The 262,733-nt window shown below is 43.4% G+C and overlaps 2 protein-coding genes and 1 long non-coding RNA gene across 16 annotated transcripts; 2 read left to right on the forward strand and 1 right to left on the reverse strand.

Moving 5' to 3' along the window:
• The first annotated feature begins 454 nt into the window (after positions 1-454).
• SOD3 (superoxide dismutase 3) lies at positions 455-72,611 on the forward strand. Of its 12 annotated transcripts, XM_061419812.1 has the most exons (9): positions 455-719; positions 1,541-1,776; positions 2,380-2,400; positions 2,647-2,784; positions 51,592-51,669; positions 66,625-66,724; positions 69,341-69,474; positions 70,137-70,377; positions 70,930-72,611. In XM_061419812.1, exons 8-9 carry the CDS (start codon positions 70,220-70,222, stop codon positions 71,669-71,671), a joined length of 900 nt encoding a protein of 299 aa, XP_061275796.1. In that variant the 5' UTR covers positions 455-719; positions 1,541-1,776; positions 2,380-2,400; positions 2,647-2,784; positions 51,592-51,669; positions 66,625-66,724; positions 69,341-69,474; positions 70,137-70,219; the 3' UTR covers positions 71,672-72,611. The 12 variants fall into 12 exon arrangements, with proteins under 12 accessions (XP_061275796.1, XP_061275801.1, XP_061275795.1 ...); XM_061419817.1 differs by lacking the exon at positions 2,380-2,400 and having other exon boundaries at positions 66,625-66,755; XM_061419811.1 differs by lacking the exon at positions 2,380-2,400.
• A 7,356-nt stretch (positions 72,612-79,967) lies between these two features.
• On the reverse strand, positions 79,968-199,716 carry CCDC149 (coiled-coil domain containing 149). 3 transcript variants are annotated; one of them, XM_061419808.1, is made up of 13 exons: positions 198,742-199,716; positions 151,704-151,865; positions 149,970-150,008; positions 134,292-134,399; positions 114,105-114,221; positions 113,121-113,293; positions 112,341-112,413; positions 111,062-111,146; positions 108,313-108,457; positions 97,959-98,035; positions 96,571-96,603; positions 90,689-90,805; positions 79,968-82,727 (listed from the first exon to the last, which is right to left on the reverse strand). In XM_061419808.1, exons 1-13 carry the CDS (start codon positions 199,270-199,272, stop codon positions 82,297-82,299), a joined length of 2,091 nt encoding a protein of 696 aa, XP_061275792.1. In that variant the 5' UTR covers positions 199,273-199,716; the 3' UTR covers positions 79,968-82,296. The 3 variants fall into 3 exon arrangements, with proteins under 3 accessions (XP_061275792.1, XP_061275794.1, XP_061275793.1); XM_061419810.1 differs by lacking the exon at positions 198,742-199,716 and adding an exon at positions 198,364-198,508; XM_061419809.1 differs by lacking the exon at positions 96,571-96,603 and having other exon boundaries at positions 198,742-199,713.
• A 22,503-nt stretch (positions 199,717-222,219) lies between these two features.
• On the forward strand, positions 222,220-244,172 carry LOC133250082 (uncharacterized). The gene is made up of 3 exons (XR_009737223.1): positions 222,220-222,551; positions 241,601-241,719; positions 243,473-244,172. It is a non-coding gene; the product is annotated as an uncharacterized LOC133250082 (long non-coding RNA).
• Positions 244,173-262,733: the final 18,561 nt, after the last annotated feature.

Raw genomic sequence — 262,733 nt, forward strand, 5'->3', positions numbered from 1 at the left:
ATTCTCCAGGCAAGAATGCTGGAGTAGGTTGCCATGTCCTCCTCTAGGGAATCTTCCTGACCCAGGGATTGAGCCCATGTCTCTTACGTCTCCTGAATTGGGAGGCACGTTCTTTAGCACTGGTACCACCTGGGAACTTGACCTCTGCCCAAATGCAGTGAAAATTTATTGGGATGGGGGGAAAGATTAGTGTTCAGACAACTCAGTCACTGAATTTGCAGCCAAAAAACCTTTTGAAATTCCAAGACAATGAGAAGATTAATTTTAATTGAAAATATTAATGATATCAGCTAATATTACAGTTAGGTCAAATTTATGATCTAGGAGAGTTGCCTTTTACTTGTTTTGGTACTAATAACTGGACTCCCTCTGTCCAGAGGGACATTACGTTCCTGTGGGATAGATAATGTGTTATGTCTATTAGGACTCTTCATGGTTTACTTACAAAGCCCCTCCCAAGAGTTGCCTCATTTTCCTCTCACAGTTTCCCTGTGCGGGAGGCAGGGCTGATGTGTTTCTTATGAGTTGCAGCTCAGGAAGTTTGGAGACGTCCAGGGAACTGCCTGAGGAGCTGCACACTCATCCAGGGCAGAGAAGGCTGGAACCGGGACACGAGCTCTAAGAGAGGCCAGCTCTGAGCGTGAAGTGTTTTCCATCACACCGGGGGATCTTCCTCCTTCTCGGCTTCTGATAGGTCCTGGGACGAAGGCGCTAAGCAGGTGATGGGTGGTCGCACCTTTTGTGTTGTTGCTGTGCCTTTATAAATGCATGTGTTGCTAATCTACGGTTTATTCCATGCTTGCTGCTTGGTTAGCTATGATGTTCCCTGTAGTGTGTGCTGTGCTTAGTTGCTCAGTTGTGTCCGACTCTTTGTGACCCCATGGACTGCAGCCTGCCAGGCTCCTCTGTCCCTGACTCTAGGCAAAAATACTGGAGTGGGTTGCCATGCCCTTATCAAGGGGATCTTCCCAACCCAGGAATCAAACCCAGGTCTCCCATATTGCAGGCGGATTCTTTACTGACTGAGTCACCAGGAAAGCCCATTCCCTGTAGTAACATACCTGTGATAGAGGTACCATACCTGTGATGGTTGACATGTCAACTTGGCTAAGCTATGGTGCCCAGTTGTTTGGTCAAACACCAGTCTACATGTTGCTGTAAAAATATATTTTTTAAAGATGTGATTAACATTGAAATCAATAGAGTTGAAGTAAAGCAGATTACCCTTTGTAATGGGGGTGGACCTCAGCCAGTTAGTCCAAGCCCTTAAGAAAAAAAGGCTGAGATCTCCGAAGATGAAGGAATTGTGCCTCCTGACTATCTTTGGACTCCAGACTGTAACGTTCACTCCTGCAGGAATTTCCAGCCTGACAGTCAGCCCTGCACATTTTGGACTTGCCAGCCCCCACAACTGCATGAGCCAATTCCTTAAAATTCACTCGCTTCTCTCTTTATTCTGTATACATACATATTTACATCCTGTTGGTTCTGTTTCTCTGAAGAACCCTGACTAACACAATACCTTATGCCTTTCTGGCAGATGATGACAATGAGGAAAGCTCCCACTCCGGACTGCCTCCTCTCTGCCTTTCTTGAGCCATCTCATGTAACCTTCACAACAGCTCAACGTGGGCAGTGTTACTCCCTCATGATACCAATGAAGAAATCAAAGTGAGTCGAAATAACTCACTCAAGGTCAAAAAGCTAGAGAGTGACAGAGAATGAAGCCAGGTTTCCAGTCCCAAGCACTCAAACAAACATCTCTGAATTCATCAGGTAATCCATTTTCTAAGACAGTCAAAGAGTGTATCATGGTAAAAATTAAGCAGCTGATTATATTTTTCAGATGTGATATTTTATTCATTGGGAAATAGCAGCCATTTGTCAAATATTATTTGAGTAGTGTTAATTACTCAGTTGTGTCCAAATCTTTGTGATCCTGTGGACTCTGTCCTGCCAAGCTCCTCTGTCCATAGAATTTTCCAGGCAAGAGTACTGGAGTGGGTTGCCATTCCCTTCTCCAGGGAATCTTGCCGACCCAGGGATTGAACATGGGTCTCCTGCATTGTAGGCAGATTCTTTACTGTCTGAACTACCTGGAAAGCCCATTATTTGAGTAGATGTAGTATAATACCTTGAACTAAAAGAAGGAGGAAACCTTTCTGATGATTTGCTGTGTTCCCAAATTCATTATAGAGAGGATGCAAAAATCTGTCACCTGGCAACCTCAAAAACCGAGTTGCATTTGTGTGACAAAAGACAAAAGCCTATGCCTTTCAGGTTGGTTCTGGGTTTGGAGATGTTTGGGACTCGAGGTGTTACAGGAGGGGAGACCAGTGATAAATGATTCTGAAGTCTGTGCTTTCTCTTTGCATGCAGCACAACTCCCCGGAGCATAAGGTAATGTTCCAGAAAGATAAAAAAAAATGTCTGAGATGGCTGCCACCTGTCCCAGTGCAGTATGTACACCCTCAGTGACATTTATTTTGCCTGTTACATGTGCACAGATATGTAAAACCAGCTCAGGAAAACCAGCTCTTTATCTTTCTCTGGGAAACTCCATGTAAGCTTTGGAAGTTTAAAAAAAAAGGCAGGGAGGGATCCGCTTTCTCATGAGCTTATTTTTAGCTCCTCTCTCCTTTGCAGAATGGCTAACGCCAACTCAAACTATTTCTGAAAAGAGTTGCTGGGGACAAAGTGGAGCCGTGGGTAGGCTTCCTCGAGCTGGGTCTCTGAAGCAGGTGAGATGCAAGATAAAGCAATCGCTTTGCAGCCACCTTTGACGTAAGTGCTGGAGATTTCTTCAATTAGCTTAATCCTTTCCTCCTGACACGCGCTTTATAGAAAAGCAAATGGCATCATTATCCTCCCCCGGCCTCTCTAATCCCTGTCTGCGCGCCGCCGACAGATGCCTTTCTGCCTGCCTGAGCTGCCTGCATCTCAGAGCCCTGTGTCACGATGAGGCGGGCTGTGTGTGACAGATTGCTAAATCTGGCCTCCTCCAGGCAGGGGACTCAGCGCTCAAGTGGCACCGGCTGCTCCAGCCTTCCCTGGGGCTGAGGCAGGCCCAGAAAGTTCTGGAGGGCTACGTTGTGATTTAGGAAATCCCTTGCAGAGAAGGCCAGCTCTCCGCTGCTGGCAGAACCCATCATCCAGAGCTGGTCTTGTTTAGGATTTAAATCTGGGGCCCCGCCCAGGAGAAGCCTAGGGAAGTGTCTTGCTCCAGATGCCATGGCAAGGATCAGCCATCTTTTGATAACCAAGGAGTATGGCCTGGCCCTGTCCTCCTTCTAAACACAACTGGGACCTGTCTGTGTATGCCCATTTGTTCATCTATTTGCCTGTTATTTTCACCCCTCACACATTTCCATTTCTGTTTTTTTTTTTTTTTTTTCCTTCCGAGGCCACTGCTTTGGATGTGAAAACTGCTCTTAGTTAAACTTCAGCCCTGTCTCCAATCACCTGTGTAACTTTTGAGCCTGTTTCTGAGCCTCTGTTTCCTTATCAGTCAATTGGAGTCAATTGCTTTCTTTTTTCCTTTTGAGAGATGTTTAGTGAGGAGTCAGGAAAATAATGAAAGCACTGCACCTCGCGTACAGTGGGTACTAAATAAATGTGATTTATTAATGAAACAATAACACATTTACATTACTGTCACTACTGCTAGTGTATATTTCTCTAGTGATTTAGTTCGTTAAAAAATGTCAAGGGAATTTCATATAACATTGCTTCAACTGCTAGAAAGTAGGTACTATATCCCTCAATTTTTTTTCAGATGACATGTGATATACTCGAGATCACTGAGGACAGAGGTTGGCAAACTATGGCCAGTGGACCAGAGCAGCTCATTGTCTGCTTTTGTAAATAAAGTTTCACTGGGACTTGACCATGTCCTCAGTTATACGTGGTCTGTGGCTGCTTTTCTGTCACAAAGGCAGGGTTGAGAGGTTCAGGCTTACAAAGCCTGAACGATTTCCTCTCTGTCCTTTTACCAAAAAATTTGGCTGCCCTCTGACAGGTTCTAAGTGGTGGAACCAGGACTGAAATGATATACATGTCTACCAAAGCTTAAACCCAGGGCTATCCTGGGAACATATTCTCTAAATGGAAAGAAAAAAGATGGCAGCACGTGGAAAAAAACTGCAGATGTGTTTTGTGTGTGTTTTTAATTAACCTAAACCATTTCTTTGCATTCCTTAGGCAGGTTTCACCGTGTACACAGCAGTGTCCTAGACCGACAGCTTAAGGAAGTTCCGAATTTAGACCCCAGGGCATTCCCTTGAATTAGAGCCTACCCAGCAAGCTCATGGCAGAGACAGCATGGGGTCTGGAGCTTCTGATTCTGGAGGAACTTCTAACAAGGTCTTGTTCTCACTGTTACCTCCGTGTGAACATTTCCTGCTACTTACTATATGCTCTTTAACCCCTAATTTCTCTTTTCCCTATCCCAGCCCCAGCCTGCACTGCGTAGCACTCTCAGAGGCTGGCAGTATAGACAGGGCTGTTGAGGGGTTCTGTGCTCTGATCCCACAGGCAGGAAATCCAGCTCCTCCACCCCTTACTCCCCAGCACATATTTCCCAAGAGCCTGCTCTGTGCTAAGCCCAGTCCTGGGTGCTGGGGAGACACCAGTGCATGGTGAGCCCTGGTGCCAGCCCTCAAGGAGCAGAGCGGAGGAAGGGGATCAGAAAGTGAAGAAACAATGCTAGAATACGGTAAATTATCTGGGGAGGGTAGGTGTTTAGTAGGTCTGGGGGGAAGCCAGGAGAAGCGGCAAGAGATGAAGTGTGGAAAGAAAAGGGCCTCACATCAGACTCTAAGGAGTTTGGATGACTTCCTGGGGGCAGGGAGGAGCCCTTGAGGGTTCAAAGCAAGGGGTGCCCTCAGGCCAGCCCTTCCTACCTGCAGGGCCACCACCTGTGCCCCATTGTTCTCACCCTAGTCTCTGCCCCACTCTGCTCCATCTGCAGATCACTGCCTCAGGCCTGGTGACGTGCCTCTCTGAGGAAGTGAGCTCCAAAGGGTGGCTATGGGTCAGCCAGGAAAAGACGGTGAGGAAGGAGGTGAAGGTGAGAGGAGACGGGCAGGGAACAGCATGCCAAACAGAAGGGCTGCCGGGAGGAAGACACAGCGATGTCTGCCCGTGTTCTCCTGGCAGGAGTGACAGAAGAGGGTGGCAAGTAGCAAAGTGAGGCTGGCACCCCGCTGTATAGGGCATTAGTGTACAACTCTGTGCGTGTATGTGTTATGTGCGTGCACGTGTATGCACACATACATGGGGGGAAGGGCAGATAGGAGATCCCTCTCCAAGTCAAGGGGCTTTCAACCTCCATACTCACCCCCTCTTTCCTGTGTGAGGATGTAAATGTAGAGAAAATAATTCAATCTGGATGAGTTGAAGATAAAAATAATAGTGACACACATGCGTGTGCCCAAAGCAAACCGAGAAAGAACTGCAAACTTCATCCCACAGAGTGAAAATAATTTGGTCTCTGACCCGATGGGGCATCTGAAATGCAGGCAAAAGCAACATAACTTAGATGCCAATCATGCTGTTTTTAATGAGTTCTTCAGACATTTACATTCGAGGCTGAGATAGCCCCAGAGGACTCCTGTGTCAGTTATCTATAGTTGGAACATTGTGGATACTCTCTTTGCACAAAACAGGGCCCACTTCCAAAGAGATATTATGTTTTCCCCATCAATAAAGCCTGATTTTTATGGGCATTTAAAATCACACTAGCAAGACCCGCTGGTAGGTGTTGAACAGGCTCCAGGATGGGAGCCTGCCAGTGTTCATCATCTTCATGAGCTCAAATGCCCTAAAATGTTGCCCTTGAGGATCTTCCCAGAAAGACCAGCCTTGCCAATTCTTCAATACACTTGAAATAAGAAAGATTCTTCTGAAGAGTGCAAAGCATTTTGGAAAGAGTGGTACCCTTCCCTCAGGGTGCTGTCTGAGCCTCCTTCATTTTAGTCTGCTCATTCAATGGCAACTTCTACTTCATCTCCTTGCTGTCAATCCTCTTGATTTCCCTTTTACCATTGGAGAAGGAAATGGCAACCCACTCCAGTATTCTTGCCTGGAGAATCCCACCATTAACACCATTTTTAATATGGGTATGGTGCAAGGCCTAAAATTAAGATTTCATATTATAGGCTGCCTTGGCATTGATAAAATCAGGAGGTCCTCAAATGGCCTAACCCCAAAGTTCTGCAGTCCATGGGGGTGCAAAGAATCGGACATGACTGAACGACTGAACAACAACAGCCAAGGTTCCCACTCTGCTCCTGGAGACCAGGTCTCTTAGCCCTGTTAAACAGCCCAGGTGTAGTTCTTGCTTTTCTCTCAGTTCCTGGCTGGCCCAAAGATTTATTCAAGCAAGCTTACTGTATCCTTCCTCTGGAACCAGGGGCACTTCACCCTTTGATACTACAAAGCCTGCTGCCCACAGCCCCTGGCGGTTCAGTCTGTTCCCTAGCGCAACCCCCTCATGCCCCTGCCTGGTGCAGCTGTTTTTGGTTGGAATTGTTGCACATTCTGAATTACTGGGATGTAACTAGAAAGCTTTTCTTTTCAAATTTAATTAATTTATTTGTCTATGCTGGATCTTTGTTACTATACTCGGGCTTTCTATGGTTGCTGAGAGTGGGATCTACTCTCTACTTGCAGCGGCTTCTCTTGCTGCAGAGCACAGGCTTTAGGCATGCAGGCTTCAGTAGTTGTGGTGCATGGACTTAGTTGCTCCATGATGTGTGGGAACTTCCCAGACCAGGGATTGAACCCATGTCCCCTGCATTGACAGGTAGATTCTTAACCACTGGACTAGGGAAGTCCCTAGAAAACTTTTCTATTGTCCATCTGCTCAGTGCTCCTTGACACTGAGGGGATTCATCTAGATTGTTTTATGGAGATCATCCTTAAAATTCCTTAGAAAATATTTTTATGTAAAAAATAATATAGCTCCACTATTAAAAAATAGAAAATTCATACAAATATTCAGATGAAATTAAAAATTAAAATTCATCCATAACTTTATGCATCTAGAGTGGTCACTAACTCTGTACATTTAATTCTCTGTACATTTAAAAATATAGTTTATATCTTATATATATATGTTATTTTTGTCCTCATTTTAAAGTTAGTATTATATCATAAACATTTACATAGGCAATTAATGATTTCTGTAAACATTTTTAATGGCTGCATAATAATCTGCATATTTTTCCTAATGATTCTCTGAAAACTATTTTGGTTATCTATTATTATATAATTTATCATATAATTATTATAAGTAATACTGGGATAGCAAATGAACACATCTGATGCCCAGCTTCGTAGATCTGGGTCTCTTATAAAAAATAATGTTATCTTTTATCGATATCACTTATATGTGAAATCTAAAAATAAGGTAAAAATGAACTTATTTACAAAACAGAAATACAGTCACAGATGTAGGAAACAAACATAGTTACCATGGGGTCAGAGAGAGAGGGAAAACTGAAAGTTTGGGATTTACGTATACACACTACTATATAAAATAGTTAATAAGGACCTAACATAGAGCACAAGGAACTCTACTCCATACGCTGTAATGGAATATATGGGAAAAGAATCTAAAAAAGAGAGGATGTACGTATGTGTGTAACTGATTCACTTTGCTGTATACCTGAAACTAACACAACATTGCACATCAGCTATGAAAGTCAGAGTGTTAGTCACTCAGCTGTCTCCGACTCTTTGCGACCCTGTGGACTGTAGCCCGCCAGGCTCCTCTGTCCCTGAAATTCTCCAGGCAAGAATACTGGAGAGGGTTGCCATTCCCTTTTGCAGGGGTATAAGCCAATAGAAAATTTTTAAAAAGGAAAAATAAAAAGATAATAGTTTCCTTGGTGAGTTTCACAATGAAAGGTCATGGTTACCTCATGTGGATAAGTAAACTACTACAAGTATTACAGCATAGGGTTTGGTAAGCTGTATCCTCTAGGCCCAGTCCAGCCAGCTTGTTTTTGTAAATAAAGCCTTATTGGTCACAGCCATGCTCTTTGCAACCATTTTGTCTATGGCTGCTTTCATGCCGCAAGGGCAAAGTTGAGTCATTTAGACTTGCAAAACCTAAAATATTTACTACTGACTTTGCATAAAAAGTTGGCTAATTCCTGATACTAGAATATCAGGGACCTCAGGCTTTCTCACTGAAAACCCTACAGCCCTAAACCATGCATTTTAAAATGTCTTCCTTTAAATTGTGATATTGAAAACAAATATAGAGGAAGTTAGCTTATAATAATAAAACAGCCAAAATCCAATAAACCTCCAAATGGAGGCTTCATGGGTGTACCCAATTTCACTCCTTCCATCCGCCTATCTTCTGTTTTAGAATTTTAGCCAGGCCCAGGAAAAGACTGATAGAACAGAAACTCAGACAGAATAAGATAGGAACAGTAACTTTATCATAACAAATATGCCACCAAAAATTAGTGGAGAAGAAAAGTATTGCTCTACACATGGTGTTGGCATATGGTGTGAGGTAGGAATCTGATTCATATTATATACAAAAATGAACTTCAGATTAATACCTAACTGTGAAAGGTTCTGGTGGCTCAGACTGTAAAGAATCTGGCCTACTCTGGTGTACTCTTATGTGAGCATGCATGAGGATCTTGCTCTCAGCCCTGTTAGTGGTAATGGATACCAGAGGCAACTCTTAAATGTGAAAGTGTGTACAAATGATATACTCTATTGTATATATGCAACTGTAAGGTGCAATGTCTGACATTGTTGTTGTTCAGTTGCTAAGTCGTGTACAACTCTTTGCCACCCCATAAACTGCAGCATGCCAGGCTTCCCTGTCCTCATCACATATAGCAATCCAGATACCACCCTTGACTCTTACTATTGAGTGAGTAGATAAGCAAGAAATTTTGACACAATACTCTCTAGTAAGTTCAAAATACAAACACACAGAAAATAGCACTATGTATTTTTAAACTTTTTATTCTGTACTGGAGTATAGCCAATTAACAATGTTTTGATAGTCTCGGGTGAACAGCAGAAGGACTCAGCCATACATAGACATGTTTCCATTCTCCCCCAAACTCCCCTTCCATCCAGGCTGCCACATAACATTGAGGAGACTTCCCTGTGCTATACAGGAGGTCCTTGTTGTCCATCCCAAATTCCCTAACTATCCTTTCCCCCATCCTTCCCCCTGGCAACCATAACTTCATTCTCTTAAGTCTGTGAGTCTGTTTCTGTTTTGTAAGTTAAGTTTGTTTGTATCATGTCTTTTTAGATTCCACACATAAGGGATGTCATAAGATGTTTCTGCTTCTTTGACTTACCTCTGTGTATTTTATAAGGTACCTGCATCTTGAGAATGAACATACAAACAGACAGTGGACAGACCATGTATAAAAATAGAACTGTAACGCACCACCTGCAGCAACCTGTCCAGGAAACCAATAGTTAACTCAATAACTAGCCTAGGAAGCCAGCCTGCTGTAAGTCTTTCTTGTAGGAAGTCAGACTGTTAATCAACTGTTGCTGCTGCTGCTTCACTTCAGTTGTGTCCGACTCTGTGCGACCCCATAGACGTCAGCCCACCAGGCTTCCCGTCCCTGGGATTCTCCAGGCAAGAACACTGGAGTGGGTTGCCATTTCCTTCTCCAATGCATGAAAGTGAAAAGTGAAAGTGAAGTCGCTCAGTCGTGTCCGACTCTGTGCAACCCCATGAACTGCAGCCTACCAGGCTCCTCCGTCCATGGGATTTTCTAGGCAAAAGTACTGGAGTGGGTTGACCCCAAATGGCCAGGACTAGGAGCTTTCCAGGTGGTGCAGTGGTAAAAATCTGCCTGCCAATGAAGTAAGTGCTGGAGATGTGGATTTGATCCCTGGGTTGGGAATATCCTCTGGAGGAGGAAATGGCAACCCGTTTCAGTGTTCTTGCCTGGATAATTCCATGGACAGAGGAGCCTGGCCAGCTACAGTCCATACGGTCGCGAAGAGTCAGACACGACTGAGTGACTGAGCTTGTATGTACAGCCAAGACTTGATTAATAACTCACAGTTTGTCTAATGTTTGCCCCCACTTCCATCTTCGAAAACCAATTAGAGAATGTTAAATAGGAACCACTAACCAATCACATAGGCTATCTCTCTTGTAGTTAGCTAGCCTCCAACTTAACATGTCAACAGCTTCTCCAATCAGGGCATTCTGGAAGCCTTCTCTTTTTTCCTACTATAAAGCTTTCCCACTCCTCTGGCTGCCTCTGAGTCCCTGCCAGGATGCTAGTGACAGTGGATGACTTTGCTATAGCAAACTCAGAGTAAATTGCCTCTGCTTATTCTCATTTAGTTGGTCTTCATTTATTTCCATGATATGCAGGGATCTGCTGGGCACATTTATTTGTGTGGTACCTCTTTGTAGGGTGGGGATGAATTGGAGGGGAAACCAGGGCCTTGCGGCCCATATAGACTCTGTGCCACAAATTGAGGAAGTGATTAACTGAACTATTGGAGGTCCACGAAAAATAATTTAAAAATTTTTTAATTAGTTAATTTTCATTTCTTTCTGCATTGTGCCTTTCTTTTCTGCTTCTGCTCCTTTCCAGATTTCCCTCTGCTTGAGGTTGGGGGCTAATATCTAGATCATTCTTTAACCAAGAGGAGCTGGTTAAAAGGAATAAAAGAAAGCCATTAAAAGAAGCTGCCCTCATCTGCCTTCTGGGGACCAGTGTAGCGGAGGTTCAGATGATCCGTTAAGGTCCCCACCAAATCTGAACTTCTCTAGGAAACTCTCCAGGATGGCACAGACAGAGGGAGTCCTGAATCTAGATTTTCTGCCTACAGCTGGGTTTTATCTCTGTTAGAGCATAGTTTAAAGCTGGTGACCTCCTTCTTATACTCAGTGCTGGAGATGAAAGGAGAAAATAGCCACAATGATTTCATCTCACTCTTTTTCATCGAAAATTACTTTTCAGAACTATTAAATCTTCTGTGAAGGTTATAACAGAGGACTCAGGTTCAGTTTCACCCATTTATTAAGATATAGGCTATCAAGCCCCAGTAGAAAAAATAAACAAACAACTAGCAGTTGACGTGAATTTATGCACAGTTTGTCGAATCAATCAATCTGTAAACATTATGCAAATGTGTGTAAACCCAAACCTAGCCCAGACTTTACGTATGCATTGTTATGTAAACGATCAATCTTGTTAATGCAAATATTAATATAAACCTGACATTAAACACTAGTTTACACAGCCTTGCTAGTTGAAGGCAGCTTAATTTACATTGAAATGTAAATAGCAGTAGTGCTCTGTTTGGGGCTTTGGAAAACAGGCTGACTAAAGCTCATTGGGTGGTGTGTCCCCACCAGAGTCCCCAGATCCACTCCTGGAACCCCTTCATTCACTGTATCTCGTGAGGAATTGGGGGAGGGTTTGGGCAACAGCTCGTCTGTGCCTTCTGGAGTCCTTGTTGTTGACGCCTTGCAGGAAACCACCGTTAGGACCAGAGGGCCGTAGTCTCTGAACCAACAGTTCAGGGAGAGTCATTCACAAAACTTTCCACTCCCACTTTAGTTGAGAGTTTGCAGGTGAGCTGTTATATCAGTAGGACTTGCCATTAGGTGGTTTGTGGGCAGCTTGGTGAGGGCAGCACTCAGTTCACTCTGTCCCACCCTCTCCTTCTTCTTATCCTCCTAATCTGTTTTAAATGTTACCTCTTTGGACAGGCCTTCCTTGCCCATCTATTCTCAGCAGGGGCCCTCCTCCAGCGTGCTCTAGCACAGCACCTGTACCTCACAGTCATAATGCTTTCCTCAATTTGTGAGGATGTGTTTATTTACTTATGTGTTTACTGTTGTGCATCTTCCCCACCTATGAACTTCCTGGGATCAGAGTGACATCTGTTTTGTTCATCCTTTCAAACTCAGTGCCAGGCACATTAGATATGCATAGACAAATTTTGTTAGGGACTTCCCTGGTACTCCAGTGGCTAAGGCTCCACACTCCTAATGCAGGGGGCTCAGGTTTGATCCCTGGTCAGGGAAGTAGATCCCACATACTGCAACTAAGAGTTCACATGCTGCAACTAAGACTCAGTGCAGTCAAGTAAATATTATGATTATTTAAGCTGTGTCGTGTGGTATGCAGGGTCTTAGTTCTCCAACCTGGGATCAAACCTGTGGCCTCTGCATTGGGAGCACGAAGTCTTAACCACTGGACTACCAGGGAAGTCCCTAAATGTTAGAATAAGATAAAATTAACTAAAAACTGATGTTAAAAAAAAAAAAGATTTTGTTGGACGGATGAATGGATGGATGGAAAGGTAGATGAATGGACACATACTTGGGAACCTTGCTGCTTAGCACAAAGTTCTGTCTTTCCATAAGCAGTCTTGAGAAATTGCCCAGTTCTGTCTTTTCTTTCAGAGAAGGCGATGGCACCCCACTCCAGTACTCTTGCCTAGAAAATCCCATGGATGGAGAAGCCTGGTGGGCTGCAGTCCATGGGGTCGCTAAGAGTCGGACACGACTGAGCGACTTCACTTTCAGTTTTCACTTTCATGCATTGGAGAAGGAAATGGCAACCCACTCCAGTGTTCTTGCCTGCAGAATCCCAGGGATGGGGGAGCCTGGTGGGTTGCCGTCTATGGGGTCGCACAGAGTCGGACACGACTGAAGCGACTTAGCAGCAGCAGCAGTCTTTTCTTTAGGACTTGGGTTCTGCTCTGAATATATTGATAATCTTCCAGGTCTCACTTGTCCCAGGCTTTCTGCTAGAATTGAGTTCTATTCTCTGAGCTCTTGCCATAGCATGATAATAATAACAGTAGAAGGAAAAGAAGCTGTCATCCATTCAGCACTTAGTAGGTCCAGTTATTTTACTAGGAGCTTTACATGCACACATCGTCTCACCCAAACTTTGATGTTCAGAAGTTGATTTTCCAGAAGATTCAAGAACTTGATTTTTCAAAAGATCAAGCCTTTAACAAGAAGTCCAGGGTAAAAGGGCTTGGATATGGAGAGAGTGCAATGCACAGTTCAGAGTCCAGATTTGAAGTCAGTGAAATGTGAGTTCTAATCCTGACTATACTGGCTCTGGATCTTAGAAAAGATCTTTACACTGAGCCTCCATTTCCTGAGCAGTAGATCAGGGAAGTACATATTTGTTTTCCAGGATTGTTGTGACAATTTAATGAGATTGAGAGTATAGCATAAGAATTTAGTCAATATTAGTGTTTATTTACAGCTCTTACACAAAAGTTCAGATTTAGAGGCCAGGGGCTGGCTTTATTCTCTTCAATCTTTTTGTCTTCTTTGTCCTCTTTGTCCTCTTCAAATCTGTGACTGCTTTCGGCTCTCTTGGATCACGCTGTGCTCCTTGTAGTAGAGCATTTATATGAGATGAACCTTTAGGTGCATCCACTGAGATCAGCCGCCCCAGGGTGAGACTGATGACCCAGGACGCTGCAGGTGAAAGAAAGAGGCACTACACATGACTAGAACCCTTATGCACACAGATCAGTCCTAACCCCAAGAGCCTCCCAAAAAAGGGAATAGAACTAGACCTCGAAAGTTAGAGCTAGTTGGTCACAGCTTCCAGCTGAAGCACATCTATTACTGGCATATCTATTTATGTCTCACTGCCCTGAAAGGCAGGGCCTGTGTCTTACTCATCTTTGTAATTCAGCAGCCAACACAGTGCTGGAACTTGGTGAGCACCCAATCAGTTTGTTGAATGAATATTCCCTTTCCAACCTCTCCTACCTAGATTTGTTGGAGTTCTATTTGGGGGTGTTTATTGGTAGGGGGTACTTTTAAGTTTTTACTTTGTTCTTTATTTGGGTGGGAATTGAAGTGCATTGGGAAGAAGACCACACAAATATTCTCCTGCACTCTCTAAGTCTCTAGGTGATGGCTGCCTGAGAATCACCTGTTTACATGGAGGCTCAATTTTGACCAAATGAAACTCAACTCCCATGACTCAACTTCCAATTACTAGTAGCAGCTTCATTTGGAGCAGAGAGTGGGTAGCCAGTTCCTTCTTCAGGGGATCTTCCAGACCCAGGGATCCAACCCAGGTGGATTCTTTACTGTTTAAGCTACCAGGGAGACCCAAAATCTTCCAGCAAGAACACAAATACCAGCAGAATGAGACAATTTCTGTTGCTTGAAGCTGAAGCAAGAAAAACTGAAATGGAGTGAAAAGGTGGAGCTGAACTATTATTCTTTTACATTATGAATAATAACACTTTTTATTTGAACAAGGCTTTGAAACTGATCAAATGCCTGGATTATCTCATTCATTGCTCACCACCCTTTGAGGGGTATTATTCATCAATTTGCAGACAATGAAATTGCTCAGAGACAGTCCACAATAGCAACTGGACCCTCCAGTGATCAGCTATCAGAATCCTTTCATGAAAAGTCTTGGTTCCTTGATGTCTCCCTGGGAATACCTCAAAGTTAGTATAGGGCTTCATGGCAGTCAGCTAGATGGCTCTTAGCTGAGCGGTTGTCATTGTTCTGACCATTATAGGCTCACGAACTCTGTTTTGAAGAAAGGAGACATTCACCAAGATGGGATTCTCCCAAAACAGTTCTTTAGAAAGAGTGCTGGAACCTTCGCTTTCCACCTTGACAGTCCCCAGAGACAAACTGAAAGGACCTCGCTTAATGTCTCATCCGAAGGGTATTTGCCGTGCTGGCTTCATCATTCAAAACAGGAAAGGCCTTTGTCATGGTCAAATGCCTTTAATGTGTTTTGAATGCTACATAAATTCAAACTTGATGGCTCATTTATTTGTTGGATTGAAGTTTTATACAATAAACTAAGCCTTGGTATTTACTAATAACTTGTGCACTGCCCTTTGTTTGCTTAGAACAGCCGGAAGGCAAAGAAGTTGACCGAGTCCCTACTGGCCAATATGGTGTTCAGGTCCTGGCATTTCCTGGGAGAGTTTATGGATTGGTGGGAGGGATGATAAAAAGGTTGTTTGCGGAGGCTGGGGAGACAAGAAGGGGGATAGGAGAAGGGGAAAGATGCAGGTGGGTGTTTTATTTCAGACTTTTAAAATTCCTGACAGAGCTCCACCCCAGCCACTTCAAAGCTGAATTCAGTGAGCTGGGAACTGGGAACTTTGAGTGACAGACTAGGGTTGGCTAGCGACTTGTGGCATGACCTTGAGAAATCCGTCGCCCCCTGCTGTGTCTCACCATCTCACTCTGAAAAAAAAGCAAGAAAACTTGTACTAAATTCTATTCATCGTTCAAGGGGAGCTTCCTTAAGGTAAGCTTTCTCCTTTTAGGAGATCTTTGCTCTTAATCTTGACCTTATCCATAAAAGCTCCTCACGTTCTCTAATTCCAACAGGTACTATTGTCCCATGTGTTATGGGCAAGAACACAGGCTTAAATGAGCTGAATGAGAGTACCAAATCCTCTCCTTGTCTAAACCTGAACAAGTCAGGGAATATTTTTGAGCTTCCATTTTCTGTAATGAATGAAAATAACAGTATGTATCCACTATATTGTGAGAACTAAACCATAGGACACATTAAGTCCTCAGCTCAGTGCCCAGCATTTAGGAAATATTCCTTATGTGTATATGTGTGTATGTGTGTGTGTTAGTCACTCAGTCACATCCGACTTTTTGCAACCCCATAGACTGTAGCCTGCCAGGCTCCTCTGTCGATGGGATTCTCCAGGTAAGTACACTGAAGTGGGTTGCCATTCCCTTCTCTAGGGGATCTTCCTGACCCAGGGATCGAACCCAGGTTTCCCACAGGCAGATTCTTTACCATCTGAGCCACCAGGGAAGCCCCATTCCTTATATATACATGAGCAATATTAACTATAGCCTCTTGTTTTGGGGTCTGGAATAGAGCATAAGCTCCCAAAGGGAAGGAAGCAGGTGGGTACCGATCTTTCAGAACATCCAGTGTGTGGAGATGAACTTATTGTCTGTGATAACAGACATTTACAGAGACAGATAATGTGACTGTCTCACAGAGGAGTCGCTGATAACAGAAGCATCTTTGAGTTCATTTGAAGGATAAGAATGAGTGTGGGAATGACATTAGTGGGCAAATTCTAGAAGTCTTGACATTTCCATGGCTGAGGAAATATCTTCCTGTTTACACTGGAAGACAAGATTTGCCTTCAGTAGCTCACATGAAGGATACAAGTTTGAGTAAGCTCCGGGAGTTGGTGATGGACAGGGGAGCCTGGTGTCCATGGGATTGCAAAGAGTCAGACACGACTGAACAACTGAACTGAACTGAACTTCACCCTATTTCCAGACAACTCCATTTTCCCCCAGGCATCACCTGTAGAGTCCAAAGGCTTGTTAGCTGAGGCAGATTCTGACCCCAACAAGGTACACGAGGCAATGCTCTACTGGCCTAGAGCCTCAGCAAGCCTTCATTGGTGTCTCTCTGACTCCTGGATGCTGGCACCTGGCTGCCTGTGTCCTGACCTAAGGCTCTCTTGCCTCCCAACACTTGCTGTCTGCTGTAGCTGACCTGGCAAGCCTTTCCCCTGCTTCTGTGCTGGAGGAGTCTTACTTTTGTTCTAGTTTGTGTTAACAAATAAATTGGGTCCCACTGATCACCACTTACACAATCAATACTCACAAATGTCTGTAGGAAGAAAAGTTGCCTTTAATAAGAATGCTGGCTATCTGGGGAGATGCTGGACTCAGTGTTCCCCAAGAACCACCTCCAAAGATTCTGCTTGGCCAAGAAAGTTTTAAAGGGAAACAAAAAAGGAACCTCAGTTAATCATTGAGATAGGAGGTCAGAGTCGTCACCATCCCCCAATGTGTGCAGGCAGGGGTGTGGGCTTATCAACTTCTCTGATCTTTCTCTGGATGTTATCTTGCTCACATAGTTCAGTCACACACTTTGTTGAGTTTACTTAAGGGGAAGCTGAGGAAGAGCTCTGGTCATCTGTTAGTTATTTATTTTTCATTTCTCTTTCTTTGATCTATGAAAAGAACCAACAAGCCAAGCAACGTACTATGTGATTAAAAGATTTGAAAGGTATGCTTGGGCGGGAGATTAGTAGAGCCTGGGGGTGCTTGATTTAGAAGTGAGTTACAGTAGAGCTTTGCTAAAGTGACAGGAAAGGGGCTTCCTGCTAAGGGCGGTTTCCTGTAAACAGCTGCTTACATTTGCACATCTTCCTGAAGCCATTGAGATGAATTCAGATTGGTCTAAGTGAATCATGGCACTCCCATTCCCTAAATGTGGCTGATGAGAACAGAGCTTCTGAGTAAGGTTTCTTGACTCTAAAAAAAAGACAAAATGGATACCAAGAAGAGCTGGTCCCCTTTATCATTAGGATTCTCCACAGAACCAGATATATATACAGAGAAAAAGCCCTAATACTGGACGAGATTGAAAGCAAAAGGAGAAGAGGGTGGCAGAGGATAAGATGGTTAGATATCATCACCGACTCAATGGACATGAATTTGAGCAAACTCCAGGAGATAGTAGAGGACAGAGGAGCCTGGCATGCTGCAGTCAATGGGGTTGCAAAGCGTCAGACATGACTTAATCACTGAAAAACAACAACAACAAAGAAATGTGTAGAGAGTGAGAGAGAGAGAGAGATTTATCATGAGGACTTGGCTTATGCAATTATGGGGGCTAGTAAGTTCCAAAAGTGACATGGTGAGTCAGTAAGCTGGAGACCTGGGAGAATGTATGGTTTAGTTCTGGTCTGAGTCTGGAGGCTGAGAACCAGAGGCAATGGTGTAGATCTAGTCTGAAAGCCAGTGGCCCAAGATTCCAGAAGAACTCATGTTTCAGTTTGAGTCCAAAGTCAGGAAAAAAGTCAATGTCCCAGTGTGAAGGCAGTCAGGTAGAAGAATTCTCTCTTACCTGGGGAGAAGTTTGCTCCTTCTGTTCTATTCAAGGCTCCAACTAATTGGAGGAGGCTCACCCACATTGGGCTTCCCAGGTGGCGTAGTGGTAATGAACACATTTGCCAATGCAGGAGATGTGGATCTCATCTCTGATCTGGGAAGATCTCCTGGAGGAGGGCGTGGGAACCCACTCCAGTTCTCTAGCCTGGAGAATCCCATGGACAGAGAAGCCTGGTGAGGTCACAAAGGTACCATGCACGCAGGTACCCACATTAGGGAGGCAATCTGCCTTACTCTCATTTAATCTCATCCTAAAACGCCTTCTCAGAAACACCCAGAATGATGCTTGACTGAATATTTAGGCAACAAAAGACCCAATCAAATTAACTATCACCTTCCCTTTCTGCCTAATGTACATTATGGGTTGATCATGTTTCACTAAAAACGTATGTTGAAGTCCTAAACCACAGGTTACTTCAGAAGTTGATCTTGTTTGGGAATGATGTCATTGTAGATGTAAGAGGTTAAGACAAGGTCATATTGGAGTATGGTGGACCCTAATATAGTACAACTGGAGTCCTTATAAAATAAGGCAAATTTGGACATAGATACAGAGAGAGTGCTGAGTGATGATGGAGGCAGAGACTGAAAGTATGCAGCTGAAGCCAAGGAACTCTGGGAATTTTTTTAACACCAGAAACCAAAGGCATGGAATATTCTTCATCAAAACTCTCAGAAAGAACTAACCTAGCTAACACCTTGTTTTCTGATTTCTGGCCTCCAGAACTGTGAGACAATAATTTTCTGATGTCGTAAGCCATTCAGTTTGAGACATTTTGTTTTAACAGCCCTAGGGAACTAATCCAGTGTGTGAAGGTGTGACGCCTGGGGCTGCTGGATCATCTTGCTCACAGAGATGAGTGGGGCTCACAGACACGCTGAGGAGGACAGGGTAGAGTTGGAAAAACCTGGGTCTTTGATAAATTTGTTGAGCTTCTGAAATAACCAGCTCAGAAAGCACCCTTTCTCTACACTTGTAATATGAGATACTACACACCCTTATTGTTTCGACCATTTGGGATTGAGTTTTCCGATATGTGTCGACAAGTGCATCTGACTGATGGATGGATCTCATAGCCTCATAGTTCAGACATATTGTGCCTTCTGTGTTTCTTGTCTTAGTGAAAGGCATTACCATCCATCCAGGTGCCTGAGTTTCCCAAAGGAGAAATTTGGTAGTCATTCTTGATGCCTTCCTTTTTCTCATCCCCCAGCTTAATCATTCATCAGATCCTGACAATATTATCTCTTTGTTGGCTTTCAGTTTGCCAGCCATCACTGCCTTGCTACTGTCCTCCCACAACATCTTAACTGGACTCCATGTGTCAAATCCTGATCAACTTAAACCATGATCCTCACCAGGGCCAGACTGATATTCTGCATATATAACTTTCCCAGTTTCTGCTTGGCAGAAAGTTGTTGGGTGGTGCTTAAAACCTGAAATGGATGGAAACTGACCAGACCACGCCCTCTGCATATGACAGTTGCAGAGTCTCCTGGCAGATTTTAAAAGCAGATCATACCCCTTTGTCCCTCATTTTTTCCCATACCCCAAACCACATCACTTGCTCATTTATATCAGTGTATTTCATAAGTTTCATTCTGTATTACTAACCCTAAATATAAATAGAATTGTTCAAAGGAGACCATTCTGTTCTTAAAGTACTTACTGACATATGTATAAGCTCTGCATGGTGGAACTAAGGACAGGGCCCTTTCTTGCACCTGAACATAAATGTAAAAAGAGGATACATTTTTGAGTGATATGAGACTTCAGCTTATTTGTAATTAACTTTCTTCAAGACAAAGTTCAAGCCCAAACTCCTTAGCATGGTATTCATTGTCATTCATGATCTAGCGTCTGGTAGCTATTTCAGCCTCATCTTTTATCACATGACCTGTGATCAGACTTGAAACCATTGAAGTTATCACTCTCTCTTGCCTCAGGATCTTTGCATATGCAGTCCCCTCAAGGTGAAATGTGTTAACCAAGCATTCCAAGAATGGAGACCTGGAGAAGGAAAAAAATGTTTATTTGGGGTTTGTTAGGATTGCAGCCCAGGAAGTAGAAATTCAAAGAAGTTCACCTTGAATTATGTTTGGCTGGAAGGAAAGTTATGATCAACCTAGATAGCATATTAAACAGCAGAGACATTACTTTGCCAACAAAGATCCGTCTAGTCAAGGCTATGGTTTCTCCAGTGGTCATGTATGGATGTGAGAGTTGGACTGTGAAGAAAGCTGAGCACTGAAGAATTGATGCTTTTGAACTGTGGTGTTAGAGAAGACTCTTGAGAGTCCCTTGGACTGCAAGGAGATCCAACCAGTCCATCCTAAAGGAGATCAGTCCTGAGTGTTCATTGGAAGGACTGATGTTGAAGCTGAAACTCCAATACTTTGGCCAACTCATGCGAAGAGTTGACTCATTGGAAAAGACCCTGATGCTGGGAGGGATTGGGGGCAGGAGGAGAAGGGGATGACAGAGGATGAGATGGCTGGATGGCATCACCGACTCGACGGACATGAGTTTGGGTAAACTCTGGGAGTTGGTGCTGGACAGGGAGGCCCAGCGTGCTGCGATGGGGTCACAAAGAGTCAGACATGACTAAGCGACTGAACTGAACTAGACTACAAAATAGGGGAAACTTATAAAGGTACCCCCCACTCCCTGCCAAGATTGGATAAATTGTTTGTCAAGAATTAGGGTTGGAGCTGGCAAGAAGTAAAGGTGCTTGTTAAGTCAGGAGTGGTTGGTGTTCTAAACTTTGAAACTTTGAAAGATGTTGCAGCTAGCTCCTGCTAGGAGATACTGGTTTTGAAAATGGCTGATGGTGTCCTTGAGTTTGATACAGTTCAGAAAATTCAAGTTCTCAGTGATGTAGGAATGTGTCTGTAACCACATCCACAATGGTCCCTGGGGTTTATTTTCAATGCCTGAACCATAGTTACTCCATTTTGATTTTTGAGAAATCTTAAGTATGTCATCAAATGCTACTCAGCTCTCTTGGCTAATTCATCCTTCAGGCCTGAACTCAGCCACTCCCTCCTTCTCCAGGTGACCTTTTCTGACACCCTGCTATTGTTTGGTTGGGTATTTTCAGATTCTAGAAACAATGCTGGCACTCAGGGAAATGTGGCCTGGAAAGCCCCTCGTTGTTGTGGCAAACCACTGGAGAGAGAGTGAAGAGACCTAAGTTCCTGTCTTGGTGTCTGCCACTGAGGAAGCTGTGGGGCCTCGGGGAAGTACCGTCTCCTCTTGTGGGGGTCAGTTGTTCTGTTTTGAATAAGGAAGTAGGACTATGGTTAGTAGCTTCCAGACTACATCCTTCAGAGCCTAACGACTCTGCAGACACAGCCCAGGTAGGGAGTAAAAGAGGGAGAGACAATCCCTGGATCCTGTCTTCTCATCTCCTCAGGTCTTACTACATCTGCTTCACATACTGTGATTTTATCAGAACTGGGGAGAAAGAGAGGAATTAAGAGCTCACAAATGTTAGAAAACCAGTGATCTTTATAATTAGTTTCATTCAGGGCTTCTCTGGTGGCCCAGTGGTGAAGAATTCACCTGCCAGTGCAGGAGACACAGGCTCGATCCTTGATCCTGGAAGATCCCACGTATCTTGGAACAACTAAGCCCATGCACGACAACTATTGAGTCTGTGCTATAGAGCCTGGGAGCCACAACTGCTGAAGCCTGTGTTCCCTAGAGCCTGTGCTCTTCAACAAGAGAAGCCACTGCAATGAGAAGCCCACACACTGCAACTAGAGTAGCCCCCATTGCTGTAACTAGAGAAAAGCCTGCAAGCAACAACAGAGACGCAGCACAGCCAAAATAAATAAATAAAAAATTTTTATAAAAGTCTCATTCAGTTCGCAGGTTATGTTGTAACACAGGAAGATGAAGAGAGAGAGAGAGTTGAGGAAACAAAGGCGGTGATGCCAATGTCTATGGGAAGAAGTGGGGAGAGCCATGCAACCCAACAGATCTCTTTGCTCCAGCTTGCACAGAAGTGACAGGCTCTGGAATAAGACTGGACATTAGGAGTTTGGAGTCCAAAGCTTGGGTCTATGGGATTTCACACAAGTGGCTCCTACCCTCAAGTAAACAATCTGTTTCCTGTCTCTACATACTGCCCTTTTCTGAACATTTGAAATTATAAAATATATAGTCTATTGTGTCAGGCTTTTTTCACTTCATGTAATGTTTTTGAGGTTCATCCATGTTATAGACTTATAGGCTGTGCAAAGGATTTCCAGTCTGATGAAGGATAAAAATATGACCCAGAGAGGCAGTAACACATGAGGAATTTCATTGCGTGGTGCTTAAGCTTGCATTGGAGAGGAAGCATCTTTCAGGATGAGACCATCCAGAGACTTATGGCTCTGGGGTCATTATCTAGAAGAGGAGGGGATCAGAAAAGAGGCTTGTGTGTTTAGGTAATGTTACTTCACAGTGCCTGGCAATCTCCAGGTCAGACATATGGAGAACAGTAGTATGGGGTCTTGGGGCCCAGGGCACACCTTTTTGATTGCTAGCAGATATGGGGTGAGGTTAAGTGGAGCATACACATCCTCTGGAGAAAAAAATGGCAACTCACTCCAGTATTCTTACCTGGAAAATTCCATGGACACAGGAGCCTGGTGGGCTATAGTCCATGGAGTCAGATACGACTGAGCTGCACACACATTACACATTATACACACATCAGGGAAGTTTAAGTTGCTAAAAATCTGCTTGTTTGGAATATTTTTAGGATAACTGGATCCATAACCATTCGAGTTTCATCAGGACTTTTGGCTAATAGGTTTCAGTCTGAAGAAATAAACACCCTAGGGACCAATACACACTGGCCATATTTGGCTCATTTATACAACAAGCATATGTCAGTATTTCATCTCTTTTCTTTTCTTTTTTTTGTTGAATTGTATTTAATTGTAGATATACCACATTTTGTTTATCCATTCATCAGCTGATGAGTATGTGATTGTCTATTACAAATAATACTGCTATGAGCATTCATGAACATGTCTGTTTGTTGGCATATGTTTTCATTTTGCTTGGGTAGTTTCCTGGGAGTGGTTTAGCTTGGTCAAATGATAACTTTATGTTTATCTTTTAAAGAAACTGTCAAGCTATTTTCAAAGCAGCTAGATACATTTTACATTCCTGCCAGCAATGTATGAGGGGCCTAATTTCCCCACATCCTTGCTAACATTTGTTATTGTCTATCGGTCGGTCAGTCAATTGCTCAGTCATGTCTGACTCTTTGTGACCCTATGAATTGCAGCACGCCAGGCCTCCCTGTCCATCATCAACTCCCAGAGTTTACCCAAACTCATGTCCATCGAGTCGGTGATGCCATCCAGCCATCTCATCCTCTGTCGTCCCCTTCTCCTCCTGCCCCCAATCCCTCCCAGCACCAGGGTCTTTTCCAATGAGTCAACTCTTCGCATGAGGTGGCCAAAGTACTGGAGTTTCAGCTTCAGCATCAATCCTTCCAATGAACACTCAGGACTGATCTCCTTCAGAATGGACTGGTTGGATCTCCTTGCAGTCCAAGGGACTCTCAAGAGTCTTCTCCAACACCACAGTTCAAAAACATCAATTCTTTGGTGCTCAGCTTTCTTCACAGTCCAACTCTCACATCCATACATGACCACTGGAAAAACCATAGCCTTGACTAGATGGACCTTTGTTGACAAAATAATGTCTCTGTTTTCAATATGCTATCTAGGTTGGTCAGACAATAATTGGTGCAAATAGTTGGTGCTAAGTGGTGTCTCACTGTGATTTTAATTTGCCATCCCCTGAAGACTAATGATGTTAAGCATTTAAAAATAAATATATAAACAGAAAATTTGCCATTGTGCCCATTTTAAGTTATAATCCAGTGGCATTAATTACATTCTCACTGTACAACCATCACCATTATCTTTTAAAAAAACATTCACTCATTTGGCTACATTGGGTCTCAGGTGCAGCACACAGACTCTCTAATTGTGGCATATGGGCTTAGTTGCCCCTCGGCATGTGGTATCTTAATTCCCCAACCAGGGATTGAACCCATGTTCCCTCTGTTGCAAAGTAGATTCTTAATTACTGGACCATCAGGGAAGTCCTTCTGTTAAGCATTTGAAAATGGGCTTATTAGTGATTCATTTCTTGGTGATATGTCTATTCAAATCTTGTGTCCATTTAAAATTGATTTGTTGTCTTCCTTATTTATTATGTTATTTATTCTGGATACAAGTCTTTTACCAGATATACAGTGTGTAAACATTTTCTCCCAGCCTACAACTTGCTTCTTCATTTTCTGAATAGTCTCTTTTGAAACACAAAGATGTTTAATTTGATAAAATCAGATTTATCATTTTTTTTCTTTTATGTATTGTACATTTGGTGTTGTATCTAAGAACTCTTGTCTAACCCAAGGACACAAGGATTTACTCCTATTTTTTTCTTTCTTGAAGTTTTATAGTTTTAGCTCTTAGACTAAAGTTTAGTTATAATCCAATTTGAATTAACTTTTATGTATGGTGTGAAATTTGGATATTTTTTTGTCATGTGAATATTCAATTGTCCCAGTGCTATTTGTTGAAAAGACTATTTTTTGTCCATTGAATTGTTTTGGCATCTCTTTTGAAAATCAGTTGACCTAAATATGTCTTTATTTCTAGACTAAATTCTGTTTAATTTAAATCTATCTATCTATCTTCTTATACCAGTGTCACATGTCTTGATTACTATAGCTTTATAGTAAGTTTCGAAGTGAAAATTCTGCCACATTTCTCTTCTTCAAAATTGATTTTGCTATTCTGACTTTTGCCTTTTTATATAAATTTTAGAATCAACTTGTTAATTTCTGGAAAAACAACTCCCAGAATCTTATAGAAATTATGTTGAATCTATAAATTACTATGGGGATAACTGACTTCTGTAACAACTGTCTTCTGATCCATGAACATGGAATATTTCTTCATGTGTTCAATTCTTATTTCTTTCAGTAATGGTTTCTAATTTACAATGCACAAGCCTTACACTTTATTGGTTAGTCTATTATTAAATATTTTACCTCTTTTGAGGCTGTCATGAACTAAATTGGTTTTTTAAAAAATTTTATTGGAGTATAGTTGATTTACAATGTTGTATCAATTTCTGCTGTAATGAAATTGTTTTTGAAATTTCATTTTGTGGATTGTTCATTACTGTTCTACAGAAATACAATTGAGTTTTGTATATTGATCTTATATCCTGGACCTTGGTATACTCATACATCATTTCCAGTAGTTTTAAAAGAAAACTATGGATTCCTTAGAATTTTCCCTATACAGGATTAAGTAATCTTCAAATAGAGACTATTTTACTTCTTCCTTTTAATCCAGATAGTTTTAATTAAAAATTTTTGCATTGATTCACTAGCTAGCTAACATTCCCTAGCTAACAGTGGTGGTGCTATACTCAGTCATGTCAGATTCTTTGCAACCCCATGGACTGTAGCCTCTGTTCAGGGAATTTACCAGGCAAGAATACTGGAGAGGTTGGCCATTTTCTACTCTGGGGAATCTTCCCTACCCAGGGACTGAACCTGCTTCTCTTGTATTGGCAGGCAGATTCTTTACTACTGTGTCACCTAAAACCTCTAACAAAATGGCATTTCAAAGTGATGAGACAGTACATTCTTGCTTTCTTGCTGATCTTGGGGGGAAGGCATTAAGTCTTTCACCATTAAGTATGATATTTAGCTTTAAGGTTTTCATAGATGCCCTTTTTCAGGTTGAAGAACTTCTCTTCCTATTTTGTAGAAAATTTTTACTTGAATGAGTGCTGGATTCAGTTAAATCCTTTTCCTGCATCTATTGAGATAATCGTGTGGCTTTGTTCTCTTAATAGGGTGCTTTACATTAGTTAATGTTCAGATGTTAAACCAATCTTGTATTCCTGAGATAAATCCTACCTGGTCAAGGTGTGTAATTCTTTTTATATGTTTCTAGATTCATTTGGCTAATATTTTGTTGAGGATTTTTGTGTCTGTATTCCTGCCCAGGTTTCACAGTGGTGAAGAATCTGCCTGATAAGGTAGGAGAAATAAGAGATGCGGGCATGATTGCCAGTTGAGGAAGATCCCTGGGAGTAGCAAATGGCAACCTGCTCCAGTATTCTTGCCTGAGAAATCCCATGGACAGAGGAGGCTGCCGGGCTACAGTCCATGGGGTCAAAAAGAGGTGGACACGACTGAGCAACTGAGCATACACACGCATTTCTCAGGATATTAGTCTACAGTTTTATTTTCTTGTGATATCTTTGTCTGATCTTGGCATCTGACCATTACCCGATGTTGGCATCTGAGTAATAGTGGCGTCATAGGATAATTTGGGAAGTTTTTCCCCTCTCTGTATTTTCTGGAAAAGTTTCTGAAGGATTGTTTTATTTATTATATACATACTTAATAGAATTAAAATTCTCCAAGCCAGGCTTTAGCAATACGTGAACCATGAACTTCCAGATGTTCAAGCTGGTTTTAGAAAAGGCAGAGGAACCAGAGATCAAATTGCCAACATCCGTTGAATCATCGAAAAAGCAAGAGAGTTCCAGAAAAACTTATTTCTGCTTTATGGACTACACCAAAGCCTTTGACTGTGTGGATTACAACAAACTGTGGAAAATTCTGAAAGAGATGGGAATACCAGACCACCTGACCTGCCTCTTGAGAAACCTGGATGCAGGTCAGGAAGCAACAGTTAGAACTGGACATGCAACAACAGAATGGTTCCAAATTGGGAAAGGAGTATGTCAAGGCTGTATATTGTCACCTTGCTTATTTAACTTCTATGCAAAGTACATCATGAGAAACGCTGGGCTGGAAGAAGCACAAGCTGGAATCAAGACTGCCGGGAGAAATATCAATAACCTCAGATATGCAGATGACACCACACTTATGGCAGAAAGTGAAGAGGAACTAAAAAAGCCTCTTGAGGAAAGAGGAGAGTGAAAAAGTTGGCTTAAAGCTCAACATTCAGAAAACGAAGATCATGGCATCTGGTCCCATTGCTTCATGGCAAATAGATGGGGAAACAGTGGAAACAGTGGCTGACTTTATTTTTCTGGGCTCCAAAATCACTGCAGATAGTGACTGAAACCATGAAATTAAAAGACACTTACTCTTTGGAAGGAAAGTTGTGACCAACCTAGACAGCATATTAAAAAGAAGAGACATTACTTTGCCGACAAAGGTATGCTAGTCAAGGCTATGGTTTTTCCAGTAGTCATGTATGGATGTGAGAGTTGGACTGTGAAGAAAGCTGAGCACCGAAGAATTGATGCTTTTGAACTGTGGTGTTGGAGAAGATTCTTGAGAGTCCCTTGGACTGCAAGGAGATCCAACCAGTCCATCCTAAAGAAAATCAGTCCTGAATATTCACTGGAAGGAGAAGCTGAAACTCCAATAATTTGGCCACCTCATGCGAAGAGGTGACTCATTTGAAAAGACCCTGATGCTGGGAAAGATTGAGGGCAGGAGGAGAAGGGGACGACAGAGGATGAGATGGTGGGATGGCATCACTGACTCAATGGACATGGGTTTGGGTGGACTCTGGGAGTTGATGGACAGGGAGGCCTGGAATGCTGTGGTTCATGGGGTTGCAAAGAGTTGGACACGACCGAGCGACTGAACTGAACTGAATTGAATAGAATTCACTGAACAAGCCATCTGGGTCTGGAGTTTTTTTGCCTTTGGGAGATGTTTATTTACTAGTTCAAGTTTTGTTGTTGTAGGCATTTATATTTTTAAAATTTCTTCTTGAGTCCATTTTGATGGTGTTCTTCTAGAAATCTGTCAATTTCATTTAAATTGTCTGGTTGTTGCCATAACATTGTGCTGATTCTTTGTACTAATAATTCCTTTGATTTCTATACAGTAGAATCCTCTTTCCTTCTGATTTTTGCTATTTGTGTTTTATCCTTTTTTTCTTGGTCAATCAGGAAAAAGTGTGGTCAATTTTTGGAAGTGTTTCAAAGAAACAGACTTTGGTTCTATTAATTTTTCAGTGTTGTTTTGTTTTCTGTTTTGTCCACTATAATTTTTTATTATTTCCTTTCTCCATTTGCTTTGGGCTTAGTCTGTTCCTTTTTTCTAGTTTCTTAAGGTGGAAACTTAGGTTATTGATTTGAGATTGTTCTTCTTTTATAATATACACACTTAAAACTATATACTTTCTTACTGGCATTGTTTTAGTTGTATCCATACATTTTTGATATGTTGTGTTTTTGTTTTCATCCATTTCAAATATTTTCAAATTTTTTTCCTTTGACTCACCAGTTCTTTTGAAGTGCATTATTTAATTTCCAAATATTTACGGATTTCCTGATTTTATCTCTTTCTTGTTTCTGATAAGGAATCAGCTACTAACTGTATTGTTGTCTCTCTGTATGTGATGAGTCATTTTTCTCTTGTTTCTTTCAAGCTTGTTTTTAGCTTTCAACAGTTTGTATATGATGTGTTTATTTATTTAAAAAATGAACTGCAGTTGATTTACAATATGGTGTTAGTTTCAGGTGCACAGCAAAGTAATTCAGACTGTATATATATATGTGTGTGTGCATGTGTCTGTGTGTGCGTGTATGTATGTATATGTATCTGGAAAAGAATATATATATATATTCTAGATTCTTTTCCATTATAGGTTATTACAAGATATTGAATACGGTTCCCTGTGCTCTACAGTAAATCCTGTAGTTTATCTATTTTATATATAGTGCTGTGTATGTTAATCTCATACTCCTAATTTATTGCTCCCCACTTATACCTTTGGTAATGATAATGTTTTCTATGTTTGTCTGTTTCTGTTTTATATATAAGTTAATTTGCATTGCTTTTTGGACTCCACATATATGTGATATCATGTAATATTTATCTTTCTCTGTCCAACTTACTTCACTTAGTATGATGATCTCCAGGGGCATCAATGTTGCTGCAAATGGTGATATTTTATTCTTTTTTATGGCTGTGTAATATTCCATTGCATATATACACCACTTCTTTACCCATTCATCTGTCAATGGACATTTAAGTTGCTTCCATAGCACGTGCATGCATATGAACACTGGGGTGCGTATATCTTTTCAAGTTAGAATTTTCATCTTTTCTGGATATATGCCCAAGAATGGGACTGCTGGATCATATGGCAACTCTATTTTTAGTTTTTTTAAGGAGCCTCTATACTGTTTTCCATAATAGCTGTATCAACTTACATCACCATTAACAATGTAAGAAGGTTCCCTTTTCTCCATATCCTCTCCAGCATTTATTATTTGTAGACTTTTTATGATGGTCATTTTGGCCAATGTGAGGTGATGTCTCATTGTAGTTTTGATTTGCATTTGTCTAATAATTAGCAATAATGAGAATCTTTTCATGTACCTGTTGACTGTCTGTATGTCTTATTTAGACAAATGTCTATTTAGATCATCTACCCATTTTTTGATTGGATTGTTTGTTTTTTGATATTAAGCTCTATGAGTCATTTGTATATTTTAAAAATTAAGCCATTGTTGGTTGAATCATTAGCAAATATTTTCTCCCAGTCTGTAAATAGTTTTATTTGTGTTGTTTATGATTTCCTTTGCTGTGCAAAAGCTTAATTTGATTAGGTCCCTTCTTTTTTTTTTTTTTTTTTGCTTTTATTTCTTTTGCCCTGGAAGATGGATTTAAGAAAACATTGCCATGATTTATGTCAGAGAATGGTTTGCCTATGTTCCCTTCTAACAGTTAAATGGTGTCATGTGTTATATTAAAGTCTTTAAGCTATTTTGAGTTTATTTTTGTATATGGTATGAGGGAATGTTCTAACTTCATTGATTTATATGCGGCTGTCCAGCTTTCCCAACTCTTGCTGAAGAGACTGTCTTTTCTCCATTGTATATTCTGGTCTCCATTGTTGAAGATTAATTGGCTATAGGTGTATGTATATGAAATAGTTAGATATAGATCTATTTGTATTTAAACTACTTGAACTTCATAAGACTTCTTGAATCTGTAGATTCATGTTTCTTATCAAACTTGGGAATTTTTTGGCCATTATTTCTTCTAGTATTTTTTGCCCTTCCCTCACTTCTCTCCTTCAGATATTACCATTACATATATGTTGGCATGTCCAATGGATTCTTACGACTGTTTGGGGCTCTATGCAATTTTCTTCTTTTTTGTTCTTCAGATTGTATAATTTTTGTTGATTTATATTCAAGCTCACTGATTCTTTATTATACCATCTCAAATATGATGTTGAGCTCCTCTAGTGAAAATTCCATTTCCCTTACTTTACTTTTCAACTGTTAATTTTCCATTTCAGTTCAGTTCAGTTCAGTTCAGTCGCACAGTCATGTCTGACTCTTTGCAACCCTGTGGATTGCAGCATGCCAGGCCTCCCTGTCCATCACCAATTCCCAGAGTTTACTTAAACTCATGTCCACTGAGTCGGTGATGTCATCCAACCATCTCATTCTCTTTCATCCCCTTCTCCTCCTGCCTTCAATCTTTCCCAGCATCAGGGTCTTTTCAAATGAGTCAGTTCTTCACATCAGGTGGCCAAAGAATTGGAGTTTCAGCTTCAGCATCAGTCCTTCCAATGAATATTCAGGACTGATTTCCTTTAGGATGGACTGGTTGGATCTCCTTGCAGTCCAGGGGATTCTCAAGAGTCTTCTCCAATACCACAGTTCAAAAACATCAATCTTTGGTGCTCAGTTTTCTTTATGATCCACCTCTCACATCCGTACATGACTACTGGAAAAACCATAGCTTTGACTAGCGTACCTTTGTTGGCAAATAATGTCTCTTCTTTTTAATATGCTGTCTAGGTTGGTCATAACTTTTCTTCTAAGAAGTGTCTTTTAATTTCATGGTTTCAGTCACCATATGCAGTGATTTTGGAGCCCAGAAAAATAAAGTCTGACACTGTTTCCACTGTTTACCCATCTATTTGCCATAAAGTGATGGGACTGGATGCCATGATCTTAGTTTTCTGAATGTTGAGCTTTAAGCCAACTTTTTCACTCTCCTGTTTCACTTTCATCAAGAGGCTCTTTAGTTCTTCTTCACTTTCTGCCATAAGGGTGGTATCATCTGCATATCTGAGGATATTGATATTTCTCCTGGCAATCTTTATTCCAGCTTGTGCTTCATCCAGCCCAGTGTTTCTCATGATGTACTCTGCATAGAAGTTAAATAAGCAAGGTGACAATATACAGCCTTGACATACTCCTTTCCCAATTTGGAACCAGTCTGTTGTTCCATGTCCAGTTCTACCTGTTGCTTCCTAACCTGCATATAGGTTTCTCAAGAGGCAGGTCAGGTGGTCTGGTATTCCCATCTCTTTCAGAATTTTCCAGAGTTTATTGTGATCCACACAGTCAAAGGCTTTGACATAGTCAATAAAATAGAAATAGATGTTTTTCTGGAACTCTCTTGCTTTTTCGATGATTCAACGGATGTTGGCAATTTGATCTCTGGTTCCTCTGCCTTTTCTAAAACCAGCTTGAACATCTGGAAGTTCATGGTTCACGTATTGCTGAAGCCTGGCTTGGAGAATTTTGAGCATTACTTTACTAGCGTGTGAGATGAGTGCAATTGTGCAGTAGTTTGAGCATTCCTTGGCATTTCTTTCTTTGGAATTGGAATGAAAACTGACCTTTTCCAGTCCTGTGACCACTGGTTTTCAACACATGATTTCTATCTGTTTGTTAATATTCTCTATTTGATGAGTCAGTCACCATACTTTCCCTTAATTTTTAAATGTAATTTCTTTTAATTTTGAACATATTTTTGCTACCTGCTTTAAAGTTTTTTTCTTCTAAGTCCACCATCTTACAGGATCTCTCAGAAACCGCTTCTATTGACTGCTTATTCCCTAAGCATTTCCTACTTTCCTGTTTCTTCAAATGCCTTATAATCTTTTATTAGAAACTATAAATTTTAGATAATATATTGTAGCAACTCTGGATTCTGACTCCCTTTCTGGGAGTTGTTGTTAGCATTGTTTTTTGTTTGTTTATTGACTTGCTTTGACTTATTCTGTAGAGTCTCTCAACTTCAGTCTTGGCATGTCTTTGCTAATTTTCTTTTTTGTTCTAGCTTTTCTTTCTAAGTTTGCCTTCCTACAATTAACCCTTAGTTCAGCATAGCTTACTAATTGGTCAGAGGTTGTATTCAAGCACCTTCAGTCAGTAAAGCTTCTACCCCTGGCTGTTGGAGCACTCTATGGATTTGAAAACACATTTAAATTCAAGCAGGTTATACATCTGCCCTTGCTTATACTTTATGCCTGTTTGTGTCTTCTCTGTTTGTACACAAAATCTCACATTATTCAGGCATATGTACATAGCTAAAATCTTCTCCAGCCTCTCTTGGATATGCACTTAGCCTGGAGCATGGTTACAGCTTTTGAGATCTCTGGGGATAGGCTGAAGCTTATTGAGGCCAACTATGCCTATCCAGTTCCTTTAATATCATTGTCAAATTTCTGGCTATGTTTCTAAGTCTTCTTCTACCAATGTCCCAAACAATATCACAGCCTAAAGACTAGCTGTCACATTAACCTTTCCCATTTGTTTGCTAATACAATCAGTACTGTTAATCATGATGTCTGAAGGCACGGGATTTTTTCCATGCTCCACTCCAAATCATGTCAGCTTTCTCTGAAAAAAAATGTAGTTGGTTTTCAGAGCTTATCCTGCCCTGGTAGACCTATGATATTGATGCAACTGAAGGGATGATGGGAGTATCTGTGAGTTGAAGTATCATAGAGTCCAACTGTCCTTAGCTAAGTTTCAGTAGGCTTACTTGAATAAACACATCTTAGTTTTGTTGCATGTCTTTGGACAGTGTTCAGGGTCTCAAAGTTGTTTTTGACATTTCTATCTGGTTTTACAGTTGTTTGGGACAGAAAGAATTTGTTGAGTTCCTCTCTCTGCCATTCTGGAAACCCCACCTTTTCAATATAACTTTATGTCCTTATGTCTCTATTGTGTGTTGCTTTGCTGAGACTGCTAACCAGAGGCCGCACCCTTTTCTAGCCAGGAGATACACGTAAGACGTAAGTGAGACATCAAACTCTCCGGGCTAAAATTTTATTTATCTATGGTAAAACACCATTTATGTATTCATTTGGCTCTGTTGGGTCTTAGTTGTGGCACGAGGGACCTTCTTTGTGTCATGTGGGATCACTCGTTGCGGTGCACAGACTCTGGTTGCGATGCACTGGCTCAGCAGTTGCAGCATGTGGACTTTGTAGCTCACGGGCATGGGAGATCTTAGTTCTCTGACCAGAGACTGAACTTGTGTCCCCTGCATTGCAAGGTGGATTCTTAACCACTGGACCACCAGGGAAGTCCCTGGACTCAAATTGTAAATCTTGATGGGTGTGATACAAAGTCAGGAAATAAGAAGTTGTAGCTCGTTTATTTTAGCCACACCCTGATAAGACTGTCACTTATCTCTTGCTCCTTACATTTCTCGGACTCCCCTGGTTCTCATTATATACAAAGCCTGGTTGTCTGGCCTTTTATCAATTGTGGAAAGACCCCTCTATGTTCGTTCAAAAAATACCTTTTCTGCTCAAGTTAGCCAGACCTTGTTTCTGTTGCTTGCAAACAAAGAACCTGACTGATACAGCTTTTCAAAGGATGTGCAGAAGGGAATCTTCTAAAGACTCCAGATAAGAGGCCAATTATTCACTTGACAGTTCTCGGGATTGCTACAACACACACGTGCCTGTGGGAAGCTCCTGAGCCGGCGGTGTGCTGTGTGTCTGATGAGATCCCACTGGAGGGGCCAAGTCTGCACCTGTCACCAGCCACAAAGAGGATCCATTTTTTTTTTTTTATCCGTTTCATCTGGAGAACCATCTGGGCTGGGAATAGAAGTAATAATAACAAATCATTGTCACCAGATTTCCTCGTAGATAGCACTTCATTTTTGTGGCTCTTGTTAAAAATCAAGTGTTCAAACCTGCTGGTGAATAAACAGCCAGCAATCATTACAAAGGCTGTCCTGAGCTGTCCTGAGACTGAATTGGGACTGGGCCTAAGAACGTGGCATAGAGAGACGTGGCTGCTGGCTCTCTTTTCTGGAGGGGCAAGAGGCTGGAAAGCCCCAGAAGCTACAGTAAGAGGAAGCCCTACTGAAAGCCATGCAAAGCAACATTGTGTAGCAATGGCCTCCTTACCAATATCATGCATGAGAATCTAGGGTTTTGTTTGATGAGGGCCAGCAGCAGGACGTGGGGGCTTAAGTAAGCAATCTGTGATATTAAGTAACATTAATAGAGGTATATTATCTTAAACAAAGGAGATGATATTTATTTCTTTATTCTTTCTTTATTCCATGCTTCTCTGAGCATTCCAAGTTATGTCTTATTTTGGCATCATCTATTTCGCGTGCTATAGACTAAAAAGAACCTGTTCAGAGGACAACAATCAAGATGGCAAACTGAAACTGCCACATGATAAACAATTGGAGAAACGGAGGGCGTTTTGTTTATGGAGGAGGGATTAAGAGGGTGAAATAGAGGAGGGGAGGTATGATAACTATTTTTAAAATCTCCAGGGCAGACAGGAGGAGGAAGGACAACACTCATTCTCTTTGCTGCCAGTGACAGCTAGGATCAATGGGCAGAAACTACAAGTAGACACATTTTAATTCCATATCCCTTTAAGTGAAATACTTAAATTTCCCCCAGGGTCACTAGGAAATGTGTTTTCATCTTAAAATCTCAGTCAAAGAACGTTTCTTTGTGAAAACCAGAGATGTTAGTTTATAAGTACCGACACTGACTAGTGGCAGGTAGGTGATAGCTATATGACTTACATATATACAGACATATATATTTCCTGTTTTAACTCACTGTACAAACCCTATTTATAAAAAACTAGGTGTACTTTAGGCGTTTATTGGCTGAAAAATGTTTGAGTTTTAAAAGAATTTGAAGAACCATGTATAAGAGCTCAGAGAAATGAAGAAGATACACTAATAAAACCTTAAAGAAGAGATCAAGTAGCTGACAAGTGAGAGACTAACAGTGAACCAGGAGGAAAGAGTGGGAATTAGAAGAAGAGCAAACAGTTCTACAACTGTCAGAAGGAGCAAAGGAGAGTAATCCATCACCTGTAATCAAGGTGGAAGCGCACAGCACAGAAAATGTTAAAGCTGCATGCACTGCATTGATCTTAAGACTGTGGTACCCTACTGTATGGGCTTCCCCGGTGGCTCAGCGGTAAAGAATCTGCCTGCAAAACAGGAGCCACAGGAGACTTCAGTTCGATCCCTGGGTCAGGAAGATCCTCTGGAGGAGGGCATGGCAACCCACTCCAATATTCTTGCTTGGAGAATCCTATGCACAGAGGGACCTGGGCTAGGCTAGGGCCCATAGGGTCACAAAGAGTCCGACACAACTGCAGCGGCTTAGCATGCATGCATCCTACTGTATATTTAAATAATCATCCATGCACCACAGGAGTAAGATTCAGGATCTCTGCTGGCTCATCCAACACTTACAGGTGAATTAGAAAGAGGCCATCTACTGGACACATGCAGCCCTGCAGGTGAATGAATCACTCACAGTGAAATGGCCAGACTTCACCTTTCTCACATCCCTTCTTCTGAGCATCTTTGTACAGGGAATTGCTGTCTTCACAGGCCTGGACAATCTTGACATGATCTGTTCCTGTGTTCTGAAACTCACATTTAGAATTTTATATCTGGACCCTTTAAAGACTGGATCAGAAGAATGAAGTTATTCATTGCGTTTGGAACAGAACAGCAAATGTCAATCTACATAAAACTGGTAAGGAAGAATTTTCAGAGCTATCCAAATCTGAAATACAAAGCTTTAAAAGAAAGTAGGCTTCTCACTTTCAAGTGGTTCAAGTAAATATTTGGTTATAGGAAAAAAGAAAACGGTCGGGTTACTACAGCCAAGATCTAAAGTTTGAGTGAAATTAAGAGCAGAGTGATGAAGCTATGTCAATGGTTCTAAATATTAAAATGTATCTGAACCTCCTGGAGGTTACAAGCGTATATTGCTTCAAAGTTTCCAATTCAGTAGATGTTCTAATAGGCTCTTAGCTGAGGCTGATGATGCTGCTTCAGAGACCACATTCTGAGACTGGCCTAGACAGTCATTAAGACATTTTTACGTGGGTATGAATCACTTGGAGATCTTGTTAAAATGTAGATGCTGATTCATCCAGTTTGGGAAGCGGAGGCTTGGGATTCTGGACAAGCTTCCAGGCACTGGTCCAGGGACAAGACTTTGAGTATCAAGCACCCAGGACTGGTTCCATGGCAGATGCTGAATCTGAAGTCATGTGACAAGTTACCTCAGCTGTAAAGACTTAGAGGACTGTTGGGCAGGAAGCCATGTGGCTCATTCATTCACTTCACAGATATGAGTGCCTACTGAGTCTCAGCTGCTGGTAAAGGGGACATAGCAATGAAGAGGCACAGACCTCGCCTCCATGGAGCTCGCATTCCAGAGAAGCCAAGTCATGTTTACGGCTCACTCTCCAATCTCTCAGTGATCTCGTCCTTTGGCTTCAATATTTCATACCCCAGCTTATCCCAAGGAAGGAGAAGAAATATAAAGGACTGTAAAAAAGCAGAATAACTTAAAATACTTTTTTTCTTCCCACTTTATTTAGGAAGTATAAAATTTTCTGATTCTTGAAAAAAATTTTCAGAAAAGACATTCATATATTGACATAGGCACACTCACTTTTACTTTCTCTCCAATATCTCTAAACAAAATGTACATCAAGATGAACCTTAATGTCATTGTCATGTGTGAAACAGACATGGTTAAAACCTAGATGCTGACTTTTGAATTGGGATGGTTCAAAAATAGGGATCAGGACAGTATTTGGAGGAAGTAGACAATTTTGAAAGGAGCAAATGGATATTTTCCACTGCCTTCTTCCTTCCTTCCAGAAAGTCTGGGTGAGTGGGAAGGAAACAGTCAATAGATTGGCCATGAAAAGTAGTGGCCTAAAGCATGGCTTCAAATTCTGTCTCTATCACTTACAAATTGTGATCCGGACAAGTTACTTAATGACTCTGATTTATAGTCCTTATATGAAAAGGAGGAATAAAGTCTACCTTGCAAGGAAAAGAATGAAATAACAGTTCAACATGCATATGGTTCACAGTAAACTCTCAGTGAATGGTAATGATAGCAAGATCCAGGTAGACCAGAGTGAAACTCACTCAGTCATGTCCGACTCTTTGTGACCTCATGGACTATATATACAGTCCGTGGAATTCTCCAAGCAAGACTACTGGAGTGGGTAGCAGTTCCCTTCTCCAGGGGATCTTCCCAACCCAGGGATTGAACCCAGGTGTCCCTCATTGCAGGTGGATTCTTTACCAGCTAAGCCACCAGAGAAGCCTAGAAAGTCAGTATAATTCAGGGCTATTTTTTAATATTTATTTTTATTTATTTTATTTGGCTGCCCAGGTCTTAGTTGTGGGACATGGGATCTTTAGTTGCAGCCTGCGAACTCTAAGTTGTGGCATATGGGATCTAGTTCCCTGACCAAAGACCAAACCTGGATCTCCTGTGTTAGAAGCATGGAGTCTTAGCCCCCAGACCACCAGGGAAGTCCTAGTTCAGGGCTATTTTTGAGAGGCATGTAAGCAATGCAGAGGGAAAACAGCCCTTCTTCTTGGCCAACCTTCCAGAAAGAGGCTCAAAATACAGTAGAATAATTTTGTTTGGATAAAAAGGAAAATATCAACCAGGTGATAAAGAACTGGGTTAGACTGAGCGGAGGGAGATCTGTGGCTGCAACTAGTATGGATTCTTTTCTAGGATTAGGGTATTGGAATTTTACAATAGATACACAAGAACAGCTTTGGATTTGTGACGCTTTTAAATATACCTAAAATTATGATACCCAAAGCTGGTGAAGTTGCAGTTAAACTGCTATACCCATAAGGTTTTGGTGGAAAATTGGTACTATCTTTTAGGACAGTAATTTGGCACTATGAATTAGATATTATGAAAATGTTCATATGCTTTCACTTGGTTATTTTCCTTTTGGAAATTTATTCTAAGGAAATAATCCAAATGAAGGAAAATGAGGAAGGTGGTTATTTTTATTACCTGTATTTGAGAAAAAGAACCGGGAAGCAGCTGTAGTAATTTTAAACATTTTTTAATTTTTACTGAGATATAATTACATGTAACATTATGTCAGTTTAAAGTATGCAATGTATTGATCTGATATACATATATTGCAATATGATTACCACTGTAGCCTTAACTAACACATCCATCATGTTATATAATTACTGTTTCTTCCTTGTGGTGAGAACATTTAAGATCTAGTCTTTTAGCCACTTTTAATTGTATAATACAGTGTTGTTAACTATATCACACTGCAGTGATTAGATTCCCAGAACCCATCTTCCAACTGCAAGTTTGTACCTTTTGACCAACATCTTCCCAATTTCCCCCACACCACTCTACTCTCTGTTCCTAGGAGTTTGGTTTTCTAGATTCTGCATATAAGTAAGAACATATAATATTTGCATTTATCTGTCTGATTTATTTCAGTGTAATGCTCTCAAGGTCCATCTAGGTTGTTAGAAATAGCAGGATTTCCTTCTTTTTTATGGTTGAATAATATTCCATTGTGTGTATATGTAGACATACACCACTTGATATATCCATGCTTCTTTCATTCATCTCTGGATGAACACTTAGGCTGCTTCCATATCTTGGGTGTTGTGAATAAAATGCTGCGATAAACACAGAAATGCACTTATTTATTTGATATCTTATTTTCAATCCCTTTGGATATATACTCAGAAGTAGAATTGGTGGATTATATGGTAGCTCTATTTTTAAGTTTTTGAGAAACTCTATACTGTTTTCCATAGTGCTGAACCAATTTACATTCCCACCAACAGTGCACAGGGTTCTCCCTTAATTTTTTAGATTGATGTAATCCCACTTGTTGATATTTTAGTTTTGTTGTTTGTGCTTTTTGTGTCATGTCCAAAAAACTATTGTCAAGACTGGTGTCAACGAGCTTTTTCCTCTGTTTTCTTCTAGTTAGCTTTTTTTCCCTAGAAGTTATATGGTTTCAGGTCTTATGTTTAAGTTTTTAATCCATTTTAATTTTGTGTGAGCAGTATAAGTCCAATTTCATTTAGTTCCTGTATGTAGTTATCCAGTTTTTACACCATTACTTATTAAAAAGACTATCCTTTCCTATTGAGTATTGTTGACTTCCAGTCAAGTGTTAGTTGACCATATATGCAAGGAGTTATTTCTGGGCTCTCGATTTTGTTCCGTTGGTCTACGTGTCTACCTTTATGTCAGTATCATACTGTTTTGATTATTATATTTTTTTAGTATAGTTTGAACTCAGGAAGTGTGAGAGTGCCAGCTATTTTTCTTTCTCAGGATTGCTTTGGCTAGTTGGAGTCTTTTGTGATTCCTTACACATTTTCAGATTATTTTTTCTTTTATGTGAAAAATGCCATTGGAATTTTGATATGGATTGCATTGACTCTATAGGTGGCTTTGCGTAGTCCTTCCTTTACTATAATAAACGGTCTATTTGCAGCTGGGTAGCTTTCTCATTCTGCTTTTATCTCACAGAAGGGCTGGAGTTTCAAAGGCCTTTTTTTCCCCCATTTCATGTTGGTGCTGTCTTTTTCAGTTCAAGGTGGTATTGCTTCTGCAAGTAAAATTCTCTTGAAAATTTTGCGGGTCTTCATGAAATATTATTGTTTCCTTCATTAGGTAAAATTCACAAAACGTCTTTGAGGTAGACCCTTCTCTCCCTTCAACTCTCTATAAATCTGCTAATGGCAACATCCTTGAGAGTCTAGAAGTCCTATCATTTAAGAGGTATGGTTTACAAAGAGTGGCCTTAAGGTCCTTAGACAATTTTTCTTATCTGGTTGATGATATTTTTGAGATACCACCTTGCATCTTTCTGAAATCTTTAAAAGAGTGTTTTAAACTCACCCTTTCTGGATTCATTTTTACCCTGTGACTACATTTTCCTGAAAATCTTTTTCCTGGGCTTGTTTTTACTTTCAATCCTCTGCTGGATAAAAATATTCTCTTTTGCCATTTGTATTTCCTCCAAATTCTACTTGAAAACTGTATAGTTGGTTTTTCAGTTCATCTGTTTATATCATTCTACTCTCATTTTATTAAAGGCAGCTCCAAAGAAGCCAGGTGGCATCTTAAACACTCTGCCTGGAAGTTCTCTTACCCGAAGCATAAAGTTCATTGAGTGCATTTTCTACTTTCCACATCACTGCAGGTGATGGTTTTGCTAAACTTTCTACCACTAAATAACAACAGTCTCCTTTCCTTTAGTTCCTTGTAACATTTCCTTGCATTCTTTCAAGCTCTCACTGACATACTTCTCATGGCCCTTCCAGCCCTTATACCTTACCCAGTGTCAATGTCACATGTTTTAGGTTTTTATTATAGCAGCTGCTAATTCCCAGGTACCAAAATTCATTTTTGTTACTAGTGTTGCATGGAAAACTGGCTCAACACTTAGTGGCTTAAACCAACGGTTTTATTTTACTTATGATTCTGTGCATTAGAAATTGAAAAATGCTCTGCTGAGCAGTTCTTGCTTGAGGTTACTCATGCAGTTGCAGTAACATGTCAGCCTGGGCTAGATGTCCAGGATGGCTCACTCATACAGTTAGCAGTTGATGCTGGCTGTCAGCTGCAAGCTCAGCTGGGCTGTCGATCAGAGCGTCTATGTGTGGGATTCCTAGCATGGCAGTCTCAGGATACTTGGCCGTCTTACATGCTGCCAGCTTCCCCTAGAGCTAACATCCCAAAAGAACCAGACAAAAGCTCTGTGGCCTCATCTGACCCAGTTCTGAAAGTTACACAGCATACTTTTGCTGCGTTCTGTTGGCTACAAGGAGATCACTAAGTCATCCCAGCTTAGAGGAGAGGAGAGACAGAAACTACATCTTAAAGACAGGAGTGGCAAATAATTTACAGATACGTTTTAAAATCTCCAGACAATGTATCCAGTTCTACAGAATTGCATGTATACTGTCCATGGAGCAATACACAAGGGGCATATGGAAAACACTGAAAAGAATGAAGAAATTATTAAAACTATTTTGTTATTATGGAATATTTTTCTTCATTTATATTTGGAAGGAAAGATGGAAGGAAGGGAAACTACATACATAGCACAGATCTAAGTGATTCCATGTTTCTGCTTTCTAACCTTTGTTACTTTAGAAACAAAGTAAATTCAGAGAAGTGAATTTACTGACCCAAGTGATGGAGGCATTTGAAGGATACAAGGCAGAAAGACAGCGATGAGGAATCTGATTTGAAAAAATCCAGCAGAAAAACCATACTCATCCCAGTGGAACTTTATCACAGTCAGAAGAAGACTGATACACAAGAGACTGGAGAATGTGGTGGATCAAGGTCTTAAGTTTGACAACCCTGTTTGTGATCATGTCTTTGTTAATCTTAAACAGCTGCATAGAATAATGTGCGAGGGAACATGGCAGCTGAAGAACTCAAGAACACTACTGCTGCGGCTCAAGCTGCCTCTCCTGACACTACTGATATGATGGTCAAGGAATGAACTGGAAAATTTCCAGAGTTCCACTGATGAGGAGGAGGCTCTAAGCTCCCCATTGTTGGTTTCTGTTCCCTATGAAGCCCACCAGAAGCCTTCAAGCTCAACTTCCTTCTTAACTCATGAGCACCATATGCCTTTTGCACATTTGCAACAGGCTGATCACTGAAGATGTTTAACAGCTCTCCAGATCCACATAAGAAAAGGGCTTTGTGTAGTGGTTAAAAGTTCAGGTTTTAGAGTGTTCATTCAGGCACATGGTCTTAGAAGCTTTGCAGGCTGTGTGAGCTTAGCTGAGTTACTAGGCCTTTCCAGGACTCAGTTTCTCTTCAATAAAATGGGGATGACAATATAACAAACATCCTGACTGTAAGTGGGGTCTGTACCTGGTTGCTTCCATCCTTTGCAGGATGGTTGGACCCTTGGTGAGAGAGCTGGTTGAACCCAGTGCCAATTTACCTCAATCAAGCTGTCAGTGTCTTACTGGGGGCCCTAGAGCTAGGTGAGAAACCCCTTTCCTCCCTGTTGTTGAGATACGCCAAGTCACCTGGCCTGAACTCTAAAATGTGGGGACATCTTGGCCTTTCTGATGGCAGGTGGTGGAAGCTCATCCTAGCCCCAGAGTAGTCAGGAGGGTGCATTTCAGGGAAACTGACCTGTTTAGGATGCCAGGATAGGTGAAGGCCCATCAGAACTATGAGCTTTGATCTGTAATTTACTTCCCTGCATGACTCTCATGCCTGTTAAAAAATGACATTCTGGTCTCTGATCCTCTGGGGAACCCCATGGAAGGACCTGCCCACATTTGGGATTCAGTGGACACGAGAAAGGGAGCCCTGACTTCAGACTGGCCATAGTGGTAGAATCACCAACAGAGGGCCAGTGGGGGCAGAGGCACCATACAGAGGCATGATGAAGATGCTGAGTGGCTGAATTCAAGAGTCTGTGTCCCAGAACATGGGAGATGATACCCAGATGACTGAACTAGCAGGGAAATGCTGTGATGAAACAGAGGAGTATTTTCTGCTAAGTAGGCAAGTCTGTGTATACAGTCCTTTGGGTTACCAGCCAAACACTGTCTTCAGGTGGACCACACCTACATCTATACCCAATGTTGATGGTCACTATACTTAACCACTACTGTATTGATTAGGACTAATCCCAAAGGATGTAGTTGGCACTGAAGCTTCCAGTCATTTTTGGAAGAAAGAAAATCTCACAGCTAATGACATGGAAAAATTCTAAAACCTTTTATAAAGAAGAGAAAGGATAATTGGGTTGTCCATGATTTCCCCCCCAAACCATGGATTCCTTCCTGTTGAGACCAAAAGACCCCTCACCACTAATCTGTTTGAGTTTTGGATTTTGATACTGGAGGTTTCGTTTGTTTAAGAGGACAGAGGGAATTCAGTTTTCTGGATGTCCCGCTGCACAAGGAATCGACCCTTTGCTGTGGTTGCTGTTTAGTCACTCAATTATGTCTGATTCTTTGCGACCCCATGGACTGTAGCATAGCAGGCTCCTCTGTCCGTGGGATTTCCCAGGCAAGAATACTGGAGTGGGTTGCTATTTCTTTTATCCAGAGGATCTTCCCAATCCAGGGATCGAATCCAGGTCTCCTGCACGTCCCCTGAATTGCAGGCAAATTCTTTTACTGCTGAGCCACTGGGGAAGTACATCAACCCTTTAGTTACTGGGTACTGGGGCAGTTCATGAAATCCCAGAGGAGGTGCTGGGTAGCTGGTAGCAGTGAGACAAACAGAGGGCAAGGTCAGTATACCTTTACCAAGGAGCATGAAAATATTCCAGTGTTTTAACAACGGGAGTAGCTGAGTACCGATGTACACCTAACTTACACACAGCACAGGTGCTCTTACCGTGATGCCATCTCCTGACTAGGTACAGAGAGAAGACTGAGGCTCTGGGTCCCCCAAGCTTTAGCTGAGAAAAGGATAGGAGGTCAACTCTGCTTCAATTCAGGCCATCTTCCCTGCCAGACAGATAGATCCACATACTTTCCCTATCTACCACTATCCATATAGCATAGTCAGGGAAGCTATGGAGGGAGGTGAGATCTTGGGTTAGTGCTCCTTCCCCTCCATCCCCTACCTCTGTCTCCTGAGTCTCCAGAGCGAGGCAGGTCCACATGATACCCAATTCCCATTTCAGGGTGTGCTCAGCCTTGCCTAAAATGAAAAGGTTGACTTATTTTTAACTTCAGCTCTTCTGCTTCTGGACTGAATGAATGCTGGCTGATTCGTAGCTGGCAAAATGGAACTATTTCCATGACCACAAATCCTCATTCAAGGTCCCCACAAGCTCAGCCCACAGCCTCCTACTCCAAATCAATGAGGCTGACTCAGTTTCCTGGTGACTCACAGCAGTCCCAGCTTTATCAGGCAGCTAGCTCCACAGGTTGAACGTGCCTTGGGGTAGAACCCACGACCTCTGGGAATCAGAGCATCGCATGTGGCCACTGTGAGGCTCAGTGTGGTCCTCAGATCCCCTGCATTTTCCTCATGGCCTGGATCTCCTCACTGCGCTGACTGTCTGATTCTGAAATGGGAGTGTGAACAACAGCGTGAGGTGCAAAGGCAGATGGAAGCACATGGCTAAGATCACTACAGAGCCTTGATTCCTAACCCAATTCAAAGGCTACTTGAAATCAAACACCTTGGGATATTCAGGCATCCTGATGATCAGCTGCTTAGAAAATCTGGATTCTAAACTCCCAATCATCTGGAAGGAAGCAAACTCTATTGTTGGTGACATGGAAAGACTCGGAAGCCCTTTTATCAAGAAGAGAAGGGAAAATTAGATTTTCCCAATAAAACCCATAGTCCTTCCTGCTGAGACCAACAGAACTCTCAACACTAATCTTTTTAATTCTGGGTTTTGCTGCTGGAGTTCTTTCAAGAGAGCAGAAGGAATCAGATTTTCTTAAAGGAATATGTTCCTGACCTAAGATCAACCTTTTTACATTCACTCTAGTAAATCTCTGTGCACAATTTACAATACTCACTCCTGCTGGCAAAAAGTTGATAATCTTTTAATAAAAACATCCAATTCCAAGATGATGGAACAAAATATCTTATCTTCTCCTAATTCTTAATTTTAATAAAATCTGTGGGTTCTGGGAATAGGGCTTACAAGTAACAGGTAAATGGTTCCTCTAGGGATGAAGCTAAGGAATTTAAGAGGGCATCTCTTTGTAATCAAGTCAGGGAAACATACCTTTAAATAACCCTGAATTCCTGTCCCCATACCCTAACGATGAAATTTTTGAATATTTCCAAACAACTGTTAAATTGTGATGGTTAATTTTGTGTAATTAATTGTGATGGCTGGGCCATGGTGCCCAGATATGTGCTCAAACATTCTTCTGAATGATTTTTGGATGAGATTAACATTTAAACCAGTGGACCTTGAACAGAGCAGATAGCACTTTATATTGTGAGTGGGCCTCATCCAATCAGTTGAAGGTATGAATAGAACAGAAGACGCACCTCCCCAAACAAGAGAGAATTCAGCAACAAGTGGCCTCTAGACTTGAACTGAAGCATTCTCTTCTCTGGTCTCCAGCCTGAAGGCCCATTCTGCAGATTTTGGATTTTCTATCTCCATAACCACATGAGCCAATTTCTTAGAATAAATCTCTTTATTTGTACATATATATCCCATTGGCTTTCCCCTAGACTAATACCAATGTGTTTCCCTATTTCTCTAATATGATTCCCTGCTCATATTCTCTTCCCAATCTTGGCTAAACAGTGGACTCACCAAGGGGAGCTTTAAAAAATACGGGTACCTGTGTTTCTAACTGCAGAGTATGATTTAATCCATCCGGGCTGTGGCTTGGACATCAAGATTTTAAAAGCTTCCCAGATGAGGCTGAAGTGCAATGAGATGGCTGAGAAACACTGTCTTCCAGCTCCTTGGTCAAATAATGTAAAGAAGAACTGCATTGAAACTCTACAACTATCCTATTTCTAATCATTTCATTGGATCCCTCTGCTGGGAGTCTCACCCTTATGGATTCCAGAACAGGGCACAATGTCCCAGGAATCGACTTTTTCTCACCCACCTACTTGTGATAGTGCTTGAGGTCACCAAGTGTAAACCATGTCATTTTGTGTTAACACAGATTTTGATCTTTCAGAAGAAAATTATGTTTTTCATTTTAAAGTTTTACGTTAATTCTTTGACACTGGCAAGTGGCTGGTTACTTTGCATCTGTTTTACTCATGAGGAAACTGGGGTAAAACAGACAATTTCTTTGCATAGAATTTTTCCTAAGAGCCAAAACTGTCCAGTGAAGGAATAAATTGTCTTTTGAGAATTTCTTCCCTTAGTGCCTCTTATGAAGTCATGGAACCATGTCCTCTGCTATATTTGCATGTGAGCAAAATGACACGCGCACAAGGTTATCCATTGAAGTCTGGATTGTGGAAGTAAAAGGCCTCAACCTTTTTTGTGGAAGTAAAAGGAAACAACCTGAGTGTCTACCACAAGGGACTGGTTAAAAAATTATAGTACATCCTAAAATGACCTGCTACACCGTCATGAAAGGGAATGAGGCAGCTCTTCATGCTCTGATATGGAAAGATCTAGCTGTGTGATGGAGGTGGCTTGGACCAATTCAGAGCGCAGATAATTAGCTTCTCATCCTAACTCTGTACTCAGTGACCTCACACAGCTTGAAATTGACCATGGTAGCAGTTACACCACGGACATCTGTAAATACTAGCAATCAAGGCACTCCCTATCTCACAAAAGCTGGTCGTTAACTACTTACCAGCATACCACTGAAAAGATCTATAGAGCCCATTGTCAAGTGAGTAAAGCAAAGTGCAACATAATACGTGTAGTATGCAGGCAACTATGTGAAAATAGAGGAAACTGCATGTTTAAAAACTTCCTATTTCTCAATATTTAAATTCTATTCTATTGCTGTATGACCCAGCAATTTTACTCCTAGATATATATGCAAAAGAAATCCATATGGGAACTTGTACACAAAAGACCAAAGCAGCATTATTCATAACAATCAGTAGGTGAAAACAACTCAAATGTCATTCATCAGCAGATAAATGAATAAACAAATTGTGGCATATACATACAACAGAATGTTATTCAGCCATAAAAAGAACGAAGTAGTGATACACTCTACAACTTGGATGAACCCTGAAAACATTATAAGTGAAAGAAGCTAGACAGGAAAGGTCATGTATTGTATGATTCCTCTTATAGGAAGTATCCAGAATAGGCAGATTCATGAAGTTGGAAAGCAGATTAGTGGTTACCAAGGTGGGAGGCTAGTGGGGGAGAAATGGGTAGTGATAACATAACTGCAAGGAGATCCAACCAGACCATCCTAAAGGAGATCAGTCCTGGGTGTTCATTCGAAGGAATGATGCTGAAGCTGAAACTCCAATACTTTGGCCACCTGATGCGAAGAGCTGACTCATTTGAAAAGACCCTGATGCTGGGAAAGATTGAGGGCAGGAGGAGAAGGGGACGACAGAGGATGAGATGGCTGGATGGCATCACTGACTCGATGGACGTGAGTCTGGGTGAACTCCGGGAGTTGGTGATGGACAGGGAGGCCTGGCGTGCTGCGATTCATGGGGTCGCAAAGAGTCGGACATGACTGAGCGACTGAACTGAACTGAACATAACGGTTAATTTTATCTTTTGCTTTTTCTAGGGTGCTAAAAAAGTTTTAGAGACGTGATGACTGCACAACATTGTAAATACACCAAATGCCACTGAATTGTACACTTTAAAATTGCCATATGTGAATTTTACCTCAAGTTAAAAAATGCCTCTGGGATTTTATACATATAAACTGTATTGTATAAACTAGTTGTCTCTGGAAAGGAGAACTGGCTACCTGGGCAACAAAGCATCAGGGTGCCTTTTCGTTGTATGTGCTGGTGGGTTGTTGAGACGCTAAGTCATGTCCAACTCTTTGCGACCCCATGGACTGTAGCCTGCCAAGCCCCTCTGCCCATGGGATTTCCCAGGCAAGAATACTGGAGTGGGTTGCCATTTCCTGCTCCAGGGGATCCTCTTGACCCAGGGATTCCAGCATTGCAGGCAGATTCTTTACCACTGAGCCACCAGGGAGGCCTTTTTTGTTGTATGATTTTTAAAAATAATTTTACTGAACTACAGTTGATTTATTTAATATTATGTTAATTTCTGCTGTATAGCAAAGTAACTCAGTTATACAATTTTTTTTCTATTATGGCTTATTATAGTATAGTGAATATAGTTCCCTGTACTATACATTAGCATGTAGTTGTTTATCCATCCTATATATGATAGTCACATCTGCTAATCCCAAACTCCCAGTCCTTCCCCCCAACTCCCGCCTTCCCCCCGACTCCCACCTTCCCCTTGGCAACCACATGCCTGTTCTCTATGTCTGTGAGTCTGTTTCTATTTTGTAGATATGTTCATTTGTGTCGTGTATACCATTTTTGTACTTTAAAATTTTGAACCATGTGGAAGAAAGGGGATACAAAGATCTAAACAGATGAATGTGTTCCCTCTACAAAGCCCCAGATATGTAGGTAAACAGGTAAACAATGAGTTAGTGGCAGACCACAATTAATTTAGAGTCTACAAACACAGATTCTAGCTCAGTTCTCCAGATGCTAGCTTTCTAGAGGCTTCCATTGGCTGAGCTAAATTCACCATCAGTGGGAACATCTTTCCAGAGGGCAACTCGCATCTGGATTGACTCTGCCCTGTGGACAGAAGACATAGGGGAATGTTTGGGAGCCCTGGTGGTAGAGTGGGTGAGGCAGACTTGGGGAATGGCCATATGTCCTTGGGTTAGGCATGTGACCCCTCTCTACCTGTTGATGTAGCATGAAGACTTGCTCTGCCTTCATTGTTCAATTGTACAACTTGATATTTTACCAATAACTTTCTAAGACCTCCATTTCTTCTGTTTTAACAAATCAAGACTGTATCATTGAAGTGGAGGATGAAGAGCAAAGTAAAGAATCAAACTCCTAAGAGCAACCAGAACTATGATTTACTGAGTGCTTACCTTGGGTCTTGTATTTTAAATGTATTGCTTCTGACTCTTAAAACAGCCTTAGAAGTGATATATTTCAACCCTCATTTTAGACACCACAGAGAATTTGAGTAACTTGCTCATAATAACACAGCCTTAGTAAGAGGGCAGAGGTTGGAATCCAGGAGTGCCTGGCTTTCTACTCTATCATGTTTCATCATGGAACCAAACTTGCAAATTTTCAAAGTCAAAGCTATTTCTCCAGTTGAACAATCATGGAATCTAGATGAAAGTTGGAAGAGACCCCAAAGAGTATCAAGTCTAACCTTTCTCTGACATGGAACCTTAACTTCAACATCCTTGATTTTTTTATGGGGAGCTCACTACCTCATGTGACGGTCCATTCCATTTTTAGACAACTCTAATTTCTAAGAAGACTCATAATGTCCTATTTGCCAGTCAGATTCACCTGCTATTTTCATTACAATTTCATTCATCCTGATGGGGCCATCATTAAGACATTTTCAGCTGAAATCCTGAATCCATTACCTCCTGGACTTGCAATAGATCCCTTCACCATTGCCAAATAAAGTCCCTCTAGAACATCAGTGATGCAGACAAAGTCATGAAAGGGATGCTGATTGCTGCTTCAAATGAGTCTGGGATAGGTGATTATCTCTTCCTGAGAAAACGTTTTTTCTGGATGGGATGTATTGTCACTTGGGACAGAGGTATAGCATATATTGCAAAAGTTTAAAAATAATCAGAGTCGTGTGCATGCAACACAATTCCTCAGTTAATTAAAACACTGCAAAAAGCACTGAGAGCTGATTTTTGTGCTTCTCCTTCTTCCTGGTTTTCAGCTTCTCTGGCAGTTTTCTGTTGAGTTGAAGGACAGTCTGCTCTAAACAGTCAACAATGAGCTAATGTCGCTAGCATTCTGCACCTTGACCTTACTGTAAGATCCAAAATGTGTAAGAATTAAGAAGGGGGTAGCCAAGGTCTTCTGAGTGTGGGAGCCATGCTCATCTGATTCTCCACAGGGAAAACAAAATATGTTTATGTGATTGTGCAAACTGCAGGGAACTAAAAGCTCAGGGTTAGAAGAGCGATGTGGCTCCTCTGGGATTTCAGGTGGCAAATCAGATTGAGAATTGTAACTTTAATGAAGACAACAAAAATCACATAATTAACACACACTGTTAACACCTCATTAGTCTCCTAGGGCTTAAGTTATGCTAAAAATAATCAACACATTTTGCTTAAATAGGGTGCTCTTACAGGTGGTCTTGAAGGCAGCCTTGGCCGTAGCAGAATGAGGCCACTGCTCTGCAGTTTCTTCAGATGTTTTAAAGCAGGACTTATCTTCATCCCGAGGAAAGGATTATTAAAGACATATGGAATCACAGAGTGGAAATGAGTGTATTATTAAGAGCCTCTCTGACTCTGAGCCTGACTCCAAAATCTTACATAACCCTATTTCACAACGCAGGTCCCCTAAGTCAGGATTGTCTCCTAAATGAATCTGCCAGGAGGCATTGGTACTGGCTACAAGTCAAGCTGTAAACTGATCAGTTTTGTTCAGTATGCCTTCTTTTCCTAGTGACAGTCTGAGCATTAAAACTCCTAAACATTAGACATTTACCTCCACCTAACTCCTTGGAAGAAAAGTTATGACCAACCTAGATAGCATATTCAAAAGCAGAGACATTACTTTGCCAACAAAGGTCTGTCTAGTCGAGGCTATGGTTTTTCCAGTGGTCATGTATGTATGTGAGAGTTGGACTGTGAAGAAAGCCGAGCGCTGAAAATTGATGCTTTTGAGCTGTGGTGTTGGAGAAGACTCTTGAGAGTCCCTTGGACTGCAAGGAGATTCAACCAGTCCATTCTAAAGGAGATCAGCCCTGGGTGTTCTTTGGAAGAAATGATGCTAAAGCTGAAACTCCAGTACTTTGGCCACCTCATGCGAAGAGTTGACTCATTGGAAAAGACTCTGATGCTGGGAGGGATTGGGGCAGGCGGAGAAGGGGATGACAGAGGATGAGATGGCTGGATGGCATCACCAACTCGATGGACGTGAGTTTGAGTGAACTCCAAGAGATGGTGATGGACAGGGAGGCCTGGTGTGCTGCGATTCATGGGGTCACAAAGAGTCAGACACAACTGAGCGACTGAACTGAACTGAACTGAACTGAATCTAGTTTGGCCCATAACTGCTTTGACCAATGGAATTTGGAGGAAAGATGTTGCAGGAATCTGAGCCCAGGCATTCAGAAGGCCTGAACCTTTTGCCATGCCCTGAGCTCTCAAGTATAATGTCTGAGTTGTTGTTTAGTCACTAAGTTGTGTCCGACTCTTTGTGACCCCTTGGCCTGCGGCCTGTGAGGCTCCTCTGTCCATGGGATTTTCCAGGCAAGAATACTGGAGGGGGTTGCCATTTCCTTCTCCAGGGAATCTTCCTGACCCAGGGTTCGAACCCGAGTCTCCTGCATTGGCAGGCAGATTTTTTACCACCAAGTCACCTGGGAAGCCTGAGTACCCTTATCATAAAACAAGGCCACATGGACAGGGCTTGGAGGATGAGTCATCACATGAAGGATGATCACACAGAGGAACACCTGAGACTCAGATATCCACCCCAGTGGCAACCCAGTTGCCCACTGACAGAAAGTGCAAGAAAGAACCCAATAGAGACCAGTAAAGGAGCTGCCAGCAGCCAATCCCCAGCTAACCCATTATCTAAACAACCCATGAAACATGAAAAAAAATGGTTGTTGGGGTGCATGCTGTAGGACAGTAAATAACCCAAACACCTCCTCTCTGCCCTCCCCTTTTAAAAAATCTGAAAGTACAGTTATTTTATTTGGTGGGAATGTTAAGGACTCTGAGCCCAGGAGGCAGCATTCCAGTAGCTCTGAGAAAACTGCTCCCTCTACCCCACTTTTTAAGATTCTGTTTTTTTCTTGGGCACTTCCCGTCTTGTAGGATCTTGGCTTCCCGACCAGGGATTGAACCCGAGCCCTTGGCAGTGAAAACATGGAGTCTTAACCACTGGACAACCAGGTAATTCCCACTCTGCCCCTCCTCCCCTGACGATGCCCCTGTTTACCATCTCTCTGGGCATTTCCAAGGCATCTTCTAACATGTTTGGGAAAATCACCTACGTGTATTCACATGTGCTCATGAAAGCAGGTCTCCCTCCATTTCTTGGCAAAATAATATTCACTGTGATTTTTGGAGATGAGACAGCAGATTTCTTTGTCTTACCTAAGAGAGAAATACTAAGTTGTTCCTTAAGTTTTCTTGCTCTTGTTTTCTCTCTGGGTAAAAATAGGAACACCACAACCCCTGTGGGATTAAACAGCAAAACCCTGAGCTTAAGGGGTAATAGTGCTGATTGGGGAGAAGGGTGAGAGTCATTGCTTAATTTTGCTGCCCTGGACATCTCCCTAAGTTTAAGAGTCAGTGATAGGTCTCCAAGGGGATTTTTCAAGTAATTCTCAACTTGAAAAATCGTCTCTTCCTGTCAAAAGTCAGGGCATACAACAAAACTGCTCCTACCCACTAATGAAGATTGGAGCTTGCTCCAGAGACAGGCAGGGAGGCAGCAAGCAGCCATACAGGTCTGATAGCAAAACAAGGAATTTTGTGAGCATATTGAAGGAACATTTACACAGACCTGTGCAGTAGCCTCATCACTAGGAAAGGTAAAGTTTTAGAAGTATTGTTGACAAGACTCTGTACTTTAGAAAGCTTATATTGAATAAGTAAATGGACGGATGATGGAAGGATAGAGAGACAATGGATGGATAGATAGATGGATCATTGGCAGCTCTGCTCAAGGGAAACAAGCATTTAACATTGTGAGACCCAGAGAAGCTCTGTGAATGGTGCAGTACAAGGATGATAAGGAAGATCTGGGTGCAATATTTCTTTTAGCTACATCTGGTTAAGGTTTACATCACTCCCTTTAGATAAGAAATAGACAAGACTTTGTGGTTATTTCTAGCCTGGGTCCTCTTTATTCATGCTTAAGTTAATTGTAAGTAGTTAATGCCACAGGATGAGCTTGGTTCTTCTCATCTAATCTTCTTGCTGTCTTTGTAAAATCTCAAATTAAAGAGCTTCTTTAGTTCCTTAAAGAACTAAAGATAAATATCTGAACTAGTGTTGCAGTCATTGCAAGCCGCCTCCCTAATAAACATTCTCTTCCTTCTTAATAAGGCAAATTTAATTTTGCTAGGGTAGCAGTATTTTAGGCTAAGCACACTTGCTCTGTTAGAGTCCCATGAATCTAGAGATGCCCTGTGACACATTCCTCACCATGAGACATAAATTGAAGGCATCAGGAAGACAAGGAGCTTCCACTGCCCCCTCCTTCTGAATGAGATGGACATCTGGAGGTTTCAAAGCCAACTTGCAGGACGGAGGCAGCAAGCATGAGGTCAGAAGTCTACACACTGCTGATGAGGAAAAGGAAAGATGTGAATTTCCTGAGCCACGAGCCACAGTGAACGTTTTATTCCATGAGACAAACATCCAAGTGTTTAAGTAACCTTCTATCATATTTGTAGCCAAAAGCACCCCTGGCAGTTACTTCTGGGTTCTTTCTATTGAAAACTGCAGCCTAGGTTCTAGTGCCCAGGTAGGTAAGGGGGAAAAGCATTCTTAATTGAGCATTGCCTGAATAAAGGTGAATTCCTTACTGGGGATGGTACATCGTATTAGTATAGGCTACAAATAAAGAAACCCCTGACTCGTACTAACATATATAATAAATCACAGAGTGGGAAGTCCAGAGATAAAAAAGACTCAGGTGCAGAACCGTCGCAGCTCAGGGATCCAAATTATTCCATCCCTTTGCTTGACCGTCCTTGGGGAGCCCCATGTGCTGGCTGAAGTAGATTAATCAGGAAATTTTCTTGGTGATCTGAATCTTCTTGGGTAGAGTTGGATACTTGAACAAAATGTATGCCTATCAGCAAGGAAAAGCAGGGGTTGACAGTCGTATCCGTGACACACAGGCCATAGAAGTTCTCTGTAAAATGTGGAAAGCCCCAAAGGATGAATGACAGCAATTCCAGCAGCCTAGAGCCAGCATTGATCTGAACATGTTCTGCTGCCACTTGAAAAGCAGAGGACTTGTTTTCTTGTCCATTCAGCTAAAATTTATGGCCTCCAACTGAATGGTCTGATTCATTCATCCCATTTGACTGGTCTCATAACAGGAAGTAAAGTATCCCAAGGGACCAAATAGCCCTCTTATAAAATTGGAATATTTGAAAAAATAAACAATTCCTTCCTTCTCTTCCTCCAAACTAAGCTACCTTCACTGGTGGTACCTAATAAATCCAAACTCTGTTTACAGGGAAAGAAGAGATTCCAAAATCTATTTAATAACAGGACAAAGTCACGGATGCTTATTAGAAACAGTCTTTTTTTTTTTTTTTCATCGTGGAGCTAATATTCTTAGGAATTTTAAGAAGTGGCACCTCATTGGGAATAGGTGTGAAAACTGAGTGCAGGGCCCTGTGATGTGCAGACAGCTTCCCAGGAGTTCCTTTCTCCCCAGGACACTAATCTTCTTGTGGGTAATCTACTGCAGTACTCACTGTGGCATCTGTTGTGGAGAACAATTCCTAGGGCCAGGAACCGCTTACGAGATATATACAATTTTGACAGCGAGGCACCCATGTTTTCCTTTGGGGAATTATGTCTTTCTCTCTCTTCCTTTGTGGGTTGGTTGGGCTGACCCTGGCTCCTGGCTATTGATGTGCCTATCACAGTAGTGTATTCATTCTCATCCATGCTGCAGCTGGTTCATATGTGGGACCCAAACAAGCCCCCTAGCCTTAACCTGGAACTCCTGTTGGACTTATTAGGGGTTGCAGGGTTACTGGAATATAAGACACTGGATTGTTCGGTTCTGTGAACCCATAAACTCCTGTTTGCTGAAGTTGGCTTGAAGGAGATGTAGCTAATATAGCAACAGATACCAGTATCTTGACTCCTAAAAAGGAGGATCAGTTACCTATGGTGAGATAAATACATTTATTTTATATTTACACGTCTTCCCATACCCATCCTGACAACTCTGTGCATTCTCTAGCTCAATTTATAAAAATGAGCAATTCTCAAAAAAAAAAAAAAAAAAAAACAACCAACAACTAGAAGTAATAGAATGATAGAGTGTGGTGGTTACTATGTGCCAAGCACTTTGCTGGTTACTTTTATACACATATCTCATTTCATCCTTACACAATTACTGTCCTGTTTTCATTCGTGAGGACCTTGAGCTTGGAGTGGATAAGGTCTGTGAAGTGGTGCCCAGTTCAGCTAACCCAAGCCAGGCGCAGCACTCACCGCTCCTGAGGTCTCCATCAGAGACTTGGCAGAAGGCTTCAGAATTGATTAGCTCCTCAATAAGACAACCATTCAGCAATGGATAGAAACGTCTCCTCTTTCTTATCTAGAATGGTTACTCATTACAGGCTTGATCTCAAACTGTGAGACTGAACTTTAAGGACCAAAAACATAAAATCCAAAATTCCATTTAGATGACTTTGTCTGGAAAGAATTTGAACTTGAGGTTATTTTCACATCAGTGAGGTTCAGCCCAACAGCTGCCAACTTGATTATTCTGCTAATGTTTACACATGTCTTTGCTTTTCAAATTTACTGAAGTACAATTTACAAGCAATAAAATGTATGATCTTTGACAAACCCTCATTTAAGCATCTCATATTCAATATAGAACATCTCCATTACCCCACTTTCATCACTCCAGAAAGATTTCTCATGTCTCTTTGCAGCTAATCCTGATACACATCCATATTCAGCGCCACTTAACCCCCATCGTAGGAAGCCCTTGTTCTAATTCCTATGACAATAAATTAGTGAACCTGTTCTAGAACTTCATTTGAATAGAATCACACAATACGTACTATTTTGTGTCTGGCTTCTTTCACTCAGGGTTACACTGTTGACATCACTCTACGTTGCTGTATGTACTAGCAGTTTATTCCTTCTTATTTCTGAATAGTGTCCAATTATGGAAATATAACACAGATGATCTATTGACCTGCTGATGGACATTTGTAATGTTCCCAGTGGAACACTTATGTATAAAGCTCTTATGCATATTCTTGCATAAGTCTTTGTGTGGATATTCATTCTCATGTGTCTTGAGTAAATATCTAGGAATGAAATGGTTGGATCACATGTTATTTGGTGTTGTTGAGTCGCTAAGTCATTTCCGACTCTGTGACCCCATAGACTGCAGCACGGCAGCCTTCCCTGTCTTTCACCATCTCCTGGAGTTTGCTCAAACTCATGTGCATTGAGTTGCTGATGCCATCTAACCATCTCATCCTCTGCCACCCCATGCTAAGTGTGTGTTTAACCTTGTGAGAAATTTCTGAAAACTTTTCCAAAGTGGTTCACCATTTTATACACTCACCAATAATGTAGGAGTTCTAGCTATTCCACATTCTCACCAACATTTACATCATCTGTGTTTTTCTTTTTAGCAAGCATATTGATGTACAGTGATATTCAATTGTGGTTTTGTTTTGCATTTTCTTGATGATCAATGAAGATGCTTATTGGTCATTTGTACTGAAGCATTGATTAAATTATTTGATCCCATTTTTAAAATTGGGTTATCTTTCTTATTATTTCATTGTAGACATTGTCTATACATTCTGGATACAAGTCCTTTGACAGACAAGTGTATTAGTAATATATCCTGGTCTGTGGTTTCCCTTTTCAGTTTTATAAAAGTGACTTTTGAAGAACAAAAAAATTTTTAATTGAGACGAAACGCAATTTGTCCATTTTATTTTATAATTTATGCTTTTTTTGTTCTACTAAGCAAACTCTACCTACTTGAAGGTCATAAAAATTTATCTCCTACACTTAATTGATAGAGTTTTCTAATGGGTCTTGAAGTCAGGTAGTATCAGTCCTCTAACTTTTTTCCTGAAAAATTATTTTAGCTATTCTAGATCCTTTGCTTTTTTACATACATTATAGAATCATCTCTTCAATTTCTATAAAAGTCTGCTGGGCTTATGACTAGAACTGCATTGAATCTGAGATAACTGACATCTTAACAATACTTATTTTATAATCCATGAATATGAAATAACTATATTTAGATCTACTTTAATATCTCTCAGAAACATTTTGTATTTTTGTACATTTTGTACATTTTAAGGGTTGAAGTATTAAAATCTTTTTCTATATTTATTACTGAATATTGTATTCTCTTTGATGTTCTTATAAATAGTATTTATTTCATTCTCAGTTGTTTTTTGCCAGTATACAAAAATCCAATTGATTTTTATTTACTGGCTTTGTATTATGTGACCTTGCTAAATTCTTTTAATTAATTTTTATTGGAGGATAATTGCTTTCAATGTTGTGTTAGTTTCTGCTGTACAGCAAAGCTAATCAGCTCTACATATATCCCCTCTTTTGTGGATTTCCTTCCCATTTGGGTCACCACAGAGCATTGAATAGAGTTCCCTGTTCCCTGTGTGTTAATACACAGTATTTGTTTTTCTCTTTCTGACTTACTTCACTCTGTATGACAGTCTCTAGGTCCATTCATGCTGGATTTTGTCAAGAGCTTTCATGCATCTATCAAGATAATCATATGGTTTTCATTCTTTAATTATTTGTTAATATTGTGTATCACATTGGTTGATTTGTCTATATTGAACAATCCTTGCATTCCTGGGATAAATCCCACTTGATCATGACATATGGTCCTTTTAACCTTGTTAAATTCTTTTACTATTTATAGTAGTTTTTAAAATAGTCCTTGGCATTTTCTCTGTAGACAACCACAATGTTCGTATCAAGTTTCCTTTCTTCCTCCTCAATATCCATCCTTTTTTTTCTTGTCTTACTGCACTGGCAGGGACTTCCAGTACAGTAGGTAGGAAGAACAGTTCCAATCTTAGGTGGAAAGCAGTCAAAATTTCTCCATCACCCATGCTGTTATCTGTAGGCTTTTCATAGCTGTCTTTGATGAAATCAAGGAGGTTCCCCTCTATTTCCTTCTAATCAAGGAGTCTATCATGAATGGGGATTGGCTTTTGTCAAATACTTTTTCTTCTCTTATTGAGATAATCATGTGATTTTTCTCCTTTATTCTGTTAATGTGGTGAATTGCATAGGCAAATTTTCAAGTGTTAAACCAATCTTGTATTTCTGAGATAAATTCTACTCGGTCATGATATACTTTCCCTATTATATATTTTCTGGATTTGTTTTGCTAATATTTTGTTGAGGAATCTTTTTCTGTGTTAATGAAGGACATTAGTCTGTCGGGATTTTGGTTTCAGGTTTATGCTAGTGTTGTAAAATAAATTGAGAAGAATTTTCTCCTCTATTTTCTGAAAGAGTTTGTGTAAGTGTGATATTACTTCTTTCTTAAATATTTGATAACTGTTTGGTAGAATTCACCGATGAACCCATGTGGGCCTATGCTTTTCTCTGAGGAAAAGATTTTTGAGCTACAAAAAAATATATTTTTAATGTACAGGGCCATTTAAATTATTTTTCTTGTATCAATTTTGGTAAGTTGAATTTTTAAGAATTTTTCCAATTTATCTCAATTATTGAATTTATAAACAAATTTACTCAGAATATTTAATTATCTTTTTGATAGCCATAGGATATGATGTGTTTATGCCCTCTTCTATTTCTTACACTGGTAATTTGGATTACTCTCTCTTTTTAAATTAGTTTTACTAGAACTTTATCAATTTTATTAATCTTTCCAAAGTACCTTCTTTTGGCTTTTTAAACTTTCTCTAAAGTTTATCTGTTCTCAATTTCATTGATTTATGTTTTTTATTATTTCTTTCCTTCTGCTTACATTGTTGTGATTTTCCTAGCTTATTAACACTTAAACCTCCCTATTTTTCTAACACAGGCATTTAAAGTTATATATTTTCCTGTAATAACTGCTTTGGCTACATTCCACAAATTTTGATGTGTTGTTTTCATTATGATTCACTTAGAAATATGTTCTAATTTCCCTTAGGGTTTCTTCTTTGACTCATGGATTATTTAGTGTGCCTTATTTAATTTTCATATATTTGGGAATTTTCTAGATATTTCGTTGTTATTGATATCTATTTTTCTTTCATTGCAATCAGATAACATATTAACATAATCTATAAAGCTTTAACTTTTTTAAATATAATGAAATCAGGATAGACTAGGATATAGTCTACCTTGGTGAATATTTCATGTAAACTTGAAAAGAACATTTATTCTGCAATTGTTGGGAAAATAATTTTAGTCATGTTGGTTGATAAGTGTTGTCCAGATAATCTATATGCCAAGTGTTTTTTGTCTATTTCTTCTATCAACTAAAAAGAGAATATGTTAAAAAATGTCCTGGTGGCTCAAAGGGTAAAGAGCCTGCCTGAAACGCAGGAGATCCAGGTTCGATCCCTGGGTCAGGAAGATCCCCTGGAGGAGGAAATGGCAACTCACTCCAGTACTCTTGCCTGGAAAATCCCATGGACAGAGGAGCCTGGTAGGCTACAGTCCATGGGGTCGCAAACAGTCGGACATGACTGAGCAACTTCATGGGCTTCCCTGGTGGCTCAGACAGTAAAACGTCTGTCTGCAATGCAGGAGACCCGGGTTTGATCCCTGGGTTGGGAAGATCCTCTGGAGAAGGAAATGGCAGCCCACTCCAGTATTCTTGCCTGGAAAATCCCGTGGATGAAGGAGCCTGTTAGGCTACTGTCCATGGGGTCGCAAAGAGACAGACATGACTGAGCGACTTCAATTCACTTCACTTCTATCAACTAAAAAGAGAATGTGTTAAAAAATGTCCAATTATGATTATGCACTTATTTATTTATCTCTTTAGCCAAATTTTTGTCAATGTATTCTAATGGTTTGTTATTGGGTAAACATTTAAGGATTACTGTCTTCCTGATAAATGTGCTTTCATCATCGTGAAATGCCCAATTGCAATGATCTACACCAATCATCTTTATCTCGACATCTACTTTGTCTGATATTAGTATAATCATGCTTGTCTTAGGCTGTTTGCATGGTAAATCTTTTTTCATCCTTTTACTGTCAATTTATCTGTATATTTGATATGTAGCCTTTACAGACAGCAAATAACACTATTGAACCATCATTTGAAAAATGAGAACTATCATGTAGAGATGTCAGTCTCTGGTCTCTCTTGAAAACAGAAGGTATGGCAATAACAGGCAGCATTCCCATTTGGCAACATCTGGTTGTGCAGCTGCTGCCCCATATCTATTCAGAATTTCTCTCCAATCTCCACTCTTCTCTATTGTTTTCCAGGCACTGGGGCTGAGTTGCCATTTTTCAATGGGCTGTTGCTCTTTTTCTCACAGAAAAGAAATTTTTCTTCAGGTAAATACCTCCACTAGAATATGAAGACACAACACATATAGAAAGGCTATGTGTTTAATGACACAAAGGAGACAACACATAGCTGGCCCACTTTCGTCATGATGTGACCTGTCTGGCCCCCATAGGTGTCTGAGTTTTCAGTTCCTATTGTAATAAACACTTGAGTTCTGTTTGAGTTGATACGACTTTGAAAGTTAGAATGCTTCTAACTAAACCATCCTCAAAAGAGAGGATTGTTTCATCCTAGGCATAGGCATTTTCTTTTACAAATGCCTGTTCGCTCCTTGTAATGTATTTTAAAAGCAATTTCAAGTCTATGTTAGTGTGTATGTAATAAATACATGTTCCCAAATGAGAAGATAACTTTATTCTGATCAATAACGCCCAACCGGGAAAATGCTCTGATGATCAAAACACATTTCCATAAGTCAAATAAAGTAGTTGAACCAACAGTTAGATCCCAACTCTTCTGCCTTGGGTTTTAAGGGAAATTAGCCCGGTGGCTCAGTAGCAAAAAATCTAAAGAATCTACCTGCAATGCAGGAGACACAGGAGATGGGGATCGGATCTCTGGGTCAGGAAGATCCCCTGAGAAGGAACTGGCATCCCACTCTAGTATTCTTGCCTGGAGAATCCCATGGACGGGGAGCCTGGTGGCCTACAACTCATAGGGTTGCAAAGAATCAGACATTATTTAGCATGCAGCAGCCAATAAGAGATACCCCCTAGTTTCTGATGTAAAAATTTTGTGGAGAAAGACCATTGTGAAAAGCTTCTTATGCTAAGATGGACAAAAGCTGGAGAAAGTTCCATGTCCTGGTCCCCATCTGGGTCTGCCAATAGCTCCTATTATGTCCCTGCCATAAGGAGGATGTCCCAAGACCTCAAACCTACTTCCATTCTCTCCAGGAAAGGCAAGATGGATCCTGAACAGCTGTGTCTGGGCTCAGAAGAACTGCGAGGAGGTTGCTTGCTTTGTAAAATTGCTCCAAAATTCTGTAAAATGAAATTCAAAATGCACTACTAGGGCCATAATGCAGGACTATCTAATCTTTCAGATACTGCTGCCCTTCTGGATTCACCTCTGGGTGATGTTGGTAGGTGATGGTGGTTTGGAGGCTGTGATGAGAGTCACTACTCACTCCATTTGAGACCATCACTAAAGAAGGGCCAGAACCCTACTGGATTCATTTTCTAAGTGAGACACATGGCTGCTTCTCTATTTTCCTCCCTAGGCTTCAAATCTGAGGCTTTCTGAATTCCGTCAGCATTTAGACTGCCTAAATCCTTTTCTAAAATAGAGGCTGAGTCAGAGGACCTCTTCCGTACAGTTTCTTCCAGCTTTGATTTTCTATAACCCTAGGAGGAGAGAATGTTATGTCACTTCCGTCCCTAGATGCCAATCTCTACATGTTGCAGTGTTTGTACATTTTTCACAAGCTCCCTGGGGGTTTCCTGTCCATCTTTTTCTTGTTGTAGTTCATTTGGTCATTCTGAAGGTGTGGACAAAAGGAATTGGGCCAGGGTGGCCATCTGAATGGGGAGAGGTTTTCTTCTTCCTGGTGAGGTTGCAGGGTGTGTGTGTATTGCAGGGGGTGGTCAGAAGGGGAAAGGGAAAGAGATAGTCTATGAAGCATCAGAACCAGTGAGATAGACAGGCACCAATCTGAAGGCTCAGCGATCTGGGCTCAAGTCCTTCCTCTGCACCTATTAGATGTGACACTGAACAAGGCAATTAACCACTGTGGGTCTCAGTTTTGTTATTTGTAAATTATGAAAATAACACTGGGGAGAATCTGTGGTCCTTCATATATAGGTCTGTTCAAATAGATTATGAGCCGCCTGAACTAAGGTTATGATTCATACATTTTCACAGTCACGATGCCCAGAGCAGAGTCTGGTACGTAATTTTATCAGTCAGGCATGAATTTGGCTGTAAGTATTAATAACAGAAACCCACTGACAGTGGAAAACATGGAGGTAATTTCCTCCTATTATCAGAAAACTACAACTGCGCTAGTGTTAGTTAAGGTGTTCAGTGAGACACTTTTCCCTCTTTAGCTTTTAATTTAATTTAGTTTTTAATGAAGCTTTTGAGGACCTAGGTTCTTTCCATTTTTTTCTCCTTCATCCTGTGCACGTTGGCTTTTGTTCTCATTCTCACCAACTTATAGCCCCAAAGGAGCTGCCACATTACCAGGCATCAAACCCATGTTTAAGACAATAGGAAGGATAAAGAGGCAGCACCAATCATTTCTGTCTTTTTAATAATGAAAGTGAGAACTTTTCCCAAAGCCACATCAGATTATGTCCAATTGGCTATAACTGGGTCTCATGACCACCACCAGCTGCAAGGGATTCTGGGAAAGTAAGTGCCTGGCTTTCCAGCTTCTATAGTGGGAGGCAGCAAGCAGAGGGAGGGGTCAATATGGCCAACGGTTCAACAAATATTTTAAAATAAATACAACTAGAAAATAAGCTGAAAAATACTTCTCTTTTCTCAAGTGGAGTATACTGTGCAATTATTTTGAGGAGATGAATGCTTCATTGGATATGCTTTTAAATATTCATACTGCTATTTTGTTTTTATGTGGCAAAACAGGAATGAGCTAAGTGTTCTCTCACAGGTATGGGCAGGAAGTGGAACTAGAGGCAAGGTCAGACCCCGTGAAGGACTTAGCTTGGAGGGATTTTACTTTGATGTTTTCCTGAGAAAATACTTTGCACATACTCACCTTCTGACCAGAAAGACATTGCTTTTCGTGTGCTACAGTTGGTCTTCTCTTCACATGGCCAGCCAAGTGTAACTTGTTGAGAAGTTCCTGGTTCTGACTGGTTTCCATTCCCTTCTGATTCACGTACATTTCAACGGAAGGGTTACACATTCACAGTGAAAAGGAAATTTCCCAGAACATAGCATGGACACGGGATGCAGTGTCTCTTCACTGAAGAGCAGGGCTATTACAAAGAAAAGATGCATGCGAGTCACTTAACTCGTGCCTGGCAGAGAAGAGGCACGAATACATCTGAGATAGTATTGGTTTATGACTATTAATAAGAGTGATGTTTTTAATCTCCCTGACCACTTTGCCAACAAGCATCTCCTTTTCCCCATATTATCCTGTTGGGTTTGGACAAAATGACAGGAAGCAAGGTTAAACTACACAGGTCCCTGGTTCCACTCTTACTTCCCAGGGGCTTCTGGGAGAACCCAGGTGGGCAAGACACACTTGAAGCAGTCTCAGGTGTATCTGAAGTCCTCTGGTTGGGTAAACTGTTACCACACAGACTCTGGCCTTTTATGGAGGCAATCTGAAATCCTAACTGTTGTATTCAGAAACTTTCTCCTCACAGTAACCACTTTATTTCCTGGTAGAATTTAATTCTATCAGTTTTCTAAACACAACGAGAAGGAAGTTATGTGCAACTGATATTCCTGCATGAAAGAAGTCCGAAGTTCTCTAGCAAAGCTCTCTTCTATTCAGATGGAAGTCCATTGGAATGCATCTCCTAATAATGGCTGATTGACAATGCTTGCTTGATTTTCCATTGTATTATACATTAGCACAAGGAGAAAGGACAGAGGTTGAGGGTTAGGTGTCTTGTTTGCCCGGCACTCATTTACTACAGGGATAACTGGGAGGTACAGAGTCATTTGTTTCGAACTTTTCTTTCATCTCCCCTTCAGACTTTTGGAGGTAATAAAACATAATGATTAAGGGACCAGGATCAGCAATCAGAGACTCTTGGGTTTAAATTTTGCCTTTGCCGTGTTATAACACTGAAACTTTCGGCCTGTTCTTTTCTTTAAAAAAACTGAAGTATAATTGACCTATTATTCAGAAAGAATATTCCTTCTGAATCTCATTTCCTTATCTACAAACTGGGCAAATTAACACCTATCCCACAAAATTAATGCAAGCATTAAATAAAACAGTATGTGAGAAAGTGTTTTGTAAAGTGTTTGGTCTCAAGTACAGAAAATGCAGCCCAAACAACTTGAGCAGAAAGAGAAGGTATTTTGTAATAGACTGGTAAAACATACTAGTCTATTAAAAACAATAAATTATAAATAATTTTTTAATGAAGTAATGCTTTCTCATAAATAATTTTAGGAAAAAAACTCCAAATGGTGATTAGGATGCTTCTTCCTCTCCTTCCTCATTCTCAGTTCTGCACCCCAAAGACAAATGCTGTTAAGAGTTTCTGGTTTTAATACATGTTGTAGGAATAGAAAAATAGAATGTATTGTTTATTAGGCTATGTTTAAATATATGTATTATAAAATGTGTATATTACTAAAAAGGTACAAAAACTACCAATAAATCATTTGTCCATTAAAAAACAAACAAAAAAAAGAATGTATTTGACTCACATAATGAAAACAGTTTCAGGTACAGCTGGATCCAGGGGCTTAAACACTGCAACTGGGTCCAAATATCACTCTACTTTTATTCTACTTTCCTCCACTGGCCCCATCCTCAGATGGGTTTTCCCTGAGTGGAGCAAGGGGGTACAATAACTTTACCCTTTCTCCTCCAGTTTCAAGTCCATTGGGAAAGAGAAGATGCATCCTTCATAACAGTCCCAGCAAAAATGTCACTGCATCTTACTGGCTCTGAATGTATTATTCTGGAACTAATGCAATATTATGACTGGTCAGGAACCCACCTCTGGAGCAAAGCATGAATCAATACTACTTGCATGGACTGAAAATGCAGTGGTTTCCAAGAAGGAAATTGGGGTGCTATTGCCAAAGGAGTGGTGCATGGATGTTCACGAGGTTGGGTAGGAGAAAAAGCAAATTTATCCTAGAATGCCATAAAAAGGAAAGTGAAAATGGATTTTAATACCAATCCTAGAATATCATAGCAGAGGAAATCTTTCTTGGCCCTTAAATAAAACTAACTGCTTAAATAAAAGAAAGTGCTACTTCATACAGTAGTTATGAACTGATACAATTCTTACTTCAATAACAATGAAAATACAGATTTCATTTTTTTTTTTCAGTTGGATGGACAATTCAGAACGGGAAACCAGAATGTTTCAGGGTGAGGTAGAGTGGAGGGCAGCATCTGGAACTCAGAAAAGTCATTAGTCAAAGGCACCTACGCCCATCAACAGAATGCAGAGTGGGAGGGACTGAGCCCATGATGCCCGAGTTCTCAGTGTGCCAGGTGGGCTGATGCCAGGGTAGAGGCTGGAGGCTCTGAGTGCCCAGAAGTCTCCATCTTATCTTGTGCAGTGGCTGCTCCAGGACAAGATCTTTAGTTTGAGTTCTGCCTGCCAAGCAGAGGTTTCCAAACCTGGTTGTACCCCAGAATTCTTGTTGTTTCAGTTGCTACATCATGTCCAACTCTTTTGCAACCCCATGGACTGTAGAGGGCCAGGTTCCTCTGTCCACGGGATTTCCTAGGCAAGAATACTGGAGTGGGCTGCCATTTCCTCCTCCAGGGGATCTTCCTGACCCAGGGATCAAATCTGTGTCTAATGCTTGGCAGGTGAATTCTTTACCACTGAGCCACCTGAGAAGCCCATACTCTAGAATAGCTAGTTTTTAAAAAGATGATTCCAGGAAGCCCTGCTGGCAAAGGATTAACTTAGCCTGGGATGGGGCCCAGAAGTCTAGATTGTGAACAAGCTTTCCTGAGGGCAGGACAAGGGTCTGGGTCTCTAGGGGCCCTGGCTTTGCTTCCCCAGTTGCAGTCCCCACTCTGTACTAGATGGATCTGTTGACACTGTTGTTCCCTCCCTGGAGTATGAACCCCAAAAGGCAGGGACTCACACAGCTTTGGGTACCAGTACACAACAGAGTGAGCACCCACTAAGCATTTATTGAAAGCAGGCTGGAGGGCAGACAGGCAGGCAGGCAAGCTGCCTTTTCCAATGTGGGCTTTTCTGGGGTGGGGAGCAGGGAGCTTCTATTTCTGGAAAGAACTGCTGTGATTGAGGAAAGATCATGGCAAAAGAAGGAGAAAAAGGGCACTGGGGAAGCAAAAGTGGTTCCTCCACACTACTCATTCTTTTAAAGGACTCCTCCATAACTTTAATAAGGAAGCGAGAACAGGATGAGTGGGACTACGGGCAGGGCACTGGGTTAGCCTCACCTCCCCATGTTACAGATGATGAAACGGAGGCACAGGCACATCCTTAGGAAGTGCACGGCTTGGACTCTGCAGCCTGAGTGGGTAACTGCTACCCCGCCTGCGTCTCATCTCTCACAGGTGTGGAAGCACGGTCCTGGAGAAAACATTATGCATTTTTGCAGGATGTCCATTTTCTTCTTAGACATCCAGCAAGAGCTGAGGAAATCAGGGGACAGCAAAGGGCGTCTTAAGAAAGAGACCATTGTACACCTCTCCAAACAAGCTATTTTCTGTCTACTTTTTATTCCCCTGCTGTGCCCTGAAGGTCACTTGCTACGTCTGCACAACTCAGTGAAGTCACGAAAAGGAATACTTGGCCAGGGAATGCGGGGCTGGGGAGGGACTGCGGGGAGGGGACAGAGCTGGGGGAGGTGAGGCAATTTCACAACAAGGACTGCCTGGCCAGCTTCCCTGCCTAAACCAGCCCAATGACCTTCTTTCCTCTCAGTGACCACTCCCCCAGAGGCTGCCCTGCTCAGTCACAAACAGCCCGGGAGTTGCCCGCATTCCTGTGACCAGCTGGTGAGGTGCTGCTCCTCGGGTCCCAGGTGAGATAGCGCTCTTTGAAGAGCTGGAAAGGTGGGTGTGAAGTCGAGGTTCATTTCACTCTTCTCAGAGTATGCTTACTGAGTCTGAAACTGGGGCAGGGCATCCAGCCTCTTCTAGGAAAAGGATTTGAACATTTTCATGGGAGAAAACGCACTTCTTGACAGAGTCCAGCTGCTCTGAAGGGGAGGAGGAGGGCGGTGGTGAGAGGGCTGAGGAAGGCAATGGGCGGAGGCAGGAAGTGACTGTTTGGGGATCTGTTAATGCTCTTCAAGAGGACCTCAGCATCCTCTGGGTTAGAGAAAAGAGAGATGTGGAGTGAGGAAGGTAGATGTTTCTGGATGTTGCCTGGTGTGGGTGGCGAGGAAAAGCCATCTGCTTAGGAGAGGCACAAAGGGAGGACCCCGCAGGCTCAGACTCACAGCCGGGACCCTGTCTCATAGGGCACCCAGGCATTAGAAGACCCTGGAGTCTTTGAGGGGGTGGGGAGTAAACAGTTTTCTCAAACCCAAACCCAGGAAGGAGGCACCAGCTTGGTAGCTTGCTCTGTTCCCTGATAACTTTGTTCTCCCCTCCGGAACAAGCAAGCCCTTCTGAAACCACTTGGTCATCTACAGCTCAAACTGAGAGACTGAGAAGGGTGAGCCTTCTGCGAGCTGAACTGGAGGGCTCGAAGTGAAAAGCTTAAGACCCAAGGAGTTTTACCTGGGGTTTAAGAAGAATTCTCTTTTATTTAAGAGGGCTTCCCTGGTGGCTCAGAAAGTAAAGAATCCACCTGCAATGCAGGAGACTCAGGTTCGATCCCTGGGTAGGGAAGATGCCCTGGAGAAGGGAAAGGCAACCCACTCCAGTATTCTTCCCAGGAGAGTTCCATGGACAGGGGAGCCTGGTGGCCTATAGCCCATGGACTTGCAAAGAGTTGGACACGACTAAGTGACACGCACACACACACACACGCACACACATTCTCTCTCTCTTTTTAAGACAAAAACATCTCCTTCAAGTGTTAATTATGACCCAAGCATTTTTGGAAAAGAAAGCTTTGTGGACATGTCCAAAACAACCTGTTTTTGCTGTATGCTTTCAGTGAAAAACCTTTCAGTTGGCAGAGCCCTCCTGAGGGGTAGGACCAGCTCAAAAAGACAGGGGTGGTCGGTAGTGATGGAGAGCTTGAGGCCAAGATGTGGCCTCAGGGATAGTCCTCTATTCCCACCCCGGATCCCTGGGGCTTTATCATAGTAACCAGGCCATGTCAGAAGTGCTTCCCTTGATGTCACTTTCTGGACCTCTCCTCCTACCTGTCACTCCTTCTTGGAGCCTTTCCTGGCCACCTCCTCCTCCCACAGCTTCAATAGCACCTTTCAGTGGATAGTCCTGAAATCCTTATCAGCAGTTTTTCTCTGATAGCTAAGAGCTGCCACTTACTGGGAATGTTTTATGTACCAGGCTCTGGGTTAATTGCCTCTGATGAGAGCTATACAGTGTGGTGCCTAAACCCTGGGCTTGGGGCAGACCACACCCCTTCACATCCTGCCTCAGCTATTATTGAATGTGTAACTCTGGGAGATAGTGGAGGACCGAGGAGCCTGGTGTGCTACAGTTTATGGGGTCACAAAGAGTTGGACATGACTTAGTTGTCTGTACAACATTCACCTTTTTGTGCCTCAGTTTCTCTGTGCTCTAGAATGGGGGTAACAGTACAACCACCCCAGAGGGTTCTTGGGAGGCTACATGAATTAACATTTGCAAAGTGTTTTTAATAGTGCCTGTATGTGTGTTCAGTAAATGTTAGCGATTCTAATTGTGTCTTTCAAGCATTACAGCAAGTCTCTAAGGTAAGTATGATTATCTCTATTTGCATATAAGAAAACAGAAGGTTCAGAGAGGAGGGTGAGCCCAACTAGACTCTGCAGTCCAGCACTTTCTCTGGTACTCTGTAACAAAAATAACAAGTATGCTAACTCTAAGGGAGTAAGTAAAGTGGCAGTGTCAGGCTTCAGATCCAGGGAGTTCTGGAATCCATGATTTTAATCACCATACTAGATTGTCTTTCTGTAATGATTATGGAAGGAATAAACACTCAATCCCAGATTTTAACTTTAAAATGGCATCTGCTTTGAGGTTGGAGAAGGCCTTTGACAATGCAGTTGACGCTCAAACCAGCTCTTTAGAGGCAGCATTGATCCCTGTGGGCAGGCTTAAAAATGTGAAAATGGCCTGTCATCTCGTATCTCATTTAACCTTCCTAGTGATCCTTGGTGGTCTTACAGCCTTGTCTTATAGCTAAGGCAGAGTCAGAAATTTCCCCCACAATACTGCAGTTAGTATATGTGTCTTGCTTTAAAATTCCTGGTTGGGTACCAGAGCTATAAATAAAATAAAACAAAATTAAACAACTCATGCCCACTGAATCAGACTCTCTTAGGGTGTAGCCTGGGCATCTGAATTTTAAGATTCAGAATCTGATGTGTAGCCAACAAACACCGAGAACCCCTTCCACTGACACTGCCTCTTCCAAGGGCCAGAACTCCCATTTACAGCCATCTGCCCAACATCCCACCTGGGATCTTACCCTTAGCAAGCTTGGGCGAAACTTGCCCTCTCTCCTGTCTTCTCAGGGCCTGGTACACCATCCATCATCCAGTCTCCCCTGCTGGGAACAGTCATCTCCAGCTCCTCTTCTCCACTGCCAGTGGTACCCAAACCGTGAAACCGTTTGAAGCACTCCTGAAACCGTGTTGCCTCCACTTTGGTAATAGCCTTCATCATTTTTGGTTTGGATTGCTGCTGCTGCCCCCTAATTCATCACCCTCTGCCTGTCTCCATTTCTCCCTGAGGTCTTCCCATCCCTTCTCCTCTGTCCTCTCCATTCCCGAAGTCTAGCCCACATCCTTTCTCCTGCCAGACTAAAAACTATCTCAAAACTCACTTTTCTGCTTAAAAACTTCTACCAGCACTAGCCTCCTGGTTAATAACCACGCACTTTAGCAGAGCAAACCCAGCCCCTCCCTCCTTGGCCCAAAGCTCCCTCTTCAGCCTCTACTCCTCCCTGGTGGCACAGGCTGTGTCCCAACCACACTAAATTTCCCCCATGCCCCATACAAACTGTGTCCCTTCACAGTCTGTGAACGCTCATGTTGTGCCTCCTGCCTGAAATGGGCTTCTGACCTGGCTTGGCTGAAAAGCTTCTACTTGTCCTGTGGGACCTTCAGAAGTCACCTCCTCTGGGAAGCCCTCCTGGAGTCCCCCATGGAGACGCACATTGCTTATTCTGGCCTTGCCCTGCACAAAGCTCCATCTTCAATCAGAGGATAGCATTGGAATGATCTGATGACACATCTGTCTCTCAATGAACTCCTCATCCCACATTCACATGGAATGTGAATTCACATATTAAATGTCTCCTACTGCCAGATGCAGGCCCAGATGCTGGGGATACAGATGAATAAGACTGAGTTTCTGGCTTCAAGTCTACAGAACATGGCAGAGAGGAGGGGATGGGCCACTTCAGAGAGCACATAGCAAGTGCAAGAAGCAGCGGCAGCAAGCCTTATGCTGCCAGTCTAAGAGGATGCAGAAAAAGAGTGGCAGGAGATGAGGGGGCAGAGATGCTGAGAAGAAGGAGATCTGGAAGGGCCACAAGAGCCTCCCTCAGGTAGCCTGAGACAACCCCTGTTGTGCTTAGTGGCTCTTTTGTGTCTGACTCTTCATGACCCCATGGACTGTAGCCCACCAGGCTCCTCTGTCCATGGGGTTTCTCCAGGCAAGAGTACTGAGTGGGTTGCCATGCCCTCCTTCAGGGGATCTTCCCAACCCATGGATGGAACCCAAAGGTCTCCCACATTGCAGGCGAATTCTTTACAGTCTGAGCCACCAGGGAAGCCCACCCCTAGGCCAATGTCCCGGACTCACATTGCTATGGAGATGGTAGTTGGGAGGATCACGATAAGACTTGTGGCTCAGAAAGATCCCTGTGAATTTCTTGAGATTATTCCTCATCCATCTTTACAACGGCAGCACCTAGCCCAGTTTCAGGAATACAGCAGGCCCTGGAGAGACAGGGGCCAAAATAACAAAAAAAGCACGCTGGGCAAGAAAGCCCCTCACAGCAGGAAGGGTCTGGAGTCAAGGACCCCGGAGGGTCTGGGATTCCAGGTTTGCAGCGACTAAGCCTCATTCCGCCCCCACCCCCTGGGGGTGCCCGCAGGTGCTCGACTCTGGCCATGCTGGCGCTGCTCTGTGCCTCTGTGGTCCTGGTGGCCTATGCCTCGGCCGACCAGATCCAGCAGCAGATGGGCTCCAACACGGAGGAGCAGATCCGCGACACGCACGCCAAGGTGACGGAGATCTGGCAGGAGATGATGCAGCGGCAGGCGGCGGCCATCGACCCGGACGCGGCGCTCCATGCCGTCTGCCGGGTGCTGCCGTCGGCCACGCTGGAGGCGGAGCAGCCCCGGGTCAGCGGCCTCGTGCTCTTCCGGCAGCTCCGGCCTGGCGCCCTGCTGGAGGCCTTCTTCCACCTTGAGGGCTTCCCGAACGAGCCCAACGGCACAAGCCGTGCCATCCACGTGCACCAGTTTGGGGACCTGAGCCAGGGCTGCGACTCCACCGGGCCGCACTACAACCCGATGTCCGTGCCGCACCCGCAGCACCCGGGCGACTTCGGCAACTTCGCCGTGCGCGATGGCCAGGTCTGGAAGTACCGCTCCGGCCTGGCTGCCTCGCTCACCGGCCCGCATTCGATCGCGGGCCGTGCTGTGGTGGTCCACGCGGGCGAGGACGACATGGGCCGCGGCGGCAATCAGGCCAGTCTGGAGAACGGTAACGCCGGCCGCCGGCTTGCCTGCTGCGTGGTGGGTCTGTGTGGCCCCGGGCCCTGGGCACGCCAAACGCAGGAGCACGCGGAGCGCAAGAAGCGGCGGCGCGAGAGCGAGTGTAAGGCCGTCTGAGCGCTCCACCTAGGTGGCCCTGAGCTCCGACCGCGCGCCGCAGACCCCTTCTATGCGCTCTGGGAGCCTTTCCATGCCCCGACTCCCCTCTAAGTGCCCCTAGACCGCTCCCCGCCCGGACTTCTCTCCAGGCTCCCGAGATCCCCTCTGTGTGCCTCAGCGCCGCACCCCCCCCCCCTCACAACGTACCCCAGTATCCCTGAACGCTGTGACATTTCTCCCAAGGACCCCAGACCTTTCTATACCCTGACATTCCTCCAAGCACCCAAGATGCTCTCTATGTGACCCAGGACCCCTTCTACGCATCCTGGGGAACCCTGGGACCCCTCAACATCCTGACGCCTCTTCAAGGCCCACGATCCCCTCCTTGAGACCCCAAGCCGCCTACCCGCTCACCTTGATTTTTCTCCTTCCCCTCCCGGAGACACTCTGTACTCTGCAGTACCACTTCTGCCATGGCTAGGATCTAACTGAAAATCCCCTTCACTTTGAGGTCCTCAACCGTGTATATTGAGACACCCCCCTTTCATCCTGAGGGCACCCCGAGCTCTGAGGAACCCCCAGAGATACCGAAGTAAACGCATGAACCCTGAGGGTCTTCCAGACTCTCTGAGGTCCCTTTCCACCTTGACACCCACATCTTTACCTTGTGAGCCCTGAGATCCCTCTATGCCCTAATCACCCACCTACCCCCATCTCCTATGGGCTCCTTCTAGGCATTCTGAGACCCCTCCAGAATTTGCCTACCACCACTCCCCCACCTCTGCCCCCGTAGTTTGTGCAGCCTGCACTTAGGTGCCTCTTCCAGGTGTCTCCAGGTATTCCCCCCCCCCCCCCCCACGCCACCTCCACCCCCCACTCCCTCAAGAAAGCAGCTCCTTTGGGGGTTGTTTGACAATATTTGCATTGCACATTAAAAACTCAGCAAATCAGTACTTCATGGGGGCCTTGGTTACTTTTTTCTTTTTTGATGCTTCTTCCTGGCTCAGCTATTTTTGAGGAATGGTAAAGACGTTTCCCAAATCCCTGTAGGACTTCTCTTTCTTCCCTACATAGCTCCTCTGCAAAATTTAATCACCTATTGATCCTTATGCATTTGGGTGGAGCTCGCAAGAGGGAGGAAACCAAGATCACTTAGGGAAGTGGCAAAATAAACAAAAAAACAGCTTCCTGGGCTACATCCCAGAGCTGTAGAGTTCAAAGGCAGAGGAGGAAATGTATTTCAAACAACCTTCCCAGTGATTCTGGGCTTCCCTGGTGGCTCAAACAGTAAAGAGTCTGCCTCCAATGCAGGAGACGTGGGTTCAAGCCCTGGGTTGGGAAGATCCCCCTGGAGAAGGAATGGCTACCCGCTCCAGTATTCTTGCCTGGAGAATCCCCGTGGACAGAGGAGCCTGGTGGGCTACAGTCCGTAGAGTTGCAGGGACTGACATGACTGAGCGACTAGCACTTTCACTCCCAGTGATCCTGGTGCTGGAGCCACTGGCCTGGCATGAGGGGTGCACCAACTTGCTGGGCTCTGTGGACTTTCACAGCTGCCTCTGTGTGAAGCCTGAGGTCCATTTTCCAGATGGCGGAGACAGGGCCACTGCGGCAGTGTCACTGGGCAAGTTGCAGGGAAGTTGGTGTTGGTATCTGAAGTTGTCAGCCTTCTCCACAACCAGGACAATGCTCTTCTTGACTTTTTTTTTTTTTGGCCATGCCATATGGCATGTGGAATCTTAGTTCCATGACCAAGGATCAAACCCTGGCCCCCTGCTTTGGAAGTGTGGAGTCAATCACTGGGCCACTAGGGAAGTCCCTCTTCTTAACTTCTTGATTACAAAAACAGCTGGAAGCAGTGGGGTCCAAAGGTAGGTTGGTCTTGATCAAGGGTTGATGGGGGAACGATTCTGCCTCTGCTCTTGAAAATTATAATCTACACACAGACTAGATCAGTCCTGTGTATTCACTTTCATTTATTAATGAAAGTATATTAACTTTTTAGCTTCCTGGGATAGACCCACTTCCTAGCTGTGAGTTTTCCACCCTGGTTCTTTATAGGCAGCTTCTGTTTCTCTCAGACTCTTGAGGCAGTGAGAGTCAAACAGAACTTTAGCCAAAAACTCATCCCCAGTGGTTATTTTTACCTCTTACTAGGACTGACTTGTTATTTAAAAACCATTCCTTGAACCCAAGTGACAACTGGGAAGAAAGACTATTGCCTGGTGAATTTGCTCCACCAACTGGTTCTCACTGGTTTTGAAACTGAATAGGACTCTGCAAGGCCTTCCCAGGGACAGACTCCTTGTGTTCCCATCCCCACATCCCCCAGTCTGTAGAAGAACTCTAGCCTGCTGGGCCTTCCCTGAGTTCTAGAGAGCAAATGGAATCAGAGAAGTGAGAAAATACAGAAATAAAGGAAAACCACCAAGCAAGACAAAGTAAATGTTCAGTTATCAAATACTTATAAATGTAAAATAGTTATATTTTGTTATATTTAAATAAATGTTTAGTTATAAAACAGTCAAGGACCTTTAGTTCCTCCTCAAGGGCTATAGAGAACGTAAGCCATATCCTTGAGCCATTTGGCAGATACTAAACCCCCTACCAGGTGAAAGAGGTTCATGGCGTGGCGACAACCATGTAGACCCCAGACCAGTTGGAACCAGAAGGTTGATGACTGAGATTCCTGAAAGATCACTTTGTCTTCATCACCAGCCAACCAGAAGGATGTTCTTGAGTGGCTCATGCACCCTGTGACCTTCTCCTTCATCTTAAGAAACCCTTCACTGAAAACCATCAGGGAGTTTGAATCTTTTCAATGAGCTGTCCATTCTCGCTTGGCCCCACATTGGGTGCCCTTTCCATCACCACAGCCCGGTGTAAGTAGGTTGGCTTTACTGAGTATCAGGCAAGCAGACCCCAGTTTGGTTTGTTAACAGTCTGAAATATTATTTTAAACTGTACAGGTCGGCACTGATAAGGGATTAGTAAACCGTGTATTTAAATATCCTGATCTCAGATGCATTTGCCTATCCCCACAATTAAAAGTTGTGAAAACAGGCAGCAATTACATAGGAACACACAAAGGGCAAGAATAAAAAGCCAGCACCCCATCTTTGACACTGCTGCCCAGATTACAGGTTAATTCAGGATTGTCAATGGAAGTTTGTACTTGTTTTTCAGAAGGGGCTGGTGCCTCTCATTGTTTATTTTCTGTCTTGGTCCATTTGGGCTGCTATCACAAAATACTGCAGCCTGGCTATCTTATAAACAATAGACATTTATTTCTCACAGTTCTGGAGGCTGGGAGTGCAAATCAGGGCACCAACATGGTGGATGAGAGCCTCTTTGGGTCTCATAGCCTGCACCTCTTTGCTGTGTTCTCACGTGGTGGAAGGGATCTCTTTCAAGCCTTTTTTAAAGCACCCATCTCATTCAAGAGTGTTGAAGAATTGGCACTTTTGAACCGTGATGTTGAAGACTCTTGAGAGTCCCTTGGACTACAGGGAGCTCCAACCAGTCAATACTAAAGGAAATCAATCCTGAATATTCACTGGAAGGACTGATGCTGAAACTGAAGCTCCAATACTTTGGCCACCTGATTCGAATAATTGACTCATTAGAAAAGACCCTGATGCTGAGAAAGATTGAAGGCAGGAGAAGGGAATGACAGACGATGAGATGGTTGGATGGCATCACCTACTCAATGGACATGAGTTTGAGCAAACTCTGGTAGTTGGTGAAGGACAGGGAGGCCTGGCAGCTGCAGTCCATGAGGCTGAAAAGAGTCAGACGTGACTAAGTGACTGAACAACAACAACATCTCATTCAAGAAGGTTCTCCCTTCATGACTTTGGGACCCCTACCAAAGATCTCCCCTCTTAACACCATCATATTGGGGGTTAGGATTTCAACATGAGTTTTGCAGGAAACACAAACATTCAGGCCACAGCACCTTCTGTTTTCAGTTTCTCTCTTCACTACCTTTGACTCCGCTAGACTGAAAAGATACCCTGGCAGATCTGCTTCATTTCTGTTCTGTCCATTCATGGACATGGGGTTGATGAACTGCTCTATGGGGTTCCTGAGGCAAGAAACAAAAAAAAGAAATATTAGAGGGGCAAATTACGGTTCACCGTAAGGACAAGGAACGTGTATCGCACAGTGACCAACAGTTCAGGCTCAGGTAGGAAGGCCTGTTTGGAATCCCAGCTTGACCACACTTATAAACTTTGTGACCTAAGTGAGTCACTTCACCTCTCTGGGCCTGAGTTCTCTCATCTGTAAAACAAGATTATTACATTGGCTTGTTGTAGTGATTAAATTGTTACTACTGAGAGGTGTATAGCATAGCATTAAGGCCTAAGGATCTAATGAATGATTAATTAATAATAATAGCTTAAGGTCAGAAAAATAGTTACCTAGTAATGGATTCGGAGAAGGCAATGGCACCCCACTCCAGTACTCTTGCCTGGAAAATCTCATGGACGGAGGACCCTGGTAGGCTACAGTCCATGGGGTCGCAAAGAGTTAGACATGACTGAGTGACTTCACTTTCACTTTCATGCATTGGAGAAGGAAATGGCAACCCAGTCCAGTATTCTTGCCTGGAGAACTCTAGGGACAGAGGAGCCTGGTGGGCTGCCATCTATGGGGTTGCACAGAGTCCGATGCGACTGAAGCGACTTAGCAGCAGCAGCAGTAATGGATTGGATGGGGGCTTCCCTGGTGGTGCTAGTGGTAAAGAACCCACCTGCCAATGCAGGAGACACCGGAGACAAGGGTTCAATTTCTGGGTCAGGAAGATTCCCTGGAGGAGGGTATGGCAACCCACTCCAGTATTCTTGCCTGGAGAAACCCATGGACAGAGGAGCCCGGTGGGCTACAGTTCATGGGATTGCAGAGTCAGATACAACTGAAGCGATTTGGCACGCTTGCACAGTGGACTGAATGACCTTGAAATGTAGTGAGGATTGTGTCACTGGAAGGATTCAAGTAAAGGAAAGGCTGCTACCTCTTTGGTTTGGAAGAAGGAGTTCCACATCCATTAGGAGGCCAGCTGAGATGAATTCTGTGATCACAGCTCTAAATGAGGGAAAGACTGGCGGCCATAAGGGCAGGCATCTGGTTCCCGGCACAGAACCGGATATGTACAACCAACCCGCCTACAGGACCCCACTTGGCCCCTTGAGGCTATTTTCACTCCTCTACTCTTACAGATCTATTTTGTTAATCTCCTTATAGTTGCTGTTTTGACTTCCCAGCCAGCTTGCTAATCAGTTTGCCTATTTGACTCACAGGGTTTGCGTTTGTCACTGAGACTTAAACACACACTTGTTTTGATTTCTTTTTGTAAAATTAGAAGCGTTTGATGTAATGACTCTACCTAGACACAGCTGGTAAAGTGAGAATAATGCTCAAGTTTGCACAGTGTAAACACAATGTCGACAATAATTAGAAATGCTATCTTTAGATGTTTAGGATAAGCTTTTTCTCAGAATTGCAGTGCATTTTTTTCCAAGTGGGGCTTTTCAGTGCATGTATATACAGAAATACTAAAAACGTAAGAAAATAGAGCAAATCAGTGAGAGCTTTGGTCAACTTGAAAGATGGCAGGAAATAAACCAACTGATTTTAGATCTGGCGTTTTTGGCTGATTGCATAAAATCTTTACATTCTCCATATTTTTCACAACTAGCATATGATCTAATAATTTTAGGTGACAGATTGCAAGTGATAAGCTGCTACAGTTTGCTAGAAACTATGCTCAGCCCAGGCTTGGCCTTCAGCAAGGGTGGGTGGGGGGGATAATGTAAGTAATAAAGATAATCAATCACCTACATTGGGAAAATTACATTTTAATTTCAGGTTACAAAAAATATATAGTTATGATACACGATGATGGTAGAATCCAATAAAACAAGGTCTACACCTGAATAGAAGTTACTTCTTTCTTTAAATCAAAGTACAAAACAGCAGCTGGTGTGCTTTTTTAAGTCTATTGTTTTAAATTTAATAGGCTATCACTGGCCTTCGCTATGATCCCAAAATATATTCCTGGGCTCATATAGATTTCAGAAAGTCATACTTGTCAGTATTATGCACACTTTGCCTAAGCATCCGAAAAAAATCCTCATTTAGTAAAGAGGTGATGTGAAAAGTAAGGCAGCACATCTATATCTATCATTTTAAATTGCCATCATGCTGTATCAACTTATTTTGTTTTTGTGAGCAACCATAATATCGAGAGACGGGGCCTTCTTATTTTTCTGCTTCTCATTTCTAATTAGATTCACTGCCGAGCTCTCTACTGCATCTCTATGATCTTCAAATTTTTCTCTGTTCAGAAAGACATCTGGAAGACAAGGAATACATAACAATAGTGAGTTGAGGGAAACCCTTTGGCGTTTAGACATCCTAACTGAGCCCTGTGAAGGTACCCTCAGTATTATTAAGGAGGAACATTTGTTCCAAATGGAGGCTTCCACAATGAAAGCCAAGGGCAGGGGGGAATGTGCTCAAATAGAGCCAAAGAGAAAGAGGGCATCAGCTCATGGGGCAACAGGAAATGATCCAGCCAGGAGAGCCCCCCAGGTTTTGGAGGAAACCAAGTGGGGCAAAGGCATGCTGTGATTTGAAAGAGACAGAAAAAGATAACCCCAATGAGCAAGCAGCTGGTCTTTGAAATTCTTTAGAGAGAAGATTGGACTTCCATCTGGACCAATTCACATGGTGAACTGGGGTGCAAATGCTCCAGTAGGGATAACACATCCCCCAATTCACTCCAACACATGAATGGCCGACACTAGAACTCTTTTTAGAACTTCACCTCATGATGTGGTGTGTATTTCGGAGTGAGGGCAAAGAAAGAGGAACAATAACTGGAAAATGAATTTAGCTTCCTTAAGACTGCCGGCGGGGAGGAAGTTCCAGCAGGGGCTGAGCTGAATGCCATCAGAGGGCTCCTAGCTAGAGAGGCATCCGAAATAGATGTTTCAAAGGAAGAAGAAGGGGAGGGGGAGAAGAGGTGGGCAGAGGAGGCACAGAAAGAGAAGAGGATTAGGGATGAGAAATGCCTGGTTTACAAAAGCCAACCCATTTCTGTGAGCCTTCATTAGAAGAATGACAAACACTCACATGTAAAAATCCACACCCAAAGGCTCTCAGGTACAGAGCAATGGCAAGAAATGCCATGTGTGCACTTCATTAAGAGACCTGCCAGCTGTTTCATTTATCCAGACTGCTCTGCATTCTGCTGGCAACTGAGCTGGAAAAAAATAATGGAAGGACAGACATACTTGAAGAGGTAAACAGAGGTGGGAACATTCTAGCTACAAAATAGGACAGATGATGCAGAAGCCAGGGGAAGGGAGGGATGAGATGACATTTTTCTTAACAAACAACAACTGCTCCTCTCTCCAACTCTACATTTGCCAGTAATGTAATATTGTGGTTTTTAAGAGAAAAAATACAAGAACAAACATGTGTGGTTCAGAGACAGTTCTGTTGGCAGCCTACTCGAATCTACTCCCAATTCTTCTACACTTCCCAATACCTGATTTTGTTTCAGTGTTCACCCTTTTGGAGTCTCCATGTCCAGGGACAGGCTTCCTCGATAGACCTAAACCCATCACAGAAAATCCATCTTCCTTGCTAAGGACTGTTTAGACATAGGCATGTGACAATTTTGACCAATGAAATGTGGCAAGTCCTAGGTTGCATGAATGTGTGCTCAGTTGCTCAGCTGTGTCTGACTTAGCAACCCCATGAACTGCAGCCTGCCAGGCTCTTCTGTCCATGGAATTTTCTGGGCAAGAATTCTGGAGTAGGTTGCCATTTCCTCCTCCACGGCATCTTCTCAACCCAGGGATCACACCTGTATCTCCTACACAGGGATGCAGATTCTTTTACCACTGAGCTACCTTGGAAGCCCTGACAAGCACTGGGTTACTCGCTCTTAAAACACACACATACACACAACTTCCTTCTGCCTTTGGACAATATGTGAGAACAAGTGATGGCTGGTGCTGTTGCAGCCATGTTGTTAGCATGAGGAAGTATCTGCCACTGAGGCAGGCAGGGCAGCAAGACAAAATGAGTTCCTTGATAACTTTCTTGAATGAACCAGCCCTGAAATGCCCTACTTCTGAGTTCTTGTTATGCAATATAATTCATTTCCCTATAGTTTAAGTTTCTTAAAAGTGTGAACTGTAGCTGAGAGGATCCTGACTGATGCAAGGTTATTCGGTGGAGTAGAAGACAGAATGAAGCACACTTTCACAATGACTCATGAAAAGACAATAGACAACTGTTAAGTAATTGCTGAAACTCTTTAATGTCCTTGGAATCATGTTGGATTAGAATAGCAAAGGAGGGACAGTGTCACATGTGTACAGGGCAATGTTCAGATTACAAATACGACAGGATCAACTCATTGGCTACAGTTTCATCTAATAACACAAGACCCCCAACCCCAAGCTGATTGGACATACAGAATTTAGGTGAGCATTTCCTATGACCCTCTGCCCTGAACCTCACTCTCTGGGACTCACAGCAGTTTTTCTATCCATGATGGAATATACTGGAGCTTATTATAAGCCCTGCTTTTCAGCAGGTGATGGAGGCCCTAAAGACATGCACCTGGCCAACTGTGTATCAAAACCAAGGCTATAGTAGGGAAGAGATTTTTCTTTTTATTATCCCAGTATTAAATCTGGCCATGTTTTCCTGTGGTGGCTCTGGCGTCCTACACAGTAGACCTAAACATTTGCAGGGAGTTTAGGCCTGGTGCAGCAGGCAAACAATTGCTGTGGCTGCCGGCCTGAGCAGGAAGCTTTGCAGCTGCATAAGTGGACTCCCTGGAGTGGAAGGCAGGGAGAAGAGGTGTGGGTAGGGGGGGGCTGGAGCACAGAAGGATGAATGACTGGGGCCTTGGGCCCCGGAGGGCAGGGGTAGATGTGTCCAGCTCACCAGGAGCCACGGTGCGCTGACTCGGGTGTGCCCGCATCCTGCTAGTGGGGGTGACCTCAGGTGAGTGGGGCGAGGCAGCTGGAGGTCTTTCCAGGTGCCTCTGGTAAAAAAACAGGACCCTCCAGTCTGCACCCTGCCCTCCTTCAGATTGAGACAGTGCCAAGTGTGATGGAACCTTCCCTGCTGGCCAAGTGATGCCAGGAGGTAAAATGTGGAAGGGAGGTGTTGGGGGAGGAGCTGCTGGCCACCCATGTACATGTGGGATTCACACCTGGGATCGCAAGCCTGGTCTAAATATATCTGATTTCTAGGATGAATTGATGAATTTTCTACCTTTCCTACCTTGGGAACTTCTCTTTTCTCTTCAGGAGTCTCTCTCAAAGGAGTGATTCCAGTTCTCAGGGACATTTTGAGCTTTGGGATCTGGTTTTAGGTATTCCCGGGAAATAAACTGCATTCGGCACAAGGAAAGGTCTCATTTCATGAACCCTGAACACCCTACAGCACCAGATGCTGCCTTGAAAAGCTAATTTTATTCCCAAGGGAAGCCGCAGGTGGGGGTGACCACTCTCTACTTTCTTGCATTTAGAGCTTGAATTTGGTTCCACACTCTGCCTCCCCAGGCTGTAATAGTGACTTTGTTTTTCCCTCTCTTTCCACTCTAGGGTGACAAGCTCTGCCTTGCCCTTAAAACCTCAGTGCCTGGTGCCACAGAGCGGGTGGCCGCAGCATTCTGCTGCAGGAGCAATGGCTAGAGATTCCAGGCGGTGGGGAAACCTGGACTGGCCCAGAAGCAGCTACACTTGCCACAACCCACAGGACCATAAAGCCCTAAATGCAGTCTGGGTTGAAGGCAGAGAACCAGCATTCCCAGGTTTTGGCTCCCATATCATCTCAGAAACAAAAAATCAAAACACCATTGGAGTCCCCTTCCTCTCTGCTTCTCCACAACCCTCCATCACTCCAGGTCAATTAATCCTCTAGAATTCCAGGCTGGAAAACTCAGCTCTAGTAGTCAGCAGACAGGTCTCAACAGGCGTTATGGATTTCAAACCAAAAGCCTAGCCTTCTGAACCCACTTAAGCCCCTTTCCACTTGCCATTTGTGCCAGGACAGACAGTGCTACAGGCAGGATGCCAAGAACATCCATGCTGGGAGGTCCCACCCGGCCCTGATGTGAAGAGAGGAGCTGTGGGCCCTCTGGACCCACTATGCTCAACCACTCCTTACTCTACAGCCACTGAGTCATGACAAAGACGGGCACCTGATTAAAAACCCCACCCGTTTCAAACCCTTTCCATAATTTTGACCAACAACTTTAATTGATAATACAAAAACATCTTATCTCTAAATAAAACTAATGCTGACAGAAAAGACCGATGCTGAAAACCAGCCATATGGCTGACATGAACCCGTGCCTGGCCACATTTACAGCAGTGTGGCTTCCACAGAAAGAGACACTGAAAAGCTTGAGGACCTGTGTTTAATAAATCAGACTCTGCTGGCATCATCAGAATATTCACAGTTTGCAACCGGATCCGTGTCCCTTCTCACTTGCAGACTTGGAGGTGTTTTAGGAGAAAGTGACTTCTTCGCTGAGCTGTTCTGATGTGTAATTCTTTACGTCTGGAGTACCTTCGACATGGCATCGTGCCTGATCTCTTTCCGCTTCATGTTTTCACAGTGCTCCTTGTGCCTCCTCCACCCTCTGCAGTGTCCTTGTCATCCTCCAGGGTGGAAACTTTGGCTTCTGGCTGGCTGGACTCAGAGGAGTCCCGGCAAGTTTTGGGGCAGGGCCCGTCGGCGGTCAGGCCTGGGGGGGATGGCCCCATCTCCTCCCTCTGGCCCTCCACGGGACTCTCTCTCCTAACTCCTTCTGGGCCTGCAGCTGCCTGCTCCTCTGTCAGTTTCACGGTCTCCCTCCCAAGCCTGTTTACCTCTTCTTCCTCAGAAGGTATTTGGAGTAATGAGGGATGAAAGGGCTTGGTTTGGTTCCTGTGGCTCTGACTTGCTGGGGAGCTGACAGCAAGCCTCCCGGCATCTTCCCGCACTGCCAACACCTCGGGAGCAGCACAACTTTCATCTTGCTTCTGAGCCTCCCCTGAAACAGACAGCGGGTGGGGGGATCAGCATCAGACCTCCAGCTGGAATTCAGCCCTCACTTCCCCTCTCCTCCCAACCTCCAGCCCACTGTGGCCGGGCCTCCGAGGTAGAAAATGCTGCTGAAGGCAACACAGGGCCCACAAAAAAGAAAGCAGCCACTCTGGTGACTCCTGTGTCATTAATTGAAGGAAAGGGGTCACGTGGGCCGTGTCTGTAACCCCTCCTTTCCAGGAGCCTGGTTATCACCTGCTTCGCTCACTGATGGTGACTTCTTGAGCTCATGAAATATTTAAACTGAGGACAAAGGTTTTGTGCGTTGTGTAGTCAGGGAAGATCTGGGGCTTTTCAGTAATACAAAGTGGTTCTGGCTTCTTCAGTGTGGGAAAAAGGAGTAGTTAGGAGAGATTGAGTGCCCCCCACCCTCAATCTCCATCAGCACCTCATTCTTTGATGCCAACCGCTGGTACTTCCTCAATTTTAATAAAAGGTTATATGCAAAAGCAGCTTCAAGCTCCCTACCCCTCCTAACTAAACTGTTCTCCCTAAACTTGTGTAATAGAAATTCTCCAGCTGCAACTAGAGGGGGATGAAAGAGAACGTGGGCCCCTGAGAACCAGCCTCCTGCCCCCATTTTCCTATTTGCTTGCTTTGTAATCAGGACAACCTGTTCTGCCTCCTTTTTTTCAGACATAAAATAAAGGGCAGGGCTCTCTAATGTCCCTTTTGAACCTAACAAGCCACAGGGGCTCTGCGTGCCTGGGAAGAAGCACTTGGGGAATGAACTCTTAGCACGTGGACATGTGCATTCAACACCAGACACCAAGGTTCCCAGAAGTCAAGACTGGTTTAGCCCTCAGGCCAGACAGGGATAAAGTGTCTGGAAGAGGCTTGCTGGGCAGATTGCAAGGGTAAGGGGGCTGGGGCATGTTTCCTGGTTCCCCAGATGGAGCCAGAGCAGAACCCACCACAATCAGACCTGTATCAGATACATGCAGGTGCAACTTCAAGCTGAAAGATGGAATTTGGGGGAGCTAAGTTGGACTGTGAAGAAAGCTGAGCACCAAAGAATTGATGCTTTTGAACTGTGGTGTTGGAGAAGACTCTTAAGAGTCCCTTGGACTGCAAGGAGATCCAACCAGTCCATTCTAAAGGAGATCAGTCCTGGGTGTTCTTGGAAGGACTGATGCTAAAGCTGAAACTCCAATACTTTGGCCACCTCATGCGAAGACTTGACTCATTGGAAAAGACTCTGATGCTGGGAAGGATTGGGGGCAAGAGAAGGGGACGACAGAGCATGAGATGGCTGGATGGCATCACCGATTTGATGGACATGAGTTTGGGTGGACTCCGGGAGTTGGTGATGGATGGGGAGGCCTGGCGTGCTGCAGTTCACGGGGTCGCAAAGAGTCGGACATGACTGAGCGACTCAACTGAACTGAAGGGAGAACTGTAGGAGGTTTGAAAGAAAGTTGACTTGTTTGATCACATTTCACTTACTGAATTAAGTAACTATGTGTTTTTTAACATTTATTTACCCAATCAAATGTTTAAAAGTTTTAAGAAATTTAAACATGGGTGAACCCTGGCAAAAATTCTGAGAAACTCTAGAAGAGATGAAATACTGATGAGATCAGATGGACCATAAGACTGCAATGAAACAGCTAAGATGAAGGGTGGGAAGAATGACGGAAGAGGAGATGATGCAAAGAGAGTGGTGGGTGTGACAACTGACAGGCTGGTCCCTGGGGAAGAGGACTGTGGTCTCCTTCAACAGACAGAGCTTGACCTCTGTCCCCACACTCCAGATCTCTAGTTCTTCTGATATAGATTTGCATCTCACCTTTCAAAATAAGCCATTTCTTTCTCTTTAGCTCTTTGGATGACCACAGAAATCCCCCAGGAACAAAAATTTAATTCTTTCATATATACTCTAAAGCCTGTGTTTTAGTTATGGACAACTCTCCTGAGAACTCATTGACCACAGTAAGTACTGTATCTGAAAATGAGACCATTACTTGTGTTTACAATGAGATTCTTGAATGTATAAATGAGTGACTAAAGCAAGTCTTGATTTTTAAAAAAGTAACTATTCAGATCTGTTCAGCCAGGATAGTGTATGTTAGTTCCTAATAGGTTCCCATACTCCTTCTGCTCAGATCCAACCTGTTGGGAGAGGAACCTTCCCTAAAACTTTGCTCCTCCAAGTGGGGTCTGTGGACCAGCAGTGGGAGCATCACCTGGCAGCTTGTCAGACACACAGAGTCCTACCCCAGACCTACTGTTTCAGAGCCTACATTTTAATAAGATCACAGGTGATGTGGGTGGATGTTACAGTGTGAGAAACACTAGAACTGAAACACAAATCTGACCATGCCTTTCCCCAGCTTTCAAATCTCTAAGAGCTGTCTGTGCCCAGGGAGCAAAGCCCAAGCTTCTCCTGACATTCAAGGCCTTAAGTGACTCCACATCCATCTACCTGCCATACCAACTCTCCTCATATCCCTACATTCCAGCTACACAGAACCCTTCATGGCACCCGGCCCTGCCCTCTGTGCCTTTGCTTATGTGCTTGATGCCTCTATGACCATCACTCTTGATGCATCCAGATGACCAGTTTCAAGAGTGAGTCCTACCCTCCACCTCCTTCATGAAGCCTATTTGATAAATCTACCCAGAGGTAATCTCCCTACTGTCCTAATCCCCACAAAACTGTGTCTGAACCACCAAGGGAACTTTGTGCTTTTAACCCTTGGATTGTTACTTACATATAACTATTTTATAAAACCCACCTGAAGTTTAATATCTTACCCAATTAATCTTTTATCCTGGCCAGTGCTCTACACTGGGGGCTCAATAAATAGCTTATTAAACATTTGAATCTATGGACATTTACATCAGTGCATGAATAAATGAACGTATTAGTACATATATTTCAATACTATCCATTAATAAATGAAAGCAATCTTCAAATTAATTTATTCCAGGTTCAGGTTGCCACCCTAAAAGTTCTTAAAATGGCACTTTCAGAAGAAAAAAAAAAGATTTCTAACTCACAAGCATTTAGCTACACCTGAGATAACTCAGGGAGGCAATCACATAATTTTTGTATAAACAAGTGAAAAATGTTATAGTGGTTGTACAGGAGACAAGGGAAACAGAGCCAAAATGAGCCAGTTTCCAGCACAGCGCGAGAAACTTGACTCAAAAGGGGTAAATTACGGTCTTTTTTACAGTGAAAATTTTCACCAGTGAGAAATGAATAAAATCCTTCTGGAAATTACTCTTATGAAATTACTTCTACCAGGACACTTAGTAGTATATTCTGGCGCCCCTGAAAAATTAATTAACCTTATCCATAACAACCTAACCCCTAAACCTTTTGCAGTGTTTTTACTGTGGGTCAGGTTAATCTTCTCTATCTTAATTTGCATCTAAGGGACAGTGGTCTAAATTACACTGAGGCCTTCTGGTCACCAGTCCCCTGCCTCATGGCATTTCTTTAGGTGACATTCCACTCGTGTTCAAATGTATGAATCTTTTAAAATGGCAAACCTCTGAGATTACCAGGGAGAACTTTTCAACGTTTGGAGGGGGAGGGGAGGGGAGCTACACTGCTGTCATCATTATCGAGCAAGACACAGCCACAATGAGGGGATGAACAAGGCTGTAATTCTCTTATTTGGTCCTAGTGCAGATTATTGGAGGAGGAAATGGCAACCCACTCTAGTGTTCTTGCCTGGAGAATCCCAGGGATGGCAGGGCCTGGTGGGCTGCCGTCTATGGGGTCGCACAGAGTCGGACACGACTGAAGCGACTTAGCAGCAGCAGCAGCAGTGCAGATTATTTTTTTTCCTGAGAAAGCCTAGATTTTCGGAGTCTCAGACCATACAGAGACCAGGCTCTGAGACAGGATTATGGGTCAACAGCGGGATCCACAAATCCTCTTCTCCCTTTTGTTTATCCCAAAGATATCCAAAATGTATACTCAAGTCATGATCAGAAGACTAAGAAAAGTTACTGAAAATACCACAACGCTTGAGCTAATAATGAGGGCCTCTGGTTATTCTCTGTGGGAACAAAATCGTCCTTAACTCTGTGGTTCTGGAATGTTGATCTTAAGCTGTGGGAGTTTTATTTTTCCTTTGAGAACAGACACATGGCATGCCCATTTCCATAAAAGAAAGATTTCTGAATTAGCTCAGAATCGGAAAATAGTGTTACCCCCAAATAGGAATTAATCTGTGCTGCTGTAGCAAACAGAATTAGCATCATTAATACTTATTAATAACAATATACATACCAATAATGATGAGGCAATCAACTGATAAAAATGCGTTAGGACACAAATAGTGCGTAAAGAAAAAAAAAACACTTTCTCTAAAAGATGAAAAACAGTAAATAGCTCTTTGTGGAAAAGATTGCAAGTCTCCTAAAAACCATGTCCCCCTCCTCAAACACTGGCCCAAAGGGCACATTCGTCTTCTTTTGTGAACTGGTCTCTGATGGGCTCTGTCCTCCTGAGAGCGAGCTGCTTTCAGCTGGAATTAATCAGAGATACAGCGGTGATGAGGCCACCCCAGACACTGACAGCAGCTACATAAACGATTCCTTGTTGCCACGCGTGCTGGCAAAGGATGGAGCTGGAACAATGAAAGCTAATGATGGGACTCTGGAAGCTATCATTTTGAATCAGACCATCCCTTATGCCACCCTCGTGAAAACCAAGCCAGGCTCAGACTCCATGTCAGGTTAGCAGGCCTGGGAGCTCAGCGAGCCCACAGCAGACAGAGGGCTTTAGATGTCCACGGGAGCACTGGATGCTGGAATGGCTGGATGACCACTTGCCAAGACATGTCCCAGATGGCACAGTGGGCTATGGTGTGTTACGGGACAGCCTTGCAAACAGCCACACGCTGCTGGCTGGAAAGTCAAAGCTAGAAAGTCCCAGCTTTGTCTTCCGGCCACCGTGGAAACCACCCGAGTCAGGGGCTCTCTCCAGGAATTCTGCTTGTGCTTGGAGGACTTCTCTGTTGAAATCTCAGATCTGTCTTGGCTTTTCCTCTAATGATTCCATGCACTAGTATGAGTGATCAGAATGGGCTTCAAAACACAGCTGTGCAAAAGCAGAGGTGACTGAGCCTTGCTGAACCCAGGTCAGATAAGCAGAACCACTCATCTGATCCAAAGACTCATGATAAATAATACACGGCTGTGGCTTTAAGTTCTAAGTTTGGGGGTGCTTTGTTACACAACAGTTAATAATAGACAGTTGGGGAGCCACTTGACATTTTCTGAGCACAGTACAACTATGATGGAAAACGTGCTCCAGAAGCTTTATCCTATAGCAGCAGGATAAAGATGGGAAGGGAGTAAGGAGATTCTGGGAGGCAGGAAAACCAGAATGGAGGCCTTTCCCAGGAGGTCAGGAGGGCCCAATCCAAGCCAGAGGTGATAGGAATGGAGATGCAAGAAACTCTGAAGAAATGGTAGCAACAGACCAGATATGGATGGAGAAGGAAAGTGCAGAGTGGTTGATGATGACTCTGAGGGTTGCTGGAGAGTTAAGTGACAAGAAGAAGGGCAGCAGGAAGGGCTGTGATGTCACATTTGAAAAGTCCATAGAGTATGTTTGTGGGACAGGTTGTGCTTTGGGAAAGATAGGACAATGACTCTGTAAATGAGACCCACTGGGAAAAAATATTTCAAATATATTTTGGTAGAGGTGATGGTTGAAGACATGATTCTCAGCAAAAGAACATGTAGAGGAAATTGTAGAAACACAGGAAAGAACCTTGATACCCATGTGCTGGGTATCAGTTCAGTTCAGTTGCTCAGTCGTGTCTGACTCTGCAACCCCATAAACTACAGCACGCCAGGCCTCCCTGTCCATCACCAACTCCCGGAGTTTACCCAAACTCATGTCCACTGAGTCGGTGATGCCATCCAACCATCTCATCCTCTGTCGTCCCCTTCTCCACCTGCCCTCAATCTCTCCCAGCATCAGGGTCTTTTCAAATGAGTCAGCTCTTTGCATCAGGCGGCCAAAGTATGGAGTTTCAGCTTCAACATCACTCCTTCCAATGAACACCCAGGACTGATTACCTTTAGAATGGACTGGTTGGATCTTCCTGCAGTCCAAGGGACTCTCAAGAGTCTTCTCCAACACCACACTTCAAAAGCATCAATTCTTCTGCACTCAGATTTCTTTATAGTCCAACTCTCACATCCATACATGACTACTGGAAAAACTATAGCCTTGATTAGGTGGACCTTTGTTGACAAAGTAATGTCTCTGCTTTTAATATGCTGTCTAGGTTGGTCATAACTTTCCTTCCAAGGAGTAAGCGTCTTTTAATTTCATGGCTGCGGTCACCATCTGCAGTGATTTTAGAGCCCCCCAAAATAAAGTCAGTCACTGTTTCCATTGTTTCTCCATCTATTTGCCATGAAGTGATGGGGCCGGATGTCATAATCTTAGTTTTCCGAATGTTGAGTTTTAAGCCAACTTTTTCACTTTCCTCTTTCGCTTTCATCAAAAGGCTCTTTACTTCTTCTTTGCTTTCTGCCATAAGGGTGGTGTCATCTGCATATCTGAGGTTATTGATATTTCTCCTGGCAATCTTGATTCCAGCTTGTGCTTCTTCCAGCCCAGCGTTTCTCATGATGTACTCTGCATATAAGTTAAATAAGTAGGGTGAAAATATACAGCCTTGATGTACTCCCTTTCCTACTTGGAACCAGTCTGTTGTTCCATGTCCAGTTCTAACTGTTGCTTCCTGACCTGCATACAGGTTTCTCAAGAGGCAGGTCAGGTGGTCTGGTATTCTCATCTCTTTCAGAATTTTCCACAGTATATTGTGATCTACACAGTCAAAGGCTTTGGCATAGTCTCAATAAAGCAGAAATAGATGTATATTAGTTATCTAATGGTGTACAACAAATTATCTTGAAACTTAGCAGCTTATGACTTGGGAGCCTGTAGAAGTTTATCTGGGTGGTTCTTGCTAATGGTCTCTAATGTGGTTGTCATCAAAACCTTTACAAGGGCTACTGTCATCTGAAGGTTTGCCTGGGGCTGGAGAATCTGCTTCCAAGATGGTGCACTCACATGGCTGATGGCTGGAGGCCTCAGTTCCAGGCCACATGAACAGCATGTAGGGATGGTCAAGAATCATTGTGATGTGGCACCCATCTTTCTCTATGGTGAGTGATCCAAGTCAGAGAGCGCAAGGCAGACCATGTGCCTTTTATAACTTGACCTCAGAAGTCATGTACCATCACTTCTGTTGTAACCCATCAGTCACATAGACCAATGTGGGAGAGAACTATACAAGCGCATGAATGCCAGGAAGTGGGGATCATTTGGAAGCTGGCAACCATATTGGGGCTGTAGGAAGAAGCTGAGCAAAACTCAGAAAGATGTGAAGGATAGTTTAGCTAGAGAAATGAGACTACCACCTTGGAAGAGATCTGGTTCTCACCTTATTGCTTCATCTGGCACCTTAAATGGGCCCTTGATCTCCTTTAAAACACACTGCCTCCAAAAAGTGTGCCTGGTAAGGAAGATTTTTCCTTCATTCAACTGATTCCCAGACTACTTACCACATGTCAGGCAATGTGTCAAGATTTCCCCGAGGTTGGCAGTGTCTCATCTCATTGTCTTATAGGAAAGGAAACTGAAGCTGAAGTTACCAGTCCAAGTTCTCACAACCAGTGTGATGTGAGGCTGCAATATAAACCCAGGTTGCTTAAATCCTGCACCCTCACTCTTAGCCTCGTTCCACTGTGCTGAGAGTGCAGGAACCAGTGTTCTTCTGCTGGAAACTCCAAATAAGAGGAAGCATGAGGGATGACCCAAAAGTGCTGCAGATGCTGCAGAAACGTGAAGGACTGGTGTCCACGCATCCCCTGCACCAGGCACAGGCCAGGAAAGAGTCAAGAAATTAAGGGCTTGCTTACCATCCTTGGGACTTGCTTTGTTTTCACTGGGCTGCTCCACAAACTTGAGCAGTGGGGATCTTGACCTCTGCATGGTGGGAAGAGCCGGGTCACTGAACAGTATGGTGTCTTTGCCCCCTGTCACAGAAAAGAGGAAAATGGACATATTATGTCACCACTGGAGTGGTGGCAACACTCAGCCCACCCAAGGGACTGGCTCTTTGGGTGAGCAAGGCTCCTTCTTCAATCATAGACAGTGCCATGGTGGAGAAGGGCCAGCCTACCCTCTCCACAGTGAAGGCAGGGCAGAGGGGTCCAGGGCCAGCTGCCTATGAGTCCTAAAGTCTGCTCAGAACACAGATGCCCACAAATGCCACCGTGAAAGGGTAGCATGCTGTATCTATCAGAAACTGAATGGCTTTCATCTGGGTGAGACAATAGCAATACTAACAAGAGTAGTCGAGCACTTTGAGTGCAGGCTCTGGAGCCATGCTGCAGTGCTTGTGTCCTGGAGCCCATCACTAGCTAGCCGGGTGACCTCAGACAAGTCACGGAGCCTCTCTGAGCCTCAGAGCCCTCATCTGTACAGTGAGGAAGAATAACAGCAGCCACCTCAGGGGGTGGTGGAGATAAAATGAACTGATTCACGTAAAACATGTAGGCATTTCGTCAGCACTCAAGAAATTTCACAGATTGAAATGACTGTTTTATGGAACCAGTAGAACTGCCATACACACTGGGTCTGATTTAATTAGATTTGGTCATTTAAATTGAATCATAAGTATGTCATAAGGCAGGTAGTATCAGGTTCCCCAAATGATCACAGCTAGACTCTATTTAGGATATAAAGACACATCCCAGCCAAACCCTTTTATCAATTCATATGAGCTCCCTAACCAGGCAGAGAAAGCCTGAGGTGAAGAGGAAGAGGAAAGGAAAACCATTACAACTCTATTTTTGAGGCCATGGCAAGGTATGAAGGTGGGGAGCAGGGAGGTGTGGCTTTGAAATGTGAGCTTGTACACATGGACACAAAACACGTACACAGAAGGTGATGCTGCCCAGTGGTCAGGTGAGGGAGGATTTCATCTCCAACTCCTGCCCATGAACCCCGAAGATTCTCTTGGTGGGTACCACCATGCCAACAGTGAACCCCAGGACCATGGCCCAGCCCATGCTCCAGCCTCAGCTGTCTGGCTTTGAATGAAACCTTATCTGAAGCCAAGTCACTGAATGTCTCTGGGGCTCTAAAGTTCTATGATTCTACTCAGGTTTGGTGGAGCACAGAATGGTACTTGGGTCAAGATGTCCACTGCCTTGGAGAACGAGGTGAACCTTGGCCTGCACCTCTGAGCCCTTAACTTGTTTGTAATACTACCCTCCCTGTTGGCCATACATGTAATCTTATTAACTTGATTTCCAAAACTAGTAGAGAGTTTGGCATACGGTAGGTGCTTCATAAACAGCTGATAACTGTGAATAAGTGGTTGATGCATCCTTGGGAATCCTGATGTTTACTTGGTGGGTATGGATGCCTGTGGCTCCCTCAGGCAGGTGGAGCTTGTTATTAGCAGCCATCACTCTCGGGTTTCTGCTTCATGAGGGTCATCCCAGAAGAAGAGGGATCTGATATGAGCTGGCCCTGAAGTTCTCCAGGAGTATAGATATTGTCTCAAGTTGAAAGAAATCCAGAGTCTTTAGGACCACAATCTGGAGAGGTTTCCCAAGGTGAACCACTGAACTGAAGCTTTGGATATTTTAAGAGGCTCTCCGGATGTAGCTATGACAAACCTAGAGAGTATATTAAAAAGCACAGGCATCATTTTGCCAATAAAGGTTCACCAAGTCAAAGCTATGGTTTTTCCAGTAGTCATGTATGGATGTGACAGTTGGACTATAAAGAAAACTGAGTGCCGAAGAATTGATGCATTTGAACTGTGGTGTTGGAGAAGACACTTGAGAGTCCCCTGGACTGCAAGGAGATCCAACCAGTTCATCCTAAAGGAAATCAATCCTGAATATTCATTGAAAGGATTGATGCTGAAGCTGAAACTCCAATACTTTGGCCACCTGATACGAAGAGCTGACTCATTGGAAAAGACCCCAATGCTGTGAAAGATTGAAGGCAGGAAGAGAAGGGGACAACAGAGGATGAGAAGGTTGGATGGCATCACCAACTCGATGCACATGAGTTTGAGTAAGCTCCACGAGTTGCTGACAGACAGGGAAGCCTAGTGTGCTGCAATCCATAGGGTTGCAAAGAGTCGGACACAACTGAGCAACTGAACAACAGGATGAAGTCAACCCAGTCAGGTCTCCCCTTATGTTGCAAAGATACAATTTAGAAACACCATGAAGCAATAATGGTTGTTATGAAGCCATACCAGATGTCTCAAGTGGGCTTCTTGTGTTTCTCTTCAATAAGTCACTGTCCTAAGTTAGGGGGAGAATTGCAATTCCTGTTCCATCTTTCCAGCAGATACGCTGGCAGCAGAGGCACACTCTATTGTCTGTGCTCCAACAAGCCTTCCAAGTCCACTCTGTCTTGTGGTCAAGGAATCAGAATATGGGCGGAGCTGGGAGCTGGCTGCAGCTGAGTGGGTAAGGCAGTGGGAGGGAGACCCTCGCGTCTTCCTATTGTGAGGAATCCTCTAGGGCAGAATGACTTCCTGGCCCTCTTCAACCACAGTGAATTATCCACTCCACAATGGCTCCTCAAAAATGCTGGGGTATGTGTGGGTGTGCTGTCATGTCTGACTCTTTGCGACTCCACAGACTATAGCCTACCAGGCTTTTCTGTCCATGGAGTTCTCCAGGCAAGAATACTGGAGTGAGTTGCCATGCCTCCTCCAAGGAATTTTCTCAGCCCAAGAATCAAACCTGCATCTATTGCATCTCCTATATAGGCAGGTAGATTCTTTACCACTGAGCCACTTGGGAAGCCCTAAACTTCTGCAAGAATCTGAGCAACAGGCATGCAGACATGGGAAACAGAAACCACCATTTGTCCATAAATTAATCCGTATCTAATCAAAGTAGGGGTTGGAGGAGAAGATAAACACCTTCCAAAATCCCCACCTGCAAAGATTACTTCCTTATCTGATGGTAAAATGTCAAGATTGGTTTTTGCAAAACATTTGAAGAATTCAAAGACCCTCCTTAGAAGGCTCTCAGTTCTGTTGTTTCTAAGCCCAGGCTCTCTCTGTATTGACTATGTTGAACTCTAATCTGATGGTCTGCTGTCTCCCAGCTCCATTTTGGTCCTTGGGACTGGGGAATGGGGTGTGGACGATCCACAAACTAGATTCAAACCACAATCAACGCAGGTTACACAGGCCCTTCTGTTAACTGGTGTTTGAGTTTCCAGAAGCCCTCCTGATTCCCTATAACACAACAGCACTCCTTCCTTTCTCCAAAATGTGCCAGTTACTTTCAGAATGCACATTTTCCTCCCCAGACTGATGTTGAGAGTGGAAAATACAGAATTCAAATAAAAAGCTCAAAGAGCCAGGCTCTGCTCTTGCCAGACTTTTTCCCGGCTTTCAGTGTTTCTTTTCGGAGCAGAAGCACATCCAGGAAGCCTTCTCTCAGTGTCTGCCCCCTCCCCCGCCCCCTCCAAGCATCATTCTCACCCGCAGATGCCAGCAAACTGCCGGGAGAAGAAGGCTGACAGATGGGGGGCTGGGGAGAGTGGAGGGCCATTCCTTCCTGAAGAGCAAGGCCAACCAGCCCACCCTGTGGCTTTCTCTACAGAGCCCTGTGTCTCCCCCACCTCTCAGGGACTGTTAAACAGTCTGGAGGACTTGCTGCTTTCCAGATGATTTCTCCACATGGGCTGTGACATCTGTCAGACTTGCCTGCTTCCCGGCAAGATCACACATTTGCCCCAACTCTATCCAACACCACCAAGAGCTGAATATTGTTGGCTGAGAGAGTGAGGAGGGAGGGAGAAGAGAGTCAAAGAAAAAGAGCATGCTCCAAGGCCAAGAGAAATTCTGCCTTATAGTCATGAGAGGTGGGCTTCTTCACCACGGTCCTTTAGAGTCTTGGGAGAGATTGTTCCAGCTTCTGAATCTTTCTTCTCCAATTCAGCTTGCTTTGAGAACCAGTCCCCAGCTGATTTGATCTACACTCCCTACCCTCCCTCACTCTCCTATCTGCCAGCCCCCTGCCTTCTGTGTCTCCCTTTCCTGAACTGTACTTTCCCTGGGCAGATGGAGCACTGAAATGAAGATCTGAACACCTGAGTTCAGCTTCTGTGGCCTTAGGTATTACCCAACTTCTTGAATTTCTGTTTCCTTATGGAAATTTCTGTTTCCTTAAAATGAGGGCATCAGACTAGTTCATGAAAGGGAAGAAGGTTTTCTCTCACATGTCAACTCTGACCAGGAGGTAGCTTCCTGGAAAGCCAATGTAAAAGACTGTTTTGAGGGCCACATGTGAGATTAGCAAGGAAGGGCGATGTGATTGATTAGCTATGTCTGCCACTGGCACGGAAATGATGCTGTGTAATATATACCAAGTATTTGTCATCCTTGAACTTTTTGCTCTCAACTGTCATTCCAGGGCCAGTATTCAATGACTTGTCACATTATTCCCTCACATACTAACATCTTTATCACCTCATTGACACTTCTGTATCATTTTGTGTTTTCCTTTCACTGCTGCATATTCATCGCACTTTCCTACCCACTCCAGTATTCTTGCCTAGAGTATCCTGTGGACAGCGGAGCCTGGCGGGCTGCTGTCCATAGGGTCACACACAGTCGGACACGACTGACGCAACTTAGCAGCAGCAGCAGCAGTGGGACTGTTGATTCTTGGAGGGGGCGAGGGGCATGTCTAGAACGCCTGGTACAGGACTGAATTCACAAAGATGATACTCAGAAAGTATCAACATGTTATGGACTGATCTCTTAGAGGAGACACAGATCCTTTCAAGACTGGTAAATAACTGAGAGCTAGCAATTCTCTGAAACCACTGGGTCTCAATCCCCTCTACTTGACTAAAATAGTAAATATTCCCTTACTTAGCGAAAGAGGAAGAGGAAGAAGAGAAAAGTCGAAGAAGAAGAGAAAAAGGAAGTGGAGGAAGTAAGAGGAGGAAGGAGGAAGAGGAGAAGAAAAAAAATAACATACTTCCTCTTGCTTGGCTGCTGCTGCTGCTGCTGTTAAGTCACTTCAGTCATGTCCAACTCTGTGCGACCCCATAGACGGCAGCCCACCAGGCTCCCCCGTCCCTGGGATTCTCCAGGCAAGAACACCGGAGTGGGTTGCCATTTCCCTCTCCAATGCATGAAAATGAAAAGTGAAAGTGAAGTTGCTGAGTAGTGTCCGACCCTCAGCGACCCCATGGACTGCAGCCTTCCAGGCTCCTCCGTCCATGGGATTTTCTGGAGTGGGGTGCCATTGCCTTCACCGCTTGCTTGCCTATTAGAGCTCAAATGGAGACCATACAATGATGAGCAGATAGAAGGGACTGGTCTGATTTGCAGGAAAGAGGCCCCTCTCCCCCCACATGGTTTGAAAATGATAGTGAGGTGATGCCTCATTGTAACATCCTTTATTACTGCATCAGGGCAGTGCTACCACAGTCACATAAACCGTGTCAGATTGGGGGAACTGCCGTTCTTTTCTTCTTGTCCTCCCACTTTGTACCCACGTGGAGGCCAGAGATTAGAACAAACAGGCTGGGGCATAAAATTCATTCAGTCGCTGCCCTCCAAGCAAATGCTACCATTTAATATTTGCTTTGTGCTAATTGAATTCTCTATTTCAATTGACTATTCTAATCAGAAAAGTGCAAGGATACAAAGAGAATGCATTTCTATTTATTTACATGCAGGGATGACATTAATGCACTGCTATTAGCCACAAACACAGATATTTCAAAAAGAACATACTCCCAAATCCTATGGAAACATTGTAGCTCAGGCCTTCAGGCAGCAGGAGGAAAAAAAAAAAAAAGGAAAGAAACAATTGTTATTGCATAATAGCCATTCTAACCTAGACCAAACAACAGCAGAGATAGGAAATTCTCAGCATTCTTTCATTTATTTGACTTCCATCTTTTTACATAAGTTGTAGAAATAAAACATTGTGAAATCTCACTAAGTCATTTGGAGAGAAAAAAAAAATCCAAATGCTAGAACATGCACAGAAATAGCAATCCGACTGCACAAATAAACGATAAATTTGCCTGACTGTGTTGAAATTCAATGCAATAAAAGAAAGGCCTTCAAAAGAGATAAGGTTTTAACTGCATCAAAAGATTCTTGTGCAAAATGGATCATTCAAATCCCCAGGATGGCACTTGGCACTAATTAGGTCTGTTAGGTCTTCTGACATCAAGTTCAAGGAATCTCTACTAAAAATTGCAATTTATGAAATACACTTCCAGGCAACCTGAGGCGGCTATTCAGATTTACATTAAGAAAACGTGGTTTTGTCCATGTCCCTGTGGCAATGTTCATTTCTCATACATTACAAGGAAGCAACGGATATGATTCAAGGGTAGAGAAGGGTTTGTGCAGAAAGGTTAAGTAACTAAAAATATATGTACAAAGTTGCTTCCAGGGAAAGAGGAGGTGGTAGAAAATGATAAATACAAGTTTCTGGAGAATGTAAAGAGAAAGAAGAAAGCTGACGGGGGTCTCATGAAGGGGGGTATTTTACCAAGACAAATGGGATAAATATAGCTAATTAATGTGAAACATCAGTTTCTTCACACCCGGCACCACTGAGGAAAAAAAAATCTACAGCAGAAATTTTTATTTTCAAGCTATGTAGCAAATGGAATGAGGGAAGAGGGAAGAAGGTTGTAAAGCGCATTTGGGTTAGAACAATTGTTTGTTCTTATATTCAATTTTAAGACTGATGATTAAATTGAATACGTCTTTGTAAGTTCGTACATTCATTTTTAGAACGAATGATTAAATAGAATAAATTTTTGTGAGTTCTTATATTCCTTTTAAGGGGTGATGATTAAACTGAACACATCTCTATAAGACACCTACAGGGAAAAAATGAAGCAATTTACCATACTCACAAAAGTTAAAAAGAACATACATACAGACATACACAATGACAATTTCAGAATTTAGATTAGCAAACTTCATAGTTCACTTTGTATATTTATTAGGTTTTTTCTGATTTCCTCCAAAATCATGGCTTTTAAGTTTCAAACACTTATAGACATCTCAGCAATAATCTTCAAATAAAAGAACATTAAAAAGGTAAAGTCTGCTCTGCAAATTTTCAAAAAAAGAAATTTTTATAAAGTTCTACTTACCTGGGAGACTCCACAAACCAGAAACTTCCAGAGTTCTTAATTTTTTCTCCAGTTCAGCCACCCGATTCCCTAGGATTCTGGAAAAGGGGAGAAAAATGGCAAAAGACAGATCAATAAGCATCTGTCTCATCAGCTCTTAGGGCTGTGAGCAGGCTATCTGGGAAGGCTGGTGATGCACTAGTAGAGAGAAAATGTTTTGAGACTTAAGACACGTGCTAAAAACAGTGGTGTATGTGTTTGTGTGTGTGTGTGAGCACGCACCCACGTGCTAAACATACACAGACTCTACTGCAAGTACATATGAAAATATAAAGTGAATGATTTAAAGTAATTTAAACCTTACTAAAGTGTTGCCATTCAAGTGAATCTTCTCCCACAAAGGTAGCTGGGAAGACAAACAATGATTCTATCATTACCCAGGCATCTTACATCATTTCTATTTGGGAATTCCTCATGGCTAAAGCAGAGAAGGCAATGGCACCCCAATCCAGTACTCTTGCCTGGAAAATCCCATAGATGGAGGAGCCTGGTGGGCTGCAGTCCATGGGGTCACAAAGAGTCGGACATGACTGAGCGACTTCACTTTCACTTTTCAGTTTCATACATTGGAGAAGGAAATGGCAACCCACTCCAGTGTTCTTGCCTGGAGAATCCCAGGGACAGGGGAGCCTGGTGGGCTGCCGTCTCTGGGGTCGCACAGAGTCAGACACGACTGAGGTGACTTAGCAGCAGCAGCAGAAGCAGCATGGCTAAAGATGACACTTAATTTTGAATACTCTTACAAGTATCACAACTTGATTCTTTGAGGGTGGATCTGAGTTTTAGAAGCAACCAAGTCGAACAAATAAGATGAAAGAACATGCTTGGTGATGTTACTTCGAGTCAATAAAATAATACCCACCTTCTTAGACCTAACCTATGACTTACGAACGGCCATATCCTTGATATCTAGCATAATGCCTGGTAGTAGTAGGTGCTCAATAAATATATTTCATTAAATAAATGCATTTTTCATAGCTTGTAATGATCTCTGGAATTGAAAAATACACATCTGAAAAACTTTCAGAAATTATAGAATCACTAAAATAATTACACTGCTTTCCAGGATGACTATTCTGATTCACTATGATGTATAAGATCTTGAATGTGTATTTTAACAGATTACTCTGTTTACTTAGAAGCCAAACTTTATCTCTATGCATGAAGAGACCTAAATGTGGCCACATATTTCCCCTCCTTCACTCTACACAAAATTAAATATAGTTGGGAAATGATGTGATAGTCATCTGAAACTTCAATCGCTTTTCATTGGCCTGGAAATTGAAAAACCAGTCTTTATCTTTGGGGGATTTTCTTGGCACTGCTGTGCTAAAATGATGTGGAAATCACCTTAATAACAATGTTTCAAAGTCTTTCAGCAGGAGAAACCAGAATGCCAGAATTGTTCTTCTATACTTCTTTATATTCTAGACATAGATGCACACACCCACGTACATACCAAGATCTGAATATGTATATATCTGCATATATGTGTATTGCTTCTAATGCATCCTTATTTTACCTGAATTGACTTGCAGACTCTTAATTAATATTCCCTTTGAGTTCACAGAAAACTCTTTGACGTGACTCTATGTGGTTTTGTTCATCTAGGTACTTAGAGCTTTTTTCTTTTCTTCTTTTCCTTAAGTCTTAAATTCTGCATAGTCTTTATCAATTACTTTCAATTTTCACTCCATTTGTTGGGTCTATTCGGCTTTCATGTCTCTGACCCCTCAATAAACACCTTTCTTCGTAATCTCGCTTTCAATATTTTGCTCAGACCTTCTGATCCGAGCTCCCTTTTCACCAGCTGATGGGTTTGAGATGCAATCACATTGGTGTTCAAGCTGATGCCTGCTTCTTAGAATGATCAGATCATCTGTATGTGGCTGCTTCTTGGAAACAAAAGATAAGGCTTAACTCTTCTGTGTACAATGAAAGATGCCGTCAGGGCAACGCTCAAAGGCGTGGTGAAGAGACATTTGGTTGTATTTTTTCTGATGTTCCTGGATAACGCAGGCACGTCTCCCAGAAATGTGCTGATGTGAATTTGCTGGCGTCTGGAACAATCTACTCTCAGGGACCTTGCCTTAGTTTGTCGGTGCTGACTGCTTTTTTTCTTTAGTCTGACACAGGCATCTGATGCAGGGCTGGAGGTAGTAAAATGGACCCAGTAGAAGTTGTGGTAGTAGTAATGGCAACAATAACATCATCAATAACAATAACAACTATTCTATGGTTAACACAAATAGCAATTAATCTTTCCTGAATCCCAGGTCTGAGTCAGAGTGCATGCCAAACATCTACCAAAAGTACACTTTCTTCTCTGACCTGACAAAACTCTGCAGTGTAGACTGTATTTTTATCCTCCTTTTATATATGTGGGCCCTAACAAACAGAGAGGTCAAGCAGTTTGTCTAAGGACACACAGCTCATCCTAAATCTATGTCTTTTCCCACCCCGCAGTGTTCTCACCCAGCACCCTCTACTCCCATTAGAAAACAGAGGCATAGAAATTAGTCAGCGTAACCAAAACCACATGCTGGACTCAGCTGGTGATGAGCATGGATTTTTAACCTATGCCTCAGGTAGATTAACCTTTGCCTCCCAAGTTCATGTTCTTAACCAATAACACCCTCACGACACTAGAAAACCAGCATTCACATGCCTAAAGCAAGTTCTCTTTAAAACTATGCATAACTGAAATATGGATGCAGCCACAGCTGGACCTGCAAAATATAACTCAAGATCCTTCAAATGACACATGGTCTTCTAGTTGGCTTCACACTGAACAGATATAGCAGGTGGTCCACTGAATGTGATGTAACACAGCCCAGGGAGAGGAGAGGCTTATTAGAGCCTTCATAGCTGGCAGGACACACAGATCGAGAAAGTAGAAGTAAAAACAGGGTCCGTTCAGTGAAGTTCAACCAATCCAACAATTATTGAGGCTGTAAGGAACAAAGATGAGAAGCTATATCCCACAAGAGCCAGTGGGGATGTAGGAAGCCAAAGGAAGAGTCATAAGAAGGAGGCAGGGGAGGAGGTGACCTTGGGATACCTGAGGAGACAGATGGACGTCTCTGGGAGACAGGAAGATCCAGGAGTGCAAGGATGAGAGTGTATGCTGGGGGCAGGTCTACTCCCCAATGGAAAGAGAGAAGTCAGGAGAACTGGGGACCACAGTGTCACCTGCGTAAAGCAAGAAGGGACCAGAGGAACAGGTGGAAAGGGAACAGGCACCACCTGGCACCAGGGCCATATGGGGAAGGGAGAGAGGGTTCCAGGTCAGGTGGCATGGTCTGTATCATCTTATTCTAGGAGGTGGTCACACAGGATGAAAAAGGCCGCTGAGATGTGCCCGACCCTTGAGAGAGCTGTTACAAGACAGACAAAGGGGTGAAATCCAGAACCCAAGTGACAGGGTTGGAAAAGCAGCCTATGAGAAAGCTGAAGCGGTGAATATAGATGACTCTTCATGTAGTTTAGCAGGGAATCCAAGGAGACAGTCAGGGTAGTAGCTTGAGGCATAAACAGGCTTGAGAGAGGATTTTTTTTCTTTGTAAGATGCGGGGTGGGGCAGGGGGGTGGTGTTTAAAATAAAGTTTTTATTTAGCTGTGGCTTGTTTTAGAATAGGGAAAATTTTAGCATATGTCTACCTGATAGCCTAGAAAAAACTTCAAGACACTGGGCTTCTAGATAGGATTTTCAGTAGTAGTTTCTGATAGTAAAACACTGTGTGTGTTAGTCGCTCAGTCGTGTCCAACTCTTTGTGACCCCCTGGACTGTAGCCTGCCAGGCCCCTCTGTCCATGGAATTCTTCAGGCAAGAATACTGGAGTGGGGAGCCATTCCCTTCTCCAGGAGATCTTCTTGACCCAGGGATTGAACCCAGGTCTCCTGCATTGCAGGCAGATTCTTTACCATCTCTGAGCCACCAGGGGAGCCCACAGGGGATCTGCAAAAGACAGAACTAACTCAGGAACTAGCCACCACTTTGCCCTGTCCTCTCTCTCTGGACAACATGGGAAGCAGGAATCCTGAATGAGGGTCTCGGGGGGAGCCTGATCCCTAAAAGAGGAAGAGCTGGCAGTGGCCCCACACAAACTGCAGATAACCTCGCCCCCCACCTTCACCCCAGGAGATCTTCTTTTTAATCTTTGCTCTGATCCAGGACAGCTCCTGCTGCTTCCAAGATCTTGAACTTCCAGGCTACTTACCATTGTCCAGGTAAGGGAGAGAGCAGTGAAGAGTTTTAGGCAAAGCACAGAGGGTGGTGAAAGGCCAGGATGTCCTCACGTATAAACCACTGTTGCCACCACCCCACCACCGGCAGAGCGAGGGCTCGTTGGAAAAGGCTGGAGAACTGAAGGTCGTGTTCCATGAGACATGCTCTTAATATTTGCTTCTTCATCATTAACCTGTTTATAAGACACACGAACCCCATCCCTTCTTTAACAATAGCTAGACAGCTGCAAACTCGCAACAAGTACCTCAAGCAAAATGCTTATTAATTGAATATTCTCTCCAATTATAAAGTCCTAGGTTTATTCATCAGTTTGTCAAGCTGGCTCCCATTGGGCCTTCTTAGTGTTAAGGGAGGAGAAGGCAATGGCACCCCACTCCAGTACTCTTACCTGGAAAATCCCATGGACAGAGGAGCCTGGTAGGCAGCAGTCCATGGGGTCGCTAAGAGTCAGGCACGACTGAGCAGCTTCACTTTCACTTTTCACTTTCATGCATTGGAGAAGGAAATGGCAACCCACTCCAGTGTTCTTGCCTAGAGAATCCCAGGGATGGGGGAGCCTGGTGGGCTGCCGTCTATGGGGTCACACAGAGTCGGACACAACTGAAGCGACTTAGCAGCAGCAGCAGCAGCATTAAGGGAGAGGAGGGTGGGGATGGGCAAGGGGTAGAGGGTGTAGTGCCAGGCAGCGGAAACCCAGTAGGGGGCACACGCTCTTACAGAACAGACACCTGCGTCCATTCCTACTGCTAATGCTCCACCTCAACAAAGCCATTTTAAAATTTTAGTTACAAAAGGCTAAATCAAGGGGGATAAGAGCAAGCAGACCAAATTCACATTTTATTCTTAGCCCCCCTCCATCTGTTATATAATTTGTTTTTTTCACATACCCCCAAATAAAACACTTATTGAAAGTATGAAACTTAAGACCCTCAAAGTATTAAAAATGGCACATTAGGTACTTTATGTACTGATATGAGGCAATCTTCAAGATCTATTGTAATGAGAAAAAAGCAAGGTGGAAGACAGTGAAAAAAACTTTTTTGATGAATGCTAGCTACCATTTGTAAAAAGATAAAAAGGGAGAGAGACAAAAGAAAATCTATATGTATATAAAATATATGAGTATTTATGTGTCTATATAAATATATTATATTATACATTTGCTTATATATGTATCCTTGGCAAGGACACATAAAAAATGAGGAACGGTGGTTTCTTCCAGGAAGGTGGATTGGGTGGCTGAGAGACAATGGTTTGGAGATATACTGTTGTTTAACCTTTTAAAATGTGAATCAGATGGTTCAAAATGATTGCTGCTGCTGCTGCTGCTGCTGCTGCTGCTAAGTCGCTTCAGTTGTGTCCGACTCTTTGTGACCCCATAGATGGCAGCCCACCAGGCTCCCCCATCCCTGGGATTCTCCAGGCAAGAACACTGGAGTGGGTTGCCATTTCCTTCTCCACTGCATGAAAGTGAAAAGTGAAAGTGAAGTCGCCCAGTCATGCCCGACTCTTAGCGACCCCATGGACTGCAGCCTACCAGGCTTCTCCATCCATGGGATTCTCCAGGCAAGAGTACTGGAGTGGGGTGCCATCACCTTCTCCTCAAAATGATTAAATAACCGTTAAAAACAAAAAGGTGCGTTAAAGAAACAAAGCCTGCAAAATGAAAACGTCTATCTTTCTCAATAGAAAGCAAGGGTCCTTGAAACCTGGAGATGCATGTGGTTGCAGTGGGGTATGGTGGGCATGTATTAGGAAATCAGTCCATCACAAGAGATGGGAGTGTCAGCCAGCAGCTTGGGATCATTGAGTTTAGCAGGTGGTGGGACTCAGCTGGGCTTTTCGGTGGAGGCTTGCATTGTGATCAGCACCAAGGTCAGCAGGTAGTGTGCCCAGGTAAACAGCAGAGGAGGCAGGCGGGGGTCTGAGGATCAAGGGTTCATGGGATGGTCTTCCGAAGGACAAGATAATGAATGGTCTGGTGGGGAACAAGCAGAGGGAGCAGGTAGGAGATGAACACAGAAGGGCCCTGGCAAGCATTCAGGAAATACATATTGAGTAGACGAATGCATGCATGAAAATCATAAAACTTAATGCCCATTTGCACATGAGTATTAAGGGAAGAGGAATAATGGGTTAGACTAAGTCAATCATCTATTCATTATCAAATAATTATAAGCACCCATTGTGGGCCTAGCGCTGTCCAACGTTCTAGAGAGGATGGTGACCAAAATGGACGAACATTCTGGCCTTGGGACAGCTGCAACCCAAGTGATGTGGAAGTTCGTCAAACCTAGGCATTAGGATGGTGGCCAGAACGTGTTAAATATTCTTCAAGTCACACTTTAAGGGGCTGTGTAATATTCTGCCTTATGGATTTACTATAACCTTAACCATTCTCCAGGGCTTCCCTGGTGGCCCAGCAGTAAAGAATTCACCTGCAATGCAGGAGCCACAGGAAATGTAGCTTCGATCCTTGGGTCTTGAAGATCTCCTGGAGAAGGGCATGGCAGTCCACTCCAGTATCCTTGCCTGTAAAATTCCATGGACAGAGGAGCCTAGCGGGCTAAGGTCCACAGGGTCACAAAGAGCTGGACACGACTGAAGCGACTTAGCGTGTACACACGGTACTATTCTCCAATTTAAAAATATTCTGGTTGTTTCCACTCATTTTCACTCTTATAAATGAATCTACAGTGAACCACCTCATGGATAAATCTTAAGAGTATTGTTCTGATTTGTTTCTTTCAGATAAATTTCTAGAAACTGACCCTTTGGGTCAAAGGGCACAAGCATTTTAAAGTACATTAAAACATACTATTATGTTTTATTAAAACATATATTAAAACAAATTTGTATGCAGGTCAGCAAGCAACAGTTAGAACTGGACATGGAACAACAGACTGGTTCCAAATAGGAAAAGGAGTACGTCAAGGCTGTATATTGTCACCCTGCTTATTTAACTTCTATACAGAATACATCATGAGAAACGCTGGACTGGAAGAAACACAAGCTGGAATCAAGATTGCCGGGAGAAATATCAATAACCTCAGATATGCAGATGACACCACCCTTACGGCAGAAAGTGAAGAGGAACTAAAAAGCCTCTTGATGAAAGTGAAAGTGGAGAGTGAAAAAGTTGGCTTAAAGCTCAACATTCAGAAAACGAAGATCAGGGCATCCGGTCCCATCACTTCATGGCAAATAGATGGGGAAACAGTGGAAACAGTGTCAGACTTTATTTTTCTGGGCTCCAAAATCACTACAGATGGTGACTGCAGCCATGAAATTAAGAGATGCTTACTCCTTGGAAGGAAAATTATGACCAACCTAGATAGCATATTGAAAAGCAGAGACATTACTTTGCCAACAAAGGTTCGTCTAGTCAAGGCTATGGTTTTTCCTGTGGTCATGTATGGATGTGAGAGTTGGACTGTGAAGAAGGCTGAGCGCCGAAGAATTGATGCTTTTGAACTGTGGTGTTGGAGAAGACTCTTGAGAGTCCCTTGGACTGCAAGGAGATCAGCCCTGGGATTTCTTTGGAAGGAGTAATGCTAAAGCTGAAACTCCAGTATTCTGGCCACCTCATGGGAAGAGTTGACTCATTGGAAAAGACTCTGATGCTGGGAGCGATTGGGGGCAAGAGGAGAAGGGGACGACAGACGATGAGATGGCTGGATGGCATCACTGACTCGATGGACATGAGTCTGAGCGAACTCTGGGAGCTGGTGATGGACAGGGAGGCCTGGTGTGCTGCGATTCATGGGGTCGCAAAGAGTCAGACACGACTGAGCGACTGATCTGATCTGATCTGATCTGAAAACATACTAAGGAATGGGTGCTCCAGACTCTAGACTCATTGAATTTGAAGAGCTGAAATTCAGGAGAAACTGTCAACTGAGCGGCTGGAAATGTGGGTCTTGCTGTTGATGGCAAGGTGCCAAGAGTTCTAGGAAGTCTGTAAAGAACAAGAAGCAAAGACAGGTCCCCTGAGTAGGGGTAAGAAGATGGAAGATCAGAGAAGAGAGGAAGAGGAGGAAGAAGCCTAGGGTGGAAGGAGGAAGAGGAGAAGGGAGAGGGAACGAGGCAGCAGAGAGAGCAGAAGGAATCCAAGAAGATGGTTTTCAAGATGGGAATTGGGGTGAAGAAAGAGAAGAGACTCAGAAAGTGAGGTCTGGGGTACTGGTGACCCTCACAGGAAGATTGCTATGGAAAATTCAGAAGAGGTCTTGGGAGGTATTCAAGCCTGTCCCTGGCATCACTGGACACCTGCTAAAATTCAGAATCCCGACATTCCTTCCAGAACCCCCCAAATCTGCATTTCTAAACAATCACCCCCTTCAAGTAATTCTACCATAGGTGTCCCCTCCCCTAGAACACACATTTGGGAGGTGGTTGATGAAGAAATAAAGATGGCCTCTTGTTCACAAAGATTGGAGGTGAATGGAACCCTTTTGGGGTGGATGTTTAAAAAGATCTGGAAGGTTTCTGGGTGAAAATGCAGACGCAGCAGGAGGGGCAGAAATTGAAAAGGTTGAAAGAGGAGCTCACAGGAGAGCCAGGCCCCAGAGGAGGGAGCAGGGTAAGGACCAGTAGGTCAGTGGGTCAGTGTGTTTCCCAGAGACCAGAGGGAGAGGGTGGAAGACACTGGGGAGCAGTGAGCCTCCGGGCTCTTGATAGGCAGGCTTTGTTTTCTCAGTAAAAGAGAAGCTGAGGCTACCTGCTGAGAACAAATGAGGGCTGAGAAGACCCGAGGAGGTTTGAAAGGGCCTCTGTGGATGCTTTATAGGGAGTTGGCGAGGACAGAGAAGGCTCCTGGGACCACTACCAGCTGCGGAATAAAACAGACCTTGTACCTATTTGAGGAGATCCCCATTTCTTTGTCCTCCCCTGAGGAGCATCTCCATTTTAGCATCTGGCTGTTTCAGTCCTTGGTTAATATTTCTTTTAAAAGAATTTAAAAAAACCTTCTGTCAATAAATCACCCTTGTCATCCCTCTGAGATTGCCCAGACTCCCTCCACTGCTCTCTGCCTTCTTTTATATATATCTTAATCTCCTGTGCTATCTTCCCTTCACTCCCAGCCTCTCTTTTTGCTATTTTGTTTTTACAATACTCTCCATCATTTCACGGTTGCCTCTCCCCTTGCAAACCCCCACCTCACCAGGCCCCCAGTTCCCTGACTGCTCCCTGTTCTTGCTGGAAGCCCAGTCTTGGGGAAGCTGCTCCTACATGGCACACTTTAATTTTGCTTCCACGTGTAGGTCATAAAAGCAGGACTAGCTACGTAATTTGCAGGGCCCAGTGCAAAATGAAACTTCGGGGCCCTCTTGTTAAAAAACGATCAAGAATTTGAAGATGGTGACTGCAGAGCATTAGACCAAGTGCAGGGACCTTCTGAACACTGGGCTGTGTGTGACTGCATGAGTCGCTGGTCCTCGAAGCTGGCTCTATTTGCAACGTTTGTTGCATTGATTTATGGTTTATTCACCATTCTCTGAACACTTCCAATTTTGCTTCTGTCATCTCTACATGCCACTTTAACTTGCTTGATTTTGTCCAATGTAGTTAACATGTTTATAGTAACAGAAGAAGACATGCTCTCTTAGATATTATTCCTTTTCACCGTCTTTTTTTTTTTTTTTGCTGATTTGCAAAAATGGCATGAGACTCCGTTCCAGGCCCCATAGGCTTGTAAGTTGATGCTTTGGTGTTTCTACTCTCAGAGCCCCAGAAAGCCGTGCCATGAGGTTAAAACGGCATGAGGAGGTGAGTTGCCTAGAGGAGACTGGAGATTAAGTTAAGGTTAAGTTCCCCAGGCACGTATACCATCAAAATCAGCCAGGCAACATGCATGGCTTGGTGAGTGGCTCAGACTAAGCATTCAGTGAGGAATAGCCGGTATTCTCTCCTTGTTGATCCAGGTAAGCTTCCTTCTAGATTCGAGGGTTCTCCTCTCCTTCCCTTAAGGCTTGCAGCCCACCTGGTTGCCACCTGGTTGCCTGCTGACAGCCATCGTCCCACCGATCTCCTGCCCACCCTGCACCCCAGGGTCTGGCCACCTACTTGTTGGTCTGCCTCTGGTGCTGGATGACCATGTTTTTCTCATGGATCGTCTCCAACAGGGCTGTTGCCAGAGATTTCAGATCAGAAATGGACTGTGGAGTAGCTGGGAGACTGCACCCGTGATCCTCAGATAACAGATCCTGAACTAGGAGGGATATAAAATTACATCTCAGTCTTAAATCCTTCTGGAATGATCAAATGCAAACCAATGTTACTTCTTCCTGGACAACGAAGCTGGGATCAATTCCTGACTTCTATGTGCTACTGTGTTGTAATTGAAGAATCCACTTCAAGTGTCAAAAGTAAAATGAAATAAAAATCAGTGTGAGAATTAAACAGAAAGGAGGAGTCCTTGTGGACTTTTGCAACATTTTTTTAAAAGGTAATAATCTATAACCCTGTATGTGAGAGAGCAAAAGAGACACAGATGTATAGAACAGTCTTTTGGACTTCGTGGGAGAGGGAGAGGGTGGGATGATTTGGGAGAATGGCATTGAAACATGTATAATATCATATAAGAAACGAATCGCCAGTCCAGGTTCAATGCAGGATACAGGATGCTTGGGGCTGGTGCACTGGGATGACCCAGAGGGATGGTATGGGGAGGGTGGTGGGAAGGGGGTTCAGCATGAGGAACACGTGTACACCCATGGCAGATTCATGTTGATGTATGGCAAAACCAATACAATATTGTTAAGTAAAAATAATAATAATAATAAATAAATGATAAATGGTTAAAAAAGGTAATAATCTTTTGTATTTTTCTAGTATTTTATACTTCAAAATGCTCATACTAATTCGAGACTTCAAATTTTAAAAAGAACCTGGAAAATGTTATTTATTCCCATTTCATGGACAAAAAAGCAAGGTGCTGATGGATTAAAACCATTAGCTGAAGGTTACCTTCTTTGAGGTCTATTCATTCAGCCACCCTTCTTCACTCTTTCTTATCTGCCTGTTATATGCCTAGCATTATGCTGAGAACTGGGCTGTGGTGCATATGCGTGCTTAAATGTGTTCAACTCTTTGTGACCCCATGGACTGTAGCCTGCCAGGCTCCTCTGTCCATGGAATTCTCCAGGCAAGAATACTGGAGTAGGTACCCTTTCCCTTCTCCAGGGGATCTTCCCAACCCAAGGATCAAACCCAGGTCTCCCAGATTGCAGGCGGAGTCTTTACCAGCTGAGCCACCAGGAAGCCCAAGAATACTGGACTGGGTAGCCTATGCCTTCTCCAGCAGACCTTCCCCTGGGAATTGAACTTGGGTCTCCTGCATTGCAGGCAGATTCTTTACCAACTGAGCTATCAGGGACCGGAAATTTATTTAATTATGCTGGACATTTATGTTGTTTTCAATGTTTTTTTTCCTTATAATTAATGAAGAAGAACTTTCTTAAAGCTAAGTGCTTACATATGTCTGTAATCATTTCTTATCGGCTCAAAGGGGATTGGTTTAAGGCTTTTTGTAACAGACTGCCAAATGGTTCTCTAGAAAGTTTTGGCTGGCTGACTGCTCTGCCAGTGTGCTTGAGCTTGGCTGGCATTCCCCACAACAGTGACAGGACTGGGTCTCAACATTCAGAGATGTTTGGCTATCAAGGGTATACACAGCTGTACTTAGATGGGCTACTCCACATTTCTATAGAATACTGTAGTCTTCTCTTTAAAAATAATTCTAGGGTGTCTTTTCTAGTTGAGGGGGGAAAAAAGGAGTTGCTTAGGCAGGCTGGATTCAGCACATTTTTTTTTTAATTCACCATAGCTCTTATGAGGACTACCACGTGATCCTTGCTGGTCTGCGTTGCCAACAAGCCCAAAACAGGCCAGCCCAGCACGGCCCACTTGAGGCTCATGTTTAAAACTGAATCCCCAAATATTAAGTGTCAGAAGCAAGCGCTCTGCTATTTATTCCCCTGACTGTTCATGGAAGATCATTATTTTTCATCGGAATCGACAAGAAGGAGGAACAAGATTGCAATCAATAAAAACTTCTTTGAAAAAAGGCATGCGTGCCATGATAAAATGATTTCAGTAGCTAGGAGACTTTTCTAGTCTGATCTCAGAGGCCACAAAAAGGAGAAATTCAATGAGGATGGAATAGACACTTGGGGATGCTGACCTGGTGATTACAGAAGGGAAAACAATCCAGAAAGGAGAGTACAGTTAGATGAATAGATGCAAATGGGGCTCAGTTATTGGAGGAACCTTCATTGCAGCAGGTCTCCAAGCAGGGTACCCAAACCAGCATTGCATCAGCTGGGAACTTTTTAGAAATGCACACTTTCTGGGCTTACCCTAGGCCCACTAAATTGGAAACTCTCAAGCTGGGCCCTGTGATCTGTGTTTTAATAAGCCCTCCAGGCAATGATGATGCAGGGGGAGGTTTGGGGGTGACCACTCTAAGGATTGGGCTTCCCAAGTGGTGCTGGTGATAAAGAATCCACCTGCCAATACAGGAGATGTAAGAGACACAGGTTTGAACTCTGGGTCGGGGAGATCCCCTGAAGGAGGGCATAGCAACCCATGCCCTCCAGGCAGTATTCTTACCTGGAGAATCAACATGGACAGAAAGAGCCTGGTGGGCTATAGTCCCTGGGGTTGCACTGAGTCGGACACAATTGAAGTAACTTAGTATGCATGCATGCACACGCTAAGGATCATTTTGGTTCCTAATTCACAAACTGAGATGTGGACCCACAGCACCAGCATTCTGTAATCATACATGGTCCCTCCCAGAAAATGACCTTACCTTGCTTTGCAGACAGGACTCCAGTCAGAGCACTGCTGCTGGATTTGTTCTGGCCTTTTGAGTTTTTCCGTCTCTCAAGAGCATTCTAAGCAGCATTGGGAGAAAACAAAAACCTCTGTCAGAAAAGCCAATAAAGGAAAAATACCTAATTCCGGTAGATGCATCCTCCCCTCCAGCACACAAGAACTCTTTGCAAACTCTAAATGCTGGCCTGACTTTCAAAATTCAGAGTCCTTGCCAAAGAGTTCTGATTTTTACGGACCTGGTAAAGAGTTTTTTTTTCAGTTGGTGCCCAGCATAATTACAGCAATTACATCCTCCTATATATAGAAGATACTCAATGCATATGCGTTAAATTAAATCAAATCTGAAACAAGAACTCAGTCTAATGTGTGAAGTCACTAGTTATGGAAACCCCTTCTGAACAGACATGAGATAGAGGCTGGGTTTAACTTTCGTGGAAGAACTGAATAAATGATGTTAAGTGAATGCATACACAAGTTTTTTAAATTACGTATTAATTATACAATGTTAAGAGCTATGTGTATATATAGATGGGTATAAACTCAAGCCTGGCCCCCACAGAATGGAAAAGGAAGGACAGCATAGAGACTTCCGAGAATAAAGCAAACGTCAAAAGTCAGGAAAATGAGCCGGCTCTCCCCAGCATCTAGACGGCTGTAAACCTTCACCTTCAGGAAGAGAAGTCAATCTAGTTTCAAAGCAGAGACACCCAGGAGATTTTGCTAATTATAACACTTACAACTAACATCTGCAGAAATAGATATTATCTAACTGATGGTGCTGGAATTAGACTAAATAACAGTGGGGAGAATTTAAACATTCTGTCCTTTCAGTGTGACGCGAACATTATCGTTTAGATTGTGATTTCCCAATCATTGTTTCCTCATCGCTCAGAAATCATTTTCTTATGGATGATTAGGAGACAAAGCATCTGATCACAAAACACCGTACAGAGAAGCTGGAGAGGAAATTCAGTTTCATATGGACCGAGGCTGTAAAGTGGTTGCAGCCAGATTCTGCTGGTCTCAGTGTGCCCTGTCCAGGTAATAGAAGGAGCTCTTGCAAAACCTGTTTCTGTTATGTTTGCTGCTTGGGGGCTTAATTCTCACTGGTGCCTCAGTTTAAGCATTCTTACTGCACTATCTGGAGGGCAGGCAAGCACTAGAATATCTTTGGCACATAAAAGAGAATTAAAATAGAATGACATTTAGATGTACAATCATGAATCATCACCGTCACTGTCATAATCTTCTACCTTGTATTTGGCAATGTTAGATTTCAAGAGGTTGACCTCTTCGTGAAGTTGCTTTAATCTCTCTTGAAGGTACCTGGAAAAGAATACATACAACTAGAAAGAGTTTGGGAGCAAAATAAAAACCATACACTCAAACATAAGGGGGAGAAAAGGAAAACCACACACCTGAAGAACCACCTTTTACATATAATGCCTTCCACCACCCAAAAGAGGTAAAGTGCATCTTGGTGACCTCTTCTTAAATGGATGCGATGAAGGTCAAATATTCCCAAGTCACCTAAACCTCACTTCAGAACAGCCCTCTGCAGAGATCCCCTAAGGGGTATCAACACAGTTTTCAAATAATTCTCATTAAGATGATTCCACTGGGAAGCAAAGCAGGAAGAGGTGACACCAGACACGCTGTTAAGTTAGTCATATTCAGACACGGAAATTTGCCTCCAGGAAAAGAAACAGCTAAGGGAATTCCTCAATTTATTTTCTTATTCTTTTCTGTCTTCTTGATAGCAATAACAAGCAGCTTCCACTGTTCCCTACCCTTCTCACCCAACCAGAGAAGGCAGGCAAAGACTGCACGTAGGTAGCTTGTGAGCATTTGGTTGTTCTTTTCGTACTTTTACAACTAATGGGTGACATTAATATCATTGCTTTAGAGTTGGGACTTTCCTTTCATTGTAAGGCAATTTTATCAAATGTAAATAGGGCTGCAAATAACTCCCAGCCTGCAGGCAAGTGAAGGGCCAGCACCCTATGACTACAGGCCAAGGCCCGGGCACTTGCCTGTTCTCCATACACAAGGCGTCCACATCAATGATACGGTTCTCATGGCCACTGAGGATGTGGTTCAGCTCCTGGTTGAGCCTCTCGACTTTGTCCTGGTAGGAAGACCGCTCTTCTTTAACATCCTGAAGCTCATCCACAGAAGCCTGTAGGTCATGCTCCAGAGACTCAATCTGAAAGCAAAGGAAGCACCCTTACTTAAGGAGTTCTGCAGACACTGGCTTGAGGGTTAGAGAGGGAATCGTCTATTTTGCTGACTGACTTTTAGAGAGCTTATTAATGCCAGCCACCTTCTATAAAACCATAAGCGCCACTATGATGAAAGCTAAAAACAAGGAGATGGCTTCTAGCCAGTCACTTACTATATCCAAGATGAGACAGACATGGCATCTTGGAAGCACAGAACTTCTTGCTTACCAACTGCAGCCTGCCCTAAAGCCAGAGGCTCGGAGAGGGCAAATCCAGACATTGATAACAGCAGCCAGTGTCTTACAACTACATACTTTTTTAAACCACTCTAGACCCAGAAATCTTGTTCTGTTCTTCAAAATCACTTAATAAGAGAAGAAAAACAAAGTTGAGGCTCTCTAAGCTGCTCCCTAACTAGGGCTTGGTACCTGTTGAGATTTAGACTAAAAAGCATCGCTCAGTATTTCAGCTGAAACTTGCAAATTAAGGCCAGTTGGTCACGTTTGTTCGCTCCCTGTCTCTCCTGGGTACAGGGGATGTTTCTTGCTATGTTCAGAACAATGACACCCAAAGTAAGACAGCAGATCTGCTCGAAGCCAAAAACAGAAGAGATGGCTTGAGAACTTAGCAGAGAACGAAGGCTGTAAATGCATTCCAACTATATCCTTCTTCCTCCTCTGACCACATCCCAGACACCCCCACACTCTCGGAGAAACAGGGCACAGTCTACTCTTCTCTGTGTCGTGCCCAGCTGTGTGAACACACCCCCCACTCTTAACAGATGTTGACGATAACCTGTTCCTTTGCTCTCTCCAGCTGCTGAACCAAATCTTCACGCTCATGGGCTGCAAAGTGCCGCACACCAATTTCTTCATCTCCCAGCCTCTGTTTGGCAATTGTCATCCTCAACAGCTGCATTTTCCATTGGTAGGAAAAGAAGAGGGCGAGAGAGAGTGAAAATGAATAGATCTAAACAAAACCCCAAGCCTACTTAGGCAGAAAGTGTTGGAAGAAAACATTTTTCAAGAAATACTGGGGAAAGGCACAAGACAAAGAAATTTCTTACCAATATCATTAATTCAATTAAAAAAATTCATATTGTATTCTGTACAGGCATGCCTAAACACACATGTCCATGCATTCACCTATAAGGCTAATGGGAACACAGGGCTAGGCATCTGAAGATGGATGTCCTGTGTAGCCCTACCACAGTGAGGGAAAAAACTCTGGGTCTCCTTTAAACTTAGCAAAGTGTAAAAAAAATGATAACACAATGTTGCAAAGAATCTGCTAAGATGGGCAATCTCCCACATTCTTGACATTTAGGCTATGATATATTTGGGGTCCTTATTTGAAAACTAGTCAGCTGAACTGCACAAATATTTATTGTGCAACTATTGTGAGCAAAAGCATCATGAGGATCAGCAGACAACGTTACAGGCAGGTGGAACAGCTTGTACAAAGGCCTAGCAGAGGATACACAGCACTTAGTATACAGATGGCCATGTTTGATGGAATTCTCATTTCAAAACTCAAGGATTTTGTCTTTGTATACCTGCATAAAGCAAATTTACTTGTAGCCTTGGAATCAACATTCATGGTGCTTTTGCATGGGTGGATGCTTGCATGCCCAGTCACTAAGTCATGTCTGACTGTGACTAGAGTCACACTAGACTCCCACTAGACTCCTAGCCCACTAGACTCCTCTGTCCATGGGATTTTCCAGGCAAGAATACTGGACTGGGTTGCCATTTTCTCCTCCAGGGGATCTTCCCAATCCACGAATCGAACCTGCATCTGTTGCATTGAGGCAGATTCTTTACCTCTGAGCCACCTGGGAAGCCCTTGAAGGTGGATATGGGCAAACAAATGCAGAGTTGCAAACAATGGGAAGTGTCCCACAGGAAAGTTCCCAGCTAAGATCGTTATACTTTCTTGTTTCAGCTCATATTATCAACAAGTGACCTTTTCATGGTCTCATTTGTGCCCCTGTTCTTCCCTCACATTTTTGCACCTTCTCTCACTGTTTTGCTGTTTAAGAAGGCCCCCTGAGCTGTGCTGGAGTGTTGTTTGGTGTTTCTGAGCACAAGAGGTCATGATGTGCCTTACAGAGAATATCTGTGTATTAGATAAGTTTCATCCAGGCACGAGTCACAGTGCTATTGGCTGTGAGTTCAATGGTAAAGAATGAACAATGTAAGTTAAATAAAGTTAAACAGAAACATGTAAAACATATATTGATCAGGTGACAAAAGTGTTGTGATGAGAGGCTCAGAGGAACCTAATCTCCTACTTCCCCTAGGAACAATGGTTCCGTATTCCCTAAATCAGTGTTTGGAGGGATTTTAGAGAATGTAACTACAGCAAGTGTCAAGCACTGGCTATACTTGGGGGAGAATGGAGTTTGTGTCAGAACTGGTTAATTCACCTGCAAGCTGATAACGTGAAAACACAAATTCTTGACTCAGGACTTTCAGAACCCCAAGTGAGTGAAAGACAAACAGCTAACCAAATAAGAAACACTTTCAGATCAAAGAGTCTAGGAACAGGAAGGCCTGTGGCTTTTTTTTTGGCATGAGGCAACCAGCATGCCACATGGCTTTGAAAGCAGGGTGCTTTTCCTTGTATGTGAAAAGCCAGATTGACAGCCTGAACTTTAAGTAATAAAACACCACTGTGGTTTCCCATTCACAGTACGCTTCGCTGAACACTTAATTTAGAATCACACAATTATGTTTGCTTAATGCCAATTAATTATTAAACATGTTTATTGAGGTCTGACAGCCATAGAAGAGAGTCATCTTTTATATACTGGATGCCTGTTAAGCTTCAATAAACATGTTAACAATCATTTGGTGTTTAATGTGCATACAATATCGGCTATTAAATCTCAGGGCTGGGCTGGATGAAACACTTATTTTTAAGAAGTGAGGCCCAAGTTGGCGATAGCTGGATCACTGGTTGGGTCTGACACTCAACGTTCAATTGGCTGAAGGGGCCCAAAGGGGCCATGAGAGCAGGGACAGAAGCCCCAGGGAGACTGCTCTTGTCCTCCCAGCTAATAGCTCACAGGTTCTGGAGTCTGCCTGCCTGGGGGCTGGTGTCCTGGGGCCAAGTTTGAGAGCTGTGCAACCTCAGGCTTATGCCTAAACTTCTCTTAGTATCTTTTACTGTAAGAGTATGACAGCAACAGTCCAGCTTTTTACTCTCCAGAGTGCCTGTAACTGTCAGGCCCAGAGTAGGCTGCACCCAAATGTGCCTCAATGCCATATTGATTATTTTGAATTAAAATTACTTAAGAAATGGCCAAGAGGGACACTTGGCCCTTAACAAGAGGGACTCTGATCCTCCTTTCTATCACCCTGAGAGCAGGAAAAGATCTCTCTCATGTGGAATGGACTTGTAGACACAGAGTGGGAAGGAAAAGGTGGGATGAACTGTGAGAGTAGCGTTGACATATGTACTACCATGTGTAAGAGAGCGAGTGGGAAGAGGCTGTATAGCACAGGGAATGCAGCCTGGTGCTCTGTGATGACCTAGAGCAATGGAATGGGGATGGGGTGGGAGCGAGGCTCAAGAGGGAGGGGACATACGTAGAGCTGATTCGTATTGTTGTATAGCAGAAATGAATACAACATTGTGAAGCAATTATGTTGTTGTTGTTGTGTTGTATCGTTGTTGTTTAGTTGCTCAGTTGGGTCTGGCTCTTTTGCAACCCCGTGGACTGTAGCATGCCAGGCTCCTCTGCCCACAGAATTCTCCAGGCAAGAATACTGGAGTGGGTTTGCCAGGCACTCCTCTAGGGGAATCTTCCCAACCCTGGGATCAAACCCATATCTCCTGCTTGGCAGGTGGATTCTTTACCACTGAGCCATCTGGGAAGCCCAAAGCAATTATATTCAAATTAAAAAATAAATGTAAAAAATCTCTCATTCGAAAGGTGTACTCCTTGCATCTGAAGGTAGAAGGACACCCTTACTGTCAGAGGTAGGGAATTCAGGCAAGAAACCAAAATCTAAACAAACTCTGTTACTGCTTCTATTTACTACCCCAAGTCAAAACTCAGTTTATATTTTTCACTAATTGGGCACCCAAAACCTAAGGTTCTCTCTCCTGTCAATTCCTCCTAAATATATTATTTCTTTCTCTGAAAGTATAAAAGTTACCTGCTTTGGTCACTTCTTAGATCCCATGTCTGACAGACCAGCATGAATTTCAAAGATGTCTCTTTTTCTCCTGCTAATCTGTCTTGTGTCCAACACAAGACGTCAAGAGGGGTGGAGGGGGCAATTTCCCCTCCCCAGCACTGAGCATGAAGTCAGAGTGAAGTTGTATTAAATGAGAATTTAACTTAGGGCAATTCAAATTGATGTGTCCAGTTTCTGAAAAGATGAGGGGGAAAACCAAGGGGAAGAAGAGCAGGATGAAGAAAAGGGGATGGGAGAGATAATAATTTTAAAAATTGGTGGCTCCCACCATCCCTACTTTCAATGTCCCAGACTGAGGGCAAGGTGAGAGAGAGACTGATGATGCATTTAGGCAAAATCATATTGTTCATGTTTATAAGTAAGACTGCTGTTCAGGAGCTTGCATGGCCATGTGCCTGAACATTATGGGCAACTTAAGGGAACTTCAAGGCGAATTTCAGCCAGACCCAAGTTTTTGCCTCTTACATGCTGATTTTAGAACCTAGTCCCACGTAAGAGAAGGTATTTCTCTACCATACTTAGCACAGCCCCAGAACATAAACAGTGCTCGATCAATGTTAGCTGCTATTACAGTCATGGCTGTGACCACTGGTGTCCCCCTCCACGTGAGGTTCCCCACACATACACTCACTGGGGAAGTCCCAATTTTCTTCCAAGCTGGAGGAAAGTGAGCTGCCGAGCCAACGTTATCTGTAGACCACAGGCAATGGGGTTGATTTCCCACCTTGGAAGCTGTTAGGAAGCAACTGCTCTGAGCACTTAATTTCCTCCAATGGGACTATCGAAACTGCACAGCCAGCCTCCCTGTGCCAACCCTCGGAGTGGACCAGTGCCCTGAGAGGCGCGTGCATGGCCATTAGGAGACATGTCCGTTTGCTGATTTAGATGGAAATAAATGCTTATGAATGAATTACGGGTGTGAGTCGTCCGCTTATGGATGAGGTGCAGCTGCAGCTGAGATGTGGCCGAGGGACAAGACCGCAAAACGATGTGGCAAACGGCTCTTGGGCGCCCTTCCCCCACCCCGACGACAGAGTTTGACTCCTCTGCCAAAGCCCTGCTCAAACTCGGGTGCCAAGAAGGCCCCCCAGTCGGAATGACTCACTTCCTCCTTGATCTCTTCTCTGCCTTCATCCCTCAGAGCCCTCAACAGCCTCTCCCTCATCTTGTTTTCATTTGCCTGAATCCATTTTCCCCAGCTCACCAATGAGTCATCACCAACTCAATGGACATGAGTTTGAGCAAACTCTGGGAGATAGTGAAGGATGGAGGCCTGGTGAGCTGCAGTTATGGGGTCACAAAGAGTCAGACACAACTCTGTAACTGAACAACAACAATTTTCCCCAGTAGCCAGAGGCAGGAGCAGCTATTATTCTCCTGGTGTTACCTGTGTTCAGCTCCTGCATCTGCTCATTCTAGTCACGTGTCCTCAGCTGTCACCTAACCTTCACGGAGCCCTGGGTGACATCAGTGTTTTTGAAAGTGGGGACTGTCTTAGTTCGTTCAAACTGCTATAACAGACTGCCATACACTGTGTGGCTTATAACAATAAACATCTCTCATAATTCTAGAGGCTGGGAAGTCCAAGATGAAAATGCTAGCGGATTGGGTGTTTCCCGGTTCATAGAGGGCTGTCCTTTGGCTGTGTCCTCACATGGTGGAAGGGCTGAGAGAGCTCTCTAGGGTCCCTTTTACAAAGGCACTAACCCCATGGATTAGGGCTCCACCCTCATGACTTAATCATCTCCCAAAGGCCGAACCTAAAAATATCACCACATTGGGGGCTAGGCTTCAACATATGAATTTTGTGTGTGTGTTGGGGATACAGCTTATAGTATTCCACCCATGATCACCCCCAGATTCATGTTCTTCTCATATGCAAAATACATTTACTGTATCCCAACACCTCCCAAAGAATTAACTGATTCCAGCATCAACTCTAGAGTCTGAAGTCCAAAGCTTCATCTAAACCTCACCTTGTTTAAATCACCCATGAGTGAGATTGGAAGTGAGATACATCCTGAGGCCAACTCCTCTCCAGCTGTGAAATGGAGAGACCTAGCAAGTTATGTGCTCCCAAAATACAAAAGTGGGACACAGGCAGGAGAGACATTACCATTCCAACAGGAAGAAACAGGAAAAAGGAAAGGGTGACAGGTCTCAAGTAAGCTCCAAACCTAACAGAGCAAACAACATTAAATTGTAAGGCTCAGAACTAATCCTCTTTGGATGGATGCTCTACCTTCCAGGCCCACTGGTAACATCGCCCCCAAGGCGTGGCAGGATGGCTCTGCCAGGGCCCTGTAGCTCTCCTGGGCTGGGGTCTTCAGCCTTGGGGTTCTGGGAGGCCCCCTCTTTTCTAATTCAAGTGGAGGCAACTGTCCTCCAGAGCTATGCACTCCAGGCTTGTGGCAGGAGTGACAGCCTTGCTGGTCTCTGAATCACCTTCCATGTCATTCTTCTCTTGTCCTGAAAAATAGTGCCCAGCCTCTTACTAATACTAATTAGTATTAACCTCCTTATCAAAGTGTTGTTAAGCCAACACCCTTAGCATTCTCATTTTTTTGCAATATAGACAGGCTGAGAATTTTCCAAATCTTTAAATTCTGATTCCTTTTTGCTGAACAATTCCATCTTCAAACCATCTCTCTCTTCTCACATTTTTTTTCTTTTTTTTAAATTTATTATTATTATTTTAAATTATTTTAAATTTTATTTTATTTTTAAACTTTACAAATTGTGTTAGTTTTGCCAAATATCAAAATGAATCCGCCACAAGCAGTCAGGAGAAACCAGGCTGCTTCTTCAACACTCGGCTTAGACATTTCTTCGAATATCCAACTTCATCACCTACAAGTTTTACCTTCTATAAAGCAACAGGACCTAATCACAATTCAACCAAGTTTCCCTGGTGGCTCAGATGGTAAAGACTCTGCCTGCAATGCAGGACACCCAGGTTCAATCCCTGGGTCAGGAAGATCCCCTGGAGAAGGGAATGGCTACCCACTATTCTCCAGGTATTCTTGACTGGAGAATCCCATGGGCAGAGGAGCCTCTGGTGGGCTACAGTTCATGGCTCACAAAGATTCGGACATGACTGAGTGACTAACACACAAGAAGGATGGCCTTTGCCCAGCGTCCAATAACATGTTCCTCATTTGCATGTAAGACCTCATCGGGATGGCCTTTACCATCCATATTTCTACCAACATTCTGTTCAGGATGACTTAAGTATCTCCAGGAAGACTGAAGCTTCCTCTACAGCTCCCTCTTTTTCTTTTCTTCTCAGTCCTCACCAGAATTGCCCCTACTTCATAGCAATGCTGTGAAGGACAATAGGCTTTTTCTAGCAGGGGCCTCAAAATTCTTGCAACCTTTCTACCCACTACCCAGTTCCAAAGCTGCTTCCACACTGTTGTAGCAGCACCCCACTTCTCAGAACCAATTTCTGTCTCAGTCTATTTAGGCTGCTATTACAGAATACTATAGACGGAGTAGCTGATAAACAGCAAACATTTATTTCTCACAGATGGAGGCTAGGAAGTCCAAGATCAAAGCCCTGGTAGATATTTTGTCTAGTGAGGGCCCACTTTCTGGTTCATAGTCATCTGTCTTCTCACTATGTCCTCACTTGGCCAAGGGGGCAAAAGAGCTTACTGGGGTCTCTTTTACGAGAGTACTAATTCCATTTATGTCAGCTCTGCCACCCTGAATCACCCAAATCACCTAATCACCCAAAGGCCTCAGCACCTAATACCATCTCATTTCAGACTGGGTTCCAACATACAAATTTTGGTGGGGGGCACATTCCATAGTGAGTCCATAGTGAGGGTAAGAGCTATCTTGTAGACAGGACAGTTAAGTACGGCTGCCCAGCCTGTGCACTGCACAACTCCAACTCTGGGGATGGTCTCCATCCTTGCAATGCAAAGATACAATGCAATGATCACTCTCTGAAGAGCTTTGAAAGTGCAATCCCCAATTATAGCTGGTATGGCTATAATCCTCATCCAATGACTCTCTATTTGCCAGAATTACTGGGAGGACTAGATGAAAAAGTGAACAGGAAATAGATGTGAGCCCTTCCTCACCCTGGTCCTTGCATACTTCTGCAAATAGCATGCCTAGGGAGAGGTCAGCACCAAAAGTCATTTATTAGACATTCAGCTGCCGGTGTTGTGCTGGGTGACTTAAAAAACAAGTTCCTGCCTCTCTTGTCTTTATCGGTTTTTTCCACATCCTCTCCTATTGCCCCCTGACCTTCTGAAATACCCTTGATAAAATTAGACACAAGAGCTTTAAATGGCTCCAAGTAGGCAATTCTATTGTGTATACCAAAGTTCAAATTCCTAGACCTATATGACAAATCCAGTTCTAGCTTTAAACAAAAGAATTTGTCACTTAAAGAACAACAAAAAAACATAATACAGCAGTTTTCATTGTCTTCTTCCCAGGCTCTGGAGATCACCATGCACACACTCATTAGTGTGCATCAGTGAATGTTTCCCAGTTAATGAGCACCCAGTTTGGGCCAAACAACATGCTAGAAGCTTTCCTTACACACAGTAGCTCCAGTGACTTCACTGCAATGGAATAAATTTGGGATAAATTGCAAAGCCCTTCTGAGAGCTGATGACGCATGAACTGCCCCCACCCGCTTCTCAACCCCAACTCTAACCACCTCTCTTATTCACCAGCTTCGCTGGCTTCCCTTCAGCCCCTGCTTCTGCCCGCCTCTGGGCCTCAGCACTTGCTCTCCCCACAGGTCTGTGCAGAACCCACGTCTTCTGTCTCTTTCAGGTCACAGATCGAATGTTACCTCCTCTATGAGGTCTTCCCTGAACACCATTGCTGAAGCGTTCACCTTCAAGTGCCCCAGTGCCTTCACTGTGCTTCCAGAAATCAACTTGCTCACATGCTTATCCCTCCCACTGTCAGCTCCACCTCAGGGACCTCTCTGGCCACATGGACAGAAATATCTGGTGCCCATAGCAGGGTCCGGCTAGCCTCAGGGAGTCCTCAGATACATCTTAGATACAGGAAGCCTCCGGTTTGTGGCTTCCCACAAGCCCAGGAGGCAGACACTGTCTGTCGTCTTCACAGGGGAGAGCCGTGGAGGGGCTGCAGCAGAGCGCTAAAGCCAGGGTCCTTGCCCGGGACCTGCGCTCAGACTGGGGTGTGCACTTCCCCTCACTGTCACATGCCAAGCCCTGTCCTCAGTGCTTACACACTGACCCGGTAAGTCCAACAAGCATCCTGTGATGTACTGTTCCGATCCCCGTGGAGACAGAGAGGTGGAGTGACTTGACCACCTCACAGACCTTAGAAATGGCAGGGCTGGGAGTTGAACCCTGGTGGTGAGGGTCCTGGAGTGAGCACTCTGCAGCCTCTCTCCTCACCGATGACAGCACTCACTGCCTGGAGCACTTCCCGTCTGACTTCCTTCAGGCCTCGGAACCAAGGGCATGTGGACAGGAGTGTCTTCCTGACACCCGATGTAAGCAGTGCCCTCCAGGCTGCAGTCTACGCAGCTCTGTGCCTGTGAAGTCGCTCAGTCATGTTCAACTCTTTGTGATCCCATGGACTGTCACCTGCCAGGCTCCTCTGTCCATGGGATTGTCCAGGCAAGAATACTGGAGTGGCCAAGCCCTCCTCCAGGAGATCTTCCCTACCCAGGGTCTCTTATGTCTCCTGCATTGGCAGGAGGGTTCTTTACCTCTAGCGCCACCTGGGAAGCCCTACAGCTCTCTAGCCTGCTGTAACTTGTTGACTTAGTACTTAGCACTGTCTGACATATTTTACTGTATTCAATCAAATATAAGATTTTGTCAACTCTAAGACCTACCATTTTGCATCTCTAAAAAGGCTGGAAAATACCAATCATCACTACATGATACCAATAACTACATCAGAGATGTTCAAACAGTGTTATACCATATATCTATCTATTTTCTCACTGTCCTTCTATGCCCACTAGAATAGAAGCTTCATGACAGCAGGAATTCAGTGGGTTGGTTTATTACCCTATTTCCAGACCAGAGAGTCAGGTTTTCAATGAAGATGTGTTGAATTGAATTGAACCAAACCACTCTCTGTGAGGCAAGTACCACTATTACCTCCACTGTACAGATGAGAACAACTGAGATAGAGAGAGGTCAAGGAACTGGCCCAAGATCACACAGCTAGCAAGCTCCTGACTTATCTTCGGATAGTTCAGAATACATTGTTCCCAGGGGGACAAAATTTAGAGAGTTGTACAAAGCAGTTTTAAAGCTGCTTCAATTTGTTTTGATTTTAGTGTAATTTGGGTACATTGTAGTTGTTGTTTAGTCAGTAAGTCATGTCTGACTCTTTGCAACCCCATGGACTGTAGCCCATCAAACTTCTCTGTCCATGGGATTTCCTAGGCAACAATACTGAATTGGGTCACCACTTCCTTCTCCAGGAGATCTTCCCAACCCAGGGATTCCTGCATTGCAGGTAGATTCTTTACTGCTGGGCCACCAGAGTATCCCAATTTGGGGGTGGTGTACTGTAAAATAAGTCTTCTACCCAGGCTATAAGCTCATACAAACCAGAACAAGCTTAAATATGGTCTCTGAGACCAAATTCATTTGTCTAATTCATCTGACAATAAAGCATTAGGAAATGTTGAACCAGTCTGGCTGCTTGCTGAACTAACTGAGTGTTGCCTATGGTTCGCTGTTAAGATCTCAGTTAAAGTAAGATATGACAGGGCCAGAACAGGTGAAGGGACCTTCTGGCTCATTTTAATTCTTGGTTCAGTTCAGTTGCTCAATCATGTCCGACTCTTTGCGACCCCATGGACTGCAGTACGCCAGGCCTTCCTGTCCATCACCAACTCCCGGAGTTGACTCAAACTCATCTCCATTGAGTTGATGATGCCATCCAACCATCTCATACTCTGTTGTCCCTTTCTCCTCCCACCTTCAATCTTTCCCAGCATCAGGGGCTTTTCAAATGAGTCAGTTCTTCGCATCAGGTGGCCAAAGTATTGGAGTTTCAGCTTCAGCATCAGTCCTTTCAACGAATATTCAGGACTGATTTCCTTTAGGATGGACTGGTTGGATCTCCTTGCAGTCCAAGGGACTCTCAAGAGTTTTCTCCAACACCACAGTTCAAAAGCATCAATTCTTCAGCACTCAGCTTTCTTTATAGCCAACTCTCACATCCATACATGACTACTGAAAAAAACCATAGCTTTGACTAGCATACCTTTGCTGGCAAAGTAATATCTCTGCTTTTTAATATGCTGTCTAGCTTGGTCATAACTTTTATCCCAAGGAGTAAGCATCTTTTAATTTCATGGCTGCAGTCACCATCTGCAGTGATTTTGGAGCCCAACAAAATAAAGTCTGTCACTGTTTCCACTGTTTCCCCATCTATTTGCCATGAAGTGATGGGACCAGTTGCCATGATCTTAGTTTTCCAAATGTTGAGTTTTAAGCCAACTTTTTCACTCTCCTCTTTCATTTTCATTAAGAGGCTCTTTAGTTCTTCTTCGCTTTCTGTCATAAGGGTGATATCATCTGCATATCCGAGGTTATTGATATTTCTCCCAGCAATCTTGATTTCAGCTTGTGCTTCATCCAGTCCAGAGTTTCTCATGATGTACTCTGCATATAAGTTAAATAATCAGGGTGACAATATACAGCCTTGATGTACTCCTTTTCCTACTTGGAACCAGTCTGTTGTTCCATGTCCAGTTCTAACTGTTGCTTCCTGACCTGCATACAGATTTCTCAGGAGGCAGGTCAGGTGGTCTGGTATTCCCATGTCTTTAAGAATTTTCCGAGTTTGTTGTGGTCCACACAGTCAAAGGCTTTCGCATAGTCAGTAAAGCAGAAATAGATGTTTTTCTGGAACTCTCTTACTTTTTCAATGATCCAACAGATGTTGGCAATTTGATCTCTGGTTCCTCTGTCTTTTCTAAAACCAGCCTGAACATCTGTACATTCACAGTTCATGTACTACTGAAGCCTGGCTTGGAGAATTTTGAGCATTAGTTTACTAACGTGTGAGATGAGTGCAACTGTGGGGTAGTTCGAGCATTCTTTGGCATTGCCTTTCTTAGGGATTGGAATGAAAACAGACCTTTTCCAGTCCTGGGGCCATTGCTGAGTTTTCCAAATTTGCTGGCATATTGAGTGCAACACTTTCACAGCATCATCTTTTAGGATTTGAAATAGCTCAACTGGAATTTCATCACCTCCACTAACTTTATTCATAGTGGTGCTGCCTAAGGCCCATTTGACCTCACATTCCAGGATGTCTGGCCCTAGGTGAGTGATCACACCATCGTGGTTATCTGGGTCATGAAGATCTTTTTTGTATAGTTCATCTGTATATTCTTGCCACTTCTTAATATCTTCTGCTTCTGTTAGGTTCATACCCTTTCTGTCCTTTATTGTGCCGTCTTTGCATGAAATGCTCCCTTGGTATCTCTAATTTTCTTGAATAGATCTCTAGTCTTTCCCATTCTATTGTTTTCCTCTATTTCTTTGCACTGATCACTGAGGAAGGCTTTCTTATCTCTCCTTGCTATTCTTAGGAACTCTGCATTCAAATGGGTATATCTTTCCTTTTCTCCTTTAGTTTCGCTTCCCTTTTTTTCACAGCTATTTGTAAGCCTTCCCCAGACAGCCATTTTGCTGTTTTGCATTTCTTTTTCTTGGAGATGGTCTTGATCCCTGTCTTCTGTACAATGTCACGAACCTCTGTCCATAGTTCTTCAGGCACTCTATCAGACCTAATCCCTTGACTCTATTTCTCACTTCTGCTGTATAATCGTAAGGGATTTGATTTAGGTCATACCTGAATGATCTAGTGGTTTCCCCCACTTTCTTCAGTTTAAGTCTGAATTTGGCAATAAGGAGTTCACGATCTGAGCCACAGTCAGCTCCTGGTCTTGGTTTTACTAACTGTATAGAGCGTCTTCATCTTTGGCTGCAAAAAATATAATCAATCTGATTTAGATATTGACCATCTGGTGATGTCCATGTGTAGAGTCTTCTCTTGTGTTGTTGGAAGAGGGTGTTTACTATGACCAGTGCGTTCTCTTGGCAAAACTCTATTAGCCTTTGCCCTGGTTCATTCTGTATTCCAAGGCCAAATTTGCCTGTTACTCCAGGTGTTTCTTGACTTCCTACTTTTGCATTCCAGTCCCCTGTAATGAAAAGGACATCTTTTTGGGGTGTTAGTTCTAGAAGGTGTTATAGGTCTTCACAGAAACTTTTAACTTCAGCTTCTTCAGCATTACTGGTCAGGGCATAGACTTGGATTACTGTTATATTGAATGGTTTGCCTTGGAAACGAACAGAGATCATTCTGTTGTTTTTGAGATTGCATCCAAGTATTGCATTTTGGACTCTTGTTGATTATGATGGCTACTTCATTTCTTCTAAGGGATTCTTGCTCACAGTAGTAGATATAATGGTCATCTGAGTTAAATTCACCCATTCCAGTCCATTTTAGTTCACCGATTCCTAAAACATCAACATTCACTCTTGCCATCTCTTGTTTGACCACTTAAATTTGCCTTGATTTGGGGACCTAACATTCCAGGTTCCTATGCAATATTGCTCTTTACATCATCAGACTTTGCTTCTATCACATCCACAACTTGGTGTTGTTTTTGCTTTGGCTCCATCTCTTCATTCTTTCTGGAATTATTTCTCCACTGATCTCCAGTAGCATATTGGGCACCTACCGACCTGGGGAGTTTATCTTTCAGTGTCCTGTTTTTTTACCTTTTCTTAATGTTCATGGGGTTCTCAAGGCAAGAATATTGAAGTGGTTTGCCATTCCCCTTTCCAGTGGACCACGTTTTGTCAGAACTCTCCACCATGATCCGTCCATCTTGGGTGGCTCTACATGGCATGGTTCATAGTTGCATTGAGTTAGATTGATTCTTGGTAATTAATTTCTAATTACCCAGGGTGAGAGCTCTTCATTAGAGTGCCCTCTTCATGTGGGCTTCCCACAGGCTAGGACATCTCAGTGCTCCTTTGAAGCATAAAGAGGAAATGTTTATGAAGAGCTCTCTGATCCCTCATCCTGGACTGTTATAAACATCCACAGCTGAGCACTCTTTTTTTTTTCTTTTAAATAAAAACAAAGTCTACTTTAATAAATCACCTGCATGCTCATTAGTCGATCTTTATTGGCTGGTGGCTTTGCTCAATTGGTTTGCTTGCTGAATCCATCCAAAAGTCCCATGTCAATAGAGATACATTCACTGAAAGGGTCTATCATTTTATGGTGCCAATACCAGATAAAACAGAGTTATTTAAAGACTGTCAGCTGGTGTAACATAAAGCTCATTATTAAGGGCAAAACCTCATGTTTATGCACAATTGCAAACAGTTACATTTAAATTGGCCAGCAGGGGCCCAGTAAAAGTGACTGCCTGACACTGCCCACCTGACGTTCCTTGGTTTTGAGTGCCTCACATTGCATTATCGTTTTTCTGTACTAAAAGTGCTGTAACCTGTAAAATGAAGGAAACATAAAAGCAAGTGGACTAGAAAACCCAACAGAAACATGAGATGCCACTCCTGGTATATTCCATTAGGTGCTTATTCCACAAGGGGCACATAAAATGCAAGGTGCCAGGCTTCTCACCCCAGTCTGTGTCTCTAATGGGAGGCATATGCCCACCTGGTCCACTGGAAACAGCTGATCAACAGGTAAAACGACCCTGAGATTCCTGGTGGAAATTTTATACAAGCGGACTCTAAGCTGATCTGGGCCCAGCTTGTGCTAAAGATACCAGCAATGTTTACCCTTCATGGAGTGCTTACTGGATGCCAGACACCATACTGCACCCTTTATAAACAATATTGATGGACACACACAATTCTAATCATTAAATCTCTTGTTTTCTTTTCTTCCGAGCACTAAACACTGTCTGATGATTGTGTATATAACTACTTAATTTTCTTACCCTCCATCTCCCCAACTAGACTGTATATCTGTGAGACTGGGTACCTTGTCTTTCTTATTCCTTGATGTAGTCATAGCACCTAGAACATTAATCAGCACACAGTGAGTTCCCAATTGTGTACTGATGAATAATGATGAAAACTGACAGCAAGTCTACGTGAGATATCATTACTCCCATTTTACAGATGAGGAAACTGAGGCCCAGAGAGACAAATGACTTGCACAAGGTAAGAACATGCACACAGATCGTAACTGACAGAGCTAGAATATAAATCTGGTCTAGCAGTTTCCAAAGATGGACCTTCTGGACTATTCTAGACTATACCATTTGGCAGTGGGAGGCTGGAGCTGGCTCTTTCTGGAGTGCCAAGCTTTCTAACTTCCAATTCAGTGACTTCAATTTGCTGGCCTGATATTTAAATGTCATGGCACCAGTGTTTATACCACAGAAATCGGCACAGCACTACCAGCCAGGCTCCCTCTTAGGAGCAGCAGGTTCACCAGCCCCCTTCTGGATATCTGTGAGTCAAGTATGCTTGGTTGGTTTCGTGCCTCTTGTGTGCACATGTGCTCAGTTGCTTCAGTCGTGTCTGACTCTTTGTGACCCCGTGGACTGTAGCCCGCCAGGCTCCTCTGTCCATGGGATATCTCAGGCAACAATACTGAAGTGGGTTGCCATTTCCCTCTCCAGGGGATCTTCCTGACCCAGCGATCAGACCTGGGTCTCCTGCATTGCAGGTAGATTCTTTACCGCTGAGCCACTGGGGACCTTTGTGCCTCTTACTGATTCTTAAATTCTCAAAGACCTCCTTCTTCCTCCCGGTCCCCTTTCCCTGAATCTTCTCTTTTTCTAATGTCTGCTCAGAAGCGGATGCAGGAGTATGGTGGGGGCAGGAAGGGAAGCTGTAATTCTCTCAGTGGGCTGCTTTCCAGACTTGAGGTCCTAGCACTGCTGGATCTTCCCATGTAATTGGTCCTTATTCCTCACAGACGGACACACAAAGAACCCTAGGCAATCCACCCTCGTGAAGAGCTTTCCCCAGGGAGATTTGTGGAGGTGTAAGTCCTCCCTTCCTTCTTTAACCTTTCAGAGGTATAATTATCAAGAAAGGGGAGGACATCTACTAGGCTTCCCTTTTCCCGCCTCTTGTCTGGTTTGGACTAGGGTGTTGTATCTGTCTGCGAGCCTTGAGAAATTATTGGGCTATGCTCAGAGAATACTAGGTGATGTTGATCATGGAAGCCCACCATCCACCTGCCAGCCCTGTGTGAGTACCAAGCTGCTTGTAAGCCAAGGTGGCAACAAATCTCTCAAGAGGCTGTTTGAAAATGCTTTATGGCACGTAGGGTTACAAGGCTCTAGCTGAACAAATGGAAAAATTAGTCTACCTTAAAATAACCAAGGCAAAAAAAAAAAATTACCAAGGCAAGTAATTTTCTATTACCTTGTTTCTTAAATGTACTTAACGTCTAGAATCTGGGCTTCCCAAAATATGGTGAAGGGTCATCAGTTAAAATGGCAACTTGAAGATAAAAAAAAAAAAAAATTCCACTTTAATAGTTGCTTCTAATTGATGCCATCAGCCCTTCTGTTCAGAATATGGGGAGTTAGGAATCAAACAACATCAATTATTATTTCTTGAATTGAATAGGCTTGAGCCAGTCTAGGAGCAGGAGTCTCATCCCACATCTACTTAGGCTCAGCCACAGCTCTCCCTGACCCCTCCAGGGGTTTCCCAAGGTCTCACAGCTTAGGTTTGGTTTTCTTCAGGTTTTTCTTGAATGGAATGGTATGCTTTCTAACTCCTTTCTCCAGATTTCTAAATTAGTCTTCACCCCACAAAGCAAGTTAGTGATGACAACCAGACGGGCAGTCCGTCTGCTATTTTCTTGTGTTCTTTTTCTTTTTCTCTTCCTCTTTCTTGAACTTTTTTGCTCTTTTTTTTACATTTCCTTTATTCATTCATTTATCCTATTCCATTGCTTCAATAAAGATCTGTTATTAAATAGATACAGCCACTATGGAGAACAGCATGGAGATTCCTTAAAAACTAGGAGTAAAACTCCCATATGACCCAGCAATCCCACTACTGGGCATATACCCTGAGAAAAACCATAATTCAAAAAGACACATGTATCTCAACATTCACTGCAGCACTATTTACAATAGCCAAGACATGGAAGCAACCTAGATGTCCATCAATAGATGAATGGATAAAGAAGTTGTGGTACATATATAAATGGAATATTACTCAGCCATAAAAAGGAACGAATTTGAATCAGTTGAACTAAGGTGGATGAACCTAGAGCCTGTTACACAGAGTGAAGTAAGTCAAAGAGAACAAATATATATGGAATCTAGAAAAATGGTACTGATCACACTATTTGCAGGGTGAAAAATGGTACTGATCACACTATTTGCAGGGTAGGAATAGAGACACAGAGAATAACGGATGAAGGAGAGGGCAGATGAATTGAGAGAGTAGCCTCAAAACATATACGTTACCATGTGTAAAACAGATAGCTAGTGGGAAGTTGCTGTAACACAGGGAGCCCAACACAGTGCTCTGTGACAACCTAGAGGAGTGGGATAGAGTATGAGTTGGAGGGAGGCTCAAGAGGGAGGGGGTATTTATGTAGACTTATAGCTGATTCACATTGTTGTTTGGCAGAAACCAACACAACATTGTAAAGCAATTATCCTCCGATTAAAAATTTTAAAAGATCTATTAAATAAAATCTATGCATCACAAACTAAGAATGCTAATTCCTACGGATACCAGGAATTTGGCCTGCAAAGGGTTTGTGCTTATGGGTGGAGAGCCACAAAAGTACAAGCAGAGGGGAAAGAGTAGGACACTGTTGGTGTGTGCAGGAAAGCCCCTAAGGGTTGGAGAAGGCTACATCTGACCTATGACCTGAAAGATGAGCGGGAGTTTGCGGAAGTAAAGGGGAAGAGTGTTCCAGACTGTGGCAGCAGGTGCAAAGGCCCTGAGGCACACGGCAGTATGGCTCCAGAAAGAGGCTGAAATGAGCACTGCAGGGTGGAGGTATGAGGTGACTAATGGCAAGAGATGTGGCTGGAGAAATTAGGAGGGGCTAGATAATAGGGATCAGCACACCAAGGTAGAGAGATGGGACTGGATGCAGAAGGTGATGGGAAGGTTGGAGCTGTGAGTGATGCAATGAATAAAAAGCAAAGGTGGGGTTAACTCATTTCCTACCACACTCATGGCCACCCTTCAACAGAGGCCTCTGAGCTTCTCATGATGGCTGGTGTCATTACTGAATGAGTCATCTGGCCTTAATGCTGATGACTGGGGGTGAGGGTAGGGGGGAGGATGAACATGACTCACAGGGGGCTGAAAATAAACCAGCCCTATTACTTTAGATGCAAATGAGAATAAATGGAATTTCTGGGGCTCACTGTAGCTGGTCTATTTTGAGGAGGAGAGGTCTGGATACTGAGATACAGGGTCTACTGAACATTATAACATCTTCCCTGCCCCTTTTGGCAAGCAAATTACTTCACAGGCCATGAAAATGAGTCACTAAATCCTAAACCTTGGTTGAGAAAAGCAAGTTTGATAAATGTGTTCAGCTACTGGAATAAAGACCCAGAATGCAGGGAAATCATGAAGTTCAGATGGTGCCAATGCAAAAGCAGCCCCAGACCTGCACTTAGTATTTCACACACACTCACACACACACTTACGTGCACACCCCCTCCCTTTCTTTCCTTGAAATATCAGTTGCAAATGTCAATGCCTAGAATATCTCATGCCTACAAAGTGATACAATTATAAGTGACCAAAAGGTGAGACAGAGGTGTGTTTAGGAGAGTTGGGGGTAGCCCAGAAAATAAAAAAGAAAAGAAGCAAAAAAATCAGTCAAGAAGAACCATGAATCCAAATATCATGTTTCAAAATGTTTTAGTATTTTGTGGATTTATATCACTTCCAAGTGTATTAGTCACTTAGTCGTGTCCAACTCTTTGCGACCCCATGGACTGTAGCCCACCAGGCTCCTCTGTCCATGGCATTCTCCAGGCAAGAATACTGGAGTGGGTTGCCATTTACTTCTGCAGGGCTTCTTTTGGAGCCAGGGATTTAACCCAGGTCTCCTACATTGCAGGCAGATTCTTTACTGTCTGAGCCATCAAGGAAGCCCCATTTCATCTCAAAATTCCTGCAATATTTTTACACATTTAAAGGACAGGATTGTACATGCCTGATTTTAGTCTCTGGAAAAACTTACTCTGATGTTATAACTTGTGGGAGTGACTAAGAAGGCCTGGCCTTTAATTTTTGACCAAACACCTAGGTTACAGAGCTTAAATCATTTTGGAAGGCCTGATTAGCTTGTCTAAGGTTAATTAGTACCTTTCTTAGGCATTCTCATCCACCTCCTATTTCATGACTGAGAATAGTAGAGCTTACTTTTGCAAATATAGTATGTTAAATCCGAGAGTTTTTAAAAAAATTTTAAAGGCAGACTAAGTGGAGAAGTGGAGAAGGCAATGACAACCCACTCCAGTACTCTTGCCTGGAAAATCCCATGGAAGGAGGAGCCTGGTAGGCTTCAGTCCATGGGGCCACGAAGAGTCAGACACGACTGAGTGACTTCACTTTCACTTTTCACTTTCATGCATTGGAGAAGGAAATGGCAACCCACTCCAGTGTTCTTGCCTGGAGAATCCCAGGGATGGGGGAGCCTGGTGGGCTGCCATCTATGGGGTTGCACAGAGTCAGACACGACTGAAGTGACAGCAGCAGCAGCAGCAAGTGGAGAAGAGGCTGCGTAGAGGACTCCCCAGTATGCCCTTAGGTTGAGCCCCTTCAGCCAGCAGTAAACACACAATCCTCTCTGCTCTTTTGTCATGGAAGGGTTCTCTGGATGATCCAGACACTTCCGTGCATTTTTTTAAAAAAGAATGAGCATCTTTCAAAATGGCACCTCCTGATCACCAATGACTCCCAGCAACGCTGAACATGCCCATCATTTGTCAGGGGATTTGGTGCCATTCAAAAGACATTTCCCAAGAAAGCACCTCCTTCCATGTAGTTTTCTTGAGTCAAACTCCAAAGGCCATCCCTGTTGTGAAAGCTGCCTCTAGCAAGAAGTTAAAATTGAAGTTATCTTGGCAAAACAGGAAATTATTTGGGGGGCGGGGGACAGAATTAAACTTGGGTAGTTTTTCTTCCTTTTCTCAATTGTACTTTTGTTCACAGCTTCAGCTGGGAGAGAGAGTGTTCACATTTAGTTTGGAGTTTATGAGTTCATATTTTATAATTAACGTTGCCAACAGGGGAGTTTGATTAATACCAAGCAGTGGATTTTGAGCAATGTTCCATACAAATTGCCAAATTTAGCAATAAAATAAATTGGTTATGTGAACATAATTAGTAGGATGACTACTTAAAATTCAAAACCGAATGTGAATAATTCCAAATCATCTGAGCCACAAATCCATTATTTGTATAGAAGGGAGAAAGTATAGCATTTGGGTTTTATTTTGCCCTCAACCACAATGTTATTCGGCACCAAGCTGAACATAATGAAACTTCTACAATGGGTTGTGACAATATTTTAGAGCAACCCAGAAACACACACAGACGCATGTGCACGCATACATGCAAAGGGAATGTAATAAAGATAAGAAATGCTGAACTGAATTTCCATTGTAAATGTAAAAATCTATAACAAATTTTTACACAAATGCTGTATTACATTTTTCTGATGCACCATACATAAACCTATGGCACAAAACTACTCAGGAGAGCTTCTTGTCTTTACATATTCACAGTACCTTATTGTCACCCTGGACTTCTCCGAGCCTTTGCTGAAGTTCTTTAATTTCTTCTCCCAGATGTTTATTTCGGTCCTGAGAATCTCTCAATAGTTGTGCAAGATTAGCCTGCAAATATCAACACATTATGAAATATAATCAGAAATGGAGGAGTGGAGAAATGTGACGTTTTATTAGGCTTATTGCAGTCAGCATCCAAGCCCAGCTGAAGCACACAAAGCCCTTTAGAGTAAACACATGTACGAATATAGCGAGTGTGAAAATCATGCCACTACAACCGCATGGAGGGAAATAAAATTGGCCATGAACCTCAATTTGGGAATGTTCTTTATTTCCAGAATGGCTCACAGACAAGTGATGGAGGACGTGGTGTTACTTGACATTTTTTTTTAAAGAGCTCCTCATGAAAACTCTTACAAGCAGTCCTAGAGTTCAATGCTAACTTTGGGCCAACAATAATGGAAAAGTTTCATTTCCTTGTTTGGATAGTTTTTTCCTTCAAATAGATCATGTTTAATGAACTTTTCTTTGCCACCTTAATGCCCAGAATTTTGATCAAAAAAAAATCAGTCAGACAAGAGACTGGTGAGGTATCATGATTACAGAAATCAGGATCCAGGGTAATGCAACAACTTCCTAGGCTGCTTTGCTCACCTCCTTATTCCCCTGTTCTAGTTCCCAGAGTAACAAACAGCCAGGATGAGCGCCTTCCAGTCCAGTCTTTGTAATGGCATCGCTTCCTTAAGATTTCTTCCTGCTCAGACCAGATCCCACTAGCCCACATGGGCAGTTCTCCCCTCCTTCAGTCCAGCTTCATCATCACATCATAGCCAGTTCCTCTGGACCGCTTGAGCATCCTTTACCATGCTCCCACCCTTCTCAGGTTCCCTGAACTTGAATTTACATCTGTTCCCAAACTATGTGCATGCTTTCATCTATTCAAGCTTGTAACTTACTATTCAACTTTACCTCCCAAGGCTGCTGCTTCTATACTATTCAAATTTTGCTAATTTGTTCTAATTCTCACCTTGCTTATTGTGCTCTTATCTAACGTCAACAAGAAGAAAGGAACTATTCAAAGGTACAGATTCTTTTTCCTCCTTCCTAAGCCTCCAAGGACATTACTCCAGGAAGTGCTCTCATTTCAGCAAATGTTTTAAAGACTCCTGATGAATAAATGAATGAAGGAAGGAGGGAGGCAAGCAAGCCAGCAATCGGAATATGACTCCTGAAGAGGCATTTTTCAGAAACAGTCATACAAGGGGTTTGAGAGTCATCTTTTAGATTCCTGCCCTGTGATAGCTGAAGAAACTCAAATCCAGAGACTTTGTGGATGAGTGCAAATGCAGTTGGCTAAATCTCCAGACTTCAATGCTAATACTTCCAGGAATACTCAGTTATGTTAGGTAATTAAAGGGGAATGAAAGTGAAAGACTAAACCTTGGCTCACGCTTGACTCCTCGCTTTATTTCATCTCCCATATTCCAGCCATTGGAATATCCAGCATCTCTACTGTCAAGGTAGGCCCCATTCAGCTCCTCGCGAGCCCACCTTCTGGCAGTTCCCCGCATAGTGCAGGCAGGACCCATCTCAGCATCTCTCCCTCTGTCAGTTCTCTTGGACTAGAATGCTCTCCCTCCCAGATACCTCTTGGCTCACTCCCTGACCTTTTTGAGGTCTTTGTTCAAAGTGCATCATTTCAAAAGGCCCATGTGGACCACTGTCTAATGGTGCAAACTGCCCTCCTCCCCTGAATGCCCAAGCCCTTTCCCCTGCACTACTTTTTATTTCCATGGCACTTCCATCTCTTAACATACCATGTAATTTACTTTCTTGTTTATTGCCATATGTTGGCATATGTTTATTGCTCAGTGTTTATTTCCCGTCTCTCTCTCCCTAGTAAGAGATAAGCTCCGTTAAGGGCAAGGAACCTTGTTCTCTCTACTGGTCTACCTCGAGAACCTAGTGGATGCTCCATAAATATTTCTTATATTAAAGATAATAGGTTGAGCCTGAAGATTGTGGTCTTAGCCTAGAAATGTCTGGAATAATAAAAAACTGAAACCAGTTCATAGAACGTAACATTGCATAGAAACCCCGCTCATCCCCACTTGGCAGGATTCAACCCAGCCCTGATTTCCACTTGCTTATTTGTGAACATTATTCAAAAACGTGATCTAATTCTCAACCCCATATTTGCAAAGCTCATATCTTGTAATAGTTGTTTTCCAATTTTCCCAGATTCCTGTCCTTATCAGATAAAAATCTGGTGAAGGATAAGGAAAATTCACCCCCATTTTGTAGGCAGGAGAGCAAACAAACAAGAGATACTATGATCAACAGACGACTTTTGGAAATTTCTCCAGAAGGAATCATAGACTAAGTTGGGTCCCAGTTCTGCCACTAACTGGACTGGGTGACCTTAAGTAAATCTCTTAACCTCTTGAGTTTCTTCACCTATGAAATGGAGCTAACCATATATAGTTCATGTAATAAGTTGATACTTTCACTGAATAATGAACCTAGGACATCTTCTACAGTGCTTGATGTATAGTAGGCACTGGTTAAAGGCTGGTCATCTCTCTTTGACTCTGCACTTCCAGTGGCTCCAACTCACTCACTCAGTGGACAGTTGGGCAGATTGGCAGAAAGGCTCCTTGGATACAGCTGTCTCCTTTGTCATCCTGCCACTGCACTCAGTCACCCATTCATTTAGACAACAAATATTTAGGGAGTGCCCACTATGTGTCAGGCACAATTTTTAGACTCTGGAGATACAACAGTGAGCAATACAGACAAAGTCTTGTGAAATGAAGTATTTCCTGCCATATCGGTGGGCAAGAAATGTCACAGTCATCCATGATTTCTGGCCTCCTAATGTGAATGGGGGCTCCCAAAAGGGAACACTATGCCAGCGATCCGGCAGATGCCGCCATCCCCCAAAGGCGATTGCTGAGGAGTGGGGGTAGGGGGCTGCAAGAAGCAGCCATCTACCACACTTGCCATCCCTTAAGGTGAACAAGGAATTAAGGATGTAAACATTCTAGAATCAGGATTTGGCCCCAGATAGTTGAGGTGCATATGAAAGGAATGAATTCAGTGAGCCCAGAGGCTTGCATCTTCCCATACATAGAAGAACACTAAATTCTTAGCTTGATATCTGGTTTTCCTAACTACTTAACAATAATCTTTGATGCTCAGACTGACTGCCTGGCCCCTTTATTGCAAACTTGTATATAGCCTGACTCTCTCCTGCCTCCTCGGAGCAGTTTTCTCAGAGCTATTGAGATGCTGCCTCCAGGGCTCAGACTCCTTAACATTCCCACCAAATCAAATAACTCGACTTTCAAAGTTGTGACGAATTTTTTAGTCCACAGCCCCTTGCCTTTGTAAACTTACATTTTAATAGACGACATTATATTCACTGTATTATATTTCAACAAAATGAATGATGACTGATGAGTTAAATGATGAGTGCTATGTGAAACAAACACAGCAGGCAAAGGGACGGCGTGTGCCGGGGAAAGATCACAGAAGGTGTCGCAAGGAAGGCCACGTCTAAACCAAGACTTGGAAAAGGAGGAACAGCAAGCTTGAGGCTTGTGGATATCCTGGGGAAAGTTCCAGGTAGGGCGAAGGCAACCGGCTTCCTTCTCGCTCTCACATCACAAGATGTCCACTTTGGAAAACAGTTCAAAACCACTAGGGCAGGTTAACCCCAGGGACTGCAGTAGAGAGATGATTCAATTCTTGATTTTCTTTTCTGGGTTCCTCCCCTCCTTCTTGCAGCTCTCCTGTGCTAGCACAAAGTATTACAAGCGGGCAGCCTCTCCTTTTCCTCCAGGGAACTCCAGAACACTTCCCAGACATTAGCTCAGCAAGCATAATCCTTCCCCAGCAGATGGAGGGACAGGCACCCCACGCCACAGGGACTGGCCCAGAGGCAGGGTGCAAGGAGCAGCCCAGTGCTGGCTGGTGCGTGGTTGAAAGTGTCCTCAGGGAGTCTGCTGGCACCTGCACGCAGCATCTCAGCACCCCATCTGCAGGAGACACAGCAAAATTCACCTTCACAGGAGCCGGCTTCTCTTAAAACAGTGGAAGAGGTGTTCAGAAGGAAATGCTTGTGGGAGCAACAGTGAAAGTTAACAACAACAAAAATCTGCAACGTCCTTGACCTGCTGTTTCTGAATCAATCACTGCTTGAGCCCCTTAGGTGGGTGGGAAGACCCTGACCTTTGTTCGCAGATGTAACCACAATAGCTTAACCCACACAGCTTGAACTCATGGTGGTGAAAGACCCTAACCTCCAATCTGTCACAGATCAGTATTTGTGCAAAATACAAAGGAGATCAACTCCTAGGAAAACAAATTGAAGGAGACCTCAAGGCCCCAAGTGTTCGTTAGATTCACCTGACATAAAATCACACGTACTGTCAGACTGCTAGCAAGGAAATATATACATTTACCATATGTAAAATAGATAGCCAGTTGGAATTTGATGTATGATGCAGGGAACCCAAAGCCAGTGCTCTATGATAACCTGGAGGGATGGGGTGGGGAGGGAGGTGGGAAGGAGATTCAGGAGTGGGGGGACACATGTATGTCTATGGCTGATTCATGTTGATGTATGGCAGACACCATTACAATACTGTAAATTAATTATCTTCTAATTAAAAAAAATATTTTAACACCTGCTCTCAATTCCTGCACTTATCTTTGTCACAGGGACGAGAAATGGCAGCTTGCAGCCTTTCACTGGTCCTTAGGCCCTGCTTTGAAGAGCATTCAGCCCAGAGATACTTCCTGGTATTTGGGTGTCAGAGCGAGGCAGGCACTCAGTTTATATATCAAAGGTTCCAGTGATATGTGAAGCAGAGGACGGGGCTGCTTTAGGAAACAGCGATTCAGAGACATAGTGATGTGATTGTCAAACATTATTTACTCTGCAGCCTGGCTGAAAAGAAATCTACTAAAATAAAGCCAAGCGTTTCGACAGTAACTGCAAAACAATGGTTAATTAGAATCATATCTCCTCCAAGGGAATTCACCATAATCTACCCCAGCTTTCAAACTGACCCTTGGGGTAGGGAAGGGTCGGGGAGATCCCCCTTCTAAAGCAGGTGACTGTAATTTTCTTTCCCATTTCATAGGCTGGCTTACTTGTCAATACACAATTCTTTTCTATGCAGTCCTTCCACCTCCTCAACTCCCAAACGATAACTTTGAAAACTAGAAAATGACTATTCTGTTACAGTGCCTAATTCCTTGACAAACACCTTAAAGAACAAAAAAAAAAAAAGAGAGAGAGAGAAAGAAAAGTAGTACATTTCAAAGCACTCAAAATAGAGGAGAAAAGTTCACACAATTCTTTTGACCAAAAATAACACCCATGACTCACACACATTCACTATAAGCATCCATCAAGCTAACACGCGGTGCCTGCTTATAATTTATCAGCTATGCAGAGCGTTTGTCTCTGTGTTATTGAGAAGGACTCTGTGACCATCAGTTTAGAATAGCCGCACGATGTAAAGGAAATGTCAGGGGAAAAGTGGCAGACCGTCTAACACTGGAAAGGATTTCACAGGGAAGAAAACAAAACCGAGAGATTATTTCCTCTAAGTCTCTGGGGCAGGGAGTAGCATAAATAGCAAAACATGAAAAGGTTTCAAAAGAAGCCTCTTTTAATATTCAGATATAGCCAGGGCTGATGTTAAAAGGTTGACATTTTCACTCTGATAATAGCGGGATGCTGAATATACCAGAGTATATTGTAGAAGCTATATATTTAAGTCACTCTTCTAGTTCGGAGTTTCTATATTAAAATTGTGATGCAGAAAAGAGAGAAGACAGATGTGATGAAAACATGGCTGGGAGACCCGAGGCTGAAAGCACTTTACAGCTGTCTATTCCAACACACTTTCCTTTGTCAAGGATCCAGTCAACCCCCAGTTACAATGGGTGTTCACAAAAGCGCCAGCCAAGGCCAGCCCCTGGTGTGGGGACTATGATGCTTGTGGAAATTCTCTCTGCACAGAGATGAAGACTACACATCCTGACAGTTGTTATAAATGCAGAGGTCTGGGAGTTGAGAGAGCTGTGTGCATCTTGCCCCAAACTCTCTGCTTTATTTTTGCAGAAATTCTCAGTGAGGCAGACTGGTCACATGGACAATGGGAGCTGTCATTGCTTTCTTCAAGTCCTGCTGCATCCTAAACTCTGGCTCTTGCCTCTACCACTGTGTTTGAATTCCTTCATCAATGTCAGAAAATACATAGAAATTTACACTATAGATGCAATATATTTTTTAAACTTATAAGAAGTGGTGGGAGTTTTTTTTTATTTTAATGGTATATCACATTGGCAATGACAATCTCTTTGAAGGACCCCTGTTTTCTAAGATCAACTAACCAAGACTGGTTTACAAGGAGGGGAATTCAGGATATCTGTTACAAGAAGCAGCCCTAAATCTTTTAGGTGGGGAGACAAGATCCATTATTTACCAATTTTCTCACTGATGTAAGAAATGAAAAGTTGGACATGAGATCAGTATATGCCACCCCAAAATATACTCCTCTGCCATGAGAATTATTTTGATCTGAAGGCAATTGAGAATCAACAAACACTGAGAATGTTCTCCCTTCCCTGTTTCAGCCTAAAAACAGGGCATAAATTCCTATTTGTGAGGATCAGTAGTACCAGTATCCTCTCTGTAGTACCAGAAAGGGAAGAGCATCTCTTATCACCGGACACAGAGAAGCGGCACCATGATGAGTCTGCACAAACAAACCTTACCAAAATAACCCTATCTTCTGCTAGTTTTCCTATACGTTTTTCTAGTTACTGTCCCACAACTTATCATCCCTGGAAGCCCACATGCCCTTTTCTTTTATTAAAATGGTATGTAAACCCCTCCCACCCCAGTCTAAATAATTCTTTTGAGTTTTACTTCCCTGGCAGCTCAGACAATAAAGAATCCACCTGCAATGCAGGAAACCTGGGTTCAACTCTGGGGTCAGAAGATCCCCTGGAGTAGGGCATGGCAACCCACACCAGTATTCTTGCCTGGAGAACTCCATAGACAGAGGGGCCTGGTGGGCTACAGTCCATGGGGTCATAAAGGGCTGGACACGACTAAGCAACTAACACTTTTACTTTTTTTTCTTCTCTGTGAACTTCCATGCACATAAAACATTTATAAAATTGCTTTTTTCTCCTGTTATCTGCTTTTGTCAGTTAAATTTGCAGGCCCCCATGCACTGAACCTAAGAAGGTAGAGGAAAAGATTTTCCTCTCCAACAGATAAAAACAAAATGAAAGAAAGTGATGAAAAGTTTAACATTAACCTTCCAACCTTGCGCTAACCAGACACTGGGAAGGGCAGCAAAATGGGAAGGCCACATGTTTTCACCCAAGTTCTTAAATAATTCAGCCACCTGGAGGGGAAAGGAGCAACATTTCAGTTATGATCCCTTGAGTTATCCTGAAAACTTTGTAATTTATGAGATATACACCACTTCAGAAACCTAGCCATGGAAAAGTCATCATAATGACTCTCATAATTCTCCATCATAACGTAAAAGTGATGTGTACCAGAAAATCCTGTAACTGCCTTCTCAGCTAGCTGACATATCAAAACCAGGATTTAAAAATTGGAGGGGAAAAAAAATAAGAGAGAGGCAGGTAAAAACGTGGCCTAGGCACTTCCTCAGGAAGACTACTTTTTTTTTTTTTTAAACTGTGAGAAAGAGACCAGATTTAGAAAATGCTCCTCAACTACATGGTGTTTATCACCTGAACCCTTTAAACTCACACCTCCAGTCATGCAAAGTACTCAATTAAGCAAGAATATGTAAAAAAAAAAAAAAGTTTGAGAAAATGTGGAGTATACTTGAGTGGTGTGATTGATAGCAAATTTAATTGCAATTTCTACTCCGCTGCTTTGGTCTACAGCGACTCCTGTGTTAACAGAGTGCAACTTGCTTTGCTGAGCAATGGCCCCCTGTTCACAGCAACTGCCAAACCTCTGCTACAGCAACAGCTTTCTTATTTACAAAAAACAACCACCCGAAAGAGAGTTCATTCCACACAGTCACACAGTTTTTGGCTGCGTAAGGAGCCCTCGGCCCAACTACTCTCACTTCACAATCTCCAAACACACACTGGCGAAGGCAGGCATTTCCAGGCCCACAGGCAAATGCTCTTCTATGGGCTGAGGAGATTGCTATATAAATAAATGTTTGCTTAATCTTGGCCATTATGGTTCTGCATCTGCCACTTTAGTGGCTCCTGTAATAGCTCCCAAGTTCTTTAGACTCATTGAGCTTAAATCCCTCCATCTATAGATTGGGGGAAGCCCTCACCTTTCTGACAAAAGCTGTTGCAAGGACTCGAAGGGCTTCTGAGCAGGAGGCGGTAGCACTCAGAAGGAAGGGGGGGGGGGCGGTTCCCACAGGCTGAACCCTGGATTTCTTCCCAGTTTCCCTGGTGTAACAGTGAAGCTGTACTGTTCAAAGTGTTATAAAAAGAAACATCTCAAAGCACTCAAGACCTTTGAAGGAAGTTTTAGGTTCTGAGCATCAAACTGGAATGCATATACAAAGTTGCTCTGATTTGTGGTCACAGGGGACTAAAATAAGATTGACCAAGAAGATTTTCTGCTGAAGCAAAAGGCTCCCTCCCATTCTACAAAGGGTCATTCCGTGCTCTGATTTCTCCAGGGTTGTCATTCTGGCGCATGGCATCATCCAAATAAGCCATCACTTTTTAAGGGAAGAAAGCAAAGGCCCCCTCCCGGAACTAAGAGGAATACCTCCCCTGGTACCTCCACTTGAAATCAAAACAGGCAAAGACAAAGATGTGTTTGATTGTTTATTCAAGGAGGAGTCTGCTAGGGGAAAACTGTGTTGCCATGACCCCAAAGAATCCCAACCTGTAAGAAGATTAACCCCAGGTCATTTAAATTCCCCTTTATCTCCTTTGGAGGAACTACTTGTTTAGCAAAAGAAAAATATTTAAAGGGTCATCTGAGATCTTTTGGTGATCTTGCACTGCACTGCAGAGAGGTGCTCTGTGTATAGTTCTGCCTGGAGTATCAAGAAGAAATTTTCATTTCAATATCCCCTGAGAAGCTATTAGTGAAATCACTGTTGTCACGATGTCTTCACTGCTTCTTTAACAGATGATTTGCCATTGGAAATTGAGTTGTTTTAAAAAGGATTCTAAATTCTAAAAGAGAGCCTCGATTGACAACCATATTTCTAGAACTACAAACGTGAATGTTCTTGTCTATCCTGAGAGGAGGAGACAAAAAACAGGTAGATATTATGACCGGACACTGGTTGCCACAAGAAAGAACACTGGCCTAACAGATACAGATTTCTAGCTCAGTTTCTGGTTCTCAACCACTGCTTACGCAGAAGGCTTCAGATAAAGCACTTCATCTTTGAACTTCCAAAACGGGTTGGATTAAATATTGACTATGCTTTTTCCTGGACTTCCCTGGTGGCTCAGATGGTAAAGAATCTGCCTGCAATGCAGGAGACCTGGGTTCAATCCCTAGGTTGGGAAGATGCCCTGGAGGAAGACATAGCAACCCACTCCAGTATTCTTGCCTGGAGAATCCCCATGGATAGAGGAGCCTGGCAGTCTACAGTCCATGGGGTTGCAAAGAGTCAGACATGAATGAGTGACTGAGCACGTGCTCTTTCCAATTCAAACAGCCTCAGAGTCAAATAAGGAACAAAAACCTAAATTAGAACACTGAACAACACACTAGCAGATTTGGATTTTTAGTCCTGCTCTGTTCACCTGCTGTATGACCTTGGACAAGTCACAAGAAAAACGAAAGACTTAGGTAACACCCAGTGAGCTCCCCATGGGATCACAAAGAGCCGGACACTACTGAGCAACTGAACAACAACACTGAGCACTCACCAAGCACAGGCAACGGGCTTTATACAGGTTATCACAGTAATTCTTTATGAAAATTTTATGAATCTATCTCATGATTACGTTCACTTTGGAGAGGAGGAAACTGAGTCTCAGAAAGGTTACACAGCTTGCCCTAGATCAGCCAGTCAGCAAGTGGAAGTATTATACTTGAATCCCCCAAGCTGGATGCCAGAACCTCAGCTTTTATATATTACCTTTCAACTTTAGGAAAGATCTAACTTGCCGTGAGGCCGCAGAAGCCAGCTGGCGGATGACACACATACACAGATACCCGTGTGCAGGCACACCATACGGACACGGCCTCTGAAAAGCGCAAAGCCCTGCAAAGCTTCGGATGCGGTACTGCTTCTGCCTATATTTGAGAAGAACTCGCAAGACATTTGTAGCCAGCTCGAGCTGCTACAACAAAGCACCACAGACTGGGTGGCTTATAAACAACAGAAGTTTATGTCTCACAGTTTTAGAGGCAGGGAATTGGAGATCAAGGTGCCAGCACAGGTTCTGGGGAGCCCCCTTTCAGGTGGTAGGTTTCTGGTTTTGTACTCACATGGCAGACAAAGCATGCTCTTTCATAACTCTCAGAAGGGCGCTGAATCTGCTCATGAGGACTACCCTCATGACCTCACCTCATCCTAACTACCTCTCAGAGGCCCCACCTCCCAACACCACCACACTGAGGAGCGGAGTTTCAACATGTGAATTTATTGGGGGCGGGGGGGAAGTAAACATTCAGTCCAAAAGACAGTGATGATAGTAATCTCTCCTTCTGAGCTGAAGAGGGGAGGAAGCCATAGGAATCCCTCCTTCAGTCAAGAAACTGAAGCCACAGTTTCGAGGCCTGTGGCCAATGAGGTCCTCAATACTGCATCTTCCCCTGTTCCACTGTGGGGATCTCTTGACCCCCTTCCATGTCCCATCTGTTACCCCGGCAGCTGGTTCTCATCCCAATGCCTTCTGCTAACACAGGTACATTTGCTTTGCAGCTGGAGGGGTAAATACTTCACCTACTGTTTTGCCTTTGGGATAAACACGCGATATAAGACAGGAGACACTAGGTCAGGGCGCACACTTCCACCCCTTGTTCCTGCTGAGGAAAAAGCGAAGAAGGTAATTGTGCCTCTCTCATCCAGTACCAGCACACAGATGCCAAAGCTGTCTGCTTCTGGCTAAATGGAAAGTTTCACTGTAACCAGCACCTGCAAATTCAACAGTGCATTTTCTTCCCCACACTGAGCTAATGAAGAGGGCATCTGAACACCCTTGCCCATCCAAAAACCAACAGCATACTTTTATAAATCAACTAAAGGTAAACAAAATTTGAAAACCTATATTTTAAACAGGTAAGAATTTTCCCACAAATACTAGAACTATTTCCCCCCATTGTTTATCAAGACATTTTTTCCATTACTAAGCCAGAATTCCCTCCCTGGCTTTGGGCTATATTTTTCTCTCCATTGCACCGACTAAACCATTTAACATCCTATATATTTTAATTATTTTGTTTATTGTCTGCTCTCAGCATCTCTACTGTGATGCTTAGGTAACTTAAGGTAACTATATTATTTATCATCCAAATCAAGACACTCTGGAGAGAGAAGGGAGCACTAATACAAATTATGTCAGAACAGGGACTTCCCTGGCAGTCCAGTGGTTAAGAATTTGCCTTCCAAAGCAAGGGGTGTGGGTTCCATCCCTGGTTGGGTAGCTAAGATCCCACATGCCTCCTGGTCTATCTCTATATATGTGTGTGTGTGTGTGTGTGTCTGTGTGTGTGTGTGTGTGTGTGTGTGTGTAACAGAAGCAATATTGTAACAAATTCAATGAAGACTTTCAAAATGGTCCCATTCCAGTATTCTTGCCTGGGTAATCCCATGGACAGAGGAGCCTGGCAGGCTGCTCACAAAAAAGAGTAGGACAACCACATCAAAAAAATCTTACATAAAAATAAAATTATGCCAGGACAAGAGGTGCAAATGACAATGCTCTTGAGCCGTTTAGGTTTCACATGCTCAAGGATTTGGGTCTGACTTTTTTCACTCCTGTGTTCCTAGTGTCTAATCAGCACAGGATACACATAAGGTGTTCCATAAACTCTTACTGAACCATGGTGGCTCTAAGAATGAGCTCTGAGTAGACTGCAGGACTTTATACTCTTTCTCCTTCACCAATTCCTTATGTTATTTCCCTTCAGTAATTTACTTAACTGCTACTGGCTTCAATTTCCTAGTTTGTCTGATGGCAATAATAATAATAACCCCACCTCCCATGGTGGTGTGGGAATTAAATGGGATCCTCCAAGGTGTAATGTTGGGCATAGGGTCTGATATGGCAAGGATGAGCACTCAAAAACACTGGCTGCCATCATTACGATTTGTCATTCTAAGACTGCTCAGGAAGGCACGTAGAGCAGATGGTTAAGACACAGTCTACCCAGCATCCTGTCACCATGACAACAGCAGAAGCTGCCTTATATCTACAGTATGCCTGGCCATGCCCAGCTGACCCTGAAGTGGACTCCTGGACTGAGCCTGGCCTAGGGGAGCTATCTCCTGGGACTCAGGGAGCAGCTTCTTCCTAGAGATCAAAGACGTGGGATCTGCAGCCCTTATGTGGTCAGCAGTCATGTTTCCTATTCTATAGAGAAAGCAGGTCCAGAAAAAGAAATGAGAGCTGACCCAGAGAATGCTGAAGGCAGAGGAAAAACCTGGGGGCCCCTGAGTGCTGGTGGTAGCTGGTCTTGAGGCCTGGCTGTATTTCTGCCTCCCAAGGTGGCTGCTCACCCAACCCTTCTGAGGTTCTATGAGCCAGTAACTTCCTCTTTGGCCCAAGCTATTTCAAGTTTCCAAGTGTAACCAGAAGAGTCCTGACAAAGGCACACAAATATATAGTTGATTAGAAAAGAAAGGGATGATCAGGAGGGGGAGAGGATGATAAATATTTATTGATCCTCACCCTGTGCCAGGCACTGTGCTGAAGACTCTACTTTAGTTATCTCATTTGTTTCTCACAGCTACACCATGCAGTGGGCACCATATTTATTCCCATTTTGTAGATGGAAACACCAAGTCTCAGGCCCAGAAAGGAAATTTCCCAAGGCACATGATTAGTTCAGTGGGTATCACTGCCTTTCCATCCCAGGTGATTAATCTAAGCCAATTAATGAATAGTATCCTCCCAGTGAATATTAACGGAGAAGGAGATGGCAACCCACTCCAGTGTTCTTGCCTGGAGAATCCCAGGGATGGTGGAGCCTAATGGGCTGCCATCTACGGGGTTGCACAGAGTCAGACATGACTGAAGCGACTTAGCAGTGAATATTAACAGACCAGGAAGGAGAGCATGTCCTACATTGGCCCAGTGAGACTGGAGGGAAGGACTTATATTCCAGGGCTGGGTTTTCAGTCTTTCCTGCTTATAGGAACTGGCCTCAGGAGAAAGCTGATGCTAAATTCAAGAAGAAACTGATGTTAAAATCGGCACAGTGATAGAATAGTCTGATAAAATATACGATTCCCAGCTCAATGTGAACTTCAGATTAACAGTCAATATTGTTTTAGTTAAGTAAATATTATTGCATGATACATGAAATTGAAAGTGTTAGTCACTCAGTTGTATCTGACTCTTTGCAACCCCACGCCCTGTAGCTCATCAGGCTCCTCTGTTGATGGAATTCTCCAGGTAAGAATACTGGAGTGGGTAGCCATTTCCTTCCCCAGGGGATCTTCCTGACCCAGGGATCGAACCCACATCTCCTCTGAGCCACCAGGAAAGTCCCACACTCTTATACTAAAAAGGTGTTCATGGTCCATCTGAAATCCAAGATTTGATTTACTGTATTTTTCTTTGATAAGTATGGTAGAGAAAAGAGAATGAGTACATGACACTGCAGCATCTGAGACCCGCACTACCTCTCAACTTGCGGTTATGCAAGGGTATCAACTCCTTTACTGTTTGAGCAGTTTAGAATGTCTGTCACTGGTACCCTAGTCCATTCTATGTCATCCATCACAGGCAGGAAGGGTGCAGAGCCCAAGCTCAAACCACCACACTAAATCCTAAAGGGACAGAAACTAAATGCCATATTAAAAGCTACAAAACCAGAACTTAGGACATTGAACCTGTTTGTTTCCCCAGAGTTGTAAGAATACAGCTTGACAGACTTACTGGAATTCATCAGATTCTCTTCAGTCAATGTAAATTTTTTATTATAAAGTCACGGAACGTGAATTCACTTACACTGTAAAACTCCTTCATGAATACTAACAAACCCTAAAATCGCAGCAAAGATGACAGCTCATAGACACCAAAAACAAAAACATAAGTGATCCCACACTAAGGATCCCAATTTTAAAACACTTATGATAAATTTACACATCATTTTGTTTAGGAAAAAAACATCAATTAGCTCCATAGAAGAATCTGATATTAGCTCAAAGCTGGAGCATTACAAAATAATCAAATAAAATAGGAAAGGAATATGGGAGTGACCAGAACTGAATGCCTGAAAGGGTAACTGCAGGACCGAATTGTTATTTAAGGGTAAATGTTGTGTGTGTGTGTGTCTACAGTTTACACAGTTATGAAGCTTACGTGTTTATATGCTGCGCCAGGTATATGATCAATGAACAAAAACAGGATGTTGGCTGAGCCACTACAGCTCTGAGGACAGCAAACAATTCCTGAGTCCTTATTTTCATCCACCAGTTTTGAAGCCCTGCTCTGGTGCAGAGGGTTTCCCATAACACGGAACACATAGCATTAATATCACCATCATCCAGGCTACCTTCAAGCCCATGAAAGGCTACCAGTCAGGCTGTGTCAGTATAGGAAATTGTGAAGTTAAGGAAACAGCTAACAAGATATCTTTGAAAAAAGCAATATATATATGTTTGCATGCAACTGAATTTTAAAAATTTGATGTATGATATTCCTGGACATAATGCTATAAAAGTGTTAACTGTCCCTACATCAATCTATAAATTTAAGAAAACTCCAATCAAAATACCAACAGGAATGGGTTTGGGTGGGGTGGGGATCAGAGGAGGACTTGATAAAATATTTGTCAGTTATATTAAAAAAAAAAAAAGAAATCTGAAAAGAAAGAGCAAAGCTAAGGATAATAGCCCAAACAGGTATTGAAAGTATAAACAAAAACAGAATAATGTGGTACAAATAGGATGGTATAGGAAGCTCAATGGAACAAACAGAAAGTCCAGAAACACACACACACACACATATACACAAGATAAGGATTTGTTCATTGATAAAAGTGGGCACCTACAATCTGTGGGAAATGGATTCATCAATAAACAATGCTGGTTAGCATTTAGGAGAGAACATAAATGGCTTATGAGTTTTGCTGGGAAGATGTCTTTAAAAGTCTCAAGTGGCAGAATGGCATTCATCCATGGAACAGTGAGCTAAAGCCTGCTAGCAGTGTGCCCTCAACTCGTGGTTTTTCAACAGGGTCCCCAACAAGAAAGGGAACACGGTCAACTTGGGTGTCCTCTTCTATCCTGTTAGACTTCACTGTGTCCCCTTCACCCAACCCTTAGCTCCTCTTTGTAGTCAGTGTTTCTGAACCACACTTCCCCCAGTAATACAAACACCTCTGAGAAATTAAAAGATTTCTCTACACATTTTGGGATTCCCTGATCCTCCAGTTGTTGTAAGACATCAATACAAACATCCTGAGAGTTACCAAAGATCAGGAGTAAGTCTTACCTGTTTCCTCTTTTCAGGGGGAAGTGATGGATCTCCATCCTACAAAGAAACCAATGTTACATTTTATTTTTTTAAAAATCAGATATATGTAGCTTCAAGGAACTGTACTGAACTATGAACTAAATTCAGACCCTCCACACTCCTGCCCCCTGCAACCAGCAATGTTCTGAACCAAACTAAAATATACTTTAAAAACTGATAACTGTAAACTGAACCAGAGTTATTTTGGGAAAACCTCTAAAGAATCACTTTCAATTAGGACCAATTTATATGTTTTCTATAAGGTGATTGGATGGCATCACTGACTTGATGGACATGAGTTTGAGCAAGCTCCAGGAGTTGATGATGGACTGGGAAGCCTGGTGTACTGCAGTCCATGGGGTCGCAGAGTTGGACACGACTGAGTGACTAAACTGAACTGATATATTTTCTATACCTATGTGAGCCAAATGAATTCATTACTTAGATTTATCAAAATTACTTTTGAGCAGACTAAACAAATAGTATTTCATTTGGTTTGCGTTCCTTTTTTAAATAATTAGATTCAAGGTAATAGTAATGGACACACATATGCACGTGCATATACATACACACTTGAATTTTCTCTATAGGCAAAACAATTTGGGGACAGGATATGCCCAAAATACAAGAAAACTAACTGAGAACTTATAGCCCTATCAGATTTTTGTCTTAAAAGGATTTAATTTCTCTCCCTCATGTGCCATCTGGGAATACATAAATATCTCAGGTAAATGATAAATGCTCAGGAAACAGTATTCCTATATCTGATGCAGTCCTCATGTAAGTCAACATTACTTTAACCTTAGGAATCTTTCTATTGTATTTCTGTTGAGGACAATTCAATGACCCCAGCAAAGCTGGTTAAACGTAAGCAATAGTGTCAGCACTTAAAAAAGAGATGGCATAAGTGAGAAAAAACGAAGTGAGAATGCAAAATAGCACTATGCAGTTGGTATCCTCCAATTCATTTTAATTTGCATCCTTAAAAATTGTGCCATATGAAAACTAGAGAAAATCTAATTGCCCAGGAGAGGGAAAGGTTTAAAAATTATGGCAATACTACTATGCAAATATTTTTTAATGAGTTAAATCTGTATATATGGCCTAGAGACATGTCCAAAATAAAGTGCTGAGCGAAAAGAGCAAGTTTTAGAGTAACATTTATATAAAGCTGTCCAATAGGACTCTCTGCAATGAGGGACATGTCCCACAGCTAACTGTCCAATATAGCAGCCAGCATGGAAATGTTCTATATAAACACAATCCCATACGGTAGCCCCAGCCAACTATAGCGATTGAGCACACGAAATATGACGAGTCTGAGTGTTCAATTTTATTTAATTCTAATTAATTCAAAATGAAACTTAGCCGCATGCAGCTCGTTAGTGGGTTCTGTATTAGAATCGATTTATAACATGAATCCTCCAGAAAAATAAACCCTTCATACAATTCATTAATAAGTAAATAAGGCACACGCAGACACATTCAGATATGTGTGTACATTCACGGGTGCCAGAGCAAGTATCCAGAAGCATATACTTATCAACCAGTATCAAATGGTACTGGGTGTGGAGGAAGTAGGGTTGATGACTTTCATGTCTTTCCAGTTGGTAACTGTCTGGATTCAGCCCTCTTTAGAAGAGATCGCATGTTTAAAGCCCCTCTTTCTATCTCCGTAAGGGAACAGGGACATCAGCATAACGTAATACGCACGATGAGTTCGCGGTACTTCTTCTTCAGGGACTGGTGACGCTCTCGAAGCTGATTGGCCATGAGTTTGTACTGGTCCCTTTCCTGCTGGCATGTGTCCAGCTCCTTGGAAAGGATCAGCAGGGCTTCCTTCTTACTCTCCAGCTTCCTTTTACACACCAGGTACTGCAGAATAAACACATCCACGTGACTCAGAACCGTCATCAAGCCGCCCTCCTTTCACCTGCGTTGGAGTTCTCACACTCCGCAGGGTTGATTTTGCTTTGTTGTTTTTTGTCTTCAGAGATCATATACCCAGAGACATTTGTCATTCAGTGACACGTGAGCCCAAAAGCTGCTAAAGTACCGGACACAGTACCCTTGTGACAGAACCAGAACCGTGGACGTTCATGAAGTTTGGCCAACTGAGACAGGGAAAATAATTGGTAAGTTAAAGAGCACAATCCTTTTAAACAATTCCATAGTTAAATAGATAACAGGATGCCAAATTTTGTTTCAAAAGGCATTTATATATCCTGATAAGACTGTGTAAAATTCTATTAAAATTTTACAAAATAACGTAACACACATTTAGTAAAAATTCTGTATACTACTAATAATTATCTCTTGGTAGCACAATTATTTGCATGTTTTCTTTAATCTTTATACTTTTTTATGTTTGCCAAATGTTCTAGAATACACCTATATGGTTTCTATAATTTTAAAAAATACAAAAAATGTAATAAAAATAATTTGATCAAACTATACATTACTACAATAGATTGCACCGGCCCATGCAACCTAGCAGACATTTTCTCACTTGGGAGTTTTTGTTCACTAAAATCAGGCAGAGGTGCGCACTTTTTTCTAGGATTCAAGTGCAGATACCCACCACCCAGAGACCAATTTTATGAGTGAAGTATTTTAGTCACACTAAATTATCCCCTCAAAGTCAAGTTCCATCTTGCTGGAACTCTTCCTCAGAGTTGCAGGATATCTTCGTCCCTCCATCGCCCCACTCCCCCCACTATGACAGACCCTCACCTGACAATCACCCACCACCTGGGCCAGAAGCCCGACTGGGATTCTGTCCTTTTAACTGGGTCTATTGTACCGTCTGGTGTTATTCACATATGTGAGATGTGGCACTAAATACCTTTTGAATTTGCCCCGTAAAAGACCAAATTCAGAGCATTCATGAAAACAATTTATAGTTTCATTATACACTCTGACATGAGCACTTTGTCATTACGGACGCTCACACAAAGCAGACAGAGGATCAGCACTCCCATACCATTCGAGTCAATGCTCTTTTATGGACAAAAAGCATTACTCATATATAGTGCTTGCTTGGAACTGACTTTGTTAAGTTCAATTTCAAATAAATGAAAGGGGTAAAAGAGAGTTTTGTGCATTAGCACATTTTTTTTCCTTAAAAAAAAAAAGTAATTGCTTAGCTTCAAAAACAAAGGGGAAAGAAAAGCCATTCTGAGATGATTTGAGTTTTAAGAGAGGACACTTCCACCTTGGATGAATCTTATTCCAGGCAGTAATGAGGTTGAAATCCTGCCTTAAAACGTCCCAGATTTTAAGACTTTGACATCGTCTTCGTGGAGGCAAATGGTTCTGTTGCCACAGTGATTTCTCAAGAGTAAAATCCCCGACATGTAAATATCAGAGAAGAGTAGCTCAAAAATCTGAACAGCAGTGTCCTCAGGGAGGTATTGAGATTTCACAGGAAAAAATACCATTTACACACAGTTTAACAGATCTACCCTTGTGCCTTCAGTTCTTTGCCTGTGATCAGCAGCCTCGGCTGGCAGTGGTGTTAGTACTGATGGCACAAAGACAGCCTTTGTCCCTTCAGATCCAAAGCTAAGGGCCCACATATACTCCGATTCTTCCCACTTTGGGGAAGAAGATCACAATCATGTGTAGAGGTTATAAGCTGAAGCAGGCAAGGTTAGAGTCACATCTGGTCTATTGAAGGCGACCAGGTAAGGGCCACCACTTACTGGCAAAATGGAATTCAAGTTCCCTAACCTTGAACTGCAGTCTGTGCGGGTCCAAGAGAGAAGCCGCTTCTCTCCCAAAGCATGACACAAACTGGGCCGTGGAAGCTGTAAAGAGCAGAAGTAGACATCCATTCCCTCTCTGTCTAAGACACTTGGTAGCAAACAGGCACAGAGGTGCCTAAGACCCAGGGACCAAGGATTTGAGGAGCAGCATTGCTGCTGTTTGGCTGTGTTTAGGGTGTGGAAAACAAGACAATTATAAATTTCATCAAAGCGTAAGAAACTCATTCTGTATAAAGATGAAGCCACTTCAAGTTTGGTCTTGAGAAAGCCACTGCTGGATGGTTCTTTCTTCTGCTTACTGTAGTCTAGAATAGTGAATTGCAAAAATGTTATTCCATGTCATTTGTTTCTATCAGCAGAACAAGCCTTAGGCTTAAGCCTTATTTATAAAATAGCTCCAGTGTTGTTGCTCTGGCTGAAGATGGGACACCTCCTCTATAGTTCTGCCACCTTGGTGCACTGGCATCAACAAGAGCCCTGCTCTATGTTACCCTGGGACGCTTGTGAAAATGCAGATTTCTGAGCCTGGGCTCAGACTGCTCACCCCCAGCTCACATATTGCCCAAATCGTCAATCTCTGGTGGTTGGCTCAGAAGTCTGCTATTAGCACATGGCACAGGTGATTCTTACTCCACCTGTACTTTGAAAACCCAGGCTCTGGAGGCCTCAGCTTCCCACTGTGAAGTTAGAAACAATGAACATAGTCTGGAGGGACTGAAAGGCCAGCTGCAGCCCAGAATTTCCAGGCAAGCCTCAGTCTCAGAGCCATTCAGGGTTGTCTGAGCCCCCTTTTTATAGCACAGAGGGGTTCTGAACAAGTACAAGCAGGGACCATATTTTACCATCTGGCCAAAGAGCTTCTACATGCAGTCTCATTAAAATATCAATAGAAACTCTGGGAGGTATTTGGGGGTGGGGGTGGGGTGTACTGGGGAATGAGACAGAATTTCTCATTCTTCTAAAATGGTGACAGTTTAGTCCCTGTGGTAGCAACTGCTAAATGGTCCCATTTTCTGTCCCTCGATTTGGAAACAAAAAACAAATGACAAAAAAGAAAGAAAAAGGTGCTGAAGATCCTCCTCCATGGGTCGCTCTGAACACCCAGGGAATGCACAGGTCCAGCCTCAGCCTTACAAGGGACCGGAAATAGAACAGAAAGCGAGACAAGCCAGTCGTTGCGTGTGGGGCGTCTCCGCTTCTAAAGGAGGATAAGTATGGCTGGTGGAAGCGGTGGACAGTAGAAAACGACCAGGCAGAGCCAGGAGGCCTCTGTCCAGATGTAGGTTAAGTGATGGGGTAATCATGAATTTGGGGACCCTGGGAAAGCTCCAGAAAACAGGAAACAAAACAAACTCATGCTGCCTGGGTCTCAGTTTCCACTCTTGGAAAATGAGCAGGGTTCCCCAGAGTGCCTCCTAACATGAGGAACCCATGATTTCAACATCCCATCCAGTATCACTGGGGTGCAGGGTGCTGGGGAGAACACTTGAGGGTGGGGCTCCAACCCAGGAGGCATGACTCACTTCTGGTGCCTAGAAAGTGCCTCCTCTACCTCACCTAGGGCAGAGTTAGCTCAATGATTTCTAAAGATCACCTGCAGCAGTAACTTCAGGATAGCCACCTGGTTGGAAAGGGTGCTCAGGCCAAAGCAATAACCACTGTGTTTGTGATAACCATCTACGACAGAGTGAGAAAAGGCTAAATGTCTGCGTGGTCGTCGTTAGTGCCTCTCACCAGTATTTCTCGTTCTTCTTTACTTCCAGGCATCTGGCCGGACTGTTCTCCCCCCATTGCTTTGGAGTAAGGCAGAACCATGTAACTTGCTTTATACAGTAAAGGGGAACCAGAGGACTACGAGGCAGTTCCAGGGTGGAAGATCCCGAGGGTCAAGGTATGAATCACCAGCACAACTTGGATCATGGAACCACAGCAGACAACTGCTCTGAAGAACCTTTTGGGTCCACAGAGTAATCTGTGTGATCCAGAAATAAACTTTTGTACCGTTAAGATACAAAGATTTGGGGGTGTTTGTTATCAGAGCACATCTTAGCCCATCCTGACTAACACGATCCATAGCAAAGGATGAGGGTAGCCAGATTGGGGAGATCAAATCTGCCCTGCTCTGTGCTTCTACTGAGTTGCCACAATGATGAGGAGGACTGATATTATCACTATTATTATTGCTGTTAGCAACAACAAAACCAAAGTTTTATGTCAAATGCTTTCCACGGATGATCTCCTTTAATCCCCACAGCACTGCAGTGGAGTTACTGTGTTATTTCAATGTACATTTCCTAAATGAGAAAGTGAGACTGAAAGAGTTTATGTTATATGCTAAGGGTTTAGTAGAGCTAGAATCTGAACCCAAGTCTTTGTATAGCCAAGCTTGTGAAACCCCAATTTCTGACAAACCAAGCATTCCGTGAAAAAACAATCAGAATACTCATGGAGTTGGTTACTACATCTAGTTGGTATTTTCAGCATAGGGAAGCTAAGAAAGGGGAATTTTAAATTTGGCTCCTTTTATGTTTAGAATCTCTTCACCCACCCCCTTCTAAAACTAGATACAAGGCCTGAAGGAAGAAGGAAAAAATAAAGAATTCATGAGCATCCCTCTCCTCTGCTCCTTGTGAGGGAGCCAAGTAGAGGCAACAAGGTTTCCATCCACTTAAAGGAAATGGGATAAGACTAGAGGCTGTTTTCTCAAAAGGCTTGGTTGCAACAATTTTCTATAAATTGTAGTTGGTCTCAATCATTCATTCAGGGAATATTTTCTGGGTGTCTTTCAATGTGTTAGGCACCAAGCCAAGCATTTGGTCTCCTAAATGGATAAATGGTCCTGGGGATTTTGAGAAGGAAAAACATGATACCTGGATAACAAGACGTAATTTCCACAATCCCTTATGGGTTTTTCTGAAACGCCCAAAGTTTTGAAAACTGAAAACGTGTTCACATCTTGTTAGTGACCTCAGCTGATGTGAGGGTTTTTACTGTCTTATGCCACAGATTGTGAATATTCATACATTTGCTGAAGACAAATCAATGTGTTTGATTATTTGCTGCCGCCCAGAAGTCTACTGGGGCTGATACACAATATACACTTCACTTACTGCATTTCCTTTCAGATGCCAAAAATCCTGCCTCAGAAACATATCTGGGGGCCAAGGATATCAGATACAGAAACTGCCTTTTATTTCAAAGTCACCCTTGCAAATCTCTATATAGTCTCAAAGACACATTTGTGATGAAAATCAAATCTTTCTCAAACAGTTAATTATCCAAACCTAGGACATTATTAGATTTTTTTATTTCCTTATATAGGCAAGGAAAAACTGAAAATACATTACATGCAGTAAATGTTCAAGCTGTCACAATGCTTACATGCCTATTCCCATCACCTCATAATGCCTTTATTCTTGAAAATTAGCATGAACACTGGAGCAGGGATAAACCTCCCAGATAACCCAAGTGACTTGCCCAATTGCAAAGAACAAGGTTCCCAGCTGCCAGCATCTTCCATAACAGTGTCTTCCAAACTGTGGGTCACAATACATCAGTTTGTGTAATGAACTCAATTCAGCTGCTACCCTCGTTTTCTTTAAAACAAAAACAAAACCAGAATAGAACAGAAAATAGCGTGATCCCATGCAGTAAAGTAAGTATTATTTCATGAAACTTTTGTCTGTTAATATGTGTGTAGGAACAAACACACTTTCTATGCATATTTTCAACATATTCTGTGGACTGCCATTCTAAAGTTTGGAAATGACTTTTCTACAATAAGTTACTCCATACATTTATTCATTCATTCAACAAATATTTAGTGAAAGACAGCAAGAGAGGCAAGAATGTAGCTGGGGGGTAAAGCCATTATGTAATAGAATTAACCAGTTCTTTGGGGTTGAGGTGCAACTCGGATTAATTAATACCTGCTCTGCCTACCTCTGGCACCCCACTCCAGTACTCTTGCCTGGAAAATCCCATGGACGAAGGAGCCTGGTGGGCTGCAGTCCATGGGGTCGCTGGGAGTCGGACACTACTGAGCGACTTCACTTTCACTTTTCACTGTCATGCATTGGAGAAGGAAATGGCAACCCACTCCAGTGTTCTTGCCTGGAGAATCCCAAGGATGGAGGAGTCTGGTGAGCTGCCATCTGTGGGGTCACACAGAGTCGGACACGACTGAAGCGACTTCGCAGCAGTAGCAGCAGCAGCTGCCTACCTCAATGAGATTACTGGGAGCTTGAAATGCAAGGTATGATGTTAATATTTGGCTTTGGAAACATTCTCAAAACTGAAGGCATTATTTTTTTACAGCACTTAAAGCTTACAAAACATTTTCCCAGAGACTCTCGTTTGATAGGCAACATTATATGGCAATTTTAACAAAAACTGCTTTCCCCATTTTATAGACAAGATAGCTGAGATTAATCGTCTTTTTCAAAGTCACAATGCTAACAACTGTCAGTTCAAACTAGGGCTCTTAATTATGAACTTCAGATTCTTTTTAATATTCTGTATTGGTACCAATTAAATTATTAGCAATTCCACAAATCACCTCTCTTGGGTCAAACCATATTTTTAACAAGACACTCTTAGAGATAATTGTGTAACTGAAAACCATTTTAATTCATAGTATTTTGAGACCCTGTTTGGAAGACAGGCAGCCCTCCTGGGGCCTTTTCTTTTTAAAAAAATGTATTTATTTTAATTGCAGGCTAATTACTTTACAATATTGTGGTGGTTTTTGCCATACATCAACATGAATCAGCCATGGGTGTACATGTGTCCCCCAATCCTGAACCCCCCTCCCCACGCCATCCCTCTGAGTTGTCCCAGAACACCAGCTTTGAGTGCCATGCTTCATGCATCGAACTTGCACTTTTACATATGGTAATACCCATGTTTCGATGTTATTCTCTCGAATCATCCCACCGCCTTCTCCCACATAGTCCAAAACTCTGTTCTTTATATCTGTGTCTCTTTTGCTGTCTTGCATATAGGGTCATTGTTATCATCTTTCTAAATTCCATATATTTCGTTAATATACCATATTGGTGTTTCTCTTTCTGACTTACTTCACTCTGAATAATAGGCTCCAGTTTCCTCCATCTCATTAGAACTGACTTAAGTGCATTCTTTTTTTATAGCTGAGTAATAGTCCATTGTGTATATGTACCACAATTTCCTTATCCATTCGTCTGCCAGTGGATATCTAGATTCCTTCCATGTCCTGGCTGTTGTAAACAGTGCTGCAATGAACATTAGGGTACACGTGTCTCTTTCAATTCTGGTTTCCTTGGTGTGTATGCCCAGCAGTGGGATTGCTGGGTCATATGGTAGTTCTATTTCCAGTTTTTTAAGGAATCTTCACACTGGTCTCCATAGTGGCTGTACTAGCTTGCATTCCCACCAACAGTGTAAGAGGATTCCCTTTTCTCCACACCCTCTCCAGCATTTATTTTTTGTAGACTTTTGGATCGCAGCCATTCTGACCAGCATGAGATGATACCTCATTGTAGTTCTGATTTGCATTTCTCTGATAATGAGTGATGTTGAGCATCTTTTCATGTGTTTGTTAGCCAACTGTATTTCTTCTTTGGAGAAATATCTGTTTAGTTCTTTGGCCCACTTTTTGATAGGGTCATTCATTTTTCTGGTATTGAGCTGCATGAGCTGCTTGTATATTTTGGAGATTAATTCTTTGTCAGTTGTTTCATTTGCTATTATCTTCTTCCATTCTGAAGGCTGCCTTTTCACCTTGCTTATAGTTTCTTTCATTGTGCAAAAGCTTTGAAGCTTAATTAGGTCCCATTGTTTATTTTTGTTTTTATTCCCATTATTTTGGAAGGTCAGTCATAGAGGATCCTGCTGTGATTTATGTCAGAGAATGTTCTGCCTATGCTTTTCTCTAAGAGTTTTATAATTTCTGGTGTTACATCTAGATCTTTAGTCAAGTTTGAGTTTATTTTTGTGTATGGTGTTAGAAAGTGTTCTAGTTTCATTCTTTTACAGGTGGTTGACCAGACTTCCCAGCACCACTGGTTAAACAGCCTTTTCTCCATATTTTTGCCTCCTTTGTCAAAGATAGGGGTACCTAGGTGTGTGGATGTATCTCTGGGCTTTCTATCCCGGGGCCTTTTCAGTCGCATTTCACGGGGAGTGGCTGAAGAGGCAGAGGCCACCTACAGTCCTACTCAGTGTTCAGCCGAGTCCATGTTCCCAAGAGCTCTGCTAGTGGAGTGTCAGATGATAGTCAGTTCACCACACTGGGGTATTCACCAGCTGAATCGTGGGCATAAGACACTTTATTTTTCAAAGAGCAGTCGAACTCATAATTGTCTAAGTCGTAACTCAGGCCTAGCCCTCTTGGCTAACTCCAATTCTACCCCTAACAACCCTGCATCAAGGCAATCTCGTTCAGTCCAATGACTTTCGCTGTCATCTCTGTGCTGATTTTACCCAAATTGATATCCCAGCTCAGACCACTCCCCTGTATTCCTGCTCTGCTAGCCAATGTGTACCTCTATTTGAGCATCTTAGAGGCATTTTAAATGAGCCCTTGATATTCTCTCAGACCTGCCCTGCTCCAGACCTGCCCTGTTGGTAAACCAAACCATATTTGGTTTTCCACGAAAACCCTGGACTCGCCCTTGCCTCCTTTTCTTTCCCAGCCCTTGTGTATTCATCAGCAAATCCTATGGGTGCTATCTTCATAAGACATATTGAATTCAAATGCTTCTCACCCACTTCTACCCTTATCATCCTCCTTCAAGTCACCATCATCTCTTGATTGGACTGTGGCCCTAGCCTCCTATTTCTACTTCCTCATTCTACCCACCTCTATTTTCCAAATAGTAACAAGAAAGATGCTTTTCCATGGTGCCAAATGGTGGTTCAAAAGCTCGTATCACACTGAAACAAAGTCCAAAGTCCTTCTATTCCCCCTTGCGCAGTGCTCTCCATCTTCACTGGTCTCCTTGCTAGCTTTGACCACATTAAGCCAATTCCAACCTCAGGACCTTTGCACTGCTCTCTGCTTGGATTGCGTGGCTTCTTCCCTGGTTTTATTCAAATTTCTATTGTAATGTCTCCTTCTTAGGAAGGAGATTCTCAATCTCCTTATACTGTGTTACCTTCCTTCATAGTACTTACCACTTGACCTTGAGTTATAGGACTAATTATTGATTTACTTTTAACATCTCCACATCCATAGCAGCAAGAATGTGATGTTTCATCCAGATCCCCGAAGCTAAGAACAGCACATGGTATATGGCTAATGAATGAGAAAACTTAATCTTACTACATCTTCAACACACCTGTGACCCATGTGATATTGGACCCATTTTACAGATTCTCAAACTTATAGCTAGTGAAGACCTCAGGGATGGTCTAAGACAAGCCCATCATTATATAAATGAGGAAGCTGGGACTCAGAATAGTAAACTGACTTATCCAAGGCTGGCAAGTAGATGCCAGAGCTAAAATCTAAACTGAGGATTCTTCTCATTCCAAGTTTAGCACCATTTTCACATTACCCAATTAAGGCACACGTTCCTGGCTAGGGAGTCACAAATGCCTATAAACTTAGAATAGTGCCTAGTACTTTTTATAGTAATAATAATTATTATTATAAGAAAAGAGATAATAATAGATGATAGTAAGTAGCCTCATCATCATTCATGAATAGTTACTAACTGTATAATATGTTAAATGCTATAAAGAAGCAAAAACAAAACTCCCAGAACACAGAGAAAAGCAGTTCAGAGTAACAGCTGACAGCATGGCAGAAAAAGCTGGAATGCCTATATTCAAATCTTGGCTTTACCACTCACTAGTTATCAATTACTCAGCCTCTCTGTGCCTCAGTTATACCATTTATTAAATGAGTATAATTAAAGTATCTTCACAGGGCAGATGTGAGCATTAAAAGCACTTGCATATGTAAAACATTTAAAATAGTAAGTGCTGTATCCACCTTCATTGTTATTACTACTATTTTTATCATGAGCCAAGTGATCAAAGAAGGTACTCAAAGAGCTGGAGGAAGATGTGAACATTTGAAATGGATTCTGAAGAATAAGTAGATGGATAAATTTTGTCTGGGGATAGATGGAGTTGTGACAGGAGTGGTGATGGGAAAACAATACCCCTAGCAGGGAAACAGCCACAGAGAAACACAAAGGTGAGCAGCAGGAAGATACATTGTCAGCACAGCAAGCAGCACCCAGGGCTGGCTCCAGTGGAGAGGTGGGGATAAAAGCTGTGTGAGATGAAGATGGAAGGAGAGATAGATGGTGGCCGGGTCAGAAAGGGCCTGGAAGTGTTGCTGACGAGTTCAGATTTCATTCTTTCAGCAGGCAGGAGCCCCAAGGGTTTCTGCATAGAGGAGTGACATTAAGAATCCTTTTAGAAAGACAGTTTTGTTCTGACAGCATGTAGTGTACATTATCTTGGACTCTACAGCTTGGGTAGAACTGGCTACCAAGCCCATGGGAGAGGGGAAGGATCTGGGGTTCGGGGCCCCCTTTGAAGACACACCTCTGAATCCTGTTTTGATCTGAACTGTCAGGCCCACAAAGAACACACTGGCTTTGCTATTTCTTAATGTGGGGGTCTGTGATCACCTTGCATAATGCAATATTGATAAGCAAGGTGCTACGTAGGCAACCAGATGCATGCATGGGCTTAGCCTCTGCCTTAGCAGCTGGTATCACAATCACATGAGGGGTTGGGAAGTGGGTCACAAGGCCACCCAGCCATGTTCCAAAGGGCTGAGCTGAACAGGGCACTGGCAAATGCCCCACTTTCTGGTCACCTGGGTGGGGCCAAGGGATACACACTGGGTTCTCCTTAGGCCCCCATTTCCGCTCTTCAGTCAGGGTGTGATTCTGCTTATCAAGTTCATGTGTGGTGTACACACCAGGGATATTTGCTCTCTACCTCAGAAAAGGTAAGTTTGTTTTCAGAGAGGGGAAGGGAAAAAAAGTAGTAGTCTCTGAATGTCTACTATGTGCCAGGCACTGTTAGGAATAATAATAATGTGAAGAAGACCTTTATTTGATTATAAGAGTAAGTGGAACAGCCACTACTGAGTGAAAATTACTAGTTTCCAAATCATGCCAAAAGCTCTGCTTTAAACATTTTTTTTTTAACCCTGAAATAACTTGTTTGATCAGCCTCATTTTAGAGATAAGGACACTGAAGCCCAAAGAGGTTAATTTATCTTCATCATGAAGGTCATAAGTAGTGAAGGCAGACTGTTCTCTGCACATATCTGTTAGGATCCTTTGGTTGCAGGCAACGGTAATCCACACTCTTTCCTAGGAATGTGTTGGAAGGATGAAAAAGTAAAAATGAAAGTGAAAGTCACTCAGTCGTGTCTGATTCTTTGAGATCAATTCTTGAGACCGATTCTTTGTCCGATTCATGGACTATAACTCGCCAGGCTCCTCAGTCCATGGAATTCTCCAGGTAGGAATACTGGAGTGGGTAGCCTTTCCCTTCTCCAGGGGATCTTTCCAACCCAGAGATCAAACCCAGATCTCCCGCATCGCAGGCAGATTCTTTATCATCACAGCCACCAGGGAAGCTCAAGGATACTGGGACTCATGGAATTGGCAGGAAGATAGAGAAGACCTGGAAACAGGCAGGCAGTGAGGTGGCTCTGGAGGCTGGAGGCAGGGCCAGGAACCACCAGGTCTCAATGCAAAGAAGGCCAGGTTAGAGGTGACTGAACAGGGTAGAAATGAACTCCGTTGTGTTTCAGATTCTTTATGTCTCAGGTCAAGAGTGTTTCCAACTGGCCTAAAGCTGATCAGGAGTCATTCTAGGCCCAGGGGACAGGATACCCAGACTGTATCCCTCTGACCTGTCTGTCTAGACCGTATCCAGTGGTAACACCTTCCAAATTGGGGTGCTGATGAGAAAGAGAAATGAATGCAGGGAAGTGAGAAAACAGCAAGTGTTCACCACAAATAACCTAGTGTTGGGCAGCTCCCTGCAGGCCTACAAGACCAAGTAAAGACCCTGGAGCCAGCAACAGAGACATCAGTGGTTTAACGGATGGGGAGCTTACTCGTCTGAAGCAAGGTCCTAAAGCAACACCCCACGGTGTGCGGCAGATGGCAGGCAGGACTTAGAGACAGGCCTCGTTCCAGGGGGAGGGGAAGACTGCCGGTTATAGGGTGAAGTGATGTCAGGTTACCAGGGAAACTAGCAGAGGGACACATAAGACCAGTCACTAGCTGGGGCCTGGGGCAAGTATGTAGGAAGGTCAATCTGGTGAGAAAGGTGTAGGTGAAGCAGGCACTGGTCAGGCAGGGGTTGTACAGAAGGCAAGAGCACAGCCATCTTGAGTGGCCTAACCATACATACACCTAAGTAGATGCATTCTATTGAGCTTATTTCTCAGGCTCACTAAGGTTTGCCTTCTAGTGCTTCATGAATAAAGGCTGAAAAAGAAATGGTGGGCATTAAAGACCAACTTTTATTTGAATTAACCTTTGAGCCTCTACTCATCACACACACACAAAAATACATACTTGGTGGTGAAGTTTACACAGCTGCAGGGCACATACACCTACCAACTGGAGGAAGGAAAAACACACACCCACCAAGTATACTGGGTAATCAGTGAAACATGAATGGAATAAACTTGGAAAAATATGCCCAGTTTTTGGCATGTATATTAGATACCATGAAATGGTTTTATTAGCCTCTCAAAAATAGATTTCTTTTGAATTGCATTTCAATTACAATTTTAAAGCAGAGCTCATAGCTCATTTGTTGATGTTAATTCATGCCCCCACACAAATACTTGAAGGTAGCTTGTGCTTCTCATCTTAAGAACTCAGACCCACAGTTTTCATCACTGAGTGACTTTTATCTACCCATTTACTGTTATCTGCAATAAAGCAAGTCATAATTGCTACAAGTAAGATCATAATGATAAAATGACTATCTGACATACTACATTACTATTTGGATGGCTTTACAACCAGATAATGGCTGAGAGAGATGAAGGTAGCCGGGGTGTCAGGGAGGGGACCTCTCCACCAAGTGACCCTCTCTGTCAAACAGTGCCTCGTGGTCCTTGGCGGCTTTTACTGATGGGATTGGGTTAGCTCTCTCTCATTAGCTGCTACAAGAACATGGCCTGCTATTCCAGAAAGGTTTCTTGGTGTGATGATAAACACACATGGCTGAAGGGTTCATGTTCGGGAATAATTTAGAAACTTCTCAACAGTGCGCTCACTCTTACAGGGATTTCCTTCCCTGGTCCCCCGCTGCACTTTACTCTGCTATCACCCTCTTCCTACCTTACCCTCTCTCCCCTATCCAGGAATACCTCCTCCCCATCCACTCAGCAGTGCCAGGTAAACAGTACTCAACAATCAACATGACTTCTCCAACCTCAAATAAGCTAGTCCCTCCATTCCCAGAATTCCCAGTGATTCCTAGCTGGGATCATCATTTGTTTGCTCACCTGTCTAGCCCAGGTACTGGTTCCTTTAAAAACCACAAATCCGGTACTGTCACTCTTCTTTAAAAATATCTCTATTAAAGGAAGTGGCAAACAAGAGCCCTTTGATATCTGGCTGCAATCCACCTCCCTGACTTTTCTCGCCAGCCATGATTCTATCAAGTCCCACTTACTGCTACCCTATACTCGCTCTCCCTCACCTCTCTCTTGTCGGCTCCTGGCCCCAGCTCACAAGTCCCTGACTGGGAAGCCCCCTGCCATCCCAGAGCAGAGTAAGAGCTGGCGCCTGGCAGTCACACAGCATTCTGGGTACCCCTTGATTAGAACACCATATGTTGCATCACCATCACCTGCCTCCCCACAGACTGAGGCCTCTTTGCAGTCAAGAGTCCACCTCATTCACCTTTGCTTCTCCAGAGCCAAGTACAGCTCCTCAACCAGAGTGGGTGCCCCCCAAATATTTGAGAAATAAAGGAATTTCAGTTCCTATGAATCCAAAAAAAATATATACATGGTTGTCTACAAATATGATATTTGTAATACAAAATTGTAGTAAGATAGCCATCAATTTATTATTAAACCTAAATCTCTAAATCCCATTTTAGCATCATGTTTAGGGGCGAAAAAAAGACCAGTTTTACATAAACTTGATGTGTACAGAGAGGGCACAGGATAGCTCCTATAGAGTTATCAAAATAGTTTTTGTATTTAAGCTCATTTTTATCACTTAAAATGAGCACTTCCTTCATCATCTAGGCATATATTCCATTCAGCACTGCCATCCTCTGAGGTCTTGCAGAATCACTGCTCCAGACGGACATACAGGACTGTCACCTGGAGATACACATATACTTAGAACTTCCCCAGACTGAGTGTGGGCATCTATAGGGTCCATGCAATGTGGGGCTGACCACACAACTGATGCTCACTTGGCGGAAGTCCTCCAGCCTCCGCAATCCCAGCCACGTACCAGGAACCCATGCCTTCATGAGAGTCCTTCCCAACCATGTGCAACTGTACAGCTTCCTGTGCATTTCCAGTCTTTTTCTAAATCTGTGTTCGCCTCTGTAATTTCTAGATAACAGTTCAGCAATTTCAAGTCTGTAACCTAATGATTCTAATGCCATTCTCTAAGATGACTCTTTTTTTTTTTTTTTAAATGATTTATCTTTCTCAGAGTTACCATGGCGGTTCCCCTCTCCGGTATTACTTTCGACAGGCAAACTTTGATTATTACATGCCCTAGGGGATGTGCTGAAATTTAAGTTAAGTGAGATTTCAGGTAATTGGAAGAGTTTATAATGTGATCCATAGTAGCTGGGGGGTATGTGAAATTCGCTGACAGTCTTGGTTAACTGGAGTTATGAATAACAAAGGTTCGTCTGAATATCTATTTCAATCCTTTCACTCCTGTTATTTATCCTTTCTCCCTTCTTCCCATCTTCTCGCTTTCCAAAGAGTATAACCTTATTCTTTTAAGGCTGATAAAGATGAGAAAATGAAAAGCAAAAGATCGGCTTTCCTTCCAGTTGGCCATACGTGGGCTAGGAAACCCCCTTGAATTTGCTGAAGAGAGCAAATATTTTTAAAAACCATTGCTTGCCTGGAGTGAATGTGCTCTCTCCCTCATGCTAGGCTATCTTTCTAACTTTACCTCGGGCCAAGATGCTGAGGGACATACAATGCTGGTTTGCAGTTCAGCATGGAGCATTAAAACCACCCATGTACTGGAACTCTGCTCAGTGTTATGTGGCAGCCTGAATGGGAGGGGGTCCTGGGAAGAATGGATACATCTATATATTATGGCTGGGTGCCTTCACTGTTCATCTGAAACTATCACAACATTGTTAATTGGCTACACCCCAATACAAAATAAAAAGTTTAAAGTTTGGGCGGGGCAGGGGGGAACTACCCATGTATCTGAGGTTCTCTCTTGGGCGGGGCGGGGGGGGGACTACCCATGTACCTGAGGTTCTCTCTTGGGTGGGGGGTGGGGGGGAACTACCCATGTATCTGAGGTTCTCTCTTGAACCTGTGATACACTGGGCACAGGTGACAGCCCACGTCACTAAGCCTCACACGCTAATGCTAAGGCTACGCAACGATATTATAACACATAACAGTCACCCTGGGAAAGTCATGATATTAGTAGGTTTTGTGGTTACCCCATTATATGATGATAATTTGATTCAGTTGCAGAGGGCTCCCCCTGTGGGCTGGGTGACAGTAAAAAGGCAGCCAAGCAAGGACAACATTTTGGTCAATCTATCTTTAAAAGCTGTAAAGATGCTGTGGCTCCACTTCCTTTTCTCTCAAAAAAGAAATCATAAAAAGACCCCAATATTCCCCAATATGGCACCCCCATCCCTACCTATCAGATCTTAACCTCTCAGCTCTGACTCCAAATATCAGAAGCAGAGGGACCGGTGGCAATGCCTTCACTTTATAGATGTGCCAGGAGTACAAAGGGGTGGCATTTGCTAACAGAGTTGCTTCCTGGACCATCATGTAGCAAGAGGGAATTGGGGGGATGCAAAGGTGCCATTAATAAAAGCAACATGGCAGGTGAGATTTAGGGCGCGACGTGGGTTTAGAGAAGGCAATGGCACCCCACTCCAGTACTCTTGCCTGGCAAATCCGATGGGCGGAGGAGCCTGGTAGGCTGCAGTCCATGGGGTCGCGAAGAGTCGGACAGGACTGCACGACTTCATTTTCACTTTTCACTTTCATTCGTTGGAGAAGGAAACGGCAACCTACTCCAGTGTTCTTGCCTGGAGAGTCCCAGGGACGGGGGAGCCTGGTGGGCTGCCGTCTATGGGGTCGCACAGAGTCGGAAACGACTGGAGCGACTTGGCAGCAGCAGCAGCAGTGGGTTCACTGCCGTCACCTACCACTGGCTGGACTATGCAAACCCCTGTACCCACTCTGAGCTTCCGTTTCCTCCTTTATAAACATCGGTATGAATAACCATCATCATTTGGAAAGCTACTCTCTGCCCAAAGATGATTCATCATTTTTCATGTATAAATCATTAATCCCTATCATAACTCCAAAAGGTAGACATCATTACCCCCTTTTACAGATAGGGAAATCAAGATGCTAAGAGGTTAAAAAAAAAAAAAAGGATGCAGCCTGTAAGTGGCAAAGGTGGGATTTGAACACAGGCCTGTGCCATGCCTTTTCTGCTGCAGTGCCCTGCCTCTCTTACAGAAGAGTCTACAGATTTCATAAGACAACACATGTTTAAAAAAAAAAAAAGAGCACTCAATAAAATCCAAAGGGATCAATCATTAATTATCACAGTATCGGAAGAATCAAGAGAACTGTGTCTGTCCCATTCAAAGAAAGAAAATAATCTTTGTTTCTAAGTTTGTCAGCAGACCTTGCCTTTCTGAAAGATAGTATCTCCCTGATGGGATGAACAGTTCCATAAGAGGGTCAGAGACCTCAAGATGAAGATTCAACTCAAGATGGAGCATTTTGTGGGAATATTCCCTGGCTCCCTTCGCTCTGAAACTTGAGTCAGGTGCAGATACTCTAAAGCAAGGAGGGGTTCCATCCCCATCTGCCCCACAAGGTAGTCATCTGTAGACTAGAAATCTTGAAATCAGCCATGCAAATCCATCACCATTTTAATTATCCAAGTAAATAGAGCTCTTACCGCCATCTGCCAAGATTTCAACCAATTGTGATCGTTAAGCTCCCCCAGTGGTTCTTTCTGGATGAGAACCACAGAGTCATTGCTAAAGGGCCACTTGGGCCCAAATTTCTGCCTACAGGATGAAGGTGTGCTCAGCTGAGTCTCATGGCTGGAAGCTGTTTTTTTTTTTTCCCTCCTCTCTACTTCTTGCTCATATTTTTCTGAGCACCATTAATTTCCTCCTTCAAATTAACTATCCTCATCATTCTTTCTTTCCACCGACTCCAGGCAGTACTGATTAGTGAGAAATTTTCCTCCACAAGAACTGTCAGCTTGGAACTCAGCCCCACAGCAAAAAGTGAGGTAGATTCATTCTGGAACACGAGTGGGTGTGCAATCCTGGTGACTCAAATTACCGGAGATTCAGAGACCAGACTAAATTGTAAACACTTGTTAAGGCAGGGACTCTGTCCAGGTCTGTTTCTCTGACTAATAACTGTGCAAATGAGTTGATTATGTTAGTGAAGGGCTCCTGTGGGCGACCTGAGTTAATTCTGGCTTTCAGGGAAGATGGCAAAAACCTCACTGGCTACAAACCACTAGTGAACCACAAGGCAGTGCTGGGAACAATTCTATCGATACTGGCTTTTCTTGACAGTCAGTTTGTCCACCACCAACACTACTTTTGTCATCATAGCTTATCAGGATAGCCTTTAAATGATAATAACGTGTTTACTCTTCTGCAAGAACAGAATTAAAACCCGACACTTAAGAGATTCCTTGAAGAAGGACACCCAGACATTACTGTTACAGGTAATGTCAAGGTTTGGACATCTCTCTTTTAGTAAAGAAAATTTGGTGATAATCAGTATCACCACAGACAGAAGCAACCAACTGCTAATTGCTAGATATAAGATCAGGCTGACCACTCCAAAAGGAGATAACATTTCAGAGGCAGCGAGACCTAAAAGGATATGGAGGGCAGTGGGTATGCTGAGTAAGACTCTGACTTTGAGACCAGGTACTACCACAGAAGCATCAGTCAAAACACAAGTGTCCTCTAGTGACTGTGTACCAGGCACTTGATACATGTGAGCTCATTTGTCCCACAATGAGACCCCAGGAGTGGGTACTTCTGTGATCCTCTATGTGTGCATGCCAGCTAAATTGCTTCAGTCCAACTCTTTGTGACCCCATGGACTGTGGCCCGCCAGGCTCCTCTGTCCATGGGATTTCCCAGGCAAGAATACTGAACTGGGTTACCATGTCCTTCTCCAGGGAATCTTCCTGTCCCAGGGATTGAACTCACGTCTCTTACATCTCCTGCATTGGCAGGCGGGTTCTTTACCACTAGTGCCACCTGGAAAGCCCCTGCGATCCCCTTTATACATATAAAGTGCTATCAGTAAGATGGAAGCAGAAGTGTCCTTTGGGACTTCTGTGAAGTTTCTTTAAGAGGAAAGATACACTCCGTTATATGGGCCCCTGACAAGTAGTGAGCCGCCATATCAGCTCAGTCTACCTTCAGACTTACTGTGTGTATGGTTGTTAGCATAATGGAGGCATCTTGAGTCCTTAAAGTTTCTCCTGTCCTTTTGCTGACCCTACCCAGAACTGTCCTGTGCAATAAGTCACTTCTCTGTCATCAAGGGCTTTGTAGTTAATAGATATTGTTTAATAAGCATTAGGACCAGCTGGCCTCTATGCTCTGTTAGTCCCCAAACAATGATGAAGACTTTCACTGACGTATTCCCTGTGCCCACGAAATTAGTTACTCATTCATGCATGTCCTGTTTCCCAGCACCTACCCCAAAACCCTTTTAACTATGAAATTGTCCCCTGGCCCCGAGGTGGTACAGGTGCAGCTGCAAATGCTTCCAGATCATCATCTCCCTTATCCCACCCTGTTAGTAAATTACCCTATAATAAACTGATCCATTGGCAACCCACTTCAGTATCCTTGCCTGGAAAATCTCATGGACAGAGGAGCAAAGAGTCGGGCATGACTGAGTAACTAACACTTACTTACTTAAACTGATTCATTGACTCCATGGAACTGTCTGTCTCATTTTCTGGTCTCAAGATGCCTTCTCAGTTTGGTGGGCACTTTTTAGTTCCCTCTGTCCTTCCACAATGTAAGTGAGAAATACAGATAATTCTACCTTATTTAAACTACTGTTATTTCTGATATGATATTAAAAGTAATACTAAATAATATACTGATATGCCCCCAAACAACTGATACTGAGGAAATTACAGAAAGAAACAAACCAGTCCCATCAAAAATAGTAAAATAGAGAACAAGATGGCAGAGAAGTAGGTGGACGTGGAGTACATCTCTCTCCGTGGATACATCAGGAATACACCTTCAGACATAGAAGTTCATGCAGAACACCACCTGAGAGCGGACAGGAGTGCCTGACCAGAGGAAAAGAATATATAGAACCACGCAAAACCTGGTAGAACAAGGAACCAGGGGGAAAAACAGGAGTGTTAGTAGGACTGGACCTGCCCTCGGCGGGTGGGGGAACTAAGGCAGGGGTCCGATCCCCACATCGGAGCAACTGTCTGAGTCAGAGGAGAAACATTTAAGGGTGAGAGTGAAACAGCTGATCTGTGGCAGCCGAAATGGAATGAGAATCAGACAGTCCTTGCCGCAGCCATACATGCCCCAGACAGGGACGGGGGACCCCTGGAAGGTGCAGCAGCTGGGAGCTGGAGTTTGGGGAGTATGGAGGGATCACAAGGTGAGGGCTGCTGTTGACTGTGGAGAGACGGATTGAGGGGAGGTGAGGGAGGAGATTGTGGTGGGAAACGGCTGCGGAGGAAGGCTGGGCAGCCATGGAAGCAAGGTGATATTGATGAGTCATGTGTAGGGGGTGGAGCCATCACCATAGCCTCTCTCTCCCCACATGCCAGCATCCATCAGCAGCTGAACAATAGAGAGGCTGGCCCATCAAATGCCTGAGGCACTGAACTACAGAGCAGGACCCCACCCAGGTGCTCCTTTAAGTGACTGATTCACTGAATTACAGAGTAGGACCCCAGCTGGGGGGACCCCTCTATGTGCCTGAAGCACCAAACAACAGAGAAGGACCCCAGGAAAGGGAGCCCTCTAAGTGCCTAAATGAGTGGAGCTACAGAGAAAGACTGGAGCGTATTGGCCAATACTGGTTTTCATACCCTTCTAGAACACTATATTTTCTGCTGTCCTAATTGCCAACCCCCCTGAGTACCTGGTGCTGCCAGAACCCCTGTGACCCAAGAAGCTGCACCACTTCCACACCTGGCCCTCACAGGGGCAAACTCAAGTCCTCCAGGGCAGCCTCAGGAGCAAACCCCAGTGGACAACCCACATGCAGAGGTGGAAATAAAACCACAATTGAAACCTAGGGTCAGTGAGTCTATGGAAGAAGACCCAAAACCTTCCCACCAGCTGTACAACCTGCAAATTAAATCCACATGATCAGCTAGGCAGACTTTGTGTCTATGGAATATATAAAAGGTCATTGAGAACTCCCACAAAAGAAAACACACTAGTTCTGATAGCTGTGGACATTGGAGGCAAGAACACACAGGAGTAGGACCAGATTAGAATCTGAGCTGCCCACACAGCAGGTCCATAGATCAGCACAGTGTTGGAGGGCATCCTAGGGAGGTGAGGTGGACTATGACTGCCAGCGAGGGAAAAGACTGACAGCAGTGACTCAAGAAAAACATTTATTATTCTTATCTTTTGACTTGCTCTGTAGATTCTGATTTTTTTCTTTTTCTTTCCTTTTTACCCCCCTCTGTTGTAGTTGTTGATTTTATTGGCACTATGAAATCTAATTAGGCTTTTGAGCTTTTTATTTCTCAGTCACATTTTTTATTGCTGTTATAAACCTCTGCCTCTACATTGGGCTTTTGCAGTTCTTTTCCTTTTTTTTTCCCTCTTTTTTTAATTTTAATTTTTAAACCTACTGTTATTTTTTTCTATATTTATTCCTTTGTTTGCTTTTTCTACTGTTCTTTTCCCCTTGCAGTTAATCTTCAATGTATATAAATCTTCTTAATCTACCTCTATTTAACTTAGCATATCTATCCTTTCTTTCTTTTCTTTCTTTTCTTTCCTCTCAACATTTTGTTAGTTTAATTTTCATTGCTTTATTCCCCAAGTGGCACCTTGCTCTAGTTTTGCTTTCCAGTTTGTGCTTCAGTTAATTTTGTTCTGGCATATATAATTTTTGGTTTCCTTTGTTCACTGGGTTGGTCTATTGCACTTTATTTTTGTTGGACTGTTTTGATTTTGCTTATGGGTGTATATGTATATGTGTATATTCAGTCACACTTTTTATTGTTGCTATAAACCTCTGCCTCTACATTGAGATTTTGCAGCTCTGTGGAGTTTTCCTTTTTTTCTTTCTTCTTCTGTTCTCTTTTTTGTTTTATAATTTTAATTTTTTTAAAAACCTACTATATTTTTTCTATATGTATTCCTTTGTTTGCCTTTCCTCCTGTCCTTTTCTCCTTGCAGTGAATCTTTAATGTATATAAATCTTCTTCATCTACCTCTATTTAACTTTGCATATCTATTCTTTCTTTTCTTTCTTTCCTTTCCTCTCAACATATTGGTTAGTTTTGTTTTCATTGATTTATCTCCCACTTGGCAACTTGCTTTAGTTTTGTTTTCCAGGTTGTTCTTTAGTTAGTTTTGTTCTTAACTGGTAAATATAGCTTTTGATTTACTTCCTTTGCCAGGTCAATCTACTGTACTTTATTTTTGTTGGACTGTTTTCACTTTGCTCATGGGTGTATATGTGTATGTGTATATTCCATTATTTTAATTATTATTTGCCTGATTTTGTAACTGACATTTGTCTGGGGTTCATCTTTGGTTTCTCATTTTTGGATATATGTTTTAATCTCATTTAATGCCATAACAAACCACTTGTGGAAACTTTGTTTGTGACCAGAGATCAAGCTCTGAGCCTCTGGAGTGGGAGCACTGACTCCAAGGCCCTAGACTACCAGAGAACTAACCCTAGGGAGTCTCAAATAGTGAGAACTCACACAAAGGAAACCACCTAAATACAAGACCCAGCATCACCCAACCACCAGTAGCACCCTGTGCAGGACACCTCATCTAAACAACAAACAAAGCAAAAATACAAACCCAATCATCAGCAGACAGGATTACCACCTCACTCAGCCTTGCACATCAGAGGAAAAACAAACAAACAAAAACTCAGCACAAATCTCACCCTATATGAAGCTTACACAAACCTCTGGACCAAACTTAGGAGGGCAGACACCAAAAGGAAGAAAGAATTCAACCTTGAAGCCTGGGAAAAGGAGACCTCAAACACAATAACTTAAAAGAAAATAAGGAAAAGGCAGAGAAATACCACACAAATGCAGGAACAAACTAGAAACACATAAGTCCAAATAAATGAACAGGAAAGAGGCAAACTACCTGAAAAAGAATTCAGAATAATGAGAGTAAAGATGATCAAAAACCTTGAAAACAAAATGGAGAAAATACAATAATCAATTAACAAAGACCTAGAAGAATTAAAGAATAAACATAAGAGACAAACAACACAATTACTGAAATTAAAACTACTCTAGAAGGAATCAATAGCAGAATATCTGAAGCAGAAGAACGAATCAGTGAGCTGGAAGAGAAAATGGTGGAAATAACTTCTGAAGAGCAGACTAACGTAAAAGGAATGAAAAGAATTGAGGAGAGTCTCAGAGACCTCTGGGACAATATCAGATGCACCAATATTTGAATTATAGGGGTCCCAGAAGAGGACGAGAACAAGAAAGGGTACGAGAAAATTTTTGAAGAGATTATAGTTGAAAATTTCCCCTAACATGGAAAAGGAAATAGTCAATCAAGTCTAAGAGGCACAAAAAGTCCCATACAGGATAAACCCAAGGAGAAACACACCAAGACACATACTAATCAAACTAACAAAGACTAAACACAAAGAAAGAATATTAAAAAGCAGCAAGGGAGAAGCAATAAGTCACATAAAAGGGAAACCCCATATACTTAACAACTGATCTTTCAGCAGAAACTCTGCAGGCCAGAGGGAATGGCAGGATATATTTAAAGTATTGAAAAGGGAAAATATATAACCAAGGTTACAGTACCTGGCAAGGATCTCACTCAAAATTGATGGAGAAATAAAAAGCTTTTCAGACAGCAAAAGTTAAGGGAATTCAGTACCACCAAACCAGCTTTACAAAAAATGATAAAGGGACTTATATAGTCAAGAAATACAAGAGAAGAAAAAAGGTCTACAAAATCAACCCCAAACGATTAAGAAAACGGCAATAGGAACATATATATCAACAATTACTTTAAATGTAAATGGATTAAATGCTCCAACCAAAAGACACAGACTGGCTGAATGGATACAAAACAAGATCCATATATATGCTGTCTACAAGAAACCCACTTCAGACCTAAAGACACATACAGACTGAAAGTGAGAGGAGAGAAAAATATATTCCATGCAAATAGAAAGCAAAAGAAAGCTGGAGTAGCAATCCTCATATCAGACAAAATAGACCTTAAAATAAAGAAGATTACAAGAGATTAGGAAGGATACTACATAATGATCAAGGGATCAATCCAAGAGGAAGACATAACAATTGTAAATATCTATGCACCCAACACAGGAGCATCTCAATACATAAGACAAACACTAACAGACATAAAAGGAGAAATTGATAGTAACACAGTAATAGTAGGAGATTTCAACATCCCACTCACACCAATGGACAGATCATCAAAACAGAAAATTAATAAGGAAACACAAGTCTTAAATGATACATTAGATGTGGTGGATCTCATTGATAACTTCAGGACATTCCATCCAAATACAGAAGAATACACTTTCTTCTCAAGTGCACATGGAACATTCTCCAGGATAGACCATATCTTGGGTCACAAATCAAACCTCAGTAAATTTAAGAAAATTGAAATGATATCAAGCATCTTCTCTGACCACAATGCTAAGAGAGGCTATCACTTACAAGAAAAAAGCTGTAAGAAACACAAACAGATGGAGATTAAACAACACATTTCTAAATAACCAACAGATTACTGAAGAAATCAAAAAGGAAATGAAAAAATTTCCAGAAACAAATGACAATGAAAACACAACAACTCGAAACCTATGGGATGCAGCAAAAGCAGTTCTAAGAGGAAAGCTTATATCAATACAATTCTATCTCAAGAAACAAGAAAAACATTGAATAGACAACCTAACTTTACACCTAAAACAACTGGAAAAAGAAGAATAAAAAACCCCCAAAATTCATAGAAGGAAAGAAATCATAAAGATCTGAGCAGAAATAAATGAAAAATGAAAGAAACAATAAAAAAGATGAATAAAACTAAAAGCTGGTTCCTTGAGAAGATAAAGAAAATTGTCAAGCCTTTAGCCAGACTCATCAAGAAAAAAAGAGAAGAATCAAATCAACAAAATTAGAAATGAAAAAGGAGAGGTTGCAACAGACAATGCAGAAATACAAAGGATTATAATAAGAGACTATTATAAACAACGATATGGCAATAAAATGGATAACCTGGAAGAAATGGACAGATTCTTAGAAAATTTCAATCTTCTAAGACTGAGCCAGGAAGAAACAGAAATTATGAAAAACCCAATTACAAGCACTGAAATTGAAGCTGTGATCCAAAATCTCCCAAAAAACAAAAGCCCAGGACCAGATGGCTTCACAGGAGAATTCTATCAAACATTTAGAGAAGAGCTAATGCCTATCCTTCTAAAACTCTTTCAAAAAATTGCAGAGGAAGAAACACCTTCAAACTCATCCTACGAGACCACCATCACCCAGACAAAGACAACACAAAAAAAGAAAACTAAAGACCAATATTACTGATGAACATAGATGAAAAAATCCTCAACAAAATTTTAGCAAACAGAATTCGGCAACACATCAAAAAGCTGATACACATGATAAAGTTGGGTTTATTCCAGGAATGCAAGGATTCTTCAATATATACAAATCAATCAATGTGATACACCATATTAACAAATTGAAAGATAAAAATGATATGATCATATCAATAGATGCAGGAAAAGCCTTTGACAAAATTCAGCACCCATTTATGATTAAAACTCTTCAGAAAATGGGCATATGAGGAACCTACCTCAACATAGTAAAGGCCATATATGATAAGCCTACAGCAAACATTATTCTCAATGGTGAAAAACTGAAAGCATTCCCCTTAAGATCAGGAACAAGACAGGGGTGTCCACTTTCACCACAGTTAAACATAGCTTTGGAAATCCGAGCTACAGGAATCAGAGAAGAGAAAAAAAAAGGAATCCAGATTGGAAAAGAAGAAGCAAAGCTCTCACTGTTTGCAGATGACATGATACTGTACATAGAAAATCCTAAAGATAGTATCAGAAAATTACTAGAGCTAATCAGTGAATTTAGCAAAGTTGCAGGATACAAAATCAATACACAGAAATCACTTGCATTTCTATATACTAACAATGAAAAATCAGAAAGAGAAATTAAGGAATCAATCCCATTCACCATTGCAACAAAAAAATTAAATATTTAGGAATAATCTTTCCTAAGGAGATGAAAGAACTGTACACATAAAATTATAAGACACTGATGAAAGAAATCAAAGATGACAAAAACAGATGGAGAGATATTCCATGTTGCTGGGTAGGAAGAATCAATATTGTGAAAATGGCTATACTACCAAATGCAATCTACAGATTCCATGGGATCCCTATCAAATTATCAATGGCATTTTTCACAAAACCAGAACAAAAAATTTCACAATTCACATGGAAACACAAAAGACTCCGAATAGCCAAAGCAGTCCTGAGAAAGAAGAATGAAGCTGTAGGAAACAACCTTCCTGACTTCAGATTATACTACAAAGCCTCAGTCATCAAGACAGGATGGTACTGGCACAAAAGCAGAAATATAGAACAATGGAACAAGATAGAAAGCCCAGAAATAAATCCATGCACCTATGGGTACCTTATTTTTGACAAAGGAGGCAAGAATATATGGGCAAAGATAGCCTCTTCAATAAATGGTGCTGGGAAAATTGGACAGATACATGTAAAAGAATGAAATTAGAACACTTCCTAACGCCATACACAAAGATAAACTCAAAATGGATTAAAGACCTAAATGTAAGACCAGAAACTATAAAACTCTTAGAGGAAAACATAGGCAGAACACTTGATGACATAAATCAAAGCAAGATCCTCCATGGCCCACCTCCTAGAGTAACAGAAATAAAAACAAAAGTAAACAAGTGGGACCTAATTAAACTTAAAAGCTTTGCACAGAAAAGGAAACTACAAGCAAGGTGAAAAGACAACCCTCAGAATGGGAGAAAACAATAGCAAATGAAACAACAGACAAAGGATTAATTTCCAAAATATACAAGCAGCTTATACAACTCAATGCCAGAAAAACAAACCCGATCAAAAAGTGGGAAAAAGACATTTCTCCAAAGAAGACATACAGATGGTTAACAAACACATGAAAATATGCTCAACATCACTCATTATTAGCGAAATGCAAAACAGAACTAATGAGATATCACCTCACACTGGTCAGAATGGCTATCATCAAAGTCTACAAACAATAAATGCTGGAGAGGGTGTGCAGTAAAGGGAACACTCTTGTACTGTTGGTGAGAATGTAGATTGATACAGCCCCTATGGAAGACGGTATGGAGATCCATTAAAAAACTAGAAATAAAACCACTTTATGACCCAGCAATCCCATTCCTAGGTGTATACCCTGAGGAAGCCAAAACTGAAAAAGACACTTGTATCCCATTGTTCATTGCAGCACTATTTGCAATAGCTATAACATGGAAGCAACCTAGACATCCATCGACAGATGAATGGATAAAGAAGTTGTGGTACATATACACAATGGAATATTACTCAGCCATAAAAAGGAACACATTTGAGTCAGTTCTGATGAGGTGGCTGAACCTAGAACCTATTATACAGAGTGAGGTGAGTCAGAAGGAGAAAAATAAATATCTTATTCTAACGCATATGTACAAAATCTAGAAAAATGGTACTGAAGAATTTATTTACAGGGCATCAGTGGAGAAACAGACATAGAAAATAGACTTATGGACATGGGGAGAGGGGAGGAAAGGGTGAAAGGTATGGAAACAGTAACATGGAAACTTAAATTACCATATGTAAAATAGATAGCCAACAGGAATTTGTTGTATGGCTCAGGAAACTCAAACAGGGGCTCTGTATCAATCTAGAGGGTGGGATGGGGTGGGAGATGGGAGGGAGGTTCAAAAGGGAGGGGATATATGTATACCTAGAGTACATCATGAGAAATGCTGGGCTGGAAGAAGCACAAGCTGGAATCAAGATTGCCAGGAGAAATATCAATAACCTCAGATATGCAGATGATACCACCCTTATGGCAGAAAGTGAAGAGAAGCTAAAGAGCCTCTTGATGAAAGTGAAAGAGGAGAATGAAAAGGTTGGCTTAAAGCTCAACATTCGGAAAACTAAGATCATGGCATCTGGTCCCATCACTTCATGGGAAGTAGATGGGGAAACAGTGGAAACAGTGTCAGACTTTATTTTTTGGGGCTCCAAAATCACTGAAGATGGTGACTGCAGTCATGAAATTAAAAGACGCTTACTCCTTGGATGGAAAATTATGACCAACCTAGATAACATATTAGAAAGCAGAGACATTACTTTGCCAACAAAGGTCCGTCTAGTCAAGGCTATGGTTTTTCCAGTGGTCATGTGTGTATGTGAGAGTTGGACTTTGAAGAAAGCTGAGCGCCAAAGAATTGATGCTTTTGAACTGTGGTGTTGGAGAAGACTTGAGAGTCCCTTGGACTGCAAGGAGATCCAACCAGTCCATCCTAAAGGAGATCAGTCCTGGGTGTTCATTGGAAGGACTGATGCTGAAGCTGAAACTCCAGTACTTTGGCCACCTCATGTGAAGAGTTGACTCATTGGAAAAGACTCTGATGCTGGGAGGGATTGGGGGCAGGAGGAGAAGGGGACAACAGAGGATGAGATGGCTGGATGGCATCACCGACTCGATGGACATGAGTTTGAGTGAACTCCGGGAGTTGCTGATGGACAGGGAGGCCTGGCGTGCTGTGATTCGTGGGGTCGCAGAGTCAGATACGACTGAGCGACTGAACTGAACTGATGGCTGATTCATGTTGAGGTTTGACAGAAAACAAGAGAATTCTGTAAAGCAATTATCCTTCAATAAAAAAACAATTAAAAAAAAATAGTAAAACACCTGGAAATAAATCTAACTAAGGAGGTAAAAAACCCTTACTTGGAAAACTATAAGACACTGATAAAAGAAATTGGAGATAATACAAACAGTTAGAAAGATAATATTGTGTTCATGGATTGGAAGAATCAACATTGTTAAAATGATTACCACCCAAAGCAATTTACAGATTCAATGCAAGCCCTGCAAAAATACCAATGGCATTTTGCACAGAACTAGAATAATTCTAAAATTTATGAGGAAACACAAAAGACTTTGAATAGCCAAAACAATCTTGAGAAAGAACAAGGTAGTAAAAATGAAAGTGAAGTTGCTCATCCATGTCCAACTCTTTGTGACCCCATGGACTATAGCCAACCAGGCTCCTCTGTCCATGGGATTTTCCAGGCAAGAATACTGGAGTGGGTTGCCAATTCCTTCTCCAGGAGATCTTCCTGACCCAGGGATTGAACCTGTGTCTCCCACATTGTAGGCAGACACTTTACCATCTGAGCCACCAGGAAGTCCATTGGCAGGTTGGTATAAACCCCCAAAAGGGGTTCTGCCATAAGCCGTATGAGGTCACTACAGAACCGCAGAGCAGGGCTCCTCACTTGCTTTGAGCAGGGCGTGTCATTTATTCACACAAACACAGTGTAGAGTTAGTAAAGTACAGCAGAAAACATGTTTGCTAGGAGAACAAAGAACTAGAGCTCCAAGCATCCTTACCTTGTCCTGAAGAATCCCAGACAAGCCCCCAAGATGAAAGGTTGCCACTGAACAACAAAAGATGCCAGGATTCTTGACCTCTGGAGGAGAAGAATTCAATTCGGGGCCAAGACGAGGCTTGATCGCTCAGAGCTTTTGTGTAATAAAGTTTTATTAAAGTATAAAAGAGATAGAGAAAGCTTCTGACCATGTTTCCTAATTCAAACTACAGTACAAAGCTATATCATCAAAACTATATGGTACTGGCACAAAAACAGACGCACAGATCAATGGAACAGAATAGACAGCCCAGAAATGAACCCACACTTATATAGGTAATTAATCTATAACTAAAGAAGCCAAGAATCTACAGTGGAGAAAAGACAGCCTGTTCAATAATCAGTGTTGGGCAAACAGGACACCTACATGCAAAAGAATCAAACTGGGCTATGTTCTCACACCATTTGCAAAAATTAATTCAAAATGGATTAAAGACAAGTATAGGATCTGAAACCATGATACTTCTAGAAGACAACACAGGCATTACTCACTCTTGGAATGGAGTGACTGAGCAGAGAAACAGAAGGTGCCTGGATCCCTGACAAATGGTGGGCCACCATATGCATGTATCTACATTTTCCAAATTTGGCGGGGGTGGTGGGAGGGGCAGTGAACTCATAGTACTTGGGTACTTGAAGTTACATCCATCACAACCCTACTTTTACCATCTCCAAGTAATACCTTCAGCCACTCAGGTTTTGACCCCAACCTTTTCTCATGCACAGATTCAGGCCATCAAGGACAGGAACCTGCCATGGCTGAAGGACACTGTGATGGGGGTGGCCAGGCAGGGGTGGGAAGTTAGAGTCCCCTAATTTCCATGGAGCCAGTGCCTGGACAGAGCTGGGTCACTTGGCATACCTGCCTGCCTGCAGTCCACAGAACAAAGGAGACGTCCTGCCTGTCCTTCAGGATGTGGTCACAGCTGTAGGTCTCCTGACACCACTTTAGCTCAACTTCCAGCCTAAACTGAAGTCTTGTCAGGGGCCTGGAGCTAGACCCCAAATGTCTCTTATTTAGCTCAGATTTTTAGGTTTAAAGCTAGGACAGCTGGCATGAGTATACAGAAGATCTGAACCCAAGGCTCCCAGAGGAAAAATCTTCTAACTTTTCAGTTTAAAAGTCTAGTTCCAAGTGCTTGCTTCCTGTTGAGTGACCAAAAAGAAAGACTCTGAATTTCTGAACATTTCATAACCAATCTGAATTTCTATTTCTTCATATTTCTTCATCTATAAAGATGTTACCCCCTGCTCATTCTAATTGGTAAAGTGGTTACAAGAAATTGATTTAGGGATATAGAGGAAGGTGACAACATCATGTTGGATTTTGTATCCCCAAAGGGTCTGGGACATAGTTAATCCTCTTTAAATATTAGTGGAGGAAAGACAAATGTAAGGAATTACTTTTATTTACTACTGCTTTTGGTAAGAAGATGGCCATAGGTACACACACATACACACAAAATCACAATTTTTTTGCATGAGAGTCAACTGTGGGTTGCAAATAACCTAGGAACAAACTTAAATTCTAGTCCAGAGCAGAGTTAAAGGCTGGCCTCTGTTCAGATACACTATAGAACGGGTCAGAGTCCATTGCAGAAAGTAGCTCTTTATAACTGAATGATTTCCCACCTGCAGGTTCTGCCTGGCTCTTTTCAAGCAATATATCTGATAGAATAAAATTCCAGTTGGAAGAAAGGAGGAAAATGAAGGAAAGGTGGGAGGGAGAGTGGGAGGGAGGAACTGACTTCTAGTAAATTCACAAATCCCTTAGAGCTTATTAAAAGGAGATTTGACTTACTACCTTTAAAAGATCACAATCTACTGATAAATTTTGAGTCAGAAGGCCTGTGAGACCAAATGGAGATAAGGGGACTTTGGGGGAGAGAAAGAGATAAGAATGTTATTTTGACAAACAAAAAAGGATATCCTTGTTTTAATCCAGTAGTTTTTCAATTCAAATATTAGCTGAGAATCCAATGGGTTTGTCATCTCTTTAAGATTTATTCATTACATGCAGCACATTGTTCTGCACACAATGGGAAATTCAAAACTGAATCTACCCCTCCTAACTGGGTAACTCCAGGCTGGAGGCAAGGTATGTACCTAAGCAATTCCAGTGTGAGGCAGCCAGGGAGACACTGGTCACAGCGGTGTGTCTAGATGCTTGGCATCACAGAAGGCAAAAGACCTGTTAGTTCAGGGTCAAGGTGGTTATGACCAAACCTGAAAGTGGAGTGAGGAGAACTGAGAGAACAAGAGTTCCAGGCAGAAGGCACGGCCTGAATAAAGGCCAAGTGCATGGAAACATAGGCTTTGAACAAAGACCCCAAAGTAGTTATATTTGCCAGGAACATATTAATAGGCCACATGAAAAGGAGAAATGTAAAAAAGGCTTGGTTTGGATGAAAGTAAGAGAGACTTTAAATGACAACAGTCTGAGCCAAAGGCAGAACTAATAGGGCCGTGGAGGGCTCTAAGCGAGGAAGGTAGGGATCGTGGTCCTGCTTCCAGACTCTTGACCAGGCAGGATGGATGAAAAGGAAAGGCAGAAAGAGATGCAGGAGGCAGGAAGGCACCTGCAAGAATCCAGGGTGGGGAGCTGACTGCTAGTTCTTTGTGAGCAAGTGCTGAGTCTTGAGGGACCCAGGTGGCTCAGTGGTAAAGAACCGACCTGCCAGTGCAGGAGATGGGTTTGATAGCTGAGTCGGGAAAATTCCCTGGAGGAGGAAATGGCAACCCACTCCCGTATTCTTGGCTGGGAAATCCCATGGACAGAGAAGCCTGGTTAGGCTACAGTTCATGGGGTCCCAAAGAATCAAACACGACTGCATGACTGGGCACACACGCTGAGTCTTGAGCACTGAAATCAGCTGGATAGGAGGCTTATTCAAAACCCCAGGAAACAGGGAAGGCAGAGTGGTCAACAGGAGACTGAACCGAGGGGAGTGAGAAGTGTGCAAAGTCAGAAGGTGAATGAGGCAAGCATAGAAGAGGCCACAGAATGGAAGTTGCCCAGGAATTGATGGAGCAGCCTGGAAACATGGAGGCCTGGCAGAGCTAGAGACTGTTGGGAAAGCAGAAGAGGTTACAGAGTGACCCCAGCAGCACTCACCAGTCTAGAGCAAATTAAAAAGCAAATTGGAACTGGCTTAAATAAAAGAGACTCCCATCACTGCCACTTCCAATATTGCCTTGGTCGTGGGGTCTGCAGATGGCAGAGCAAGCAGGTATGTCAATCTGTGCTCCATCAATATGAATTTTCAGTGGCATCATGTTGACAGCCAGCAGCTGACACATCACCACCCTCTGCTGAAGCATCTCTGAAGCCTTGGGAAGGCTTTTCCTAAAGCCAAGGCAAGGACAGGACCACCTCCTTGCCTGTAGAAAGTGGAGGACTTTAAAAAATAAATAAAGAAAAATAAAACACACTCTCACGTACATCATCTCACTTTATTCTCATCTTAGGTGAGAGCCACAAGGCAGGTATTATTATCCTCATTGTAATCCAGAGAAACTGAGGTCTGGACAAATCAGGAGATTTGTCTAAGACCATGGAGCTACATATCTATGCATCATCAACTCAATGGACATGAGTTTGAGCAAACTCTAGGAGACAGTGAAGGACAGGGAAGTCTAGTGTGGTGCAGTCCATGGGGCCGCAAAGAACTGGATACCACTTAGCAACTGAACAAAAACAGTGTAGTTATGTAGTGGCGGAGCTTGATGACCTACGTAAGCCACTGCAGCCTGAGACAGCAAGCTGCCCAGAACACCAGGCATTTGCTGGCCGTGTAGACGTTCCCTCCCAGCTCCTTCAGAACCATGATCAGCCTGGGGAGAGGTTGGAAGTGGGGTACACTAGCAGACAAGTAGGGCTGGCCTCGAAGAGAATGTGGAAAATGGCACGGTGAACTGTCTTTCCCTCCTTCATTCCTACCCTCCATCCCTTTCTTCCACAAGTACCTGCCAAGGATCACGTGCCCACTCACCCCTCCAAAGGTCCCTATCCCCAAGAACCCCACTGCCTTGCCTTCTTATCCTGCTCACTGTCTCCCATACTGTCTTCCCAACTGAAACATACCACCATTCACTTCTCAGCCTCTTGAGATCCACAGGAGGGAGGATATTCAAGTGGACGTTATGACATCTGAGCTGGCCTTAAAGTGTGAGTAGCAGGTAATCTCTGGACACAAGCAAAGGCTTAGAGATATCTCAGGGCGTGGAATGCTCTGGTAACAGGAGTTCTGTAGAGCTTGGGGCCAGTGGTGGCATAGGGGTACAGAGGAGCTACTGAAGATGAGGAGAGAGCAGGTCCTCGGAGATCACCTAAGGAATGCCTCTCACTCCACAGACCCTAGAAAGCCATCAGAGAACTCCAGGCAAAGCAGTGGTAAATCGTTTCAGTGCTTGGAAGGACAACTCTAGTAACTGCATGGAAAAAAGAGGATCATAGATGGTGTTGCACGGAGAAGGCAATGGCAACCCACTCCAGTACTCTTGCCTGGAAAATCCCATGGATGGAGGAGCCTGATAGGCTGCAGTCCATGGGGTCGCTAGGAGTCAGACACGACTGAGCAACTTCACTTTCACTTTTCACTTTCATGCATTGGAGGAGGAAATGGCAACCAACTCCAGTGTTCTTGCCTGGAGAATCCCAGGGATGGGGGAGCCTGGTGGGCTGCTGTCTATGGGGTCACACAGAGTCGGACACAACTGAAGTGACTTGGCAGCAGCAGCAGTAGAGGGTGTTGCAAATATTTCAAGAAGAGTAGACGACAACCTGGGCCATGAGAGGTTAGTAGAAAAGGTAGCACAGAGTCCTTATTAAGGAATTGTATCAAAGCAGTCAATCCTAAAGAAAATCAGCCCTGAATGTTCATCGGAAGGACTGATGCTGAAACTGAAGCTCCAATAATTTGGCCACCTCATGTGAAGAGCCAACTCATTGGAAAAGACCCTGATGCTGGGAAAGATTGAAGGCAGGAGGTGAAGGGGATGACAGAGGATGAGATGGTTGGATGGCATCACCAACTCAATGGACAAGAGTTCGATCAAACTCCAGGGAATGGTGAAGGACAGGGAAGCCTGGTGTGCTGCAGTCCATGGGATCACAAAGAGTTGAACCTGACTGAGCAACTGAACAACAACAATCAAAGCAGAAAATATGCCTTCCAGGTGCAGATGGGCGTCCAGGGGGCCTTGTGGGTCCTGCTCAACCTTCATCCCCAGGCAAGCTCTCCCCTTTTAAGGTGTACAGTCATGCCCATTGAGTCGTCTTCAGAATGAAGGCCACTCAGGACCCCCGAACTCTCTGGGCATTCAAGGTCAGCCCAACAAATAGTACCTGATGTGTGTCTCTAATCACAAAAAGACATCTGGGATTTCCCAAACAAGCCCTGTGTTTTACCACCTCGGCACACTATCTCCATTCCTTCTGCCTAGAACACCTTTTCTTTACATTTCCACTTACAGGAATCCTACCAACCTTTCTGGTCCCAGAGTCACCCTCATCAAAAACCTTTCTCAATCCCCAAATCCAAATGAATTTCCCTGCAGAGCACAAGGCTTTGCCCACAACAGTGTTAATTATGCGTCTGCTACGTTGAATGCTTACCTTCTCCTTTGTGATCCACCTGTCCCACTGAAATACCCCTGGGCTGTGTTTCATTCTTCTTTTCCTGCTAACATGCCAACTGACCAATCTAACACAGTGATGGATCCATGCTGATGTCAATGACCCCCCACCTGTATGTCTGTCAGGAACAAACTAGGTGGGCAGGCATGTCCGTGAGTGTCTCCCCATAAATGAGAATGTGAAACCAAAGTCAAGGCCCTACAAATGGACCAGAACTAGGTCACTTGAGGGATGCTCTCTCAGTATCCTCACTCAGGTCCTCACCTCCGGAGCCATAGCATAAAGCCTCATCATTTTTAGAGCTCCAGTCTTCCACCTCAGCACAGGTAGGCACAGTTCCTTCTCTTAGGTGCTTACTAATTTGTATAAGAGTTGAGATCCACACACAGAGAAGGGCCTTTCCTTTCTCAGGGAGCTGGCAGTTCTACATGAGTAGTTTGTAACCTGTACTACATAAGGCAACATGATGAAGAGCTCACTTCAAGCTCAGATGGTCATGGATGATTTTACAAGGGCTGTGGGCATCCATCCCACCTTGGAGGAGTGCTAAAGGCTGTGTTTGGTCAGAAAGGAAGAAGTGGAAGACCCACCCAGTTGAGGTCAGGATAATCAGGCAAAAGTCAGAACAGAGAACAGATCACTTTGGCTGGAACAGCCAATCTCTGAGGAAAACTGAGGGATAAGGCTGGAAAGATAGGTCAAGACCAGCTTGGGGTGGGTCTCAGATACCCGGTAATGGGGATCCATTGCAGTTCCCTGGGTGAGAGCACCTGGTGAGGCATCTTTTTTAAGGTATTTTAATAGGCTAGTTGTATAGAAGGTATATTGGCTTGAAAAAGACCTGATATCTTCAAACGTAAGATGTTTGTTGCAGTAGGATACTATAAGATAATGGAAATAAAGTAGACTAGAAGAGGTGAAATAAAAATAGGAACACTTCAAAATAAAACATCTGCTAAAGGTTTGTGTTCCTTGTGCACCAGGTATCTACTACCACTGGCACCATTTCCCCGAAGGACCAGAGAGAGACAAACTCACAACTACACAAAGTCCTCTGCCGGAAGTGCCCAAAGCCCCACTATGATTTTGTTGGTGGAAAACCAGGCAGTGGGTAAGAAACCTGGTTCTTTCTGGTCATTTTTCATTCAGGGACTAGCCAAAGTCATCTTCTAATCTTCAGCCAATGTATTTTATTCAATGCAAAAGCCACTAAATTAATTTTTTAACATAATATGAGTAGAAATTGTCAATTTTAGAAGCACAGATGCGAATTTCCCTGCACAGGAGAGAACATGAATCCTATTAGTTAAAAATAGCAGTTGTACTCACTTTCCCCCACATGCTAATTTTAATAAACTTACTCTGAAATTAGCCTGCCACTAGGAAGATAGCTGCTCATCAAAGATGTTCCCAGGAAGCACTAAGCTTGCCTTGCAGGAGTTCAAGCACTCCCAGGAAACTCAGAACAATGCAGAGTTCTAAATGGAACACGTCCGCTTCTCACCAGACCCAGTCACCTCTCACCTCTCTGTCACACCCAGCACCACCACTCTCCAGCCTCACCTTGAGGGTCATCTGGGACTTGTTCTATTGAATCTTCCCAATCGACTTGGCTATGAAATCCTGTATGTATGTTCCTTTAAAAATCTATCTCATAGACATCCCTTTTTCTCTAATCCTCACTGATGCTGTATCCTCTGATCACTTTATTTATTCAAATATCTAAGCAGTCACATATTCTACATTCATTGAGTATCTACAAAGGGCAAGATCTAGTGGCAAGTGCTAAGGTCACAATAACATATGGTCCCTACCCTCAATGAGTTCAAGATCTTTTGGGTCCAGTGGAGAGAGAGGCAAGTCAAAGCTTGGTTAAAGAACCATATGATAAATGGTATGACTTAGGGGCAATAGAGGTAATTGGGAATATTGATGGTGACAGAAAAGACTAGATTGCTGGTAGCTCATCTTCACTTATCTTCCCCTGATTTTGAGGACAGCTACCAAATTTGTCTTTATATCCTTACTGCCTGGCACAGTGCCTTGTGAATGACAAAGGCTCAGAGCTTGTTGAGTTCAGTGGAAACAAATCTTTCCCAAGTATTTTCATCAGCTTACACTCTAGCTAAAAAAGCTTTCAGTGACTATTGCCAGCTACATCAGAGCACACCCTTCTGCCTTGCTTTTGAAGTTGTTTGCCATCTGGTCTACTGTGGCCATCCAACCTCCATTTCTGCTGTACCTCAGTGCACTGCTGCTGCTACTGCTAAGTCGCTTCAGTTGTGTCCAACTCTGTGCGACCCCATAGATGGCAGCCCACCAGGCTCCCCTGTCCCTGGGATTCTCCAGGCAAGAACACTGAAGTGGGTTGCCATTTCCTTCTCCAATGCATGAAAGTGAAAAGTGAAAGTGAAGTCGCTCAGTCATGTCCGACTCCTAGCGACCCCATGGACTGCAGCCCACCAGGCTCCTCTGTCCACGGGATTTTCCAGGCAAGAGTACCAGAGTGGGGTGCCATTGCCTTCTCCGACCTCAATGCACTAGTTTTAGCCTTTAGCTGGAGCATTCCCTCAAAGGCCAACCACCAGTTCAGTGCTCAGGGCTGCTTCCTGTCACCTTCGCCCACACCCTCTTCACTCAAAGGTGAGGGACCCAGATCCAATTCTCTTTTAAGACGTTTCCCTCTTCTTCAAGCCTCACCAACTGCCTGTATATGTATCTAAGATCAATTGTTCGTTATTGTGCACTGCTTCTTTAATAATATCAATATGAACGATGCTTTGAAATATTAAATGATACTCTATCCACCTTGCCTCAAATTTCTGTAACTCCTCCGCCTTTTCTCCCCACATATCCGTCTCCCTCTTAAAAACCAGACAGTCTGCATTCATGTGCCAAGGAAGAGATCACTCAGCAGAACACTGGAAGCAAAGCAACTGATTTTCAACTTAGAAAGCCTGATCCTTTATACACCAGAGCACAGAAGAGTCTCTCCAGTTTCTCCCTCCCCCATGGTCCTCCAAAAGACTAGAAAAGATCTCCAGTTGAGAAAAGGCAGACAGAGTACAAGGGAGGAGAGAGCCTGGATATCAGTAGGTGTCTAAGAATGAATGCTAATCACCCTGGTGTGGGGAGAACAGAGTAAGAACAGCAGGCCTGAGGTGCGTATGCGGGGGCATAACTAGTTGTGACAGAAACGTGGTAAATGGGGAATTAGTCAATCTCTCTATAGCAATAGCTGTCTTGAATATCCATTCCCCCTCCCTTTGAAAGATTTAGGTTTATTGAGGTATAAGTTCAGTTCAGTTCAGTTCAGTCGCTCAGTCGTGTCCGACTCCCCGAGACCCCATGAATCACAGCACGCCAGGCCTCCCTGTCCATCATCAACTCCTGGAGTTCACTCAGACTCACGTCCATCGAGTCAGTGATGCCATCCAGCCATCTCATCCTCTGTTGTCCCCTTCTCCTCCTGCCCTCAATCCCTCCCAGCATCAGAGTCTTTACCAATAAGTCAACTCTTCACATGAGGTGGCCAAAGTATTGGAGTTTCAGCTTTAGCATCATTCCTTCCAAAGAAATCCCAGGGCTGACCTCCTTCAGAATGGACTGAATCTGGTCCACTGGATGGCTGGATCCAATGGTTGGATCTCCTTGCAGTCCAAGGGACTCTCAAGAGTCTTCTCCAACACCACAGTTCAAAAGCATCAATTCTTTGGCGCTCAGCTTTCTTCACAGTCCAACTCTCACATCCATACATGACCACAGGAAAAACCATAGCCTTGACTAGATGAACCTTTGTTGGCAAAGTAATCTCTCTGGTTTTCAATATGCTATCTAGGTTGGTCATAACTTTCCTTCCAAGGAGTAAGCATCTTTTAATTTCATGGCTGCAGTCACCATCTGCAGTGATTTTGGAGCCCAAAAAAATAAAGTCTGACACTGTTTCCCCATCTATTTCCCATGAAGTGATGGAACCAGATGCCGTGATCTTCGTTTTCTGAATGTTGAGCTTTAAGCCAACTTTTTCACTCTCCATTTTCACTTTCATCAAGAGGCTCTTTAGTTCTTCTTCACTTTCTGCCATAAGGGTGGTGTCATCTGCATATCTGAGGTTATTGATATTTCTCCCGGCAATCTTGATTCCAGCTTGTGCTTCTTCCAGTCCAGTGTATCTCATGATGTACTCTACATAGAAGTAAATAAGCTTACATAGAGGAGAAAAATCATTCTTTTGAGGCATACAGATCTATGGATTTTATCAAACTTATATAGTCATCCAGTCATCAATACAACCAATGCATAGACTATGTTCATCACTTCAAAAAGCTGCCTCATGTTCCTTTGCAGTCAGTCTGCTCACCTACTCCAGGCTCTGGCAACCACTGATTGGCTTTTTTGTCCTTTTAGTTATGCCTTTTCAAGAACTTCATCTTAGTGGAATATTACAGCCAGGGCATTTGAGTCTCTGGCTTCTTTTACTTGCCATGTTTTTGTATGCATCAGTAGTCTAGTCCATCATAATACTAAACAGGATTCTATGACACAGATGTAGCAATTTATCCACTCACTAGTTTTGAACATTGTTGTGTTTTCAGTTATTAATAATTATAATAAAATTGAAATAAACATTCACATATAGGATTTTGTGTGCGCATGTGTCTTCATTTCTCTTGGATCAACATCTAGGAGCAGAATTTCTGGGTTGTTGGGTTAGGTGTCGATTTGACTTTACGAGAACTTACAAAACTGTTTCTAAAAGTGGCTGTACCATTTTATACTTCTCTAGCAATGCAGGAGACTTTCTGTCACTCTGCCTCCTTGTCAGCACTTGGTTTTTCCATTTTTTATTTGTGAGTCTGCTTTTCATTCAAATAGATGTATTGTAGCATCTTGCGTGTGTGTGTGTGCTCAGTCGCTCAGTTGTGTCCGACTATTTTGCAACCACACGAACTGTAGCCCACCAGGCTCCTATGTCCATGGTATTATTCAGGCAAGAATACTGGAGTGACTTGCCATTTCCTCCTCCAGGGGATCTTCCCCACCCAGGGGTCGAACCCATGTTTCCTGTGGCTCCTACATTGGAAGGAGGATTCTCTACCACTGAGCCACCTAGGAAGAACTTTGTGGTGTCTTACTGTGGCTTCAATTTACATCTTTCTGATGACTGATAATGCTGAGTATCCATTCATATGCTTATTTGCTATTTGAATCTCTTCTTCAGTGAAGTGTCTATTTAACTCTTTTGCCCATTTTAAAAATCAGGTTGTTTTCTTATTATTGCATTATAAGAGTTCTTTATATATTCTGGATATAAGATATGTGTTATGCACATTAATTTCTCTCAGTCAGTTTGTCTTTTCATTTTCTTAACAGTCTTTCAAAGAGTAGACTTTTTAAAATTGTTATAAAGCCCATTTTATACTTTTTTTTTCTTTTATAGTTTGTGTTTTCTGAGTTTTTAATAGAACCCTCCCAAATTTAAGTTGGGTACATCCAGCTTAAGATGACATTTCCTAGCCTCCCTTGCAGCTAGATGTAGCCATGTGATGATTCTCAGACAAACGGGGTATGAGAAGTGATCCCTAATTAAAGAAAAGCCCTTTGCCCTGAGCTTCCTCTTTCTCTCTCTCTCTCTTTCCCCTACTTATGGGTTGGGACAAATCATGGCAACCACCCAGCTTTAACTATATAATTGAAGATCACTCCCTCAAAAAATAGTAGAGAAACAAGATGGAAGAAACCTGGGTTTTTAAATGACACGTGGTGCAGGGCTGTCCTCCTGGACTGGACCACATACTGTAACACAAAAAAGACCTAAATATCACTGGGGAGTAGGTATCTTTTTCAAGTGGTTTAGATTTTACCCTAACAAATACACTTTTCTTTCTTAGGAAGTAAAAATAATCCCCATTTCCCTGGACCCAGCTTGGTGTAGTGTGGTATGTCTATGCAGAAAATTGCACCATAGTTTCTCAAAGTTTTCCTCAGTTCAGGAGTGATTCAGGGACAGCAGAAATGATCAAAGCTACCCATCTTGGGCAAGAGAGCAAAGTCCCCCTCTTCACTCACCCAGGGTATCATGGGTGTGGTATAGACACCAAAGGGCCAGAAGAGCAGAACAAGGGAGGATACAACAGTGATCAGCAATGACCAGTGACCAGATACTAGACTGAAATAAGGATAGTATGGCTAAACAAAAATAGTCTAGACCAGACGTGTGCCCCTCCACACCATCACTCCTGCCCATGGGGTGATATGCTAGTAAACACCACTTATTTACAATGGCTAAATACTACTAACTCCCTCTAGAACTCAAACACAAATTCAGGAAGAGGCGTGACTCCAATCTAGATTATGTTTCCACTCTCCTTACAATGGGAGTTTGTAATCAAAATTAAAATGTTATAACAAAAAAATAAAGAAGTTTTTATTTTATGAACATCTAAGTTGGTGTCCTGAGGTCCACCCTCACGATATTGATATTTGCTGAACACTTACTGCTTGACAAAGAGAGCAAAGCACTAACAAGCATGATTTCATTGGAGCCTCACAATAAGAGCACCTATATGGCATGTACTTTACGATCCTGTTTAAGGATGAGAAAAATGAGACTTGGAGGAGTTGCACAATGTGGTGATTCTATCAACATCCATTCCCCTTCTTCTGGCAAACAGTCCCACTGCCCCAGTCCACTCACAGTCCATGTGGCCTGGGCAGGGCCCCATATACAACTGCAGACCCCAGATAGATCATTACACCCCTGAGCAACTTCTCCCAGGGCAGGTGAGGGATATAAGTGGGTTCAAAGGGAGTGATTCCTGAGTTTTTATGGGGCCTCTGGCATGAGAGTTTCTGTCTCTCCCTCTGTACTTTAAGGGTGGGAGGGTGATACCAGGCAACAAGCAGACCCAAACATGGACAGAAAGCATCCATTTGAGTGGTCTGAGGGCTGAATCCAGCTGCGCCCCATGCCACACCATCTTGGAATGATTATTCATGTCAGCTGTATTAGTTTGCTAAGTAGTTTGCTAGAGGATATTAACACAACGGAGAAGGCAATGGCACCCCACCCAGGTACTCTTGCCTGGAAAATCCCATGGTCGGAGGAGCCTGGTGGGCTGCAGGCCATGGGGTCGCTGAGGGTCAGACACAACTGAGGGACTTCATTTTCACTTTTCACTTTCATGCATTGGAGAAGGAAATGGCAACCCACTCCAGTGTTCTTGCCTGGAGAATCCCAGGGACGGGGGAGCCTGATGGGCTGCCGTCCACAGGGTTGCACAGAGTTGGACACGATGGAAGCAACTTAGCAGCAGCAGCTGTTAACAAATTGCATAAACTGGGTGGCCTGAAACAGCATAAATTAATTTCTGATAGTCCTGGAGGTCAGAAGACTAAAATCAAGGTGTAAGAAGCACCAGTCTCCCCAGTAAGACTCTAGAGGAAGACCCTTCCTTGCCTCTCCCTAGCTTTGGGTGGCTGCCAGCATTCTTTGGCATTTCTTGGCTTATAGCAGCATAACTCCAACCTTTGCCTCTGTCATCACACAGCTTTCCTTCCTCTGTCTTCACATCATCTTCTCTTTGCACATCTATGCACTCCAATTTCCTTCTTCTTACAAAGACACTGGTCATTGGATTAGGAGTCCACTCAAATGACTTCATCTTAACTTGATTACATCTGCAAAGATCTTATTTCCAAAATAGGTCACATTCACAGGGATTGGGGGAAGGGAATAGGATTTGAACATATCTTTTGGGGACACTTTTCAGCCCACAATATTAGTCAATAAATTCCTTCTGAGCTAAACTTCCTTGGGTTGGATTTTTGACCATTTGCACCAAGAAAGAAGTAGAGTCATGACGTAGGTCCAGATCTCAGTTAACAAACAAGACCCAAAGTCACAACCTTAACCACAGGTTCAGACTGTAAGCCTCTTCTACTTCTCTACCCCAAATGTCAGTGGCTCAACTTTGGGTAGAGGCCCAGGGTTAACAGGGCTTCCCAGGTGGCTCAGTGGTAAAGAATCCGCCTGCCCATGCAGGAGATGCAGGTTCGATCTGTGGGTTGGGAAGATACCCTGGAGGAGGAAATGGCAACCCACTCCAGTATTTTTGCTTGGGAAATCCCATGGACAGAGAAGCCTGGAGGGCTACAGTCCATAGGGTTGCAAAGAGACAGGACTGAGTGACTGAGCACGCACACCCAGTCACTCAATATATAACATGCTCAAGGAATACAGGATTGATTGCTATCTAATTAATTAACCAAAATTCAAACAGCAAAATTGAATTGGGCATGGTTTATCGTAGAGCAGCCGGCTGACAGATGACCAGGAGTTTTATCTTAGAAATAAAGTTATGAATTGTCTGCACGACTGCATTTCAAGATGTCCTCTTGATATGAAAGCTCACCTCAGGTGGTGATGAGAAGATGGTTTCCCCCCACCCCCCCAGACATTTAATTTCCAGAATAGAACAGCAGCCACGCTTCTTTCATATGCATGGCCGTGTTTACTTCAGGGCCTGAGAGAAGGCTGTAATTTCAGCTTGTTATACTGAAAATATGAAAATAAAACTGATCTCTATAGGGTTATTTAAATGAAAACTGCTTTCTAGAGGCAAACCAAGGAAGCAAACTGATTGAAAGAGAGCACAGAGCCCTGGGCAGGAAGGGCGATGGGGTGTGGAGGTAGGAGGTAGGGCCAGGGATATCTGATGAAATAGGTGGGCGCCTGTGAAAAGCCCATTTGATCTGGGTCACATGTGTGGTGACGTCTTCCCCAGTTCCTCCCACTGGCTTCCAAAGTCACTTTCAAAACCACTAGACACTGACCATTGTAGCTGTTGTTTAGTCACTAAGTCATGTCTGACTCTTTGCAATCCTATGGACTGTAGCTGGCCAGGCTCCTCTGTCCATGGGATTTCCCAGGCAAAAACACTAGAGTGGGTTGCCATGCCCTCCTCCAGGGGATCTTCCTGACCAAGGGATTGAACCCTTGTCTCCTGCATTGACAGGAGGATTCTTTATCACTGAATCACCAGGGAAGTCCCACAGACTGACCATACTCTTCTTTGAATCCAACTTGCGTGAGTCCCAGACGATGTCTCTACACCAGACCCAGTGTACACCCATGGGCAGGAAATGGTCAGGGAAACACCTGGGGAGCCCTGTTTGTGAGAAAAGCAGATTTGGGGGCTATAGCCCTGGCACTTTCATGCAGTAAGGTAATTAGTTTCCTGTGGTTGCCACAACAGATCACTGCAAGTTGGGTGGCTTCCCACACAGAAATGTATCTCTCACGATTGTGGACGCCAGAAGTCCAAAATCAAGGTGTTGGCAGAACTGGTTCCTTCTGGAGACTCTGAGGGACAACCTACTCCAAGCCTCCTCCAGCTCCTGGTGGCTGCTGGCAGTCTTGGCATTCCTGGACTGTCACTGCCCAGCTCCCCATTCTACCTCTATCTTCACAAGGGCTTCCTCTCTGTGTGTTTCTGCTTCCCCACAGCCTTCTGCCTTGCAGCTCTGTGTCTCGAATCTAAGAGCACCAGTCCTTAGATTTAGGGCCCATTCCTAAGTCCAGGATGATCTCATCTTGGGATCCTTGGCTGATTTTATCTGCAAAGACCCTGTTTCCAAAAAGGTCTTATGGCAGCTACTGGGACATTAAGACTTAGATATACCCATGGTGTAAAGAATACAATTCAATGCACTACACTGGATCTGAGGAGAGACCCAGAAACTTGCATTTTCCCCCCAAATTCCAGTGATTCTTTGTACTCTTTGTTCCCAATATGCCTCTGATAATCTGTAGATCGTACTCTGAGCAATACTTATCCAATTGCTGGAGATTCAAAGATGAATAAGACACAGACCCCTCCCTTCGAGAACCTGCTGTCTAGGTGAAGATAAACACAGATGAACTGGTGATTAAGACACAAAGCATGGCCTAGTGATCCTGAGCTCTGGAATCAAACAGACCAAATTCTGCCCCCTTCAGACGTGAGGCTCTGAGCAAGTTCCTTAGCCTGTCTGAATCACGGTTTCTTTATCTGTAAAATAAAACTAATTTCTACCTTATACATGGTGGATGGACTCAAGGAATAGCTTTTGGCTATTATGAAGTTGGGAAGCATTCTGCATTCATTTTCACACGCCACAGCCTCGAGCTGTGTGTCCTCTGTGTCCTTAGCTGTAATAAATGTCTGAAGGCAAGATGGCAAGTGCCCTGGAGATACACAGCTAGGACAGGCAGGAAAACTCTGGAAAGACCCCTTTCTGGATCTTGACTTATTCTGCAAGTATACTTTTGAGGACCTACTGTATATGGAGCTTAGTCAGTGTGTAGGCACCTGGAACAAAGCCAAATGAAACACATAGCCTAGCGGGGAGACCAGAAGGCTGCAATACCACGTGGTCAGTGCAAGGTAGAGGCACCCTGATCCGGGACAGCCATGCCAGGAAGTACTTTCTTCTTTGTTCTCACATCATTCATATTCCACCTTTGAGGATTCTCTTAGTGTTTGCGGTGTGACACTCTTCCCACACTATACTATATGCTTCAGGAGTTCTCTGAGGGCAGAAGGGGTTGTCTGTTTTCTCCGCCACTGCATTCCAATACAGAGCGATGTACCCGACTCCTAACAGTCATTCAACAAGCATTTGCTGGAGTAGTGAACATTCTGCTATTTCAGAGCTCAGCACTGGACTTCCAAGAAGAACCACCTCCAGCTTCCTCCACTACTGGGTCTGATTCTCCATGGGCCAGGAGAGAAGATCTCCAGAGTCTCTGTCCCCTGACAGAGGAGATGCAGACGGACTGCACGACAATGTATCGTAATACTGTGCAGCTATTACTTACAGACTGAGAGTGGACAAGCTAAACTTGGGGAGAAGCTATGACAGCCCATTCCTCTTCAGAAATACAATGTTTTGCACACTAGACATTAAATACTGTTAGTAGACTGAGCTGGAGGCCCAGGAAATGATTAAAGGAAAAAAACGGTACAAGTTTTCCCTTCCAATACTCAAGAAAGGAAGACAGCAAACCATTACGCCCCGACTGGTACACAGTAGGATTAAGAAAACAGAAGGCCCAAGCTGGCCTTGCCAGTGGGATGGTCCTCAGGAGGGAAAGAAAGGAGAATTGCTGGGAGATCATCAGCACTGGGTACTGGGTACATGACTAACTGCCATCACAAATAATGGTAAGTCAGGAGAAGCAATTTACCTATGAGACCTCAGCACCCCGCTCTCACCTGGAGAAGTCAGGCAGCCCACTCCCAGGCCCCCAAATTCTTAGAGTGGGTTGAAAGGGATCTCTTATAGGAGCGCAAAAGCCGACCCCAGGGGTGTTTATGACAAAATCTTTGCGGGGCAGGGGGGGCGGGGTGCGGCGGCGCCGGGCGCAGGGCATTCTCTGCTTCCACAAATAGAGTGAGTTCTGCACCAGTGCTTCTCTCCTTCGATAAATAGCCAGCCACCTTACTGGAGAAGGTAATGGCAACCCACTCCAGTACCTCTGCCTAGAGAATCCCATGGACGGAGGAGCCTGGTAGGCTGCAGTCCATGGGGTCGCACAGAGTCGGACACGACTGAAGCGACTTAGCAGCAGCAGCAGCAGCCACCTTACACAAAGGTGGCCCACGGTAAATATATGTCGACTGAACTGAACCTGAATGAATGAAGGCTATGGAGGACCCTATGGAATCTCCCCTCCCTCCCCCAAACCTCCGCCGTAGGTGATTCCGCCTGTCACACCACCCGGATTCACCCCCCTAGCACCACCTTTCCGCTTCGGCACTGGGCGTCCAATCGCTTGGCTCCAAAACAGCGGTAACCGAGAAGGCAGGTGGGGCTTGGCTCCCACTCCCGGATCCGCGCTGCTCTCTCCAATCCAGGGCCAAGCCCTGCCCAGAGGGAAGGGCCCTCCCCAAAGGCTGGCACCAGCTGTCATGGGAGAAAGTGGCGCCCGGGCAGACGGGAAAGCGCGGGAGGAACCGCGCACCTTGCAGGACGCGCGGGGGCAGCGAGCCGAGGCCAGGGAGTGCGCGTCCCCCGGCGAGTCCCCGCCCGGCTCGGCCACCCGGGGGGCGGGGGGCGTGGGCTCGGGGCTGGCGGCCGCTCGGCCTGGCCCATCCCGCCTGGCCGGCGCCTCGGCCTCACCTCGCTCACCAGCCCCTGCCAGTCGCTCTCGGTCCGGTCGCCGTTCATGGCCTTCTCTTCCCGGCGAGGGCCGGCCTCTCTAACGCCGCCCTCCTCCGCCGCTGCGGTCGCCGCCGTCGCCGCCCGGCCCCCGCGCGGCCCCGAGAGGGCCCGGCACCTCCGAGCCACCGCGCCGCCGCCTCCTGAGGCCGCCCGCGCTGTTGACTCAACGTCAGCCTCCGCGGGAGGAAGAGGAGGAGGAGCCGAGGCCCGGTGCCCTGCCACCGCCACCGCCACCGCCGAGCGGGCCGCGGACAGGCCCGCGCAGCCCGGGATCCCGCGCTCTTGGTGGTCCGCGCCCCAGCCTGCGGGAAACTCCTGGCCACCGCTCTCCAGGCGGGAGGCGGCTCGGCTTCCCCCTACAAGAAGTAAATCCCCAAATCCAGCCGTTCCCTGACCACCATCACGGCTCCCACCACTAGAATGTAAGCCCCACTCGGGCAGGGGGTTGCCTCCTTCTGTGATAAACCTTGAGTACAGGGCCTGGCACATAGTAGGTGCCCTGCAAATATTTGTCGAACCTATGGATGATGAATTATGTGTTATTATATATTCAACGTCGTTTGTTAAGTTACTAATGTCTGTTTCTGTTTGTTTCTTGAATTATCAACTGTCGTGAATAAAACACAAAAATATTGAAAATAAAACGGTAATAAATTCTAAATAGAAGCTAAAGCTCTGAATATGATGCTTAATGTGTGTCAAAAGAGATGTTGAAGACAGTGGCATCAAACTGAGACTTTCTCATAAGTGGAAGGACTAAAAGGGAATTACAGAGAGCAGGGGAATCTTCATACATGTCTTGTCAGTATTGTTGGAGGTGATTTTCCCCAGTCACCTAAAATCCTGACCTGAACCATGACCAGCAGTGAGCTTTCCATACTTTCAGAAGTGCTGCCAGTGGAAAGGAGCATATAGGTTGAGAAGCTGTGAATCCATTTTACAGTTGTGAATACACCACAGCCAACATTTATTTGTTTTAATCCCTAGTGATCCTGACTCAACCCTGCAGGATGAATGTTACTTCCATTTATTAGAAAAAGTGGAGAAACAGACTCAACTAAGACTTCTAGTTCCCAGAGACCCTTTCTAGCATCTTGGAAACCTGAAAATGAAGTATCACCCCCTGGGAATTGGAAATATTGCATTGTATTGTTGGCCTTGTTTTATTGGTGTGATAAATTTTATTTATTTTATTTTATTGGTGTGGTTGTTTGCAAAATATTATCAATAATTTCCTGCCCATGTCACAGTCAGCTTCCATAACTTTGACTCTAGGCTCAGCCATGCTACTTGCTCTGGCTAGTCAATGTTTGCAAATGTGACTTGCTCTGGCAAAACAACGTTTCCAAGTACTACACAAGGAGGCTTGTAAAGTAATTGTACAGTAGGGTTTATGCTTTCTATGCTCTTAGGAACCTGTGATCACCACCTTAGAAACAAGCCCAGAATAGCTTGCTGGATGATGAAGGACTCACAGCCAATGACCCGTCAACTGCTACATGTGAGTGAGGCCATTAACTCCCAGCAGCTACCGGTGCCTGCATGAGTCCCGTTGAAACCAATGAAACTACCCAGCTGAGCCCTGGGTAATTTGCTGACCTACAGAGCATATGCTAAATAAGCTGTTGTTGTTTCGAGCCACTAAGGTTTGGGATGATTTGCTGTATATCAACAGCTAATTCATATAAATGGTGACACCACTGATGAAGAGCCTGGGTGACTGAACTCTTCTTCATCATGACCTGTTGGGGCCTCATCTAAAGAAGATTCCGGCAGGCCAGGGGCTATAGAAAGAAGCCAGTCTAGTAGGCAGCACTTTCATTCAGTGCCTGTTGTGTGTGCTCATCCTGGAGACATTCAGTAACAGCGCAGACCCTTAACTACCAGTCCAGGTCCCTGTCCTAGAGGGTTTGCAAACCTTACCATTTAAGTTTTGGAAACAAGGGCTCTAGGGAACAAGAGAAAAAAGGAAGGAGCTAGAATACAGCTAAGGCTTCTGGGCTTCTGACCAGCTGGGCAGCCTAATCTATTCTTTGTGATCCAAGAGAGTGGAAAGGTCATCCCTGAGCTGAACATCTAGGGTTAACTCAGCGTCAAACACATGTTCCTAACAGCTGGATGGATGTCTCATGCTAAGAAGAGAGATATTGTCTGCCAATATGTTGCCCTCTGGCAAACCAACCGGTTTCATTCCAACCTGTCAATGAAAAAGACTGTAGGTAGAGTGGGCATATACTTGTTCCATCTTGTGTTCCACTGCCTGGTGATCTGCGTCTTGCTCCTGGCTGGAATTCAGGTGGGAGAGCAGCCCGCCCCTTCCAGTTACCATGTTTAGCTGAGGCTTTCAGTACTGCTGTGGCTTCGGGGGCTTCACTGGTATTTCGGGCAGTAGGACAACCGGCAAGCTGTTGGGAGTGAAGGAATCTTCACGTGAGAGATCGTGTACTTTAGGACCACTCTCTGAGTGACTCTGTTGCCCCTTCTTGCTTTCCTCTCTGAAGTAAGTCAGCTAGTTATTAATGTGTCTAAAAATAAAACTGGGGAGGACAAATCAAAGAGTGGCAAGCCTCTTCCCGCCCCAGCATGTTGAGAAACTTTCAACTCACTTGAAACGGCATCTCCAGTTGCCTGGGTTTCCCTTAGAGGTTTTATGCCCCAAGTGCCAGCTCGAACCTGCTTAGCTTGTCAGATGTGATGAAATCACACACCAAGGCAATGTAGCTGCAAGCGTTTCTTTTTTATCTCTTTTCATTTATGTAGCCTGACATTGAGTAATAATAATAATTAAATGCAGTTTAAGCTTTTAGGCACCTATACCAGGAGGCCTCTAGACACCTCATCAACAGCAGCCCAGGCTGACAAAAACAAAGCTAATTACATTGTGGTTAACGTTTTTCAAAGAAAAAAATAAAACCACCCAGCAACTGTCCTCACCTCTGATAAAAGTAGTACATCAAATGTTCCATCTCACAGTCCATTGCATGGGACCAATTTAAAGCCAGTGGCTTTGTCTTAAATTTGCCACCCTGGCGCTAAGTATTGAAACATACTTTCAATGTATGAAACATAAAGTATTGAAACATACTTTTCAATACACTTTCAAAACACTTCAAATAGAGGCTTTAGCCTCTATTTTCACACCCCTTTAACTCTCTGGAAAATCTCTAGGGACCCAATTTTTCCATGTATATTCATAGCCCCACGGCCAGTTCTATTTATTTATTTATATGCACAACATTCAGAAAACTAAGATCATGGCACCTGGTCCCATCACTTCATGGGAAATAGATGGGGAAACAGTGTCAGATTTTATTTTTCTGGGCTCCAAAATCACTGCAGATGGTGATTGCAGCCATGAAATGAAAAGATGGTTACTCCTTGGAAGGAGAGTTATGACTAACCTAGATAGCATATTGAAAAGCAGAGATATTACTTTGCCAACAAAGGTCCGTCTAGTCAAGGCTATAGTTTTTCCAGTGGTCATGTATGGATATGAGAGTTGGATTGTGAAGAAAGCTGAGTGCTGAAGAATTGATGCTTTTGAACTGTGGTATTGGAGAAGACTCTTGAGAGTCCCTTGGTCTGCAAGGAGATCCAACCAGTCCATCCTAAAGGAGATCAGTACTGGGTGTTCATTGGAAGGACTAATGCTGAAGCTGAAACTCCAATACTTTGGCCACCTCATGTGAAGAGTTTACTCATTGGAAAAGACTCTGATGCTGGGAGGGATTAGGGGCAGGAGGAGAAGGGGACGATAGAGGATGAGATGGCTGGATGGCATCACCAACTCGATGGACATGAATCTGAGTGAACTCCGGGAGTTGGTGATGGACAGGGAGGCCTGGTGTGCTATGATTCATGGGGTCACAAAGAGTCGGAACGACTGAGCGACTGAACTGTACTGAACTGATAGTTAGAAGAAAGTGCTTAGGTGCTTTGGAGCAATGCTTAAAACTTTCAAAAGTTTGAGAGTTTTAGCTTTATCTAAGAAATTGAACCAGCAGATACTAATGAAAACAAAACAAAATAAATCTCAGGAGAGAATGGGAAAGATAAGATGACTTGAACTTATCATTAGAAACCAAGACTCTCGTTTCGGGTTCTCAACTGACTTATTAGATAAGTTTGGCCAAGTCAAAACAGCTCCAGACACATGGGGAAGCCCTAAAGCTTTTGCTACAACTTCACCACACGGTATTTTCAGTTCAAAGTCTGGCTTCCCAAGCAAAAATGTCAGCATTCTCATTAAAGGAAATTAAGCAAATCTTCAGTAGAGATTTTGGCTCAGCTCATCTCCAAAATGTACAACTAGGGCAATGTTCATGGCCACACTTTTCTCCTGCCTGAATTAGGAAACCCAGTCTGATGAACCTGGGAAGGAAATGGTTCTTAATGATAGTGGTTTACAGTGGTTATATATATATATGATGTAAATATATATGTATTATATATTTATATATATATGTATATATACATCAGTTCAGTTCAGTCACTCAGTTGTGTACGACTCTTTGCGACCCCATGAATCACAGCACACCAGGCCTCCCTGTCCATCACCAACTCCCGGAGTTCACTCAAACTCACGTCCATCGAGTCAGTGATGCCATCCAGCCATCTCATCCTCTGTCGTCCCCTTCTCCTCCTGCCCTCAATCCCTCCCAGCATCAGAGTCTTTTCCAATGAGTCAACTCTTCACATGAGGTGGCCAAAGTACTGGAGTTTCAGCTTTAGCATCATTCCTTCCAAAGAAATCCCAGGGTTGATCTCCTTTAGAACGGACTGGTTGGATCTCCTTGCAGTTCTAGGGACTCTCAAGAGTCGTCTCCAACACCACAGTTCAAAAGCATCAATTCTTCGGCGCTCGGCCTTCTTCACAGTCCAACTCTCACATCCATACATGACCACAGGAAAAACCATAGCCTTGACTAGATGGACCTTTGTTGGCAAAGTAATGTCTCTGCTTTTGAATATGCTATCTAGGTTGGTCATAACTTTCTTTCCAAGGAGTAAGCATCTTTTAATTTCATGGCTGCAATCACCATCTGCAGTGATTTTGGAGCCCAAAAAATAAAGTCTGACACTGTTTTCACTGTTTCCCCATCTATTTCCCATGAAGTGATGAGACCAGATGCCATGATCTTCATTTTCTGAATGTTGAGCTTTAAACCAACTTTTTCACTCTCCACTTTCACTTTCATCAAGAGGCTTTTTAGTTCCTCTTCACTTTCTGCCATAAGGGTGGTGTCATCTGCATATCTGAGGTTATTGATATTTCTCCCAACAATCTTGATTCCAGCTTGTGCTTCTTCCAGTCCAGTGTTTCTCATGATGTACTCTGCATAGAAGTTAAATAAGCAGGGTGACAGTATACAGCCTTGACGTACTCCTTTTCCTATTTGGAACCAGTCTGTTTTTCCATGTCCAGTTCTAACTGTTGCTTCCTGACCTGCATACAGATTTCTCAAGAGGCAGCTCAGGTGGTCTGGTATTCCCATCTCTTTCAGAATTTTCCACAGTTTATTGTGATCCATACAGTCAAAGGCTTTGGCATAGTCAATAAAGCCGTATATATACACATATGCATGGACTTGCCTGGTGGCTCAGATGGTAAAGCATCTGCCTACAATGCGGGAGACCCAGGTTTGATCCCTGGGTCGGGAAGATCCTCTGGAGAAGGCAATGGCACCCCACTCCAGTACTCTTGCCTAGAAAATCCCAGGGACAGAGGAGCGTTGTAGGCTACAGTCCATGAGGTCACAAAGAGTCAGACCTGACTGAGCAACTTCACTTTCACTTTTACCTTCACACATATACATAAATATACATATATGCATATACATATACATGTATATGTATATATACATTATATATAATGTATATATTAGTATATATAATGTATATATTAATAATAATTAGCTCTATATGAGCCAAGGTCCCCAGTTCTTCCTCTTGTCAATGGAGGGCCAAATTAAGCAGGGCCTGCCAAGAGCCCCCATGACCTGGTTGCTAAACGCCTTCCTTCGTCTTTGACTTTAACCTGGGGCAGGGGACTGCAGGTCACAGTATGCACTGCAGATAACCTGAGGTCCCCTAGGCCAGTGGCCTCAATTCTGTAAAAGATAAGCCTCTTGTCTTCCCTTTACCTGGGGATACTGTGTAAAGGGCCTCCTCCATCATTTCCCTACTAGGGCCAACAGCCAGACACAGACAGATAGACGGAGATTCTAGCTGGATTCCTGACAGAGCATTCTCTGTGTCTTAGCCCCCTGAGCTCTTGGGTGCTCGCTCTGCCTCCACTAAGCCTTTGCTGCCCAGCAGCAAACAATCAGTTGCAAGCTGCTCCCCCACCTCCAGCCCCGCTGACTGCCAATCAGCCAGGCAGCAGGGGGTGGAAGGAAGTTCCACTCCCTGCTGAACCTGCACTGAGGTACTCAAAATGACTGAGTGGGGCTGATGACAACCTGGCAGGCCAGGGACTGCATTGCCATCAGAAGGGGTGAAGGGTGGGTGTGATCGACTGGCACGTTGCAGGCAGGAGGTGGGGATGAGAAGAGGTAGAGGGGGAGCTTCTTTTACCTATGGAAGTGTTCTAATACGGGAGACCAAGATGTCAGGAGGAAAGGACAATGAACTGGAGAAGGAAAGGGAGATGCAGGGCTTGTGGCTCCTGATAAGAGGTCAGGAAATCAACGAGCGATTATGAAGTGAAGTAAGAAAGAAAGCGACAAATATTATATGGTACCACTTATATGAATGAATGACATGAATCTAAAATATGACACCGAGCCTCCCTGATGGTTCAGTGGTAAGGAATCCGCCTGGGTTCCACCCCAGATTCGGGGGGATTCCACATGCTGTGGAGCTCCCATGCGCCACAACGATTAAGCCTGCACTCTAGAGCCCAGGAGCCACAACTACTGAATCCACATGCTGCAACTGTTGAAGCCCTAGTGCCCTGGAGCCTGTGATCTGCAACCAGAGAGGCCATCACAATGAAAAGCCTGCATACCAAAACTAGAGGAAGAGCAACTGAGGAAGAGCCCTCACAGCAACAAAGACCCAGCAGAGCCAAAAATAAATACAAAGTTTTTTAAAACTTTGAAAGAAAACTTTAAAAATAAAATAAAATATGAAACAAATCAACCTTTCTACCAAACAGAAAGAAACTCACAGATGCAGAGAATAGACATGTGCTTATTAAGGTGGGTGGGGGCAGGATGGACTGAGAGTTTGAGATTAGTAGATGCAAACTATTACATGTAGAATGGATAGACAGCAAGGTCTACTATATAGCACAGGGAATGATATTCAACATGCTGGGATGAACTATAATGGAAAAGAATATAAAAAAAGAATTTATATATATATATATATATAAAATATAAAAGGACCACACACACACACACACACACACACACACATATAAACTGTGAGAAAAAAAACTGAAAACCTTGGGCACAGGGGTTGGTGGGGATAAATACAACCCCACCCAGTGTGGGAAGTGGAGTAAGCCATGGCCCAAGGAAATAAACGGAAAGGAGACAAGGAAAGTCATTCCACTCTCAGATTATTCAAATTTGTTGTACTTATTGATAATGTATTTCATTTCTTCCACGTGGGGGGGATATGATTCAGCACAAATTTGATGTAAATTTATGGAAATAGAAATGCAGAGAGACTACGGGTCCTTGCTGCTGGCGGGTTAGCAGCTCAGCCCTCACCCAGGCTTGGGTTACCACTCTCTGGACTTGGGGAGCTGAAAATAGAAACGTCTGACTTGAGGGTCACTGGCCTCTCCTACAGGCCAAGAGAGGGACTGACCCTGTCGATTGGCAAGGCTTATTTAAAAAAAAAACGCCTGATGATTATATAAAATAGGATCACCTACATTGTCCTCCTGTCTGATATTTGTCTTTGGGTGGGGGGACAGTTTTTACCAAGTGGAGATGGATGGGCTTATTTCAATGAAAAGGAGAGGCAAACAAGGAAGAGATTAACATTATCTAAGACCTACTGTGTACTGTGTACACTACCTACTGTGTTGTGAAGTGACACAAATGTTTTTCCTCCTGTACTGTGGAAGAATCATGGGGCTAGGGGGGAAAAAAAAGAAAACAATTTTCTAGACAGGGTGAAAGGTGGCATTTCATACAAATGGCCAGAGCTGGTCAAATATTTATTGTCCATTAGGCTGTCCTTCAGAACACTGGATGTTGATTTGTATCTTTCCCTTTCATACCAGGTCATGGCATTTCTCTAATGATGTGTCTCTCCCAGCTGGCAGCAGCCTCTCCAGCCTGGCCATGACCCTGACATCCAAGAGAACCTTGCACAGTTTGGGAATAGCTTCTCTGAGCCAAGCCTTACTCTGCAACCTGCAAGTGAAATGAGAGGAAATTCAAGAGACCAAGATACAAAGCCAGACCAAAGGATTTTACTGCCCCTTCATTCCCGCTAGAGATAAAGATTACTGGTACACTGGCTCTCACTTTCCATCAAAGCAAGGATTCCTTTCAACATCCAAACAGTTGTGAGGTCCTGAACCGCTGAGCTCACCTGGTCTGCGGGCACTCAGAAGGCGTTTGTCTGCAGCCCACAGCCAGGGTCTGTGGGTGTATTTGAGCAAATGTTTCCAAGGATGGCAGTGATCTGCTCACTTGTATTACATCCATGGGGCAGAAATTGTTAGCTCTTGGTGACACTGTTTATAATGCTTTGACCTCATTCAGTCACTGAAAGGCAAATTTCTCTTTTTCTCTTACAGGAACACAAGGAGGCAAGTAAACATGATGTCTAAGAAAGACTGTCAACAAGGGTGTTTACGGGCTTATCATGCCCTTGCTGTTCCACTGAGTAGCTTACCTTTGGGGAGAGAGGCATACATATGCCCCCTGTGACACAGTGGTTGTCATTTATTAACACTGTTTGTTCCCATAAGACAGGAAAAACAATCTTAAGGTGATATAAGAGAGTCTGAGGAGGGTCTTCTTTAACTTGAAGGGTCATTTATTCACTCAGCAAACATTTCTTGAGCTTCTCTCAGAATGCTGAGCTAGGCAGTGGGGAGGACAAAGAGGCTAAGACCCCTCCTCTGTCCTCGTGGCCCCAAGTTTAGTAGCTGAGTTCCCCAAGCATCTGAACACTGCAGAAACATGGAGAAATATGCCAGAATTGGACTCTTCAACTGTGATATGTCATATAGTCAGCCTCTTTAGAAACTGGGAACGAATCAGGAAATCAGATCCATTTGGTACACTTATCATGGTTAAAAAGGCAAATGTTATCTTATATATATATTTACCATAGTAACAAAGTTTTAAAAGCTAAAAAATAAAAAAACACGAAATAGAAAACCCAGATCCATTTGGAAAGATGGGAGAGGGCAAGGTCAAAGACAACAAAGACACAAAAAGTATGAGTTTGCAAGTTTACTCACAAATCCCAGAACATTTGAAAAACAAGAAGCAATGACCCCTTTTCCCAGGCGAGGGAAAAGTTGAAACTGGACCAGAAAAATTTCAAAAGGGAGCAGTGGGTTGGAGCCTTGAACCTGGGAACTGGAGCACCTTCACCTCTCTGTAATTTGATGTCATCAGCTGTACAGTGAACAGACTGGGCCAGATGACCTTGAAGGTCCATGACTCCATGAAATTAAGCTGAATTTTACATTTGGTTGGAACTCTGTACAAAAGGTTAGTGAAGGTACTGTTAATATCGAAGAAAGATTACAGCACCATAAAGTGCAACAAAGACGAGGACTCTTAGATAGCTGGACCCCTTACTGTACAAGAGAAGAAACAAAGGCCCAGAGTGATAAAGTACTATGCTCAAAGTCACAGAGCTTGTTAGGGACAGAGCTGTGCCCAGAGTCCAGACCTTCTAATTCCATGCCCTGGCTCCTTCACAAGGCTCTGAAGCTAGTATTTGAGGTTTCTGAAGACCAGAATTCTGGTTATCTATTGTTATGCAACAACCCTTAATAGGTTCTTGATAAATGTGTCTTGAGCTCTATTTAAACACTATCCTATTCAATAATAGTGTAGACTAGCATTTACTGAGCGGAGAAGGCAATGGCACCCCACTCCAGTACTCTCGCCTGGAAAATCCCATGGACGGAGGAGCCTGGTAGGCTGCAGTCCATGGGGTCGCTAGGAGTCTGACACAACTGAGCGATTTCGATTTCACTTTTCACTTTCATGTATTGGAGAAGGCAATGGCAACCCACTCCAGTACTCTTGCCTGGAAAATCCCATGGACGGAGGAGCCTGGTAGGCTGCAGTCCATGGGGTCGCTAGGAGTAGGACATGACTGAGCGACTTCACTTTCACTTTTCACTTTCATGCACTGGAGAAGGAAATGGCAACCCACTCCAGTGTTCTTGCCTGGAGAATCCCAGGGACGGGGGAGCCTGGTGGGCTGCCGTCTATGGGTTCCCACAGAGTCGGACACGACTGAAGCGACTCAGCAGCAGCAGCAGCAGCAGCATTTACTGAGCAATTGCCATATGCCAGGCACTTGGCTAAGTACTTGACATGTGTCACCTCAACTGATCTTTATAAAACTGTATAATTATCTGTAATTATCCTAGGCCTGATATTCAGCAGGTAAAAGCCAGGAAGGCTCTATTAGTTGTTGAAATTGTAAAATACTTCCATATGAGTTGGTAAATAACAGCTGCTCTGTGCCCCTTACCCTTAGACCTCTTCTCCACTAAACACTCCAGCCCAAGAGAGACCCAAGTGAGCACAGGTGGGGTGGACCCCTTATCATATCTGAGGCCCTGTGTGTTTCCCTCACCATGGATCACATTATCCTGTCTCCCTGTTCTGAGCTGATTCCATGCTGAAGGGGTAGACAGATCTTGGTAGTTGTGCTGGAACTTCAGCAGGTTAAGTGCTTGTTGTCTGCCAAGAATCAAGAATGAATGGATGGAGGGAGGGAGGGAGGGAGGGAGAACTTAAGAACTAATGCCCTAGAGTCACTCTCCTGTGGCCACTTGTGGGACTGGCAGCCTCTGCAGGATGACTTGTGGGCTGTTGAATATTTTGAATATTGCTCTTAATTGTCTACATGTGACAGAGAAGCAAGTTGAGAATTTTAAAGTTTTTAAATGACTCAATCAAAGTCACGTAGCTATTAATAGTGAGGGGGTTTTTGTATGCATGTTCAGCCTTGTCCAGCTCTTTCGTGATTCCATGGACTTTGGCCCACCAGGCTCCTCTGTCATGGGATTTTCCAGGAAAGAATATTGGAGTGGGTTGCCGTGCCCTCCTCCAGGGTGCCTTCTTGTCCCAGGGATAGAACTTGCGTTGCCTGTGTCTCCTGTACTGGCAGGCGGATACGTTACCACTGAGTTGCCTGGGCAGCCCAGTGTGGAGTGGGTCCAAGACTAAATGCCTCTGAGCTCCACGTTCTCTGCTGTTGCACTAAGCTTCTGTGTTAGTATTTTAGGGCTGCTGTAACAAAGGACCACAGACTGGACGGCTTTAACAACAGAGATTTACTGTCTAGAAGAACGAGAGGCTAGAAGTGTGAGATCAAAATCAGCTGTGTTGCTTCCTTCCGAGGACTGAGAGGGAAGATCTGTTCCAGGACTTCCTCCTCAGCTTTAGACAGCCATTTTCTCTCTGGGTCTCTTAACATTGTCTTCCTTCCATGCCTGTCTTAGGAGCCCACCCTAAGACAGGGCTTCCCAGGTGGCACAGGGATAAGGAATCTGCCTGCCAATGCAGGAGACACAGGAGATGTGGGTTCCATCCCTGGGTGGGGAAGATCCCCTGGAAGAGGAAATGGCAACCCACTCCATTATTCTTGCCTGGAGAATCTCCATGGACAGAGGAGCATGGTGGGCTAAAATCCATGGGGTGGCACAGAGTAGTACACGATTGAGTGACTGAGCACACCACACAATACTGCATTATGACCGTATCTTAACTAATTACAGCTGAAATATTCCGATTTCCAAATAAGGTCACAGTTTGAGATACTGGGGCTTAGGACTTCAAACAGGTATTTGGAGGGAGGACTCAGTTTTTTTCTTTTTCAATGAAACTTCCTTATCTCTGTATAACCTAAGTTAGTTAGGTGTTTATATAAATCATTTGGAGAAAGTTCACGATGCACAGGTCTACTAGCACCCCAGTTCATTCTTGACCACTGTAGAGGGACCTCATACTTCAGTTAGAAGTAGTGTGAATTGATACTGACAGCAACGCTTGCCTTCCCCCCATGCACTCCATACCTTTCCACTGTGGCAGCCCCTTCTGATGTCCAGTCAAAGGCTCTGAGATGGGGTGTTCTTTACTCATTCTTATTATTTTTCACACTATTTCAATGTCTTGGGCTTGTGGCTGTTTCTGCAGTCACTTTGGGTGCATGAGGTCAGCCCATGTCCTGTCAGCCATTCAGTGAACTCTGCAACTCCAGAGATCTTGGAACTGCGGTTTATATATGATGAACCCTTCTTAGTCTCAAGGAGCTACTGCAAAGGCCTTTCCCAGGAAGTGCTATTTGGAGCTTTTCTCTCACTGGGAGCTTCAGCTCTACTCTCTGTATGTGAGATGGTCATCTGGTCTGCTTTGGCACAGGCCTTTGAAACTGACAGTAACCTTGGTCTCAGATGCAATGTCCTCAGACTTGGAAACTCATTGCACCAAAAATGTCTACAACTTATTTTTCCCCTTAGATTTTCTTTTTTTTATTGATTTTCCATTTTTAGCACAAGATTGATCACCAGCAAAATACCAATTTACATACAGATTCTGCTAAACTCAGCATCCTATATACTTGGGACTTTTTCATCCATAAACCAATTTTTTAAAGAGAGAGATTCTATTATCAGAAGTGTCCCTGACGACAGTCAAGATGGCCTGTAGAGAGCAGACTCAGGAGGCCCACAGCTTGGTGGGGGTGAGCTCAGCTGATTTGTGAGCATAATAACTATGAAGCCAAGGTCGCAGTTTGATACCCATCTGGGCAGGTTCATCTTTTGCTTACTTTTCTGGCCACAAGCCTAAACTGCAAAACTTGGTCAGCTATCTTACAAGTTCATTCAGTAAAATTCAACAACAAAAAAACTTTGAGTACCTACTATGTGCCAGGCACTCTTTGGGGACTGGAAATAGAGCAAGAAACAAGAAGAACATGAGCCTGTCCCTATGATGTCCACAGTGCCATGGTGAAGTAGATATCAAACAGCTATGCAAAGGATTAGTTAATAGCAAGGTGATAAGTGCTATGAAAGAAAAATACAGGATGCTCTGAGGGCATATCATGGGAACCTAAGTTGTGTCATTTAAAGCAAGACCTTGAGGATGTGTAGTTGGCTAAGCAAGAGGATGTGCCAACCATGTGGAGACAATAGCGTGAGAACACAAGAACCTCAGGCAGTTGATTTAACCAAAGAGTAGGGAAGGAGATCCGGCTGGAGGGAGGATCAAAGCCAGATCTCTGTTAAGGAAGTTGGAATTTGTCACACAAGCACTGGGAGCCCTTGAACGGTGTGTTAGGATTAAAGTGATCCTTGAGTCACAGAGACCCAAACGTATGTGGCTTGAACAAGAAAGAATTTAATTTCCCCTTCACATGACAGGCTGCCAGGGCAGTCGTGCTCCCAGGGCCATTTAGGGCCTGATGTTCCTTACATGTTTTGGTTCTTGCTTCCCTTAAGACATCATCCTGAAGTGCAGATTTGAAGCTGAGTTGCTGGCCTAATTGTGTTCCAGCTTGTGGCATGGGAAAAAAGCCATGCCCTGTGACTTTCTTCTAAGCAAGTGAAAGGGAAGTGGTTGGTGTCCATTCTACTCATGTTCCCTTACTGAGAACTTAGAACCATGATCACAGACCACTGCAAAGGAGTCTGAGAAATGTACTCTCCAGCAGAGGAGTCTGTAACCACAAAGAAAACAGATTTGAGGTGATGGGAATAGGCAGAAATCTGACCCAAAGGCTTTTAAGTCCTATTGTTGTTCAGTCGTATCCAATTCTTTGCGACACCATGGACTGCAGCTTGCCAGGCCTTCCTGTCCCTCACCATCTCCCGAAGTTTGCCCAAATTCATGTCCATTTTAAGCCATACAGTGATATAATAAGATCAGATTTTCAAGTTCTTATAGTTTAAAAAGGATCTTGCAAGTCACATAGACCAGATTCTCCAAATTACAAATGTGAAAACAAAATGAGGTCCAGGTCCCAGTCAACTGCTGCTGCAAGACAAACCATCCCAAACTTAGTGATATAAAAGATGTCTTTATCTTCATGGACTCTGTGTAAGGGATTCAGAAAGGGTACAGTAGGGCCAGCTTGCTCTATTTTGTAATGCCTGGGGTCTCTGCTGGAGAGATTCAAAAGCAGAGTGACTCCATAGTGGGGTCAGAATCATCTGAAGACTCATTCTTTTGCATGCCTGACACATGGTCTGCTGCTGCTGCTAAGTCGCTTTAGTCGTGTCCGACTCTGTTCGACCCCATAGATGGCCGCCCACCAGGCTCCTCTGTCCCTGGGATTCTCCAGGCAAGAATACTGGAGTGGGTTGCCATTCCCTTCTCCAATGCACGCATGCATGCTAAGTCGCTTCAGTCCTGTCCGACTCTGTGTGACCCTATGGACAGCAGCCCTCCAGGCTCCTCTGTCCACGGGATTCTCTAGGCAAGAATACTGGAGTGGGTTACCATTTCCTTTTCCGGACACCTGGTCTGGGAGGACTCTAAGACTATTGACTAGAGTGTCTACTTGTGGTTTCTTCATGTGGCTTTTGTTTCTCCCAGCATGGTAGCCTCTGGGTGGGAACTTCTCATATGGGGCTGCAGATTGCAAGGGTAACTATTTCAGCAAACATGGTGGAAAGTATTATGATCTAATCTTGGAAGTCATTTCACATCATTTTCACTACATATGTTGATAAAGAGAGAATCGAAAGCTTGTCCAAACTCCACCTCTTGAAGACAGGAGTATCAAGTTACATATCAGATGAGCTTGTAGGGTGGGAGCAATTGTTGTAGTCACCTTTGGAAAACATAATCCAATACAGTGACCACACCCACAGGCCACAATACCTATTGCATATGCAAAACGAATTATCTCTTTTCCAAGATGCACAAAGTCTTATCCCATTATTCCATCAGTTGTATAAGTTCAGAATCTCATCTTAAAAGTCAAGCCCAAGTGTGGATGATGCTTCTCAGGTACAGCTTTTAGTTGCTCTGCTTAAGTACCATTCCTATTAATGAACTAAAGAGAGGATTCTCTCTTATACAAACAAACTGCTTACAACAGCAGGACAGGTGTAGTGTGACTGCTGTCAACATTCCTTTCACAGAAGGCACCAGTGGTCACTTCTGAAATCTGAGCTCATGTCAGGTTTTAGTTCTATTCTCTGGGAGTGTTTCTTTGTGGCTCTAGTTCTGCCCTCTGAGTTATCCTTTCTTTTCTATAAGGAGTGATTCATGCATGCATTTTGATAGTCTTTTCAGCCTGCTTCTTATCCTTAAAAGATTGGGAGTCAAAAATCTCTTTTCATTTTATACTATCTCTGTTCCTCTCAGTCAACACTGCATAGTTTTAAAAAAAACTTTGTGTTTTTTTTTTTCTTTTTGTAAGTGTGAATCAATATATAATCTTCTGCATTAGATAAGACTAAATTTACAGATCTCTTTTAGTCATGCCCTTATCTGCCCTTGTGTGGCTATTGTGAGACAACACCCTTAAGTTTCTCAGAAGTCTTATTGTTCAGTGAAGAAGTTCTACAAAAGACACATTAAGATCCTTAGAAGGACCTTTATCTTCCTGGGAGAATCTCTGAGGTAGCATCTTAGATCTTTCTGAGATTGAATCAAAGCATCTTATAGTACATCTTGAATCTACATTTTTCCAGAAGCCACTTCTTACTTTGGGACACTTACTGGCAGAAAAGACTGTTCTGGAATCTTTATACAGTCTCCAAGTTACACTTGAAAATGTAAGAATTTATCCTGTTATCTGTTGTGAGACAACACCCTTAAGTTTCTCCTGTTATCTGTCTCACTCTCATTTTTTTTATTGGCAACTGGAAGTCAGGCAGCACCCTCAATGTGCTGCCCAGAAATCAAATTTACTAGATATATTTTCTACTTTTATACTTTATCACAGGGAAATGTTTTGCTGAAATATTTCCACCACATAACAAGGATTTCTTTTCCCTCAGTTTCTGATAACATGCCCCTTCAGTTCAGTTCAGTGGCTCAGTCGTGTCCGACTCTTGGCGACCCCATGAATCGTAGCACACCAGGCCTTCCTGTCCATCACCATCTCCCGGAGTTCACTCAAACACACATCCATCGAGTCAGTGATGCCATCCAGCCATCTCATCCTCTGTTGTCCCCTTTTCCTCCTGACCCCAGTCCCTCCCAGCATCAGAGTCTTTTCCACATGCCCCTTGGTTTCCTTTAAGTCCTCATTAGCACTGTCCTCAGACCCTTCCAACCTGCCCTAACCTCCCTCTCAAGGGCTTCTGGGACACACCTGCCACAGGGTCCCAAAGCTAATGCCGCAGTTTGGGTTTTTTGTTACAGTAGCCCCCACTTCCAGATTTCAAATTTTCTGTTTCTGATTCCAATAATATTATTCCTATTACCTCCAAACTTAGGGGCATAAAATATTATGCTCAGTCGTGTCTGACTCTTTCAACCTTATGTACTGTAGCCTACCAGGCTTATCTGTCCATGGGAAGATAAGTATTCTTCCCTGTCTTCCCTGGGAAGTGGATACTGGAGTGGAATTGCCATTTCCTTCTCCAAAATAGTACAGCAGTGAATTATTGGAGTCAGGAATTCCGAAAGGATGTAGCAGGGATAGCTTGGGTCCAGTGCATCTCAGGTGAAAATACCTGAAGGCTGGGATTGACTCCATGACTGGCAGCTGGACCATCTGGAGACTTCTTCAGTCACATGTCTGGCATGGGGGCCAGGAGAACTCAAAGATGAGGACTTGTAACTGGAGGGGCCACCTGTGTCTGTTGCACAGTCTTAGCTTCCTCACAGTACAGCAGCCTTGGGATAGTCAACTTCTTACTCAGCAGCCTGGTTCCAAGCACAAATGTTCAGATGAGCAAACTGCATTGCATTTTATGACTCGGCCTCAGAAGTCATCTATGGTCACTTCTCCCACATTCCATTGGTTGTAAGGAAGTCACAGCCCATTTGGATTCTAAAGGAAGGGATGTGAACTTTTCCTTTAGGTGGAAGAGTGTCAAGGTCACCTTGAAAGGAGTACAGGGGATGTGAGGTTTTTGAGGCCATCTTTGGAAAATGTAATCTGCCACATCCAGGAGGGTCATTACCAAAGCAGCAGAACGGCAACTCGTTTTGAAGCCCAGATATCCCGGTTCTTTTGCTGCACCATGCTGATGCGTCAATAGCATTATTTGCATGAATGAAGGTCCTTATGTTATTTAAAAGAAAAGTTGAAACATAAGGCAAAATGCCAAATTCAGTCTCAATTGAACATTCTCTATATCACAAATGCAGCATAAATATATGTTTTCCATAGCTCTCACAGAGCAAACAGCTGCATTTATTTGTGTCCAAAAACATGGAAAAATTCCAAACTATAAGCAAAGTGAAGAAACTCAAGAAAACTACTCAAACTTCTACAAGTGTAAATCTTCATAAAAATAGTTGTAAGGTTGATTAAAGCAGGTGCTGAAATCTCCTAGTCTGAAGAGTTCCACTTACAAACAACCCCTTCCCATGTAATGATGTCATTCTCTAGGTTCTGCTTCTATATTCGTCTAAGCAGTCAAATGCCTATTAAACTTTCTTGACCCAAACCCCCACTATCTCCGACACACATGAACTCAGTCTCTCTCCTCTCTCGATATGCACACACACACAAGCATATACAAACTTTCTCTTGGAACCCTTAAAGCTCCTTAGATCCTTTATAAGAAAGGTTTATTTTCTACAGCTAAGACTTGGCTTGGACAAAAGTCAGGGCACATATATTTGTGGACATCCATGAAGTCTATTTTACTCTATTCCTTCCTTTTGGTCTACGAATAAAGATTTCATCTGGAAGAAGAATGAGACCAAAGAACCTTATAAAACTGCTCACCCCTCTTCCCCCTTGATCATATATTCAATCTCCGGTCTGGGAATCTGAAAATGTCAGGCGTTGTTCCCTACAATTTAGCATTAGCAAGAGAGCTCTTTGAAAGGATTCTATTACATCTTTATGTCTTTGCACATAAACTTGGTCTTCTCTGAAAACTCAGTTCCAATTTGATTTGCGGTGAAAATCCCTACAGTTGTGGTAAGGATTTTAAGAGATGAAGACAGGAAACACCGTTCAGCAGTTACGGTGTCTATAGCAGCATGCTAGGTGCTTTGCTAGACATGGGTGCCTTGGATGGTTTGGCATAAAAGAGGTCAAGATGCATCCTGTGTGTAGATGAGGCAGGTGCCCAGCAAGGAGGAGGTGATGGAAGGGGAGGGAGGGGCAGAACCAGGGGCGATGGGCACAAGCTGGTTTGGAAGGATGCCTAGGAATGTCAGTAGAGTGGATGGTACGCATAAAGGAAGAAACCCTGGCTTTGACATCCTAAGTTTCTCTCCCTTTCTTAATGAGCTCCCTAACTCCGTCTCATTGTCTCTGTGGGAACCTGACTAGTATCGGATGACCCAGATTTCCCCTTGGCTCCCACTACTCTTATTATTTCTCTCTCTGCTTCAAACACCCTGGCCAGGCACATCCCACCTCAGCCCCTTGGCAGTTTTGTTCCTCCTGCTTAGAATGCTTTTTCAAAACTGTGAGAAAACCAATTGCTGCGGTTTTCAGTCCCCCAGTTACTGGCACTTGGTTGTGGTAGCCCCAGCACCCTCATACAGGTGTGCCGTGGTCTTCACAGAATAGCAGTGTTTTCCTGTTGGGCTCTAATGTGTCCAGGAACTGAACCAAGTCCAGAAAGCAAAGAAGGCAAAGAAAAGGAGGAGCAGGTTGCTCTCCACCTAGCAGCAGACACCTTAAAAAAAAAAATTGAATGTGACAACCTAGAGGGGTGGGGTGGGGTGGGAAGTGGGAGGGAGGCTAAAGAGGGAGGGGATATATGTATACCTTATGACCAACCTAGATAGCATATTAAAAAGCAGAGACATTACTTTGCCAACAAAGGTCCGTCTAGTCAAGGCTATGGTTTTTCCAGTGGTCATGTATGGATGTGAGAGTTGGACTGTGAAGAAGGCTGAGCACCAAAGAATTGATGCTTTTGAACTGTGGTGTTGGAGAAGACCCTTGAGAGTCCCTTGGACTGCAAGGAGATCCAACCAGTCCATTCTAAAGGAGATCAGTCCTGGGTGTTCATTGGAAGGACTGATGCTAAAGCTGAAACTCCAATACTTAGGCCATCTCATGCGAAGAGTTGACTCATTGGAAAAGACTCTGGTGCTGGGAGGGATTGGGGGTGGGAGGAGAAGGGGACGACAGAGGATGAGATGGCTGGATAACATCACCAACTTGATGGACATGAGTTTGAGTAAACTCCGGGAGTTGGTGATGGACAGGGAGGCCTGGTGTGCTGCGATTCATGGGGTTGCAAAGAGTCAGACACGACTGAGCAACTGAACTGAAATAAACTGATGGCTGATCCATGTTCATGTATGTCAGAAACCAGCACAATTGCAATTATCCTTCAATTAAAAACAAATGAAGTTTTTAAAATTTGGAGTATAGTTGATTTACAATATTGTGTTAGTTTCAGGTGTACAACAAAGTGAATCAGTTACACATATGTCATTACAGAGTTACACATAGGTCATTACAGAGTACTGAGTAGAGTTCTCTGCACTATGCACTAACTAGGTCCTTATTAGTTGTCTATTTTACATATAGTCATGTGTACATGTCAATCCCAATCTCCCAGTTTATCCTTCCCTCTTCCCTTCCCCCCCATAGACTTGTTTTCTACATCTGTGACTCTATTTTAGCAGACACCCTTTTGTTAGGTGACATTTGTGGTCAATGGAAATGATCTTGAATTATTGCTAAACTTCATCTGCCAGGTGGCTACAGTGTCATGCACTTAGCTGGTCTGCCTGCCTAATTTAAATGAAGGATAAGCACTGTTATTAGCATAGAACTCCTTGGTGCTTTTTTGAAAGGCTGAGGGTGGAGGAAGCCAGGCTCCACAGCAGTGGCTTTCAGTCCCACTCCCATTCAGAAGATGGGCCCATTCAGAGCTTGCCTGAGCGTGCTGTCTGGTGACTTCTGTGTTCTCCAAGCTGATTGCCAAGCAGCCCCACTCTACTGAGATCCACTCTAAAGCAGTCCATAATCTGCACTTTTTGTCACATGGGCTCCCAAGGAGCGGAAATTGCCCCCACAGCACCTTGTAAATGATGATCTCAAGGATCCTTCTCAGAGTGAGACAGAAAGATTTTTGGGTAGATAGGAAATTTTAAAGAATCTTTTCTCCCTCCTAATCATTAACATCACCACTACTATCATTTCCATAATCATCTTTATAATTATTTGAAGTGGAAAGGAAGCAGGGTACCTGCTTAATGAAAAATAGATGGGGAAAAAATAGAAACTGTGAAGATAGGTGATTGAATAGCCTCTCAGAAATGCATACCATCGTATGTGATTAGTGAGCACTGGAGGGCATTCTTGGCCCCCTAGAAACTTTTCCAACTGAAACTTGCTTCGCGTCTTCTAACACCTTTTGCTCCAGTCAAACTGAATCTCTGATTTCTCACCAAAAAGACTCCCCGATTATCTACCTCTGTGACTCTGCTTCTGTTTTGCCTCTTTCACTCCCACTACAGAATCCTCCATCTGTCTCCTCTTTAGAACTTCCAAAAGGCCCTATCTGAATCTCTCTTGGAGCTTTTTTTTATTGTCTGCCATAGATAGAAAGATACAGATATAGATATATTGATAGATAGAAATAGATAGATACAGTTTTTTTCCTTCTACTAGATTAACTCCTTGAAAGATATTCTTTGCATTTTTCTCTGCATCTCCCTTGCCCAAGTCATCAGGCATGTGCTTTGAACACAGTAGGTGTTCCCTAAATGTCTGTTGAAAGAATGAGAAGCCAGAAATTTACAAACTCACTTTTTTTAATAGGCATAAGTCAAGTGGAAAGGTTTGGGAGGAGCAATACCAGTTGTGGCAGAGCCTACTATTATTCCCAAAACATCTTTTGTCTCCTTCCTGGACACACAAGCAAATAACATTTACCTATTTTGCAGTTAGAGGAGATCTGATAATTAAGTTTTGGAAAATGGCATGTGAGCAGAAATGTTGTGTCCCACATCAAGACCTGACCCCATAAACCTGCATACATGACCCTTCATTTTCTTTCCCTTCTGCCAGCTTGATGAAGGTTAGCATAGCAGTCTTGGAAATCACAGCTTGGAGATGACAAAGCCATAAGTTAGAAGGAAACTGAGTTCTTGAATCATCACACGGAGAGAAGCCCTTTAGCAAGCAATAATACCATTTTGAGATTTTGTGTAAGAAATAAATGGCTACCATATTTGAACCATTACCCAGTTTGGGGTTTATTTGTTACACTAGCTAGAATTACCTTAACAAATATAATAGGTTTTAGTGTTTCCAGAAAAAAAAAGTACAAAACCCAGCATTCTTGGTGTACATAAGGAAACTGGTTTCCCACTTTGGGCACCAGTATGCCGCCTTTTGGGCTTCCCTGGTGACTCAGCAGCAGGCTGCAGTCCATGGGATTACAAAAAGTCAGTCATGACTTAGCGAATAAGCAACAATAATAGCAAATACCTCCTTTTCAGTTTGGTTGTAGAGGGAGGTATTTAAAGATCACTCCATTTCCAGACACATGCTCACCAGCAATGCCTCCACTCGATGAAAAGAAGTGTGACAGTTTGGGGTCACTCTTCCTAGAAGCTGCCACACCTAGATGCTGTCCCAGTTCCTGTAGCAAATGCAGAGAAGGTTCCTGCTACTGTGGACAGGAGAGTTTATGGAGATGGGTAAGAATCATGACAAAAATTTCTATTGTAGGAATCACAAAACCCAATTCTTTTTGATATTGACCCGCAGAACACACTTGTAGTGTTTGGGAAAAGGAGGAAAACTCTGGCTCAAGCAGGTACCACCTGAAAGTATTGGACTTCACGAAAGTGTCGTGCTCTTCAAAGAGCTGTCACTGCTACAACCCACCCAATGTAATCTTCCCAGGAAACATACTTCATTGTTCCTTGCTGTCTTAGGGATTAAAGTCTGAACTCTTTAAGGCCCTCCATGATCTGACCTCAGTTTTTCTTTCCAATCAAATAAATATTTGTCCCATAAGCTGTATTCTTTCCATTCTTTTTCTCGGGCTCAGCACCATCGCATACGTATACGTATAAGGTTACATTACATGTGCATAAGGTTACATGTATAAGGGTAATAAGCATGTATGTATATTATACAAGGACATATATGTTCTATAGAATCTTAGTCAAGACAAATTAGGTGGACTTCCCTGGTGGTCCAGTGGTCAGGAGTCTGCCAGCCAATGCAGGGGACACGGGTTCAATCCCTGGTCCAGGGGATTGGCTATACCATGGAGCAACTAAGTCTGTGCACCACCGCAACTAAGCCCACGTGCCGTGCCACAACAACTGGAGCCCGTGTGCTCTAAACAAGAGAAGCCACTGCAACTAGAGAAACCCTGTGTGCAACAACAAAGACTCAGTGCTGTCAAAAAAAATCCCCAAAAGACAGATCAGATTACACTAGCGTGACAAATTAAGCCCCAAATGCCAAAAGCTTAGCATGTGAAAGGTTTCTATTTTGCTCCTGCTGCACATCCATTGTAGGGGTTGTGTTGAGTGTTTGGGTTAGAGGAGACATTCCTCCTGCATACCAGCACTCAAGGTACCCAGGCGGATGGCCTTTCTACCACTGTAGTGCAGCACCTGGAATGGGCAGCCTTCTCTTACTGCAGCAGGAGAGGAGGGGACCCAATAAACTCAGCTCTTTCACACATACTTCAGTTACAGGGCAGGGAAATAGATGAAGCAAATGTAATATCAAGTAAGCATCAATGTCTTGGTCATTCTTCCAGGAAGCCTCCCTGATTCCCTCCATCTGCAAACAATGTCTCCTGTGTCTGAATCTGGTAGCAGTATATGTGCCCCTCCCTTCTAACAGTTATTTTCTATATTGTATGGATACACACACACACACACACACATCCATATCTATATAAAATAGAAACCACTTACTACATGTCAGACTCCCTGCTGTTTACATTTCTTACCTCATTTAAATCCTTATAATAATTCTATTATGTAGAATATTTATGTAGAAGTAGTTACTCTCATTGTCTCTGACTTTCAAGAGAGGAAACACAGAAAGGCTAAGTATTCTAACAGGATTCTAGCTCGGCCAGCTGACTTACACAGCGCATGCTCTGAACTACCCTGCTGTATTATGTCTTGTCTTTTGAACTTCTTTATTAACAGAAAGTCAGCTATAAAATGGTCTCGCTTCATTTTTTTCCCATAATGTCAAGTACAGGTTTAGGTGCATAAAAGGTTTTCAGGAAGGTATTGCCCACAACTAGTCCCTTTTCTAATCAAGATCGTCAACACGTCTGCTTTTAGTAGTTTCACTTTCTGCGTTGCTGGATTGCTTCTAAGGTCATCAGGAAGCATTTTAGGAGATGCAATTGTTTCTCCTTAAAAAGCTACAGGTCTTTAAGAAGATAGAAGGGGGTCTTTGGGGACATCTAGGGGACAGCAAGACAGAAGACAGCAGAAGTTAAGGTAAGACACTCAGGAAACACTTGAGCCACTTTATTTATATTGTGTTTGATTTTGTGCTTAAGAGACTGTTAAATTGCAGCAGGGAAGTGTGGCTCCTCAGTCTATTTGGTCTTCATTTGGGTCCCCAGACTCCGTAAATAAATCCAGATCCCCAGAGAGGACTTTCCTTTGCTTAAATGTGAATTCCTGGTAAACTGTAATCCCCTTCCACTGGTTGTGAGCCTTCTACAAACTAAATTTAGAAAAATTAAATTACAGCCCAGCAATGCGGCTCCCTAAATGAACGTATAGGACAAAGTACCTGAAAACACGGGGGAAAAGGTTCTTCAGAGGGAAGTGGCAGGGACCCTTGATCAATCTCACACATCTGCAATCAGAAAGGCAGCGATCTAGTTCATTTAGAAAGAAATAGGACTGTGTAAACCAATTTAGAAGCATCAGAGCAATGATCTGGGAGAAGAGGCTCGTTCTAATTATGACTTTGTGTTCCAACCAGGCATGAAAGAAATCACAATAAAACCTATTCCAGAGGAAAGCATTCCCCAATGAGGCAGTGTCCGATGTCTTCTGCATGGTGAGGGCCAGTGAGTCAGGGAGGAAAACTGCCAGAAAAGGAGCTTTGATGACTAACAAAGAGGGACTCTTCTCATGTTTTGATGGAAAAATTGGTGTGATCTCAGGAATTAATAAGGAATTATCAGCCCTTGCTTGGATGTTTTATCCTAAATGTGGGGACTTCTATGTATTTAAATGGGAGGGGCTGGTGGCACCAGAAGTCTATCCAGAGAAGAGAGAGGACGAAGTGGTACTTTGTCATTAACCCACCCACAGGATTGTTCTGTACTATCCAGTGAATGGTAATATGTCCATGTCATCTTAAAATGCACAGCAGACCTTGACTCAAAGTATTTTCTGGACTTAAAAAAAAAAAAAATCCTGTTATTTTACTAGTGACTAGAGATCTCTGGTTTAAAAGGCAAATGTAGTTGGATGTTGGAATTTAAAGGAGAATGTTTTCATGAAAATGGATATGATTTGGGGAGAAAAGGAAGGCTGATGTATCAATGTTTTGTGTCCATCTTGGCCTTTCAATAACCAATGTTGTGATTGGACTGGCCCTTGGGTTCTTGATATAATTGCAAGGTACTCATCAGCAATAACTATCAGGAAACTTTGAAAAAATAAAGATTTATTAGTCAACAGAAGCTAGAAATTATAGCGCACACCTGGAAGCACACACAGCATTGTAAGGAATAAAGGGAGAGAAAGAAAGAGAGAGAGAACACTGGCCTCGAGTTCTGCATTTTCATTGGGCTCAAGGGTGATAGTCTTGGGTTTTGAGGACTCTTTATTGGGTTGTGGCCTTGGGTTTTGAGGACTCTTTATTGATGAATCTAAAACATAAGAGTGGAAAGAGAGGGAAAAAAACAAGCAGCCCAATGGGTCAGTTACAAAAACCAACCAAGAAAAGTCAGTGAGGTGGCCTGGCTCTTCATCTAGTTCATAGCTGGCAATGTGTTATTGGAGACTGCCATCTTTGAAATGGCCTTCTCTTTGAAGTGGATGCCTCTGTAATCAAAGCCTATAGCAGGTACTTGCATGACAAGAAAGAAAAAAAAAAATCCCACCAACTGTCAGGGTTTATACTACAATCAGGTTCTTAGTATATTCATTTATTCAACAAACATTTGTTGGGTCTTGAAATAGACCAGGGATTGCTCCAAGCACTGGGAATGTTGTGGTGAACAAAACAAAGTCCTTTCACTCATAGAGTTTATATTCTGGAGAGAGAGTCTGATAATAAACAACAGACAGATAAAGTGATAATTGTGTAATTTCTTACTGAGATAATTGCTATGAAGAAAATAAACAATGCCATAGTCTGTTCTGGCTATTATAACAAAATGCCATTAAAATATGGTAAAAAATACTGTAGACAGTGAAGCTAATAATTAACACAATTTATTTCTCATAGTTCTGGAGGCTGGTTGTCTAAGATCAAGGTGCTAGTAAATTTGCTGTCTGGTGAGAGCCCACTTCCTGGGTCATAGATAGCCATCATCTCTCTGTGTCCCTCCGTGATGGAAAGGGAACAAAAGAGCTCTCTGGCATCTCTTTCATAAGGTTCTAATCTCATTCACGAGAGCTCTGCACTCATGATCTAATCACCTCCCAAAGGCCCTAAATCCTAATACTATCACGTTGGGGAAGAGGTTTCAGCACATGAATTTTAGGAGGACAGACTCTATCTATAGCACAGAGTGAGGAATTAAAAAGTATTTCAGGTATCTATTGCCTTGTAACAAATTATCCCAACATTTAGTGGTTTTAAACACAATATTTAGTGGTTTTATTATTTTTCATGATTCTGTGGGTCAACATTTGGGAAGGGCTCAGGTGGCTGGTTTTTCTGCTCCATGTAGCATCAGCTGGGGTCAATCACTTGGTCACATTCAGTTGGCAGCAGACTAGGCTGAAAGATCCAAGAATGTATTCCTTTGTTTGTATGGTTTGTTTGTTGCCTCAAAGCTCATCCATGTGTCTTCTTTCTCTATATGGTATTCAATGGTCCAGTTTGATCTTTACAGCACGGCAGTTTGTCTCCCCAGAGAAAACAAAAGTAGAAGCTCCCAAGACTCTTAAAGGTTAGTCCTGAATGGGCACCCTGACATCGACTGTGTGTTTCATTGGTCAAAGTAGGTCATAAGATGAGCCCAGACTCAAGGATGGAAAAATAGACTCCACCTTCTGATGGACAGAATCCATGGCAGCCATCTTTGGAAACTGTCTAGTACTGAAATTGAATGAGATAGAGGGAGCATGTTGTGTTAGATAAACGATCTTAGGAAATGACATGTGAACAAAGACCTGAATGAAGCGAGAGGTTGAACTACGGCAAAGATGAGGGCGGGGTGGTATGCTCTAGACCAGGGTTTCCCAACCTCTGGGATCTAATGCCTGATGATCTGAGGTGCTGATATAATAATAGAAATAAAGTGCATAATAAATGTAATGTATTTGAATCATCCTGAAACCTCCTGGTCTATGGTAAAATTGTCTTCCACAAAACTGTTCCCTGGTAACAAAGTTAAGGGACGCTGCTAATAGGTTAAGTAGACAGTTGATATAGACAGAGATACAGTCAGATTACCAGGAACTTTGAATTTCGTGTCTTTTTATTTTCTTACAAATAGAATGAGAAGCTCTTGTAGAAGAGTAAAATGAAATGGTGTTTGTACCAGAAGGATCACACTGGTTGAATGTGTGGAAAATGGATTAGAGGAAAAGAGTAGAGGTAGAAGGAGACCAGCAGGGAGGCTTCCTTAGTCATCCAGGTGAGATGGTGGCAGCTTAGCACAGACTAGTAGTGATGGAGGTATCAGATTCTGGGTATATTTTCAAGTTAGATCCAGCAAGGTTTGCCAACAGATTGGATATAGAACTGAGATGAAGGGCAGAATTAAGGCTTACTTCAAAATATTTGACCTAAATAGCTGTGTTAATCATGGGACCATTTCCTGGAATAGAAAAGACATATGAGGAGCAGGGTTGGGGTAAGGGGCAGTAAACAAAAAGAGCTCTGTTTTAGATATTTTAAGTTCAAGGTGGCTATTAGATATCAAAATGCAGATTTTAGTTAAGTAGTAGACACATGGGTCTAGAGTTCAAGGGAGAAGGGAAACTGAAGACACAAAGTTGGGAGTCGTCAATGTACAGCTGGCACTTAAAGCCATGAAACTGGGACAATTCTGGTGGCCCAGTGGTTAAGACTTCACCTTCCAATGTGGGTTTTATACATCATCAGGAAGCTAAGATCTCACATGAAATGTGGGAGTTGCCGGTTCAATTCCTGAATTGGTAAGATCCCCAGAGAAGGAAATGACAACCCACTCCAGTGTTCTTGCCTGGAGAATTCCATGGGCAGAGAAGCCTGGTGGGCTATAGTCTGTGGGATCTCAAAAAAAGCTGGACATGACGGAGCTACTAAACAACAGCAACAAAGTTAAGGGGTGGGGAAATATATATCATGTTGATGACAAGGACTCCAAAATCACATGAACAAATTCTAGACAAAATAAAAGTCTTTTAAAAAAAAAAAACCAAGAAACTGAATAGGACCTGGGATTCTCAACTTTCAGAGATCAGGAAGAGGAGGGGCAGCCAAAGAGACAGAAAAGGAGTGACCAGTGAAGGAGAAGCAACAGGAGAGTGATGCCCTGGGGGGCCAAGGAGAGAGGGTGCTTCAAAACTAAGGCAACGCTCTCGCAAGTTGCCGATGTTAGTCATGTAACGTGAGAGCCGAGATCTCTTGGCTTTGATCAGTCCAGAAATCTTGGGCCACCTTGACAAGAGCAAGTTCAGTGGAGTATCAAGGAAGGAAGAATTGATGAGAAGGTAGAGGCAGCTGATACAGACAACTCTTTAAAAGACTTGCTTAAAAGGGAAGGAAGAAATGGGTCAGTAGGGGGTATGGATAGGCAGGGTTTTAAGTTTTTTTTCTTTTTAAGATGAACAATATTCAAGTATGTTTTTACACTGATGGAAATATACATCACTGATGGGGAGAAATTTCTATTTCAGGGAAAGAAGATACTTACAGAAACCAAGTCTTTTATAGGCAAAGAGTATGGATTCCAGTGCCCAAGAGGAAGGGTTCGCTTGAACAGAAGAGTAGATAGATGTAGATTCAGATGGCTTGGTTGATATGCTGGTTAAATTACAAGAAAATTCTTTAGTTGTTTTGGTTTCTCTGTGAAAGGAGAAAGAAAGTCATTAGCTGAAGGCTAGGTGGAGGTGCTAGAGATATTTTGGAGAGGGGAGAATGCTTTAAAAAGAGAATGGAAGAATGTATTGGTTAGAGAATGGGGTAGGATTCTGGGCCCATATGAGGTTAGCCAGTCAGTGTCAGTTGTTCAGCCATGTCTTTGCGATCCTATGGACTGTTGCCCACTTGGCTCCTCTGTCCATGGGATGTTCCTGTCAAGAATACAGGAGTGGGTTGCCATTTCCTCCTCCAGGAGATCTTTCCACGCCAGGGATCAAACCTGCATTTCCCATGCCTCCTGCATTACAGGCAGATTCTTTACCACTTAGCCACCAGGGAAGCCAAAGTATGTGATCATAAATTCATACATTTAAAATTAAATATGGTCGTGTATTTTTCTCTAGCCATTTGGACCTGCTAAGGTACATGTATAAAATAAATGGAGAATTGGGTTTAACCAAAAATTTGCTTTTTGCCACATGGCAGAAGGCAGTAGGATGCTATTTTTATAAAAATGATTGAGGAGTTTTAAAAATTTATCCAACATGCACTTATATATTGGCTCCTATGCACCACAAACTAGGTGCCATACAGTAACCCTTCTGATATTTACAACAACCTTATGACAAAGATACTTATTTCCCTCTATGAGGTGACGAACTGAGGCCCAGAGGATTAAGGAACTTGTCTAAGGGCACACAGCTAGTAAGTGACAGAGCCAGGGCTTGAACTTGGCAGTCTGACCCTGAGCCTGTGCTGTTCACCACTGTGATACTTCTCTAGAGGACTTATAGAAGAGAGAAACAGTAGGGATGGGTCAGGAGGGAAGTGGAGACACAAGGCAAGGGATGGGCAGTGAAGAGTTTGTAGGGCCAGTGAAAATGAAGATTTGGTTGGAGTTAGGATAATAGAAGGTGAGCTGGAAAGATGATAGGATGTAATCAGAGAGTGGGCTACTTCTTGAAATAGACATTTTGGAGGGGGTGGCTTTGTTGATCACATCAAGGTCTACAGCATGATTCTGGGAACGGGTAGCTGAGATAGGATGAGAAAAAAGACAATTGGAAGACAGAATTGAGAGGCCAGAGTGTTGGATGAACTGTTTAGTAGCAAAGCCTCTGAGAATGCTGACAAATAGTGATGGAGAGAAAATACTAGTCAAGCTAGCTGACTTTTCACTGCCTGAGGGGTATGTCATGGAGGCTGGTAGGTGAATGCAATAGGCAGGGAGCGGGTAGATGTGCTTCCAGCAGGCTGAAAACTTTGCAAGAGGTGGGGTGCAGGGGTAGGATGGAATCAGTAGTCTTAGAAGGAGCAGTGAGGAGATACTCCATGCCTCCAGGAGAAAACCAGTGATGACAGCAGAGGGCTTGAGGGAAACCACATTCTCAGGGAAAGGTGGGGTTTAATAATGGAAGAGGCTGAGGACAGTGGGGTTTTGCTGCTGACCAAGTATGAGTTTGAGAGGCATGCTGGAAGAACCTGGGGTTTGGGAAGGGCTGGCAGCTCTGAGTCACATCAGGAAATACCCAGAGATGTATAGAAATCAGATCACTGAGGAATGGCCTGGGAGGCTGGTACTCTTTTGTGCTGTCCAAGGAAATGAGATGGGTCCTGATAGTACTCTAGGGGTAAAGGGTAATCGGGTCTAATTGTAGGCTTTTTCTGGGGCTTGCCTCTGAGGTAATTCTTGCTGTGGGGTTGACAGTGCTGGTAGAAGAGGAGCGCTGAGTGTGAGCAGGGGCACAGGCAGGCCAGTATCACTGATATCAAAGCCAAGGGGAGGAACCTCACCAAGGCTAAAAGAAACAGACCTTGGCTAAATGAAGCAAAGGTGAACTTATTGGAGGGTTGTCAAGAGACCACAGAACTACAGAAATCTAGACAGCCCAGCTGGGAGGTGGGCAGGAGTAAATGGAACCCTGATGGACAGGGGGTACTGTGATACCAGTGTTGTAGCAGGAACAGTCTAATGAACACATCACAGTTTTGATGAATGTTCTCACAGCATCATTCATGTAAGAGGCACTGACTCAAAGCTCAGATTCTGGGAGAATAACTTATTGATCAAATTTAGATCAGTGGCTCTTTTGGTCAGAATCGACTAAGCAACATCATTATCAAAAAACCATATCTCAGTGACTTAACCAACATGACTTAATTTCTTGTTCAGTCTTGTAAGTAAGCGGGAGGCTCTGCTCCACTTGGTCACTCAGAGATTCAGCCTGAGAGAGGTCATGCTGGTTACAGTGTCTTAGTGTATGTCTTCAGAGCTTGCTGCAAAAGACGAGGAAAAAAAGCAGGAGGGTCACATACTAACTCTTAAATGCTCCAGCTTGGAAATGACACATGTCCCTTCTGCTCACACCTATTGGCCATAATTAGTCACATGACTCTGCTTAACTGTAAGCAGGGGGCTGCTGCTGCTGCTGCTAAGTCGCTTCAGTCGTGTCCGACTCCGTGCAACCCCATGAACCGCAGCACACCAGGCCTCCCTGTTCATCACCAACTCCCTGAGTTCACCCAAACTCATATCGAGACAGGGTGCTCAGGGCTGGTGCACTGGGATAACTCTGAGGGATGGGATGGGGAGGGAGGTGGGAGGGAGGTTCAGGATGGGGAACACATGTACACCCATGGCTGATTCATATGAATGTATGGCAAAAACCACCACAATATTGTAAAGTAATTAGCCCCCAATTAAAATAAATAAGTTAAAACAAACAAACAAACTCATGTCCATTGCGTTAGTGATGCCATCCAACCATCTCATCTTCTGTTGCCCCCTTCTCTTCCTGCCCTCAATCTTTCCTAGCATCAAGGTCTTTTCAAATGAATTAGCTCTTCGCATCAGGTAGCCAAAGTACTGGAGTTTCAGCTTCAACATCAGTCCATCCAATGAACGCCCAGGACTGACCTCCTTTAGGATGGGCTGATTGGATTTCCTTGCAGTCCAGGGGACTCTCAAGAGTCTTCTCCAACACCACAGTTCAAAAGCATCAATTCTTCGGCATCAGCTTTCTTTATAGTTCAACTCTCACATCCATATATGACTATTGGAAAAACGTGGTATTTAGTGAGCAGTAAATATCCTGTCCATAGGCTATTCTGAAGCAGGAAGAAAGGAGTACCATATCCAAGGTCTTCAGATACCAAATTCATCACTTTTCCTAAACACTACACTGCCTCCTTTGAACACGACTGAAGCGACTTAGCACACACACACACACACACTGCCTCCTAACGGATTATAGGTATGTGAGTGGGTGGATGGGTGGGGAGGCATGCATGAGAGGCTACTTTATATTTCTGTATGTACCTTCTTATTTCTTTCCAAAAATACTTAACACAGTGTTGGAGCACAGAGAATATGCTTGAAATTTCTTTTTGACTGATAGATTGATTGATATGTAGCATAAAAGTTTAATCATAGTGAAATAGCCAAAACCTTCACATCACATAAATTCAATTCAACCAACCCCTGAGAATGAGTCTGTACCACACATCAATTACTGGCATTAAAGAGAAACAACAGAGCCCTAATCAGAGGAATAAGACTGCAGAAATCTTAAGAGAGAATATTATTTCTTTTTCTTTTGGTAATTAAGGAAAGCCTTCATTTCTTTGGAAGAAAGAAACAACATTAAGGAATAAAAATAAAGTTTAAAGTAATGAAATCGATGGCCAAGGTAGAAGGACCATCCTTTAGCTCCAATAAACACATTTTGAGAGCTTTAATGTGATGACTTTTGTTTTCTGCCATATATGATTTGAGTGGTTCATGATGATGATGACTATGAAGGTGACTATTTTTGGGGTAAGTATAAATACATTCTGGGGCTTCCCAGGTGTTGCCGTGGTAAAGAATCTGTCTGCCAATGCAGGAGCCAAAGGAGACATGCGTTTTAACCCTGGGTTGCGAAGATCCCCTGGAGGAAGGCATGGTAACCCACTCCAGTATTCTTGCCAGAATAATCCCATGGACAGAGAAGCCTGGTGGGCTACAGTCTATGGAGTCACAAAGAGTCAAACATGACTGAGCAACTGAGCAGACAAATGCACATTAGCTGACAACCACTGGCAATGTCGTTAGTGTTCAAGTGCAAATCCACTCTTGCTTCCAAGTTCAGCCCCACATCCCTGCTCTCCTGTTGTACTGCACTCTCTCTTCCATCAGACATTTAACTTCTCCTTATGGTAATTTTTCCCCATGTTTTCTTTGTAGACTGAATGCTGAAGTTGGGAGATGCTGGTGCACCTCCTTCCAGGACAATGATTGTCACCCTTTAGGGGGCTCTGTTAATCTCCTGGAGGTCTTGTTTAAACACGGGTTCTTGAGTTCCACTCAGTGGAAAGTTTACCACTCAATGGGTCTAGGCTGAGGCCTGAGAATTTGAATTTCTGAGAATTCTCATTTCCCTGATGTTCAGAGTTAAATAGTGTGTCTCATCACTGCCCCATCCCCACCCCCAACTCATATCCACCCAGAACTTCAGAAAGTGACCTGATTTAGAAGCAGGGTAACCACAAATGTAACTAGCTATGATGATGTCATACTGGATTAGTGTGGGCCCTAAATTCCATACGACTGGTGTCCTTATAAGAAGAAAAGGGACACAGACACAGAAATACAGGGAGAAAGCCAGGCGATGATGGAGGCAGAGGTTGAAATGGTGCATCTACAAGCCAAGGAACACCAAGGACTGCCAGCAACCACCAAAAACTAGGAAGAGAAAAGGAAGGATGCTTTTCCTCAGAAGGCTTCAGAGGGGAATGGTTTTGCCAAAAACTTGATTTCAGATTCTATCTTCCAGAACCAAGAGAGAATAAATTTCTGTTTTTAAGTCACCTCAGTTTGTGCTAATTTGCTATGGCAGCCCTAGGAAACTCATACAGCAAGAGGTGCTGATGCCGTTGGTCTGGGGATCACAACTTGAGAATCACGGTTCTAGGGAAAAAGGAAAGAAGGCCAAGCACCTTTCCATACAAAAACATAGAAGAATTTTAGTAACAAAATATTTTTGTGAAAAAGGAACTTCTAATCTGCTTTCTTTTCTTTTGGGTTCCGTAGTGGACTTGTGCTGTTTTGAGGTTGTCCCACAGCATCTTGATGATGCTAGTGGTAAAAAACCTGTCTGCCAATGCAGGGGATGAAAGAAATGCAGGTTCGACCCTTGGGTTGAGAAGGTGCTCTGGAGAAGGGCGTGGCAATCCATTCCAGTACTTGCCTGGAGAATCCCATGAACAGAGGAGCCTGGTGGGCTACAGTCCATAAGACTGCAAAGAGTTGGACATGACTGAAGCGAGTTAGCATACACAAAGCAGCTTTCATTGCTTTTGGGAATTGCCACTGAAATGCTCATTCTAGGAGACTTTACTCTGAAGCCAGGTCCTTTCTGTCCCTGACCTAATACAGTCAGAGCATGGCATATGATCAGTGCTTAGCCAATCACACTCTTCTCTTGGACTTTGGATTGTAAACAAGACATGCAGGTACAAGCATACAGCATTGATTTCCAGCCAACTGACCAGACACCTCTATGAGATGGTGTCATGGTTTGGTTGCATACCTCTCTAGGGAATCCCTCCCATTTGTAGTGCAGTTCCTCAGCTTTCTGGAGATTCTGTGAGTCCCCAGTATCCTTCGGGTAAATCCCTTTTAGTTAAATTATCAAATCAGTTTCTGTTGCTGGCAATTAAAGAACCTAAACCAATAGAGAGAATCTGTTGTCTTCATATATGTCCTTAAAGTGGTATACACTTAGCTGGGTTGGCAAGGAATGAGGACTAAATTTTTTACTTCAAATTTCCTATAATTCAAACATAAAATTGTTTTCAATTAAAAGATCTTGGGTTCCCCCTCCCTAATTACAAAAGTAGTGTAAATGTTGCAACACTTCTAAAGTTTTTTCTTCTTAAAAAAATCTTTTTGCTTGACTTGCCATTGTATATGACATTATATAGATGATAATAATAATAGAGGATAAAATCTCAGTTAACTAAAGGGCTTTCCCTGACAATGGAACAGACATATTAAAAGGTTGTCTAAAGAAACCACAGTACTGGTGAACATGTGGCTACTTTATGGTGAGGAGTGGAAATTTTCTCTCTGCCACCTTTTTTGGGTGAGTTAATACTGACTCTAGCTTCATCATCAGCCTCAAGACTTGTCTTAAAAGTCTCATTTATATTAACTCCAGATACACTCTTAGAGTTTAAGACTGGATGTTAGATACACAATTATTTGTGATGTCTATGTATTCGTAGGAGAAGGCAATGGCACCCCGCTCCAGTACTTTTGCCTGGAGAATCCCATGGACAGAGGAGCCTGGCAGGCTGCAGTCCATGGGGTCGCTAAGAGTCGGACACGACTGAGTGACTTCACTTTCACTTTTCACTTTCATGCATTGGAGAAGGAAATGGCAACCCACTCCAGTGTTCTTGCCTGGAGAATCTCAGGGAGGGGGGAGCCTGGTGGCTGCTGTCTATGGGGTCACACAGAGTCGGACACTACTGAAGTGACTTAGCATAGCATAGCATAGCATGGCATGTATTCGTATGTACTCACAGCTTTTCTTCCCTGAGTTGTGAATCAGTTCCTCCTTGTGATGCCATCTGCTTCCTCCACTTAAGCTACTTTGTAATATTTTCCAAAGTCCACTTCAATAGCTTCCTCTCTGACTTGGGATTCAGGTTCCCGAGAAGGACAATAATATATATTTTTGCAACTGTCGGAGACATTATGCCAACTTTCCCCCTTGAGCAATGCACTAATTCATTGAAAGAGTCCCAGCTGGGTTTTCATATCTGCTGTTTGCTTACAAATGCCTCCCCCCTGCTCTGCACTAAATCACAGTTGTTCAAGTCCAACTGGACACTGAGGAGTCCTCCCCAGACCCACCTTTTCCTTCCAAGGAATCCAAGCCAAGATTTTCTGAATCTCCCCAGCAATATTTCCACCACATAGGAAATCTTCAAAACTTGCCACCACTGTTCTTGCATGTTTCATACAAAAATACAAAATGCTACCTTTTAAAAATTAAAAAGATAAGGAAGGAGGGTCTCCCAAGGTTCAATCTGAGTTTAGAAAATCCATTATAATGAGAAGAAGGCAGATTTTTTTTTTCTTTATTGCTTATAGTTAGTGGCATTGATAGATCATGGCAGAACCATCTGCAATATGGCCAAATAATTTCACTGGAGAGGATTTTATATAGCTACAGCTAAAATTCAATGAACTGATTCAGAAGACTCAGTATAAAATATAACAGTGACTTCGAGTGCCAAATCAATTTGGGGGCTTGAAGCGATGGGAGAGCTGTTCATTCCCTCCCCCTTCATAGATGTGACTTTAACTGGAACCGTAAATTCAGAGGCATCAGCCTGGCCAGGCAGTGGGTTACAGCAGGTGATTTAAGAGACCTCTCACGAAAAATCAGCAAGTGGTTACAAACACCAGTGCTTAGAGGAGCATGTGACTCTGAAGTATGGCCCCAAGAAAAAGCTAGAAGCGTATCCTTGAGGACAAATTAGGAATTAGCCATCAGGTAGTTAAGGTTCCAGATTTGCAATGTGAATCAGCTCAATATCAGATTTTCTACCTTACTTTCCTCGCTGGGAAGTAAGGGAGATGGATCAGAGTACTGGTTTTCAAAATGTTGTTTTGTCTTTTCAATAGAGGAGGCTTTTATCAATGAATTCATCTTACTGGGCTGAAGGTTTGAAGCGCTCCTCCAGGTTCATAGCTGCTATTGACCGAATGTTTGTGATCCCCCAAGATTCGTATGCTGAGACTTCATCCCCAACATGGTAGTGTTTGGACGTGGGCTTTGCGAGGTGATTTGCTCATTAGCAGCCCCAGTGAACAGCATTAGTATCCTTATAAAAAGGGGAGGAGGCACGAGATTTCTGTCTCTGTTCTCCACCGCCTCCTTGAGGACACAAGGAAAGGTAGCCATCTGCAAGCCAGGAAGAGTTCTCTCACCAGACCCTGGATCTGTCAGCACTTTGATCTTGGACTTCCCAGCCTCCAGAACTGTGAGAAATACATGTTTGCTGTTTAAGCTCCCAGTCTGTGGGCAGTTTATTACAGCAGCTCGTACGGACTAAGACATCTGCTTTCTTCACCCTGCCCTGAGCTCTGGGATGCCTCTTGCTTCTATTCAGCTCCAGCCAGTAGGAGTAACCAGCAGGAGACTGAAGGATGGGAGGAGACAGAGATCAAGTCAGCTCTGTCCCCTCCAGGCCCTAGGTTGGCAGTGGCTGGTGCCCACACCTCTCTCTTTTTCCCTGTGGGTTCCAGAACCATCCCATCCTTACCCCTTTAGACATGCAGAGCAATTGCTGCTGCTCACCATCCCTTAGGGGTTTCCTTTAATCCTACTCACACCTTTATAAATAACCTCTTCATTAAATTCTCCTCAATTGCCTCCATAGAAATGTGATGTCTCTTTCCTGCTGGGACTAATGTATACAGATACTTCTTAGGGGAAAGAGAAGAGAGAAGAGCGACTCTGACTGTAGCTGTATCAGGCACTCTGGCCCTGCCCATGGTGCACTCCACCGCCATGTGCCTCGTCGTATCCTGAAGGGAGAAACTTCCGAGATGTTTTTCCAAGTCATCACTTGGAGAGAGTGATGAAATGAAATCAAATATACCGAGCCCCTATATTAATCTATTCACTTATTCAGCTGTCTTTAGTAGAACACCTCAGTGAGGCAGATTCTGTTTTTAGGTTCTGAGGTTAAGAGATAAACAAGCTGTGATAACTGGTCTCAAGGGGCTCACACACATTCTGAAAACACACAAGTCAAATACTAAAAATTCAGGTTCTTGTCTTTATCTGCACTGAAGCCAAGAAGGTCCCCTGAGGTCGAAGGGAGGCCCCACCTCTGAGCAAGAACCGTAAATCATGCTGTAGGACCCAGTTTCTCCTGAGGGACAAGGTCAGAGGCAGAAGGATGAGACAGACGAGGTCTTTTCTCCAGATGCTACCAGGGATTCAAGCATGGACTCCCCAGGGCTCTTGGCTCAGGTGGATGGTTGCTTTAGAAACCTGCTTTAGAAACCACAACAACCGAATGGTGGGCTGCAGAGTCTGTGGGCTGTGCAGAGAACTAGAGAGCCAGGCTTATGCTGGGTGTGAGCCAAAGGCACCATGTGTATGTCAGGGCCAGTCCTCTGCCGTGGCTTCTCCTCACTTGGGGAAGTGGGGAGGGACAGTGTTCGCCCTGCTGGGAAGAGGCAGGAACGGTCCTCACCTTCTTCAGCCACATGAGGGGGTAGAGGGAACATGCAGGAGCGCCTCCCCCATCACAGATGACAGCACAGTCAGTGAGCACCAGGTCTGGAGCCAAACTGTCCAGCACCTAGTCCAGTCTTTGCCTCCTGCTGACAAGCCACGTACTGTCTTCAGTCTCCGCACCTGTAAAGGCAGTTCCTAACCCAACATCAGAGGAGGGATGTGAAGATTCAAATAATTTTTTAAAAGTACTTAATGAATTAATACAGGAAGAGTGGAAAGGGGGAGTGGGATGAATTGGGAGATTGGGACTGACATATATTCACTACCATGTGTAAAATAAATAACTTGTGGGAACCTGCAGTATAGCACAGGGAGCTCAGCTTGGTGCTCTGTGGTGACTAGAGGAGTGGGATGGGTGCAACTTGGGGTTTGGAGGGAGATCTAAGAGGGAGGGGATATATATACATATATAGCATATTCGCTTCATTGTACAGCAGAAACTAACACATCATTGTAAAAAACTATATATATGCAAGAAAGGGCTTAGAAGAGTGCCCCCACCTTGTAAGTGCTATACAAATGTTAATTCTTATTATTCCTCATAGGAGAGTGTGTTAAGTTGCTTCAGTCGTGTCCAACTCTTTGCGACCCTGTGGACTGTATCCCGCCAGGCTCCTCTGTCCATGGGATTCTCCAGGCAAGAATACTGGAGTGGGTTGCTGTGTCCTCCTCTAGGGGATCTTCCCAACCCAGGGGTTGAACCCATGTCTCTTATGTCTCCTGCGTTGCTGGCAAGTTCTTTACCACTAGGGCCACGTGGGAAATCCTATTACTCCATACCACTCTGCTATTTTCATTTACTAGTGACTCAGTTGTAAATAAAAAATACTTCAGGATGGCCCCTGAGTTAAGTGGACTTGGAGGTTGGAATTTGGCTCATGAGCTAGAGCACAAGGTTGGAAGGGAAAGTGGAGCTTCTCAGAGTAAGACAAATACTGGGCCATCAGCTGTGTTCAGGCAGCTCTGTGACCTTGACAAGAGCTCACCCTCTCATACCCTTAGTTTTTCCATCTATAAAATGGACATTACTGAGAGCATTTCCCTCTGAGGGTTTTGGCGGGACTTAATGCAAATCATTCCTCTCTTTTTCATTTGCTCCGCCATTCATTTATTCAATAAACAGATTTTACCCACCAAAATGTGTTTATTAAGGAAACAAACTTGTGTCTCCCTCTGGGAGTGGGACTCAGGCCCATGTAATGGTCCTTCAAGGCCTCCCACTAAGTGAGAGTGAAAGAAAGTGAAAGTGGCTCAGTCGTGTCCGACTCTTTGCGACTCTGTGGACTATACAGTCCATGGAATTCTCCAGGCAGAATACTGGCGTGGGTAGCCTATCCCTTCTCCAGCGGATTTTCCTGACCCAGGAATTGAACTGAGGTCTCCTGAATTGCAGGCAGATTCTTTACCAACTGAGCTATCAGGACAAAGTTGCCACAAAGAGTTGACAGATTTCTTACTTCTGAGTTAGATACTCCCCGTCTTTCTCACATCCAGACTCAAGGATTCAGATTCCCTCAAAGCCTCTGCTCAGCAGCATCAGTGTTCCCCCAGGGATCACTTCTGAAGAAAAAGCAGCTGTTATCATGCTGGGGGGTCGTGGAGGGGGACATGAAGGGAACGCGCAGGAAATTGCTGCCCCCAGCGGATGCTTTCCCCACGTGTGGGTGCCGCTTGTGACTGGGCAGTGACCAGGAAGATAGGCAGTGAGTGACACCTGAGACTCACACCTCCTCATAAACCTACGCTCCCTGCTTCAGACCTGCCTGCTCCCAAGGAGGTCTCGGGGCAAGCTGCCCTGAACATTTCAGAGTGACGCATCCCCACTCATTTGGGGAAGCTTTTAAACTACAGGGTAGACAGTGTAGCCATTGGGAATGTGCTTTCATGCATTAGGCGTTGATCTGAAACATCAAATATGCCACAGTCAGTCATAGAGGGAAATAATAACACAACTTCAAAAGAGCAGAGCCCAGGAGAAAGGGTATGATTAATGGAAAAAAAAATGTTCAGTCATAATAAAGAGCCTCAAGTCTGGGGGAAAAAGCCAGGAAATGGGAACAAAATTAGCATTATTATAGCTTTTCACGGTAACTTACTCTGGATTTTTATGCTGGCTTAAAAAGGGAGAAAATAAGGGAAAACCTAGCTGATAATAATTTATAGGAGCAAATACATTTCCCAACTCAAATGCACCTGCGATAGTGACTGTATTTAAAACATTTTCTTTTGATAGTGGTTTGTGGCTGTTTATACTTCACAGTGTTGTTAGAGAAAGAAGCATTTTGTTGAACAGCAAATAGGACAGCTCTTTGAGGGCTTTCAGGAAGGGGTGCCATTTAAGGGCCAGGAATTGTGGTCATTAATTTGCATCTTAATCCAAGTCTTCACAAAAGCCCACACTGCGGATGTATCCTCTGAAACTCTGCCGAGGGTCACTGCCGTAAATAAATAAATGTGGCTCCTCGGATGCTAGAGGACAGCGAGGTTGGGTGAAGGGCAAGCCTCTTCCTTTTTCTCTCTGCCGTCCTCTTCCTGGGAGTCCCACTCCACTCTGCCTCAGCCGCTGAGTTCAAGCAGACTGCCCCACTCTCATGGCTCCCAGCACAAGAGCACTGATTTCTGGTCTCCCCAATTTTATTCCATTTGACTTTGGGGCACGCACAACTTCACTCTCCTGAAAGTATTGTGAGGCATATGTGTGCAGAATCACATGTGTGCAAATGGGCATGCCTTGGACACACACACAGCCTGATTCATACATATCACTATGCATATTCTGTTGTTAACTGTTTGGAGCTACCTGGGTTTGGAAGTAAGTGAAGTTTAGATGACCGTTAAAAATATTTTTTACTGTGGTAAAAACACATAGCATAGAATCTACCATCAGAAGCATTTTAAAAATAATTTTACTTCTTTTTGGCTGTGCTGCGTCTTTGTTGCTGTGCAGGCTTTTTTCTTTGGTTGTGGTCAGCAGGGGCCACTCTGTAGCTGCAGTGCTCTTGCTTCTCATTGTGGGGACTTCTCCTGTTGTGGAGCCCGGGCTCTAGGGCACAAGGCTTCAGTAGTTGCAGTTCCTGGGCTCTAGAGCACAGACTCAATAGTTGTGGTGCACGGGCTCAATTGCTCCACGACGTGTGGGATCCTCCTAGACTAGGGATCTCACCCGTGTCTCCTGCATTGGCAGGCGGATTCCTCACCACTGAGGCACCAGAGAAGCCCCAGAAGCATTTTTAAAAGTACGGTGGTGTTAAGTGTATTCACATTGCTGTAAAAACAGATCTTCAGAACTTTTGGTGGGGTGGGGTTGGGGGGAAGGCTTAAAATTAAGACAATTTACTAGAGCAACTTTGGGTTGGCAGTAAAATTCAGAGGAAGATAAAGCTATCTTCACAGACCTGCCCCCACACATACATAGCCTTCCTTGTTGACAACATCCCTCAACAAAGGGCTGCATTTGTTACAATCAGTGAAACTGTGCTGACACACATGCTCAGCCAGAGTCCGTAGTTTACATCAGTGTTCACTCTTGGTGTTGTACCTTCTATGGGTTTTGGACAAATGTATCATGTGTCAGTCAATATGGTATCTTGCAGAGTATTTTCACTATACCCCAGATCCTCTGTGCTCTGCCTATTCATCCCTCCCCAAACTGCCCAGAAGTTTCCAGCTTGTAAAACTGAAACTCTGTGCCCATTAAACAATAGCTTCTCATTTCTTCTCCTCCAGGTTCCTGCTCACCACCATTCTACTTTGGTCTATGAATCTGACTACTCTAGATAACTCATATAGTGGAATTCATAGAACATTTGTCTTTTGCCCTTTTATGTTAGGAGATGGTCATGATGTCAACGGAGACATAGCTGATACTTCTGTATGGCTATAGTAAAGCGTTCAGCCCCCAGGGACTGAACCGCTCCTCTTCCGGTTGTCATCCATTGTCTATGTAGTCTGGAGAGAATGCCAAGTGGGTGGCAGCTGGGAAAGGGATAAAGACCTCTTCTGTCACATCTGGTGGGGGCTCCGTCGGAGCTGAGGCTGATGGGTACTCCTCCCTGCAATCTCCTGTCCCCTGCTGGATTACTAAAATAGTGCCCCAGGTTATGGTCTGTCCTGGAAGCGCCGTGTGGACCAAGATGACTCCTTCCAGAACAACAGAATAAGACCAACTTCCCCTGGTGGAAAGAAAGGGAAGAGGATGTCATTCCTGGATTACACTTGAAGGAAGTTTTTTGAAGAAACAAAGATAAATTTCTCCTAGGGACATCAGTTAAATGGCACCTGCCCTCCTTCCCCAAACAGAGGGAAAAAACCTTTAATCTTTGGCCAAGAAGGTGAAGGGAAGCTTAAAGCGTGTATTAGACTCTAGAGGTGGTTCTGAAAGAAATTGGGCACCATCATTAGAATAATAAGAGGCCAAAATATAAACCTCAACTTTTTCATGTATCTTCTAACCAAATTAACTGGATCTGTGCTGAGTCGTTTATCCCTGTGCTGAGGTAGAAGCAAAAGTGGTTTTGGGGGAGGTGACGGAAAATCTAGTTAACCCAACCTGACCCCACAACAAGGATTTCTTTGAATTTGCCTGGGGTCAGCTCATCCCCACACACCCTCTTGGTGACCCTCTATTAACATATGTAAAGACTTTCCGAGTGACTTCTAAAGCTGTCTTGTTTTGTTTAAAGGCTGATTACAGCCTGACTCCATCCTTTAGCCTGAATTTGTGAATCTGCTACATGATCATTCTATGAGGACTGAACCGGGTCTGAGCAACTTCGTGCTGTCAATGCGAATTATTTTAGTGATTATTATTTTAGTGATCAACACACACCCTCCCCCTGCTACTCCAGACCTCCACCACTTCCTCTGGCTCATGGTCCTAGATAAGCAGACAACAAGGATAACTGTTTAATATGGAAAATCAAGAGAAAACTGAGGTCTGCCACCTCTGTACAAAGTCATAATCCTCTGCCACTTTCCAGATCTGAGTTACTTCTTGGACCCAGAACCCTCTGCTTGGAGGAAAAGGCTTGAAAGGATGGATTCTGCAGCAGCTGAACAAGTATCATCTTTCCTCAAGGGTCTATGTCCATCAATTCCGGTAACCTGGGGAAGGGGGAACACCCAGACATTTCAAGGGTTTTGGATACTAGGTCTAACTTGACACTGAAACCCAGAGGCAAAAAGCAACTCTGTTAGCATAGACCTATGAGGTCATGTGATAAATTGACTCCTGGGGCAGGTCTGTTTCACAGTGAGACATTGGGTCCATGAAGCTACCCACTGATAATTTCTCTGGCTTCCGAAAGTATGATGTGAATAGGCACACTTAGCAATTGGTTGAGCCTTCACATTGGCTTCTTGTCTGTAAACACAAAGTGGAAGCGCCTAAAATTTCAACATCTCCCCACTCCTCCCAAGACATGATAGTATATATATTTCATATAGATTTTTATAAATACAGATATATCTATTTCTTTATCTATCTGACCCTGGGGCAGGGGTATGGAGAAATCAGTGCCATCTTCAATGGCTTATAAGGATAAAAGGGTCCTACTCCTGTCAGTTTTTTTTTGTTGTTGTTTAGTTGCTAAGTCGTGTCTGAATCTTTGAGACCCCATCAACTGCAGCACATCAGGGTCCCCATCATATTCCCAGTGAATGCACCAGTTTGGCCCCTGCAGAGATCAGACGGATAATGGTGGATGGAAAGGGACTACCACCATTTTCACCCAAGTTTAATCAAGTAATAGAATTCCAGCTAATGTGCTAAATGGGTATCTTTACTAGAGCAAATAGGCACAACGTGGGAATATAACTTAGGAACATGGTATGTGGCTATTAATATGGTGAATATGCTTTTTCCCACATTGATCCAGAAGGAGGATTAGAATTTTCATGAGGTGGGCTATAGGACATAATCACAGTTTTGCTCTGAATTTATAAGGTTTGCCTGAGAGTTATCCTAATTTCTATCATAATATAGTCTGAAGGGACCTGGGCTGTGTAGCCATCCTGAAGAACAATGCATTGGTCCATCATATCAGTGATAGTATATGAATTTGACCCAGTGAGCAAGAAGTACTGTGGATGCCAGAGCTGGACATGGTAGGGGCTAGGAGAAAAACCCTACAGAGAGTCAGAGGCCTGCCACATTGGTAAACTTCAGAGATGTGTAGTGATCTGAGGCAGGCTGGGCCAGTCCATCCAAAATACACCTTGGCCCTCCTGTCACCAAGAAAGAAGTACAAACTTGATGGGCTTCTTTTCTGGAGGCAGCATGTCTTACTTGAGAAAACCAATAGAATCCAACTCATCAGGGGACTTGGAAAGTCTCTAGCTCTGAGTGGGACCCAGAGCATAAAATGATTCTGTAGTAGGACTTAGTAGGATAAGCATCCTTGTTTGGGTTACGTAACCAAGAAACCCCATGGAACTAGAGGTATCGGTGCAAGAGAAAGATACAGCATGGAAACTCTGGTCTCAAAAGTAGAGACATAGCAGTCTCGCACCCCTAGAGTTCTGGAACAAGGTCATGAAGTCTGTGAAAGGAAACTATACACCATTCAAAACACAGCTCCTGGCACATAACTGGGCTCTGATGGAAACTGAATACTTGACTGTGGGACTTTAGGCAACCATGTGACCAGGACTGCCTGTCTTAAGCTGGGAGGTGTCAAATCAACCAAACAATAGAACAGACAGACCCAGTGGTAATACACTGAAAAAAGAAATGTTACCTCTGGGGTCAGACAGAAGCGGGGTCAGAGGGTGCAAGGAAGCTTCACAAACGAGTGGCCCAGATCCTCTCGCTACCTGTCACTATTTTCTGATTCTGTTCTCATGGCTCACAGCTCACACCTGATGTGGGCTTCCCTACAACTCTCCGAAGGAGGAAGAATTAGCCCAAGCTCAATGCACTGATTCATTGAAGTGATTTGTAGGTGTGGGCTTGAAATGGACTACCACTACCGTACAGCCCCACGCAGTAGCCCTGGAAGGAGCGGGGAGAGAAGTGCCTCAGGGCACTGCCTCTGGTCAACCACTTTGTATGGCACAAGAAGAGGTAGAGTCAGGGGAATATACAACCTCATGGGTAATGGCAAGTGACTCAGATCATGGGTTGGCCAACGAGACTCAAATCCAGCCCCATGCTTGTTTTTGTAAATAAAGTTTTATTGAAACCCATCCATACCCATTTGTTTTCATGTTGTTTGTGGTTGCATTTGCACTATAATGGTAGCATTGAGCAAAGTGTAAAATATATGCTACCTGGCCCTTTGCCAACTGTTAGGTGGTTGAGAAGAAGAAAGAGTAAGATTGGGAAACTGGAGACACAAAGGTCTAAGGAGGACGCAATGGGAGTGGACATAAAGTGTCATAACTTTGGCTAATACATTCAAGTTCACCAGAGACATCTCCTGCAGAAGAGACATGAAACAGTCAAGTGGACCAATGACTCAGCCCACAGATATCAGCCAAGGTCCGTCCTTGCTCACACTCCAGGTATACTACAGTACCTAGAAGGATCACTAACACTGCTACAAGTTTCAAGCCATACCAAATATATTCTCTGACCACAGTGGGAAATACATTTGAAATAAATAACAGAAATACATCTGGAAAATTCCCAGATGTGTGAAATGAAACTGCACACTTTTAAATAACACGAATCAGAGAAGAAATTAACAATTGAACTGGCAAGTATTTTTTTTCCATTTAATATATTTGAAGGTAATGTTTTCAGTATAATTTGTTTACCACTTTTATTTATTTTTAATTAATTAATTTATTTTTTGGAAGCTAATTACTTTACAATATTGTATTGGTTTTGTCATACACTGACATGAATCCGCCAAGGGTGTACATGTGTTCCCCATCCTGAATCCCGCTCCCACCTCCCTCCCCATCTCATCCCTCTGGGTCATCCCAGTGCACCAGCCCCAAGCATCCTGTATCATGCATGGAACCTGGACTGCAATCCGTTTCACATATGATAATATACATGTTTCAATGCCATTCTCCCATATCATCCCACCCTCACCCTCTCCCACAGAGTCCAAAAGACTGTTGTATACATCTGTGTCTCTTTTGCTGTCTCGCATACAGGGTTATTGTTACCATCTTTCTAAATTCCATACATATGCGTTAGTATACTGTATTGGTCTTTTTCTTTCTAGCTTACTTCACTCTGCATAATAGGCTCCAGTTTCATCCACCTCATTAGAACTGATTCAAATGTATTCTTTTTAATGGCTGAGTAATACTCCGTTGTATATATGTATCACAGCTTTCTTATTCATTTGTTTGCTGATGGGCATCTAGGTTCCTTCCATGTCCTGGCTATTATAAACAGTGCTTCGATGAACATTGGGGTACACGTGTCTCTTTCAATTCTGGTTTCCTCGGTGTGTATGCTCAGCAGTGGGATTGCTGGGTCATATGGCACTTCTATTTCCTAAACTGGGAAGTATTTTGAACTAAATGACTATGAAAACACAACATATTGAAATTTGTGGAACTCACCCAAAGCAGAACTTAGGGAGAAGTTTATAGCACTAAGCACCCATGTTAAACAAGAAGAAAGGTCTCAGATCAGCTTCTGCCTTAAGAAACTAGAAATCCAAGGGCCAATTAATCTTAGAGTAACCCTGGACCTCCACTCACAGGTAGAACATACTGTGTGACTCCATTTATATAAAACTCTAGACTATGCAAACTAAAGTGACAGAAAGCAGATCAGTTGTTACTTGGGAATGCGGGAAAAGGAGAATTAATAAAAGGGGATTACAAGGGGCCCAAGGAAACTTCTGAGTCATAGATATATTTACTATTTTGATTGTGGAGATGGTTTCCTAGGTGACTACATATATCAAAATTCATCAAATTGTACACTTTAAATGTGTGCAGTTTACTGTATATCAGTTATGCCTCAACATACCCATTAGAAATTAGCGAGGAAAAGAAGCTTTTTTTTGGTTCAACTTGGAGCAGAGTCTGTAAGCTTGAGACTCATGGCAGCTGTCTTGACATTGTGAGGAGAAAACCTGCTTGAGTGTGAAGCCCACCCAGAGGAAAATAGAACTTGCAAGAAGGCTGGATTCTGGTGATACCTTGAGCACCTGGATCCAGCTATGCCTGAAACTATCCCTGACATTTTTATTTATTCATTGAAACAAAACATCTCTTTGTGTGTATGTGTGTGTGAGAAAGATAAAGAGATTAACTCAGTCTGAGTTGAGTTTTCTCTGTTGCAACTGAAGAGTCCCATAAAATAGTCCACAGTCAGACAGAAAAACTGAGAGGCCCTTCCTAATCAGCATGTATCCTGGGGGGGATTCATTCTGGGATTGCAGGAGTGATCAATGCTGCCTGTATTCAGGGACCCTGGTGGTCCCCAAGTGTGGAGGCGCCCGGAGGAGGCTTCAGTGCTTGCGCGCTGGGCTGTCTCACAGAGAATCACAGTCAGCTGTGCCTCTGCTCTGGAGGAGTATTTTCAGCAGCAAATAGAGTGGTTTGCATATAAACAAACACCTGGAACAAATCCTGAAAAGGAGAGGATCTATGTGTGGACACTGTCAAGATAGGTCAGCCTCAGGCACAACTGCTTTGACAGTTTGCTCCCAAAGGGGACCTGCAGCTGCTCGCTTCTTTCCCCACCAGTCAGCCATCTGCGGTTTGAGACATCCCGGCCTGGGAGAGACTTACGGTGTCATTGACTTTGTGCTCCTCACTTCCACAGGGGTGCACCCCCACCCCAACCCAAACCCCTGAATTCCACAAAGGTAAGCCCCACGGCTTCATTTGTCAGTGATTCCAGGAGATGTGGTCTCACCAAGTAATATATGTGTGAATCCAGAAGGTGCAGCAACGACTTCGGAGCTAGGCAGACCTAATGTCTCCTCCCAGTTCCTCGGTGGCACTGGAAACCACTGGAACTTCCACTTCTTCCAGGCGAGCTTATCCTAAGGATTTCATGATGTACTTCCCCAGCTCTTAGGAAGGGATTCAGCAATGGAACTGTCCTTTCCCTGCTCACTAGATTCTGAGTTTCTTAAGTACGTGTTTGATGGGAGCTGGTGGGAGGAGCATGTCCTAGTCACCTCTGCACCCCCCACACCAAAGCTGGCACACAGTAGGTGCTCTGAAAATGCCTGTTGAATGAGCATAGGACTGAACCTGGCCTCAGCTGCGCTAGTTCTGTGGGGTTCCAGGCTCCTTGATTCTGAAGGATTTCGACTGTCCACTCAAAAGTTTGTGCCAAGCTTCTTTGAATCTATGGGATCTCCACTTGTGTTTGCTTATTTTTTTAATAAATACACATTATTAATGCTTTTATTTTATAAATTTATTTATTTTAATTGGATGATAATTACTTTACTATAGTATGATGGCTTTTGCCATACATCAACATGAATCGGCCATAGTATCCATGTGTCTCCCCCAGGCTGAACCCCCTCCCCCCACCCTCTCCATCGCATCCCCCCAGGTTGTCACAGAGCAGGGGTCCCTGGGTGCCCTGCTTCATGCATCGAACTTGCACTGGCCATCCAGTCTACATATGGTAAGGTACAGGTTTCAATGCTATCTTCTCAAGTCATCCCACCCTCTCCTTCTCCCACTGAGTCCAGAAGTCTGTTCTTCACATCTGTGTCTCCTTTGCTGCCCTGTATGTGTGTTTGCTTTTTTGAGACTCACACAGGGTCAAAATTGAGGCCTCTTAGTGGATCCATCAAGAGCCTCAGTCTGCAGGACCTATGCATGTGACTCTGATCATAACACTCCCCTGTCTGGAACCTTTTGGTAGTTTTCCCTGGCACTTGGAGAAAGTCCAAACTTCTCACACGGTCACCAGAGCCATCATGAGCTGCCCTCATCTTGCAGACAGGGTTGCGCAGTACATTCCTAGTAACAAACTGTGTTCCAAATCTCTGTTGTCTAGCACATTAGCCGCTAGCCATGCAGCTACCAAGCACTTAAAATGTGGCTAGGCTAAAGTAAAATGTATTGTGAGGGTGAAATGCACACTAGCTTTTGAAGACTTAGTATCTTTAAAAAAAGTAAATATCACATTAATAACTTACATATGGATGATCTCTGGAAAGGATGATACGTGTGATACATTGTATATATATATATGTGTGATATAGTGTGTTAAATAAAATGTTATTAAAATTAATTTCACCCATTTCTTTTCCCTCATTTGAGGTGGATACTAAAAAATTTTAAATCATATATGTGGCTTGCATCTGGGGTTTCCATTACATTTCTATCAGATGCCCCTAATCTAAATTGTGAGTGATGGTGTGTTGGTGTGGGAGGTCAGTGAGGTCTGGGGCAGTCAAGAAAATCAGGCAAACCTCAGATTGGGTGATGAGGTAGGCAGAGAGGGACTTTTGGAAGCAGCCTCCTTTGGCTGTTTTCTCTAATTTCCCCTGTGAATAAAATGGACTATCTGTCCTTTTCCCCTTTAGTCTTGTCTCCTGCCATTCCTCACCTACCACCTCCTCAGCACCCTATGTGCTGGTCACAGTGGAAACATTGGCAGTCTTGCTGCAGATGCTGAGCTCCTCATTCACCCCAGTTTCCTTCCCAGAAATGCCCCTCATCCAGAAGGGAGCATCTGGGTTCTCGGACTTGGACATGTTCAGGGTTTCTCAACAGAGTAACATTTGGGGTCTGCTGTCCAATGTCCATGTCCCCCTTCTGGAAGTCATGTGCTTTTTTCTTAGTCTGTGTTACCCTCCAAAAAGAGATACTGAGAAAAGGATTTGGGTTGTGATTTGTGGGGGAGGAAGTCCTAAAAAACATTGTGAGGGAGTAGCTGTATGAGACAGGGAAAGGATGGAAGGCAACGCAGGCTGAATTGGTAAGACCACTGTAGGCAAAGGGGACTCAGTCCCTTGGGAACACGATGAGAAATGGTGTGGCATATGTCTCATAATGGTCCAGCTGTGGTGAGTAAGCTGGGATACTTTAACGTTTGTTCTTTGATCAGGGTCAATTGTGAAATATTAACTCTGGCTTCCTGGTGGCTCAGATGGTAAAGAATCTGCCTGCTGTATAGGATACCCAGCTTTGATCCCTCGGTCAGGAAAATCCCCTGAAGAAGGGCATGGCTACCCACTCCAGTATTCTTGCCTGATGAATTCCATGTAGAGCCTGGCAGGCTACAGTCCATGGGGCGGCAAAGAATTGGACATGATTGAGTGACTAACACTTCATACTTCAGTGAAGAGATAGTGAATGCCCTCTGGCAGAAAGATGCAGGGAACAATATTTAGAGTGTATAAGAAATGTCAGCAACTGACCTTCAGAAAAAGCTGAGGAGAAATGGACAAAGCACAGTAGCTGCTTCACCTTAGAAGTCAGAGAAATGAAGAGAAGGGGATCCTTGATGATGTTTCGGATTTGTTGGATCAAACAGTACCTTAAGGCAACATCTAGACTTCTCATTGACCTATGCCTATAAATTCCGTATACTATTTAAACTGGTTTGAGATGAGTTTTCTGTTATGTACAATATATTGACTTCTAATTAGTTTATTTCCTAACTTTGTTCCCACAAAGAAGATTCCCTGTGGTTCAAAACCCAGGCTGATGGGTAAGTCATGCCATTATTTCCTTCCTGAGACAGGAGTGCAATGGTAAGTGAATGAAGAGCTGCTTGAAGCAGTATCCAAGTTCTTGTGACATGCAGCATTCTAGTAAAGAGGGCCACACTGGGGAATCCACCAAATCTTTCTAAACACAGTCAGCTCCGTGTTCCAATCTGAACCCCATATCTAATGCTTTAGGGTTTATTCCAGAAAGCTGAATTCACATAAAAATCTTGCTTTTAAGCACAAAGGCTTAATTTTAAAAGATTTCTTTGATGCTTCAGGAATTCTTACAGAACAATAAATGGAAAATAACGAAGGAGTTATTTATATACACTATAAAGTACTTATTTATACAAATAATTTATGAAGAATAACTAAGGAAGAAGTTAGAAAAAGAGAAATTTCTCTTGAAATTCTCATCGTTTCACAAAGATTGATGGATTCAGGAGGACATCTGGAATCCAGGAAGATTTAGCATAACATCTGAGACTCCCCAGAAGTCTGCCACTCTAAGTATCCTGTCTTGGACCTCCAGCTTGGGGCAATTTCTCTTCTCAGTTTTGCTTTGGGGGCATGAGTGGGGAGGTGGGAAGAGAGACACAGGGCCATTCCTGATGTGACCACCAGAGGGCGCTCCCAATGATTTTCTGTACCTGAAAGGAAATGCTTGTCCAGTCCATGGAAACTGACAAAGAAAACTTGACTTAAAAGGTGTCTTCCTACAAACCTCAGCATCTTCTTGCTAACATGCCAAGAACAATCACTGAATACTTTTAGTCTGTTCAATGCATCCATCTGGGATCTGAGAAGCATTGCCTTATTAAATCTAGGTCCTTTGATTCTGGGTATCGGTTTATCTTGGGAGCTGGCCCTACATTTTACAAGGTGAATTCTGGAGCAAAAAGATTAAAGATTCAGAAAGAGTAAAGTTAACACTGAGCCCTTGGCCTGGTAAATTGACAATCATGCCAGAATAACTATTCTAAAACTCTGATCCTCATTTCACAATCAGTATGAAGAATGCCACCATCACCTCCCTTCCCCGCACTTGTCTGGGTCTTTTAACTCATATTTAAATTGATTCTCTCATTTATTATTATTATTATCATTTTCCCAGGGACTTTGGATCATTATAAGATTGCTGGTAATGACAGACTATAATTAAGCTTAAGACATATTTTTCTTTTAGGAAGAGGAGAATCAGCTCTAGCTGAGATTCCAGATTGCTCGGGCTGTAATTTGTGGTACTGTCACAAAGGGGTCCTTTCCCGGCAGCGGTGCATGCGATGATGAGCAAGGAGCTGCCTTTGGGGGCACGTGCCTCTCCCCTCACTCTCTCTGGAGCCCACAGAATGGATGCCTAAATAGCTGAGCATCGTTTGAGACTGATTACAGGCCAGATCCCGCTATTGTGCCTCATCAGTTGTCATTGTTGGGGCTGCAATTGCGCTAGGAAGGTTCTCTTTGCCGCCAGCTCCAAGCTCATTTCTAGGACATGAGAGAAAGAGTCTGGTGAGCTTGAGGCTGGGGTGGGGAGGATTGTTCTGATTGTTGCTGGAGGAAAGGCTTGGCAGATCACTGGAAATGAAAGATGGACTGGCTTAAGCCATGATGCCAGTAACGTTGGTCCTCCTATGACTCCCAGATTTATGGATAATCTGTCACAAAGAGGGTTGAAGTCATGGCTCTGTTCTCATCAGTTGTATGAATTTAAGCAAGCAGCTTAACTTTTATGGCCTTACTTTTCTCATATGTACAATGGGATAAATAATACTCTCCTATTTGAATACGGATGGAAAGAAACATGAAGAACCTAGAGACAGCTAGATGTAGATATAGATACAGATACATGGATATACAGACATATAATGTATATGGTAGATATAGCAACGACCCATATATATTATTATGGGTATTGTGGGTGCATGTGTATGTAGTTTCTTAGTAGTAGGAATCAGACTATACAGAGGGTTTTTTATGCTAGAAGATCAAGGCTGCACTTGACTGCCTAATGATGATGATAAACTTGCACTGAGCTCCAAGCACTTTCCACGCATTAAAGCAGTGATTCTCAGTAAAACAAAAAACAGACAACAACATCAAAAAATCCTATCCGCTCTTGGGCAGGACAGTTCATCCTCTTTGGGACTGTCCTAGGCATTGCACGATTGTCAAGGTCCTTGAAGACCTTCAGCCTCTCTGCCCACTAAGCATGGCCAGTGCATCTTCAGTCATATGACAGCTCAACCCCTGTACTTCTTTTAAAATATCCAACTGAGAACCATTTTGCTAAGTGTAGGCATGTGTTGTCCAATGCGAAAGCTCCCAGCCACGTGAACCTATGGGGCACTTGAAATGAAGCTAATGAAGCTAGTTTGAATTGAGATGCACTGTGAGTGTAAAACAATACACCCTGGATTTTAAAGACTTGGCATGGAAAAAAACCCTGCAGTATCTCATGAATATTTTGTAATGTTGATTATACAATGGAATGATAATATCTTGAAAACAGTATATTAAATAAGACATTTGGATTCATTTCACCTGTTTCCTTTTACTTTTAAAAAGTGGCTACTAGAAAATGTTGAAGTAGACCATAACTTGCATTTGTGGTTTCTGTTATATTTGTATTGGGCATTGCTAGTAGGGATTGGGATGTTGTGGGAGGTTTCAGAGTCATAATGGTGTCAGAGCTGCTGGGGTAGACACTGCTAGAATGGCCCAGCAAATATCTGTATTCTGTTTCTTCTGTACTAACAATATCCTGATTGAGTCTGGAAAAATGCCCTTTTCCTTAGCTTCCCATGTTACCTCGTTCCTGCTCCAAAGGTACAAATGGAAGTCAACTGGATGGGGCATCTGAGAAAATTATTGCTAAACTGAGAAAAAGGGGATTTGGCTGACAAGTGCCTTTTGCCCGTTGCTCCTTCCCCCTCTCTCTGCCTGGAATGCAGCACAATGTCTGGAGGCAGAGCAGCCTTCTTGAAGCCGTGAAGTTGACAGTCATTCTCTAAGAATGGTGGGAGCAGTAAGGAATTGGTTGCTTGAGCAACATCCCTAACCCGACACAGCCCACCCCCGAACTCTTCGTGCTGTAAGCAGAACCTCTTCTGAGTAGGCTCCTGAAGTTGGGTTCCTGTTTACATGAACTGAACATTAGATTAACCAATAGCCATCTTTACATTTTGGAGTCAATACAGTGGATATTTTCACTCTGTCCCAAACATTAGGGCATCCTTGGTCTGTTTGGGGACATTCTGGCATTAAGATTTGGGCTTCTCTATGGCAGAACTCCAAAAACATGACTGCTCAGGCCTTTCCCCTCATGAGACTCTCTCAATCAGACTGATACAAGGGAGACTTCAATTCAGAAGAACTGGAGAGAGGGAATCTGTGGGTTATGCCTCAATAGCCGTTGAGTAAGCTCCTTTTCTGCTTAGTCAGCCCACGTCAGCATCTACAGCCTGTAAGCTAGAAGCCCAATAAACACCATTGTGATTGGGTGAAGGTCCTGCTCCTCCAGAGTTTCTCACTGAACTCCAGGTTTGCCCCCAGAAAGACATATGAACCCTTAGGAATGACTGACCAGAGATCAGGTACTTCCTTTGGACGTCTGTGACACGGGCAAAGTGCAAGACAACTTTTGGCACCCCTACTCATCTCTTAGGTCACCACAATGCAGGGATTTTTGAGCTGAAGTTACTGATGAAGAAACCAAGGTAAAGACCAGACCTGCATAGGGAAACCTAACAAGTGAGGAGTTGCTCAAACCTCAGCCTTCTGACTCCCAATAAAATACACTTTCCGGTTCACCTCTCCACCTTCAGCCTAAGCAAATGTATGTAGAGTTAGACAGTGTGGATTCAAATCATTGCACCAACTGTTAACCCACAGTGTGACCTTAGCCAGATCACTTAACCTCTCTGAGCTCTGGTTTCCTCTTTTACAGAACTGCCTTCTTGACTGTGTTAACTGTGGTCACACAGAGCTCCCTCTGCTTAGAAGTTTCCCTGCTTTGTTTCCTTCTTCGTTTTTGCCATCTGGAAATGCTTAAATTTTGAACAAGGAGCCCAGCATTTTCATTTTTCATGGGCCTAGCAAACGATGTAGCTAGTCCTGCTACTTTATAAAGTGGAAATAATATTTACCTCAAAGGTTTGCCATGAGAATCAAATGAGAAAATGACTCTTGTGATCTTAGCCTGGTGCCTGGAAATAGCATCATCTCAACAAATGATAACTGTTCCATGTCGGTGCAGGTTACTTTTCCTGCAGCATCTTGCCTGACAGGCTAAGCTCCTGCTTGCTCACTAACCTCCATATAGTCAGGGCCCATCTGGGGACAAATTTGACACCTACTGCAGCTTCAAGGAAGTAGGAAAACTTAGGCAACCCCAAATTCCCCGAGGTGGAATTTTGTTTCAGTTCTTTCCAAATGTCAGAGCACATTGCACTTCTGTGACTTTGATGCTGCAGATGGAATTTCCTAGAGAACTCCTCGATGAGAAATCCAGGCCATGTAATTAGCCAGAAACACTGGAGGCTCCTAGCTCCAAGTCACCTTCATCTTCTGGACACTGACATCCATCTGCATAGGAAAGAACCAAGGTTTGAGGATCAGACCCCTCCTGAATCCTCCTTAAATCTCTCTGGGCCTCACCTCTTATTCCAGCTGCCTCTGCAGTGACCTGCTCCAGGCAGATGCTGACCAGCTTTGCCCAGGGGCAACTGGACATGTTGTGTGGGATCCACCTTGGGATGGAGGATATGCATCCTGATGTCATGGCAGGGGCAGCCCAGAGACTGCCCAATGCAGAAGAGGGCAACAGGGAATGCCTGCCAGGCCACCCTTGCCCAGTGGAGGCTGAGAGCTGATACATAAATGCTTCCAGCCCTTCAGCAGGGAGCTCTGAAATTCAGGTCACATGGCCACTTAGCTGTCCCTAGTGGGATCGGGTAGCAGTCCCTGTGTCACAGGCCAGCCGGTCTCCTCCCCCTGTTCCTCAGTCCTGCTCCCAGGAGTCACAGTCCCCTTGCAATAAAGCTTTTGTCTCAGGCCCTGCTTTCTGGGGACTCAGGCTGAGATGATCCCCATGACTCTCCTGAAATGAAATTCATTCTTAATAACCTACCTCCACACATATTTTTTTTTAAATCAATATGGTGCTCTAACTGTATTTTAATAGAGAAATAAAAAGAAGTAGTAAAAAATATCTTTCAATTTGTCCATGTTCAGCTAAACTATATTAGAAGACCAAGTGAGCAGGGTAGACACCGGTGCCTTTGTGTGGATTCACTCACCATGAATGTGACCTGGTGGGAGGAGACTGGAAGGAGGATCAGGGGACTTGGTTCTAGGGGTCAGCTCTGCCATTAACCCCCCATGTCATTCAAGTCCTTGTCTCCGGGCATCTGTTTCCTCAAGGGTAAAAGATGGCATTGAACTGTGAGCTCGTTAAGGACCAGCTCTGCCCTATTTCTATATGGTTTCTGATCTTCTGACCTCTTCTGAACACTTGTTTTCTTGCCTGGCCTCCCTCCAGCTGTTAGATCAGCCATCAAGAGCTGAAACAATAAAGTTGGTATTGAAAGCCCAGGCACTGAAAGATGAGGCAAAGTTTGCCATTATGAAATTTACATTCTGGGAGGAGATGGGGTGGTGTGGGGACTAGGCAGCAAGCAAACAACTAAACGCAGAGCGTGTTTGCCTGCTAAGTCGCGTCAGTCTTGACCGACTCTTTGCTACCCTATGGACTGTAGCGCACCAGGCTCCTCTGCCCATGGGATTCTCCAGGCAAGAATACTGGAGTGGGTCGCCATGCCCTCCTCCAGGGATCTTCCCTAGTCTGTTATGGCTCCTGCTTTGGCAGGCAGGTTCTTTACCTCTGGCGCCACCTGGGAAGCCCCAGCTGGCACCGCAGCTGAGGGCAGGAAACTGACTCCAGTCCTCCTAGTTGGGAAGGCCCCTGGAGGACTCAGGCCAATCAGACATCCAGGCTTGGTTCCCTTCTGCAACATCACCACCTAGTGGACCTGCCAGAGTGCTTCTCTAGAGGGGATAATAATAAACCTCAGTTGCCCCAGGGAAGAAAGAGCAGGTTCTATCTGGAAGAAAAAAGCCATTCATCAGCTGGAGCCTCTAACCTGCCTTCCTTGACCTCTTTAGCAAGTCAATAGTCTTCATAGCCAGGCACTGTCAAAAGAAAAGGATTTTTCTGAATTCCTCTAGTTTTATTATACGTTAGAGCTTGACTGACTAGAACAGAGTTTGCCTTAGGACAGAGGAGAAAGAAGCCATGGTGTGAGGCAGAGAAGATGGGTGGTCCATTTCTTCTACTTTGGCAGATTATGGGATGAAGGGGAGAGAGGCAGGGGAGGCCAAGGACCAGCCAAGGTCCTAGAAGTGGAAGATGTGCTGCAGAGGTCGAGGCAAGGGCCAAGAACTCAGAAGAGCCAGGGGCCCACTTCTCCCCAAGTCCCACTGGAGACTGCAGGGTCTAAGGCAATGAGTGGCTTCTTCCAACATGGCTCCAGTGGAAAGATGGTGACTCTTATGGAGAAGCTTCTAGCCCTCTGGGATCTCACTGTCTACATGCCCGGGAAAGCAGGGCTGCAGAGGCCAAGAGGACTGACAGGGGGACAAAGAGGTCACTAACCTCAGCTATGCAGATAACACCACCCTTATGGCAGAAAGCGAAGAAGATCTAAAGAGCCTCTTGATGAAAGTGAAAGAGGAGAGTGAAAAAGTTGGCTTAAAGCTCAACATTCAGAAAACTAAGATCATGGCATCCGGTCCCATCACTTCGTGGCACATAGATGGGCAAACAGTGGAAACAGTGGCTGACTTTATTTTTCTGGGCTCCAAAATCACTGCAGTTGGTGATTGCAGCCATGAAATTAAAAGATGCTTACTCCTTGGGAGGAAAGTTTTGACCAACCTAGACAGCATATTAAAAAGCAGAGACATTACTTTGCCAACAAAGGTCCATCTAGTCAAGGCTATTGTTTTTCCAGTGGTCATGTATGGATGTGAGAGTTGGACTACAAAGAAAGCTGTGTGCCAAAGAATTGATGCTTTTGAACTGTGGTGTTGGAGAAGACTCTTGAGAGTCCCAACCAGTCCATCCTAAAGGAGATCAGTCCTGGGTGTTCATTGGAAGGACTGATGTTGAAGCTGAAACTCCAATACTTTGGCCACCTGATCCGAAGGACTGACTCATTTGAAAAGACCCTGATGCTGGGAAAGATTGAGGGTGGGAGGAGAAGGGGATGACAAAGGATGAGATGGTTGGATGGCATCACAGACTCAACGGACATGAGTTTGAGTAAACTCAGGGAGTTGGTGATGGACAGGGAAGCCTGGCATGCTGCGGTTCATGGGGTTGCAAAGTGTCAGACACGACTGAGCGACTGAACTGAACTGAACTGAACTGATCTTTTATTATGATCCCAACTGTGTAGATAAGGGAACCTGCCCAAGGTCACTGAGAGAGAACAGATGGCATAAGCCAGACCTTAGTGCTCCCAGAACCAGGATCTAGAAAATTCTACGTGGACGTGAAGATCCTTCCTTACCCCACTCCTACTGCCATTAGGCGCCTGAAAGCTCTCCTGAAGAAGAAGCCAAGAGGGTGGAAATCTGAAATACTGTGTTTGATTCACCACAGCCTGAATGATCTAATGAAACTATTAAAACCATAGGATTAGACTGAGTTTACTGGACTGGCCTACATTTACCCACTGGTGTGGGATCCACTAAAAAATAATTAGGTCAATTAGAGGAAAAAATACAGAAGCTTAATTTTTCACTTGTTTGAATGGAGTGCAAGTCAACTTATGACTTAACATCAACTCTTAGCCTGGCTTATCAAAGGGGCTATTTGACCTAAACTTGAGAGTTAGACAGTACCGGGGTGGAATTCCAGCTGAGCTGGTCACTAGCTATTTGACTTTGAACAACTTACTTAACCCTTGAGGGCTTCAGTTTCTTCATGTGTAAAATGATCACAAGTGTATATTGTGTAGACCAGAGGGCAGCAAACATTTTGTGTAGAAGCCCAGACAGTAAATATTTTAGGCTTTGTAGGTCATGGAAACTGTCTCAACTATTCAGCTCTGTGGTTGAAGCATAAAAGCAGCCACAGGTGATATGTAAGTAGTGAGCGTGGCTGTGTTCTGTTGTGTTGTTCAGTGGCCAAGTCATGTCTGACTCTTTGCGACCCCATCAACTGCAACATGTCAGGTCTCCCTGTCCTTCACCATCTCCTGGAGCTTACTCAAACTCATGTCCATTGAGTCGGTGATGCCATCCAACCACCTCATCTTCTGTCATCCTCTCCTCCTGCCTTCAATCTTTCCTAGCATCGAGGTCTTTTCCAATGAGTCAGTTCTTTGAACCATGTGGCTGAAGTATTGGAGCTTCTGCTTCAGCATCAGTCCATCCAGTGAATATTCAGGGTTGATTTCCTTTAGGATTGACTGGTTTGATCTCTTTGCAGTCCAAGGGACTCTCAAGACTCTTCTCCAGCACCATAGTTGGAAAGCATAATGTAAATAAAGTTTTTTTATGGATGAGTTCTAATAAAATTTTATTTACAAAATCAGACAGCAGTGATCCCCAGGAGTCCTTGCTGCAGTGAGGACTGGGGACAAGGATGACCTCTTCAGCTTTTCATTTTCCCATACAGGATTCTTTGTGTTCCCCTGCTCTAACACCACACATGCAGGCTTTACTTACAATGGAGTTACAGAAGCAACATGGACTTTGGAGTCAAACACATGTGAACAGCCTTGGGCATGAACAAAGCTACAGTTATTCTGTATTTGTGAGTTAAAGCAGGAATGTAGCACAGTGGATGAAAGTATACCATCTTTGATGCCAGATTTTCCTGGGTTCAAAGCCCGGCTCTTCCACTTGCTGATTGTGTGACCCAGACAACTTCTTTAACCCCTCTGTGCCTCTTTTGCTCAGTCTGTGAATGGATATAATGATTTGACCTATCCTGCAGGATTTTTGAGGACTAAGTGAGAAGATAGGTAAAAAACTCATAAAATAGCACCTGGCATTGGCCAAGTGCCAGGTCAGGGTTGGATATGATTAGTATTTTCTGATTTAAGGCAAATGATATGAGCTGTTTGGTTTCGGCTTCCTCGTAGTATTGACCCTTCCCATTGGTTATGAGGATAAGGTGCAACCATTTATGTATGACGTAAACTATACAGACATACAAACTAAAATGAGTGGGGAACGCTTCTCCCCAGCTGCACTTTGAGCATCTTAAAACAATATGTGCTTAAAAGTGTGGATTCTGGATTAGGGTTGCCAAATTTAGCAAATAAAAGTACAGGACACTGTATCTGTTAAATCTGAATTTCAGAAAAACAAAGGATCATTTGTTAGCATAAAAGTGTGAGAAATGAAAGTTGCTCAGTTGTGTACAACTCTGTGACCCCATGGACTATAGTCCACCAGGTTCCTCTGTCCATGGAATACACAGGGAAGAATACTGTCATGGTTAACCATTCCCTTCTCCAGAGGATCTTCCTGATTCAGGGATCTAAACTGGGTCTCCTGCCTTGCTGGTGGATTCTTTACTGGCTGAGCCACCAGCATAAGTATATCCCATGCAATATTTGGGATATCTTTATGCTTAAAAAAAAAAAGTTCTTATCTGAAATTCAAATTGACTGGGCATCCTGCATTTTAACCCTATTCTGGTGGTGAACTATGTAATTATGTTCCCATTCCAGGTCTTAATCTCTGTACTAACTTGAACAAGTCACCTGAGTTTGCCACTCTTTAGCAGTGGGACTTCGGCCATCTGATGTGAAGAACTGACTCCTTGGAAAAGACCCTGATTGGGGGAAAGACTGAAGGCAGGAGGAGAAGGGGACGACAGAAGATGAGATGTTTGAATGGCATCACTGACTTGATGGACATGCGTTTGAACAAGCTCCGGGAATTGGTGATGGACAGAGAAACCTGGCGTGCTGCAGTCCATGGGGTCACAAAGAGTCAGACACGACTGAGCGACTGAACTGAACTGAACTGAGCGGTGTGACCCAGGCAACCCTCAAACTCTTTGAGTCTCCATTTTCTCATCTGCGAAGTGGAGATATGAGAGTGTCGGCTTCATACGCTGGTGACATAGCAGGTGCTGGGGTGACCCCTAGACACAGCCCGTGTAGGGAGAGCTTCTTCCTGCCATGGCCTCCTTCTCCACCCATGACTTGAATGGTTGTAGAACTTTCACATCTTTAATTTCCTAACAGCCATTGAGCTTTTGTTTGAATTCACTTATATTTCCTTTGCAAGTGTCCACTTATCCCTTCCTCTGGGCATTCATGACTATAAATCATAGTCTGTGATTCCATGCTTAGAAAGAGCCAGGGCTGGAACCTACTCACTGGAGGTTTTTACTGGGTTATTTATTGTGACAGAAAATGCAAATGTATTGGCAGTAAACATCAGGGAAAATAGCTACCTCAGCAGTACCCACAGTACGTAAATGCAGATGGAAACGGTGGGGAGAGAGTGTCATTTTTAGTAAGTAGAGCAAATACTCCACTTCGCTGAATATATGAATGCCAGAAAATTCACCTGACTTTCTACGTTACTGAAAGACATTTAAAGTTGACCTGCTTCTTCTTTCAGGACCCTGGAATGACATTAGATTTCACTATATTTGGTGCTATATGATATGAAAAGCTGATAAAATAGAAAATTAAAAATTAGAACATTATTGTGGGGAAAACAGAGCTTTACTGAGGTATATCTAATTCCATCACCTGCAGGAAGGATCCTGCCTCAATGCGGGCAAATTTCCCTTTTCTTCTGGTCTATTTCAATGGCAACCCACTCCAGTGTTCTTGCCTGGAGAATCCCAGGGATGGGGAGCCTGGTGGGCTGCCATCCATGGGGTCGCACAGAGTCGGACACGACTGAAGCAACTTAGCAGCAGCAGCAGCAGCATTTTATACCAAAATATCTTTGCCAAATGGTTAAGACTATATTTTTATGGTCTCTGTGGATAACTTGCAAATAGAGGTAAGGAACAGAAAGTCGAGCTCCCCAGATCCAGTCAAGGACCAAGACACACTGACATGTCCTGAGCTGTTGATAGTAGTGGAGAAAAGACTCCTTTCCTTCTGCTGATGTTTCCCTCCACATGGAAGGAGCCCAGGAGTGTGATTCTCCTGGTACCAGTATGCTGGCTTCACCCTCTCCACCATAGACAAGGTAGGGGGTGTCCTAATGAGACTGGTGACTTAGGATGTGAAACTGAATGCACTAACCCAATCTCACCAACCCCCACCGCCACCCCCCCCCCCAGCCCTGGTCTACCTGCCAAGAGCAAGTGTGTCTCTTCCTCCTCTGTATTGTCAGTCTATGACCAAACAGTCAGTTTCAGGGTTCAGTGTTAGGAAACCCACGTGCCTGCAGATGATGTCAGTCTCCAAGGTGACCCTTATCAGTTAGAGAGATGCTATTCTGTCATTTTCTTATTTCTCAGTGGGCACAGTTTTCAGATAGAGAACAGAAAGCTTGTGTCTTAGTCTGTTTGGGCTGCTGTAACAGAATGGTAAACCAGGGGGCTTCAACCACATTCATTTCTCTCAGTCTGGAGGCTGGAAATCTATGATCAAGGTGCTGGCAGATTTGTGTCTGGTGAGAATCCACTTCCTGGCTTGCAGACAGCTGTCTTCTTTTAATATCCTCATGTGACAGAGAGAGGGATCCTAGGTCTCCTCCTCTTTCTTTTTTTATAAGGGCACTAATGCCATTCTCGCTCCACCCTCATGACCTCATCACCTCCCAAAGGGCCCCGCTTCCAAATACCATCACATTGGAGATTAGTCTTCAACATATGAATTTTGGGCTTCCCTGGTGGCACTAGTGATAAAGAATCTGCCTGCCAGTGAAGGAGATGAAAGAGAAGCAGTTTGATCCCTGGGCCAGGAAGATCCCCTGAAGAAGGAAATGGCAACAAACTCCAGTAGTCTTGCCTGGGAAATTCCACGGACAGAGGAGCCTGGTGGGTTACCATCCAAGAGGTCACAAAGAGTCAGACATGACTGAGATCATGTCTATATGAATTTTGAGAGGAAACAAATATTCAGTCCACAGCTAGTGAGAGTTACCTCAAAGCCCAGGAGTTGATAAGGATGTCTCTGAGGTATCCTGGATGGCCTTCAGAGCACTGATATCCTGCTCTAGGTCAGCCACAGCCAACAAGCCACACTGTCACTAAGACTTCTTCTTGGAAGTGGTTAAGGAAGTTAAGGCAATTGCATTCCTCTTCCATACTAAGTTCTTAGTCAAGTTACTTCAGTTGCCCAGTCGTGTCCAACTCTTTGTGACCCCATGGACTGCAGCACACCAGGCTTCTCTGTCCATCACCAACTCTCAGAGCCCACTCAAACTCATGTCTGTTGAGTCAGCAATGCCATCCAACCATCTCATCCTCTGTCATCCCCTTCTTTTCCCACCTTCAATCTTTCCCAGGATCAGGTCTTTTCAAATGAGTCAGTTCTTCACATCAGGTGGCCAAAGTATTAGAGTTTCAGCTTCAGCATCAGTCCTTCCAATGAATATTCAGGACTGATTTTCTTTTGGATAGACTGGTTGGATGTCCTTGCAGTCCAAGGGACTCTCAAGAGTCTTCTCCAACACCACAGTTGGAGAAAGCATCAATTCTTTGGCACTCAGCTTTCTTTATGAGCCACCTCTCACATCCATACATGCCTACTGGAAAAACCATAGCTTTGAGTATACAGACCTTTGTCAGCAAAGTAACATCTCTGCTTTTTAATATGCTGTCTAGGTTGGTCATAGCTTTTCTACCAAGGAGCAAGTGTCTTTTAGTCAATTCTTAGTCAAGACATTGCTCAAATACCTTCAAGTAACACCCATTGGTTTTTCTAGATCAACTGAATATTTTCTCCTTTTAATTTTAATACAGATTTTTACTCAGGAAATGTGTATTAACCTAGTTAAGCACTATCTGTGGAAATGGCACCTGTCACTTATACAATGTGTATGTGTATTTGTGTGCGTGTTGGGGGGTATGGTAACGTGATGGGTGGCTTGTAGGGGTTTAGTACATGTGGTACGTATTTGTATGTTTGTATCTGATATGGCATGGTGTGTGATGTGTTTGGATGCTGCGTGTGTGTGTGTGTATGGTGTGGTATGTGTGTAGGGGGGTATGGCATGGGTATACATTGGTTTAGAAACTTCCTCAAAGTAATGGATTCATTTGGCCATAATCTCATGGGCACACGGTCAGGACCAGGCAATTTGTATGGAACGTTTTAGTTCTAAGATGAAATGCACTGAGAGATTGGGATGAATGAGCTTCTGACTTGCAGATTTAGAGAAAATCAGTGCTTCCATGCACTTCCCCACAAACACCAAACAGAAACCAGGAAAAGCAACCAGGCCTTTCTCCCCTTTATCCTTGTCAAGAGTTCTTATCCTAGCCTGAAGTGACCTTTTCTCCTATGATTGTATT

The sequence above is a fragment of the Bos javanicus genome, chromosome 6 (assembly GCF_032452875.1).
Source record: "Bos javanicus breed banteng chromosome 6, ARS-OSU_banteng_1.0, whole genome shotgun sequence".
Lineage (NCBI taxonomy): Eukaryota > Metazoa > Chordata > Mammalia > Artiodactyla > Bovidae > Bos > Bos javanicus.

What these genes read in the sequence shown, in the direction of transcription:
- SOD3 (XM_061419812.1), top strand. Translation starts at nt 70,220, where the DNA reads ATGGGCCACTTCAGAGAGCACATAGCAAGTGCAAGAAGCAGCGGCAGC. An exon ending in GCCACAAGAGCCTCCCTCAG is followed by an intron (nt 70,378 to 70,929) that starts GTAGCCTGAGAC and finishes GGGTGCCCGCAG; the next exon opens with GTGCTCGACTCTGGCCATGC.
- CCDC149 (XM_061419808.1), bottom strand. Translation starts at nt 199,272, where the DNA reads ATGTGCCAGGCCCTGTACTCAAGGTTTATCACAGAAGGAGGCAACCCC. An exon ending in AGAAGTACCGCGAACTCATC is followed by an intron (nt 150,009 to 151,703) that starts GTGCGTATTACG and finishes GTTTCTTTGTAG; the next exon opens with GATGGAGATCCATCACTTCC. An exon ending in TGGTTTGTGGAGTCTCCCAG is followed by an intron (nt 96,604 to 97,958) that starts GTAAGTAGAACT and finishes TGCTGCCTGAAG; the next exon opens with GCCTGAGCTACAATGTTTCC.